This window comes from Podarcis muralis, chromosome 14 (genome assembly GCF_964188315.1).
Source record: "Podarcis muralis chromosome 14, rPodMur119.hap1.1, whole genome shotgun sequence".
Classification (NCBI taxonomy): Eukaryota; Metazoa; Chordata; class Lepidosauria; order Squamata; family Lacertidae; genus Podarcis; species Podarcis muralis.
This window is the reverse complement of record NC_135668.1, coordinates 45,489,045-45,714,786: the sequence shown is the minus strand read 5'-3', so window position 1 is coordinate 45,714,786 and position 225,742 is coordinate 45,489,045. Positions and strand designations below refer to the sequence as shown.

Genomic DNA, 225,742 nt, shown 5'->3' with positions numbered 1-225,742 from the left:
TAAATGGTAGGGATTTCTGTTGAAATATGCAGTGGGGTGTAAATGAACAAAAATAAATTAAATAAACAAGCCATGTTCCCTGACTTTCCCCCAAATTTTATAAGTATCATGACCCTTTGCAACCTTCTAAGGACAACAGCTCAAGCAGGGAGTATTACAGAATCATAGCATTGGAAGGGACCACAATGCAGCAATCTTTTGCCCAACATGGGGCTCAAACCCATGACCATCAGATTAAGAGTCTCATGCTCTACTGACTGAGCTATCCCAGCTTCTAGGCAGGGAGCATTATAAAAGGTAAGGGGCCCATGACCCAGTGAAAGCTAGCCAATCAGGACAAATGAGGTTGCCCCACTAACCTCAGTCTGCCCTGCCTGCCTTCCTACTTAACAACAGTTCAGTGGGTGGCAGTGCCTGTCAGTTTCCTTTCCCTTAATCTTGGCGAATAAAATGCAGAAGTAGAACCATGTATGCCTCCTTAAACTCCTTGGATGAAACGTCAGATACAAATCTCTTTACACCCTTCATATCACTCCATCCACTCAATTCTCACTTCAATAAAATACTCTGAACATTGGACTAATTATCTGAATCACCAATAATTGTCCACAGAAACATTAAGAGCTCCCCACACCCGAGCCCTACACAGGAATGAGCAGAATCTTTACTACAGGATTGTATTCCCCATCCTGCAGTTCTGTCAGATCACTGCAAGACCTGATATCCCACCTCTCATGGTCACCAGCGCCACATCTGCTGCTCAGCCTTGCTTAGCATCAAATAACTGCTGTCAGCCCAGCACTGCCACCTGCCTGTCTGTAAAGTTGAAACTGCAGCTCCCCCAGGGCATTCCTCCCACCCCCAGCTGGATGCTCCATATGGCAGCTAGCCTTGCGCTCATAGCTGCCTTGGGACTTGCACTGACTCAGGAGCAAACCTCTAGTTTCAACGATGTTCACAATTAGAACTGGAAACTCTGCTAAAGCAAAGCAAAATATGCAGGGCATAAATCATCCAGTACCTAAAATCCCTCAAGTGGGTTGGCTGCTCTCAAGCAGTATGATGGTGTAGTGGTTAGAGCTGTTGGACTAAGACTGGGTAGACTCAGGATCAAATCCCTGCACAGCCATGATGCTCACTGGGTGACCTTGGACCAATGGCCTAAACCACTGAACATCTTGGGCTTGCTGATCGGAAGGTCGGCAGTTCAAATCCGTGCAACGGAGTGAGTTCCCATTGTTCTGTCTCAGCTTCTGCCAATCTAGCAGTTCGAAAGCACACTAGTGCAAGTAGATAAATAGATACTGCTGCGGTGGGAAGGTAAATGACGTTTCCGTGTGCTCTGGTACTCGTCACGATGTCCCGTTGAGCCAAAGCAGTTTAGTCATGCTGGCCACATGACCCGGAAAGCTGTCTGTGAACAAACGTCGGCTCTCTTGGCCTGAAGCAAGATGAGCGCTGCAAGCCCATAGTCGCCTTTGACTGGACTTAACTGTCCAGGGGTCCTTTACCTTTACCTATCACACAGCCTAAACACTCACTTAAAAATGAAAATAACAAGGCAGCAGAAAGCATACAGTGGTACCTCGGGTTAAGAACTTAATTCGTTCCAGAGGCCCGTTCTTAACCTGAAACTGTTCTTAACCTGAAGTACCACTTTAGCTAATGGGGCCTCCCACTGCTGCCACGCCGCTGCTGTTCTCATCCTGAAGCAAAGTTCTTAACCCGAGGTAATATTTCTGGGTTAGCGGAGTCTGTAACCTGAAGCGTCTGTAACCTGAAGCGTCTGTAACCCGAGGTACCACTGTATTTTTTATGCAGCAACCCAATGTCTGAGCAGTAAGAGACACCAGCCCTTGCCCCACCAGGGTTCAGCCACAACTGTGGGAGGTGAAAACTAAACACGGCAAGATCAGCCATGCACTGGGAAACTGCGATTGACTACGCCACGTCGTTGGTTGTGCAGACAGTGAAACAGACACATTCATAAGCATCCCATTGATTATGTCTGTATGGTCGGGCTGCAGTTGTTGTGGCCTCTCCCATTTTCTCCACTGCATCATCATCATCACCTCACGCCATCTGAGCAAACGGAGCTCCTTTGACCGAGCTTGGAGAAGCTCCCCTTCATTTCGTACAACACCGCAGCGTTCCCCAGACAATTGCCGACGGATTTCCTGAGCTGCAGAAAATGCTCAGCCTTGCAGAGCGTTTTCTCAAGGATTCCGCCCTTCCGCAACCTTCCTTTGCAGAGAGTACAGGCATCATCCGGGCGAGGAAGCGCGGCGCGCTTTGCCCATGAGATGGCGCTTTGGATCCGTGGTTCAACTGCAGCTATTTCTTCCCAGCGAGCCTTTAAAAATAAATAGATCTCGCTCTCTCCCCCTTCTGCCTCCCTCCACCATCCCTGTGGGGGGATACTTATTGATGCTGGAGAGAGAGGACAGGTATAATTGGATGCTACGGTGAGCTAGCAAGCCACCCACACTTGCCCCCACCCACCCCACCCCACCCGCCAGCCTGCTTTTTAAAGCTCTGGTTTTCAAAGCATGTATCGATGCTGTTTTGCTGCGGTACGGGATTGAATTCTTTCCATGTTTTTCTGTTCCCACAAGGAAACAGCTTCAAAGACGACGGCGGAGGGGGAGAAGAACCTTCCCCCCCATCCCCAACCTCTGATGGTGGCAGCAGGCCTTTAAGGGAAGTTTAAAAATGCAGGAAGGCAACCATTGCCTCTTTCTTTGTGAAAGATTAAAGAAATTTAAACTAGCAGCTAGAGGTTTTTTTTGTATCTGCTTTTAAATTCAAGAGAGGAGTGCCTCTTCAAGGTCAATGTGCCTTCCTGTTTTGCAGCCTCCCTCCCCTTTGCAAGACTCTGCATTGATTTTCACGAATGCTTCCAGCAGGTAAAGGCGTTCGAATGGATTGCTGTCAACCATCCACGGATTTCAGGTCTCTTTTCCCTCCGCAAAGAAGGCCATTAAAGTGTTTATTCCTCTCTCCAGGATCATTGTGGCAAGGAAATAAAAGTCTGGGTTTTATTTTATTTTTTAATTTAACTAGCATATTAACACCAAGATTATCCGAGACATAATCAGGCAAACATTGTTATACAAGGATGATGATTCATAAATGATGGAGCATGCACCACTTAAAAAAGCACACGGGGCCCCAAAGCACACCCGTTTCTGCTCAGCAAGGCTGTGATTTCACCAGACACTTAAAGCACATTACTTCCTCCAAAGAACGCTAGGAAATGTCGTTTCTTCAGGGTGCTGGGAATTGTAGTTCTGTGAAGAGTAAACTACAGTTCCCCAGATTGTGTGGGTGCCTGCTTTATATATGTACATTGCATGTGCAGCCTGTCCCTTTACTCTGAAAGCGACTTTCTTTGTTTGTTTGCGTACTAAAGTGCATCTTGTACCTTCAGCACAGCCAGGGCTGGCCCTAGCATTAGGATGCTGCCCCACGACCAACCAGGCACAGCTGGTCCCCACCTGCCCGCCTGCCTTCTTATTTATTTGTTTCATAAAACCTGTGCGGTTGCAGGGAAAAAGTCAAAGAAGTTTGCAACAAGAATAAAACAGGAAAATTATTGGCAAAACCAGTTTAAAACAACTATTTCAAACCTTTGTTAAAAAAATAAAAACCAGCAATAATCTAAAACCGTAAAGATTCTACGTATCTGGGTAGGCTTGTCTAAACAAAAATGTTTTAAGCAGTTGTTGTACAGAGCATAGTGAAGGTGCTTGCCTGGTGTCAATAGGCAGGGAGTTCTAATGTGCAGGTGCTACTGTACTAAAAAATAAAATAATTTATTAAAAATGCAGAACACGTATTATCCGGCACTTGCCACAGTGTCAGTTCAGGAGATTGAAGTGATCGAATGGGTTTATACGGGGTAAGGCAAACTCGCAGGTAAACTGATTCAGAATTGTTAAGGGCTTTTTGTTGCTTAGTCGATTAGTCGAGTCTGACTCTTTGTGTCTCCATGGACCAGAGCACACCAGGCACTCCTGTCTTCCACTGCCTCCCGCAGTTTGGTCAAACTCATGTTGGTAACTTCGAGAACAGTGTCCAACCACCCCGTCCTCTGTCGTCCCCTTCTCCTTGTGCCCTCCATCTTTCCCAGCATCAGGGTCTTTTCCAGGGAGTCTTCTCTTCTCATGAGGTGGCCAAAGTATTGGAGCCTCAGCTTCAGGATCTGTCCTTCCAGTGAGCACTTAGGGTTGATTTCCTTCAGAATGGATAGGTTTGATCTTTTTGCAGTCTATGGGACTCTCAAGAGTCTCCTCCAGCACCACAATTCAAAAGCATCAATTCTCCAGCGATCAGCCTTCTTTGTGGTCCAGCTCTCACTTCCATACATCACTACTGGGAAAACCATAGCTTTTTTAAAAAAGATAATCTTTATTAGTTTTACATACTCCATACTTCAATTACATATTATATTTAACTTTACAGTGAGGCCCTATCCCACACCCCTGAAAGGGTCCTGATTTGAGCAGGACACCCTACACAGACCGTTATAGTGTTTGTGTGTTGTGTATTGTGTATTGAGTGGCAAATAAAACAGAAATGAAATCACAGCACACCTGACCATAGCAAAGCTACCACAACAGCTTTAAAGAATTATGGGGAACCTGTGGTCCTCTCGAAGGTGCTGGACTACAATTTCCATCATCCCTCACCACTGGCCATGGTTGGGATTGATGGAGTCCACTAACATCTGGAGGGCTCCTCATTTTAAGCGCACACCCCCCATTTATTTTAAAGCGGCCATAAAGTAAGTTATGCAAAATCAAGTCCATCTAATATGATATAGAAATACATAGCAATGTAGATATAAAAAAATATACAGAATCAACTAATTGCTTTATAAAGCATCAAAAATAATGCACAGAAGTGCCTGCAGATTTTGAAGGCGTTCAGCAGCATTTGCTATCTGGATAAACAAAGCAGAAAGGAAGCCAATGGAAATGGATACATGCTAACAATGGGGTTTTTAAAAATAAAAATAAAAAAGACCTGATAGGGACATCAATTCAGAAATTGGCACCACATAATCAGGGGGATTGTCTTTGGTACACAGGGACAGTTGGAGTGTTTGAGAGATTGAATTGAATTTACTTTCTGAATTAAAACACAGAGAGAGAGAGAGAGACCTGGATGTCTGGAGATTCCTCTTGAGCCCAGCATGAATTGCTGTTGTCCCCAAAGGACTGTGGAACCATGTGCTCAATTGCAGGCAGTGAAATCAAACCATGCATTAGCAAGTCCTTAATGGGTTTGCTCAGTGAAACCCAGCTCCCTTCATTAATCAGGAAAATCCTGAAAGCTAATGATTTAAATGCTGGGAATTAAGACTTACTGATTACTGGAGCTGGGAGGGGGGGTGGTTGTTTGCCTCCCTGTGGAGATGGGGAGGGGGGAATAATTTTTGTGCAGGTGTGCAACATGATAGCCTGAGACTGCTCAGTGCAGGGACCCCTGATCCTCAGGTCGCTGTTTTAACCACATGTTTTGTATGCTCTCTTCTCTGTGTGGCTTTAAAAAGGGGGGGGGGAGGGGGAAAAAACCCCCTGATATTTATTCACATACTAGCATTTCACAGGTCTTTGACACATTCCCACAGGTAGTTTCAGAGCTGCAATTAGGTAATTTGAGACCCTGAACATTTCTCCGATGAAAATAAGGATGTCCCATCCCATAATGATAATTTTACTATTTATACCCCACACATCTTACTGGGTTGCCCCAGCACTCTGGGCATCTTCCAACATATATAAAAACATAATAAAACATTAAACATTTAAAAAAGTTCCCTATACAGGATTGCCTTCAGACCACTCGGGGGTTGAATAACTCCATACCCTCCAACATTTCCCCAATGAAAATAGGGACATCCTAAGGAAAAGTAGGACATTCCAGGATCAAATCAGAAACCAGGATGGCTTCTCTAAATTAGGGATGTCCCTGGAAAATAGGGACGCTTGGAGGGTCTGGTCCTGTGCTTCTTTCAATGGTAATGGGTATCTTCTTTCAAACTTTTTTCAAAATGTGGGAAGCAGGTGCTGCTGTGATTGGTAGCCTTATTGCTTGCTCCAGTGAATGGGGCCTGCTTTCTTGCCACCAAATCCTGTTCTGACTACAGCACTGGGAAATTCCAGGCTGCGTTAATGCTCCGTGGCCTCAGATCCACACCACACATTTAAAGTCCATTCAGTTGTGTGAGAGGGAAGCTACAGTTCCCAGGATTCTTTTGGAGGAGTCATGTGCTTTAAATTGTTGTTGCTGTTGTTGTTGTTATGGAATAGGACATCCCTATTTTCATTGGAGAAATGTTGGTGGGTATGGATGCTGCCATCGTCTCTCTCAGAAGCCCTTCTCTGTGTGCCCCACCCAAGGGTGGCTACACAAAAAATAGGCCTTTCCTGTGATACTCTCCTCAGGGAAATGCGGCCGGCACCATCATTTTTAGTTTTCAAGCGCCAGGCTAAGAGTTTACATTTTCTCTGGCCTTAATTATGTGGGCCCCTATGATGGTACTCATTTCTTTAACAGTGCTGCAAAGACTTTCCCTATTTAATATGTTATTGCATGAGCAGTTTGTGTCTTTTTGCATTTATTGTTTTAACTTCTCTGGTTTAAATCGTTTCACCTGTGGTATTTTATCTTGTCAAGCAGCTTTGAGACTTTTCCTTTTGCATAAAGTGATTAATTAACACAATTAAATAATCACAATATACTATTTTTACTGCGCTGTGGGACAGGGTTTGGAACGTCCTCCTCAGGTGACGAAGTGTTTTGGATCAGATAGGCTGCCATCAGTATTAAGAAGATCTAGCTCTGTAGCCAGAATCTGGTGTCTTGCATCGTTTGATGCTGTGTTCGATTCATGGGAGAAAAGGTGGAGTGTTAATCACAAGACCTGCTCCCTGCCTCCAGTGTTAGACAAATCATGAAGGCTTACGAAGAAGCCTCCAGAGCCGTTTATTCCTTTGACTAAAGAGTTAACTTCACAAACGTTGCATGAGCTTTTACTGACCTGCTTCCTCACAGAGAGGTTTTTTCGTAGCCAAACAGCACTTTGAACAAGCTGCATTTGCAGGGAAGAATTAGCTGGTGGTTGATGCTGTCATTCCCACCCCACAACATCCTTGCACAGGCCGTTTCCCCCCTGTAGCACCATCAGGACAGGCTTTTGGGGAACTCGTTTCCAGGGCTCTACTCAGCAGAAGGAACACAAGGTCCCCCAAACGCAGCGAGGCCACGTTACCATCTAAAGAGCTCTTCCCTCAAGTAAAAGCGCTGAGTCCAGAGTCTAAGATTAAGTGTGCCTCTGCCTCTCTCTACTCCAGCCAGCCTTACACCTGATTTGGGAGCCTAGCAGGAGTGTTGGGAAGGAACAGTCACCTGTAGAAGTGGTGCAAGAGGGAGGCAGAATTAATAAAAGCCGCTTCCATCTGCCTTGTTGTCTCTTAAAGCACAGCTAATTTTTCAGTAGTTTCAAGATTTCTTCAGTAGGTTTCCCAAGGCCTGATGGTGTTCATTTGCTGCCTCCCCATATTCCCTCCGCCACCCCAACATTGGGCCTGCCTCAGCAAGGTAGAAACTTTTTCTGAGCCCAGGTGTAACTTCAACAAGCACAAACCTGCAGACTCCAGAATAAACAGGAAGGCGGCTGCGATGTGACAACTGTGTGACAAAAACATGCCACTGTTTCCCCCTTGTTTTTTGTTTTGATGGCTGTTCAGCAGTATTACGCTTGCCTTGATTGTACGGGTTCGAATGACAGGCAGGTATTTGCAGAAACACACCTCGGTGCATGGAAAGATTGCGGGTGAGGAGCTGGAGCAATTTTGAAAGTAGAGGTCGCATGGACCTCTGCACCGCTCACAAGAAATACCGTACTTTGAAGGTGCAAGCTTATACTTGCCTGCTCAGAAGTACATCCTGGTGGGACGTACTTCCCAGAGACGTGTATTAAGTTTGCAACCTCAGCCACAACAAATATGGAACCGGGCAGCTATTGCCAAGCAAAATAGGGAGTGGCTCTACCCTGGCTGGTACTCTTCTACCCTGTAAAAAAAATAAAATTGAGCACACTTGCTCTTCACTAAATACATGGTGGCAATCTATTCAGTTCATTGCAATCATTCTGTATTTTCCAGGAATGGTTGCTGCTGACATTTTTTTAGCTTGCTCACCTGCATTCAATAGCCAGCTGCTATACAGGTATGTAGCAGGTGAGGTGAGGGACTTGATTGGTGATCTCAGCATACCCAAGGACAGCTGAAACAGATTGTTTATATTTATTTAAAGAATGTACAAACCATGCTTCATCAAAACATTGTGGTAGTGTACAATGAGGAAATACCGTAAATAAAATCCAAAGCATAAAAACACTGTTGCACGTCACCCTAATCTCTGAGCAGTGCAAGATTCCAGGGGTTCCAGGCGCTTACCCCGGGTTCGTGTTTCCTTTTGGCAATGAAGCACAGAGAAGACTGTGGTGTCTTTATACTATATGGTTTATTTACACGCACAGACAACCTGAGTCTGTGATGGAGGGTTTCATAGCATCAACACCCCAAAGGTTCCTGTTTCTGCCATAGCTGCAGCTTTGGATTCAAACAGAAATCAAATATTGTTCTTTGACCCTCTCTCAAACTTTCTGCTTGACTTCTAGGTCACATCACTGCTACCTCTGCAATCTCTGGCTTTATCTCCACCTATTTGCTGTCTCCCACAGAGCCCCTTAATGGTTCATCACCCAGGCTATCACCTCACCAGGATACTAGCTTGGCTTGATTAGATTTTAGCACTTGTTGGACCCAGGGATTAGAAGGGTCTGGCGCTCGCAAACTCATAACAATACAACAAATCCATCTGTACAGCCAACAGGAACAATGTACAACAATGCTACTCTGAAAAAGTCTGGTTGATTAAAAATAATTAAATTAAAAATTGAATTGTTGGTGCTATCCTAAATTCCAGAGCGACCCTGTCCCAAAGTAGTTTAAGGTTTGCTGGGAACTGTAACTCTGCAAAGGGTAAACTACAGAGCCCAGAATCCTGAGTGCTCTGGAAGTGTTTTAAAAGTATTGCTTGTACTCAGCTTCTCATCCTAGCCCACCTCTCAGTGTTATGAAAATGTTGTTGTTTAGTCATTTAGTCGTGTCCGACTCTTTGTGACCCCATGGACCAGAGCACTCCAGGCACTCCTGTCTTCCACTGCCTCCTGCAGTTTGGTCAAACTCATGCTGGTAGCTTTGAGAACACTATCCAACCATCTCGTCCTCTGTCGTCCCCTTCTCCTTGTGCCCTCCATCTTTCCCAACATCAGGGTCTTTTCCAGGGAGTCTTCTCTTCTCATGAGGTGGCCAAAGTATTGGAGCCTCAGCTTCAGGATCTGCCCTCCCAATGAGCACTCAGGGCTGATTTCCTTCAGAATGGATAGGTTTGATCTTCTTGCAGTCCATGGGACTCTCAAGAGTCTCCTCCAGCACCATAATTCAAAAGCATCAATTCTTTGGCCATCAGCCTTCTTTATGGTGCAGCTTTCACTTCCATACATCACTACTGGGAAAACCATAGCTTTTACTATACGGACCTTTGTTGGCAAGGTGATGTCTCTATTTTATTTTATTAAAATAAAACAGCCCTATTTACGCCACCTGGGGCATATGCCATTATTGGAGGGTAGCTGGCATACTAATAAGTTGTACATGAAATGTGTGGAGGTGCCAAAGCACATCATTTTGTATGCTGAACATCCAAGGAAAAATATGATCTCCAGTTAAGGCAGGGGTGGGATCCTCAGCCCCTACCAATGTACCTCTTTCCAGACCTTGGGACTTTCCGCAAGCCACATCCTTCACTGGCCCTGCTCTTCACGCTCCTTGAGGATTTTTGCAAGGCTGAAAGATGTCCTTGAATTGTGCCAGGATGAAGAGATATGGTGTGCTTATCGATCGGAAGTTTGGAACTGCTGACTTTTGTAGGGCTGGCATCTAGTCTACTACACAAATTTTAGAGTCATGTATGTCGCTCCGCTCACTTTTGCTTCTTAACCCACCACCGGAATGTGGCCCTCAAATGGGAAAATGTTCACCACCCGGGCATTTAAAGGACACCCCCCCCAGTGGCAGGCTAGGGGGGAAAACCCACTCCCCCTTTACCTGAGATTCTAGACAGCCACGTCTAGCCAGGGGAGACAAGAGGGCTAGATGGATCAAAGGTCTGGTTCAGCAAAAGTGAGCTTTGTATGTTTATATCACAGGGCTTTGAAACACAAGTGACATCTTATTAATCACACCCCTAAACCCTCAATCCACTGGAGGCCCCAGGCACTAACTTTGTGCTAGTCCATGAAGGCATGCCATCATAAAATTGTGTTAAAAGTTTTTGCCTAAAATACTCTTTGCTGTTTGCTGCAATGCACTAAACACTCCTACCCCTGCGGAACAAGAACCTTGCTGCCTTCCTTATTAACTCCGAATGCACTCCTGTATTTTATAGGCAAACACACACATATACACACAGTATATAGAAACTATTATATGGGGGGCATGGTTCAGGAGGGCGGAGAAACGGCTCTTCCCGCTACTGTATACGTTCACACCACCCGAAGAAAATCCTTTAGATTTTACAAATGCAAGGCACAGCGGCGACGGCAGGGAGGGAAGCCTCTACTCTTCCATTGCTCGTGTGAAGGAAGAGCTGCCCAGGAGAACGCAAAAACAGCACGTGGAGAACCACAGGGGAGGCGGCAGCAAGGTCAGCTGGGTGGAGAAAACGCAATTGCCCAGCAGGGCTTGCTCCGGTGGAGCAGCGGCTGCACTGGTGTGTCGGCAAGCAGGGCTGAGGTTTGAATCTGCAGAACCGGAGCCGGGCAAGAAGAAAACGGGGCATTTGACAAGGGCTAATTAAGCATCATCCTGATCATCCAGCTCAGCTCCTCCCTCCTTGCAAGGAATCACTGGGGTAACAGAGAAGCTGCAAAGTTAAGCGGATATGACAGCAGCGGCGCTCTGTGTCCCCCCCCCCCCATATCCTGCTTGCTGCCTGGGGGAAGGCGGCCCCTTTGCCCTGACATCGCTTCCGCAGCCAATCCGCAACCCTGTGACGTGAGAGCGGCGGGCGACCCCTCCAATCCACAACCCCGCACCGCAGCATGTGCTCCTTTCCCCCCTTGCCCTCCCCCCTCCTTTTCGGTTTCCCAACTTCCTTTGTCAATCAACGGGGCCCGAGGGTGGGACGGGCCCAGGCGAACCCGCCTTTTCTTTCCCTCGCCTCCTCCCGCTGTAAGGGAAGGCGGCGGCGGCCAATGGGAAGCGGGAGATGGGAGGGACATAAGCCGACGGCTACCAATAGGGCCGCACCCGCCGGGCCTCCTTGCGGTTCATGGGCGAAGTGCTGTTCTCTCTCTCTCCCTCTCTCTCGTTTTTCTCTCTCTCCCTCTCTCCCCCCCCTCCGCACCCCCGCTCCTTACCCAGTTGGTTTGTCCCGCTACGGGCCTGGCGGGGCTTCGATTGAGTTCGCTCCGTCTTTTGAGGAGAGGACCATTACACATCGCAGAAAAGGGGTGGGGGGCGAGAAAAGGGAATGAGATGAGAGAGAGAGATTTAAAGAGACACGAACCCCGGCGAGCTCGCGAGGCTGACTGACTTGAGGGGGAACCGGAGGCGAAGAACACACCCCTCCGAGCCGGCCGCCCAGCAGCGGCACCCGCGCTGCCGCCGCCGCCAGGGCTCCCCCCCCCTCTCTCTCCCCCTCGTCCCCGCTCCTCCTTCTCCCGTGAGGCCTCCATGAGGTAGCGCGCGGCGGCGGCGGCGGCGGGCAGCGAAGATTCTCCTCAGCCCGCCTCTCTCTCTTTGCCCTCATCTTTGTGGCGCTCTGCCTCCTCAGTGGCGTCGTCGGCGTCGGCGCTTTGTTCGGAGCAGCCGGGGGCGGGGCGGGGTTGAGGCGAAAGCGGCGGCGAGGAGGCGGCGGCGGCGAAGGAGGAGAAGAAGAGGCGCAGGAGGAGAGTGAAGAGGGAGGAAGAAGAGGAGGAATCCGAGGAGGAGGAGGAGGAGGAAGAAGAGGAGCCGCTCCCCTCCCCCCTCCGCCTCACGCCGCCCGCTCCCCTCCCCCTCCGCGCACCGCCACCACTGCAGTCGGCGGGGGCGGCGGAGGCCGCGCAGCAGCCCTGAGGGGGGTGGCGGCCCGCAGTCGCCCCCCTCAGCGACGAAGGAGCCAGCCAGCGGCGGACTGAGGAGACCCCTCCTTCCCCTCCCTGTCGTCCCCACCACCCCGACAATATCCCTCCCTCCCTTCCCGGCTCCCCTTCCCGGTCTTCGCTCCCACCCAGCTCCGATTTGGGATTCCCCCGCCTCAACCTCCCCCCCCCCCCTTCGTCTGCTTCTGCTGCTTCTTCCTGCTCCTCCCGCAGCCTAGCAGAAGCCGTGCCGGCGGGGCGGGCGGATTGATGTGGGGGGGTCTGACATGAGTCCGCCGGCCGCCGGGTGCTGCCATGTGACCGGCTTCAAGGTGGAGAACTGGAAGCAGAACCTGAGGGTGATCTACCAGTGCTTCGTGTGGAGCGGGTCGGCCGAGACCAGGAAGCGAAAGGTAAGGGGGAATAAGCGGGTTTGGGGTAGGCGTGTGTGTGTGTGTGGAAAGAGCGACGGGCGCGCAAATGGCCATGCGAACCCCCAGCAGCAAAAGCGGGGCAGGCTCGGGACGGAGCGGTCCAGGCAGATTCTCCCTTTTAATTCTCGGTTGCTGCGATCCCCCGCTGGGGGGCAGGATTCCTCCTTCTAACCCCCCCTCCCCATTTCCAAAATATGCCTTTAGCTCTTCCCCCACGGGATCAGTCCCGCATCGCTTGTCAAAAATTTCTGCTCTGCCTGCCCTGCCCCCTAAACCCGCTTTTATTCGGCCGTGGGGAGAGCAGGAGAAGGAATGCTGATGGGGCTCCCTGTCCCCAGACGTCGAGGCTTTGAAATATGGGGGTGGCCGAAGCAGCCGCCGCCTCCTTTCCTGTTGTGGGTGTCGGAGGGCGTGAGGGTTTCCCGGAATCGGACAACTGCAGAGCACGCCTGGGAAGGGGAGGGATAGAGCAGGAGGGAGGGAGAAGCGAGAGCTGCCCAGACAGGGCAAAATAGCATGTCCGGCCTGCTTTTGTGCACTTGTGGGCTCCCCCCCCCCTTGTGTGTGTGTGCGGGTAGGGGAGGCATTGCTGAAGCATTTTCTTCAGACTGCCTCTCTCGATCGTGGGCTGTGTTTGACACGGAAATAGCTGCCTTTTTAAAAAGTTAAGTGGAGGAACACCGAAAAAGGGGGAAGTGGCTTTCTGTAATCCTTGCCCCCAGCGGGTGGCTCTATCGAGCTGAGTTACTTATGAAGGATGGTTTGGAGGGGGTAGGAAAGGTGTAGGCTGCAGAAGGGAAGAGGAAGGGGTGGGGGAGTGGGATGGGCGTGGAGAGGTCGCCCTGTGGTTTGACCAAGTTATTGGGGTAGAAGCTGTGACTGGACTTGGAGTTCCTAGGCAGGCAGAGGAAGCAAGTCCTGTTTCCAAGGACACAATAGGTGGAAATGATTCTGCACACCATTGATGCATGTGGATTTTTTTTTATAAAAAAAAATCAAAATCTTATGGGACAGCATCTGAGTGTGTTAGGGGGACCAAAGGTATATGTGAGGGGAAATGGAATTTATACACAGAGATGGGAAGTGCTTCGGTCACATTTAATTTCACTGCATAGTTAGTCTAGAGGGAATTCAAAGTAAATATACACTATGAAGAAAAACTATCTCTGTTGCTTTCCTGATAATTCAGTTCTGTAAACATTTCTCTCTTACCTATGTTCCCCCTTCCATCTTTCCCTCTCCACTAGTCTCCAACAGCCTTCTGAGTGGGTCTTACCAATAGTACCTCATGTAGAGGTTGATGAAATCAGGTTTTGCAAACTGAGAAACAACACAATTAGTAAACCAATGGTACAAAACATATACAACTGGAAAAATACGTTTTTATAAATTCTAGATGTCAAGTCAGTGCCAAACATCTATGTGTCAGGAATGAGCAAATTTCAGATTCTGATGTGCTTGGGTTAATTTTTGTTATGTCAACTGAATATAGTGATTTATGCCATTGGCTTACATGAGAATGACATATGTTAGATTTGTGTAGTGTTATATGGAGGACTATTTGAGGGGATATATGGGAAGGTTAGGTGGTTACTGTTTCTGATTTGGTGTCAGTGAGGCAGGCATTTCTCTTGGTTTGATGATGCAAGGAGTATCAGTGTACCTGCTTTTTCATGAAAAGAACAGCTACTACAAGTGTGTGTTTCATACCTAATGATTACTTAGCTGTTTGTAGATTTTGCATTTTGGGAGTTTGTTGTTTTTATGCACAATTAGGCCCTAAAACCTGCCTGCAAATTACCAAGACTTGGTCTACATATGCAGCAGAATGGGATGATAGAGTAGACTGGACCACTTCAGACTGCAGGTTTTTGTGGGGAGGGGGTAGTTTTGCATGCCCCCCCCCCAATCCTTTCCTGAAGATAGAAAGCTAGCATCACAGGGGGAAATATATTAGCCCACACCACTTTTTGCTAGTTCTTTTATATAGGAAAAATTCATAATTCATATAGGTAAAATTCATAGATATGAATATTTGCTTGCCTTTCAAAGGGCTACAGTTCTTCTACCAGTTTTTCTACCTCTCATTGTGCTGCAGATTCAGATAATTGCATTTAGGATTTGGCCAGGCAATGCTTTGTACCTTTTGGGATGGTTCAAAAGAATGAGTTTCTAAATCTTACTACCTTTCTTTACACTAATAATTTTTGAAGTACTTTGACACTGTTGAGGGAAGTAATACAATAATGGTTCTTACTATAATGTTGGAGGCAGAGAACAATGTTAATGGCGGTTTTAGAGATCTTGCACAATATTTAATTTGAGCTTTTTCTTTTTAAAACTGCCATAATTTAATAGTTTTCTTCATTTGTAAGCTTAGGCACTAAAGCCAAACTTTTGGAATTTCAGGGAAGGTTGCCTTTTGTTGATTACACCCATAATTTCATCATGTGGGGTGGAGGGATAAAATACGTATGCATTTGATGAAGAGGAAGCATTTTCTGCTCAAGTAGCCTGATAGCTAACCTGTTCTCTAGAAGGATGCTGCAGTGTTTGAGTCAGTAGATGTTTATTTTGGAGGCCATTCTTCGTAGGAGAGACTTCTACTGCTTTGTTCTACTTGGTATGCAAAAATGGAAAGGAAAAATAGTGTAAATGGGTGCTGAGATGGTTGAAGTCAGGCACTGAAGATTCAGTGATGGGAAAGGAAACATACAATTGCCAACATCTGTCTCCAGCAGTATTGATGGTATAAGATTCAGTAATTAAAAACAGTCCTTCTCAAAGGAACACAGCCTTGTAAAATTACATTTTACTCTATGGACTATCCAATAAATAACTGAAAGATTGTATCATTTGATTTTTTGATATCTGCTTCCCTGTTTTATTTCTTTCTAGGCTTTGCATCTTAAAAATCCAGATATCAATATAAACTGCAGGGGGCAGAAAGTGTCAATTTTTGCTTCCCTACTCGACTGCCAACATTGCTTATTGCCTTGGATTTTGAAAGGCTGTTTCTGTACTATGTTGCTACTTTTACTTTCCATTATTCTCCCCTGCTGCCACCAGTTAATGCAGCTTTGGTCTTAAATTCTTAACTCATGTTTTTATTACAGAGAAAGAAGGCTGTTTTCCGCATTAAGTTTTGTACTACTGCAAGTTACTATGTCATAAAAACTGCAACGTATAGAATTTTTAACAATCTTCTTTGCAAAACAAGAGTTGAGTGCAGGCAACACTCAACTTATGCAGGGGTTATGTTCCAAGGATATTGTATAAAGCCAAAATCGTCAAAACACATTAGGTGCTATAGTGGGTGGGATTTATATAGTATTTTGTGTGTGACATCCATCCCCTTTTTAATTTTTAAAAATTATTTTTGCCAAGCGTGTGAAACTGAATGTGCACAAGTTAAATGCATGTAAATTGAGAGTTGTTCGTAGCTTGAGAATCTGGAAACTGCTCAGATCTCAATCAAGACAGTTTTATTTCATATGTGTTTTGGGCCAGTAATATTTAATTAGAAATTAACAAGAATTGCTAAGTGGACATTTGGTGTATCTAACATAGTAAGATTGGTATGATTTTACAAGTTTTAGAAGTGAAAGGATTGCCTAACTAAAAGCACATAACAGCTACTGTAATTCAGTGGCCTGAATGTTAGATGAACTATGATTATCATTAGAAAATCTGCAAGGCTTGTTTAGAAGCTAGGCCTGTTTCTTTTAACAACCCTTTCCTCAGACCTGTTGTGGCACTGCATCACCTTGGCTCTATGCAGAATTTAGATTTTTATTGACATTAGTATTGCACAGTTTAACTGTATATTATAAATATAATTTTGGATTAGTTATGGATATATCCTTATGAGACAAGAGTAGTAGTTCTGTTGCAGAGGTTGTGGAGGGGACTTGCATAAGCCAGAATAAATCATGGCTGTATTTACTATAGGGAAATGTGCATAGCTAAACTGCACTACAAAATGACATGAATATCAGCAGCTTTGTATATGTAGGCTATGATTTTGACTTTACAACAGCAAAACAAAGTGTTATATTAAATTATGCCAAACCTGAAATGGTTTTAAATGAAACTAATTGGTATGTGTACTGTTGTGTACATGGTTTATTTTGTAATTACTTAAAAATGACAAAAACTGGTTGAGTGCAGACCACAATTCTGAATGATTCTAAAGCGTTCATTTAAAATGGAAATAAGCCTTCTACTTTCAACAGAATTTGATTCTGCAGAAGCTATTGTAACAATGGCTGTGTTCTTTTACCTACACCTGTCCAATAACACTCCTTTGCCACCATTGCTACTTCTTCATTCTGTACATGATACACATGCATATACTTGCTTCTTCTCTCACAATGCTCCACCTTCTTGCCTAGCTTCCAGCTATTTCCATGTTGCCTTTCTTTCTCTTTACTTGACAAGTGATTTTCACAGTAGCTGTATAGTCATGCTTAGCTGGTTGGTGGTGTGATGGTATTCTGTGCTTTTTAGGACTTCAGTTCCTTTTCCTCACTGGAGTGCAAGAGGTGGGCCCACTTCCTCTCATGTGCTTCCATCTTGAAATGTGTGAGGCAGCTGTATTATATATGCTTTCTTGTTAGATCACACACACACACACACACAGAGAGAGAGAGAGAGAGAGAGAGAGCGCAAGAGAGAGAGAGAAACATATACAGGCAACTCCACATTTGCACGTGTTTGGCACTTGTGCGACTACTGACATGTGTGCCATTTTTCACACCAGAAGGGGGTGGGATGGGCTTATATATGTCCCATGGATGTGCTTGGTGCCTCGGAACGCAAGCCCTGCATAAAAGGGGAGTTGCCTGTATATAATTCTTGTTTTATTATTGAATTTGGCTAGCCTTTACAGTTCACAATAAGGCTAAAAATCTGACTAGCTGAAGTCAAGAACAGGAAACGAACAGGTTCAGTTTTGTTGTAAGTGCAGTAGGAATGTAATTGGGGGTGGGGGTAAGGGAAATATTTGGCCAAGTGGTAGGTATCTGATGGTTTGCGAGTTTACTGGAAGGGAATGAATTGGCACCAAAGTTTAATAAGAAATGGCTAATATATTTTGAATCCTCAAATATCTCATTGGGAATTTATTTTCTACCAGTGCAGATTTTTGAGGCTTACGTTGCTGTTGGTACATCTCCATATCTTAAGGATTCTGAAGACTTGTTTCTGAATCGCTTTGTTATCAGAAGAGTGACGTAAATAGAACTGACTGGAAATGAGCAAGTTGAGTTAATTTGTCAAATCTGCCTATAACTTGCAGGACATGTCTGTTCTCATTCTGGAATGGGTGGTGAGTTTTGGTAATCTGCTTATGACAGATGTGACACTGTCCCTGATAGTGTAAAGAAATAATTCCTGGGGAGGCTTATTGTGTGCTTTGTACTCTCAGCACTGCAGGATGTTTTGGTTTCTTGTATTTCTGCAGCTGATGAAAAATAAGGTTAAAATGCCAGTTGATTGTTTACCTGTTATTTGATGGAGCATCTGAGCGCCTGACAACTGTCAAATACAGTGGTACCTCGGGTTACAGACTTAATTCGTTCCGGAGGTCCGTTCTTAACCTGAGGTACCACTTTAGCTAATGGAGCCTCCTGCTGCCACCATGCCGCCGGTGCACGATTTCTGTTCTCATCCTGGGGCAAAGTTTGTAACCTGAGTTACTACTTATGGGTTAGCGGAGTTTGTAACCCAAAGCGTTTGTAACCCGAGGTACCACTGTACCCGTATGGAGGTAGCAATCTACCTTTTTTTAATTGCAACATACTCTTGTCTGATAGTAAAGGCATAAATAAGTGCTCCTTTCTCCTTAGTGAAAGTCTTATTCAGGAACAGGTATCGTATTTTAAAAGCTCTTAACTTCTGCCTCAAATGTTCTGTCCCTCCGTGGTTAGCTTTCATTTTAAACAACATTTTTGATTGTTTAAGATTGACAACCTTTTTGGACCCATGGGCACACTTGGATTTTAAGAGTGCCCTGGATACTCCTCAGTCTGGTTGTTTCTCGCACCCCTTCCCAACAGAGAAAAAGAGAATGCATACACACTCTTTGCTTTTCCATGAGTATGGGTAAAAAACTAGTTCCAGTAGAATTTTCCTCTTTCCTCTTGAATTTGCAAGGTTTTAAACAGAATCTCCAAACACTACCATCAAATTAAAGCTTGCATGTTTGCACTGCATAGTCAAAAATAAAAACACAGAAGATCAGGATGGATTTTCATGAATTTTACATAGAATGACAATAGAAGCTCCAACAAATTACAGATCCCACCTGTGCCCACAGAGGTGACATGATTTGGTGATGGTATTAAAGAGAGCCCTTGTAAAAATTGTGAGGATTCATAAGGATCTGTGTCTCTAATCTATGTTTTTGCACCATGGTAGTGCTGGAAAGCATAATATCCATGATTTTCAATGGAGATAGACGTGATCTGTGATTGGATGCAGGGGGAGGGTGGGAACTTGTGGAAAATTATGCATTTTCAATAGGATCAGTTTTATTAGATTTGATGCATACTCTCACACACACCATCTTTCTCCGTTCTTTGGCACTTCTCTCTCTTGACTTCTACTGTACTCCACCTTTGGCCTTCTTGCTTCATTTTTTCCCTTCACTCCTACTTCCTCTTTCACTTTTTCTCATTTACTCAGGTACTGATCTGAGCCTTGAAATGAACTGAAGAAGTGAGAAAGAGAATCATTCTTCTGCACCTTCATCTCCATGTGCTTTTCAGGGATGGAAATGGGGAAGTAACCACCCTTTGTACCTCATTATGGAGGTAAAAGTAATGGAGAGAGAATTAGAGGCTTAATGGGCACTAGGGGAAGTCCTCAAGGGTCCATGGTGTACATATGTACTACTTTGGCAACTCCATGTTTAGGCTAACCCATGACTTTTGAATGAAAGCCAAGAAGAACTATTTGATTCTTGAATATTGTTGCCATTCAACTGTACAGTGGTACCTCAGGTTACAAATGCTTCGGGTTACAAACTCCGCTAATCCGGAAGTAGTACCTCTGGTTGACAAGTTTGCACCAGGATGAGAACAGAAATTGTGCGCCGGCGGCAGCGGGAGACCCCATTAACGAACGTGAGCCTCAGGTTAAGAATGGTTTCGGGTTAAGAATGGACCTCTGGAACGAATTAAGTTTGTAACCCGAGGTACCACTGTATTTGCATTATTCAATTCTATTTGCATCACTTTGTTTGTCCAGTTCTTGATAATAGTAGCTTAAAATTTAGTTGCATTGTTTCAGTAGCATTAACAAACTTAATAATGAACAGAATTGTATGAAAGAAACTGATGCTATGTTACTTTACCAGTCAAATATTTGAAGGAGTAAATTGACTTGTTTTCTATACCAGCTGTAGATGGGGCCTGTCCAAGCAACTTTTTTCGGGAAATATTAGAAATGTTATTGGATATCAATAGATAATTCTTGTGTTTCATTTGTGTTCTGTATGGAATTATACCTTGCAACTTGGAACAAACCTTTGTTTTTAAACATAGCAGTAGTTGGTTCCTGAGGAAAAATATCGCTTCATAAATCATGTAGGCCAGAGGTCAGCAAACTTTTTCAGCAGGGGCCGGTCCACTGTCGTATGCCCCACAAATAACCCAGAGATGCATTTTAAATACAAGCACACATTCTACTCATGTAAAAAACACACTGATTCCCAGACCGTCCGCAGGCTGGATTTAGAAGGTGATTGGCCGGATCTGGCCCCCAGGCCTTAGTTTGCCTACTCATGATGTAGGCTATACTATGCTTTGTTTCTGGATCCCTAGTCTTATAATCTTTTTAAATGTAAGGATAGAACCTATATACAGTGGTACCTTGGAAGTCTGTTCGACTCACTTCTGGGTTTGTGGTATTCGGGAGCCAAAATGTTTGATTAGCAAGGCGTTCGTCAACTAAGGTACAACTGTATTGGTAGTCTCACTGCACATTACCTAGCTTGAGGATTATGTATCACCCACTCTTATTCTTTACTGTCTACTTAAATTTAGGGTGAAATCTAATGCTATTCTCACTCAGAGTAGACCCCTTGAAATTAATGGATATGGCTAACTTAGGTCCATTAATTTCAATGAATCTGTTCTGAGTAGAGCTAAGCTACTACCCTTAATGTTAAACTTATAAACATCTAGTCATAATAAATTCAGATCATGATATATTCAGCTGTTACTCCTTCCAGTAGTGAGGTTTGTAGAAGTGCAACCCGCCGCTTTTTTAAATTTAGGAGCGCTCTCTAAATTAATTTAGGATTAATTTGTCTTTCTTTTAATCTCCTTTTGCTTGGAAGAGCAAGGCCACCCAAAATGAATTAGTAGAAGGAAAAATTATATAAGTAAATAGATATGAGTGATAGGTACATCATTTAATTCCTTGGTTTTATTTTATTAAATAGGGGAATATACTTGGATTGCATTTTCATACTCTTAAAAGGAAAAGAATTTTCTTGAATTTAGTCTGATAGGAATAGTTCTGGTTGAAGTTCTCCAGCAGTTACTTGAGGCTTTTCTTTATATTTGATACTGTTATTTGAACAATTAAAGAGAAATTAGAATTTTGATGGCTAAAGTGGAAGGTTGAGCTCCGTGTAGATGTGGCTTGAAATGTAATTTTTGTCTTGTTAGTATTTGTGTGTGACATGCTGTAGGGCTAAACAATATATATTTCATTTTGGAAAGAGAAAAAGAGTAGGAACAAACAGGAACTGCTTATTTTCTGTTCCACTAATGTTTCTGTTAGATCCTTTCATTTGTGACAGTGGGGTACAGTCCTGCTAGCTCCCACTTATTCCTCTTTTAAGCAACAAAGGAGAACACTCCAGAGGTATGAGAAATTGGCTGTCAATTGTTATGAGAGGCCTGGAGAGGAACACTTAAAATGCTAAAATGTGTTCCATAATTAACCACATTAAAGTCTAGAATCATTGTGATGCTATGGCTGTGAACATTTCCTGGAGACTGGTTTCCTTCCAGGGTGTCTCACTTTAAAATAAAATAAATAATAGAATGAATGTCACAAGAAACAAAAATAAGCTATGTTTGTACACTAACATAGGCAGTACAAATTACTTTAGAAGACACCCTTCTGCTTTGAGCCTTGATTGTCTGCTTCATTTCCTATTTAAAAGTATGCTTTAAAATGTCAGTATATAAATGATAGCTTCCTTGTTCAATGACTTGTATATGCAAATGTACCAATTATATGACTGCAAGACATTAAGTATTTTCATACTAAAATTTATTGATGAGATTTTGTCCAGGGTCATGCGTCATGACTATAATGCGTCATGACTATAATGAGAAAACTGATTGTCCAGCAGTCATGGTGGTTGTAGAGTGCAAGTGTGTCTGTACAACATACGCTACTAAGGTGCCATTGGAAGGATGGAGACCCTAGTGGAAGGGGTCAAGAGAGGAGAGAGGCAAAATCAATGGTTACTGAGAAGAATAAATGATAAGAAAGATCTAGTCAGCACCCAAATAACCATGTAACTAGTTTCATGTGGCCAAGTGGCTCTTTGACTTGTATAGCAGCTCCTATGCTTTACAGTGGTAACTTGGGTTACAGACGGTTCAGGTTACAAACTCCGCTAACCCAGAAATAGTACCTCGGGTTAAGAACTTTGCTTCAGGATGAGAACGGAAATCACGTGGTGGCAGCGCGGCAGCAGCGGGAGGCCCCATTAGCTAAAGTAGTGCTTCAGGTTAAAAACAGTTTCAGGTTAAGAACGGACCTTCAGAACAAATTAAGTTCTTAACCTGAGGTACCACTATATAGTAAATCTGAAACCGCTTCAAAAGCAGTTTGTGTTGTCACAGGAATGACCAGATCTGGTAGCTTATAGGCCAAATATATAATATGAAGTGACTTTATTTGACACCCCCACCCCCACCGGTAGCCTTTCACATTCTTAGCAATATGTGGTAAAAAAAAGAATTTAACTTTCAAAAGGGTTGTGTGTTTGGTTCCACACATTAATGTTGGCATCCCTCTTTAGCATGCATGAGGCTTTGTCACGGCTGATAGCCATGTGCTCCGTTATAGCTGTTGTCTATCACTGTCTTTACTGGCATGCATCAAGGGGTGGGGAAAAGAAGTCAGGTTGTATGGCAACATATATCTCTTGGTTACTGGGTTGCAATCTGGAAAGTAAGAGTGGTTCCTGTTAACACAGAAGTTGGCTGTACATGTAGCATAATGTTTCACGGTTCAAAGAAATGAGAAAATCCTGCTATGTGCGCATGAACCATTGGGCATGCCTGAAGTAGTTTTAACTTTATAACTAAGAGTTTTATCCCAGTTTCCTCCAAGGAGCTCAGGATGGTGTACACCTGATCACCACCTTTGGCAGGGGCTTACTGGTTAGTGTGAAGTATCTCAGAAGCTGGACAAAGTAAGACAATGGATCAGAAAATGGCTAGTTGCTGAACATGTTCAGCATTGATCCCCATCTCCACTATGAAGAAGCAAAAGGAAATACATTTATGGCAGTGCACTTCTTTTTTAAGTTTCATGCCTGAGAGCATAGTTGCAGTGATCACAAACTTAGGTGGAGCTGCATTCCTTGACATGGGGGTTCTGAATATAAACAACTGATTCATAGGATAAGCATAGCAATTAGTAAGTGTCGGGATAGTGATCTGTATTTCACTCCCGTTGGTCAGTGATATTACTGAGATACAATCACTTCAATGTATACATCTGCAGCAATTGTAAAGTGGTAAAAGGAGATGAGAGAATTGGAAGATGTATATGGAATAACACATCTGCATTGGTGCTGGGGCAGTCAGATCTACACCTACAAAAAATTAAAGCCGTATGATTCATTAATTCAAATAGCACATTCATGCCTCAGTCTAGGCATATTTTTATCTGTTTCCATGTACAAGTAAATGTCCTGTAATTCTGATGAATTGATTTGCTTCTGGCAATTTGAAAGGTGACGAGTTATGTGTAACTAATAATAATAATTTATAATAATAATTTATTATTTATATCCCGCCCATCTGGCTGGGCCTCCCCAGCCACTCTACCACTCGCAGGGCAGTTCCCCTTAGCTATGTCCTGTACAAATAATTAAATATTCGCTCCCATTAAAGAACAGACATTAGTCCATAATCAAGCTTTGCTTTGAGTTCACGTAGAATATTTTGTTGATAAATGTGAACTTGTGAACTTTATTAATCAACATTAATCAACATTCTATTTCAGTTTCTCTCATCTGTTCTCTGGTTGCCTTGCCTGTGGTTTAATGGTGTTTGAAATTAACATGCCTCTGTCTAGGAATCTTGAGAATCATCAGTGATGTCAGTTCAGTTTTCAGAAACATTTCCCAGAAGTTACAGTAATATGTGAAGATTTTGAGATGTGGCATATCAAAGGTATCAGTCTCCAGAGTAGTTGGTACTCTTTCAGGCCGGAATAAAGTAGCCAGATACTATGTAAGGTAAAGGGACCCCTGACTATTAGTTCCAGACATGGCCGACTCTGGGGTTGCAGCGCTCATCTCGCTTTATTAGCCGAGGGAGCCGGCGTACAGCTTCCGGGTCATATGGCCAGCATGACTAAGCCGCATCTGGAGAACCAGAGCAGTACACGGAAACGCCGTTTACCTTCCCGCCGGAGCGGTTCCTATTTATCTACTTGCACTTTGACGTGCTTTCAAACTGCTAGGTTGGCAGGAGCAGGGACCGAGCAATGGGAGCTCACCCCGTTGCGGAGATTCGAACCGCCGACCTTCTGATCGGCAAGTCCTAGGCTCTGTGGTTTAAGCCACAGTGCCACCCGCATCCCAGATACCATGTAGTTTCTAGTATAAAAAGTTGAGAATTAAAGACTATCCTTACGAGTTTGAGGAAACTCGAGGTCTCCCTAATTCAGTCCTTGGCATTGCAACATTTCTGTTTCATCCCCATTGTTTACCTAGTTGCTACTTAAAATATCTTCAGTGGATGAGATTGCTAGGCAACCTGTTACATTGCCCAGTTCTGAAAGCAGTTACTAATAATTTATATTAAATCTACTTTTCTGTACACACTCTGGGGCCACTGATAGTACCAGCAAACATTGATCTTCATGGCAGCCTTTTAAATAATTGAAGATCAGATTTCACATCTCCCCCTGCCATCTCAAACTGCTTCTTTTGTGTGCCAAACCTACTTGGTTTCATCTACTTATATCATTTGTCCAGCATTCTATAGACTCTTTAATCAACCTCTTTGCTCCTCTGAATCTTCCCAATCTCTTTATTGATGTGGTATCAAAAAAGATGCATGTATCTAGCCTGTATATCGGGAATATTGTGAATTCTTTTCATTTTCAGAGTACTACTTCCTTTGTTGCGAGCTACACTGTTTAGCCCAGTCACTGTAGCAGAACCTTGCATCTAGAATACCTGATTCATTGTTTGTGGACTGTAGTACCATTATGAAAATGACTAGCAAGCTAAATTGTTGGCTTGCCATGCAGTACTCAATATAAATTCCTTCTTGGGCCTTTTGTAGCGTTTACCTCAGATTTTTTGCTCTTTTTTGTGTGCAAAATATTAAGACTATAACAAAGAACATGCAAAGCTACATAGATTTATGCATACAGTATTGTATAGAAGAGGAGAATGTCAAAACATAGGAATATTCTTTTAGTAGAAATGTGCACTCGGGAAGCAGATGCAGTACAGTGGTACCTTGGGTTACAGGCGCTTCAGGTTACATACGCTTCAGGTTACAGACTCCGCTAACCCATAATAGTACCTCAGGTTAAGAACTTTGCTTCAGGATGAGAACAGAAATCGTGCTCTGGCGGCGTGGCAACAGTGGGAGGCCCCATTAGCTAAAGTGGTGCTTCAGGTTAAGAACAGTTTCAGATTAAGAACGGACATCTGGAACGAATTAAGTACTTAAGCCGAGGTACCACTGTATGTATATATAAATATATATACATATATATATATAGACGTGTGTGTGTGTGTGTGTGTGTATGTGTGTGTGTTTGGAGAGAAAGAGAGAGAGAGAAATAATGCCTCTTTTGTGTTTGTTATTTTTATGCTTCAGGGCAACTGGAAAGGGGCGGGGGGCGGGACCCAGTGAAGTCTGTTGCTCTCAGATATCTAGGGGAACCTGTAAACCGTCGCTTGATACCAATTTGTCTGTTCCAGTCTTACCCCGAAAGTGAAACTATATTAGACAGGCTTGAAAAAATATTTCAAATCCTAGGTGTCTGCATGTTCATTCCTGCCACGGTGCTCCTTCGTTACAAATATTTGCTGCTTGCATGCTTACAACTGTATTCACCATTATTTAGAATTTGAGTAGACCTATTGGAATTAATGGATATGACCAACTTAAGTACGTTAATTTCGGTGGGTCTACTCTGAGTAGAAATTAGTTTGTCTACAACCCTTAGTGTAGATCTGCTAATTGGAAAATTACTGCATTTGTTATACTTCATAATTCCTGCCAAGGGCTAAGATAATGGATGTCAAGGAAGAAAATGGCAGGAGGCAGGAGGGACTAAGGGTCGTTTGGAGGAGTGATATAGGCTACAGAAACTACACTTGGTGATTTGATGTTGAGCCTTCAGTGTTCATTGATCATGCATTTGAGAACTTTTCCCTCATATTGCTACAGAGAAACTCTTTTTGAACAAGGATAGTCCCTCTTAAGCATGGTTTAGGTTCTGTAGCTTCTACAATGCATTTGGACCTTGTTGTTGCTCTTCAGATTTAATAGGGAAAATAGTAAGTGTACTACTTTATTGTCTTGCTTAGTTCTCCTGGATGTAAATAATTACTATTCATGATACTAGTGCAGGGGTCAGCAACCCGCGGCTCCGGAGCCGCATGTGGCTCTTTTACACCTTTGCTGCGGCTCCAGGGCGGATACTAGCGAGGGGAGGAGGCGCATTGTGCGCCCCGACACTCCCCACTGTGGAAGGCGCTGTACTGGCTGTGACGTCGCATGGGGGCGGTGCGTGCGTTAGTCACGCACCGTCCCAACGTCACCTTCCCACCCGCTGTCAGATCGGAGGGCAGTGGCACGCATGCTTTAAATGTCGCAATGGTTTTGCTGCTCCCAGGTTTTTTTTCCTCGGAAACAGGTCTAAGTGGCTCTTTTTGTCTTAAAGGTTGCAGACCCCTCTACTAGTGGAACCTCTTTGGTCTTCTTTTTAAACTATGCTAGCATGTATTTACATCCTAGTTTTGAAGCACCCACTTCTGATATTTGCTTTGCCATAGCAGTTTTGCTCTTGTAGAAAGGAACAGCCTGAAGGCTGCTGGACATTCTGTAATCTGGCAATGACTCCAAGTAGACTGTCTGCCAGGCAAGGAAAGCCTGGTGCACAGCCGTGCTCTGGCAGTAACCAACACTTTAATCCCCTGCCTTGTTCAGGGCAGTGAGGTGTAGACCAGCCAGCAGAGTTGGTTCTGTGCCACATGGCAGAGTCCTTCTGTAACTGTTCATGCTGCTGGTCTTGTCGCTTTGTGCTTCCACAGCTATACAAGCGTGCCAAATTGAACTCTTCTGTCTAGTAGTCCTTTCTACAACATGATGTTATAAACATTATTGCCTAACAAAGAAAGGTGAATCTGTATGTGTATGTGTAAGCATGGATTAAAAAAAACCACAACTGGTGGCATGAATAGGACCTGCTTAAGACTTGGCAAAGATTAACTGTTTCAGCTATTCTCCCAAAAGCAAAGGGAATCTCTTTTCACTTAAAGGCAATCAATCCCTCTGTTGGTACTCTTTGAGGGGATGGTTTCTTTCCTGACTGTTTTAGAATTGGCCTCCTTAGATGGTCTAAATACTAGTTCTAGACTCCAGAATGCTTCAGTTTAGATACCTTAAGCATGCTGGTGCTTTTATTAACTACCCTTCTCCTTAAGGTCCCAGGGCAGGTTACAAGAATTTAAATACATCATGAAAACGATTTAAAAACTACAGTTACAAAAAAATACAGTCACAAAAATAAGATTATACTTTGGTTGAAACCTTGTCATTTAAGGTACAGATGGGTGGGGTATAAATAATAAATTAATATTATTATTATTAATGTATTTTGTATACCCTTTCTCAAAAGGTGGTCTGACCATTTAAACAACTATTCTATCATACCTCTTTTCTTCTATCATAGAAATCTCCTCTTTTGCCTTGGAACTGTTGGATTGCAGCTTCTGCATCCAAATATATTCTCCTGCACCCCAGACATGACCAGATTAGAAATCACATTCCCCTGCTCAAATACAATAGATTTAATTCTACAGAATATATGAGGGATACTTGTACTAGATTCATAGTGAATATAGCCCATTGTAACAATGTATTCCTGCCTCTTTCTGAGCTCCTTAAATGTTGACTTACAGCCACAGCAAAATGGTTTATCTGTGGTAACAAGCTATTGAGGCAAAGTAACAATAGTGTTTCCAGAATAAATATGGCACATATGTTAAATGAGTTAGTGCTCCTCTGTCTTGAATATATGAATAGTAGAAGGGGAGACCTGCATCACCACAATCACATACACATATTGGGGCACATGCAGTTCTTTCCCACCTTCCTTTTTTGAGGATGGATTGTTAAAATGAGCCACATGTTAATTTGTATGCAGGATGGGATGGTGCATGAGGGCATGCTGCTCTACTACATGCATAAAGTCATTGCTCAGACTCTGCTGTCATTCTTCCTTGCTGGCTATGGACTGCCTTCATCTTATTCCCCCAATGACTTGGCCTTGTTCTACCCTAGTTGAACAAGAACTGGCTCTGACAGCTGCTTAGTTGGGTCCCATCCCCCTGCCTCCCTTTAAAGACTAGTAGCTTCATTTTCTAGAAGCATGCCACCCTTCCCAGTGCATTCCTAAAAAGCATTTTTCAAGGAAAAATGTCAGACAGCAATGCAGATTTCTCACATTCTTTGTGGACTGAATAGCAGGTGCCTTTACAGAAGGACTGCAGGCAGCTATTTTCTGCAGAATGCTGTTTTGAAAAGGGGTGGAGGAGAATTAAACCTATTTGAAAAGTTTATTCTATTGTATAGAATAATTTATTATAGTATACTACTATTGGTACTCTTATGTATCCCAGGATTTATTTATTGACCAACTGTTTTTGTTTTTTGTTTAAAAAAAGACTTTATTATGAAGTTAAAATAACAATCCAGTAAGGAATATAGTAAAATAAACAAACCAACATTAACTGCAGAATTGCCCATAAAAAGCATGTGGTTGTCAAGGATTTCTGTTGAGATACAGTAGTTGCAAAAGTCGATTGGCTTGGATTCCAGTTAGGAGTCAACATTAAGGTTTTTATTTCAGCTGCCAAGATAAAGTTGTTTTTTAAAAGCAAACACCTTGAAAAGATTCTGCTTATTTAGTAAGTGGTGCCTTTCTTATGTCAGGTAGCCATGATGAAGGTGAGAGTTTAGGTTTTGGAACTTCAGGATGTAGCTTTTAATCAGCTTCCCCTTTTAACTCCTAGGTGAGTGAATATTATTTTAGGGATCTGTTAACAATTTATTCTGATGATAACTTGCATCCAAGAAGCAAGTGAAATAATATTGGAAGCCTATACTGACACGGCACACTTATGAACAGTGATTATCCTATTCCTGATTGTAAGAATATACTTAGCTCACTTTGAGGGGAAAGTTGCCTTTCCATGGTCCTCGTCTTCGTCCCCTCCACATGCCTCAGGCAGATTAGGGTGATTGCATTAATGTAGCCAAATCTGGCCTTCAGATGCTGATTCCTAGGGGGAAAGTGTACTGTGTGTACAGTAGTTGGAATACAGAATCTACTAACCCACAAAGCTTACTGGATAAGCTCAAGGCAGTTGTCATGTCTGAGTTTTAACTGCTACATAGGGTGGCTTTGAGAATAAAATGAAAGAACCCCTAGGTAATCTGCCCTGAGCTCCTTAGAGAAGAGGTGAGATATAATACTATCTGAATCAGTGGGCCCAAGCATATATGCAAAATATTAGAAACCGCAAAAGTGAGATGCCCAAGCCTCTTCATAAGTTAGCTTCAATTGAGAATTTCCAGCTGAGGCAGTCAGACCCTTTCACTTCTAGGAGAAAATAGTGCATGAATTAAAGTTTCTGGACATGGCATCTCTTTCTTTGATCACCTTCTCAAAATTCACAATTCCTTCAGGGGAAATATTGGGTGATATCACTACAGCCTGATTGCTTGCTACATGTTTCCGATGCAGAAGGTTGAGGGTCTGCCTCCAAGAAGACTTATCAGGTCAACATCTGCTTAGCTTCAGCACTTTCGCAAAATCAGATGACCTTGGACCATTCACTAGGTCCTGCTGGATTTAAATATATTCTGAAAAAGAAACCTGAAGAATCTTACTATCTCATTTGCATAGGGTCAAAACATGATGCACTCCATAATGAGACACACAGACACACGACTTTCTGATGTAAAAAAAAGTGTTCTTGCTTTCATCAGTCACTTTGACTGAAATTCAGCTTGTTTTGACACAGAGAATTGACAGCCGTGCTCCCTGAAACTGCTTCAAAAGAGTCCTTAAACTACTGTTCAAATAGTGGAAAACGTTAAGTGTGGCCTCTGCATTATCTTGCTTGCTCTTCTCCTCTCCTACCCTTTTGCATCTAATAAGCTGTATGTTCATTTCTGAAGATGACTTGGCTTTTGCTTCCATCAGTGCAATGTAATGTTGAACTGCATTTCTCTAGTGTGAGTAGCATTAATCCTACTGTTCACCAATGAAAAGCAGTGTTTTGTAAGTAGGCTGCATGATGTTTGAAATTAGATGCTGGCTTTTGTGGTCTTGGATGCTGAACAGATTTTAGAAGGTCTGTGCATTGTGTTAAATGTTCATGTGATGGTAGTGGTTGCTTTTTAAATGTACTATCTTTGAAATAGTTCAGTATATTAGGAATGTGGGCAAGTGTTTTTGTACATATGCATAGTATTTTTTAGAAAGTCAAAACTTAATTGCTGTAGAAACACATTTGCTGGGAATTTTTCTTAGCCATTAATCCCAGCAGGCAGTTTGGGAGTTTGTATATTTGTTTTCAGTTAACTAAGCAATGCTTTGGCATTTAATGCAAAGTGTCCATAAATGAAAACACTATAATTTACTAATTTCTGGGGGTGGCATTATGTAATTACTGTCTAGTAGATAGGAAAATGTGGAGATAATACCAGCAGGGTATGAAGTGATGCTAAACATAAAATATTTAACCTTTTGTTGTTTTGGCTAGTTTTTGCCAGTGTTTTAATTTTTCTCATGGAAACTCCATGAGAACCCCGCTTAGTGCAGACCTTCTAACAATAAATGCATTAAATGAAGCTGCTGATAGTGTTTTTAGTCTCCAAAACTCCTTCGCTTCATACATTTATAGATTTCACATCTTGCAGGCGTTCCTTAGAAAAGATTTTTAAAGGATTAAGTATTGCATTGTCCAGGGTACCAATGAGTGGCATGTATCTTATATGACTGTAGGTCCATCCTGGAAACACTCATTCTCTAATGTACTGATCAGCTGATGAATGGAGGATTCAATCCTGTTTTTTGGAGGAGTCTACTTTGCCAGGGCATTCCCCACAGGGAACATGCTGGCAAAGCAGCATGTAGCAGAATTGGACCCTGCTCATCAACTGATATCAACTGATTGACGGGTGGGTGTGATTTGGGGGAAATGGTATTGTAGGTCCAATTAGTCCCTTGGTGAGCCAAGATTGGCTAGAAATTCCAAACCCCTGTGCTAAGCTAAATTAGGGCTTAGCTCAGTGCAGCACAGCAGCAGAATAACTGAGGAGGAGCAAAGTGGCTAGAGTCTCTCCAGGAGTACACAAAATGTTTTGATTTAGCATGACGTGAGAACCGGACCACTGGTAAGAATTGTGCATAATTTGACAACTTTAAGGACTGGAAAATTGGGAAACAATTAACTCCTAGACCAGTCTAAACTATATGCTGCATAAATAAATCATGTGGAGGATCTGTATTGCAGTGGTCTTTCCTGCTTGCAGAATTGCATTGACTCTGATGTGGTCTTATACTTGAGTTTAACCTAAATTGCACAGGACATTTTTTTTAAGAATCTGACTCTGAGGGAGTTAACATTACCCCCCCTTTTTTCTGACTTTCCCTCATGTTGCATAAATAAATCATGTTGTAGAGGATCTATATTGCAGCTATCTTCGCTGCTAGCAGGAATGAAGTGACTTTGATGTGGACTAAATAAGTTCACATTTTCTGTGGACAGCTTACAGTGCTTAAAACAAAACAGAAGGGAACTGAGGTCTACAGTTGCCTACATAAGAACCATTGAGTTGCTAAAGCTTTGATCTACATTTCCATTAAGTTTCTTTTTCTGAAAAGATTGTGCTTAAGAGTATTTTCAGCTCCATTAACTGCAAAGCCCGTAATTTGGGACCCCCTCCAAATCATTGGCAAAATTTTGCAATCGTTTTTCAGCGCCGCCCCAACTGATACTCAGAGAGTCATAGGCAGGCAACCCGAACCTTCGGCCCTCCATATGTTTTGGACTACAGTTCCCATCATCCCTGACCACTGGTTCTGTTAGCTAGGGATCACGGACGTTGTAGGCCAAAACATCTGGAAGGGCCGCAGGCTGGGGATACCTGGTCATAGGTATCACTGAAAAACCTGGTTCACTCCAAACTGGTGCCAAAGTTTTTCAATCATTTTGCATTTTGAACCCCCCATTTTGCAGCACCCCACAAAAAGCCCAGTAATGCATCAAACTGGGGGTTCTAGTTAATGCCACTGTAGTTAACAACACTCAGATTCCCACACTGTCTGATTCACTCCAAACAGGTACCAAAGTTTTGCAATCATTTTTCAGCACCCCGAAAACTGTAACCCACTCTCTTTGTGGCCTTTCTGGTCTTTTCAAATCCAATGTTGCCCAATTGCCTGCAAGACTATTGGTTTTTTTAGGCACCCATGCACCCTCCCATCATCTCCTCTTAAAATAATGTCTTGAAATGTGTTATCATGTGTGATAAGATGTTGGATTCAACTTGAAAAGGCAAGAAAGGAACATTAGAAAATGCAACCGAAATGCTAGCTTTATAATCATTGAAACTAACGGGAGAAACCCCCTGAGTGAATGCAGCCGTAGGAAATTCAAATTCCTGGGGGGCACTGCAACACATGGTGCTTTCACTGGAAAACAATCCAAAGCTTTGGGACTGGTTTGGAGTGAATTGGACAATGTCAGGTTTTTGGGTGATACCCAAACCAGGGGCCATAGTTATCAATTCCTAAGTTTGCGGGACACTGGAAATTGTGGGGTTCACACTGCAAAACAATTGCAAAACTTTGGCACCAGTTTGGAGGGGATCCCAAATTTTGGGGTTTCTAGTTAATGAAACTAGTGTTTTTCATCAGAGTATCAGGGCAGGTTACCCCAAACATACATTCCTTTCTCTCTCTCCTCCCCCCCCCCCCCCCGCAAATCCCTGGTAAGAATAAAATTTTCATTCACTGTGTGTTCCTACCTTGCAAATAACATCTTAGCTTCATGGGCAGCATTGAATAAGACACCCTGCACAATGTCAGGTAGGCAGGGCTGCTTAGCTTGCCTGCTGCATTACTTCTCAAGTCACGTGTCCCTGAAGATTAGATCAATGCATTACCTAATAGAATGTTTAAAAACATTTTCACGATTTGCTGACAACAGGGGAATGAACGAGGTAAAGTAATAGATTTTTATACTCTATCTTAGAACACACTACTGCGGTATTGGCAATCATCTTGTTCTCATGTGAAATTGGCTACTGCAGTGGTGCATTGCAGAAAACGGGGAAATCAGCATTCTGAAATATAAGTAGGGCTGTGTGTGTGTGTGTGTGTGTGTGTGTGTGTATGATTGTATATATGTATTCCTGAAAAGAGAGAGAGTTGCAATTTCTCATCTTCTCCTAGCTTATAAAGAAAGAAGGTTCCTCGTACAGAGATGCAGCTGTTCAGCCATTATTTAGACATATGCTCACACATTGCCAAGGGTTCTTCATCGTAGAGGAGTTGGTTTATTATTTTTCTCATTGTTTTTATTAGTAAATAAAATGAAACCAAAAAGTCTTAAGAAACACTCATAATTTTACAGCTGGTTAAAAATAGCATAAGGTTGAACATTATTATTAAACTTATTACAAAACATTACAAAAAAATCTTTCCCCCCCATAATCAGACTGGTTTATATTCGGAATTGGTTTATTGAACCACTACACTAGAGAACTTTTTTTGTGGAAATTTGAGCCTTTGAAATTTACTCTTCTAAAGTAAATTTGCTATATTTGTGTGGATGAAAACCAATATAAGAAACTTTATTTATGAAAAATTATAATGCTTAATATAATGAAATATCATTTAAAAACCGTAAGCATACAACAATAATGGGCAGTAATTTCCTAAAAACTAAACTAAAACAAAAGTATATTATATCAAACAAAACTAAGCAGTGTACAAAACAGAATTAAAAATTAAATGTACAGTCCAATAAAGCTTTGGTAAACATAAGTTTCCATTTCTCCTTATTTTACCCCATTCTGTGCCTTTGTGCTAGAAGTTTGGTTACATTTAGTGCTGAGAACCTAGACATGAAATGTATTTTCTTCATATGTCTTCTGTATTTTGGTCCTTTTTTTTTTTTAGTATAGCTTATTGCTGTAGATCTAAAATTCAACATGAAATGGGAAAGAGAGCTTCTAATCATCGCTAACATAGAAAACCTTCAGATAAGCTCATAGGTCCATCAGTCTACTTTCACCATCTTCTCCATGCAGCAAAGACTTTCTCAGCTACGTTCCTGTCAAGGAAAGTGTTGAGTTCTTCTAGTAGGATACACTGGAATCTTATATCCAGCTGTTCACTGTAGGATAATACCCTTTGGTTTTATGTGAATATTTTTTATTATTTAAGAGCCCAGCATTTTCTAATCCTTTAATTCACATTAGTGGTACTTCCTGTATTCTGTACTCTAAAAAATCAATAAAAATTTCTACACCAAATTCTAGTATAAATTAGCAATCAAAGTGAAGTCATATTGCTGGAAAATTGAGATCTTTTCATGATATAAAGTTATGAAAAATAAACTTGGTTCCTTGCCCTCCCATTAGGTGGTATTCTCAGGAAGGCTGATGGGACGCGGGTGGCGCTGTGGGTAAAAGCCTCAGCGCCTAGGGCTTGCCGATCGAAAGGTCGGCGGTTCGAATCCCCGCGGCGGGGTGCGCTCCCGCTGCTCGGTCCCAGCGCCTGCCAACCTAGCAGTTCGAAAGCACCCCCGGGTGCAAGTAGATAAATAGGGACCGCTTACCAGCGGGAAGGTAAACGGCGTTCCGTGTGCTGCGCTGGCTCGCCAGATGCAGCTTGTCACGCTGGCCACGTGACCCGGAAGTGTCTGCGGACAGCGCTGGCTCCCGGCCTATAGAGTGAGATGAGCGCACAACCCTAGAGTCTGGCAAGACTGGCCCGTACGGGCAGGGGTACCTTTACCTTTACCTTTACTCAGGAAGGCTGGTGAATTCTTCATTCAGATTCTGTAAATTTTCCTATACATTCACAGAATTGCAGAATCTGGGTAGACCTGAGTATGGCAAAGTGTATTGCCCGGTATTGTCTTTCTGTTATTTCTCCCCATTATTTCCCTGATATTCTTGTGTTTATATTTATGTAAGAGTCCTACTTGTGGAGTAGCATCACATACTGTACAACCTAAATCCCAGCAGAAAAAAATAAGCATAATGACAGGGCTATCAGAAGCCCTCATGACTTTCTTATTAGGTGTTTTATCCTCTAGCCCAGGGGTCTGCAACCCGCGGCTCCGGAGCCGCATGTGGCTCTTTTACACCTTTGCCGCGGCTCCGGGGCGGATACTAGCGAGGGGAGGAGGCGCATTGTGCACCCCGACACTCCCCACTGTACTGGCTGTGACGTTGCATGGGGGCGGTGCGTGCGTTAGTCACACACCGTCCCGACGTCACCTTCCCGCCTGCCCACCCGCTACATTGTAAGGGGCATGTACGCTGGTCACTGTTTTGAAGGGGAGTGAAGAACACACAAACAAAAAAAGGTAACTTGTTAATTTAACGTTTATTTCTATGAGGAGGAGTAATTCTGAGGGGTCAAACAAAGAAATAATAAAAAAGTGACAAAAAAGTTATTTTTATAATGACAAGTTTTGCGGCTCCCAGTTTTTTTTTCCCTTCGGAAACGGGTCCAAGTGGCTCTTTTTGTCTTAAAGGTTGCAGACCCCTGCTCTAGCCATTTACATTCCGATCCTCCTTTCAATTAATACATTGTATTTGGAAAGTAGCTTTAAGTTTAGTAAGGTATGTTAAGTACTGGTGGAATTTTTAAAATTTATTTTGAATTATTTTTAATTGTGAATTTGCTTTGAGATGCTTCATAGGAAGTATTCATAAATGAAATAAATCATAATCATTCAAATTTTCAGGCTGCTATCCTAAGTATACTTATGAGTAAGTCCCATTCAGTCAGTGGGCTTATTTCCAAAAAGATATGCATAGGATTGCTTTGCATGTCATTTTGTTGTGGGTTAGATCACAGTTCAGTTGTGCCACTTCATAATATGGGCCAGAAGAACTCGGTTATTTGGTGAAAGTTTATTCCTTTGCCTGAGATCATCTTCTGAGGCCCTCCTCCATGTGCCCCCTCCTCAAGAGGTTTGGATGGTGGCAACACAAGAATGAACATTCTCTACAGTGAGTCCCTGTCTGTGGAATGCTTTCCCCAGGGAAGTTCGCCTGGCACCTTCATTATACACCTTTAGGTGCCAGGCAAAAACGTTCCTTTTTAACCAGACCTTTGGTTGATCTGATTTACAACCCATGCCTCTTTAAAATGTTTTTTTTTGGGGGGGGGAATATTGGGTTACTGTTTTTATTTTTATTAGGTATTTTGTGGTTTTATATCTTGATTTTATTCTGTGAACCACCCTGAGACCCCCCCCCCTCGGATATAGGGAGGTACAGTGGTGCCTCGCAAGACGAAATTAATTCGTTCCGCAAGTTTTTTCTTCTTGCGAGTTTTTCGTCTTGCGAAGCACGGTTTCCCATAGGAATGCATTGAAAATCAATCAATGCGTTCCTAAGGAGACCGTCGGGGACAGTGGGGAAGCGCCGCGCGCCTTCCCCTCTGTCCCTGGACCTGTTTTAAAGCAAGGGGCAGTGGGGAGAAGATCGCTTCTCCCCGTTGCCGCCCCTTGGTTCAAAAGGGGTCCGGGGAGAGAGAGGAAGGCGCGCGCCTTCCCCTCTGTCCCCTCTTTTGAAGCAAGGGGCGGCAACGGGGAGAAGATCGCTTCTCCCCGTTGCCGCCCCTTGGTTCAAAAAGGGTCCGGGGAGAGAGAGGAAGGCGCGCGCCTTCCCCTCTGTCCCCTCTTTTGAAGCAAGGGGCGGCAACAGGGAGAAGATCGCTTCTCCCCGTTGCCGCCCCTTGCTTCAAAAGGGGTCCGGGGAGAGAGGGGAAGGCGCGCGCCTTTCCCTCTGTCCCCTCTTTTGAAGCAAGGGGCAGCGGGGAGAAGATTGCTTCTCCCCGTTGCCTGCCCCACAATCTCCGGGGACAGAGGGGAAGGCGCGCGCCTTTCCCTCTGTCCCCCCTTTTGAAGCAAGGGGCGGCAACGGGGAGAAGATCGCTTCTCACCGTTGCTGCCCCTTGCTTCAAAAGGGGTCCGGGGAGAGAGGGGAAGGCGCGCGCCTTCCCCTCTGTCCCCTCTTTTGAAGCAAGGGGCAGCGGGGAGAAGATCGCTTCTCCCCGTTGCCGCCCCTTGCTTCAAAAGAGGTCCGGGGAGAAAGGGGACCAGCATTTAAAAAAACCTTGGGACAGCGGGGGACTTCTCCGCTGTCCGGGGCGATTTTAAAATGCCTTCGCTGCCGCCCGCCAGCATTTTAAAAAACCTCGGGACAAAGGAGAAGTCCCCCGCTGTCCTGGGGTTTTTTAAAATGCTGCTGGGCGGCAGCGCTGCCGCCCGCCAGCATTTTAAAATCGCCCCGGACAGCGGAGAAGTCCTCCGCTGTCCCGGGGTGTTTAAAAAACCTCTCCGCCCACCGCCAGGCTTCGGAGCAGCCTTCCGAAGCCTGGCGGCGGGAGGAGGTCCGAGGACAGTGGGCAAGACGCGCTGTCCCGGAGATTTCCCTATGGGCTTTCGTCTTGCGAAGGAAGCCCATAGGGAAATTCGTTTTGCGAAGCGTCTCCAAAACGGAAAACCCTTTCGTCTAGTGGGTTTTCCGTCTTGCGAGGCGTTCGTCTTGCGGGGTACCACTGTATATAAATTGAAACAACAACTTTCTTCTCTCCAATTTCCCACTCCTTGAAGGAGCTTTGGTTAACCATGGAAATTCACATGACACTTAAAGTGAGGTCTGATAAGCACTGGCTGCAATATTGTACCAGGGCATCTAGTTGGCATACAGTCATACCTCTCGGGTTAAATATGCTTCAGGTTGAGCATTTTCAAGTTACGCTCCGCTCAAAATGACATCATGAGCAGAAGCGGCGAATCGCGGCACGTGCAGACATGGATTGCATTCGCTTCAGGATGTGAATGGGGCTCCAGAACAGATCCTGTTTGCATCCAGAGGTACTGTACCACTGTATTTAAATTTCCCGGACAATGTTTTTGAGCATATGCTACCCTCTTAGATCATGGTGGGGGAACTTCAGGCCCAGTGGCCAGATACATCCCTCCTAACTTCTGTTCAGCTCCTGAAACACTTCCCCAGGCTACACCCTCTTCCAAGGCTACGCTACCTCCTTCTGCTCTGCACCTTCCTCCACTGTTTTGCCAGGCTGAGATGCTGCTGCTTCCTTGCCTGGATGGAGGGTGAAGAGATGTGGGTTGGTGTGTATAGAAACCTCTCACTTCCACAAGTCTGAAATGATCTCTGTTGTACAAAGGTAAGAATCACATTTGTTGCCCACTTATGTATCTCACCCACCCACTTTTGCATCTGAGCCTGCCCATCCCTGGCATGTGGCCCTTGGAAAGTTGCCCATGAAGGGAGTGTGGCCCTCTCTTTGGAAAAGGTCCCCCATCTCTACTCTAGATGGTTAAACCAGTAAACAACATTGCTATTTGTCAACAGCTGGAAAAAATAAGATCTCAGTCCCAAGTGCTGTGTTACAGGCTTGCATAATTTCTTTAAACTTTAGTTTTGTGAGTTGCAATGCTGAATGTCATAAATAGCAGCCGTCTATATTTTTAACACTCCCAGCTAATGATTCATAAGCCACCTTGATGTTGCCATGTTCTATCTTTTCCCAAACTTCCTTGAGCTTTTGAAAATCGTGATTTGAAAAAGAATTGCATCATTAGAACTGCACCTTGTTGTTAAGCCTGTTTACCCAGAAACCATTATCAGTAGGACTCCTAGCTTAAACGTGTTTAAGATTACAGAATACAGTTGACTTCAGTGTCTGTCTAGTTATAAATCATTGTAAGTCTTGCAGTATTTGGTATCAGAAGAGCTTTTTCTTTGATTAGAATAGGAACAGATTTGTTAGCGCTCTTTCGGGTGTTTGGTAACAAAACACACATGAAAGGGCTTCTGAGAACATGCTGCCTACTTGCCTCTTAGCTGCAGTCAGTGGTTGACTGAAGAACTACCTTCATGGGGATGCAATCTCTGCATCTGTGTTAGGTCTTCTTGAAAGGATGCTGGCCTCACACCAGTCAGGGACAAAGTCAACACATGTATTGGCATTTAGGCGGCGGGGCTAGCATTCATTTGAACAGGAGTTCTTGCTTCGCTGGGTGTTATTCCTTCCCTCTCTTTTCCCTGGAATAATTTTGGCAGTTAAATAGTTATCCAAGGCAGCTGACAGTTTGTCTAACCCAGCGTTCAAGCTGCTTTCTGACACATTGGTGCATATTGGCTCATAACTAACATTTGCCTAATTAAACTAGCTATGGCCTTTTAAAATGGGGGGGGGGGGAGAGTATTGTTTTTGTTTGTTACAATGGTATGTATTTTTGTGTTTTTATTTTGCAAACCACCCTGTGATCCTCGGATGAAGGGCAGTATAGAAATTTGAACAAAAACATTTGTTTAGTACTTGCCTGCAAGTTTGAGAATTTGCTTTTTTATATATGTGAGGTCAGAATGGCTATTGCCTCTCTACTAATACGTTGGCTTCTTACTTGCCATTGACTAGTCTGCTGTGATGTCATAGAATGTTCCCAAACATTCTAATGTGAGTGGGCATTCTAATTCTTGGGCATTCTCAATATGGAAATGGTCTATTGTTCATTGAGAAATGTCAGGTTAGTAACATTTCTTTAGAATAAGCCCAACTTCTTCCTGCCTATACCTACTTAGCCCACCCTCCTTGGGAGTTCCTTTTCCTGTCCTTACTTCTCACATGTTTTTTTTTTTACTTTTGAAGACTCCCAGGAACAAAATGATGTCACTTTCTGCTAGTCATTCTTGAGTGCCTGTAACAAAGTAGGTTCTTTTCTGTTACCTCATTGTGTTCGGTACAATCAAATTAGAAACAAAATTGTCAAGAGTTGTTGACATAGTGCCTTTCATCAGAGAGATTGCTCATATTTTAGCCATTTGTACCCAAGAATTACAGCTCTGTATTGATGCATTATGAAATTTGCAACTTTTATGTAAATAAGTGTTGGAATTGTATCTATGTTTAAAAATAATCCATAAAATAGATGGGTGGTTTTGGGTTTGTAAGAGGATCGGTTTTCCATTTAAAAAATATTGACGCTTTTTCATAATACAATAAAAAACAAATTAATCTAAATGAAAAAGAAAGGGGAGGGAAGAAAAGGCAAAGTGCTCTCTCAAAGGTAGATCTTAACCCTTGTCTCACACAGAAAGGGGTGAACTCTCCCAGCTCACCCAGTCACTTCCCTTTCTTCTCCCAGCCTCCCACCCTGGGAGCTGTTGTAAGTGGATCTGTTTTCACCTCTCAGCTTGGATGCGATGCTTAAGTCAAAGTTGGACTTAAAGTGTTTTATCCAGCTAAGTTCTTCTCTGGGTAGACTCATTGGAATTAACAGACATTACTAACTTAGGTCCATTAGTTTAAATGAGTCTGCATTGAACAGAACTTGGTTGGCTGCAATGGTTAAATGGTTTTGGTTTTTTAATGGAGTGCTTAAATGGTTAACCTCCCACCTGAATTTAATACCTAACCATTTCCTAAAGTCTGTGTGTCTAGACCAGCATGCAATTTTAAATTGGTACCTTCTGACTTCTGTACAAATCTTGGCAAATGGAATGGGGACAAAAGGGTTTTTGGTAGACATAGAATAATAAGTACAAACAAAACAAAACCCAGTTCCCAATATTTTAACGTATCCGGAAAGTAAAACTCGGGGGAAAGAGATGCAGATTGGAACTCTCACATTTCTCTGGGGCAAAGTAAACAGACTGTGACACAGCTGAGGAGACTAATCCTGAATTGAGTGCTGGGATCAAAAGAAACAGAAAGCATGTCTAACCTCCACTGCAGTGATTTTTCTGTATGTACCCCTTTCTTTTCTCAGTAGGAATGAATGGTCATCATCCATGAATGGACTAAAATAAAAAGGATACTTGGGGATGGAGTTGCAGTGGGGGTTAAAACAAATCAACATCCCTGACAGCAGGTGGCCAGGCCTTCGCTGGCAAACTGTGTGTGTAATAGATGTTTGTTGTGCACGTGAATACATCCTTCGTCCCCATCATACATATAAGAGACATTTTGCTAGTCTAAAATTTGTTGTGTTACAGCACAGTGGCGGGGACTCTCTCCTTATATTATCAAAAAAAGTCTTTCCTGTCTTTTCTCACATCTTTATAATAAGAGTTCAGTGCACCAGAGAGTATTTCTCCAGCAACTTTAGCTGCATAAATAAACAAATAAGCAAGTTATTCATCTGATGAGTTTTATCTGCTTAGCTATCCATTTTAGCAGTTTGCAAATCTTAATTGACTAAAGACATCTGATTGGCTAGCAGAAGGTTAACAGGATGTTGCACCACTTTCTAATAATCTCTAGCTGTTCTGATAGGTATTGTTTTGGATTGTATCTGTGCCATAATAAATGGGGATGGACCAACAGAGATATGGGTTTATAAAAGTGTTTCATTAGTGGAAAAACATGCATAATAGCTGTCTGCATATCCCTTTTGGATGGAGAATTCAGTTGTAGCTATCAGTCTGGCTCACTTTAATACTGGAAAGTAGAAATAAATGTCACACATATGTTAGTACTTACAAACCTAATCAGAGAGTGGATGAACTTACACAATAAAGTATTTGCTATTTGTAATGAATATCATCTTTGTATTTCAGGCAAAGTCGTGCATCTGTCATATGTGTGGTGCCCATCTGAACAGACTTCATTCTTGCCTGTACTGTGTTTTCTTTGGCTGTTTTACAAAGAAACACATCCACGAGCACGCAAAGGCAAAGCGACACAACTTAGGTAAGCAATCTCTTTAGACTCCTGCAATAGCATTGCTTGTTTACTAATGCATGATTTTTACAATGTGGAAAATACTACATTTAGATCAGAACCCAGACAACTTGACTCTTCCGGTTATAGAGGATATTTCATATAGAGGTTTTTCTGGCTGATATGACTGGCACCTCTGTCGAAGCCCTAGCCAACCTCTGGAACACCCGAATGGCTTGGGCTATTGACACAATCGCCCCTGAATACCCGCTCCCATTTCATGGAGCCCGTTTGGCCCCCTGGTATACTCCAGAGCTTAGGGCTGGGAGACAGATTGAATGCAAGTGGAAGAAAGATCCGAATGAATGCAACTGAACTCTGGTAAGTGCTCATTATCGAGCCTACCTAGTGGCAGTGAAGGCCGCAAAGAAGGCATACTTTGCTCCCTCCATTGCATCCTCATTATGTCGTCCGGCAGAGCTTTTCTGGGTTGTATGGAGCCTTTTACAGGCTGGCCCAAAGGAGGTGGTAGAACCAACGGTATCTCGCTGTGACTTGTTTGCAAAGCATTTTGAGGATAAAATCGCTTGCATCCCACCAAGAACTTGACTGTGCTGTTACAGCAGGTGAATCTCATGGGGTGCCCAGAGCACAGTCTAGTCCTGTTGTGTTGGATGAGTTTCAGTTGATAAGGCTCGAGGATGTGGACAAGGTGCTTGGATTGGTCAGGGTGACCACTTGTGCTGTAGATCCTTGCCACTCTTGGCTGATAAAAACCAGCATGGACGGAACAGCTGGCTGGACCAGAGAGGTGATCAGTGCCTCTTTTCAAGAGGGGGTGATCCCTGCCTGTTTAAAAGAGTCAGTGGTAAAACCACTTGTTATGAAACCTTCCCTGGATTTGGAAAACCTAACTAACTACCAGCCAGTTGCTAATCTCCCTTTCTTGAGCAAAGTTCTGGAGTGAGTGGTTGCAGACCAGATCCAGGCACTGCACTTTTGGAAGAAACAGATTTTCTGGATCCGTTTCAACTGGGGTTTAGGCCCAGTTTTGGCACAGAAACTTCTTTGGTTGCTCAGTATGATGACCCCTGCCTAGAGAGAGACAAGGGAAATGTGTCCCTGTTAATTCTCTCAGCGGCTTTCTATAGCCTCGACCACGGTATCCTGCTGGAGTGACTGTCTGAACTACGGGTGGGTGGCACCACTTTGCAGTGGTTCCAATCCTACTTGGATGGTCATTTCCAGAGGGTGTTGCTTAACAACAACAGCAACCACCCACTCATTTTTTCTGGTAATTTACATTCTGAAGTTACCCTATAATTATGGCCTTGGTTAATTGAGACTAGGTAGCTAAAAATAAATAAGTCAAACACACACACACACACACACACACACACACACATATAGAGAGAGATAAAATAACTAACTGCTTTCTAGTTAGTGGAAAGGAGAGTGGTATTTATGTTTTCCATTTTATTATGATGCAAAGCTCATTTGTAATCATGAAAGATGTTGGTGTACCTGAGTGTTACAGTTACAAAGCTGATCTCTTGATTTTAACAGAAAATGTCAGACACTTAATTCCATTGGATCTTGATATCTTTTAAATTTTATAATTTCCTGCCTAAAATCAAATGGTCTTTGGTGGTTTATCCTGGAAAACCTTCATTTTTAAAATGCTTAAATCCCTTTTATTTATAAAGAAGTAAACATGTTCTCAGTTCACCTAGCAGGACTTCCAGTTAGGCCTGCATTAATGTATGAGCTCTGTATTTGTGACTTGGATAGACAACCTCCTTGAAGGTGTTTTTGAGTGTTTTTAAAAATGAATTTTGATTGTCATGTATTTACTTCGTTAGTTAAAAACTTTCCATCTACTGCCTCACCTTCCCAGACTTGTCAGATGCTCAGCCTGGTAGGAGTCAGCAAACAGTATGTCATATTATCTTATCAATGTCTATGCAAATGCCCTATTATTTAAATAATTATTACATATAGTACTTCTTACTCTTACTATACATCTTGAAAAGGCTTAACTGAAACCACAAAGCTTGAATTACCTGTTCACTTAATTATCAATGCATAAAGTCAGACATTTTGCCCACATTTTGTGCATGGTTGCATGCATGCCGTATCCTTTCTAAAGTACATTAGTTTTCAAACTTTTGATACTGAAGGAACTCTTAGTGATCCAGGCACCAGCTGAGATATTCTCAAGGACAAATTACAGTATCCAAATTAGCTGGGAACAATTGCTTTGTTGCAGTCCTCTGTCTTGAGACCCCTAAGAGCTACTGCCAGTTAGAGAATACAGGAAAATATTGGGAAAGGACCATAGCTCAGCAGTAGAGGATTTGCTTTGCATGCAGAAGGTCCTTGGTTCAGTTCCTGGCATCTCCAGGGAGGATTGGGAGAGGCCCTGTCAGAAACCCTGAAGAGCTGCTACTAGCCAGTACTAGATGGACTTAAGGGTCTGATTTGGTATAAGGCAGCTTCTTATGTTCTACATACTGGTCTAGAAAGAGCATGATCGGATCCAGTATACGGGAGCTTCATATATATCAAATGCAGTCAACTTGTAGTGGCTTGGAAAATAGCATGGGAGTTGTCACAATGAAACCATAATAGGAGGGCCAGAATTCTTAAAAGTTATGTGTGTGTTTCTTTTCACCAGCTAAGGGGTTTTTTTCAGTTGCAGGAATTAGGAGCAGGCAGACCAGAGTGCACCTACCTGTTCTGGGAATGCTCGGGGAAGGGGTTCCCAGTGTTGCTTCATGATTATTATTTTTTACAGCGCTGTTATTACCTTAAATGGGATCTTGCAGGCCCATTGGCCAGTGGCTCCTTGAACTCCTTGACCTATACTCTGAGGGTAACATGTGGGTTTCAGTATGAGAAAAATGAGGCTGTTGCATGATCAGAGAAATCTTACTTGAATAAGTTTAAGTTCATTTTAAATTAGCATAAATTTACATATCATTAACAGAAGTTTTGAAGAAAGGAAGCATACTTTTTAAAAAGATATTGTATATCACAGCAGACATACATCTTGGCAAAGGCATTCCTTCTTGCGTGAGAGTGAGGGGTGAGTGCCTCTTAAGATGGTCCTTGCCACCTACAGGTTTTTTTTTTTTAAGAAATACTTTTTACAAATGTAATGATTATTATTTAGTTGCTTGACAAATTGGTGGTGCCAACATACAGCAGCAAAGTGTGGGGATGCTTAGATCTGCAACCAAGTGGAATAAGAGTGACATACCTGTAACTTTTTTGGGGGTGAGGATTATTGGAGGTAAAGGAAGCTATCCAATGGGAACTGGCCGTTAGCTTAAGAAAAATGGGAGAGAATGAGAGATAAAGTGTGTGGTCTAATTAATTGCTACAATTAATTGCCTGGGATATACTGTATATGGTAGTAATATGGTTTAAATTTTTTATGCTTAAATTTAGAGTGCATATAAGTCTTAAAACTTATTCTAAAAATTCCTTCTGGCCAAGGTTACGATTGGGGAAACACTTTTAATGTGTGCTAGCCCTGAAATGTCAGATGAAAATATTCTTAACAGCAGTGCCTGAAACAACACCGTTGGAATGCCATTTGATCACCCCCAAAAAAACATGTTACATGCATACACATCTCAAAATGAACTGAAATTATTTTTGAAGCACTTAGTGACTTTGCTGAGCTTACATCAGTCTCCATGGAGACGAGCAGAACCTGAAGCTCCAGATAACAAATTGTGAAGCTTTAGCAGAAGCAGCTACATATATGCTGCAAAATGATGTATTTGCATGTACTAGGGATGAAATCCACCCACAGCGTGTAACCCCTGAGCTTGAGGACAAGTTTCCCTTCCCATTCAGTATTATGCATCTCACTACTTTTCTCCAAAACGGAGATATAGTTAGAACTCTCTAACACCTTGATTTCTATGGCCTTTAAAAGCAACCTAAATTTGTCCTGTGTGTATAAGTCAGAACGGAGGTGTATATAGGAAGAACTGTGCCAAAGCATCTGTTACTGTTCCTCCTGGGCAGAAAGAACTTGGTGCTGTTTGCTGGTGCATATGCTTTGTAGGAGGTGAGTTGGTGGGTGGAGCTAGTCCACCCCCAAGCCCTTGATCAGTTCAAAATACGACTCTTGATGGAAAAAAGAATGCAAGTTGCTGACAAGGTAATTATAGGCTTCTGTATTCTACAGTGAGACCCCAGCCTGTGGCAGTCCTCTTCTTTGTGAGTCTCATTTTGTAGCCCTTGGCCTGCTGGACCACACTGCAATATTAATTCCTTGGATTTTCAAAGGCATTGCAGATAGAGGCAAAATCTTTGTTTTCTGAGAAGGAATGCATGTTTGATCAAAAAAAATTCCTTCCAGTAGCACCTTAAAGACCAACTAAGTTAGTTCTTGGTATGAGCTTTCGTGTGCATGCACACTTCTTCAGATATGTGCATGTTTGATAGGACTGAAAAGATGGTCTCCACTCCAGCCACCTGCTACTTCTTCAGTGATGGTGGACAACTGTAGTGCTCCTGGAGCCAGGTTTACTGTGTACCGGATTTGCTATTCAGAAAATATCATAAATTAGGATCAAAATGGGAGTATGGAATCCTCATGCTTTGCATGCAGAAGGTCTCTAATTCAGTCCCTGCTATCTCCAGAATAGCAAGTGCTGTGAGAGGCTTCTCTCCAAGACCCTGGAGAACTGCTGGGCTAGGTTGAGAAACAGAATAGAATACGGTAGCTTTTGACTCAAGAGTTAGAAACAATAGAACTGGCTCCTGTTAGTTTCAGCTCCATAGTAATTGTCCTATGAACTGCCCATAATGGCTAAATGGGATAAGAGACAACAAAAACTAATAACAGGGTATTTTACTTTGAATGTAGTCAAGGTGAATTAGTCATTAAAATAACCAACTGAGATGAAATTCTGCAGAAGGTTCATGTTTCCTTTCTCTTCCTTTTTCTCTACATAGACTGCAAAGTGCCGCAAGACCTATATAAGAGCTGCCGCCAAGATGCATGTTGTTTTTGTAAATACAGTGATTTGTGCATCTGTGCTTAATTTCTGAGCCATAGTTAGATCAATTCTATTGTATGGGAGGGTGAAAGTGGATATTCCAGTGTAGTTAACATACACATTTGTAAATAAGCAAATAATGAGTTTCTGGGTGCATCTGGAACCATAGATGGCTGAGAGAAGCAGAAATCGTAAATTAGTTCAACTTTTTTTTTGGGGGGGGGGGGAGGGTACTATGTTACATTTTCCAGAGGAACCGAAAGTCTGCAGCAATCAGTATTATGGACAAGGCAGTATTGTGATCTTTAAACACCTCCAGTTTCTTTCTGTGGAGATTGACACTGCAGACCTCTTCTTTTTCAAATACCTTTTAATCAGGTTTGCATTGCTCACTTGAAAAGAGTTGGTTCTGATGTAGGTGACCCTCCTCCCAAAGAAGTGCACTGACTTCAAGGAATTTGAAGGACTTTAGGCATTCATTTGTTAACCTGTGGACTCTTGATTACAAAGGAATGCCTTTCTACAGGTCCCTTGGTAGCTACCTGTTTGATCCCAGAAGACCAGTCACAGATACGTTTCTTATGTACCTCTTTGCCTCTGCATGCCTGGTAGGATTTACTCACTTGCCATCTTTCACAGGATGGCTTTAAATCTTTCTGTTCAGACTGATGAATTGTTGCTTCTGATTCATTCTTGGTAGAGCGACTGCTGGGGTGATTATAAATGGTTAGGTACATTTTTCTGGTGGAGAGACCATGGCAGACGGAAGGTTTTTTGTTGGTTCCTCACCAATGGAGATGGCAGCATGGTGTTTGATGATAGCCAGATACAAGTTTTGCTGTCAGCTTTCACTTCCACAAAGAAGTTGAAATGAAGGGATGTTTGCTCTTCGCACTTTAGAGAGACTGTTGGAGGGTTGTTTTCCTGTCCTGTGGGTTCAGTGCCTGGAAGCCACCATCTTACCCAAACCACCCTGCAGCCCTAATATGGGCACCGCGACTGCAAATGCATCACTTTCTTAATCATCTTTGGAACAGAATAACTTACAACCTAAAAGAGTTTCTGCGTCTGTTAGTGAGAATCGCCACCTGGCGAGTTAACTGCTTTCCATAATAAAAGAAGGAGAAGGAAAGAAAGCTACTGCTTATGGCATTGAGTAAAAGTGACAAAAAGCTGGATTTATGGTGTGAAATGAGAAAGTTTTAAATGGACAAGGGGAATCTCTGTGAAGCTTTAAGTGGATTATTTTTCATTTTCATTTTTTATTTGAAGAAAGTGTGTTTAAGAAATTGAAAGTTAGTTTGCCAGCTGACACTATATCCATGGAAATGGAATTAACCTTGTGGTGCTGCTGAAGTGATGGAAGCCATTAAGGGACAGAAGCCCTAATAACTTCAGTGAAGCAGGAAAATAGCCTCCCCATTCAGAATAAGAAAAAAATAAGAAAAAAAGGCAGAAGGGGGAAAAAGAGGTAGAAAATAGGAGATCTTCAGGGTCCTTGCTTACTGTGGATGTTTTTAAGCAGATGATGACAGAGCAAACAATGTCTCTCAATGAAACAATATAGGCTTGCGGGGGGGGGGGGGAATAGATAAAAAATTGACAAGACTAAAAGAACAGTCAATGAAGTGAGGAATGAAATTAAACCAGAGATGAATGAAATGGAAAATGGAATCAGATATGACATAGAGGCTTTAGATGACAAGGAACTGGCAGGACTGAGAGCTGAAACTATGGCAAAAACTAGAAGGGACAACTGATGAAACTGAATAACCCACTATGCATAACTATGAAGTTATGGATGGAGAAAGATCTGGATAATCTGACATTGATGGAATTGAGAGAGAGAAAGAGTTCCATCTACAATTTAGAGTAATCCCAGAGGATAAAGCTATTAAATCTCTGGGGGGGAAATTTCAGAAAAAGAATGGAAGGACCACAAATGGAACAGTCATTAATAGATAACATGGGGAAAGCATGGCAGACATAACAGGAAATGGGAACTGAAGATACAAAACTGGGTGTAAACCAATGGATACAAAAGAATTATGGAATATTTGATCATAGTGGAGAGACTCTTATGTGTGCCAAGAGGGAAACATTTACCATTTAATATGGAGGCATGGTTTCTGAAATTGTTGGAGGCAAAGTCAATACTTTTAATTAGAGAAAAACTATTGCTGACATTGACTTGGGAACCCCTTGTGGACTTTTTGTGCAAAAAGGAAAATGGACACAAATATGAACCAACCTGGACCCTGTGGTCATCTGAGGCCCTTCCTTGGGCACCTTCCTCACGAAAGGTCTGGAGGGTGGCAATGTGGGAATGGGCCTTACGTGCAGTGAAATGCTCTCCTCAAGGAGGCCTGCATGGCACCTTCATTACATATCTTTAGGCACCAGACAAAAATGTTACTCTTCAACCAGGCATGTGGCATATTCTGGGCCTTTTTAAATGTGTGTGTGAGAGAGGGGAGTTAATGGTTCATTTTGTTTTGTTATGCATTTTGTGTTTTCATTTTGTATTTTTATGTTGTGAAGGACAGTATACAGTTGGTTGGTTGGTTGGTTGGTTGGTAGATAGATAGATAGATGGATGGATGGATGGATGGATGGATGGATGGATGGATGGACTCTTCTGCCAGAATGCAAGACAGTTAAGGCAGTTTTCAACAGCAGAATCCTGAATCCCGAGGAAACTTCATTCCTATTTCGGATCCACCATCATCTGTGACTGTGTTTGACACCAAATGATTAGATGTCCTACCACAGTAGCACTTTTCTCTGTTGGAAAGCCAATGTGTTTCAGTGACTGGATGTGGCAAATCCAAGTTCAAATCCCTGTCCAACTATGAAACATCCTAGCAAGGGCACAGCCAGGATTTTTGCTGGAGGGATGGAGCCAAAGTTGTTGAGCTTTTTTAAGTAAAAACACCCCATATATAGAAAATTGTGGGGGCCATCCTATAATGAAGTACTTACAATAAGGGAGAAACAAAACTCAGAAAACATTATGAAAATGATATATAGGTGGTACATGACCCCAGTCAAGCTCGCAAAAATTTATCATTTACCTGATAATAAATGTTGGAAATGTAAAGAAACTGAAGGAACGTTCTTTCACCTATGGTGGACCTGTCCTAGGGTTAAGGCCTTCTGGGAAATGATATATAATGAGCTGAAAAAGGTATTTAAGTATACCTTCCCCAAGAAACCAGAGGCCTTGCTCTTAGGTATTGTCGGCCAAAGGGTGTTAAAGAAGGACTATACACTCTTTATGTATGCAACAACAGCAGCAAGGATACTGATTGCTAGATATTGGAAAACTCATGATTTGCCCACGTTGGAAGACTGGCGGATGCAACTGATAGACTACATGGAACTGGCAGAAATGACCGGCAGAGTCCGGAACCTGGGAGAAGAAGCAGTGGAAGAGGACTGGAAAAAATTTAAGGAGTATTTACAAAAACATTGCAAACTATATGAATGTTAAGAAGGTGAAAGAGTAACAATAAGTGTGGCATCTGTAAATTAGTTAAAGAGAATGTGAGAATATAGTGAAAATTCAGCTGAAGTTAATATCTGAATATTATTTTGTCTAAATCAAGATTTGAAGGTTTTGGGAGGTAATCCCGAAAAGGGAAACATAATAATTGGAAAATATAAATAAGTATCTGAAATAAGGGGATAAATTGCTGTCTAGAAATTTTTAAATTTGAAAAGCAGGAGCGAAAGATGTGAGGAAGTCCAAATAGTCATGAAAGTAAGATTTGGTTTATGATATTATATGTTTTATTATTTTGTTTGTATGTTCTTTTTTCTTTGTTTGTTTTTTCTCTTGTGTTGGTTTTTTCCTATGTATGTTGAAAATTTTGAATAAAAATCTTTAAAAAAAAAAAGAGAAACAAAACTCAGTTCCTAGGGGGAGGGATGAAGTTCAAATGCTTGCCCTCTTTGTAAGAGAGTAGAACAGAATATACAGAAGAACATAAAGTAGAAAAGAACCAGTATGTGCTTGTTTGGGGTTCACACCCATAATGTGCAGGGTCTTCTCAGCTGTGTCCTTGGCTTCTATATATCCTACCACAGGAGCTTATATTACATTGAATGTGCACACCTAAGCCTTGCAAAAATCTGTCTTGCAGGAGGCACTATAGTCATTTTGAAAATCTGGACCCCTACCCCTTATTTGGGGACACGGGTGGTGCTGTGGGTTAAACCACAGGGCCTAGGGCTTGCCAGTCAGAAGGTTGGCGGTTCGAATCCCGACGACGGGGTGAGCTCCCGTTGCTCGGTCCCTGCTCCTGCCCACCTAGCAGTCCGAAAGCACGCAGTGCAAGTATATAAATAGGTACCGCTCTGGCAGGAAGGTAAACGGCGTTTCCGTGCTCTGCTCTGGTTTGCCAGAAGTGGCTTACTCATGCTGACCACATGACCCGGAAGCTGTACGCCGGCTCCCTTGGCCAGTAAAGTGAGATGAGCGCCCCAACCCCAGAGTTGTCCACAACTGGACCTAAAGGTCAGGGGTCCCTTTACCTCTTACCCCTTATTTGAAAGGGAAAAAAGTTGGACATTACAGTGCACATTGTTATAGAAGTGGGGCAGCCAACCAAAATATTGGCTGTTATTTCTGAGAGAGGAGCTGAGGCATGAGGAAATTCATGTTGCTAGTCTCGGCCAGTAACTGGCTGGGATAATAGCTGCAGGTACAGCGATGTGTGAGAGCAGATGAGAGGGAATGTACAGGTGCGGTTTGTTAGTGATTGACTTGGCAATGTGTATCATGAGCCTCAAAGTTATACAGGAAAGGGTATTTTGAGATGCCATCTCACTGATTGCTTCCAGGGAATCTGTTAGCAAAGCTGTCTTGTCACATGTACTGCTAATGAAAAAGGTTTCTAAGGCTTGATGAAGGCTTTGGCCCCATAATCCCTAAACATCATCTTGCAAAATTGGTGTAAAATCATCTTGCAAAATTGGTGTCAATTCAGAGATATTGAGTACTAAATAGGTCTTAATGGAAGAAGTTAAAGTAATTGCAAGCTAAAAAACAGCCTTTGTTCCACCTTTCCATCTTGTTTTGTTCCAACTTGTTTTGAAAATTCTTCATGAGGCAAGATTATAATGAAATGAGAGCCATAAATATCCAATTTTTTCTTCAAATCTCCACATACTGCATACAGCATATTGGAGGACTTTGTAATAATTGACTTCTGTTTTTAAATTTAAACTAATTGCAGAGGTTTCCTTGATTTAATATAAAGTTGTAGTATATGATATATATAAAGGGCTATGATAATTCACTTGAAAATATCTGACTACTTTAAAATATAACATTCAGATATCACTTTATGAGGCTCCTAACATCCACCCACCCTATTGCTATGGCAACAGTTAATTTGTATGTAAGTGTTATATAAGCAAGTACCATATTCTATGTAACAGTTAAAATTGGCATTTTATTTTTTAAATCTACACTGATAATAAGCAAGAAGGGTAGGAATAGGAACCTTAGTTTGTAGGTTAGTTACTATAGTCATCTTTTAAGATTAAGATACATAATATCCCTAACTTACTTTGGTTAGACTTATAATGATTTCTAATGTTTAGAAGCAACAGCAGTGCACACTTGGAATGCCTGTAGTGGTACTTCTTTCAATGGTCTATTTTAAAGATAAAGTTTATGAAAGGTACCTGGCCACCGTTGAAACACAGTGTATTGGCTTTGTTGGAAGAACAGATTCTCTCAAAATGTGCTTTGGGAAATCTAATTTAAGATATTTTCAGATACTGCTCTGAACCTTCGCATACATTAAGTCCTTCAGAATTCAGGGCTGCTATACCTGAAGATTTGAAATTGGATATTTGTGATTCACATTCTATTTCAAAACAAGATGAGAAAAAAGGAGGTTATAATAGCTTGGACTTGAGGTTCATTAGCTCTTGTTACATGCAGGCATTGCATTCAAGTCAACCTGGTTTCTTCTGATGGAGGAGGCTTACTGTACCTCTGGCATGTGTGAATTAGATACAGTGGTACCTCGGTTTACGAACTTAATCCGTTCCGGAAGTCTGTTCTTAAACCAAAGCCATTCTTAAAGCAAGGCATGTTTTCCCTAATGAAGCCTCCGCCGGTGCCCTTCCACTGTTCAGCTTCTGTTTGTTGACCGAGGTAAAGTTCGCTAACTGGAACACCTACTTCCGGTTTTGCAGAGTTCGTATACAGCATAGTTCATTAACAGGGCTGTTGTAGACCGAGGTACCACTGCATCTGTTTTTAGGCATGTCAACTTAATTATCAGCTGAGAAATAGGGCATTTATCTGTAAAATGAGACAGAACGCACTGGCAGCCACCTGAACCCATGGGAGGTTTGAAATCCTGGTTCTCATCTTTTATGGGTCAGTGTGGCACCAATCTAAGCCAAATTAGGATGTGGAACTGATGCAAGAATTTTTTTTTATGTGTCTTACATCATTCTGAACTGAAATTTCTTAATGGATTTGTGTATATAATAGCTGTAAAAAATGTAAATAGCTTGCGTTGTCTTTATTGGGAAGAGACTGATTTGGCTCTGTTTTTGGAGTTCAGTGCATCTTTAGAGGGCAACTTTGGAACCTCCATTTTCAGGAAGAAGTAAGTATTAGCAGATAAAAACCAGCTGATTAATTAGACTGAATCTGTTTTGTGTAAGAATGCCCTGTAGGTTTTGAAGTTCATATAAGAAGTGTATGACTTCAAGAGCTGTTTGAAGATTGGGATAGCAAAATATTGTTGAGAATCTGATACGATTCACTGAGGAAGTTGCTCCCAGTACCATTCACCACAAGGAAGGAGCTTAAGGTCCAAATAGTTTTCTGTTGCAGAAGATCAGTAAAACAGTTCTGGACATAGTTTTTAGGCTTTTGCAGATACAGATACATACAAGTACAAAGAATCTCCCTTGCTCTAAATAAACTCAGCAATTCAAGACGTAACACCAAGCAAGGAACACCAACAGATTGATGAGTCACAGACTAAGTCTGCTGAACTGATATGCATTAATCACCCCTTCTCATGTCCGGTTACTCTAACTGGGGTCGCTAAGATGGTGTGGCAGGGGGTGCTGGAGGTGTAAATGACTACCAGACTTTGAGAAGCTGGTATCGCTGGATCAAGTTCATTAATTTTGTTGATTTAATTAGATCTTAAATTAGATTTTGAACAAATGTGCAGTTGTTACAGTTTTGAATTTAATTGTCTTCCTTAGTAGATCATACAAACCACTATTTTGAATAAAGCTGGAGCATTTGGAGCAGAATACAGTGGGCAACAACTCCTCTGGTTGCTACACCCCTCCCCAGACTAAGAGAGAAAGAGAGCACACATTTGCACAAATTATTTGCTTTTCCATAGTGTCTGGATGAAAATCGTATCCAGTAGAATTAAAACGGATCTTCTTGCATTTGCTTGATTTTACATGAGTTTCCCACCCCAAACCACTACCCCTAACAGTGATGGACTGTACAGTAAAAATCACAAAAAAGTACAGTAGTGCTTGTCAGCACCATAAAAACATTGATCCAAGGCATGGGTGCCCATGGATTCTCTTAAATTTTACATAGGATAACAGCAAAACCACCAGCAAATTGCAGAATATGTTTGTTGACACAAGTGGCATAAGATTTAATGGATAAGTGGCTTGGATCCATGTTTTTGCACCATGGCAACTCTGGAAAATAATGAATTTGTGTTTTTTACACTTCAGTCAATGGAGATAGATGTGATTTGTGATTTATTTACCAAATTGAGAACCCTTAAAATGTTGAGAGGAATGTGCTGATATTCATCTTAGAAAAAAAATGCTTTGGGATACTTTGTCCACTTCAATCTCTCAGGCAGAAGTAGTACAGTAATTCTGTCACTAGCCTAGCTTTGATGCAGCTTTCTATAACTGAACATATTTCATTTTTTTATAACATTAGTGGACCTCCTTTTTTATTTGCAAGCTGTTTGTTTTCTGTATCTTAGTCCTTATTAGAGATTTGCCTGTATTTATATTTGAAAAGAATGAATTTTTATCATGTTGTCCATGTTGAGTTCAAATCTGAGAGTCCATGGCAATGAATAATTTTAACTACCAGGAGAATCTGAGAAATATATTTTAAATGTTGATTCCTTAATTTGTCTGAGAATACTTGTTTGTAGAAAAGGTTGTTGGCGTTAAAAGGGTCATGTGACAGTAACACTTGGTATTTTTGTTTTTCCTTCCCCCCTTTGAGGTCAGGGGATATGTGTATAGATGCTATTATGGAAGCCAATGCCTACATTTTTAAATTTTAAATTTTTGTGTGTTTCTCTCTCCAACCCCCTTCCCAACCACCTTATGTTTCTGCAGCCATAGACCTTTTGTATGGGGGTATATACTGCTTTATGTGTCAAGATTACATATACGACAAAGATATGGAACAAATTGCCAAAGAAGAACAACGGAAGGCTTGGAAGCTACAAGGTTTGATTTTATTTAAGTATCTGCTGAAAGAATGCTCACTTTCATTCTTAGTTATACCTGGCCCTCCCACCCATCAAAAGGTAGAAATCAATAATAGGGAAATGGGGTACCAATGCAAATTGTGGAAGCAACAAATAATAGAGATTATATATCTTCAGAGGCTAGACTGCTTAACATGCACACCTCATAAAATTTCAGCCAACCTACATTTACTTTCAATGAAATAACCCCTTCTCTTGTGATTGTGCAAAGTTAAGGATAAGATACAATAAATCTACTTTTAAGCATAGCAGAAAAGAAATCTGTTCCCTTCCTACAAAGTGTCACCTCTTTCCCTGTGTGATTATCTCATAGAATGTGCCAGCTTTAGAAGCACACACTCTGTTTACACATATAGTATGTATATCTGTAACTATTTACACACAAGTATATGTACACACATTTGTTTTGTTATTCAGTTTGCTTTCCCTAATTTTTTCTTTTTTAGCCTTCACCCCAACAATGGTTTCTCACTACCAGTGTACAATGACAGGTAAGAAGTGTGACCTGGCGACGCATTTCACTAACAAGCGTCCCTTTGCTGATTATCTGCCATTTTAAGACAAGAATCATGGTTTACAATGCCGCTTTTTCATTTATAGATTGCTTTCTTGTTATAGAGAATGTGCATCAGGAGGTAAAGGGTGGTAAACTTTTGCATGAACTTTCTATGGTTGACCTACTCCAAAATAGGCCTTTCATTTTTTGAGAGGAAAGCAAAACTAAACATTGTTCTGGCCAAATTGAAGCATTTTTAAAAGAACCTCTGTGTCAGTCTTCAAAATAATGACTACTAATATTTTGAAGTAGTTCAGGCAGAGAAAGAGGGGGAAAGAGTGGTGGATTTGAGAACAAGAAAATCATAGCATACAATGTTTCATGCAAAATTCATTTTAAGGTAACTAACAGTGCTGAAGAATACCCAACAATAAATATTTGTGAAGGTATTTTTAAACCTTGTATTCTGTGTATGGTAATCAAATAACCTGTTAAATGTGTTAATATGCGCTTGTCTTTGGCCCAAGAAGTAATTAAATTGAAAGAGCAAAACAGCTGCACTGGGCAAAAATTATAAATTGGTGACTTGTAGTCTGGCATTGATAGCCCAATACTAAACATGCAGCCAGGTCTCATTAATGGTTGTATGGCATACTTATAGTTGTAAATATTACTTAGAGTTCAGCTGATATCCTTCATGAGTCCCCAGGGTTGTGTGTGTGTGTTTTAAAAAACATTGCAAAGGAAAGAGAAAATGTTGAGGTATATTGTTTGTTATCCTAGTGTGGAAACAGCAGGCCAGTGTACCAAATTTACATGAATCTAATGTGCCATCGAATCTAATGTGTACCTCAGTTTTCAAATCCTTGAAGCCAAAAAAGTATTTGTTAGTGCCATCAAATCTGATGCCCACCCTAAATTTTGTGACGTAATTTGGCCAAAAAAGTGCGCTTTTCATTCAAGTAAATACTGTATTTTTATATTACTGGCTGTTAGATGGTAATAGCATTTTAAGAATTATATTTGAAGCACATGAGAATGTAGAATGTTAGTGTAGTGGTAAAGAGTGTAATCTAACCATCTCAGCATAAGACTAGGGCTCCATTAAGCTGCTGTCTCTCATCTTCAACACCTACCTGCAGTATGAGGATAATACTCATCTAATTTAAGGTTGTAATGATAAATTATAGAGGAAGCTTTTTATAGCCCATTAAGACTATTTGCCTAACTAACCCATAAGATGACCCAGTGGGCATCATTGGTTTGGTGGGATTTGAACCTAGGTCTCTCCAATCCAAGTCTTGCCCTTTATCCACTATGCTGAACTGGCTTTCCTAATGCATTGGAACTGTTTGGAGTGCTCAGGGAGAGCTCTGTGAATGCGTTGTTACTATTAAGCAGTAAGAGCTGTTCAACAGTGCAGCAGGCTGCCTTGAGGATGATGGCTGTCCTTCAGTGGATAGGCATTTCCCATGGATGCTAGAGTCTCATCCTGCGTTGCAAACCCTGCACTGAGCAGGGGTTTGGATTCGATGTCCTTCAAGGTCCCTTCCAACTGATTTTACATTGCAAAATGACAGTTTTATATTCAAAGTGTGGTGTTTTTATCATTTAGACGAAAAACCTTAGCTACACACAGTTATCTCTATATTCCTTTTAATTTCTGTAACTTTGTAGAACCAATCCCCGAATGGTTAACACTACTAAAAGTCTCTGTCTGAAGCAGCCACTGGCAATTGGAGAGTACTGAGCTTACAGTATTCTTTGATCATTTTCAGTCTGGCAGTTTCTGTGATTCTAGTTTTAGGTTAGTCACTCCTGTTGTCATTATATTAATGCACCTAACTTTATGTCACAACAGACCATGTGCTGAAAAAGCAGCTGTATATCTGCTAAAATATTGGCATCAGCATTCTTACCTATTTGAGTGGTACCTTGCTTTGTTTTAAGTGTTTCCCGAGAGAAACAGGAGACCGCCTAAGGCGCCATTACAGTTGGCTTGCACTGTAAAACTGAACAAAACTCTTTTTCTAAAGAGAACCTAGAAACCCAAGCTGTTTTGCTCTAAATATTTGTCCATGTAAATAACTGTGTGGTTATTTTTCTGTTACTGAGCTGGCCAATTGTTTCTGTTAAGTAATTGGGCACTAATCCACACAAACGTGTATGCCTATTTCTGTTTGATCTGCCCTAATACATGCTTTCCTTACATACTGAATATTTGTTTATAATTTTTGTTCTGAAGCCTCTTTAACAGGCTGTACCAGGTCAACTCCTTCATGCTAACTGTAGCATAACTTAATATTAGATTTATAATGTTTTCAATTAGTTAAAGCAGCATTGAGTTGTGGGAGCAGATGAGCTTCTGTAATATATGTGCTGATGGACAATTTTAAATGCTGTAGTGAAGATGCCAGCAAAAAGCATCTGGCTAAGTAGTTGTGTTGTAGGTACGTATTTGTAATGGTACCTTGTTCATCAGGTACAAATACAGACTGTATAATGTACTGAAACACTGTAGCCGCTTAGCCCAGTATTTCATGGAAATTAGTTTTCCCTTTATTTTTGTGGGTCATATTTATTTTTCTTATTCTCTTCCAATTGTTAGGAGAAAAAGATGTTGATGGGATGTATGCTTTGTTGAATTTCACATGAGTAACATTCCATTTATTGGAAGATCACTTATGTGGAGTTCTTTTTGGCCATATTCTCTGCCATAAAAATGGCACCCAATGTGGTGCACAAGTTAAATTTAAAAAAAAAACAACCATGAAAAAATATTAGAATAAAAATATTTTTTAAAATATTTTTTAAAAATGGAATATAAAATAACTCTTACACTTCACAGCACACTATACATCAGGCGTCCTCAAACTTGGCCCTCCAGATGTTTTGAGACTACAATTCCCATCATCCCATACCACTCGTCCTGCTAGCTAGGGATCATGGGAGTTGTAGGCCAAAAACATCTGGAGGGCTGAGTTTGAGGAAGCCTGCTATACATGCTTACCACCTGTTTTACCCTGGTCTTGCAGAATGCATTTGCTTGATTGCTTTCTGTACTACCGCTATGAGCAATATGTATTCCACACAGAACAAGATGGACTTTAATTGGCTTTGAACCTCGTTTTTACAATAGTGCATTTCATAATAGTACCCAAATGCTTTTATGATTAACAGTAGCCAGTCTTGCATGTTTCTCCATTGGGTTGCTTCTTAGATCATTATTGGTCCCTTAGTATCTCAAACTAAAAATCTTGTGCACATGGTTCCTGCATCTAGTCCATTTTGCTAGCATCCTTTCTAAAGAACAATCTCTTCAAACTGCGGCTTTTCTTCCTCACAAGCATTATTGCTTTGTTAGAATGACAAATTTTCTGCTATAGCTCTTTGAGAGAAGGGTGGTATGTATGTATGTATGTATGTATGTATGTATGTATTTATTTATTTATTTATTTATTTATTGTTCTTGTTGAGAGATGATAACTTCCCTAAGACATTAAAATCAGTGCATCTAAATATTTTTTCAGGAGCATGTAGATTAACTGAAGCTTGGAACCCAAAGAGCTGCTTAGACACACCCAAGGGGTTCATGCTAGCCAGATTAAATCTTTTGACTTCTCTTTGAATACTGATCACCAGAATGGCCTTTGAAACATCTCTGTTTCAAAGCTGCTTTACCATCCATAGGGGACTATTCTTTGAGAAGGATGAGTCTAAAGCTGCCTTCAGGTCATATAACTTAATTTATGGTTCTTTGGGTCCTGACATATATTTCTGGAGATCCAGTCTGCAGTGACAGTTTCAAGGAAATACAAGGTGTTCCTTGATACATACATCCCAAAATGTGTTTTCTTTCTTTCTTTCTTTCTTTCTTTCTTTCTTTCTTTCTTTCTTTCTTTCTTTCTTTGGAAATACACTATTTGGTATCCCTTCTTACATATCTGATTCTATGTCATGTCTTTTAAACATAGGTGTGTAGCTTGTCTAAGAAGTTGGGTTGCTTTTTTGCTGTATTTGCCATATTTTATTGAACAGAGCTGGACACAGTGGGGCTGTTTTTGAGCCCATTTGTATTTAGCTTCAATGAGTAGTTGTGCTGGCAGAATGACCTCTGTGAACCCAAAGAGAATGGTGGGTGCTCGAAACAAATTCCCACATGAAGGGCAATCTGTTGTTGTGATTTTAATTGAAGGTTTTTTCACCCATTGTTGCGGGTGGAGAGTAGAGAGAGAACTGTTACTTGGAAACGGGTAGGAATTCTATACAAGTAGCTGCCTTTGTGTGCTTTTAGTACATGTTTATGGGAACATAGTGTGAAGGTCAATTGCTGCCTTTCTGAACTATAGAGAAAAGCAAGCCTACTGTTGGGGTAATATGTATGGGGAATCCAGCTTAATGGATGGTACAGTTTACGTTGCAATGTACCCTTGTAGCTCTTTTTCAAGCAACCCTCTGAAGTACATATCTATTTCTCTTCATTACCCAGGTATTGGAGAGAAGTATTCAACGTGGGAGCCAACCAAACGAGAGCTAGAGCTGCTTCGACACAACCCCAAGCGGAGAAAAATAACTACAAACTGCACCATAGGTAAGCAAGAGTCTTCTGTTCCCATGCCATTCTACGGTACTGTGGTCAGTATCCATGTTTCAGGATAACATTTTTCCTTTTCAAGGTTTAAACGCGTATCTGTTTTCTATTGTTTTCTGATCTGCCCCATTAGTTTGACTGCACTTTGACTTCAATCCAATCCCCATCACTTAAAATACTTAAGACAATGAATCTTCATTGGAAGTCTTCAAAGCAGAAGACTTGAGTTCTATTTACACTAATCCTAAGGAGCAAATGTGTGAAAATATAATGACTCAATAGGAGAAAATCTAAAAAGCTTCTGGAGTTTTGCTTATCCTGTTTCAACTCCTGCAGTTTCCATTACAAGTGAGTTGTGCGGGTACAAATCACATAGCCAAATCAGAGTGTTTGCTTAACTTTACGACTATAGACCATTAGCAAAGTGTAACATGTGGCTCTTTTTTTCTGCTTCAGCTTGTGACAGACTTCAAAAGGAATTCTTCAGATTTCTGCATTTCTTCACTGATTATATAATTTGGTTATTTCATATTTCTATCCTTTAATCATTTGTATGTTCACTTTAGACCTAAAGAAGGGCTAATTTGAAAGGCAGGTATGACTAGAAGTTTCCAGGAAAAGAGGATTTGCATAAAACAATTTTACTTCTGGACCCTTTTTAAATAATGGATGATCTGCCTGTCAGTCATTTTTGCCCTGTGTAGAATTGACTATAACTGTCTAAAGGTTTTGTGTGGTTGGGGAAGGGATTGAAATTACATGCCCCACCTAATAAGGCACACCTGACATTTTTTCAGGAGCCCAATTAATACAAAAATATCCCCAGTTTTCAGAGGGTAACAAAACTCATGGATTTGGGACTATTTGAGTTCAGAATGGAAACAGCTGGACGATCTAAGAGCAGGATAGGTGAGCAAAACCCAGCTTCTTCAGTGCATGTATCTAGGGTCAGCAAACTTTTTCTGCAGGGGGCCAGTTCACTGTCCCTCAGAACTTGTGGCGGGCCAGTGTGTGTCCGCACGTGCACATGCCTTCCTTCCCTCCGAGACAGAGCGGCTGAGATACCTCCACTCACCTTGTTCAGACTGCTAATGTGCCACTGCCGAGCAGCACAGAGGAGTCCTCCTCCTCCCTCCTCGCAGGCTCTCTTCGTCCGCTTCTTCCCGCCCCTTCACTTCTCCTCCCTTCTCGGAGCTAGCCGTCAACAAGGTGCCGTGCCCTGCTCCTCACCCCAATTGGAGCAGCAAGCCTTGGGAAGGGTCGCCATTCGCCACTGGCTTGCGTCAAACCGGCCAATGGAGGGGAGGCCTGAGGTTGCTAAGGCTTCGGATTGGCCAGCGTCGTGGAAGTCTGAGCAACCTCAGAGCATGTTGGAATTTGTAGTCCTGGGAAAGCGCCTCTCCGCACAACTAAACTGGAGCTAAACCTGACCGAGCGGGCGGCAAGCTCCGCGGGCTGGATTTACGACCCTGGCGGGCCTTAGTTTGCCGACCCATGATGTAGATTCTACATAACACTGTATAGAGCATGTTTGGAGAATCTTTGGCTCTCCAGATACTACTGAACTACAGTTTCCATCAGTCCCTACAAGCGTGGTCAGCGGTCTGGAATGTCTGGGGTTGTATGAGAATATTTAACTGTCCTTGCTATCAGTGTTGCAGGAGCTAATGAACAATAACTTTCCTGTGCCTCCTCTAAGCTACGAGTTGGCAGGGTGGTGGAGCAAAGGTCCAGTGGCCATAGGAACAGGCACCCCAAGCTTCGTTATGGCAATCTGGCTAGAACTCCACATGCACTGCAAAGTTACATGATGGTAAAGCACAGGGTTGACTGGAGCTTCTGCCAAAAATGCAAAAGTGATTTGTGTGTGTGTGTCACTCAGTATACACAATTTTGAAAAAATGCCCATTCATTTTTCATGAGTATTGTGGGTGATGCAGCTGTGTTCAATTATTGGTCCTTATTTTGTTTTCAATCACTTATCCTTTAATTTCTCTTTACAAGCTCTTTAAAAGTTAGCCCAGTCATTCTCAAACTGTGGGATAGACTCAGGTTTCTTGAGATTGGATGTGTTCCTATGGTAAAGTCCCAAGGATGGATAGGTCTTAAAGCAAGTAGTACCTTTATCACCAGCCAAGACCTGTCTAGATTGAGCACCTCTGGCAATGGACCTGCAGCACTAATCATGTTTGGATTTGTGGGGCTGAGTGCACACTTGCTTGCCCCATCATCCTAGTGTTTTTTTGGGAAGGAGGAGTTCCAAAAGAGCTGCTACTTACTATGTATTTCTCTGTGTGTGGCTTTAAGAGGGGAACACAGATACCCTGCTTTATTTTCCTTCTGATTCCAGTGTGGCATTACTACTCTGAGCTACAGATTGCAGCAGCAAGCTGTTCTGTGCACAACTTGCACAAAAGATAGCTATGCATTTACCTGTGAAAAGTCTGTCTAACAATCTACAGTCTTTGAGAGCTGTATAGACCCATCAAATCAGCTCACATTGCAAGCTGCCTTTCACCGAGGGAATTTAACCCTCTACCGTCAGGTGGAATTAAATGCATCTTGACAATATTTGAAAGAATTTTTGTGCCAGTCTTCATGCTCCACATAGTGCATAGCTGTGCCATGTAGTATTTCAGTGCCCCGTCCTTTGTTTTATGGCAATTCAGTGCTTTTAATTCATTTGCCTTTTGGGGGCAATTTGACTCCTATTGTGGAATGACTGACAAAGCTGAAACAACATGCACATAAGTTGCTAGGGTCAAAGTAGCAAAATGCTGTTTGAATTTATTTGTTTATTGTCATGTCTGCAGATGTTTAACATGTTCTTTCCTAGTCTCATGGGAAAGGAGCATGGGGCATGACAACAAGTTTTTGTTTGTTTTCATCATAGACAAATTACTCTGTCTTTTAACATTGCTACAAATGGCATTAGGCTCAACCGTACCTCACAGGTTTATAAAAGCCCTTTATAGACCTAATTTAAAAAATAAATAAATTCCGAATTAGACCCTTCCATGTGACTCAGCAAAAGTACCTCCTGTAAAATAATCATAGTAATTTGGTGTTTGTGGTTATTGTCATTTCAGTTGCGTCTGTAAACATTTGTAAGCAGCATGTACGCTGACCTCAGCCAAGTGCCTGACTTAATGACGACTGAGTTTGAGAACCATTGAGTGCCCAGTTTTCTATGTTCATGTCAAGAGGAGGGTTACATTCAGCACTTCTAGGGCACAGTGTCTCACTGGCATTTTTCAAAAGAATCAAAGTCCTCAGATAGGACTATCTGTTTCAACACTTTGCATTACATGTGAACCTGGGTTCATGGTTTATTTTGGGGAGACAAATCTCAAACCTGGGCTTGCGTGTTTCACTAAGCCAAATTATGGCTTAGTTTTAGGTAGCACAGCGGCAGCAGAACCAGAGGAGGAAGAAAGTGGAAACTCACATGCTGGCTTGTTCTCATTAAACCATGTTATGTGCGAACAAGACCAACTGTTGTAGTTGTCTTTTTTTATCTTCAACTACTTCTTCTATCTTTGCTCTTCTGTTTCTCACTTTAGTCATATTCTTCTCTCTCTCCTAACTTCCTTTAGCCTTTCTCCTCTTACTCTACCTTCCCCCCCCCCTTTACAATATATCACCTTTGTTTATTTTTCATCACTTCAATTTTTGCTGATACCTACACATCTGCTTCATTCTGGTGGTTCATTGATGAAGATACAGTCTAAGGTTTATTCATCTATTTCCCAAGAAATAAGGGGCAAAGATAAGCATTTTCAGATATCCATGTCACTTTCTTTGTTGTTAATCTCCTTTTCTTCAGACCTACCCAAAGGGTGAATAAAATTTAATGATTTTTAAAAATAGTTTTTTATATTTAAAATTGGATTTTCCCCCAAAGCTTTTTTCAAATACAAAACTTCTCAAATACTAATTAGGTTAATATTAAATCTTGATTTAAACTTGTTAGCCTTACAGTTAATTTCTAAACTGAATCAATGCCTCTTCCAGATAGTTTCTCAAATATGAATATTAACAAACCATAGGTATTTAATTTTGATCTGATGAAAATTAGCTACTCTACTTTGCCCCTATCTCATTTTTACCTATCAGTCAAGTATATATTTCATTCTTGTTTTGCTGTTTTGGTTTTTGAGGGTGGGGGTGGACCAAGGCAGAGTGGAAAAGAAAGGAACAACATTAGAAAGAAGAAAAGATGAAATTTCCCAGTGTACAGGTTCCTGTATTCTTATAAGATTGTGAGACACAGTGTCAATTAACATGATTTAGTGGTCAGATTTGCAGAATTGTACAAATATATGAAAAGACAGGAAGCATTGGTGGAAATGTGGTTTAAATCAAACATCCTGTCATTTTAAAGCAATCCTCCCTGCTAACCCGGTATCTCTTTTGGCTCCTTTCTGGTATTACAATTCCTGTTCTTATTTGTCTGTATAATTGTGGGCAGGGCTTGCCTCTCTTTGTATAGTCCTTAGTTGCTGGCTCTTTACAAATAATACTGCACACTTTCAACCTACCTATATGGAAACAAATTTCCCCTCAGGTTCATAATTACTTTTGCCATACTGTGTTAATGTTTTGAAATGTCTGTTTCTAGAAGCCTATTGCATAAATAATGAAAAAGTTTCACATGTATAACTTGGGGGTTGTGTGGCTACAATGTATTTCATTTCATTTCACTTTTAATTTGTATACCACTTTTCTATATTGCTATACACAAGGAGGTTTACAACAACAAAATATACAGCAAAGTTAACATAATAATCCGATCCAATAAAAAAACACCATAATAAAACATAGCTTTAAAATAAACAACTTATATAAATAAAGTAATATTCAACAATCCATTAGAATATAATAGTACACAATAAAATTGACTCTCAAAATATCAGCAAATAATAATTAAATAGAAATTTAGAAAGTACAATAAATCAACAGAAATACAAGCAAGTCACAATGCACAAAATACAATAGGTTCAAAGAAATAGTTAACATATAATAGAAAACAGAAGCTCCATCCATACTGAATAGCAGGGATGGTGTGTGAAGCCATGCCTGTACCCCAAGAATGGTCAAGTTGTTTGGAGATGGTTTAACTGATTGCTGAAAGTTTTATTTTGAGATTTGCAGTTTACCACACTGTATTTTGCTGCCCTTAAAAGTATTTAGGGAGAGATTCACCTAACCAGCCCTGCCAGTGGAAGCCCTGCACATGGACTTTCCCTTCTCTCCTACTCCTGTGCCTTCCCAAATTGCCTCCGGTGTGTGTGTCAGGAGAACAGTGCATGGAGGGAAAGGAGGATTGCTCCATCTGGCAACCTGCAATGTACGCCGAGATGGAAAACATTAAATTCTACCCTCAGTGCCTCTGAAAAGTCTTTTGACTCCATGAAAGCTTCTGTGCCATAGTAAGGAGGGGGGGAGCTCCTGAAATTCAAAGCATAAGGGGAAATGACTGATCTTTATTTCTGAAGGCATGTTTTTTAATAATGTCTTCTACTGAGCCTTCAAATTTTGTCTGTGTCAAGATTTAAAAGTATCTAAAACTATGTGCCCAGAGAGTTGGGGGTTTAGGGCTACATTTGACAGGAAAAAAATGATTTCTTCCACTAAAGTACTTTTCTTGAGGGAAGTGGGGATACATACCTGCTTCCAACCATTTCTCAGTGTATTATCTTACATACTGATTCATCAGCATTGCATACAGATACAAATTGCTGTTATTTGGACAGTCCCTCCACATGTGTTCGTTTGTATATATTGTTGGCTATTCAGACGACATGGCTTGCCTGCAGTAGGTATTAGTGAATCTGTTTTAATCCTTTTTGGTAAGAAATAATTGAGAAGAAATGCTTTCCTCCCCTTTACCTCATTATTTCTTTATCTGTCACATTCTAGGCTTGTATATTTCTTTGTATAGACTCTATTACTGTATAGGTTTCCCAAAGGCACATGAAATTGGTGTGTTGGGGCAGATGATAGGTTGAAGGGGAGAGTTCCATCCTCCTTTGGCTAAAGAGTCCTTCTTCACTCATCCTCCTTTCTCTCCTGTGCTGCTGTACATTCTGCTGTTTGCTCTTTCTCTTACTGTTGGGGGCAGGGAGAGTATTCAAGATGGCCCTTTTCCCTAGAGCCAGCTGTGTTCTGCAGAAGGGGTGTTGAAGTGGGACTGGGAAGGCAATGGCGGCAGAGGGTGTTCTCTCAGTCTTCCCCCCACCCAAACCCCTGGCAAGCTATAGACATTTTGTTTACGTCTGTCATGCTTGGTCCATCAGCTTCTTAAAAATATCTACATGCCCTATTGTTCAATTTGGAAGAAAGATTGCCGTTTCGAAATGTCCAGTAATACATTGATTAGCTTAAAATTTTGATTGATGACACTACCTGTGAATTATAATAGTCAAAGTGATTAAGAATACTGTGCAACACAGATATTTAAACATTTATGATTTTATTTTATGCACTCTTGTATCTGAAGAGAAGCCGGGGATTCTTATCTTCATACCTAATCTTAGGGTATCATCTCTCTTCGCTTCCCTTCCCCATTATTATTTATTTACTTTCCCTTCTGTTTTGGGATTTTTGTGCTAGATGTATATGCTACTTAGGCCAGGTTCTTATGAACAGGAAATTACATGATCAACTTTTTATTACTTGAAACTGTTAACAAAGCCCATTTTGTATAACAGGTTTTCCCTATTCTTTATCCGAGAGCTGAATTCCTCTGTCCTGCTTAGCTGTGCATAAGTGTTTCTTAAATCTGAATTTTTGAATATCCCAGTATTGCAAGTCTGATTCTCCCCCCCCCAATCACCTGAAAGTATTGTAATTGTTACAGACCGAAGAGCCAATGTAAGAAATGATCACAAGCCTTTTATTTTGGAAGAGGGAGGTTTGAAGTGTAATTGTTCATATATTGCAGGTAATCCAGTTATTGTCCACAAGAGCAACAGAACCCCAGAGGAAATTGCATTTCTCAATATTTTGTTGCAATGAAAATGCAAAGTATCTTACCAGAGATTGCTATCACTGCAAACCAAGAAAATTTAAATATTATTGGGAAATGCTTAAAAGAAATCAGGCAGTTATAAAGATTAAATGTCATAAGGAATGAGGTTGCATAAATGTACTCTGGGTGGCTTGTTGTTTAGTGCTTGTGACATTGATAGTACACCTCATCATCAAGTTTTATGCATGTACTGGTTGGTGTGGGTAGAATAGCTCAGGAGCACTCCTCTGGCAATCTACCAGCCCTATTTCACGCACACTCCTCCCTCTTCAGAGCATTCTGTTATTGTTACAGTTCATTTCTATACTGCCTATTGGTCAAAATGGCTCACAAAGGTTCACACGTTTGAAATAGAAAATTAAAAATACTGGATTTTCTTTAAAATTCTGTATGCCTGTTTCCTGCAGATTGGTGCTTATTTACATGAGTAAAGGTAAGAGCTTCTCAGTAACCTTTTACTGTTCTTTGAAAGTGTCAACAAGCATGTGGATAGGAGTGATCCAGGCCAAAGCCTGTACAGTCCTTGAACTTTCAAAAAGCTTTTGACAAAGTCCCTCACACAAAGGCTTCTGAATAAACTTAGCAGTTATGGATAAGAGGATGGGTCCTCTTATGGTTTCGTAACTGTTAAAGAACAGAAAGCAGAGAGTAGGAAGTAGGGAAAATGGACAAGCCTCACAATGTGTAGTAAGAAGTGAGGTTTCCCAGACATCTGTATTGGGGCCATTGCCTTTTAAATGATCTGGGGTTCAGGGAGTACAGTAAGATGGCCAGACTTGCTGATAACACAATTTTTCATGAGTTAACTGGAAAGATATATTGGTTGTTGTGAATGGCATGAAAATGAGAACTGATGTGTGGCAAGTGGTGCGGGTGGTAAATTTTATGCTTGGGAAAGTTAGAAAAAAGGTTCAGAAATAAAATTCTAATTTATGGCTTTATACAGATGTGACCATGGTTGGCATACAGTTCTGGCTGTCACATTGTAAGATGTTAAAATCTTAGAATTTGTAGAACTAGGGAATATTCAGAGAAGGCTGACACGCTGTTCACAAATCTGAAGTACCTGTCCTGTGATTTGGAGGTTGCTGTTGTTTGGTTTAGAAAGAAAGGCTAGTAAGAGGGGACATTATCAAGAATTATAGCATTATGCATGATGTGGAGAAAAGTGAGTAAGGAGAAGGGTTTTTTCTTTTAACATTAGAACTTGGGGTCCTCCAATGAAATTAAAGGGCAGGGGAGGAGTTTAAGTAGGTATTTCACTTAATGCGTAGCTGTGTGACACTTGGTTGATGTGTAGTTATCTATGCTGAGTTGGACAAGCGTATTGGCAAGGCGGCTACAGCAACAGCTTGCCTCTCCAAAAGGGTATGGGAGAATGGGATGCTAATGATCAATACCCAGATGAATGTCTACCAAGCTTCTGTGTTGAGCACATTGCTTTATGGTACTGAGACGTGGGCAGCTTACACCTGCCAGGAGTGATGCCTCTAAGCCTTCCACCTGCGCTGTGTCAGGAAGATTTGGGGCATCACATGGCAGGACACAGTCTCAAACAAAGATGTGCTCTTCCAAGTTCACATTCCTAGCATGTTTGCACTCCTGTCTCAGGGACGTCTACGCTGGCTTGGTCATTTACCCAAATGGAAGACATGCTCTGTGGGAGGCTGGCCTCAGGCACCAGGCCTGTTGGCAGACCAACTCTGTGTTACAAAGATGTCCGCAAATGTGACATGAAGTCTGGCAACATTAACTTCACCATGTGGGAATCCCCTTGCAGATGACGGCAGTGCCTGCAGATGATCAGTCAGGTTGTGTATCTGCAACAGTAACCAGAGGAGGAAGGACTGCTGGGAGGAGTGCAGAAAGAAGAGACACGTTGGTACACTTGCACCAGCAAAAACCGGATACTTTCATTTGCCCTAGCTGCAACAAAACATGCCTCTCTTGTATCAGTCTCTACAGCCACAGCAGGCCCTGTAACTCTCCAACAGTTTTACTTCACCCCCCGAAGGTGCACTCTTCCATTGTCTCCTGAGATGGATGAATGCCAACCGTAGTTACAGAATTTGATTTTAGATGATGTGGTGGCTACAACTAGCTTTGATGATTTTTAAAGCGGTTTGGTCACGACTGCTTGCTGTTGTCTGGTTCAGATACCTCTGTACCAGTTTCTAGGGAGCTGTCAGAGAGATCTGTTGTCCGCATGCCTTGCCTCTGGACTTACTAGAGGTCTCTAACTAATTCTTCTAGGGCAGAGGTTTTCAACCTTTTTGAGTCCATGGCTCACTTGACCAACTACATTCTTTCTGCGCCACCCCTGTGGGACTCAGGAGCCAGTTATGTCAGCCCTTGCCTGCAGAGCCAGCAGCCCCGCACCCTTTTTCGAACACCCTTCCTTGCTGAGTGTTCCCTCAGCCTCCTCTCCCCTCTCCTTGGGAGTCATCTGGGCAGCAGCCGCCACCACCCCTGGTCTCTGAGCTTCGCCACCCACCCTAAAGAGAGGTGCCTTCTCACACTGCCCCCCAGGGGCCTGGGAGGAAACTGCCCCCAGCCTTAGCGGCCTGACAGATACTGGAGAAAGGTGAATGTGAGGCCATCACCTTACTTTGGGAAGCAGCAATGGCAGCGGTGGACACTCAGCTCCCAGGCAGGCATTGCACACAGCGAGCACAAGAAAGGCGAGAACAGTGCCTGCCCACCTGCCTGCCTGCCTGGCCTCCCATTAGTCTTTCCATTCCCAGCAGCAAGGGCTGGTGGGCTGGCTGGCTGGGCTCCCTCGCCCACTTACCTGCTTACTCCGAGGCTGCCTCAGCTCCTGGCAACCAGCACCCCCTGGCCAGCCCCAGAGGCACCATTCGCCTGGGGAGCTTGTAGCCAGGGCTGCTGCAACAAACAGCTGTGCAAGCCTTTGGGAGGCAGAGATGCAAGAGGGCATAAGAGGAGAGAGGGAAGAAAAGAGGGACAGAGGCCAATGTTGCCCGTGGCATCCCGACCATCATTCAAGACACCCCAGGGTGCCCACAGCACAATGGTTGAAAACCCCTGTTGTAGGGAAAGGAAACTGGACTTGATAAACCTCTAAACAAGCAGGGACTGCCTTACAAGTATGGGGAGGAATCAAATATGTACATTCTTGTGAAGTACTAGCAAGGTATCTTTTCCCTGCATGTTAATGATTGGAAGCCATAGTATTCTGTGGCTTCTATAAACATTTGGTGACAGTATAGACAGGTTGTTTCCACACATGGTGTACTTTTATCTTTGCTTGCTTAGAGGAAATACAGGCACACACACACACACACACACACACACACACACACACACACACACGCACACCCCACTTACGCAGGGGTTATGTTCCGGGTCCCTGCACACATAAGCAAAAATCGCGCAAGTGAGGAGCACAGCATAAAGCAACAAAACATAGCTGGTTAGCTGATATAAAACAAGCTTTATAGACATGGCTCTGAATGAACCCTGGCTTCCAGTCTAAGGCTTAATTGTTCTGTTGTGGCATACCAGACAGCCTCTGCATACTCTGAATCGGAAGACAGAAAATGTTTTGACTGGATCACTCTAGAATGTTGTCTAAAGTTGATTGAAACAGAATTACTATTTTTCTTCCTGTTTTCTTTTAATGTTCAAACTAATTTGCAGCAGTAGTGATAGAAGCAGTGGAAGGAGGAAGGAAAATTCAGTTTCTTGTTGGACTCCTTGCACAACTTATATTTTTGTACCATCTCCCTCCCTCCCTCCCTCCCTCCCTCCCTCTCCTCCATAAGATCAGTGCTCCTCAACAGACTGAGGTATTAGCTAGGGATCAGCCTGCCTCTGATTAGCATATGAAGTGACTTTGTGGCTGAAGACTCTACTGCATTAACAATAGGTGGCATTAGGTTCCCAAAGCACATGGGTAATTAGCTAGAGCCACCTGGGATTCCCATTTGCATTGTTGCCAGAAAAAATAATTTTAAAAAGGCAGCGAGAAGAAACTTTTTGTTGTTGTTGTTGTTTTACTTAGCCAAAAAGAAAGAGAGAGAGAGAAAGGACGAAAAGGGAAGGAGTTCAAATCCTTTTCAGGAAGAATGATGAGATCTGGGGGAGGTGCCACAGACAATGGCAACACAACAGTGGCAGGTGGCTTTTGCAGCTGTGTGACACTCGGGCCGCATGACCTGAGAGTGAAGCATGAGTGGAATAAATATTGCAATAGTTCTTCAGCATAAAGGTGGCACAGGCAGGGAGTGTGTGCAGAACAGTGGCCTGGAAATTACTTCTGGTTCTCTTGGCAGCAACCAGAAACACTGCTTCATCTTTCAGTATTGTATAAACTATGCATGAGCTTCTGTACACAAGGGCCTAAGTAGAGATGTTGGGAAGATGTGGAAGTCTGCCTACTTTAAAAAGTAGAAAATGTGCTACTTTTTTTGCCTGTTTATTTTGCTTTCCAATATCTAGTTCAGAGGTGAACTAGAGTAAGGAACCATCAGCTTTGGTTACAAATTTTAACAGGGGTGGGCTAAGTGTTGGTAATTTTTTTTTGTACTGAAGTGGCAGTCTTAACAAGCATGGTTGAAAGTGGTCTTTGCTATCTCCAGTTTTGACTTAGAATACACATGTTGAGTCAAGAGAGGCATAAAATACTGCCTAAATATTTTTAATTTGCGTAGTATAGCTTAAATTTACTGGGAAATGGATAATTAGAGCTGTTCCCTAATTAACCTTTTTAATTAACTGATTTGCTTTCAGATTTGCTGAAATTTATATTTTATATCTACGCAAATTATGTAAGGATATTTAAGACCGATTTTTTCTGGACCAAACTGCAGGCTTATCCATATTTCTGAAAACAGTTTGAGTTCCTTGCATAAACTGTTTTACAGCAGTACTAGCAAAACCACCCTCTCACAGGGGACTTTTGGTTATAAAATAAATGTAAAATTCACATTTTAAGCCCTGTACCAGTAAATACTTCAAGTTTTTCCAGTAGAATCAACTGACAGAAAAATACACCTTTCTTTTATTCACCGAGAATGTTTTAAAATAGACCAGTTTTTTTTACAGCAGATACAAAGATCTAAACACTTCTCTTTTTGAAGTTGACAGCACCTTAACATTTTACTTTTAAAAAATGCAGAAAGGTAGTTTTGTGCTTTCAGTTACCACTATCTCTTCGGTCTTTCTAATACTTGGGCCTTTGCTTGTCATCTTTGACTAATACAGTAATAATGAGAGAATTTAAAACCTTGATGTGTATTTTTTTCCTCCAAAAAAGAAAAGAAAAAGGCATGTATATAAATGGCCAGAAAGCTTTTCTGAAAGCAGACTGCTCCAGGAGGCTCAATTGTACCAGCCATCTGTGAAAGAAGAATCACACAGCTGCTTCAGAGTTCTAAGAGGTTTGTTGCTTCTAGAAATCTGTGGTTGATGTTAAATTTTAGTCAAATCAAAGCTCCCAGATTTGCTGCCTAACGGGATGTGTCTAATCTGGTGATTTGGATGCAGTTCGCTTAGGTTTTCAATACCTAATGATGTTCATATGTCTGGCGTGATCATGCGCCTTAGTGACGCTACTTACAGATTTCTATTTAGGGGATTGGATGATAAATCACAAATTCAGAAATTAACTCTTCAAAAAGTTTGTGGCATAGATGCTAAGTTATATTGGATCTGTTGCTGTTCTGAATGTTCGCTTCCTCTCCCACCCCTGTTTTATGAAGAACTTCCGACATTCCCTATATTATGGCATTTAGAACTGTGTACGGTAAAAAGAGACAGAATGCTTGCTTGTTGGTTTAGTTTTACTGGTTCATTTTTTTGCTCTTGTCTACCTGTTTTCCTATATCTGATTTAGCCTCCAATGCATGCTTGTTATCAGGATTTTACTGTTTAAGAATGCAAAACACATAACATTTGTTCGTATTTCAGTCAAGAGAGTTATGCTTACGTAACCATTGGCTTTTGTGGAAGTTTTGAATTATTTATTTATTTGAGCACATACTGGATTGGTTTGATTTTGATCCTTTGTTTTTCCTTTATACAGAGTGTGAGCAGCAGTGGCTTTGTTTCTCACTTCCAGTTTCGGATTTGGGCATTTTTGGAAGCTGAGTTCTTGAGAGCATAGAAAGGGGGCATACATAAATAATGTGATATCCAGGTCCTGAGAATATCTGTAGTTCTTTTACAAGACTTATAAATTCTGTTGCTGCAGTTTTTTTGTTCATCACATTCATAATGTGCCCCCTCCCCTAAAGCTTGGAACACAAGTAACAATCATTTCTATTTAAAACCCCACAAAATATATCTAGTTAAATGAATAAAACATTCTGGTGTGCCTTCTCATGGATGAACATTCGGTCTGCAAAATCTAGTCCAAAAGCACATATTTCAAAATGCTTTTTGAAATACGTTTGCTAATCACAATGCGTACCTTAATTCTGTAGTTGCAATGTACTCAGAATGAAAACTGTTCTCCTTTTTGTTGCATCTTGTTTTCCTTACTCATGGAAAGTAAGCTGCTCCCTAGGAAAACAAACATCCACTTGCTTATACATTGTAATTTAGTTCTGGATCTTGCGACAGATTTTTATTTTGTGATGACTCATGTATGAACCATTTTTAGAAACGTGGGAAACAGCCTATGACGTCCCATTCTTTCACCATCTAACCCAGTACCGTCTGCATTGACTGGTAGCAACTCTATAGGGCGTAAGGCAGGGATCTTTCCCATCACTTGAAACTAGGCCCTATTAATTGAAGTTACTGGAGATTCCATGTGCAACCACCTGCACAGAAAGCATGTGCTCCGTCACTGAGCTATGGTCCCCTCCAACGGGGCGGACTTTGGTAATATGGTGCCCTGAGCAAAGACAAAATTAAGTGCCCCCAATATATTTATTATTTTCACAATACATTTTTGGCTTGGCGCCATGTGCTATTGTATAGTGGAGGGCCACAGGTCTCCTATCCCACCAAGAAGTAGGAATGCCACAGCCTCTCTGTAACCACCAAAAAGGCCCCATCTCTTGTGCTTGCATACATGTTCTCACAAGTACATGGGATAGAGCAAGACCTCCAAGACAGGTAAGAGTGTTCATATGGGACTAAGCAGTTTCTGATATAATTTGGTTCTAAGCCATTCAAGGTTTTAAAGGCCAGCACCAGCAAACCCACAAACCAATGTCAAACATTATTGAATGTTGACAGTTTGCTAACAGTGGAATGTGGGAGATTTTAATGTTTCAAACTGTTCAGAATAGCCTTGCAATGTTGAAAAAGAGAGTTAATGCCACCATCCACCTCTACTGCTGAGAGCAATTGCTGTCTGGCAGAAATACTGTGCAGTAAGTGGTCTGCTTGAAGGGTTCAGTTGATGATCCTTTTTAAAATGCTGCTCTAGGTTTACAATATACATCACGGCAACCCATGGGCCATGTGTGACCCACAGAAATCTCCAGTTCAACCTGTGGAAGTACCCATGCTGCACTCTTTGCCAGTTTCTCCTGTTGAATTTGCTTCCTCCCTGTTAAGGTTTACATTCCTCAAAGTCCGTTGGCATATACCAACCGCAACTTTCTCCCCACAGCTCCTGGCCCTTGGGGGCAAGAAGGTTTCCCCTCTCCGTATAATATGGTTGGATGTCTCAATTTATGCCAATCTTAATCCTTTAAAAATACACTAAATTCTCTTCAGGAGTGCATGCCTCATATTGTTGGAATCAAGTGGTTGATGAGATCTCTTTAGCTTCTTTCACTTTTGGATGTCTAATCTGAGTAGAAGAAATCCTACTCAGGAAGGACCAGCAAACTTGATTTACTCATACACATTTTGCAGAGCATGAAATTGAAGATTACAAGCATCAGATTCACTGAAGTAAAAAATGTCCTGCTGAAGGGAATTTTGCTTTGGCTGACTCCTGAAGACCGAGTGAGATTTAAACTTCATGAAATTTGTTTGTGAGAAAGTCTGATTAATTCAGCCACAACAGCATTTACCCTTTATAAGATATATACTTCATATAGAAAACAACTTAATCATATAACCCCTAGCAGCTAACTTGGGGATTTGACAGTGAGGAGGAGTGTCTTTGTATGTTACAATGGGGTATAATTTAATCTGCAATCTGTTCCAATTATTTTCTTCCTAGGGGCATATGCTTGAAGCTTTTAGCTGTACTTACTTTCTTTTAAAACAAATGAAATATTGATACATGACTGTTAACCTAACTAAAATATTCCTAAAGGGATGGATCTTACTAGATATTATGGGGGATTTTGGAAGCCTCACATGTGGTGGTGCTGGTGGTGGTGGTACTCATGCATTCTGGAAACTGCTGGGAAGCTTTCTGAAGATCTCCTCCTCCGCCAGAGCTAAGGCATCACTGAAAGAATCTTGGCAGCTACATATGGCCATTGGTTATAAAGCCAACTTTTTGACGCAGATATTTTCACTTAACTGGTGAAACAACTGTGTGATAAATCAGTGAGTCACAGAACTCTCTGTGTGTCTTCAATTATCTGAGCACCCAGGACAATGTTAACTGTACCACACCTGCCTTTTATTATGATTTTTAATGAGTCCCTTGTTCAATGTGGGTGGGAGGAAAGGTATATCTCAAGTAAAGGATTACTCTGTACCTCAGAATCTAGTTGAAGCATCTCATCTCCTGGACAGTTCACATTATTCGGTCGTCGTTGTGGTCCCCCCACTTCTCATATGTTTAGATGAGAATTAAAAGACTTAGGGTGTGCTTTCATGTACTCTGTAGCCTCACTCCTCTGAAACCGCTGCTTCTCCTCCCAGCACAGTACTTAGCTGAGTCAGTAACAGGTATTTCTACTCATCAGTTGTGTGCAGATATGCCCAAACTGTGGCTAGTGTGTATGAAGAAGTGATGATCTGCAGATTGTTGTAAGTTGCTTTTTAGGAAGTCCTACATGCACATCCTAAGGGATGCAGGTGGTGCTGTGGTCTAAACCACTGAGCCTAGGGCTTGCCAATTGGAAGGTGGGTGGTTCGAATCCCCGCGACAGGGTGAGCTCCCATTGCTCGGTCCCTTCTCCTGCCAACCTAGCACATCAAAGTGCTAGTAAATAAATAAGTACCGCTTTGGCAGGAAGATAAACAGCGTTTCCATGCACTGCTCTGGTTTCGCCAGAAGCGGCTTAGTCATGATGGCCACATGACCCGGAAAAACTGTCTGTGGCTCCCTCGGCCAGTAAAGCGAGATGAGCACTGCAATCCCAGAATCGTTAGCGACTGGACTTAACTGTCAGGGGTCCTTTACCTGTGCCTTTTTACATGCAGTCAGCCATTTGGGCCGCTGTGAACTGCCAAATGAAAGGTTTGTGGTGGTGTTTTTTGGGTGGGGGGAATGTATGCTCTGTGTGGCAAGTGGGGACATGCAGGTCACCAGCCTTAAATGGCAGCCTCCATACAGAGTGATTTGATGCAGCCCACACAGCACCTGCCAAGTTGCATGCATTAGCTTTTCCATGGCTGACTTTCCAGAACCTTTACGTGTATTGCAGGCAACCCTTCAGTGGTCACTTCTCCTCACTAGAGTAGGCCTGGATGATATATTGGCGAGGCGCGATACAACTTGTTCCTCCTTCAGCCTGTTTAAACTGCTTGGCTGAGGAGCACGCACTGCCCTTGCCTCAGCCAAGCAGTTTTACCAAGCCCCTGACCCTCCGTTAAAGGCTTTCTGCTGCTGTGCTTTCTGCTGCTGCTGCCAGGCCCAGGGCTTGCCAGCAGCCACACCTTGTGGACTTCACCTGGAAGGGTGGGCTGCGTCTTTCCTCCCTGGGTAAATGACCATCCTAGGAGAAAAGAGGCAGCACCCCCACACGGGCAAAGGCAGTCAAACACACGGAGCCTGGCGAGCTCTGTGCACTTAGCTATCACTGCCCGGTCCATCTTTGGGGAGTGGGGGGCAAGCGAGCCTCAGAATGGAGCCCCGTGGTCCCTATTACTTGCATGTGAGTGGCAAGGACATCGGGGCTTGCTCAGCTGGGGGCAGGAGCCTTTCAACCCCTCCCCCCCCCAGCTGAGCAGCAGGCTGGGGGCGGCTGCATTGGCCCCAGCCTGCAAGGCGCTGGGGTGAAAGCGCCTCAGCTCCCACGGTGAGAGCTGAGGCAGTTTCACCCTGTGCGCCTCTAGCTGAGGCCAGTGCAGCTTGCTTCAACATTGTGGTTTATCACCAAAGCACGATGTTTGGTTGGTGATACATTGCAGTGTTGAAAATCTAACATTGACCAGCCCTACAGTCGAGTGTTCATGTTGCAGTGTCAACTCCAGTATGATAACTTGCCCACGGTTCCTGCAGCTGGGCCCTTACATAGGCTTATGAGCTACAAGGTGTTACTAGCTAGGCCAGCCTTACCACATTTGGTCAAAAGGCTCAGAAGTGCTGGCTGATCAGTTACATAGATAATAGTTTATAGTAGCAGTTACCATTACGGTATACATGCAGTTGTATAGCTGTCTTTGACACTGGAATTTTTTGTTATGCAGGGTGCAGACCTCCAAGGCATGCAGTGTTTTGATTCGTGTCCCTCTTTGAGCAACACTGAAACCATTCCTAAGCTGAGCTATGGTGCACTTTGCAGCATTTACACATGGAGGCCAAGTTAAGTGACAGCTACGCTGACACCTTGAGGCCTTTCCATGCAGCTTGTGAGTTGCTCCAGCATGGAGTAAAGAAGCTGGGGGCCAGGATGTTAAAGAAGAGGATAAACTGTTTACATACTACTTGTAGGCTTGCTCTATGTAGGCACACACATAGAACAATCTGCACTGTGCCGGGAATTTTGATAACCTAGTGATTTTTGGCAGTACGGTACACAAGGGATTTCTACGGAAGCTTCTTTATCTGCTTCTTGTGCTTTAGATGTTTGAGGTTAGAGCGGGTGTGGGGGATCTTTGGCCCTCCATATGTTGCTGAACTACAACTTCCATCAGCCCCAGCAAGCATGGCCAATGGTCAGGGGTGATGGATGTTGCAGTCCAGCAACATAAGGAGGGCCAAAGGTTCCCCATGCCTGGGTTAGAGTGTATAGTGCAGCATAATCCAGGTTTTGTGGTTTAGGATTTAGTTTTAGGTTGCTTTCCAGGTTTGCATAGTTCAGCAAGTTCATCTTAGTCTTGTTCAGCCCTGAACAGATGGGGAAATTCTTGTTGTTTGCTACTGCAACAGGACTGCTTAATGTGTGGACACCTGCTCATAACCTGCACAGCTGATTAAGCTACCCATCTTGAGAAACCAAGGGTCAGGTCTGAGAGTGGATGGCTCCAGGTTCTACTTCAAATATGCTTTTCTCTAGATATGAATTCCGTAGATGAATTCCCTACCTCCTTTTCCAGTTTAGATCAATGCATTTTATAAAACAGAATAACATGGTTTTGTAAACCATAGGTCTTTTGGATGGTACATTAAGTTGCTGGCTAAAACAGTCACCCCTTGTAACCTCATTCATTATGAGAAGACAAGACAAACCATTCTGGCCCCATGGAAGGAAAAGCAACGTGTTTATACAAATAAGTAACAATAGGCGAAAAAACAGAAAGCAGCCATCACACCCAGGGAGCTTTAGAGAAAAAGAAGAGCTCTGTACTGCACCAGGAAGAATTTTGAACCATGTAATATTCTCTATACTAGCAGGGCAGGTTGGAGCATATAGGTAGCATTGTTGAAACAAGCAAAATGGTTCCATGGAAGTATCAGATGGAGCTGTCAGTAAAAGAAGCAAACTAGTACATAGTCTGAACACAGCAATAATTAGGAACTAGCTCATCAGTCCTTTTCAGATGGCAGCATAAAAGAACACACTCTTTCTGGAGTTGAGGAGGAGGCAAAGGAGTTGGGATTTTCCTGCAGCCCACCCCCATTCCCACTGTTGTTAAGGGTAGTGGGGACCCTTTCCTCTCCCCAACTTTGCACCACACTTTTCAGTGCTTATGGCCTCACTTGACTGTAGTGGCTGAGGTATAGAGTGATGCCATATCTGGGAGGGAGTGATTAAGTTGCTGTTTGTATGATATAGCCCTAAATGGAGGTGGGTGAAAGAGATAGTTATAAATTATGTTTAATGCTGCTAGGGATTTTTGTCGACCAGACATACGCTTTGCAACAAATAGTTGGCTGGGGATTAGCTGTATTATCTGTATGGTTGGCAGGAACGCTTGAAAATGAGGTTTGTATGTGGGAAATTGCTAAGGATGTATTTGGGAGAGGTTACTCAGGTGAAGGAAGCATGGGTGCAGTTCTTATTTGAGTTATTTTGTCACTAATAATGCTGTTTTGTGTAGTTTCACTTTATTTTTGTCTTTGATTTTTGTCTGTGACATTTCTAAGTTTTCCTGCTAATCATACTGCTTTAAATGTATATTTTGTATTTGATATTTATGTGTAATACTTTATTTCGATGATTTGTAATGTTCTATTTTATGTTTTAAACTGCACGCTTACTATGTGAGACAGCCACAACAGCATCACTTTACATCAGTTCCTCCATGAACGACACCGTAAAGTGGCCACCTTCTTGTCTAAGCAAATGGTTTAGCCAGGTTTCCTCTTCCTGCCCATTTTTCTGGGGATACCGTTTCTGAACATCCCTTTCTTGTATTCTCCACTCCACTAACAGAATTAAAAGTTGGACTTACTGTGAAGCGTTCTGGTTAGCAGAGAATGGAGCATACGATCCTGTCCTGTGAGTCAAACATGGCTTGGGGATGTGCTCGCCTTTGCAGGACTCCTCTGTTTACTTAGGAATTCATGGCCATTACTCCTGTTTGGTACCTCTAAGTTTTCTTCTTTTACTGATCTTATTTTCTCTTTTAAAAGTTGATACCAGTGCCGTTGCTGTTGGGAGGTTTCTCCTCAAAGCTATGGCCAGCTTGGGTCTAGAGGAGGGGTTCCTCTTCCCAGGGCCAAAGAGGGGGGAAAGTCCTTGGGTTGACTCTGACTTCTAGAAGAGAAGTTAACCCCTTCTCCCAGTTCCAGTACCGTATTTTTAGCTCTATAGGACAAACTTTTCCCCCTCCAAAAATTAAGGGGAAATGTGTGTGCATCCTATGGAGCGAATGCAAGCTCCTTGCCTTCAGCGAAAGCAACGTGAAGCCTCCGAAGCGCAGAGGGAGTGCTCCCTCTGCGCTCCTTGGCTTCGCGTTGCTTTCGCTGAAGCCTGGAGAGTGAGAGCAAGACTCTCCTGGCTTCAGCAAAAGGAACCTGAAGCCTTTGGAGCGCAGCACGAGTTCCCACTACGTTCCGGAGGTTTCGGGTTCCTTTTGCAGAAGCCGGGAGAGCAAGACTCTACTGGCTTCAGCAGAGAGGGAGAGCTGCGCAGTGCCCCTTCAGTCAAGCGAGAGGAGAAATGGAAGGGGCTCCGTTTCTCCTGCCGCTTCGCTGAAGGGGTGCTGAGCAGAGAGGGGGAGATTTTTTTTCTTGTTCTCCCCCTCTAAAACAAGGTGCGTCCTGTGGTCGGGTGCATCCTGTAGAGCAAAAAATACAGTATATTTTGGCATAGAGCTTGCTCATTTTGTGTCACAGTTGTGTTCATCTGTCTGCAACCACATACGTCTTATTAGCACATGTATGTAATCCTTATAGGTGAGGCCACCTGCCAACTCAAGACTGGTTTGGAAGTGCCTGATTTCTAGCAACGGGCACTTTTTCAGACCTTTGTATCTTTTGACATGCCTTTTTGGCTTTTGGGGTGGTTACTTCTGGCACTGTTGTGGAAGGGTTTGTCTCCATCGAGCTTTCTAGGTAACAAAATGTTCTAGCACTTCAGTTGTGATTCTGAACTAACCATTTGCCTTGAAGAGTGACTCCTGTGCTCAGATTTCCTTGAGCATCTTGTGGGTTCTTAGTGAAGCACTTTACAGTGATCAGTGTTTTCAGTGGCACTTGAAGTTCTTAATAATCACCTAAGTATTCCCTCCCTAAATAAGTGCCTTGTTGCTGCTTGTTGTCAGAGAAAGGACTGGATTACCCTAATTACCTCTGCATTGACCCTGCCATTATTCTTAACCTTGCTACTGCCAATTGCACACTATCAGGATAAAGGAACTAGCCACGAATCTCTCTTCGCTCTGGATTCACTCTCCAGTGTCTTTCAGTGTAATAATAGAAGCACAACATATTCCTCAACTATTATTGCACATTTAATTTTTTAACCTGATTTTTCTCCCAGGGGGGAGTCATTATTTGTTTGTGTTTCTACCAAAATGGTTCCCTCTGTCAAAGCTTGCAGACTCCCCACTCCATCTTTGCGGGGTTTTTTAAAACCAATATCAACCCTCTCAGTCCCAGTGTTAGAAAATCATCAGTATAGAAGCTAAGCACCAAATTGCACTTTAAACCTAGGTTATGGTTGCCACAATGGAATGTCTAGGCCCCCCTTTTTGCAATGAGGTTTATTATTATTATTATTATTATTATTATTATTATTATTATTATTATTATCATTTCTATACTTCTTTATATTTTAAAGAAAAACATTCAAAAGCAGCTTAGAACAAATTAAAACATCAAATAAAACAATCCCGAATAAAAAAAATTCAAGCCTCCTGGAAATTATTTCACATCCTTCTCTAAGTGACATTTTGCTTTCCACATACTTATTTACCTGCTTAATTTATAGAGCTGCCCCATAGCAGAAGTATTATAGGAAGCCAGTGTGGTGTAGTGGTGGTTAGAATGTCAGACTTGGGAGATCAGGGTTCAAGTCCCCACTCAGTCATGATGCCCCCTGAGTGACCTTGGGCCAGTCACAGCCTCCTAATCTACTTCACAGGGTCGTTGTAGTGATTAACTGAGGAAGAGGGTGAACCATGTACTTCTTGGAGAAAAAGGTGGACTATACATGCAATAAACAAGCTGTTCTGTATACCTGCTTAAGAAAGCTGGAGGGAGCACCCAGAGGGAGATGTCAGTTGCCAATCTGGCATCCAGAGATCGCCATATGGTCGCAATTGGAACTGTGACAGTCGCAAAACGCATTGGCACCGGGGGGGGTTTCTAACACTGGCTGTAGCTTAGTGGCATAGCACACAATTTGTATTCTGAAGATCCCAGTTTCAAACTGTATCATCTCTAACCAGTGTGCTCACAGGTTTCCTTGCAATATTACATGGATTTTGGAGGCAGCACTGCAAGGGATCCTGGGTCCTGTCTCTTGAATTGCATGCTGCATCCTCATCTCCTGGCTATCCGAGACAAAAAATGCAAATCCTGTGCCCTTGGTGTCCATCAGGAATGCTTCAGAAGCATGGAGGCATGGAATGGAGCCTTAAATACTTGGGGTATACTTTTTATTTCTCAGATTTACTGAGGAAGGTGAAGAAGCTTCTTCTTTTACACATTTTTTTGTTGCGAACAGCCTAAGCAACGTTATGAAACCGTGTTGTCTAGCTGACTGCTTTTGCAGGCTCACCCTGCTGTGCCTTTAGTCCAGTGCTGTTAAACTGCCTTGGGATTGATTTTAAATGAAGGCACACAGTTAGATGCAAGGTCATTGCAGAGCTCCTCTAGTATTGATTTACAATGCTGCTGAGGGCTGCAAACTTTGACTGTCTCCACTGTTTCTAGCAGAAGGTTTTGTATGGGCTGGAATATGGGAACTTAATGCCTGCTGTATCTCCAAGCCACTTTCTACAGATTTTAGGACCTTTAATATTTTATCAGCCAAAGTGTGACCATCTTTTTAGCCTTGTTGCGTTGTTGCGAAGAATGGTGGAGTTGTTCATTACTTCATTCAACTGTGTACTTTATTGGTAAAGGTTGATTAAGGCCAGTGGTGGTTGTAAAAGGTAAAGGGACCACTGACCATTAGGTCCAGTCGTGACTGACTCTGGGGTTGCGGCGCTCATCTCGCTTTATTGGGTGATGGAGCCGGCGTACAGCTTCCAGGTGATGTGGCCAGCATGACTAAGCTGCTTCTGGTGAACCAGAGCAATGCACGGAAACGCCATTTACTTTCCCGCTGAAGCGGTACCTGTTTATCTGCTAGCACTTGGATGTGCTTTTGAACTGCTAGGTTGGCAGGAGCAGGGACCGAGCAATGGGAGCTCACCCCGTCGCGGGGATTTCAACCGCCGATCTTCTGATCGGCAAGTCCTAGGCTCTGTGGTTTAACCCACAGCGCCACCTGCGTCCCTACTGGTGGTTGTAGTGATTAAGAAAAACCTGTGACCTCCACAGTTCACTTCCAGTTGTTTAATCATGGTTAAGTCATCATGAACATCAGGTCTGTACTGTAACCAAGGAAGAAGAAGGTGAAAATGTCTGACCACAAGAGAGAAATATGGAGGCAATGCATTGGTGGATTTCTTGTGTGATTGTGGGTATCAGTGAACAAGGAGCTGTCCAAAATGCTTTATACCTACCAGTCTGAATATATCTGTTCTTGCTCTCCTCTGATTCATGTTGCCATGTAATGTCTATATGTTTGGATGTCATGCCAATTCTGAGTGTTATTTAAACAGAATAATGCAGAGGAGGAAGAATAAAATTGATTGAACACAAAGGGAATTAGTAATGTAATGTTATGTTTTGTCAGGGCCTTATGCACCAAAGTCAGCTGCGAAATTATTTTTTACGATAGGCCTTATTGTCCATAATACAGTCCTAAATTCTACAAACCCATGAGAAGCTTATGTGCTAATTATTATTCTAACATTGACTGTAGTTTTTTGGGAACATTTTAAAATCTAAACTGTTTACCAGGGATGCACAAAGTTTGGCTGACCTTGGTATCCAGCCAAAATTCAGGTTGCCATGACCCCGAGGGCAAAGTTTTGTCTTTGGCATAATGATCTTTGACGGTGCTCTAAAGCACAGTGTGAGCTCACCAGCATGACAAGTGGATTTGTGGACCCACAAGTTCAACAAAAATCTTTAGAAACAAAAAATGGGTGTTGAGAAATAGCATCATTTGCATGAGGAATTTTTATAAAACAGCATACCCTTTTTTTGTTCAATTTATTTCAATTAAAACCCATGGACGCGTTCCCCTCCCCTTGCTATGTTGTACTCAGGACTGTGCCAGGGAGATGTCATGTTTCGTACTTACTGCCCTGCTTATCTCAACTTTGTGAAATTTATGAAACTGGGCATACTTGCACAAGTGGAGCAAAAACGTGCTGTTAATAAGGTAAACAGACCTATAATTACAGCCTTTAGTACATCACAAAATATACCTTGCATTCCCTGGAGGAAATAGCTTGAGCTTTTTAAGTCTCTGGACTGATGGCCCTGTGTGAAACTAAACAAATAATGAATTTGTAGAGGTAGCCATAATTCAAGGGCTAGAGTATCTCCATTGTATACAAAAGGTCCTAGGTCCAGTCCCCAGCTGGCAGAGCTTGGAAAGGCCACTGCCTGACACCCTGGAGAATCACCGTGAGTCAGAGTAGACGGTAATGACTTGGATAGACCAGTGGTCTGATTTGGTGTATGGCCGAAACTTTTGAATCCTTTACAGAAGCACAGAATTGCATCTTGCCAACAAGCGAAGGATGTATTCAAGTGACTAAAAATGATGCTCTTCCAGATTATTGCATGAATAACCCCATAAATCAAAACATTTACAGATAGATGGTAATTAATTTACAACTGCAGAGATGCACACAAGCACCAGCAAGCATTTTGTGGAGACCAGCCCTGATAATGTATAAAGAAATGGAAATGGTAAGCAGTCGTTACTCTGTTGTGGGAATCATATTGGATGGACTACAAGTGGTGATGATGATTGGACTTGAACCAGACTGCCATAAAACATGTCCCTGTGTGTTAAGTGATCTATTGCCAGCTAAAATAAGGTAGCAAAGGTGAATGAGCAGGCAGTTATGTGACTTTATGATAGTCAGCTATAGCCCAGATTTTGAAACCTGATTTTCCTGAACTAGCTTTGAAATCTGAGAACAGAAGTCCTTCAGTTTTAAGGTGCATTGAATACTCTTCCCAGGCTTATGTATTGTGAAAAAGTGTTTTCTAACATTGATGGCTTCCTCTTTTTGCATACTTGGGGGACAACCTAGGAACATAGAAATGTATTAGCTTGTGAACTAATTGGGTGGAATTCAGCGTCACACTATTTAAATTGTTCTGCCAATGCAAGTATTTCTGCTTGCCAGACAGAATTATCTCCCCTCTCTTCCCCCTGTACACTGTTGGGGGGGGGGGTCTGATTCCCACCAGCCAATTTGGGAGGAAGCCCCGGTTGTGCCAGCATAACTGGCTTTTCTGGCTCCCATTTAGCACAGCTATTCAGTTGAATCCAGCCCATAGAAATTGTTTAAGCCCTGAGCATAACCCACTCAGTGCCTTCCACTACCTGCACAGAATGTTTCCAGCCCTCTTAGCATCACTAGAGATACCTGTGACTGAGAACAATGGCAGCAAACAAAGACGGACTTCCTCATAACTTGTATCTGGAATTACAGTTTCCAGTTATGGCACTCTCATGGGTGGTGCACAGCAAGCATATTTACATGGTTTTGTCTACTCAGGCTGCAGGGGACATCAAACATCATCTTTAAAATCCTCTGACGGTTACTGTGATAGGTGCACAGTGTGGTTAGTTTAATGGCGTAAGTATATTGCACAGACCAGTGCTGCACCAACACACACTTGCATTTTGTTTAATCACCAAGTTTTGCTTTGGCTTCCTTTCTTTCTGCTTCAAGAGTTCTATGTAAGGAGAGTTTCTGCCATTCCCACTACTGACTGCCAGCATGAATTTTGACTATTTCTTCCCCAAGGTAAGGATGGTAGTCATTTTAAGAAGTCAGTTGTTCTGCTGTGTAATATTAAACTTAACTGAATATATGTTTTCTTCTCAGGTGAGGTCTCAAAGTGTGTGCTGTGCCTCCTCCACTTACTGATTCCCTATTGTAATCCAGGTTTGAACTCCTTCCCAAGTAAGTTCAAGATTTAGGGTAGTATCCAACATTAGTCATGCTCTGAACAGACTCATTGAAATGAATGGAAATTGTCAACTTACTTCCATTACTTTCAGTGGGTTTACTTAGAACAGCTTAGTTGGATACAACCTTTAATTCTAGATTCTTCTTTAAATATGAACTGATGAGATAAGATGGTGTCTAAAGCTTCTTCTGTTTTTGTGTGTGCTACAGGCTACATTGTGACCAGTCTATCGGACTGCCATGTGACCACAAGAACCTCCATCAGAACCCTAGGTTCCTCCCTGCCATCCCACAAACAAACAAACAAAAATGAACACCAGAAGAACTTCTGAAAGCAGGTCAACCGTTGCCACGGCGATCAGATTGTAACTGTGGACCTTCTATCACAGCATGTTTGAAGCAATGCATTTCAGTGGACAGCAGCAGAGCCTAGATCTAGGTGGCCTTCACTGAAACAGCAGCTAAGCCATGGATTCATCGTGTGGCATCTTGGGCACATCTGTATTGCTTAGGGTTAACTTATTATGCTGTAACTGAATAATAACGCAGGCGGCGAACATTTTGTGCAGGGGCTCCGTTCCTAGCCCCGTGAGCATCGGTGGGGCGCAAATAAGCCTGCCCCACCCTGTTAATGTCCCTGTTCCGCCCTCTTCTGGGTCCGAAAGGACCTGCACATCGGCAGTCGCTTGTCGGGGGGGGGGGGGCAAAAGTGTTTCCGCCTTTTGTGCCTTCCCTCACAAAGTTATTGTGAGAATTAAAAAAAATGAATATTATGAACTTACATTAGATGTGGGGCAAACTAAACGTGTAAATTTTAATGAAATAATACCAAGGAGATCAATCTGTACTAAAGCAGATGTAGCCACCAGCATGTATAATAAAACAATGTTCAATAAATATGTGCCAAAAACTATCTGTACAAGCTTTACTTAAGAGCACTTTACAACACTTCAAAATACGTGAGAAGTACATTTTATATTAAGCCTTTGCTCCAATATTCTTCTGTATAGTACCGTGTTTGTTTGTGTAATCATGGGAAATGACTTGTCAAGGGAGATTTAGAAATCTTGGTGGTGATAAATGAAAGTGGGCTTGTGGTTTCTTGAAACCCAACTTTAGTCTTGTCTTATTTTTAAGCGCTTATGGAGAAAACATGTAAATGTGTGCTGTTTCCCGAGTACCGAAAATATGATGATTTCATGGGCTTTCAGACACGCATAAAACATGCTTTTTCTCTCTCACCTCAAGGTTGGCCTTATTTGACTTTTAACCTACAGTCCTCTTGCACATCATGCCATCACTTCCTGTTTCTTGAAGCTGCTGTTTCTAATTTGCCCTTTTCTCCTTTGGAAGAACAAGATTAGGGCAGAAGATGCTATAAAAACAGGAAGTGGTTAAGCCATCTAATACAGTATGACAGAGAGGGAAAAGGACAGGCTCTGAAGCCTCACTGTCTTTGTAGGTGGGTCATAGGAGCCTGGATTGTTGTGCTGTTGCCACATACCACATACGCACAAAGGCCTAGCTACCTCTAGCAAAGGCTGGGAGAATGTGGATAGGGCTTACACTGACTTTCTCATTTTGCATCAATCATTTGGTTTGTATGTCCTTTTTACTACTCCTGCAAATGCGCCAGATTTGGATAAATAATTTTTAATTGGCTTGTTTATTTTCTGGTTGAAGAATTTGGATTTGTTACAGAAATAGAATTCTGCAGTATTGCCTTCCCCCAGCTCTTTTTATTAGATAAAACTTGTTGTACTAGGCAGTTCTCTGCTTCACACCCTTCATAAATTTACTTGTTTGTGCATGCGTGCAGAGATTTTTCTTCGCTATATACTATACCTCGGACCTTCCTTGTTTCAAAGGCACACAACACACATGAACTAAAATATACCTGCATTTGCAATGTTTGTACAATAAACCACAGTGAAGAATAAACCATTGTACAAGAGGAAGGAGGGGGGGAGAGACAGGTAATGGCTGGTCTTTGGGGATGAACTAGTGTCTCGTCAGTTAGGTTGGAGAGAATGGCAATATTCTGTTAATGGCAATGATTTGGGGAAGATTTGAGTATCCATCGACTGATGCTCTGTATACAATCCAGCACAGTGATTTGCTGTCTTCAGTCTGCAGTAACCTAGCAACAAGCTACACACCCTCCTTGTGAAGAAAGCTAAAGGGCTCTTCAAACACATTAATGTGTATTGCAAGAGCCTTTAGTATTTCAATCTCAGCAGTGCTATCACATTGTATCCTCATGGGCTGGTAGACATTTGTGAACCTGCAGCATCATAACCTCTACTCTAGAAGCAAAAACTAAGCTCACTAGAGCTGTTGCATTACGTAAGCAATGATTGTCAATTCAAGGTGGAGGCATTAGCCAGAGTTCTTGCAGTACTTTGATCAATAGTTCAAAATACATAGAATTGACACAGATATAATAATACATAAAGTTGTATGAGAGAGAAATTGTCGTTCGTTTTTCCTTCCTTCCTTCCTTCCTTCCTTCCTTCCTTCCTTCCTTCCAGAGCGTGTTGTAGATATAGATGAAATCCAAACACACCATTCCCTTCGTTATATGGGTACCAGCTTCCCTTTCTTGAAACTTTCTGGGTATCACAGGACAGAGGCAGTAGGAGGGTGAAGTTCTGGATTTGAATTTATCTCTCTTTGATACCCTGTCTCTTAACCCAACTGCAAGGTAGAGGAATACACTTCCACACTAGAGAAGGTGGCTAGTTCCATTTCTCAACCACAACTGTTCACAACTGAATTATTGCCACGGTCCTTTTCAGCATCACTATTATTTAGCAATTTTTATTCCAGTGTTTGGTTCTCAGAATCCTTTTAAAAAAGCAGAACAAGTGAATATATGTTCGATATGTTTATGCTAGGATTTGACATCCACTTGGTGATCTCCATTTCTATAAGCATGGTTGGATTTACAAGATATGACTGCAGTTCCAAGATACTATTGGGTGTAATCCACTGCCCACATCACCTACTCCACAATAAGCCAGTGGATACCTACGGACGCAGTTCAATAACATAATATAGCCTTATGCCTGCAGCCATTGAATGTTTTTGGTGATCCTCTCACGGCAGGAAACTGATACATATTCTTCTAGCAATTCAAGCAGTTTGTAGTTTTACTGTTTTTGTTTCTTTTGGGTGTTAATGGTGGGAGGGGGCACAACTGCTTCCTGGTGTGTTTGTGTAAGTGTAAGAAAGAAAGGGGACAGGGTTCTTGAGCCGGGAGGCAGAGCACTGACAAAATTTCAAAAAGCAAAAAACCCATCACTACAATATAAGATGCAATTTGTTCTGCATCAAGTTCATAGTGCTGGTGCCCAGTGGCGTAGTGTGGGGGGTGCAGGGGGGGCCGGCCGCACCGGGCGCAACATCTGGGGTTAGGGCAAATCCACAGGTTAGGGGGCGCAAATCCACAGGTTAGGGGGCGCAAATCCACGGGTTAGGGGGCGCAAATTACTTGCCTTGCCCCGGGTGCTGACAACCCACGCTACGCCACTGCTGGTGCCAGTGGGGGTTAAGGATGGGAGCATAGCAGTAAGCCTGCTGTAGAACCGTGTAGCCTTGTTGCCTCTTCGTAGACTGTCTCCAGCTATTAGTAGAGGGACCAAATCTTCACTTAGCATTATTGTTCACAATGGGTAGCACCCGCTCTTTTGCACAACAGTGAGGGGCAAAGCAAACGTGTACCTGCTTTTTATCAGCCCATTTTTAGCAGGAGAGGCTGTTTCTAGATTAATTAGCCCAGTGCAAGATATAGCTGCAATAATGTTTTTCAGGCTTTATAATATTTGAAAGTATTTTGATGTGCATAACTGTGTGTGTAGCCGTGATACATGAGGCATACACATTTTGTGAAATGTTTGTTTTATATAGATGTCTTGCTTGCTGTATCTCAAAGGCTTGATTATAAGAGCATTAAAAGTCACTTTCAAAGAGGAGGAAACGAGTTCTCCCTTGTGGAATGGACCATATCACTGGATACATCATCAGCCTTGATTCTTAAAAAATCATGATTTGCAGCTGTGTGTTGAAAGTGGCGATTTTAAAAATCAATTAACTTAAGCAGACTACAGTTTTGTAAACCAGAACAATTTACAAATTCTCCCTTTTTTGCTTGTTTTAATAGGTCTAAGAGGGCTAATCAATCTTGGGAACACATGTTTTATGAACTGTATTGTCCAAGCACTTACCCACACTCCACTACTGCGAGATTTCTTCCTCTCCGACAGACACAAATGTGAAATGCAAAGCCCCAGCTCATGTCTGGTCTGTGAAATGTCTACACTTTTTCAGGAGGTGAGTCATCCTTTCCGCTTATAACTTGTACATTCACACATTTGTAACATTACTTTTTAAATTTTGGGTTCAGATTAGGTTCTAAGACAAACTGCGGTTTGCTTTAGTTGAGAACCTAAACTGTGGTTTAAGCTTTGTAATGTATAACAGGCAAACTGAGGTCTAGAGCTTCATTTTTTGTCCCCTCCACACTTAGCTTTGTAAGTTCACTCCCCTCTCTATGGTGCGGGAACCTCTTGAGTTAGTGCAGTCAGTGGCCATCGCTATAGTTTGTCTACTCATTTAACAAACTGGTTAGCACAAATCGTAATTCTTTTTAAAATATATATTTTATTGAAAGATAAAAAGTACATAATTACAAGTGCACAGAGTAAGATAAGATGCAAAAAGGAAGAAAAAGAAATAGCACCCACATGGAAAACAAATACCACAAATCTTAATTCAAAAACGCATTTGAAAGCATGATTTGTAATTTGTTTTACTAGCTGATCACAAAGCAGAGTTTGTCAGTTCAGAAATCATGCTAAACCATCTTTTACCATTATTTATTTAAAGCATTTCTGCTTCTCTCTTCAGCTGAAAAGACTTCCAGAACAGCTTACACACAATTAACAAAAGCAAGATAGTCCTTGCCTGCAGGATGGCAATCTAAAAGACATGACATAAAAAGAAAAGGGGATGAGGAGGGAAAAGGAAAAAAGATATCTTAGGCAAGGCAATAGATCTTAAAGAGTAGTTGTTACAAATGATAAGATGGAATGAAAGCTTTTCAGGGAGCTGAAGAGCCAAATATATCTGGTCTCTCAGCAGAGCCTATGAAGTAAACCTTCTCATCTCTTGCTGTGCCTGCAGCCTGATAGAATGGCTGCTGCCAGGTGACAATGAAGGGAGTGAATGCCAAATGGAGCTGTTCTGTTCTGTTGTCTGTCTACTGTGGTAGAGTGTTAATATGATTAGAATTGCATAAAAACTGAATAGGGTTTACATCGCAATGAATACTTAGAACATCTAAGTATTGTTTCATTAGCTTCTTGCCGTAGGAAAGAAATATGAATATATTTATGAGTGTGCATGTATGTAGATGATGGGTGATTTAGTCTTCTAATACAAGAATGCTGTTCTGGAAATGTGGTGTTTCTTTCCATAGGACATCTTGGTGTACAGTTAGAAATGGACTTTTTGCACCTCAGATTGCAGCCCGTCCTTAACCATGTCTTTCATATTCAGACATACTGCTTAACCGTGGCTGCTCTTTGTGGCCTCAGTGTGCAGGTGCACACATGGGTTTCTGTGACCGCACAAGGCCTCCTTCAGAAACTTTTAAAGAAGGCTATCTGTAACATAGGGCAGCCTAAACAAATAATAATAATGTAGAATTTGTTCATCAAATTAAATGAAACAGGAATCATGTAGTGGCCTTTTCCTGCAGCCTCTTGTCACCAAATTAATTTATTTAGTGGCCTGTTCCCAAGGGAGCTTTAGTTAGTTCGAAATGTTCTTTTTTTGACAGTTCATCTCTGAAATAAAGATGTATGAGGAACTAGAATAAATACAAGCATTTGTTGGCAGTGTGGAAGACTTTTTGGCTTATTTTCCATCCATATTTGTGTGGTTATGCCAAGAAACTTTGGGGGTACCGGGCAAGATTGTAGGACATTCTTACCCATAATTAAAAGAATTAATTGGCACTGGTGTTAACCACAGTTAAGGTTGATCAGGCTCCCTGCTTCACCATGCTTCTTAGTCAGGTATATCCCTTAACCATGACCAAGGTGAGAAGGTGAAACCCACTCTCCTAAATGGAGGTCATTTCCACAGCCCTCCACTGCAGTTGACACTGCAGCCACGCTGACAAGCAACACACAAGAGAGATAAATGTCCTCTTTAGGCAGCTGCCATTCTGAAAATGGAGACTGGATAAAGATGATAGATTCAAACAGTGATTCCTAAAAGGAAGCTTTGAGAAATTAAGCCTAAGATTGGAGTATAGGACCTTCCAAGTTCTTAATCCTGCTGGGCACGCTGTACTCACTATGGTGAGACAGCGTTGGGCTCTTGCTACACACAAGCTTAACCAGGTTATTGTTTGATTACCTTGGGATAAAAATCTTGGTGTGCTGTATATGTGTGTGTTAGCAGTTCTTTGGCACCCATTCCCGGTCTCTTTTCACCTTTCATTTGGCTCTCTTTTCTAGTATTGAACTGCTTTTCCACATCAAAGGGTAGAATCTATTTTTGCCTCTTTGTCTGCTTACTGTTATTCATTCAAAATATTGTACATGAAGAACCGCATCCAAACTGAAGTCCTTTGGGGGGGGAAGGGGCTAAAGGAATGTAGAGGCACTATTGCTGCACCCACAAGCATGGCTTGTGCTCAGATACAGGTTAGGTACATTTTCATCCTCTGCATGGTAATAGCCAGTGGTTAGCGCAGGCTGCTTCTTAAGATTCCTTTTCATCCTAATGAAGCACTAAATAATATAAAATGGGTAGCTGCAGTGAAGTAATTATGGAAAGTGCTACTGGGTAGAGTGACCGGATAGTGCCAAGGCTAATTGTAAGAAGTGACAAATTTTATTGCTGCAGTTCCCTGAATTATGTTGTCACAGCAGCAGTGTCAGCAGATTTCAGTTACCACACCCAGGCTCTAGTCCCTTGGTGACATTCTCGTTGGCATCTCAGAGTTGCCTATTGATCCTCTTATAAAAAAAGTGCTTGAGCATTGTTGCATTGCTGCAGTGTAGTTTCATGCCAAAAATACGGGTAGCTGTGCAAGAAAACAAACTTTCCTTCTTAATTGAATTGCATATAAGGTTATATACAACAAGCTGTTACTTCCCCATCTATCCCTCTCTAAAGATGGCTGAGCAAGATGTCTACTGCCTGCTATTATTATTAGTAGTAGTATTAGTAATTTAATTTATATGCTACCCTTTATCCAAAGATCCCAGGGCGGTGCACAACAATAAGAACATAATTTACAGTCCCAGTAATGAACAGAACCACATTCACCACAAGAAAACTTGAATAATGTAGAAAGGTGTGCATGCTGTGTGTCAGTTGCAGATGTATTAATTTTATGGCTTGAAGGCTGTAAAATGGATGGGGAACCTTTTTGACTGCATGGGCCAGACCCTTATGAGGATTGGCCCTACAGGCTAAATTTGATAGGTGGGCAAGATTGCCCACATGTCAGTCACCTGACTTGATGCCAGGTGATTTGACACTTTGAAAGCCCGAAGGCAGCATGGCACATCTAAAGCAGAGTTGTTGTTGTTCTTGTTGTGGTTGTTTTAAAAAAAGACAACCACTTCATTTTACCAGGGGATTCAGTGCAAGCCCTTTCATCATCTTTGTAGATATTTGCATTGAAACACCTGTTAAAAGTGAAGGGGTTGTGCTCCATTTTAGCAGTGTTACTGTGCAAGACCCTTCCTGGTCAAAAAACTGACCTGTACAGCCAAACTGAGCAGGGTTTAACCACAACTCATCAGCTGATGATTGGGATGGGGGTGGTTTGATGCTTCTGCATTGGCTGTGCACAGCATTCTGCCATGGGGCATTGGTGCACACAGTCAACATAGATTTGAACGCCACACCCCCAAACCATCAGCGGATATCACCCACCCATTGGAGTAATGTCTGCAGTTTTTTTGGGGGGGGGGGGGAGAAATGCCTTTCCAGCTGCCTTTTCCCATGAAGATGGAACTCTCTTGCAGAGCACTTCATTGCTTATTTGATTGGGTACTTTCTTCAACCTTGCCCTTAGAGTTGCACTGTTGTTGGCATCCATCTGTCTCAAAAGCTAATGGAGTGTAGCTCCGGGGGTGAAGTCAAACTGCTGTGTTAGCAGCAGTGAAGTGACCTCCCCAGTGCACAAAGCCTGGGCGGTGTGTATGGAGGGCCAGGAGTTGCCAGAAGGAGGCATCCACAGCACCAGCCAACTGTCATAGGGACTCTACTCTGGGTTTGTGTAGGGTTTACTCCTTAGCCTTTTCTTCTCCCAAAGATACCCCGCAAGACAGCAGATGTTTAAGATCAGCAGAAGGTTTAAGACCTTCTTGACCATTAGACCCACTATTGGTCTTGTCTGCTCAATCTACCAGATCTTGTCTGTGTGGATTACACAGGCCTGTTCAACATTACCGCACAAACTCAAGTATTCCTGGCCCATAATAGAGTATTTCATTTATTTTTTGCTCTGCAACCACAGATTAGCACACCCTAAATCGTGTTGGCCTCTGAGGACAAGACCAGCTGATGAACTGGACTGAAAGTCCAAGTTCTAGGGCAGCCATGAATTCTGTACCAGATAAAAAAATGCAGAGTAAAGGCTAGCTCTGACTTGACATTGCATATCCATGTGAGAAACAAACCCAAGATTGTATTTGTTACAGGGATGAAATATTCCAAGATACTATATCAGAAATGGTTTAGGTAACCTAAAACATTTCTGATATGGTGGTAAATTGCTTGGGATGGTGGGTTAGATACGGACACAGAGGTTGAAATTTTGAACTCGCTTACCATTGAATACAATAGTTAATCAAAGATGGAAGTGAAAGCTTCTGAACTTACCTTTTCAGCTGCGAAAAGGCTTGGACAGAGGCTAGGCACATTCTCTTACCACTAAACAATGGTTTATTATTGCATTCAAACCATCCCAATGAAAAATATTTGACCATTTCTTATATTCTTTTTCCGAGCAGTTCTACTCTGGGCACCGATCTCCTCACATTCCATATAGGTTATTGCACCTGGTATGGACGCATGCACGGCATTTAGCAGGGTACGAGCAACAGGATGCACACGAGTTCCTCATTGCTGCGTTAGATGTGCTACATCGACACTGCAAAGGTAAGGCTTTTTCTTGGCAGTTTTTCCCATTATAGCCTCTTCTCAAGCAATTTCAGCACTAACCAGGTTTCCTTCTCCATCTAGTATATGAGAAGCATTTCCCTTTTTACACTTTAATTACAGGTGTAATAATACAATTTTCACTTGGATCCATCTGGCCACATCATGTGCGGCACATAGAGCTTTTAAAACCGGTCTACCTCACATAGTTGAACCCCTTCAGTTTTTACCTTTGCAGATATATTAGGGCAGGGGTAGGCAACCTAAGGCCAGTGGGCCAGCTGTGGCCCAATTGCCTTCTCAATCCAGCCCATGGATGGTCCGGAAATCAGCGTGTTTTTACTTGAGCAGAATGTGTCCTTTTATTTAAAATGCGTCTCTGGGTTATTTGTGGGGCCTGCCTGGTGTTTTTACATGAGTAGAATGTGTCCTTTTATTTAAAATGCATCTCTGGGTTATTTGTGGGGCATAGGAATTTGTTCATTATTATTTTTTCTAAAATATAGTCTGGCCCACCACATGGTCTGGGTGGACTGGCCCACGGCTGAAAAAGGTTGCTGACACCTGTATTGGGGCATATGGAGCAGCATTTTCCTTTAAGTGATAATTTTCTTTCAGTTGAATAATACACCTTTTTGCTGTTGCTGCTGCTTTACATATTGACAGGTGCAAGGAGGTGGTAATTTCATCCCCCCCCCCTTTCTTGCCAGATGCCATGGGAAGCCCAGTGAGTGGGTAATACCTTTCTGTGTTGCTGTGAACAAGCTTACAAAATAGTCTTTTGAGACCCCCTCCTCGCTGAACCTAATTGACTTGGGTAATTGAAAAGGGAGCAATCTTATCCTCCTGTGGGCAGAAATGGCTGTCTATTAAGCATATCCAGCAGGGATGTTGCCTGATGGACAGTGAAAATGTGAAGAGGCCATTTGTTGGCTTCTGTCTGAGGACCAGAAATCCTAAAGAGAAGGAAATGCTTTTCAGATGCAAGGATTAAGTCTTGTTTCTTTGCAGAATCAAAGTGATCCTCTTAGATAATTAATAGAAGCAATAATTAAATTTTAAAATTATATAAAATCATTACAAAACAAGAGAAATCAAAGCAGCAAGGTGATGCTGTGCAGCTTTTTTCTTTCTATCCCACTCCACAACTGAGTCAGCAATGCAACTTTGCATGACTTCTTTTTAAAAAGGAACAGAGAACCTATTGTGTGTTAATAAGAATTCAGCGGACTGTGTCTTATGGCTGAAAGTTAAATCCCTTTTGATTGACAGTTGTTCCATAGTAAAATAGTTCACTTGTAAATGCTGTGCAAATTTAGTAATTCACCACTAAAAATAATGTATTCCAAGCTGGTCTTGGCCCTTCTTATAAATCAGTGGGATTTCTAGCTTCCCCAGTTCCAGTGATACGGGGACAGGTAACAATGCTTTTTAAAAAGGTTAAAAGCAAAATATAGCCCAGCAGAGAGTTTAACTCTGCCCATCCCAAATCAGCCCAATGCAAAAATATCTTCTTACAAAACTTGATTTTGTCATCCTGCTATTATTTCTTATGTAGATGCATTTTTAATGTTGCCTAATGGAGTATTCACTGTGGCTGACTTTGGTGGCAGTGGGTTACTCTGATAGAATTAGAAGATGAGTCTATTTTTTAAAATCTGTCTACCTGCTTAGTGCTTTCAACTGGTTATTTCTGGTTTAATATATTGCAACCCACTTGCAGCCAGAGGAGATATGCTTTTTCAAACTATATAAGAGATTGGAAGTGGGTCATGGTTTTCTTCCCTCCAATAAAGCAGATTTCCCCCACCTACCTTGATGCCAGTTTGTAGATGCTGTGTCACAGGTAATAGTTATGGCTAGATGGGTTCCCTGATGATCTAGGATTGTTAACAAAGTTCATCTCTTGGTCAAGCATTGCACCTGACTAGGCTTACCTGCAGTTTAAGTCAGTTTAAACATATCCCTTACCCCTCCTGGCTTTAACAGTGATTAGATGATACTTTGCTCTTATCTGTGGTTGAGAGAATCCCACTTGACTAGAACATGAAATAAGAAACTTAGCCTCGGCTCTTACATTAGAACTTGCCTTTAGCTTATTGAACACGGTAGGGTAACCAGATTATTCTACAGAATTTATACTATGTTTAAAGCTGCTGATGCCTTCTTTTCTTGCTTAACCGTACTTTGGCAATTTCACTTAGGTAGTGCATATATGATTGCATGTGTGGTTTTCTTAAGTGGAAATAACCATTTTGCCAGGAAATGCTTGTTGTTTCTAGAAGTACATTTGTCGCTCACTGGTCCTCTTAAGTGGGGTTAAGTAGTCATTTTCACTAACCACCTCAGTAGTGCTACCTATTCTGAAATCAGTGCTTGAATTAGGCCAAGTCAAGCCATTCTTCTGGTTAATAATAATAGATTATCCTCCCACACTACTATGGGCTCTGTCAGAGTACATTTTGGATTAACTGACTCTCCACTCTGCATTGATTGAACTCAGTGCAACAGGAACAATAATATAGAGGTAACTTTCACACTTGGTGGGTTTTTCCCCTTTCTTTCCATATTCTGCAGGCACCCATTTCCTTTCACCTTGGCTTTCTATAATAGCAAAGAGGCCAAGAACTTTCTATACGTGCTATTGCTGGTATGTGGAGCCCTTTATGCACACCTGTCTATATACATTACGTAGGGATTTGTTTCAAAGTCTGTTCCATTTTATTTTATTTTGTTCAGGTGACGATAATGGGAAGAAAGCCAACAACCCCAACCACTGTAACTGCATCATAGACCAAATTTTCACAGGTGGACTACAGTCCGATGTCACTTGTCAAGTCTGCCAGTAAGTATGATGGAGTTAATTAATTTCATTTTAAAATACAGAATAACTCACTTGACGTTGAAATGATGAGCATGGAATACACAAGATGACATAGCCAACGCTCTTTTATGAAAGAATGTGTGCTTCACACTCCCCTGGTTTAAAGAAAGTAGATCTCTTCTACCCCACCCGCTACTGCCCTGGGGTCCAGACTGGATCTGCCAGAATTCTGTACCACTAAACCCCATGGACTACTTGTTCTAAGTGATCGTATTCCCACTGCCAGTATATCTCATGGGGTGGCTATTGCTGTAAATTCCGCAAAATTCTATGCCATTTAATAGGTTCTTAAAGGTCCATTTAAAGAAAGTTGACAATAACAGAAGCTATTTTGATTGAGGTGCTTTCTGTAGTCTGAGCACCCTCTAGAGGTGAAGTACTACCTCTCCCCACCCCCACCCCCCTCCCAAGTAAACAAAGCCATGAAGTAAGGGCTGTTCCACACATTCAATTTTGAGATAAGAGGCGCCATAAAAGGAGCTTTCCTCCTAATTTTCACATAGTTTAATTGTCTTGTTGAACACATTCTTGTATGTCAGTATCAAATGATACATACTTTTAAGAAGGAACAATTTTTCAGAATCCATTGACTTACAGGATTGTTAATATTTTTTATCATATGTGTGCTCATTCACATTCACTTTTGTCATGCGAATCATTCCAAGTCCTTTACTGCTTAAAAAATGGATGTGCCAACCATTCCTATGTATCATTTTTGCCCAAACTGTTGCTTAGTTTATCCATTTGATTGCAGTCTCTCCTCTTCCTCCCTAGTGGTGTTTCCACGACGATAGACCCATTCTGGGACATCAGTTTGGACTTGCCAGGTTCTTCTACCCCGTTTTGGCCTCTGAGCCCAGGCAGCGATGGCAGTGTGGTGAATGGGGAGAGCCACGTGTCAGGAACCACGACCCTCACAGACTGCTTGCGAAGGTACAAACTGTGGCAGACGGCCTTTAGCAAGGAGCAATCTTAACTCCCCCTCCTGCTGTCTGCAGACCAGCAGTTTTCGGGCAAATGGCCAAGGAGCAAAACAGCACCTCAGCTGCAGTTATTAACTGCTGAATCATCTTGCAGAGCAGTTCGGTTCACTTGCAGAAAAAGGAACCCGGACAAATCTAAGCATGTAGCATAAACTGACAAACTGGTAGGTAACCAAGACTCAAGTGGTCCCACCTGATGACCACTGGTTAGTTTCCCCATGGATAGGCTTCAGCACTGCTTATCACACATTGTTGTAAGTATAAACTGCGGAAAATACGGATTCATTTGGCACAAAATATGCTCTCTCGGAATAATCGGCAGAGAAACAGATGGCTAAAAGAGTCTTGGAGCTTGATCTCTCCTCTTCCAAGACATTTTTAATGTAGATTCTGTTGAATTATGGACTTCACTATATCTGAGAATCAGGGGCACACCTTGACATAGGAATATTGCTCCTGCTCCCCACAAGACTTCCAACCACTCCTTTACATTCTTGTTGTCGGGACAGAAACAGAGTCTCTCAAGGGACAGGGAGGGGTTTATGATACTGGGGAGGAGGAATAGGTGGGCAAAACAGCCAGTTTTCCCAGTACCCTTTGGGCAAAGAATCTAGTACTGTCTCCTTCCTTGTCTCTTCTGTACCTCTGTTTCTATAAATGGAACAGGATTTTTAATTCTGTCAGCTAGGGAAAGCAGGGTCTCTGTGGTGGGTGATGAAATAGCAAATGCAGGGTTCCCTTCCCACCTCTAATTACAAAGATTTAATGGAAGTGGGTTTTCCAATTCCCATGTAGGAATCAACCCTAAAGGGGGGGGGCAAAGTCAGCCAGATATAGGGTGTATATTTCTGCCATCTTGCCCTTAAAGCTGGGGTAGGGAACCTTTTGCAGTCCATGGGCATCTTTCAACCATGGCCCACCCTTGGGTGGGGGGCACCTGTCAGTGCTGAGAATGGCCAAAGTGGGTGCTTGCACATGGACATACCAACACCCCACCCCCCAGCTGATACATGCAGATCAGCTGTGAAGTAGGGCGTTAATTACCTTTTTTTAACCTTCACCTTATTTACCTCCCTCTCTCATGTGATGAGCAAGGAGGAGGAAATTTTCCATAGCAGCTCTGGACTGAGCAGAGAATTTATACCTCTCTACCCAACACTACAGAGGGATGAATCATGGGTTGTGCCTGCTTGATTCTGCATTTCATTATGACACAGCCACCACCAGAAAGTTGGGCCACTGGGGAAGGCCTGGTGAGGCTAGAGGTTTCCTGCCACTATTCCAGATGAACTTAAGCAACAACAGGCAACATGTGGCTAATAATGTAATAACATATATATCAACTTATAAAATAAATCAATATTCTGTGAACAAAATTAGAGAAGGTAGTCAATCAATATCACTAAGGCAAACAAGCCTTTCAATAGTCCCAATTCTGCAGTCATGCAATACTAGAAGCTCAAAGTGTAGATGATCACAGGAGAGAAAAGATAGGACTCTTTCATAGGAGCCCATATTCCATAGCCATCTTTGGAACAACCAGAAGCCTGTCAAAATAAATAAGTCCATATTGTTTGCAAGCGATGTTTCTGTCATTCCGATAGCCTTACAGTCTAGCAGTAATGATCAACTGCAGTTATTGGGAAAAGCTGGAAATGTACTGAAGACGGGAGCAGCAAAATCTGTCTACCAAGACAGTCTTTAGATTTTAGCTCAACAATGCCGTCCAGCGTTGCAGCTGACAGCTTCCAGAGCAGTTAAAAGAGGAAGAACCATCCTAGTTTATTCCTTGCTTTAGGATTGCCAAGTCTTTCATAAAGAACTATGAAATGTATGAAGAGGATAAAGCCAGCAGGACCCATAACTTCACCTACCTTTTTGGATGCTGCCCATTGATTGCTTTGTTATGGAAAAAGAAAACATTGCTTCACCTTGCCTAACATAAGCTGCTTCTCTGTACATGTAAATGTAACGAAGACCAGCATATGAGGAGAGTCCAACAAGAAGCAAGTTTTGTTCTGGTTTCAGAGTAGGCACACTATTCCAGCCGTCCTGATGATTGTACCATTGAACAATGGAGCTGAGAAATTAATCCAGGCCTAGACTATTGAATTTGTTAATCAGCTATATCTCCATCCCTTTTTGAGAAGCCACCTACTGCTCAAGGAGATTCAAAAGGTTCTTGCCAAAGAATTTGTCCAGCAACATACATGAATTTGTAGGCAATACTGCATGGAGTTTCTTGACCTCCAAATAAGGTGGTGGGTCAGAGGAGTCTTACATGTCTTAGCAAGTTCTGCATGGTTACAATCCAGGAAATTCTCCCCACTGTGTTCTGCAGCTTTCCATTTCAATAATGAGAGTGAGGAGGTGTTTCCATATATCTCCTTGGCTTAGTCCTGACATCATATTATTATTCATAGCTCGGGTTGAATGCTGCAGAAGTCCTTCTGTTTAGGCTTTCCGCATCAAGACATCACTAAGCAGTTCTCTGCTGTAGCTACAGGAAAGTCACTCCAAAGAGATGCTCCACTGCTGTATGATGGTGATTTTCTGCTTTATTCACTACTTGTGTTAGCAAACAAATATCCATACTTTCCCCTTCTCCATGTCCCTGCTCACTTGTCAGGATTCTCAAGTGCACATTCCAAAACAAGTCATCAGATTAGTCAGTTCTATGAAATACTTGGTCCTCAGTTCTCCTCCTTCATAGTAGCTAAGAATATAAGAACAGGCCTTCTGGATAAGATTTAGGCTCCATCTAGTCCAGTATCCAATGCCCAACAATGGCTGTTGGGATGCCTCTGGAAAGCAGGCTTGAAGGCAACAGCTTTCCCCATTGTATTCAGAGGTACACGGCATCTGAACATGTGAGATTCTATTTAGTTGTCATGACTTAAAACCATATCTATACCTTTTAAGAGATCATCTGCCCTTTTAAACAGGTATCTATGCCACTATCATTACCACGTCCTATGGCAGTGGACATCAGAACTTTGTTATATAGAGCAGCACTTCCTTAATTTTTTAAATAAATAATTCCACACATTCTATTATGCCCCTTTCGTAATAATTTTTCCCAAACTTAACCCGCCTCCCCAAAGGCTTTAGTCGTTACTTAGGAGGTTCTCAAACTCCTAGTCATGTTAGTTACTCCTCCGCCCTTTTCCAGTATCCTTTTGAGAATGGGTGACCAATGCTGTACACAGTATTCCAAATGCACCCACACCAAATTCTTCTATAACAGCATTATGATGCTGGCCACATCATCATTAGCCTTCAAATGAAGCCACTTCAGCATTGGCTAGAGGAGTGGTTTTCAACCAGTGTGCCGAGGCACCCTGGGGTGCCTTGAATGATGGTCAGGGGTGCTGTGGGCAACACTGGCCTCTGTCCCTCTTTCCTTCCCTCTCTCCTGTAATGCCCACTCACATCTCTGCCTCTCAAAGGCTTTTGCACAGCTGTTTGTTGTAGCAGCCCTGCTGCTGCCGCCACTGCTGCCTCCCAAGGTGAGGTCCTGGCCTCACGTACACCTTTGACCAGTCTCTGTTGGGCCGCTAAGGCTGGGGGCATTCTCTGCCTAGGCCCCTGTGGGGCAGCATGAGGAGGCACCTCTTTGTTGGGAGCGGGGCAGCTCAGAGACCAGGGATGGCAGCAGCAGCTGCCCAGAGTACTCCCAGGTAGAGAGGAGAGGAGGCTGAGGGAACACTCCACAAGGGAGGGTGTTTGAAAAAGGGTGAGAGGCTGCCAGCTCTGCACGCAAGGGGTGACATAACTGGGCTCCTGAGCCTCACAGGGGTGCCACAGAAAGAAGGCAGTTAGTCAAGAGAACCATGGACTCAAAAAGATTGAAAACCTCTGGGCTAGAGAATGCAAGGAATACCAAGTTCTAGCTGGGTAAATCTAAAAACTTTGACATTCTATACCTGCCTACCTTCAGCTGAGTATACCTGGTAACTTTTGGACAAAGCAAGTTCCGTAAGACTGGTTCATGCATAACATTAAACCACAGCTTAGCTCTATGTAGACATGCCTTAGTAAGTCGGAGGGAAGTGCCAGGCTTGCACTTGGAAACCTTGCTGCCACCTCCTCCTGCGCAGCCAGAAGGACAACTACTGAGATCACTTTCCATTTCAAAGATCTCATTGTTACCCATGAGCCAGGAATCATGGGTTAAAACAGACAGAGGTTAGATGCAAACTTCATACCATAAGTTATCATACTGACTTGTTTGTTATTAACCAGGAGGCTTGAATCACACGGAACACTAAGCCAACATCTTTGAAAACTCATCAGAAGTTGTCCTCTCAGTTGTGCAGGAAGAGGAGAAATGAGGGAGGAGCATGCAAGCCCAATGCTTTGCTCAGGCTTTTTGATACTCCTTCACATAGCACTAAATATTGTGTTACCTCAAAACTGCACTAGCACATTGCCGAAAAAGAGTAATTTTATTATATCCATCAAGTCGTTTTCTGCAGGTTCATGGGTTAACCTCATTCTCAAGTTCCACGGTGTATTGGGCAAACACATTTCATTATTTGGGACAGTTACTTCAGAACAGAAATACAAGTGATCAGTTTAGAGAAGGTCTTCAGGCTTTAAGTGCACCTTGTCACAGTTTCAGAATCAGAAGAGTTAAAAAAAAATCCCTCCATATAGAAAGGGGCTCTAGCCTGGTCATCTTGACATATAAAGGGAAGGAGGAACATTCAGTGTGAGAGGCCCCATCTCTAGTCTGAAACGATACATTGCAGATGCAGGCTTTTTATTAAATTTGTATACTGCCTTTCATCCCTAGATCTCAGGGTGGTTCACAACATAGAAATACAAGATAAAAAACACAAAATATATAATAAAAACAAAAACAAACGAATAATCCCCCCCCCACTGTTTCATTGAGAGACGGGACTGCATCTGAGTGGTGTCTTACAGTTTGGACATTATAAAGGCTTGTATGAGAAACCAAGTTACAGGGAACCAGGCAGAGGGCCTTCTCGGTAGTGGCACCCACCCTGTGGAACACCCTCCCAACAGATGCCAAAGAGAAAAACAACTACCAGACTTTTAGAAGACATCTGAAGGCAGCCCTGTTTAGGGAAGCTTTTAATGTTTGATAGACTATTGTATTTTAATATTCTCTTGGAAGCTGCTCAGAGTGGCTGGGGAAACCCATCCAGATGGGCGGGGTATAGATTATTATTATTATTATTATTATTATTATTATTATTATTATTACATTATTATTATTATTATTATTATTATTATTATTATTATTATTATTATTAGTGCATCTTTAAAGAATGAGTCAGGAAAAGTAACAACCAAAGTAGCCTGGTTATGAAGTCAGGAATTAAAATTTCAGCAGAAGTAAATTCCAGACAAGGTAGATAAAGTTTGGTAATACTAAGCATATTTTAAAATATACTTAGGTTAAAAGAAAGGTAATTGTTGCATCTCTTTAGGAAAGAGTTTGCGTACATATGAGATACAGATGGCTCCTTTCTGGATAAGGAAAAAGGCTTTGTGAATGTAATTTTATCATGTATGTCACAGGGCGTTTTAAACATCACAGAAACCAGATGAAGGAAATTAAGTAGTGGAGACTTTATAGATGTGAGAAGGCAAAGGCTGTTTTAAGAAGAAGGTCATTGAGTGGAAAGTCTAAAGGAAAAACCCCCAGATGTAATCAACACCCATGTAGGAATTGTCAAGATTGTGTTTTAGTAACTACAGACTCCTTGAGCAACTGTATTTGTAAACAGATTGGTTTGGTTCTCTGTTTATTGCAGTGTGAGTAAGTGGAAAAAATTGCAAGCATGTTGTCTTGGGTTTGTAGATTAGACCATGAAAAAGAAGCTTGAGATGAAATTTTGAAAGAATTTTCCATGCTTATATGCATTATCTCTTCTTCCAGAGCACCCCTTCTCAAACACTTGTCTCTTTTGCAGGGCTGGGACTTGGGATAGAATCCCATAGTTTTGCCAAGTAACAGAACGCAGGCTTGCCCATCATTATGGTGATAAACATCCAAATTGGAGGCTGAACCAAAATTGAATCCATGTGGTTTTAAATTTGTGGTTTCATGAGTGTTAGCAGTATGGGTAAATGTCTCCATAAAGAAACTTAAGTTTTTCATAAGGTTGTACAAAGGTCTTTGATATCAATAATTTCCCCCAATACTTTCTGAAACACTAATCTTAGTAGCAGGTCATATACCAAGAGCCAGTTATGTATTGGGGAACAGGATTTGAGGGCTTTTTGGAAAATTGCTGAAAAACCAAGAGCTGAAAGTGCTACCTTTTAGCAAAAAAGTGATATTTTACTGTATCTTTGGTTTCTATGGAAGCCGCCCAGAGTGGCTGGGGAAACCCAGCCAGATGGGAGGGGTACAAATAATAAATTATTATTATTATTATACCTATTCTTTTTATGGATGACCAAGTGCTAGCCTTTCTTTGATCACGGTGGCCCATTTGCTGTAAGCATCCATATTGACAGTCCTATGCATGCTTACTTGTGAGTAAGCCAGTTAATCTGATGGGACCTACTTCTGAATAAACATGCCAACGATGGTGCTGGAGATGTAAGTGGAAACTCAAGGTGCAATAGAAATGATTTACTGGTGCTGTTCGTTCACTCTTTTCTTAAAATATTTGTTTAGGTTTACGAGGCCAGAACATCTAGGAAGCAGTGCCAAAATCAAATGTAGTGGTTGCCATAGCTACCAGGAATCTACCAAACAACTCACTATGAAGAAATTACCCATTGTGGCCTGTTTTCATCTCAAAGTAAGTTACCAAATCATGATTTCAGGCTTGATAGATTTTGGGGGGGGGGGTGCCAAAGACATCTGAGTCTACATCTAAGGATCTCAAGATCTAAGACAATAGTTCTCAGTGGATGTGGCAGGAGAGGATGGCAAGTGTGGGAAGATTCAAGGACAATCAAACATTTAAGCATTTCGGTGTAGTATAGTAGTATATAGTATCCAATTTTTTTTATTTTATTTTTTGCAGAGTATGGATAGATATATTTTAAAAATGAGAGCAGGCACAACTGAGGAGAATCCTAGTTGTGTTTTCCAATGTATCTCTAATAAAACATTCCGTGTGGAGCAAGCAAATCTTTATACTAAAAGAGTGGCCTAGAAAAAAAAGTTTTGAGAACCACTGATCTGATATGAAAGTCTAGTCCATCCAAGACTCTGCATGCTCAAGTCTCAGAGCCCTCTCCAAGAAGAGGTGGAAAATTGGATGTGCAGCATTGCTCCCTTTGCAGCAGGATGCCTCTGCATTGGCTAGGCCATCCACAGACCTAAAAGAGATACTTGGAATCTGGCCTTCTGTTGTTGCTGGGTCAAAAGAGCTGCATCTTTTGACAGCTGTAATCAAATGTTTCCAGCAGCTGGCTGTAAAATCCCTGGATTGGAGTAACCACTTCTGGTCCAGTCTCAGATCCAAAGGACCCTGCCGGGCAGAGGTTTTTGCTACTGGAACTATGCTCTCTGCCTTTCATTGTGTGATTTATGGAAATGACAAGCATGCAGAATTGGGTGTTCACAAGGATGTTGGTCTATTAAGCATTTAATGTACACCTCGCAAGGTATATGCTTTTAAAACATTCTTAACAGACCTTTGATGGGCCTCAAGTAGCTCCCAGCACTTGCCAGCATTTCCCGATACTGTAATCAGAATGTCCTGATTTTGTCATAGGATTAAGAGGAATTGCTTGTGATAGTTAGCAGATTCCACAGTAGGGAACCTGCCTTTGTATTTTTATTTTTGGCACTTTCAGGTGTACTCATAGTTGTGCAGACACCTAGTTCCCGCTTAACCTAAAGTACAGAGAAGTATGGTTTCAAACTGAAACAGTATTCATAGATCTGTGCTGAACTGCAGAGGAGGCTCTCTTGCCACAAGCTATTGTGCCATCCTTTCCAAAATTAAGATTTAATATTTCATGCATCAGAACAGCATTCAGACACTGGTGGAAGTAATTTTGCTAAATTCCACCAGCTGTTTAATTGAAACTGTAAGTTATTTGTAGCTTAGCTAATGATAACAAAGTCATTATGAGGGGCATATGTTCTGACAGTGTTAATAATGCTGTGAAAAAAGATGAGGAGAAATGCAAAAGGATATCTAGTCCATGTGATTCTTCTTCTTTTTTAAACAGGCTGATCTGTTGCTAGGGAATTATGGTGCTGTAAGCTGCGAATAATTAACAAAGAGTGTAAATAGGACAGGAGTTCCGAGAAATGGAGAGAGGTGCCACCTTCTTAAAGAACAGTTCATTCATCTTTTTGCTCCCTGCTCTCATTCTTCTGTGGCATTCTGCTTAAATGATAATGAAAGTGTGGCGCTTATCACACTTCCCATTGTCTCAGAAATTAATCTCTCCTTGTCTCTTCCTTTCCACCTTCCTTTTCTGTTTATTTCTTGTCAGGATGTGGCACTTCAGTATGGAGTATTCTCTGTTTTTCTTTCCCTTTTTTGGCTGCGTTTTCCCCCTTACTGATACTGAAGTAAGCCTTTAATTATAAGCCAATACAGACACACTGGGTAGCACCTGGGCTATTGTCTATTAAAATTCAACCCCTGTCAAAAAACAAATGGTTTGATTGATTGATTGATTGATTGATTGATTTCTATATACTCTGCTTTCTCATTGCAGTATCCACAGGAACACTATTATTTTATTTTATTTAATATACCCCACCCATCTACACTCTGAGCAGCTTACAGCATATATAAAAACATAGTAAAACATCAAGAATTAAAAACTTCCCAATAGCAATTAAACTTTCAAAACCAGAGATGGGAGCAATTGATGAAAACCTAAAGAACCAGATCAGCTTATTAAAACTACTCAACCCAATAGGTTGAATGCCTTTGAGAATAAAATAACCTTGAGCAGACAGCAGAAGGTCAAGAGAGAGGGAGCCAACTGAACTTTTCAGGGAAGAGAATTCCATCATTTGGGCGCAGTCACACAGAAGACCCTCCTGTGTGTTCCAGCCAAACATGCCTTTGCTATTGTTGGGATGTGGAGAAGAGCCTCCCCTGCAGATCTTAGAGTGAGCAGAGTCATAAGGGAGTAGCTGATCCTTTAAGTTATCCTGTGTCCAGTTTAAGGCTTTAAAATCTAGGATTTTGAATTGTACCCAGAAACAAATTGGAAGCCAATGCAGCTGCAGGTCAGTTGAGCGTTGCTTGTTCCCAAGGGCTGATACTCAACAAAACTCCTGCTGCCTCACTCCGGACCAGCTGATGTTTCTGTAGAATTTTCAAAAGCAAAGATCATTGCAGTAATCCAACCTGCTCATTAATATTCATAACGGGAAAAGCATCTACACAAACGTGTGAATGGCAGACCAACCGTCTGTTCTATTCCCAAGACTCGTATTATGAAGCCGGTGCTGCTCTTGTCACTGGCGGAGGGGAAGGGGGAGCGCATCGCCCCCGGCACTATCGGGGAGGGGGGTACTATTGCGGCCGCCCCCTCGGACACGCGCCGTGCACCCCCCACCGTGCCGAGCACCACGCCCCCGGGACACACACCAGCCATGCCCCTGCCTGTTCTACGCCCCCGGTGCCAGAGCATGCAGCTTCGCCACTGGCTCTCATCTCCTTGACCTGTGTATCTGAGATGAAACAGATGCTTGATTACAGTGAAAGACTTCTTACCAGCTTGTTGAATGGGTGAAACTTGGATTGCTGGCCCTGGCACTTGATAAGCGATAAATTCAAATTATTGTCATTATTGACCTAATGATTGAGATCTTAAAGATGTATCATCTTTCCTTGCATGCTAAAGGTTGTGTATTGCAAGTCTGTACGCTTTGTTGCACAGACTTGAATTGTACATAGGCTGTTGTGTTTTGTTATCGTCCGTCACAATTCCTGCTGGAAAAAGAGACGCTACAGAAACATTGTGGAAATAGAATGCAGCTTGCTCATTTGATCTCACCTTTTCAGTAGTTTACTCCCACTGCCCCTTGGTTTGACTTGGGTAGAAAGAAATGATACTATCCAGTGAGATGTGCTTACATAAGTCATGCTTAATTTCTTTATTCTAGCGGTTTGAACACTCAGCCAAACTGAGACGAAAGATCACTACATATGTCTCCTTTCCGCTGGAGCTGGACATGACGCCTTTCATGGCCTCCAGGTATGTTCCAGGGCCTGTTCTTGTGAGAAAGCATTCTTGTGTGGGGAGACGGCTTAAAAAGAGTTTTGGAACCCCTTCTGTGGAACAGCACGCAGAAAGAAATGAGTAAATGTCGCTTTCCGGTTGGAAACTAGTTGCAGTGTGATTTGGTTACTGGGGTTTTTATGGTGGTGAAATTTAAACTTATTTCAAAACTTGATTAAGTGAAAGTACTCCTGAACTGAAAGGAGTCTGATTCGGCTCCCCCCGCTTTCCTTAAGGCATAGATGTCATTCAGGTCATTTAAATAAAATATCAGTACCTAAACTTCCACTTGTGGAATACCTGGTTTAGCTTTAATCCTAATTAACCAAGATATATTCTCTCTTCCTTGATGCTTCTGTTTGCTGGAATACTTTAGGGAGAGGCATGTTCACAAATAACTCCTGCCATACAAGCTCAGGCTAATACGTTGTTAGACACATCAAAATATACTTGCCCATAGGAAGTGAAAGTTAAACTTTTTTTAGTGGCAGCTGACACTTGTTGTCTACTACTGACAATTTCAAAGCCATTTCCTGCAGAAGTGGGTAGAAACCTTGCATTTTAAAACTAGTCAGTGTTTTGATACTTAAGTTCACATCAATCTTTGGGTTCCTATTCCTATTTTACTAAAATAACATTTCAGATGTTAGCTAACATCTATCGTAAGTTTGAAATTATTGGTTTCTCCACCCCTTACACAGGGAGCTTTATTAATTAGTTTCACTGGTGAAACAGAGTAATCCAATTGCCATAGTCGAAAACATAAAATATGCTAATGAACAAGAGCAAGTGTGGTTCAGCAGTGTAAAGAGAGCTAATGCAATTAAGGTTTTCTTTTCAGTGAAGAATTGGATTAATTTTCTCTTCCTTTCAGTTTTGGGATTTACACAGAAGTATCCTTAGTCTTAGATTGTCATGAAATCTGTCATGGGTGATCTCAACACAAAAGGCTTCCCAGGGCTCCTTTCTTTAGCAAAGCATCAAATATAGGACATCATTGTGATTGGATAATATGAGAGGCATGTTTGGAGTGGATAGAGCCATCCATTGGCCATCCTGCTGAACTGCTTTTACCTATCATAAAAGAAGAAATCTAAATGAGTGTAAATTGGGCAAAACTATATTTTCCACCCTTACAGCATCTGTTGTTTCCAGACAGTACAAACAACATCCAACTCTGTAATTCTATGATAATAACAGAGCACCCTGAGAACCTATTGAGGCCTATATTGGCCACAAGGGTGGCTAGTGTGTGGACCGCCAGATGCAGCTTGACTTCAGCTCCCATCATCCATGACCATTGGCCATGCTGGCTTGTCCTGATGGGAATTGTAATCCAACATCTACAGATCTTCCCAAATGCCTTGGGGAAAACCCACTGTGTGCTTTTTAGAATTTAACTTCAGGATGCTTCCATGTGACTCCAGTCCACATTCTGGATATGGAGCAGTCCTTCCCCCTCCCTCAAAGATGATAAGGGAACATGGCCAGTAAAAAAAGGCTGTACTTTGGCCTCAAGCATTTTAGCTCCCAGACACACATATCCTCATCAGACAGTTCGTTACGTCAGGTGCATTCCACTTACCTGTGCTTGCTTTTTTAAAAAATAAAATCATTACGTTGATTAGTTTTTACATAGGCAGTCTGAAATCTGGCATTGTCCCTTTGAAAATTACCATGGGGCATTGGCATGGATTTCTATCCCCTGTCTGTAAAACCTTTGATTTTTTCTTTCTTTCTTTTTTGAAGCAGTGTTACCCTTTTTAGTGTGTCCCATCTTCTCCATCAGCAAGTGGTTTATAAGTCAACATGCTGGCTGGGGCGGATGGGAACTATAATCTAGAGGTCACCAGGTAGGCAAAGGCTGTTCTAGGGTCTTAGCCTTCACTATCCATCTCAGTTTTGTAAGGCAAAAGCTTTGGTGAGCAGAGCAAGCGTTGGAAGCATATGGGCACATTATGATTTCTCCCCCTGCCCTGCCGATTAAGAGGCGGCTTTATTCTGATTGGCTGAGATCACTGTGGGCCCAGGAGTAGACTTGATTCCCACCCTGGTAGTGCTCCTTTGTTTCCTCTGTATAGGCAGCCCCCCTGTTTATGCACGTTCAATACACACAATATACGCACATTGCAGTGAACCTGGAAGTGGCCCAGAAACGTCATAAAGATGTCTGTGAAACGTCACTAAAAGGACAGTGCAGGGACGGGGTGGGGGTGTAGCTGAGTGTTTGCAGGCTTTTTCAATGGGTTTCAGTTATCTGTGATTTCACCAACGTGTGCAGTACCTCGGAACGGAACCCCCGCATAAACAGGGGGCGGCTGCCTGTATAGGGAAATGATTTCTCATTCATTCCGGGGTGGGGGGGGAGTAAAGTATTGCCCATATGTAGCACAATGCCTTCCATCCTCAACCCTAAGTTGTGCAACCCTCAATGGCAGAAATCATACAGAAAGGTGTAACACACACACACACACACACAGAGGGGGGGGGAGAGGGAGAGGTGGAGAGAGGTGTACAGGTCCTTGCAGTACACAAACCCTCCCACACAGCCCACCAGTCACAATAGGTGTTTTTTTTTATTAGAACTGCAAGCACCAAGTTCTGTTGATACATGGGTAGGTGATGCCAGTTCCAGATGGCTGTTTATATTAAGCCCCCTGCCGCCTCCTTTTGAGAAGCATCTTCATAAGTACGAACGAAGATTTTTTTAACCCTCTTATATGATGTACGCCTTATAAATACAAATCAATGTTTGGAATCTACTCTGTTGAGAGAAACCAAGGAACTATTTACAACCCTTTGTCTTTTTAAATGATTCTGAATATTTGTGTGTTTTTTTGTTTTTTGCTGTAGTAAAGAGAGCAGAATGAATGGGCAGTACCAGCAGCCGGCAGATAGTCTAAACAATGATAATAAGTAAGTAGTATTGAATTCTGTGGCTCTCCCTCTTGGATGAGATGGACTAGAAATCTGTTCTGTATCCTGCAGAGGTGTAGAAAGGTGTGGGTGTGTTGAGCATGTAGCATTATATACCAGCCCTGATAATAAAAATCCAAGAGCTAGGTCTTATGCTTCAGTTTGCTTCTGTTCCTTTTCCGTTTGCCTCCTCTGCCATTGCCACCTACCAAATCCTACAGTTGGCTCCAAATCCTTCTATCAGCTATGCAATTTTAGCATCTGTACTGTATCTGCCTCTACCACCATTGCCTACCCACTAGCCCAGGGGTCAGCAAACTTTTTCAGCAGGGGGCCAGTCCACTGTCCCTCAGACCTTGTGGGGGGCCGGACTATATTTTGGAAAAAAAAAAATGATGATGCAAGAGCATCACAAGCCCCGGTGGCTGCTTACCTGTGTCTTGCGAGCGGCAGGGGCTGGCGGCAGCAGAGGGACGATGAGCGGCGTGCAAAAGATCTCCAGAGAGGGGCTGCTTAAAATAGCGGCCACTTGAGCACTACTGCTGCTGGCGCCAACAAAGCCCAGCCCCCTTCCTCTAGGCAGGGCAGGGAGAAGCCAGGAGGAGGGAGGGAGGAGGCGGCGGCATCGCCGTGTGAGGAAGAGGGAAAGAACACGTGTGCTGGCGATCCACGTGACAATTCCCAGATCATCCACGGGCCGTATCCAGAAGGCAATTGGGCCTGATCTGGCCTTTGGACCTTAGTTTGCCCACCCATGCACTAGCCCAATGACTGACCTACTCCTTTAAAGCAAGGGTTTGCACTGTTAGCCACCAGAGCAATGCAACTACAGCTGCTATTCCCAGATTTAAAAGGTGAAAGGAAAGCAGTGTAAATGGGTAGAGACTGGTATCTGCAAGTGACAGGCTAAGCTGGGTGCATCGTTATACTTCTTTGTGTAAAATGAATCTTGGCCTCTGTGCTTCCCTAGCTGTGGATTGTAGCCAATGTTAATCCCACTCGGAACCAACTCATTTTAAGCCCATTATCAACAATGCAAAGAGGTGACTGCTTTTGATACAGGATGTGAGGTTGTGCTCTTTGGAGAACCTTATTACAAATAAGCATTATCTGTATTGCTTAGAATTGTTGCAGTAGATATAATTCACCTCACAGGTTGCCTCTCATAGCGTGGGGGGGGGCTGTGAAAAATAATTAACTTAAAATGTGTGCCGCCTCAGTTTATTAATGTTCGTTAGAAGCCATAGCAAGAAATAGCACCTCATTCTTTAAGGGCAATATTCCTCTTAACTGCTATATGTTGGGAGCAACCCAGGCATCAATGTTGGTGGGTCTAGTGCGGCCAGGTGAGCAAAATGCTGATTTTCTGCCAGGTAGGCAGTCTGGGATATGAAACCAGACAAGCACATAGGTTAGTCTGACAACAACTTGACCTTCTCTCTAGAGATAATTTGGTATATTATTGTGGAATTCTAGGCCCAAGTAAAATTCATTGCGTCATCAGAGAATCTCTGCAGCAGCTCCCATTTCTGGAAACTGCAATGGCAATGCAGAGGGTGAGATGCTTGAGTCCATTTACTTCAGCCCATAGTTGAAGACCCAGACCCCTTACACAATGGAGACCTTGTGCCACCATGTCCTGTTTTATGCGTTTCCCAGAGTCATTCAGTTGGCCACTGTAGGAGAGTTAGTGCTGTGCTGACCTAATTTTGCATGGATTAACAAGTCAGTGCTGAAGTCTTCTAATGTGTACTACTTACAAGGAGACTTTTGAGAGTTATATTCCACATCATATCTCTTATTAATAGTTGTTCTTATAGTTTTGGTTTCAAACGCTTGGCATTTCCCAAAGTTCTGGGTGCAGAGCACAGGAAGCACCCTTGTGGATATGCCCCGCTTTTGCAAGTATTTTATAAAGACTCAAGTAACATTGATTGAAATAGCTGCTGCATTTCCTCTTGTCCTAAGTGTTTTCTCCCAACTTGTTTTGCCACCAGGTATTCCTTGTTTGCAGTAGTTAATCACCAAGGAACCCTGGAGAGCGGGCACTATACCAGCTTCATCCGGCAACACAAGGACCAGTGGTTCAAATGTGACGACGCCATCATCACCAAGGCTAGCATTAAGGATGTACTAGACAGCGAAGGGTACGTCTCGAGCAAAACACAGAGGAGGGCAGCCTCCTGTTTAAGCCATAAAATGCCATTTTCGATCATTTCCTTTTCGGTACATTCATGAAGTGTAAAGTGCAGCAGACTCCAGATGAGGAGAAATGGAGAGGAACATGTGCAGTCAGATTTCAGGCTGACCTTTTGGATACACTCACAAGGGACAGGCAGCGGGGATTCTAGCGCCTTTCCCTTACATATGTTGTCTTGGGTTGAGCTTGTTTTGTCCAGCAGAATCCAAACTGCATACTCGGCAGAACTTAAAAGGTTGTGCTCAGGGAACCTAATAAAGGTCCCTATATATAAACTCTGCAATTTGTCAAGAATGCAGAAGCCACGCCCCCAGATGCCAAAAGTCATACACTGCCCCCTTTTGTTAATAAGACTCTGATGCACATTGATCACATGTGTTTGCAAGCTTGTCTTTGCAGCTGATGTCAATAGAAATTGTATTTTTGTGTGTGTTTGGCTTTTTAAAAAATTAAAGCTGAAAGCTGCACTTTGCAGACCTGTGACATACAAAGCCCTCTGTACAAGACACCAGTGGTTGCCACTCTCCCATGTCACATCCAGGGCCTATAACTGGTTTGGCATATGATTCTTGCCGCTATCCATAGCTAGGTGTTGTTAAGGCTGCAATATATTGTGATGTTCTTTATCACTGTAGAGCTGCATTCTATTTTGGGGGGTGGATTGGGTGGGGGTGGAGAAGCATGACAGTTTGAAATCTGGAGTTGCCTCCGCTTCTGGCATTCCACGCTCTTGACTATGATAAGATTGATCCCATCATCCTGTTCCTGTTTTCTTAATTACACCTGACATTTTCTCCCCACTGCTTGCTTAAAGGGTAGATGTGTGAGCTTGCAAGTTTTAAAAAAAGAACTCATTTGAAATCTTGGGAACGGTCTCCTCCGAAGGCAGGCATTTTTTACTTTCTCGGTATCTCTCAAAGTGAATCCTTGAGCTGGTTTTTAATTCAGAAATGTTGTACCACGGCTTTTAGAGGTTTGAGAAATGCTGGTTATTTATCCAGAGTGAAACTTAACTGTAGAGACCAGAAGCCTGATGGCCTGATGTTAACCACCTGGGTGCCCCCTACTGGCTTAGCATCATCATTTGTGTAGCTCTGACCTCGTCCTGTAGGCCTCCTTTCTGGGTACCAAACTAGACCAGTCTCTGCATTAAGCAGTCTAGTGCAGATCCAGAATAGAATGGGCACATACCATGATGAGTCATTTGCTTTAAATTATTTAGAGATTCACAGTATGACCACGAAGGAGAGCTAGTGTCGCTGCCTCCCTGGAATAATTCCTGCCTTGTGAGAAATAGTCCTGCTTTTAACATGGCTGAGAGAGAAAGAGCTGTATGGGAATGTCAGTCAGTCAGCTGCTGCAGACAGCATTAAAATGGTGCCTTGTCCTTCCTCTTTTTGTCATCTTCCTGCAGATATTTGCTGTTCTATCACAAACAGTTCCTGGAGTACGAGTAGCCTTCTTCAGCAGCTCAAGAGAGAAATGAAAGGAAGTGAAATGAATGGCAGCCTTCTGAAAAGACACACAAACCTACCTGAAATGAAAAGACACCCATTCGACATCTAGCACTGAGCTGCGACAGGACCTGCTTGCCGCTGGCTCGTGGCCTAGAGGAGTAAGAAACGAACAATGTCCATCGTGTACGCAGTCCTGCAGGGACAGAAGAGGGGGGGAATGTAAAAGAGGCTACAGTCAGTGACTTTGAAAGAAGAAATATAATAACGCAAAGATTGCTCTGGGTGGGGAAAATAGGAGCAGAGGAATCCAGGCGCTGGCACATCTCCCTCCGTTCCTCCAAAATGTGTGTGGGAAGGCCGGGGGCTGTACTCTCATCTCCATAAAGCATCTTCTCCATTGGTGCTTCAGCTCCAACTGACCAATCATACAACAGTTATAATTAAAAAAAAAAAAAGTCCAAGCCCATTTTTTTTATGCCTATGGGTCTGAAAGCAGTAAAATGGAGGAGAATTGGGACGACGCAATGATATGGACTTTGCAAGTACCTTTTTATTTGTGAATTTTAGTTATTAAATAAATACAGTATGAAATTACCGGGCTCTTTGTTTTTCGGCAAGCATTAAAAGGAAGTCCGGAAATGCGGAACCGAAGTCGCGATGCTATGCGAGGCTTCCCAGCATGCCTCCTCCTGCTGCTGCTACTGCACAGGTAACCTTCTGACACCTTGGGACTGCTCATCAAAAGTGTCAGCACTGATTCTTTTTCTGTCTGAGCCCCCCCCCCCCTTTTTTTGTTTTCTATAAATAGCTATTTTCTTAATTTCCACACCCTTTTGTTCACCCTCCCCACGAGAATGAAATTCATATTTGCAACCATCAGTAAAATGAATGAATTGGCGTGTTTATACTGTAAAAGTGGTCTTGATTGTTTATTTTTTTGTGGGGGGCGGGGAACCTGTGAATTAAGTTGGAATTCTCTGGACGGTGTTGTTGTTGGGTGTTTTTCCACCCTCTCAAAGAAATACTGCACTCGGGAGACACTTGGAATCGAGAAACCTGCCATCTGCTAACTCTGGTAACTGGGTGCCACTGTTGCAATTAATTTTCAACTATTGGACACCTCTGCCTCAACACCAGACACTAAGTAAACAAAGGATTTCCCCACTTGCTCTGCTTTTATTGGTCCCTTATCTCTCAGATATATTAATTTTCTCATACATCACTCCCATTCTGTATACAAAGCCTCCTGGCTTTGTCATTACCTCCCAAAAGCCCAGGAGCTTGCTTGCTTCTGCCTTGTCACAAATGTGTTTATGTTCTTCCCCCCCACCCTCTGCTTCCTTCTCCCCCCTACTTACTGTCTAGACACTGGCTGGGAGTCCACATGGGCTGTATATTTTATAACCCAGAGGTGGGGCTGCGTTTGATTTGCTGCTTATGGAGAAAGGGGCTTTCTTGCCTAGTAAAAAACAAAAAAGCCCTGCTTTTGGTGTGGGTGGGTGTGGTTTTTTAAAAAAAGAAAGATCTGTACACAATAGCGAGAGTGAATGGTTTTGTAACCTCTTTTCCATTTACAACCACTTTCGCATTTATGTGAGTAAAGAAACACTTTTAAAGGGCCTGCTGATAGTGCTGGGGTGCCAGCTAAATTTCTATAAAAATCTCCTAACTTTTTATTTTGAAGGCTGCTTCCTACTTTTAAAACAACAATTCTATCATTTATACAAAGCCTTTGGGGGGGGGACCCAACCATTCAGCTTTCAGAGATTGTTACCAAATTCAGCAGTCTTCTAGCACATGTAGAACAAGCGTTCTGTGTATTCAGACCAACTTCCCCACCCTGGTGCCCTCCAGCTGTTTTTTAGACTACAACTCCCATCAGCTCCTGCCAGCACAAATGCTGACTGAAGCTGATGGGTGTTGTGGTGCAAAAACCAGATGAAGGGTGTGGAAGCTTGGACGAGATGGATCCTGGATCCCATAACATTTGGTGGGGGAGAAAGGGTAGTAAATTCATTGATCCAGCTTTTGCATGTTCCCTCCAAAATGGGATCCTGCGGCACACGGAGAAGCAGAGCAGTCCTGTGCGATGAGAGCAGATCGTTGGCACGAGCTGGAAGTACACAAGGATTTCTCTAGGAAGAGGTGAGTACAACTCAGGTGTCTCAGACCAATGTAAGACACTTGCTTCCATTCTCATGAGCCTCTGGCCTGTGCTTGTCTCGTGGGGTTTTCTCGTGCTCTTGGAAGATGAATTAAAAAAGAGAACAAGGGGATTTCTGCTGCTGCTTTTCTTATTTCCGGTTCTGAAGATAAAGTAAGATTGGTACTTCCATTCAAAGTTAGATCATGTCCTTGTCCAAGTTTTTAAAGCTCTGTTTTGAGGAGCCCTGTGCTATTTAAGAAAGATTACTAGGAGCCCCTCATGTGAGGTTCTGGGGCTATTTTCAAGTGCATATCACCATTTGATGTGTACAGATTACGTAGAAATCCCAAAAGATGCCCTGACTTAGAGAGCTGGCTGATTATTGTAATGCCGCCCTCCTTATTCCTTTTCAATAATGCAGCAAGCTTGCAGTGGAAGAGGAGTTGGCCTACTGCTTCCTGCCCAACACTGGAGCTCAAGCTGCATTAAAGTGGAAAAAATAATAATAGAGGTATGGCACCCCCTTGTGGTTGAATCTCTCTCCACTTCCAAGCTCACTATATTTACTTTCAGATGTCAAAACAATTGATTTTTTAAATCATTGCTTAGGCAGAAATGGATGTGATCATTAACCCCTGCATACATCCTTGATGCTTGCAGTGTAATAACCAGGAATAACCAGCTGCAAATACCTTCCCGCCACAGCAGTACTTATTTATCTACTTGCACTGGCATGCTTTCGAACTGCTTGGGTTGGCAGGAGCTGGAACAGAGGAATGGGAGCTCACCCTGTTCAAACCGCCGACCTTCTGATTGGCAAGCCCAAGAGTCTCAGTGGTTTAGGCCACAGCGCCACCCACATCCCATAAGACGGCTTGCCAGCAGTACACGTGAGAAGGATCTAGGAGTCTTAGTTGACCACAAGCTTAACTGAGTCAACAGTGTGATGAAACAGCAAAGAAAGCGAATGCTATTCTAGACTGCATCAACAGGAGTATACCGTGTTTACGCAAATCTTATGTGCACCTCAATTTTCAAAACCTTGAAGCCAAAAAAGTATTTGCTTGCATCATCAAATCTAATGTGCATCCTAATTTTCGTGAAGTAGCTTGGCCAAAAAAAGGTGCACATTATTCGAGTAAATATGGTAGTTTCCTGATCAAGGGAAGTAACAATGCCACTCTATTTTGCCTTGGTTAGAGCACACCTGAAGTACTGAATCCAGTTCTGGGCACCACAATTTACTAAGGTTATGTGCAAGCTGGAATGAGTGCAGAGGAGGGCAAGCAAGATGATCAAGGGTCTGCTGGAAACCAAGCCCTATGAGGAATGGTTGAGGGAGCTGGATATGTTTACCCTGGAGGGAGGAGATACGGTAGCCATCTTCAAATAACTAATGGGCTGTCACATGGAAGATGGAGCAAGCTTGTTTTCTCCTCTGGAGGATAGGTCCTGATCCAATGGATAAAAGTTGCAAGGAAGAAGATTCTGACTAAACATCAGGAAGAACTTTCTGACAGTACGAGCTGTTTGACAGTGGAATGAACTCCCTTTGGAGGTTGTGGACTCTCCTTCCTTGGAGGCTTTTAAGCAGAGATTGGGTGGCCACCTGTCATGGATGCTTCAGCTGAGATTCCTGCATTGCAGGGGGTTGGACTAGATGACCCTCGGGATCCCTTCCAACTCAACAATTCCATGATTCTAGGATGCCACATTCCACTTCCCAGGGCTACAAGTTCTAGAATTCCCCGCAAAGAAGGATTGATTGTCAAACTACTCTGGAAACCATAGTTCTAGGAGGGGAATAGCGGTCTCTCCTAACAACTCTGCAGTCTTACCTCCTGGAATCCTTTGGGGAAAGCCATAGCTCTTTAAAGTGGTTTGATGCTGCTTCAAATGTATGGTGCGAATGTGAACCAATATCAGACATAACATGGAAGAAGGAGAACTATTTGTCATCTTCCAATGGGTCTCTTTAGCGAGATCACCCTAAAAACAACAACCCACCCTTAAAATATATTGTGCAATCCCTTTTTTTATAAGCATGCTTTAATTAATTTGAGGTTACCTTTTGGCCTTTTTATGTTCCAACTCTTCTGTTTATGTTGTGCTTTTCAAATGCAGGTGGTGGAGAAGAGATATTTAGCTCAGTCTCTTCCACCCCCCCACCCCCCCAGTTTATCATTATTTTGAAAGCACTTCTTGACAACAAGCCATGCCCATTTGAAATTCGGACAATACAGGCTGCATTGTCTCTTTTAGCATCGTGGGCTTCTCCTTCCAGCCCGCCGCACAGTGAGCGCTGGAAGAAAGAGTTGCCATCCTAACATCCGCTCACATGCATGGGCAGTGCTATTGCTCCGGTTGCCTGGTAACCAGGGAGAGGGCGAGCGGATGCTGAATTAAATAGCATCTCGGGTCGGTCGGTCTCAACGCTACTTTCTGCTTGCTGTCAGGGGCAGGCTGGGAATGGGCTTTATTTACAACTGATGGATCAACTTGTCTTTGTTCTGCTGGGGAGCATTTCAGCCCAAGAAGCCGTACGTAGTTGGCGATGTGCTGGTGGTGACTGGGGCGTGGCCCGCTTTCGGCCATAAAAACCACTCCTGTTTACTATAATGAACTTCCAAGTATTGGAAGCGATTTACATGTGTTGACAGTCTCAATATATGTGGAGGGATTTGTGTTTGATGGGGCTCCTACCCCAGTCAAGAAAGGAAGCCATAGAAGACTGGATTGATAAAGGGGGGGGGGGGAATAACCCTTTGCTTTCCAGCTGTGTGTTCATTCTAAATCTCCTCCCTGGGGTGCGGGGTTGGGACAGAGTGATACAGGGATCCACATCTTCCCTTGCCGTGGCTGGAACCAGCTCTCCACACACACCCTTCTCCTAGAACTTGCAGAGAAATGAAGAAGGCACAGGTGCAGCCTGGGACTCTGTGGGAAAGACCCTGGAGAGGAGGAGTCCTAGTTGATGCTGAGAAAGCAAGGGGCCTTTGGTCCTCTCGGCTGCCGTGTGGGAGCAAGACCTCCTGGGAAGAGTTGGTGAGATCGCTAGGCCTACGCTGTTTTCGGTTTCTTGAATAAAGAGTTGACTTCTCTGAGACCATGTTTTTCTTTGCTGACTTTGGCTCCTGGCAATTAAAATAATAATCTCCCATCAGCCCCAGCCAATATGGACAGGGAGGGTGGGAGCAGTTGTGCTAAAACACCTGAAAGATTACAAGTTTCCCATTTCTGTTTTGTTTGTTTTTTAAAATAATTTTTATTAACAGGCCAATCACATCACATTAATTCCAAATCACAATAATTCCAAATTACACAGCCAAATTTTTTAAATTTTTGTTGGGGGTACCCATGCTTCGAGCTCCGAAAGGGATCCGATCATCTCGCTTGCTGCTGCTGCTTTAATTACACAGTTCTGTCAAAATAATATTCACAGTTCTGTTCAATCTTCTCTTTGTTGTTTTCCTCATCTTCTTGTTGTTATCATATATTCCTTTCTTTGTGATCTCTGATAATCTCCACTAGCAGGTTGAAGACAAACGTTGTTATATTCTGTGTGGATTTTACACTCATCCAAGAGCCATAAAAGTAGACAGACGCCATTTCAACACCTCCGTACAAAACATTCCGACAGTCTGTCCTGATCTCCCCAGGCCCGCCTCAAGTTTCCCATTTCTGGGGGGGAACCGCTCCTTCCCCAGTGGCTGGGAATACCAGATGCTGGGAACCATAGAGTGGGGCTGCACTCATGACCTGCTTGCAGACTTTCAATTGAGGCATCAGGCTGGCCACTGTGAGAACAGACTGCCGGACTAGATAGGCCTTTGGCCTGATTCAGCAGGGATCTTCCCAATGTTCCTACGTCTCTGTACTTCATAAGCTGCTTTTTGGAGGGCAAGGAAAGGCGTTTGCTTGTTAAGCTATACTCATCTGCCTCTGACATCACGTTTTTGCTCTAACTCCGCAGCTGCTTTCCACCGCCTCTCGAAAAAGCTTTTGAGATTGTTGAGCCTTTGCAGTGATCGTAGCTCTCCGCACTCACAAAACATTTCAAATAGGCATGCCTAATTGGGCCCCAGTGCAAAGTGTTGTGCAACCATTTTCCTGGGAATCCGCCTATCCAGTAGGTTTCTTAGGCTTTTGCAAGAAATCTAGGGAGATGTAGACCAAGGGATGCCTGAGTACAGTAAAGCCTTCTATGGCAAAATGACTCTGAGCTGATGTATACTTTTCAGGATGGCGAAAAGCCTGCCATGTAGCTGTGATGGGATTTATTAGCAGTCCTATTGAAGCTGGCTCATTTCATGCCACTCTTTAGGGAAGGTTTTTTTTAAAAAAAGCCTTTCAGCTTCAGAGCTAAGCATGCAGGATTTGCAAGTGAGTGCCATTGAAATCATAGAATCGTGCAAGGAACCCCAAGGGTGTTATCGACTGGTTGGACGCCGAGGAACCAGCTGGGGAACCCCCAAGGGTAGAAGGCTCAGAGTCTGGGGATTGGTGGCGGGATGTTAATGAGTGGTCAGAGGGAGGAGACTGGGAAGAGATGGTGTCAGAAGCTGAAGAGCTAACAGGGTTTAGTGAGATGGGAGAGTCTGTGGCAGAGAGAAGTTCAGATGCAGAAATGGAAGCAGAAGCAGGAAAGGAGGGAGACCAAGAGGCAGAGATGAGTCTGGCTGGCGAGGAAGCCAGGTTGCCTCCAACTCCTGCTGCGACAAGCTCCCCTCTTCCCTGGTCTCCCAGAACCAAGGGAGGCATGAAGTGGGAAGAGCAAAGGCAGGCATGCCTGCAGAGTCTCAGATTGCTTGGGGAAATGATTAAATGAGGAGGGGAACCATGTGCACTACTCCTTTGAGGAAAAAATGGTGTGTAAAATAAACACTGTAGGCATATCTGATTTTTATATACCTGTGAATGATTGCTGTGGCGCGTATTGCAGAAAGTAAGGCATGTTTATTTGAAATCGGGGTCAGTAGAAACGTGATCTTTCATCCAAGCGCTCTCAATACTTTTCCTGTGAACAGACAAAGAATTAGGCTTTCTTCACTAGCTGCTGGTTTTTGTTCTGCTTTGAAAGAAAGTCAATGAAGGGCTTTCCCCCTGGGATGTCATGCCCACTGCTGATTTAGAACATGTGCAGAGAGGAGAGCAGGAAAGACTTCCTAACTGTTAATGTAAATAGCAGGTATGTCAAGAGAGAAGATTAGGCTAAAAAACTCTTTACTCCTGAAGCCCTGGCTTTCTATATGCGGGGAGGTCTTTCCAAGGGGGGTAGAATTCAGACATGCAAATCGATGCCACCTGCAGTCCTGAAGTGGCTGAGTCCAGGAATTGTTTTACCTGCTGGATTCTGCAGATTGTGTAAGGAGGCATTCCCAGGGGAATTGTGTGGAGGAAGAACCTGGAAAATTCACGCAGCTTTGCTCTGGTCCTGTAGTATCTCATTGCCCCGTATCTCAATTCACCTGCATCTTTTCTTGCGAGGGAGAGCAGATAATTTGGAAGTGACCATCTTCAGGGGTAGGAATGGTTCCCATACTCCCTGTGCCAGCAGTCCCTGCCACGGCGGGACCCCCTTCCATCCCGGCTTGGTAAGTCCTGTGGGCCCTGGTTTCTTGAACGGCAGGGCTTGCTTCAGGGAAGCAGAAGCCGCAGGTTTCAATGGGCTCTGGTGTCTGGCTGCCGCTGGATCCGCTCCCCACGCTCCCTGCTTCCATTAGATGCTCTGAAAAATAAGCCCATGTGCATTAAAGTGGGAGTCTTCCCAGAAGCTGCCAGTGTAGTGTAGCAGGCAGTATCAGGTAAGAAGCATGGAGACACGAGTTCAAATCTCAACTCAGCCATGAAAATCACTGCATGAGGTTTGGGCCTTTATTTATCCAGGCCAAGTGTTCCTACTTTCCGGGGACAGTCCCAGATTTACAGAAGCCATCCCGGTTTTTGGTTTTATCCCGGAATGTTCCACTTTTCCTTAGGACATCCCTATTTTGCATCAGAGAAATATTGGAGGTTATGGGTCCCTATTTTCATTGGAGAAATTTTGGAGGGTATGTGGTTCTGCCAAGGAGATAACTAACTATACAACCTTTAGAAGGCATTTGAAGGCAGCACTGTACAGGGAAGGTTTTTTTTAATGTTTAATGTTTTATTATGTTTTTATATATGTTGGGAGATGTCCAGAGTGGCTGGAGCAACCCTGTCAGATGGGTGGGGTATTATTATTATTATTATTATTATTATTATTATTATTATTATTATTACAGTAGTACCCCAGGTTAAGTACTTAATTCATTCCGGAGGTCCGTTCTTAACCTGAAACTGTTCTTAACCTGAAGCACCACTTTAGCTAATGGGGCCTCCTGCTGCCACCATGCCGCCGGAGCATGATTTCTGTTCTTATCCTGAAGCAAAGTTCTTAACCTGAAGCACTATTTTTGGGTTAGCGGAGTCTGTAACCTGAAGCGTATGTAACCTGAGGTACCACTGTATTATTAAATAGGACATCCCTATTTTCATTGGAGGGCGTGTTTACCCATTATATTTATAATCCATCCAGAAGGCAATCCAGCTGGGCATTTGCTGAGGCCTCCACACCAAAAGAAGAAACAACAGAGTGGAATGGATGACACAGTGCACAAAGCGTATCTGAGGAGGCTGGAAAAGGCGTGAGAGAATTATTGGGTTGCTGTGAGGTTTGGGGGGCAGAATAGAATCTTTCACACTGTCCTGAGCTTAAGAGGCAGAACAGTGTGCGCTAAACAATACCTTTCACTGCTTGGGGTACATCTATTGGTTTTATGCCAGTTTTAACTGCTAGGCATGCCCTCCCAAGTCTCCCTATTTTCCAGGGACTTACAAAAGCCATCCCTGCTTCTGATTTGATCCTGAAATTGCCCCTATTTCCCCCACCAATCGCTTTCCAGCCTGGGAGAGCCCTTGCCCCTTCACAGAACTTCTCCACAGGGAAGCAAGAATTAATGTCAAAGCCTAACCCTGTAGAGCACATACTAGTGCCATATTTTTTTTTAGCTGCACAGCTGGAACCTATAATAAAATGTTGAAGCGTGAAGGTTCTTTTTTGAGGGGGGTGTTCCTTCCCTTTCTTGCGCTGCTGCAAACCAGGGGGTTTCACCACTCCCCAAACTCCCTCTTGTGCACGAGCAATGCTGTTTTGACTACATAAACAATGGCACCCCCAGCCTGAGCATTAGGTGGAATGGTATTTTCCTCTGTTTTTTTCCTTTCTCTCCCCATCACTGTAATTTTAAAAAGTAAGAAAATAAAAGTGGAGGGGAGATAAAGGGGTGGTTGTTGCGGCGACCTGTGGCATAGCCTACTTGTGGAATCTTTCCTTCCAGTTGAAGACCAGTGTGGTACAGCACCTGAGAGTGTCAGACTGGGATCTGGGAGATCAGGGTTCAAGTCCCCACTCAGCCACGAAGCTCAGAGGCTGACCTTGGGCCAGTCATGATCTCTCGAGACTAACCTACCCCTCAATCTTGCGGGAATATGATTGGCAAGGGACAGGGGGAGAGAGAACCATGAACGCTCCCTCGAGCTCCCTCAAGGAGCTGTGAATGCAGTAAATAGCAATGCCATAGATAAAAGACAAATGCATTGGGGGGAAAAGGCCTCTATGAGGCTGAAAATGTAAATGAGAAGAGCCAATGGCATGGTGTTAGGGTTGGCAAGCCTCCAGGCTTCACCCAAAGTCTCAAGGTTTGCCTGGCTTCTTCCAGGTGGCATGTGGAGGGCTGGCACCAGAGTGTGTTTAATAATTAGTATTAAGAAGACTGTGTATGTGTATGCATATTGCAAGCTTCTGCCGAGCGGGAACCGACTGTGAATCATAGCACAGAAAGTCTGGGTGTGTGTTGACTGCCTTCTTCCATTTCCCCCTCCCAATTAACCTCCATCTCCAAGGTTCACGGATGTGACACCACCGGAGGCTGCTTCTAGATCTCAGGTTTGTGCTCTGAAATCTCAGGGTCTGGGCCTGGCAACCCTACACATGGCAAGCCACCGTTGAGTGAGGAATCCAGCAGCCTACGAAGCCTGAATTTTGCTTTGGGAAAGGTTCCAAGTCCTGGTGGCAAAGACATACTTGGAAATTGTAGACCAGGGAGGTCTGAGGAGATGGGGTGTGGGCTAGGGAAGGTTTTTGGTGGTGAGTGTGTGCTTTGGAGATGGGAGTGTGGGGCTTCCATTATCTTCATAGTTTCCTGCAAAGTCCCCCTGGCTTAGCAGAAGCAGGAAACAAGCGAGCATGTTTTTAAGTGGGTTAAATAATTTATACAGTTTTTCTTGGCACAGGAGAGAGAGTGTGTGTGTGTTTTTAGGGCTGTCCTCTATTGAAAGAGATTTGTTTGATTTCTCATAGGCACTTGATCACTTAAACTAGTGAAATACAGAAATCCACATATGGCTAAACAATTATAAAAGGGGTGGGTGGGGTATAACCAAATTATTATTTATTGGGTGGGGGGAGGGTGTTAATGTTTGTCAGAACAGATGAAAGTGTTCTCTGTCCTGTGCATCTCACATTTTTTTTGCAAATATTTAATCTTTCAAAAAAATTAATTAATGCCAGCTTTTCTATTAAACTAATAGATTAATTTACTGTGGGTTACATCCTTAGACCAGGACAGTTTACTGCGGCATAAACACAACCTTTGATAAAGCAGAATGCTGAGGTCTGAAAGTAGACTGTGCTCCTTTAGACTTCAGTGGGGAATCATAGTTCTTAACATTCTTCAGACAAACCTCACTGCAGTTAAGAGTTCTAACTCAGCCAACTTTACACTCTGCTTTTCCTCTTGCGGGGAAAGCTTAAAAAAAATAAAATAGGAGGAGCATATGCCAATGTGATCGCCACACCTACTTATCTAAAGCGTACAGTCCTCCCCACCACCTGATTTATTTTATTTTATTTTATTTATCTTGACAAAGTAATAACCATAAATAAATAAGAATAAAAATGTGCACCCCACCACTGAGACCATTCCATTGTAACTATCCAACCTCCCAAAACTTCAACACCTCTTGGGACAGTTTGACCCCTTTCCATTTTAACAGTACAAATTCTACAAACGCCCTCCATATCTCCTCAAAATCTTTCCTCCTGCATATGCCACCGTCTTACCTTAATGGCACATGTTAATTTATCGTTAATAGCTATATCCCACATCTCTATACTATTCTTCCATTTTATATTCTGCTTGCCCCTTCCACTTCCTAGCTATAATAACTCGTGCAGCTGTCAATAAATTTGTGAGCGAGTCCTTCATCGCCTCCCACCACCTGATTCTGATGCATCTGTAGATCTGACCCGATTCTATGCTGGACAATGTGGATTCTGCATTTGGGGTGGGTTGAGAAATCTGAACTCAAATGTTAGAAAGCATTTACCTTTGGGGCTGTCATTTCCTTTCCGGCAAGCGATGGTACCGGCTTGGCAGATCGCCGCATCCACCCATTTCCTAAAGTGGACCCAAGTCAACAGCAAGGAGAAGAGCAGAGTACACAGACAGATGCCCAAGACCATGTAGATGACCATCCGCTGGTCACACGCACTGTCCATCTTGCACTGGACACCCTGGAGAGCAGCCACTGCTGGTGCAGCATCCTCTGAAAGTCAGTGGAGGGGCAACAAGGTCAACAGCTGCTCATCTAGCAGGAATCCTCCATGGAGCTTTGGTGAACACCCTGTGCACAATGCCTAACGCAGGGATCGGGAACCTTTATCAGCCCAATGGCCACATTCTGTGCTGGGAAACCTCCCGAGAGCCACGGGCCAGTGGTGGACAGGGCCAGAGGCAAAAGCTAAATCTTACTTTGTACACACACATTACACTATTCCCCACCCCCACCCCCAATCTGCCTGGTGTGTTGGCACATCCGCCGTACACGCTATACCTTTAAAGAATTCTGCGCACTGTAGTTTCCCCCTCACAGAGTTACAATTCCCAGTAACCCTTAACAAACTACAGTGCCCAGAATTCTTTGAGGGGAAGGATGTGCCTCAAATGTGCTTTAAAGGCATAGCGTACACTAGATCTTCGCAGCAGCATAGAATTCTGTCCTTTATCCCCCAACGTTTTGGTTTATACAGGCATGCTCCAACACAGAAGCTCTGTAACCTAATTCTGGAGTGTTGCGTCTGGGCGGGGCGGGAAGGAGTTGAGCTGTATTTACACTCTGAGGGGGAACACTCTATGCCTGGAGGTATCATCTGGGGCTGAGAATCCAGTGAGGAAAACCCTGCTGTCCAGCTCTAATGTGGCCCATTCATCCCAGACGCTTACTTTTGCAGAAAGGGTTGCATTCCCTGGGGTGCTGCCCACAGAGACTAACACAACTGAAGCACTGCCTCAGGAGCCGGTCATAGTAGAAGCCCTCATGTTTGCTGCAGTCCATGGAACCTGAGGAGAAGGAGACAAAACAGGGTTTGCATCCATTGTATTAAATAAATAACGAGCAAGATGCTCCAGTCACGAGTCAGCATTTTCTCCGGTCCAATCTTGGGCCCGCCTGCAGTTCATTGGCTACCAGCTCATGTTGCCATGGGAACAGCAGCATCCTTGAGGCTGGCGAAAGCTGGAAGAGGGATTGCTCTCCTCTCGCCACTGAACTGCTGGAGCATCTGGCTTGCCAGCCGGTTCACCTTATTCCGTGAAGCTTTTTGCACCTATTGCCAGCTGTTAAATCAGCCTGCATCCACCAAGCACGGCTGACGCGCCCTTCAGATGTTGCAAAGCGCTTGTTGTCAGAAATAAGTGGTGATAAATAGGGATCGTGATTATTTTTATGGGCTTCATAAATTAGCTCATTATAATATTTTGTTGTGACGGGGATGGGGGAGTCTGTGGCACTCCCAATGTGGTTAGACTCCAGCTGCTGTCAACCCCAACCTTCGTGGTCAGGGATGATAATAGTTGTAGTTCAAAATACACGGAGAGTCGCAGATTCAACATCCCTCTTCGTAAATGAGCTCCGTAACCCATGCCAATTCCAATTAGGGTTGCAGCTATATTCAATTAGCCATTAGACCGATCGATTAAAACCTTTTCAAACAAAGAAAATATGCTTCTTGCTCTGGAAATTATTATTGAATTGCATTTATAGCCCACCTTTCCTTCAAGGGGGGGTGCGTGGTTCTTCGCCGCCTCCTTGAATCTTACAACAACCCTGTGAAGCTGGTTAGGCTGGTTAGTGACTGACCCAAGGTAGATGTCATGGACTGGCTGGGCACTGAGGAGTAGTGGGAGCTACCATCTGGGGAACCCCCAAGAGACAAAGGCTCAGATCCCCGAGATTGGTGGTGGGACGACAATGAGTGGTCACAAGGAAGAAGAAGAAGAGTTTGGATTTGATATCCCGCTTTATCACTACCCGAAGGAGTCTCAAAGCGGCTAACATTCTCCTTTCCCTTCGTCCCCCACAACAAACACTCTGTGAGGTGAGTGGGGCTGAGAGACTTCAGAGAAATGTGACTAGCCCAAGGTCTGCAGCTGCATGTGGAGGAGCGGGGAAGCGAACCTGGTTCCCCAGATTACGAATCTACCGCTCTCAACCACTACACCACACTGGAGAAGAGGGAGGAGACTGGGAGGATGAGGTATGGGAAACTGAAGAGGTAAGAGGGCTTAGTGAGCTGTGGGAGCCTGTGGCAGAGCAAAGTCCAGAAGCAGAAGCTGACTCAGGAGAGTAGGCTGAGAGTCAGAGATGAATCAGGCTGGTGAAAAGTTATGGGTGTCTCCCGCTCCTGCTGCAACAAGCTCCCTTTGGGAAGTACCGGTATGTTGACCAAGGCTGAGCACCAGTGGGAACATCTGGTGGACTCTGGAAGAGGACTCTGATGAAAACACTCCCTCTCCAACCCTAGAGCTTCTTTCCTACTTGGTGGAGCTCCCTATTTGAAGGGCTGTCCCGTCCAAGGCTGGCCAAAAGATAAATACTAGAGTTGTCAAATCAGGAGCATCCCAAACCCTGAGGTTTCACATCCCAAACCTCCGAGCTAGGGTGGCCCCTGGTGATGTCACAGGATGGGCTCTGGAGATGGAAGTTAATGGGGGGCACTTCCCCACCTCCAAGTATGCTACAATTTGTAGCTGGCTCCTGCTGGGCTTTGTAAGCTTGCAAGCTGCATGTAAGTCTTCTTAATAATATGTATTATTATTATTAAAGGGACTTTTGTCCACCTGGAGGTTCACCTCCACCTGACATCTACAGGGGGCCAGGCACACCTGGAGACTTCAGGTCAGACTGGAGGTCTGGCAACACCAATAAATACCCCTTAGAAAGGAGGGCAAGCTTCCCATCAAAGGTTAGTAGCACCTGAACAGCAGGTTGTGCAAAACACACAGCTCACCTGGCCGCCCTTTTCTCCAGGACAGATAAATGCAATCTTAAATCATAGTCACTAATTTTGCATTTAAGCTTTCAAATTAACATATTCAATTTTTGTGCAAATTTTATGCAAATGAACATCCTATTTTTTCTCTCTATTTTTTTTTTTTAAAAAAATTGTACCACCATTTTTCCAGGAAAGCGAGCCAGGAGCCGGGAGAGATTATCTTTCTCTAGGACCATCAAAAGCTATTTCTGAGCTGCCATTGCAAGGGGAATGCAGCAACTGACGTCAGCTGATCTGATTCCAGGATCTGGGAGCAGCATGGTTGAAAAGAGGCACGCAAATATTGCAACTTAAAAAATAAAACAAAACAGCACATGTTCCCAGGACACTCACTGCAGGCATCGGCACATCCTTGAAATGGGCGCGGGTGACATGTGACATTGCAGGCTACGCACTCTTGCAAGAGCTCGTCCAAGAACTCATCCTTTGCACACGGCATGGCAACCCAGGAAGACTGTGGAAATAGGGAGGGGTAGAGTGAAAATCCCACTGAAGGGGCAATGGCGCCAGGCTCACTCTCTGCAAAAGGGGAACTGGGGGACCACAAAGAAGGGTACCAGGGGTGGGTTTCTCTTAGCCCACAATCTCACCATACAGTGGTACCTCGGGTTAAGTACTTAATTCGTTCCGGAGGTCAGTTCTTAACCTGAAACTGTTCTTAACCTGAGACACCACTTTAGCTAATGGGGCCTCCTGCTGCTGCCGCGCCGCTGGAGCACGATTGCTGTTCTCATCCTGAAGCAAAGTTCTTAACCCGAGGTAATATTTCTGGATTAGCAGAGTCTGTAATCTGAAGCATATGTAACCCGAGGTACCACTGTACATTTAAAGCAGTATCATATCACTTTAAACAGTCATAGCTTCCCCCCAAATAATTCTGGGGTTGTGGCTTGTTAAGGGTGCCAAAAGTCGTTAGGAAACTCTTCTCTCCCTCCTCAGAGCTACAATTGCCAAAGTGGATGAACAATCAACTCCTCTTCACAGGGAACTCTGAGAACTGTAGCTCTAGGGAGGGGAACAGGGGCCTTGTAAAATGTCTCAGAACCCTTAATGAACTACTGATCCCAGAATTCCTTGGGGGAAGCCATGGCTGTTTAAAGTGGCGTGGTACTGCTATAAAGGCATGTCATGAATGTGGCCTTAGTTCTCGCTTCTTCTTTTTTTTCAATCTCAAGTTTCAATCTCCAGCATCCTTTTCTCACAGTGGCCAACATAGGAGCTAACTCCTAGGGGCTGAGGTCCCTTTGCTTCCCTGCCCATAACCATAGCTGTCAACTTTTCCCTTTTCTTGCGAGGAATCCTATTCGGAATAAGGGAATTTCCCTTTAAAAAGGGGGAAAGTTGACAGCTATGCCATGAACTATCTGAGGGGGCCTTGGACCCTCAAAGTTGATGGGCACTGGCATTCAAATGCTGTGTGTGTTGTGGTTGATCATGTGGTGCGGGGCTTAACTGGGCCCCCCAACATTTTGTTCAAGTTGGCACCCCTGCTGGCCAGCCACATGCCCATGGTTAGCCTAAAAGCAGGCCCTGAACATCTCTCCCCCTCCCCAGCTGTTTCCAGTCACTGGCATTCATAAGCATCCTCCCAAGCAGCTCTTGATACCATTCATGGGTTTGCCTAAGCCTGTTTCAAATCCATCCAGCTTGGTGACCCATCACTGCTTCTTTTGGGACCAAATTCCATAGTTTAACTCTGTGGTTTGTGAAGAAGGAATCATTGTAGAGTTGGAGGGGAGCCCAAGGGTCCAGGGTTGTAAAGACTGTGGAGAGAATAATTGGGTGCACTTTCCCCACCTTGGCTCAAATCTGTGCTTCCAGGTGCCATAAGAAACCTGCAGAGATAGTGCAGGATAGTGCGCACCCCGGAAATGATCTCTTTCAGCTTCTGCCTTCTGGAAGAAGGTACAGGGTTACGAAGACTAGGACTAGCCGCCTGAGAAACAGTTTCTATTCAAATGTGATTTTGGTTTTAAACGAAGTGTAAGGTAGTCTCTATGGGAGTATATTGTATTTAATTATGGGGTATCAGAGTTTTTAGGGGGCTAACCCTAAACAGCCTCGGCCCAGTATACCTGAAGGAGCGTCTCCACCCCCATCGTTCTACCTGGACACTGAGGTCCAGCACCGAGAGCCTTCTGGCGGTTCCCTCACTGCGAGAAGCCAAGTTACAGGGAACCAGGCAGAGGGCCTTCTCGGTAGTGGTGCCCTACCTGTGAAATGCCCTCCCACCAGATGTCAAAGAGAACAACTACTACTAGACTTTTAGAAGACATCTGAAGGCAGCCCTGTTTAGGGAAGTTTTTAATGTTTGATGTATTACAGTATTTTAATATTTTTTTGGAAGCCGCCCAGAGTGGCTGGGGAAGCCCAGCCAGATGGGCAGGGTATAAATAAGAAATTATTATTATTATTATTATTATTACTAACCAGGCTGGGATAGCTGGGGTAGCAGGCTTGTTGGTTTCTGGATGTCTGATGTAGATTTTCAATTTTGTTGTTCTGTATGGGACAATGACAATAACGATTATCGTATCGTAAGGGTCATCTAGCCCAACGCCCTGGAATGCAGGAATTTCTGTTGCCTGTCCTGCGTCTTCCAACATTCTGCTTCTTTGGGTCCCCAAAGTTCTAGCATTTCGAGGGAAAATAACTACTTCTCTGTGCTATGTATAATTTTATGCGCTTCTATCATGCCCAAAATACTATAATCTGTCCTCACAGGGGAGTCGCTTCATCCCCCTTGATAATTTGGGTTGTCCTTCTTTGAACCTTTGGGGGAACAAGGCTCCAAACCGGAGGTGGAGCCCAGAGCCTATGACAGGCAGAACCAATGAATTCCCCATCATCATCCTTGCTTATTTCTAGAAGGGGCAACGTTGAAAGTTAGCTGACTTAGTTTATATTGAAGAATGGAAACCCTTTTTGGAATACCTGAGAAAGAACTGTAGCCAAATGAATTTTGAAAGGATTTGAATTATGAGCAGCGGATTAAGAATGGCAATAAGTGTAACAGAGGAAATATGTTATTAGATATGGTTTGACATAAAATGCAGCAGATTATGGGTGGAAACAAAAACACCACAGTAAGGTTAGGGTGGGAAGTCACCCTGCTTATTTTGAAATCGAAATGTATACTGAATTTGAAGTTAATGTGTTTTAAGTTTTCAAAATGGAATAAAATGTATTAGAAATGAGGGGAGAGACTTAGCTGATACTACAATCCTCTGGAGTGGTTGCAAGTAAGAGGGTTGACTGAGGCTGGTGGGGCAGTGCCCCCCCCCCATCTAGCCTAATGGTCAAACCACCCCTGAATGCTGGACAATACACTGAGGCCAGTGAAAAAGGATTGTGGCAAAGGAAAGTGATACCTTTTTTTAACCTAATTTCCCAAGGAGAGTCTTTGGACCCCATTCTAGTTGTTTGCCCTACATGTGCCTTTGGAAAACCAAAAATTTATACAAGACGCAGCAATGGTTATATTTTCTCTCTTTCGAACAGTTGAGACTGCATCAGATGGCCTCTCCAAGCTCATTCTCCTGTGGTGCTTTCATTGAAAAACTGGCACTGTTAACTGTCTCTGCACTGTGACAATTTCAGCTTCAATACGCCCTCCTGTGGTGGGATCCGGTTGTTGCCATGGCAGGGCAACGCTTTCTTCTGTGGCAAATGCCAGAATGTGATTAAGGATGTGTAGCTCTGGCTATTTCCATTCTGTGCGGCCCCCCCCCCCACAATATACATTTAAAGCAGCAGCATATCACCTTAAAGCAGGGTTGCCGTATTTCAAGAAGAGGCTAATATCTATCTGATGTGATGCAGGCTCTGACAACCTCGAAAGTTATTGAGCTTTATTTAGGAACACCCCAAAATTATTGCGCTTTTTTTTTTTTAGACTAACCCCAAAGTTGTTGAGCTCTTTTAAACAAAAATGCCAAAAAACCTGCAATTTTTCGATTGACTTGCCTAAGATCCAGGACAATGTGTCACCTTCCCCACCCGGACGTCAGTTCCACCTTTGAAAGCCCGGACGTATGGCAGTCCTGTTTGAAGAGTCAGGAGATATCTGATATTCCTTTTCATGGAAACGACCCTACAGGTAGAAAACAAACACAGAAGCAGGGTGGGATCCAGCCTCCTTCAGGAAGGGCAATGTGTAAGGAGCAGTGACTTTTCAGAAGTTTGAACCGTCTGTGCACCAATCTCTCGTGAGAAAGAGGCCTGGTGTGCCTGTCAGTGATTTTTCAGCACCAAAGACTTTTTAACACCATTGATGTCATTTTCCTCCCAGGAATTACAGAACTACGACAATTCTACCAATTTTAGGTTTTAGCATATGTTTTGTTATGCTATATCTACCTATCTACCTATCTATCTGGTTGGCCGCCAAGGTTTGATTTGTTAAATAAATTGGAGTTCTTGTTATTAAAAACTCCGTTTGAGTTTGTAATCTCTATTTGAGTTTGTAATCCTTGTCAGAATACATACTTTTGAATGGATTAGTTTTTATTACAATTGACTATTAATTTGTGAGTAGGAACCACTCCCACTATTGAAACTTACATTGGACTGAGTTCTTGGTGTGCTTTTTTCAAGGTTTGATTTGTGCCTGCCTATATGTGTTGGCTTTTATGAGTGAATTTTATGATTTGCTATAGCTGGGTTGGTTTCTAAAGTAGATGGCATGCTATTTAAATTTGTCTATTTCACTTGGTAAGCTGCCTAGATATTATTAATATTGTTGTTGTTGTTGTTGTTGTTGTTATGGCAACTCATGAAGGAATAAACATGGAGAGGCTTTCAAAAACAGCATTTCCCAACACCAATGGCTGTTGGTGTCCATTGGAACTGATAGGGCAGGTGGCAGCCGGAGCCAATGACAGGCAGGGCCAAGTAATTCTAGATTCATCCCCCCTCTGCCTCTCAGCTGAGTTCTGCAAGGGCAATGCTGAGGTTGAGGGGGAGGAACAAACTGATAGACAGCACAAACACACCCTAAGAAGGCACCCTCCAACATTCCTCCAATGAAAATAGGGACTTCCTATTCCAATAGGGATGCGCGTGGCACTGTGGGTAAAACCTCAGCGCCTAGGACTTGCCGATCGCATGGTCGGCGGTTCGAATCCCCGCAGCGGGGTACACTCCCGCTGCTTGGTCCCATCACCTGCCAACCTAGCAGTTCGAAAGCACCCCCGGGTGCAAGTAGATAAATAGGGACCGCTTACCAGCGGGAAGGTAAACGGCATTCCGTTTGCTGCGCTGGCTTGCCAGATGCAGCTTGTCACGCTGGCCACGTGACCCGGAAGTGTCTGCTGACAGCGCTGGCCCCTGGCCTCTTGAGTGAGATGGGCGCACAACCCCAGAGTCTGTCAAGACTGGCCCGTACGGGTAGGGGTACCTTTACCTTTACTATTCCATTATTATTATTATTATTATTATCATTATTATTATTATTATTATTATCACCATCACCACCATTATTATTATTATTATTATTATTATTATTATTATTATTATTATTTTACTATTTATAGCCCGCCCATCTGACTGGGCTGCCCCAGACACTCTGGGCTGCTTCCAACATATATAAAAACATAATAAAACATGAAACATTGGAAAAACTTCCCTATACAGGGCTGCCTTCAGATGACTTGGGGGTCAGATAATTCCACACCCTCCAGGATTTCTCTAATGAAAATAGGGACATCCTAAGGAAAAGTGGGATGCCATGGGATCAAATCAGAAATTGGGACAGCTTCTGTAAATCTAGGACTGTTCCTGGAAAATAGGGAGCCTTGGAGGGTCTGGGGGAGGTGGGTACTGGCTGAGGCCAGACTGAGGTTGCCCTATTTATCCTAATGGACCAGCCTCCACAGCAGCCTAAAGTGAGCCAATCTACCTCAGGATTCAATCTCCTCACCCTCCCTTGCAGGTGTGGCCCTCCAGAGATTGCTGGACTACAATTCCCACCAGCCCCTGCAAGCATGGCCGATGGCCAGGGATGATGGGAGTTGTAGTTCAAGCAACATCTTGAAAGGCCAATGGTTCCCCACTAACGGTTCTCTTGCCTGTTTTTCACCAGGCTTTATAGATGCTGGCTCTTATTTCTTTTAAGTTTTGCGCTGACAGAGCCCATACAGTTAAGCAGGTGACGGATGGGGTGGGGCACAAGTTGAATTTTCCACCTCAGGTACTGACAGCTGGGCTGTCTCTGGGTTTTGGTACTGACTTTCACAATGGCGTGGCTGTTTTCAAGCCGCGTTCTGGTGAACTCTGTGGTTCCTCAACGAAAACCGTAGTAACAGTGCTCTGGCTTCCCTGAAAGCCAGGCAGCCTGCCTTGGTCCATCTCCACATGCAATGCAGCCCCACAGAGCGGTATTGCCTGCGTTCGTGGCCACACTCCAACTAGACCAACAGGCCTAGTCAGGGAATGGAGAGTGAACCCTTAAAATATGCTCCTCCTACCCACCACCACGATCATAGCTGTCAACTTTTCCCTTTTCTTGCGAGGAATCCTATTCAGAATAAAGGAATTTCCCTTTTAAAAAAGGGAAATGTTGACAGCTATGACCACGATCCTTTGTACTGCACAAGGGGTTTCTGAGATTCCCCAGCAAACAAGCCAGAAAGTTCCCATAAGATGGCAGTTTTGAAAGCTACTGGTTTAGTGACCTGGGCCATATCCCCACAGTACATTTAAAGCACTCTCATGCCATTTCAACAGTCAAAGCTTTCCCCCAAAGAATCCTGGGAACCATAGCTGCCAACTTACAGATTTGAGAATAAGGGACCAGCAGCCTTGAAAATAAAGGATCAGCAGCCAAAATAAGGGATTTTGCTTAGCTTATGCACATCGGGGCTGCAGTCGTCCTGGCGCGAGGAGTTCCATCGGCCCTTCCCCACCCGAGAGAGAGGGAGGGAGGAAGAGAGACTCTCGCCCGCGAGCCCAGCATGAGGCGGTTGCGGCGCCCTTCTGCGTCCCTCCCCATCCCCTCCTCTTCCTCCTCCCTCAGGCCGCCTCCTCAGCCGCCTCCGGCTTCCCCTGGCAGCACGGCGGAAGTCTCGCAAAAGAGGGGCTGCCTGCCCGCCCGCCGCCACCCGTCTCCTCATGACACGCCCCTGAGGGGGGAAAGGGAGAGACGGAGACGAAGCAGCACATGCGCGCTCTCTTGCGCGGCGGAGGACCCCGAGCTGCTGCTTCCCTTCCGAGCTGGGCGAGCATGAAACCTGGGAAATTTAAGGGACATCATCAATCCGGGACAGTAGTGGGACACAGCGCTGGGATAAGGGAGTTTCCTGCCAAATAAGGGACGGTTGACAGCTATGCTGGGAACTGTTGCTAAGGCTGCCAAGAGTTGTTAGGAGACCCCTCTTCCCATCACAGATTCCCAGACTTCCCTGGGAAGCAGGATGGACTGCTAAACCACTCTGATAACTTGTAGCTCTGTGAAGGGGACTCCTAACAACTCTCTCTCCACCCTAAATAAACTACAGTTCATAATTCTTTCGGTGTGGGAAGCCATGGCTTTTAAAGTGATATATGAATACTTCAGAAGTTAATAACGTGCATGTGACCTTAGCGTGCGTCCACACGGCAGCTGTTGCAGACTTGGTATGGCTCATGCATGCAGGGTTTTTGAAATGTCCGCACCCTGTTGGTGTCACTCCATACTTCTTCCTCCATGTAAACTGGGTTTGCTGTTTCCATGTTGTTTGGTTTATTACTTATTATTACAGGGCATTGCAAGGATGGTTTGCATCCATGAACAGCACCGAGTCCATAATGCAGAAGTGCCCTAAGGCCCTCTTGGAGAGCAGTGGGGAACCTCTGGCCTTCCAGAAGTTACTGAACTACAAATCCTATCAGTCCTAGCAAGCATGGGCAATGGCGAGGGATGATGGGAGCTGTAGTTCAGAACATCTGGAGAGCCAAACACACAGGTCCTCCATTAAGTGGATTTATTGTTAACTGTTAGCGACATCGCACATTGGAAGAGACGGCCTATACATTTTAGGCTCCATCTGCACTATGCATTTAAAGCAGTATCATACCACATCATGGCTTCCCCTGAAGAATTCTACGAACTGTATCTTGTTAAGAGTGCTAACAGTTCTCAGAATCCCCTTGGAAGAGGACCTGGTGTTTAAATCTCTCTGGGAATTGTAGCTCTGTGAGGGAAATTGGGGTCTGCTAACATCTCACAGCGTAAGGGACGCGGGTGGCACTGTGGGTTAAACCACAGAGCCTAGGACTTGCCGATCATAAGGTTGGCGGTTTGAATCCCTGCGACGGGGTGAGCTCCCATTGCTCGGTCCCTGCTCCTGCCAACCTAGCAGTTCGAAAGCACATCAAAGTGCAAGTAGATAAATAGGTACCACTCCGGCGGGAAGGTAAATGGCGTTTCCGTATGCTGCTCTGGTTCACCAGAAGCGACTTAGTCATGCTGGCCACATGACCCGGAAGCTGTACGCCGGCTCCCTTGGCCAGTAAAGTGAGATGAGCGCCACAACCCCAGAGTCAGCCACGACTGGACCTAATGGTCAGGGGTCCCTTTACCTTTAACATCTCAACAGCACCATTAACAAACCACAGTTCCCTAGATTATTTGGGTGAAGCCATGACTGTTGAAAGCAGTATGATACTACTTTAAATGTATAGCGTAGATGTGGCCTTTAAAACTTAATAAACCTAAACATTGTCTGTGCAACACTGATACTTTATTCAGAAGGCATATTGAATAAGAATAATCTTATTATTTATACCCTGCCCATCTGGCTGGGTTCCCCCAGCCACTCTGGGCAGCTTCCAGAACATGTAAAAACACAATAAAACTTCAAACATTTAGAACTTCCAATAGTAATAATAATTTTACATAGCCTCCATTTGAAGCAGGGATGGGATGTTGCTGGACTCCAACTCCCATCATCACACTGGCTATGACCATGGTGGCTGAGGCTGATGAGAGCTGGAGTCCAACGCTCTCAGGAGGACCCCTGTCTCAATGCCATTTCACAACCAGGCCTTGTCATACGTGCGGAAAGAACACGGCTCTGCTTGTCTCTTAGCTAAGACTGCATAACTATTGCATGTGTCGGGGTCGGGCGGAATCCCAGGTTTGTAAGGTTTGTAAAGTGGGGGGGGGGGAGGGAGAAAATTGTCACAAGAGAGCAACTCTTTGAGGTTTGCACGAGGCTCCTGTCATCTTGAATACAACATGGTTGACTGCCTGGAGATCGCTTTGTGCTGTTTTTTCTTTTTCTTTTTGGGGACAGAAAGCTCTCAACAAGTCACTCTCAGAATTATGTCTGACTGAAACCAAAAGCTGTGTAGCTTTAGGTTCTTTCTGACTTGCCAGGGTTGTTTGTATTCTGTATGTTAAGGCGTGCTAACTATCCTGACTCTCTGTGGCTGCTGAGAAAAGTGAGGTTATTAAGGGCTTGGAATTTCCACAGCTCATGTGAATTTTAGAGTCGGGAGACCCAAAAGGATTTCCCCTGCCACTTTTCATTTCCTTACGTCACAGCTTGCAATAGCTATGCCTGCAGCGTGCTCTGGGTTTTCTCAACCAATATGGATTGGGTCCAGAGTAGGGATAGATGGACCCATCCGTTCCAGTTTTATCATTTTTTTCCAGTTTTAAATTGAGTTTTCCCCATTTCTACACCATTTCATGATTCCCACCCCACCCCCCAAAAAAACTTATGAAAATTCACCAGCGTTTTAGTGTGAATTTCTTATAATATACACATCTGTATGCAATTATGCAGATTTTTGGGAAATACTTTTCCCTAAAAGAATGCATTTTTCTTTGCTGTTTTCAGTAATATATGCATTTTTAAATGCACGATTTACCTTATCAAATGCATTTTTGTACAAATTATTTGGCTAGAGAACTACGCTGCAAAACTTGGAGAAGAGCAGGTTTCGAAAGGTGGTTGTGCTTCTGTTTGCATATTGTTTCGGTAGGTGTGAATTAAGTAGCTTTGCCTATAAATGTGAACTGAATAAAAACTCTCCGCCTGTCCAGGAGGAGAGGATAAGCAAATGGACCACAACGATTAGTCAGGAAGAGGCTGGCCCATTCCTAGAGGGGGCAGATCCACTGAGGGCCTTTTGCCCAAGTCCTCCAAGCTTGTAGCACTTGTTCTGCCATCACCAAAGGCCCAGGAAAGCTGCCTTATACTCTCTCAGAGCACTGATACCTCTAGCTCAATGTTTCCCAAACTTGGGTCTCCTGCTGTTTTTGGACTACAGTTCCCATCATCCCTAGCTAGCAGGACCAGTGGTCAGGGATGATTAGAATTGTAGTTAAAAAAAACAGCTGGAAACCTAAGTTTAGGAAACACTGCTCTAGCTTAACAATGTCTATAATGACTGGCAAAAGTTCTCCAGAGTTTCTTGCAGGGAGTTTCTCCCAGCCTTACCAGGAGATGCCTCTTACGTGGAGATACCACTGGCATACCCGCCAAGTGCCTTGGAAAAAATGGGACATCTGTTTTTTTGCCTGGGATAATGGGCGCCATTTTGGGTGCTGTGCCCTCACACACTCTTCTTGTGCTTCGCTCTTGCCCCTCAAAAGTGCTTTGGGGGGGGCGAGAGCAAGGCGTGGGTCACGTGACACACTCAGGAGTGCATCCTGGAAGACGCGTGTCTCTGTTTTGGGTCCCCAAAATTGGGACGATATGCATTGGGGACCTTCAGCTGCTCTACCGCTGAGCTATGCCTGTTCCCCTGCTGATCCGGAACTAAATTTGTGATACAGGTTTCAGCACTGGTTGCAGATATTGTAAGACCCCCTTGGACAAAGCACCCTTTGCGGGACCCCCTCCTTCTTCCTTATTACTCCAACAACCTGATTTCTAGCAAGGCAGATGCCCGCTACATAAGTCGCCTTCGCTCTTCTTTCTCACCACTGCTTTTTCCTGGGCCGGAGTGAGAGGCTGGTGAACGAGCCAGCAGGTTTCGGCATATACCGGGGGAGCAGGTCCAGGGGTCTTTTGGCAGTGGGCCCCTTAGCTGTGGTAGGGCCCCCTCAGCAAATGCCCAACCTCGCAAAACTTTGACGCCAGCCCTGATATAGAAAAAGCCGTGTTTGGTGAAATTCTCATTCCTATGTAGCTCTCAGGGGTCCCAGAGTTGTGTCCAGGCCTGGGCCTAGCAACTAGGGCAAGCTGGTCCATTAGGACGAATGAGAACCCACAAATCTCAGCCAGCCCCACTCATCTGCCTTCCTCTTCCTATTCATCATCCAGTCTTGGCCATGCCTCCCTCCCAGACCCTCGCGACCACGTAGGAAAAGAAAGGGACTTGCGTTTACTTACACTTCCCCACCTTCCTGGTCTGCTCAGAGGTTCTCCCAGCTGTAGGTCATCTCCCCTTTGAGCCCTGAGCCCAGTCACTCTGGTCCTTGACAGAGAGATTTATTATTAGTGCTTGATTTGATTAGCCTCTCTGCTGTTTGTTTCCTGGGGGGTTTCCCTTGCATTCTTTTGATGCAAATGAGCCCCACAATGAATCTCTTGAAATGGTAGGAGGCCCTTTTTCTTAGCTGTCCCAAGGGGATAGAGAAACTCCTTGTCACACCTTTTTTCTGAAGAGAGAGGGTACAGCTTAGTTTGTAAATACCCAGGGATGTAAGTTGCCAGTTTGAATCCTGCCAGGGGTCGTGGACCTATAAGAAGGGGCATATTCTTCCAAATATGGCTCTCCCAGCCCCCAATTGCTATACACGTACTATTCCCAATTTAGTGTTTTTTTAATCTGAGAGATTGATCACTGTTTTCCAATACTGTTGGTTCAGGTTTTTTTCACTGTCACATTGGGCCTAAAGCTGGGGAGATGGACTAAGGGTGGGAGAGAAATTAATTTTGTCTGCATTTTAATGAGAAACTGCATCATTCATACTTTACGAATTTGCACTAGGCAACCTGAAACACAGTTCACACTCCTCCGAATTTTGCAAAGCCATTCTCGAACTCAACAAAGTTTACAAAAAAGCATAGAACAGGGGGAATGTACATAAAAGGAATATATGGGGGGGGGGACATAGGCAAATTCATTACATTGGGGGGATTGCTTGCAGAAGTCTGTATTTTAGTCAAAACTGATGGTTTTTTTTAATTCTCATGCAAATTCATCAACATTTGAGCAAAGATTTCTCCTAATAAAATACATTTCCCCTAATAGACACATTTTTGCAAAACACTTTTTCCCTAATATTTATATCTTCCCTAATGCAATGCATTTTTGCATCGTTACTAATATATGCATTATTATGCACAATTTATTTCAGTCCATGCATTTCCGTACACGCTACTTGACCAGAGAACTGCGCTGCAAAATTCAGAGGAGTGCAAATGTCAAAGGATGGCTGCACTTTGGTTCTCTTTTGTTGCTTTGGAAAGCGCAAATAAGTTTGCCTTTAAATGGGAACTGTACCAAAATTCTCTCTTGTCTCTCATTCCCCACCAACTTTCTTGAGAGGCATGCTTCCTCCTCGCACAGAAGTGGCAGCTTATAGCCATCATGACTAGTAGCCATTTTTAGCCTCATCCTCTTTTGTTGGCTGCCATCTCCGCAAGTCGTGGAAGCGGATTCTACAGTTTTATAACTATGGTTCAAACAGGGATACAAAGAGCCTTCAGCAATATGTATCAGTGGAAGGGGCGACACTTGCGAGTTATCTTTCCCAGTGCCTTTTTTCCTTAAAAAAATGTTTAGGGCTACTTCCATTTTCCTACTCATATTGAAATACTGCCCCTCAATGAGGCCAAACTTAGATTCACAAAATGTTTAGGGGTATGTGTACCCCTGCGTACCCCCATAGAAAAAAGCACTGGTCTTTCCTATGAGCACTGGGGTTCTGCAGCAAGCACGCCCCTGTTTTTCACTTCTGGGGGGGTGCATCTTCCTTGCACATTCTGGTTTTCTGCTTCAGCTGCTTCTGAGATTTAGGTCACCTCAATGACACGCATCGGGCGGCCGAGCGTCCAGAAGACATGAAACCAAACACCCATCTTCCTGTTCCGCCTTGTACTGCTGCTTGTTGTGACGTGAATAAGGCCTTCTCCCACCCGCCCTGCCCTGAAAGGTGTTTCACGGGAAATATCCCTTTGCATCTTTGATTTCGTGTGAGAAGCATCAGCAAGCGAGGAGGAGAACTTTGGTGCAAAGCAGCAGCACCCTTGCTGTACGATTCAGCTGGGCAGCTGTTGACTACGCAGTGTTTTTTTGGCGAGGGTGGGAAGGGAGAAGCATCCTCTTAGGCTGCGAAACTGTCATCTGCGGGGGTGCCCCAGATTTCTTTTCTCCATTTTAGCTTTGCACGTAGCCACTCGAAGCCTAGTTTACCTACATAGCACAATGGTGGGGCAGAGGGCCAAAATGCAGAATGAACTGTACCACTTCAGACAGTTGTTAGGGAACGACTTTTTTGAAAGTTCTGCTTTGTCAAAAACTCCTTGCAAACAGAAAACCAGCACAGCAGGGAAAGAACTGGGGCTGGAGCCTTACTCCTTGATGTGCTAGCTTTCTGCTCGTGGGGATTTATTAACTTTGTTTTACACAGGAGCATGTACAACTGAAGTCCACCACAGTCATTCTACCACGTCATTCCTATCTCATTCTTTCACCTGTGTAGACCAGGTCTTACCCCTAAGCAGGGAGTAAGAGGAGAGTGTTTCCTGCACTGGAAAATCCTTTTTCTTTCCAGTCTTAGTACATCCACCACCCACAGTTCAACCTGCAACTTCCCATTTTCTAATCCCATGCAAAGATAAGGTATAAGGCTTCCTGCCTTTTCAGATATTCATTAATTTGTTTAACTGGGGGGGGGGGGCAGGTTACACAACTTCACATAGTTCATGTTCAATCTATAACATTTTTAGCCGAATCGGAATATTTGGTTTTTGTTTGTTTATGAAGTGTTTTTGAGTCACTTTGGATTATGTGGGTGCTATGGTGTGTTACCCAGTTAAAGAAATCTTAGCCAACTAATTGTGGGATGTTTACTTCATTTTAATTAAATTTATTTGCATATGAATAAAAATAAGAGTCATGAGGAAAGTTGTGCCTCATCCTAGAGAGGTTGGCAACACGAGAAACAGGGCCTTTCTGTGGTGGCTCCTTGACTGTGGAATGCTCTCCTCAGAGAGGTTCACCTGGCACCATCACTACATGTCTTTAGGCGCCAGGCAAAAACATTCCTCTTTACCCAGGGCTTTAGCCATTTAAAAAATCTATGGCCTGCTAAAGCTGGGGGGACCAGCTATTATTAGTATGCTATCTGTTATTATGCTTTTTATTATAGATGTTCATAAAATGTGCTCTTAATGTTGTGGATCACTCTGGGATCTTTTGATGAAGTGCAGTATATAAATACCATTCCCAGTGTGTGGGGGTGAGAGCTGTGGTCATTCAAGGAGCACTCTCTGCATGCCCAGAGGCAACCTCTTTATTACTTCTTCGCCTATAAATCCCCCACCACCACCAACTCTCTTTCGCTTTCCTCACAGGCGTGGTTCCAGATTTCTTCTCAGGTTCCGAGCTCCAGCCGTGGAACCGGGTTCTGGTGCCTAACCTCCAGCCGGTGTGACACCTCAGCTTGCAAATAAGCCCTGTTCACTCAGCACTTTTGGCAGTCACCAAGGAGGAAGAAAACCACCATGCAATACTGCATCATGGGAATCGGTTCGCAGGCTCCAAAGCGCTTCTGTCAGCCATGAAGGCCCGAGGCCTCCGCAGGAGAGAGAAGACCTAGCAGTTTTCTGACTCAACCGAGGAAGGCAACCAACCGTGTCAGGGAAGCCAGTGCTCTATAAATTGTCAACTGAAACCCCCAGAGCATTGAGGCAGCCCCCCCAGTGGGGATGGAAACTCCTGCGGCTGAAATTCACCCAGTCAAGCAGGCAGCAAAGAAAAAAGCCAGTCAGAAATATGATGTGATTCCGGCTTCCAAAGTCACTTACAAGAAGTGGGCCTCGTTCCTGCTTACAGGGCAGAGCGGGGAAACCTAGAGAAAAAGCCGTGTTGCAAAGAACTGCTTGTTTGTTATCATATGTGCCAACTGCGTGGGGCAGCCCGTTTCCTCTCTGGGAAACAAGGGGGACAAACTAGCTGCGATGTTCGTCATATTGTTTGTGTCGCTATTTCCCCACTCGCTTTTTTAAATGTTATTTTACAAAAAGATGCTGCGCTGTAGAGGACCCCAAGCAGGACCATGTTGGTGAGGAGGGGAGGGTTAAGTCACCCCTCCGTGACGTGTCCCAGTCTGGCTTGACCCTCTCCCTACACACCAGCGATGCAATATGCCAAACTCAGTCTCATACAGTGGATGCTCGGGTTGTGAATGTGATCCATGCGGGATTCGCAACCCGCAGCGTTCACAACCCGCAGTGGAGCGTCTGCGCATGCACAGGTTGCGATTTGGTGCTTTGGGGCATGTGCAAAGTGCGATTTAGCGCTTCTGCGCATGAGCGACCGCCAAAACCCAGAAGTAACCCATTCCAATATTTCCAGGTTTCGGCGGTCCGTAACCCGAAAAAACGCAACCTGAAACGTCTGTAACCCGAGGTATGACTGTATTGCCCTTACTGACTTCTCTGGAAGGGGGAATTTCAGACCTGAGGGCCAAATGTGAACCTCCTGGCCTTTCTATTTGGTCCTATGGATTTTCCCCAGCTGTGCCTGTTTACCAGGCCTGCTTCCCACTTCCACTGAGTGGTTTTTGTTGTGGTTGTAGTTCTGACGGGAGTGTGTCCTTGCACTCTGATCATGCCTCTTGCTTGCATAGACGCAGGACAAAGAGGGGTGTGTGTAGTATCTACAAAAACTGGCCCAGAGGTGAGGTTTGCAGTCAACGCTCCATCCATTTTGGCCCAACACTACACACAAGAATACATGTTCGAGGAGTGAATTGTGTTTGGCTGCAATCTTCATTGGAACCGGTGGGATTGACTTCTGAGTAGACATGTTTTGGTATTGCACGGTTAGTCTCAAACACACGTAGAGGATAGTTCCATTGTGGCACTTTAAAAACTAGCAGGTGTCAGGGCCAGAGTCAGACACACGAAAGAAGCAGAGCTCCCTTGTCAGTGAAGTTAACTCTTTATTCAAAGAAATGGCATACAAGACCTTACTTGGAATATCAATACAACCCAGGTGGTTAGGAAAGCCCAGCAGAGACTCCATCTCCTCAGAGTATTGCGGAAGAACGATGTCAATCAACATCTGATGATCTCCTTCTACCGATCCACAATAGAAAGTGTCCATTCATACTGCATCACGGTGTGGTACGCTGGTTTGACATCAACTGATAGGAAGTGCCTACAGAGGGTGGTCAATACAGCACAAGATATTATGGGATGTCCTGTGAATCCGCTGGATGAAATAGCGGAAGAACGTTGCCTCAGGAGCGTGAGGAAAATTCTCAGGGATGATTCACACCCTGGCCGGCACTTTCTGGATCTCCTGCCCTTGGGCAGAGGATATAGAAGCATGATTAGTCGCACCAACAGGGTAAAGAACAGCTTCTATCCATGGGCTGTTAGTCTGCTGAATGAAAAGATAACAACAGGGCAACTGACTTTCGGGTTTGGTGGGTGTGCGTCAGTAAACGAGGGGAATTAAGACTAAGAGAGCTGAGTGGGGGGTGCTTGTGTAATCTCACTGTATACAAGTTGTACAAGTGACAATAAAGTATTTCAATTTCAATACAACTCAGCAACCCTCCTTAGCAGCTCCTGCCCCTATGGACTGAGGTTCTCTGCCTCCCACCCTCCCTAACGCTCCTCTCCCAGATGTTTCCTAAACAGTCTCACGTTGCATCTGCGAACCTCTGGTCTGCTCTCATTACTCTTCAATTTATTGGAGATCAGGGGTGGAGCTTGTCGCAGCAGGAGAAGGAGACTCCCTGGATTCCCCAGCTGCCGCTTGACCCCCCCCCCTCTGCTTCAGCCTCGGAGTCTGAACTGCTCTCTGTCACAGCCTCTTCCTGCTCACTAAGCCCTGTTGCCCCTTCAGCATCCAGCTCCTCCTCCCAGTCTTCTCCCCCTGACCTCTCCTTAGTGTTCCACCACCAATCCCTGGGCTCTGAGCCTTCCTCCTCTAGGGTTTCCCTTGGGGGTTCCCTAGCTGGTGCCTCCTACCACTCCTCTTCATCCAGCCAGTCCCTGACAGCAGGTGTATTGAGACATTTATGCTGACATATGCCTACTCTAATAACTGTGATCTCTCTGCTTTCAATGCTACTGATTAGCTGCAGGGCCAAACTACAAATGGTTGACTGACCAACAGCAGAATCCTATACATTTTCTGCTCAGGATTCCCACTGGATATAATGGATCCTACACAGAGTAGACCCGTTGAAGGCCATGAACATGCCTAAGTTAGGTGCATCAATGCATCTGAGAAATAAATTATTTGGATACTATCCATTTACAGTGCATGGTTCCACCCCACAGGAATCTTGGGAACTATAGGGTGCTGGAGAACTATGTTTCCCAGGATTCTTTGAAGGGAAAACACGTGCTTTAAGGGCAGGTCATTATTAGACATTTAAAGCACATTCAATGTGCATAACTCTTCCCAAAGAATCCTGGGAACCCTAGCTTGCATAGGCTGCTGGGAACTGTGGTTCTGCACAGGGAAAACCTACAATTCCCAGTACTCTTCGGTGGGGAAGTCATGTGATTTAAATGTACAGTACAGGTACAGCAGGTGTGAGGGACCCGTCAGTCCCTCTGAGCAGGGCAGCATGGCCTGTTCCGCCGCACTGGGTGCCGAGCCTAGGGAGCACCTCAAGTTGTTGCAAGTATGACATAGTGAACTGAGCAGAATGGAAGGCAAGAGGTGTGGAGGGTGTGTGTGCCAAATTTGAAAGACCAGGTGTTGCTGAACTACAATTCCCACCTGCTCCAGCAAGCCAGGAGTGGTGGGAGTTGTAGTTCAGCAACATCTGGCAGGCCAAAGCTTCCCCACACCTGGTGTGTGTGTGTGTGTGTGTGTGTGTGTGTGTGTGTACACACACACACACACACACACACACACACACACATATATATATCAGGCATGTCCAACAGGTAGATCATGATCTACTGGTAGATTACTGGACATCTGTGGTAGATCACTGGCTTCCCCCCAAGAAGCTCAACAACTTTGTCTCCCCTAAAAAAAAGCTCAACATTATTGCCTTGCACCCCCATAAAACGGGGCTTTCCTCCTCCCTAAAGAAACTTTGACATGAACTCCTAAAAAACGGGGCTTTCCTTCCTAATAAAAGCTCAACCCCCCCCCCAAAAAAAACCAGGGCTTTCCTTCCTAAAAAAAGAGCTCAACAACTTTGACCTGAACCCCAAAAAAGGGGGTAGATCATTGCCAGTTTTTAACTCTGTGAGTAGATCGCAGTCTCTTGGGAGTTGGCCACCCCGATATATAGGATCGCACGGGGGCGTCGGATTGCACTGTAGCGCCACCCTCACCTGGAGATAACAGAACTCTCCTGTGCGTGCGCTGCGCCTTTAATATTTACGGTTCTCCTCCCCACCTCCCTGCTCGAAGTACAGTACCGTCAACACCAAGCCGGGCTCCTCCGCAGTGGCTTTTCTTAGGATGGATGAATTGAAGATGTAAGCCTGCCCGCCTAGCTGGGGGTGTCTCCTGGTCAACCGTGAGGGAGAGGAAAAGGAGCCACCTCCTGCCGTTTGGGGGGGGGGGGGAGAGCCAGGATTTGCCCCACCCCCAGGAAATCCCTCCTGCCGAGGACCCCCTCCCAGGGTAATAATAATATTGCAGGAGACCTCCTTATGGTTACTAGGGCTTTACGCGCTAGATCTTCCCAACTAAGTCCATACTCCGGAGGAGACCCACTGAAGTCAATGGACGGAAGCTAGGCGTCAGGGGCCAGGGCTTTCAATGGGTCTACTCTTGAGTAGAAGCTTAGTCGGAGGCACAACCCACGGATCTCCTTTTCTCGCCCATTGCATCGCTCAGGAAGCGAGCGGTGGGGGAGCAAGGAGTACCGAATCTCCCCCAAAGGTGTACATCTCCAGGCCTTCTAAAACTGAGAGGTTTGGTTGAGTGAAAACGAAATAACGTTTGCAAAAGGAAATAAAACGTGTACGGAGGGACTACCCTGCTTGGGACCTCTATAATAATTGTGTGGATGGTTTATTATCCCAGCAAACCCCATTCTGTCTTCCGAACACCCTGTGATTATTCATTATTTCTTACTATTGCTGCATAGAAATAAGTATAATTAGTGTCACCACTCGCTGTCATTCCCAAAATTAAAATTTAATTTTGGGGCATAAATGCACAGTTTACCTGGGCGTAGATGTCATTGAACTGGGTGAGTCCTACACCTGAGTAACTGTGCTTAGCACTGCACTGTTAGAAGGTTTTTATTTTACTTTTTGAAGTGACGTTTTGGCAAAGCTATGAGTTAGCGTACAGCCAGGGTACTGATATTAAAAGTATCTTGCACACATCTGCCTGTCTAGATATGATAATATCTGGGGGTTTGTGCAAGGAAACCACAGGTATTTTCCTTTTTTTGAATGAGGGAAATCCTGTGGACCTCTTTCACTTGCCGTGGCAAAGAACTTTGCTTTTTATAGCAGAATGGTGAAATGGTTTTGTCCACAACATGCTTCATCCAAACACAGCAGGAGGGTGAGCAGCCTGGAAGGCAGAGATGATATTTTTCCTTCAGGTAAATAATTGGCTTATAACAGGGATGCAGCGAAAGTTAGCAGTGCAGGTGGCTGTCCCCCAACAATATCTTCAGAGATTTTAAATAGGATATAGCTCAGCTGGTGGACCATGAGACTCTTAATGTCAGGGCCATGGGTTTGAGTCCCGGGCAGAAGATTCCTGCATTGCAGAGGGTTGGACTAGATGACCATCTCGGTCCCTTCCAACTCTACAATTCTATTCTTCTCCATGTCTTATGTCACGAGTGCCAAAAAGAAACATGCAGCAAAGTTTGAAAAAAGTGTGCTTGTAAAGCAATAATAAATGCAGATGGAAGGCTGTGCCCTTTGTATCTGAAGTATGCAGATTTATTCAGAAATCACAGCCAAACTTCAAAGATGAATTCCCCAAATACTGGAACCCAAACAATCCCTGTGTGCCAATGAGCAGCTTTGCATTTTTATTGTTTGCACTCCAAGCCAAGACCTGGTTACTCCAAAGGAAGTCCCACGGATTTCAGTGAAATTTACTTCCATGTAAGCACACCTGGCCATCAGTGGCGTAGCGTGGGTTGTCAGCACCCGGGGCAAGGCAAGTAATTTGCGCCCCCTAACCTGTGGATTTGCGCCCCCTAACCCGTGGATTTGCGCCCCCTAACCTGTGGATTTGCCCTAACCCCAGATGTTGCGCCCGGTGCGGCCGGCCCCCCCTGCACCCCCCACGCTACGCCACTGCTGGCCATTGCTGTATTATCCCCACAAGAGGCGTGAGGTAGAATTCTGTTTAACTGCACCAACTGTCTCCTTTTAAACTGAAACATTCTGGTGCAAAAGCAGTTCTCTGTTGCAGCAGCCTATGGGGAGAAGAGACTTATTTGCATATGTAATACGATTGGCTACCTTTTACACCAGATTCTTCATTGGAAGATGCTGGTGACCACTTTGGTCTATGGTCCCAGGAGTCTAAGAAGCGGTTGTTATTACCTTGGGGTGACTAAGAGAGATTTCTTTATTTATTCATAACAAAATTTACATATCGCTTGATTGTATGAAAACCTCTGAGTGGTTTTAAAAAAAAAACCAGCCACGTTGGGGGTTAGTAATGACTACCGTTCACCAACCCACCCTCTTCCCATTAAGTAAAACGAAAGCAAAATACAGCCCCACAGCTGATATATTTTGTTTATTTCATACAATGATTTCCACCCAAGACCTCAAGGGGGTATATATGCTTGCTTACTTTCTCATTTTATCCTTGCGACAACCTGTGAGGTTGGAGAGTCTGGGAGATCATTGTTGCTCCTTCACTCCCTCACCAGGGTGGCAATGGGTGGCGTGACTGAGAAGCCGCTACATAACGAATGAACTAGGCTATGGGTTCCTTCTATGCCCTTTCAAGCATCCTTTTTACTGCTCATTCATGATTATTTGGGTTCCTAATGCTTTTGGGATGGTCACGTATGACCCCACCCATACAGCGATAACATACTAGCATTGCGGAAGTGTCACAGAGCGAACGTAAACAGAATCATTCCACCACCAGTGCTTCATTTTACTATGTGAAGAACATGTTGCAGAAAACACCAAAAATAGATTTTATCTAGATCTTGACAGATTGAATGCAATCTAAAAAAGAGACCTGTCCCATGTAGGAACTCATTTCAAACACCTAACTGGACGGCACAGCGTTTACACAATTAGCAATTGAGATAATGACTTTTTGAAGTAAATTGCAGGCAAGGGAGGCCTGATCTGCACTGGGACCCTGCTGCTTTGGGGGGCGGGAGGGGGCGCAGAGGGGCTTTAAACCTTTGTTTCTTGCAAATGTTCAAACCTTTAAACCTTTGTCTCTAGTTGGAAATGAAGCAGTATGGCCACCCCAAACTTTTTGCAAGTGTGGATTGCATCAAAAACAGAAGTGTGTATGACCCCCGTTAATAGCACTGTGAACACAAACAATCATGAATGTGTGATAAAAAGGCATGGGGCGAGGCCATAGATACAGGGGAGCAATATCCTGATCTCACCATGGCTAACCAGATCCCCGTAGGAATACCAAAACAGAAGTCCGCTTTTGTTGTCTTGCTGTTAATCCCCATGCTACGGGAATATAATTTAAAAATACGCGGACATCTCCAAATACCAAGGGTTTTGCTAATGCAAAGTTGATGCTGACAACTTTGGACCAAATATAATTTATCACTGGAGAAGCCCGCCTCATATGCCTCAGTGAGGCATTCTCAGAAATGCTGAGAAGTGTATCACTTTTCATAACATCACAGCGTGTTTCTTTTTAATTTTCATTACCGAAGTTGAGGACTATAGGGCAAACAGCAGGATATCAGTGGGGTATTGATAACAGAACGCCAAAAAGTTAAACATTCATTTGTGAATAAGTGCTACATAGAGAAGCCATATATATATATATATATATATATATATATATATATATATATGCTTTCGTAGATTTTCACGGGTACAGGAATGCAGGTTTTGGTGTCCTCGGGTGTCTTCCCGTGTAAAAGTTGGGGTGTCTAGGCGACGTTTCGACGAGGTCTCACTCGTCATCTTCAGGCTGGTGCTTTCGGCTTCTTGTTACTGGAACAGAGCAGGATCTCAGTGTTTGAGTTCCTATAAATACTGTTGAGGAGGTGTGGCCTCTAATGTTCTGGGCAGAGAGGAAGTTCCCAGGCTAGTGTGCCTTTTCTTCTTTTGTTTCTTAATTACTTGAGGGATATCTTGAGTGATTTCTTGAGTTGTATCCTGAGTACCACTTAGGTGGGTCATTAGGTGTGGATTAGTTGCTAAAGCCTTTGTGTCTTGACCTCTTGAACTTTGTGAAGAGTTTTTCTGAGAAGATGGTTGTACTGCATTTTGTTGTGCTCTGGCTTGGCTTCGTGTATAGGGGCGAGCTGTGGTTTTGTGGTCTGTGCCAGCCAGATCTGTGTAGGGATTGCAGGGGGGTGCAGCATCCGGAGGTGCCACCATGGTTTGGCTACTGGATGGTATCTGTAATTCATCTGTGGAGAGGGTCTGGGTTTGGGTCTGGTGTGGTTGATTGGTGATGGCGTTCTGTGTGCCTCTGGCTCTGGTGTCAGTTTTTGTGGGGAGGGCTAATTTCCAGATGTCTGGCAAGCGGGATGTGTCGTCACGCTTGTTCATGTTGTGAGGGTGTTTCTCTATCTCGATGGCTTCCATGATTATTCTCTTGTGGTGATGTTCCATGTTAAAGAGCAATTTGGAATCTGCAAAATTAATTTCGTGTCCTGTTTCTTTCATGTGTTGGAAAAGAGAGGAAGTTTTTTCTTCTTTTTTGACGGCATTCTTGTGTTCTGCGATACGTGCATTTATTCGTCTGTTAGTTTGTCCAATGTACGTGGCTGGGCAGACTTTGCAGGGTATTTCATAGACCCCTTGGTTTTCCAACTGGATTTTATCCTTGGGGTTTCTGAGGATATTGGCTATTTTTTATATATATTTTTTTATATATTTTTATATATATATATATATATATATATATATATATATATATATATATATATATATATTATATATATATATATTTTATATATATATAATGTTTTTTAAATAAGAACCGGACTGAGAAACATGGAAAGCTTAAAATCAAAGAATTATAGAGTTGCAAGGGACCACGAAAATCGTCTAGTCCAGCGGTTCTCAACCTGTGGGTCCCCAGATGTTATTGGACTACAACTCCCATCATCCCTGAGCTCTGGACTTGCTAGCTGGGGTGATGGGACTTGTAGTTCAACAACATCTGGGGACCCACAGGTTGAGAAAGACTGATCTAGTCCAACCCTCTGCGGTGCAGGAATCTTAAACCCATGGCACTGTGATTAAGAGTCTTATGCTCTACCAATGGCGCTGTTATTCCTGTAGCAACAGCAGCAACAAAATTGGTCTTTGTGCTCTTTCAACAGGTTATGAGAAGGAGATACTGTTGCTCCTACCTTGGTGGAGTTTTGTAATACCAGATCCGGTGGATCTGAGCGCCCCCTTAGTGCGCAATGGAGAAATCTCAGCAGAAAGACCGAAAAAACCGCAAATCCTCAAAACAAGATGCCCAGCCTGCTGAACAGAAACTTGACACCGGTAACCGAGGGCTGAAGAAAGTGAGCAACAAGACCGTGATAACAGGAGGTGCTGGCTATTTTGGCTTTAGCCTTGGCCGCGCCCTTGCCAAAGCAGGAACCAGTGTGATTCTCTATGACATTAACCAACCCCTCTGGGAAATTCCAAAAGGAGTAGTACTCGTACAGGTATTTATCATTTATTATTATGATCCTAACACCCCACTTTTCTTTTCCATAAGCAACATATCATGTAGAGAGAGATTATTATCTGCTGTCAGGTGTAAGGCAGGTAAAGTGTGGTTGTGGGGGAAGGGTTTGCAAGCACCAGTGATCAGTGGCACCTGCTGCAATGGGAGTTGGTTGGGGTAGGTGACTATGATCTCTGCAAGATCGGGGGGGGGGGGTGTCCAATCCTGCCTGTTTTGAACTTTCCAAGGACCAGGAAAACCCTCATTTAAAGGAGGGAAGTTGTGGTTCGAGGACCCGTACCCCGTGCAGTGGAATGAAACACAAGGACACGTGATATAAGGTTAATGGGCAAGAAAAGGCCACAACTTTATTGATTACAGCAAGTGAAAAGGTATTGGCTTAGGCATTGGATTACGTCAGCTGACTCCACCCCCTCAGAGAGGGGTGAGTCTGAAACAAGGGGGGTTTATTCACCAGTAGGTGGAGCCTGTTGATGCTAATCCAACTATAGGCTCTCCCCTGATGTCACTGAGGGTCGTGCCATGGCCTCCTGCCAAGCAGGCATCGGACAGGACAACGAAAAGTGAGGGCTGGAGGCTGGCACCGCAGCAATTTAGGCTGCTGTACACTCCCCCCCTTGAAGGCACCTGGTTGGGTGCCTGGCCGAGGGCGTGGGCGCCAGCCAGGTGAGTGGGAGGCAGGGGGCAAACGCCCCCTGCTTGAGGCGGAGTCCGGCTCCCGGCCACAACCACTCCCCTCTCTTGCAGGGAGGAGAGTCTTTCCAGGACAACACAATGGGATGGGAAGGACAGCCTGTGGCTATGCCTATATTAATGAGACAGGCAAGTGCAAATCCAGAGTTCTCCAGTATGGACAAACGCTCTCTCTTTCTGCATAGACACCCATTGGATTAGCTTTGCAATCCTTCCATCAGAGGGATGAATGGTGTGTGAGGCCTCCTCCAACCCTTATGATGGCATGATTTGCATAGTATGTCTCGTGACCCTTTGCAATGACAGAGAAGATCTGCGTGATCAAAGAACTGGGTCTCTTCCCTGTTGCTGGTGGCCTTAGAGTGTGTACCTTGGCTTCTCAGCATCCTTTGTTGTCTCTTGCCTGGGGGAAAAACATTGCTGACCCCCACTCAGGAGTATGTGATCTCTGTGTTCTAGGCAGACGTGAGGCACTATGACCCGCTATATGCAGCCTGCGAAGGGGCAGACTGTGTCATTCACGCAGCCGCGTACGGAATGACAGGATTAGAACAAGTGAGTCGGCTTCTCTTCGTCTTGAGTTTCTGCAAGGAATCAACCCCTTTCACGTGGCTTTTCCAGATTGTGTTGAACAGATTTTCAGAAAATTTCCCGCTATCCTAAATCAAACGGAGATCGGTTGGTAGTTTTTTCCAGGGCCCGTCCCTTTCAGAAAGAAAAATAAAACACAGTAGACTCTCAGGCAAAGAAGCCCTGAGTGGATACAGACAGTCTGGGATAGCTCAGTCCGTAGAGCATCTCAGGGTCGTGGGTCCAATCCCCACATTTGACAAAAGAATCCTGCACTGCAGGGGGTTGGACTAGATGATCCTCTGTCAAGGAGCTGTCAGGCGAGCACAGGTCATCCACAAGTCAGGAAAGAACTTGAGACACAGAATGCAATTAGCTTTTAATTCACAGAAAGGAAGCAACACAGCAGCGTCCCTCTGGCTTGTCTCACCTAGCTCCTTCCCCTCTCACTCCAGATACCTCCCAAGCAGATGTGAAATGCGGCAAGGGGGCGGGCTCCTCTCTGGGCCTGTCTGGCCCATTGCTGAGCAGCGTGCAGGACCCTCATCAAGTGGGGAGTCTGGGGAGGAGAGCCAGTTGCTTGGCAGCAGAGGCAGCCTCGGACTCTTCTCTCTCTGAGTCTGCACTCCCGCTGAGACTCTCAGCACCTAGCGCTGTCTTGGAAGACCTTCCTTCTCCTGACACACGCCCCCACCCCACCCCGCCGATCACTCAACCCTCCTGCATCTAGCATCTCCCAGCTTGACACTCCTGCACACTGGCCCCCTGTGTCCCACCACCACTGTCCTGGGTTTAAGTTGTCATCTTCTGTGTCCTCCCTGGAGGGGTCTCTTGGATAGGCGGCGCCCAACGCTCTTCCTCGTCCGGCCAGACCCTGACACCCTCATGGTCCCTTCCAATTCTATGATGCTTTGAAAAAAGATGCCTGAGTGATGCTGAATTAGATCACAGACATTAAGCAAAGGCAACAGTAAGAATATGCACATTTTTTAAGAAGAGAAATGTTTTATTTTCAGTAAACAGTGTACTGAGAGGGGTGCATAAGTAAATTATCATTTGCTATTCCACATCCACTTTTGGCCCCACCTAGAAACATGTGACCTCTGGAGGACTATAAAAGGTTCCCTAGTCTTCCCACCCAAGACTAACTAGCAGTTCTCCAGGGTCTTGGGCAAAGACTCCTTCCCATCACTTGTGGTCTGAACCTTCTAACTGAAGATGCCAAGGAACGTACCTGGGACCTTCAGCAGGTACACAGCCTCTGAGCAATAGCCCTTCTTGACCGCTTTTTTCAGATTCTTTTTTTGGGGGGGGGGGGCGAAATTCAACTTTTACAAGCTGGCCTTCTTGCCACCTAGGGAGCAAGCCAAGCCAATTCTCCAGAGACCAAAACAAGCTAAAGCAATTCATTTTGCTTTGATTGCAGCAGCTGGTGCGACATTAAACCTCTTCCTGCTTTTCCTAGATGCACAAGAGACATATTCGGTCTGTCAATGTTGGAGGAACCAGTGTCGTCATTGAAGGTGCGTACAGCCTCAGTGCTTTGTTTTGGATGAGCCCAGGCTGAGGATCATCGATGGTTGGCTTGTTTACATACCACATCTCCCACAAATAAATCTGTGCTCAAAAGCAGTTCGCACAAAAGCCAGTCTAAATACGATAAAGAATAATAATGGTAATTTATTATTTATATGCTGTCCACCTGACTGGGTTGCCCCAGCCACTCTAGGCAGCTTCCAACACATTAAAACATAGTAAGACATAAGACATTCAAAACTTCCCTAAACAGGGCTGCCTTCAGATGTCTTCTAAAAGTCAGACAGTTGTTTATTTCCTTGACATCTGATGGGAGGGTGTTCCATAGGGTGGGCGCCACTACCCAGAAGGCCCTCTGCTTGGTTCCCTGTTACCTCACTTCTCACTATGAGGGAACTGCCAGAAGGCCCTTGGAGCTGGACCTCAGTGTCCAGGTTGAACAATGGGGGTGGAGACACTCCTTCAGGTATACAGGGCCAAAACAGTCTAAGGTTTTAAAGGTCAGTACTGACACCTTGAATTGTGCTCGGAAAAGTACTGGGAACTAATGTAGATCCTTCAGGACTTCAGGACTGTGTCCCGGCGGCTGCTCCCAGTATCACTCTGGCAGCTGCATTTTGTCTTAGTTGTGGTTTCTGAGTCACCTTCAAAGGTAGCCCCACGTAGAGCGCATTGCAGTAGTCCAAGTGGGAGCTAACTAGAGCATGTACTGCTGTGGCAAGACAGTCTGCGGGCAGGTAGGGTCTCAGCCTGCGTACCAGATGGAGCTGGTAGACAGCTGCCCTGGACAAAGAACACAATAAGACAAATAACATCACTGCAACATAATGCAAAAAAACCCAAGAATCAACAATTAAGAATTAATTTATCAAGGATAAACATTTAAGAAGTAAATATACAGCTTACTAATAGTTCAGGCTAAAGTATTCATTAAGCAATTCCCTTCTGCAGGCTCCTAGGGCTGGAGGGTGGAGCAAAACCAATCACCCCCTGATAGCAACCCCAGAGTCTCCCCACCACCACGGTTCTTTCTCTAGAAAGAGCTCCCTTTTGAAGGCTCCTAGGGACGCAGGTGGCGCTGTGGGTTAAACCACAGAGCCTAGGACCTGCCGATCAGAAGGTCGGTGGTTCGAATCCCCACAACGGGGTGAGCTCCCGTTGCTCGGTCCCTGCTCCTGCCAACCTAGCAATTCGAAAGCAAGTCAAAGTGCAAGTAGATAAATAGGTACCGCTCCGGCGGGAAGGTAAACGGTGTTTTCGTGCGCTGCTCTGGTTCGTCAGACGTGGCTTAGTCATGCTGGCCACATGACATGGAAGCTGTACACCGGCTCCCTCGGCCAGTAAAGTGAGATGAGCGCCGCAACCCCAGAGTCGGCCATGACTGGACCTAATGGTCAGGGGTCCTTTTACCTTTACCTAGGGCTGGAGGATGCTGTAATGTGAGCTGGGGCAGAATCATTTGTTGGCTGCTGTTGCAGCCATCCTGAGATACCAGTCCTTTCCCTCAGGAAAGCAGATTTCCATTTGCCTCCTTCCCTCAACGAAGTGCTTTGTGTTTCCTATGTCTCTGCAGTCTGCAAGCGGCGAAGCGTCCCCAGGCTGGTCTACACAAGCAGCATCAACGTGGTGTTTGGCGGGCAAACCCTTATTGACGCCGACGAGCAGAGTGTGCCTTATTTTCCTTTAGCAGAGGTATTGGGGCTGCTCCCCTTTTTAGCATTTGGCTGCAACCGACGGTTGGGGGGGGGGCAAGAGAGAGGAGGGCCGAGTTGTTTTTTTAAATGGCCTCCCCACAACACAAGAGAAATTACGTGTTGTTGTTTTTTCAGCCTGTGGCTTTGGATCCAAAGTGTAGGGGTGGATCCGAAGAACTGGGGGAGGCTGGTCTATTAGCCTTCGGTCTGCCCTCACCCCCACCTCCCTGCCTTCCTGCTTAGAAGCTCATAGATAAACTATGGTGCTTTAGGGGCTGTGATGGCCACTAATTTGGGTGGCTTTAAAAGAGGATTAGACTGTGATGGCCTGAGACTCGGGCTCGGAGCCAGAGGAGACTCAGTCTGCACCAGATCCTTTGCCTCAGGCATCATCTGAACCAAGTCTGGGGCCTGATCCTGAAGAGTCCCAGTCTGCACAGGTTCCCCTGCAACAAACACCAGCTGGGCCGAGTCAGGGGCCTGAGCCTGCCCTGGCTCCAGATGTGGGGATTACCCCGTTGCCTTCAGCTAGGCCATCACTTACATCTGCTCCACTACCGGTTGGGTCAGGGGAGGCTGAGGCGGCCTCTGGGTCTAGTAACCCACCGACGTCTCCCGAGCTGCAGAGACTGAGGTCTGAGAGAACGAGAGACCTGAGTACTCACAGGAGAAGCACTTGCCTTTGGGTGAAACAGGGAGGTGAGTCGCTGGGGGATCAGGACCGGCTGCTACCCGACAAAGATAAAAGGCTGTCGGACCCTGCCCCAGGTTGCAGGAGCAACATTGCTGTATGCTAGATGCTGCCGGAGATCCTGTACCTGTCCTTGCCTGGTTTTCTGCCTCGTGTCCTGGCATGGCCTTCGGAGTCTGGACCAGACCTGGACTGCGTTTCATGGGTTACCCCCAGGCCCAGCACATAGACAAATTCCCAGAGGACCAGGCTATCAAGGACTACTAGCCATAATGGCTCTGCTCTGCCTCCACGATCAGAGGCAGCAATGCTTCTGAATACCATTTGCTGGAAACCACAGGAGGGGAGAGGGCTCTTGTGCTTGGGTCCTGCTTGTAGGTTTCCCACAAGCATCTGGTTGGCCACTGTGAGAACAGGATGCTGGACTCGATGGGCCATTGGCCTGATCCAGAAGGTCTTAGAACCAGTCATGTTGTGCCCCTGCCTGTCTGTTATTGGGTTTGGCTACTGCTAGTCTCCTTGCCTTCTGTCTTACCAGTCCTAGTGGGCACTTGCCTCTTTTCCCTCCTCCTCCTCCTCCTCCTCCTCCTCCTCCTCCTCCTCCTCCTCCTCTCTTCCCCACCAGCCAGTGGTGTATGATGGGTTGCCAGTGCCCAGAGACACGTGGAGGGGTTGGTTGGTTGGATGGGAGGGAGGGAAATGGCTGCTTGCGCATCCAGCTGCTTAAAAGCGTCCGCAATCACCCAAGAGATTGCAGCCACAGAGATAAGGAAAAATAGTTCTTCCATTGTCTGGAGAGGTTGCTTCCCAGTTTGCATTTAGAAGCTGTTTTCTTTTTTTAAAAAAAATAATTTTTATTAAGTTTCCATTTACCAAATCAAACATATCATACCAATTAATCCAAATTATAACAATACAAATGATAAAATCCAAATATTTTCCAAATTATAATTTTTTGTGGGGGGTACCCATGCTTCAAGATCGGCAGGAGTCCAGTCATCTATATTTCTACTGCTTTGATGTTTCCAATGATGTTTTCAGCCCCATCTTCTCATCTCCTTGTCGTTACTCATTTTCCTTTTCGGTCACCTCCGAGTTGTCTCCGCAAGTGGATTGAAAGAAACAGTCTTGTTTATATTTCTGTGTGGACTTTGTAATGCTCTCTCGTAGATCACTCACATAAATCCAATAGTCAGGAGTTCCGTTTGAGCAGGCGTCACCATCTTGTTCCATTCCGATGAAATACAGTCTAAGTGTCCGCTCATTAACTTTCCCAGACCCACTGCATCGCAAATTAGTCTCTCCAGGAGGATTATCGCCCTTTCGAATTTACGATCCCACCCTGATAACAGATCAAGGGCTCATCCTCCCTAAGACCATATATCATGCAACGAAGGTCTGCTTGTCCGTGTCGGATCACATTTTAACTGCGTCACAGAGAGAGCCTCTCTTCTTCCAAATCTTTCATAGAATAAAACCTTCAATTCCTATTATTTTTCCCCACACAGTTTATTTTTAGTCCCACTTGCAATTAGTCGTAGTGACGGTTCTTCCAAGGGGGAGGGTTGTTAGGTAAATCATATTGAAAAAGTAGAAAGTTCCCCCCCCCCCTTTCCATTACGTTCCACATACCAAGATGTCTGCGATTCTTTGATGTTGTCCTCTATTCCTTCCGTCCCAATAATCTTAGTGGTAGAATTATTAGCAGATAAGACACTCCTGACCTCTCTTGAAGCATGTGCGTTTACTTCTCCAATTTTTTCCTTCTTTTTAAGCAATGCAACCAGTGTCGCTCTTGGAAGCAGCTTCTGGGAGTTCCAGAGCCCGCTCGAGGTGCGCCCAGTGCCTCTCACCCCCTCCTTCATCCGAACTCGGGGGTGATTTATGGCAACCGCGGGCGAGGACAGCATCTCCCCCCCCCCCCCGGGAAGATGAGGGAGACTGATTTACTTCCCATAATCAGCCTCTAATTACCTCGTGCGAGCCGGAGAGATGGTATTGTCGGCCATCTTCCAAGGCGCCCCTAGCAGCCCCCTCTAGAAGCTGTTTTCAACGGGGCCCAGTGATAGAAGCGTGCAGCTGGACTGAGGCAGCGCTGGGTGTTGAAAGTATCCAGGGAAGCAATTTTGCACCCAGGGCAACCACCCCTGTGCTACCTGCTACAACACTGCTCTTGCTCCTGCTACTTCATCTCTAGACTTAGGTTACCACTAGAGACCCTTGGGCACAGTGGGATTAAGAACAGCCCTATTTTTCTCTCTGTATGATCCCTGTAGGGTTACACCCCATGCTTTGGGGGAACGGAATCGCATCTTCTCGCAGGTCTGTTAGGAGTAAGACACATGGAATTCTTTTCACGTGACATCACTTTCCCTACTGGTGTCCCATACTCCTGTAGGGCAGACTGACCCCCTCCCCACATTAATTTCACTCTTTTTAATAAATAAATGTTATTACAGTCTTGGTTAAATCCTAAGGGAGAAAGTGTCCCCCAGATTCAGGGCAGCCAGAAATAAACCCCTTCCATCCATCCTCTAAGTTGGCACATAGAGGTGTTCTGTGTGGTCTTCCTGCAATTGTGGAAGACCCTCTGCTGGGGATTTACCCATAACCCCATGGTAAGACTTGGAGCTGTGATTAAAATCTCATTATACGGGCTGTTCTTTGGCACCAGGGATGTAGATGGCGACTGACTGAGTGGGGAAAAAATGTATTACTTGTTCAAGCAGATCTGTTGGCTTACGTGCTTTGGTATTTGCTAAATAATCCAAACGAATTAATTTGATTTCTTTTTAGCAAATGAACGAGTATTCCAGAACCAAATCAATTGCAGAACAGATGGTTCTAGGAGCAGACGGAGTGTCTTTACCAGGTACCTTTCTGTGATCTTAGCCTGTGGCAACCTTGGGGGGGGGAATGATTTTATTGTATCTTTCGTGACCCCCAGAGTCAAGCAGCGATTAAGGTTCATACTCAAGAGGCTCCATCTATGAAGTTATTCCAGGTTCACAGCTCTGGCCCTGCTCTTGGAGACTGAGAGACCGCAGAGCCTGGGGTTGGCAGGCAGGAGTCCGTAGAGGACACTCCCATACCACCAAGGCCTGTAGGCTCAGAGCCAGGACCTCCGTGGACACCTGCCCTTGAACCAGTGCCTCCCATTGCACCTCACTGGTCCAGCAGCACAGGGAGATATGCTCATCTTCAGGATAGAAGGTTGCCCCTTTAAGACTCCAAAGCTAGAGGAGCCTAGAAGCAGGTAGGAGGAGGAGTCGGGAGATGCTGAAACCTCTGGCCTCTCTTGTCCCATGTGGTCCAGCATCAGCAGTTTCTTCAATTGACGTGTTCAGAATCAGCCAACGGCTTCTTGTCCTGTTTCCTAGGAGGTGGCAAGCTGCACACCTGTGCTCTTCGACCGCCTGGCATCTATGGGCCAGAAGAACAAAGGCATTTCCCCCGGATAGCCGTACGTATTGTGACTTGCTCAGAACACTCTTCTGTGAATGTGGGGGGAAACACTACCATATGAACCTACCCAGACCCTGAGGTCATCTTCTGAGGCCCTCCTCCATGTGCCCCTTCCTTGAGAGGTCCGGAGGGTGGCAACACGAGAACAGGCCTTCTCTGCAGTGGCTCCCCATCTGTGGAATGCTCTCCCCAGGGAAGTTCGCCTGGCGCCTTCATTGTACACCTTTAGGCGCCAGGCAAAAACGTTCCTTTTTAACCAGGCTTTTGGTTGATCGGATTTACATCCTATGCCCTTTTAAAATGTGGGGGGTTTTGGGTGGAGGGGCTATTGGGTTGTTGCTTTTATTTGTATTAGGTATTTTGTGGTTTTATATCTTGATTTTATTCTGTGAAACACTCTGAGGCCCCCAGGTATATAAATTCAATAAATAATAATAATACCACCATGGGATGAGACCAGTTACAGTTAGGTACCAGAGAAAACAAGCCACGCAAGGAAAGGTTGAAACAGCTGGATATGTTTGGCCTGGAGGCAAGAAGTCCGGGCGGGGCAATGATAGCGCTCCTCAAACACAATAAGGGTTGGCACATTGAGAAGAGCAAAGGCATGCCCTGGGTTTACTCTGCTTGGGATAACTGAATAGGGCTTGCTTTAAAAATCTGTTCTTCAGCTCAGGAGAGCCAGTGACAATTCTGCATCACATCTCGTTTGCCCCTCGTTGTAACTGGCAACGTTATGCTTCAATCATACCTTCCAACAGTTGAATATCGAAAGAGGGATGTTTGTCTTCACATTTGGGGGACCAGAGACCCGGATGAACTGGGTTCATGTCAAGAATCTCGTGCAAGCTCACATCCTCGCCATGGACGCTCTCACTCCTGAGAAGAACTATATAGCTGTGAGTATATCGTTACACGTGCTCCAGTTTTTCAGGCGCTGAACATTCTGGGGATGTGCAGAGCGTTTCCTTGGCGTGAGGCACCTGGAGGGCTGTGGCATTTTCGGGATAATTGATTTACTAAGCAGCTTTCCGGCAGAAGTTGCTAAGTAACGCTAAGAAACCCACAAAAACACCAGTGTGGTTTTGAAATCAGTGGTTAACATCAGTGCAGCGTCAAAAAGTTCAAGTCCACCATGTTGATTCAAAATGGCTTCCAGGTGTATCCAAACATAGATGATGATGATGATGATGATGATGATGATGATGATGATGATGATGATTTATTATTATTTATACCCCGCCCATTTATCTGGATTTTCCCAGCCACTCTGGGTGGCTTCCAACAAAATATTAAAATACAATAGTCCGTCAAACATTAAAAGCTTCTCTAGATGAAAACCTGTTCCTTGCTCTCATGCAAAATTTGGCTATAGGATCTTGGGAGGTGTCCAACTCCCTAGAAAACAGATCTTCCAATATATATATTAAGTTTACTATATGGCTCACTGCTAAAACTAATTTCCCCCATGAACTTTCCCTGACCCTGAGGTCATAATCTGAGATTCTTCTCTGTAGCCCACCTCCAAGGAAGGTCTGAAGCGTGGGGATAAGAGAGCAGGACCTTTCTATAGCATCCCGCCATTTATGGAATGCTCTCCCAAGGGAGGCCCACCTGAATCCACCCTTGTCCTCATTTTGGCGCCAGGCAAAGCACAGGCATTTGGATAGCACCAGTGAAATGACGTTGCACTGTGAAATCTGTTTTTGATATGTTTCGCCTGTGTTTATTGTTGTATTTACACTCTTGCTATATATCAAACCATCAGGGTTTTTGTTATTGTTTTGTTTTGGTGGGCAATAAATTTAATGCACCTAAACCTTCGGAGTTTCCAGGAAATCATACAGTTCTCAGCTGAGCACAAAGGTGTCCAGGTAGGTTATTTTCCTTCCTAAGGCTGCAGGCAAACCGTACATGTAAAGTTCATTGCCAATGTGTACCTTGCATGATCGTTGGCCATTGGGGCCGAGGAGAGTTTAATGTCCAACAATGTTTGTATGGCCACAAGTTCCCCCTGTCTATTCTGATCTCTTTCCCCTGTGTTCTTTGTAGGCTGGCCAGGCATATTTCATCAACGATGGCGAGAAGGTCAACCTTATTGAGTGGTTATCCCCACTGGTGAGTGCAAGAGCTGTTTGTTATAGACAGAATAGTGCTCTAAAACTTCTTAAGCTTATTGGCTGTGGTGGTTGTGACGGATGGGAGTTCGAGTCCAGTATCCTCTGGCGGGCTTCAATTTCTCCGTTTCTTTTTTAATCTGCCTCGAGTCTCATATGGCCTGATGAGATGCAATAATTAATAAAGGCAGCTGTATAGTGTTGGGGGGGGAATCAGATGAATATGGGGGGGGGGACCCCCTTACAAACCATAGATGACTATGTATAATGCAAACCTTTGCTGAGTATTTTACCAGTGAAAATTTCCAGACACAGAAGTTTTTTTGTGTAAGAAATTCAATAACAGGAGTTTTAATTTGTTTTGGTCTTAAATTGACTGCGATTTTAACCTTCTCTGTATTTTAAATTATGGTTGTAATCTGTGAGTGTTTTATCTTTCTCGTAAACTGCTTTGAGGTTTTCCTGCAATCAAATGGTACAGAAAAGTTATGGAATGGATAGATCGATAAATGAACAGCTGCATTCAAAACTGTCTGGTTTCAGTATTTAAATGTTTCTTTCAGTTTAAAGGATTGGGTTGCAGCAAGCCATGGATACGTGTTCCTGTTATTATTGCTTATTTTTCAGGTAAAATATTTCCAGTTGTTTGTTCAACAGTTGTTTGGGGTTTGCTTGTTTTTACAGTCGTTCAGACAAAACCTTGGGTTTGCACTCGGTGTGAATCAGGAATTTTATCTTGCAGCAAACCATGGCTTGAAAACTGGCTTGTTGAATCGGCCATTGTGGTAAACCATAATGCTTAAACTGAGATGTTTGGAAGCAGAAGCTAAACTCTGCAGAAATCCTTCTCCCAGTCACAAAAGATCTGAGTTTCTGAAGCTCGACAGCCATTGTTTAGCGTTATGTGCAGATCAGCCCATTGCACTATATCGGCGCCCATCTCAACTGAGACCTGAGGGGGCAGAGGTTCATGTTTTTCAACCCTGATGTTGTTCCATAAAAAACAGCATTCTCCGTGCACACACACCCCTGGCCACAACTGCATTGCCTTGTGGTAAGGATGGGGAAAAGTTTCTGTGGGGAAGTTGACTCCTATGCAGGTGTTGAGGAGGGGAGGAATTTTGATCGGGACAACAGCAAGTGAAGAGAAGGATCAACCTTTCACAGCACGGCCTCAGCCCAGATTGCGGCTGCCCATGGTGACAACTGTCTGAACCCAAATGTTACATTACATACAGTGGTGCCCCACAAGACGAATGCCTCGCAAGACGGAAAACCCGCTAGACGAAAGGGTTTTCCGTTTCTGAGTTGCTTCGCAAGACGATTTTCCCTATGGGCTTGCTTCGCAAGACGAAATGTCTTGCTAGTCTTGCGGGGGTTTTTTTGCTCCCCCCCCCCTTTTTCTAAGCCGCTAAGCCGCTAATAGCCTTTTAGCAGCTCAGCCGCTAATCCTTTAATAGCCGCTAAGCCGCTAAGCCGCTAATAGCGCTAATCCGCTTAGCCGCTAATAGGGTTGCTTCGCAAGACAAAAAAACTGCTAGACGAAGAGAATCGCGGAACGGATTCTTTTCGTCTTGCGAGGCACCACTGTATTTAATTTAATATATAATTTAACCCAACCTTTTTGGAGCTGCGGGCACAGGGAATCTTATTAAGGAGACAAATAACAACCCCAATGACAGAGAACAGTTTAACGGCAGCTCTTTTTAGCAATATAAACAAATAAGTTGCTAAAGTTAGACTTGAGAAATGCAGTCAGGGCTCAGCGGCAGAGTGTGTGATTTTCGTGCGGAAGGTCCCTGGGTTCAATCCCTGGTATCTGCAGGCAGGTATTGGAAATATGTCTGTCTGAATGGAGCATTGCTGCCTGTCTGTACTGAGCTAGACAGACCCAAGCATTTGACTCACAGCTTTGTGCATGCGCTGCTATTTCAAGCGACCATTGTATTTATCAAGTGCTTTTTTTTCTTTGTACAGCTGTGGCAATGGAACACTTCCACAACCTGTTAATGCCCATTGTTGAAATCACACCTTTGGTCACCAGAAATGAGGTAACGCATGCCTACGTTATTACGTGCTTGGTTTGTTTCATAGAATCAGGAGTGTAGAGTTGGAAGGGACCATCAGGGTCATCTAGTCCAACCCCCTGCAATGCAGGAATCTTTTGCCCAACGTGGGGCTCAAACTTACAATACTGAGATTAAGAGTCTCATGCTCTACTGACTGAGCCATTTGTTGTAGTAACTTATACTCTACCCTTCAAGCAAATTACCAGGGCGGATTACAAAATAGAAAAGCACAAGAAAACAAACTTTAAAAGATACCAAGAGCCCTTGTAGTGCAGAGGGAGCTTTGCAATCTGGCTGGCTGGCTTTTGTCCCGCACAAAGAGCCCATTTTACAGGTGGAGAAATCTCCCAGGTCACATCCCAACATCCTAACCATTACGCCACACTTCTGTCCCCTTCTAATTTTTCTTTCGTCTTTACTCTGTTGTTACTCTTGGCTTGCATGACATACGGCTGGTGTTCTTAATGGTATTATGAATTGGCATGCTGCCATATATATTTTTGTTGTTGTTAATGTTAATGCGGGTGGCGCTGTGGATTAAAGCCTCAGCGTCTAGGACTTGCCGATCGAAAGGTCGGCGGTTCGAATCCCCACGGCGGGGTGCGCTCCCGTCGTTCGGTCCCAGCGCCTGCCAACCTAGCAGTTCGAAAGCACTCCCGGGTGCAAGTAGATAAATAGGGACCGCTTACCAGCGGGAAGGTAAACGGCGTTCCGTGAGCTGCGCTGGCTCGCCAGATGCAGCTTGTCACGCTGGCCACGTGACCCGGAAGTGTCTGCGGACAGCGCTGGCTCCCGGCCTATAGAGTGAGATGAGCGCACAACCCTAGAGTCTGGCAAGACTGGCCCATATGGGCAGGGGTACCTTTACCTTTACCTTAATGTTAGCAGAAATTCTAAAATAAACTATTGTGCTTTTCAAAAAGAGGGTCCAGTAGAGTCGTGGGTAAGAAAGCTATCACTGGCTACATATCACAATAGTTATGTCCTGCCTCCATTGGATGCCTCTTAATATCACCTGCCGGGAGTCGCAAGTGGGGAGAGGGCTGTTGTTTTCAGCTCCTGCTTCTGGGCTTTCTTTTTTTTTATAATAATTTTTATTAAGTTTTCCATTTAACAATCCAATCACATCACATTAATTATTCCAAATTATACCAATACAAATCATAAAGTCCAAATATTTTGCCAAATTATAAATTTTTGTTGGGGGTTCCCATGCTTTTGAGTTCAGTAGGGTCCAATCATCTCATATTTGTGCTGCTTTTAGTGTTCACCAGTCCCATCTTCCAATCTTCTTGATGTTATCCTTTTTCTTCTTAATAGCCTCTGAGTTGTTTCCACAGGCAAGTTAAAGTAAACAATATTATACTTCTGTGTTAACTTTGTAAGGCTCTCCCTTTTTTTTAAAGCTGGTAAGTCTTTTGTTTGCAGTAAATCTTAACACGCTGATCCAAAAGTCCTCCTCAGGTGGCAGACGCCATTTTTTTCAGTTCTGATGAAATACAATCTAGGCATTTGCTCATTAATTTTCCCAGACAAGTTGCACCATAAATTAGCCTTTCCAGGGGAGATGTGCCTGGAAACTTAGAATACAAACATGATAAGAGAGTAAAGGCTCGCCTCCCCCTATGGCTATTAATCTCGCAACATAGTCTGTCTCATAATGGCGGGTCCCGATTAAAAACTGCGTCACAAGAGAACCTTTTATTTTCTTCCCAGATATTTCAACAAGCAAAGGCTTTAGTTGATATTTTTATTTCCACACAGTTTATTTTCCAATCTCACTTGCTCTAGGTCATTTTGACGGTTCTTCTAGGGGGGGAGTTGTTAGGTAATATCGTAATAAGAAGAAAAAGTCCCCCCCCCCCTTCCGTTCTGTTTCAACATACCGGCATAGATGTTATTCTCTGACATTATCTTCTTTCCAGTCCACTCCATCGCTCTTAACTTCTCAGTGGCAGATTTAATTTGCAGCTAAAATACCCTTTTATTCGCTCGAAGCATGTGCGATAATTCTTATTTCCAATTTTTTATCTTAAGAAACGCAACTTGGGTCGCACTCGGAGACAGCGTCCGGGAGATCCGAGCTCGCTCGAGGGCTTTCCGTCCAGTGCCCTCACCCCCTCCTTCTTTCAAACTCAGGGGTGATTTATGGACAACTGCGGACGAGGCTGCATCTCCCCCTACACCGGGGAGAAAAACGGGAGGCTGATTTACTCCCATATCAGCCCCTTAATTACCTCGAGTGAGCTGGAGAGATGGTATTGTCGGCCATCTTCCAAGGCGCCCCTAGCGAAGCCCCTGCTTCTGGGCTTTCCATAGGCATCTGGTTGCCCACAGTGAGAACAGGATGCCAAGACTAGGTCGGCCTTTGACCTGATACAGCTGGTGCCTTCTTAAGTTCTTACGAAAAGCATCATTTTAAATGTGCGATGGAAACAATGATGGGATGGAGGGAATTGTGGTGCAGCGACATCTGGAGGGCACTGAATCTGGGAAGCCCACCCCAGACCGGGCACCCTCCATTGTCATTTGCCCTCATGTTGTTTCAAAACAGTTTTTAAAAGAAACCCAACTCCTTTGCTTTCGCTTCGCAGGTGTACAACATTGCTTACACGAACACGTTCAAAATAGATAAAGCCCGGCAACAGCTCGGCTACGCCCCAAAAAAGTACTTGTTTGCAGACTGCGTGGATCATTTTTTGAAAACCAGGCCCCGCAAGAAGAATTATTTCATGCTGAAAAGCTTCGTGGTGATAGCCCTGTTCATCGCCCTGATCATCCTGGCAGTTTACCGTCAAGAAGTTTGGGAATTTGTTCACAAGAACTGGGGAAAGTATCGGCATCTTGTCGTGCGATAAACCAGCCGTTCTCAGGCACAGGATCGGCCGGGGGAACATTGCCCTTGGATCGCATGGTCTGTTTTTCTTAGCTCTAAAGTAGTAGGCAGGCAGGAAGGTACATTAAGAGGAATAAGAAACATACAAGGAAATCGTCCTGCGGTGGCTAATGAACAGAAAGCCAAAATGGCCACCGAAAATCACACTCAGGAGACTCACACAAGGGGAGAGAGTGTTGTTTTTATATCAGCGGTGTCTACGTTCAGTTGGTTCCTCGTCTTTCGTCAAACTGAAGAAGAGAGGGGGGCTTTCAAAGGCTGCGTACAAATAATCCTCCACAGACACATCAGGACCGGCCTCTTGCCTCTCCAGGTCATGATGAGAAACAACGAAGGTGAGAAAGTGATCCAGGAGAACAGTGCCAACAGCGAACCATTTTGCACGGCACCGGATGTCTCTCGCCAACTTTGCAGCACGAGCTGAAAATAAAACCACACCTGAAAACCTGCCTGTGTTTCTCCAAGAGCCGAAGCCGACAAAACTGGCCTGTGGAAAAGCAGGTCCACTGGTCTCGCCATGTTTACATATAATACGTGGTTGGAGAAGGCGGTGGTCTGTCCTTTACATGTGAATAAGCACTCTTGAGGGCAGGGGAAGGTTTCTCTGTGTTGTTTGAAAAGGGATGGAGGGGGGACCTGTGGCCTTCAAAATGTCGTTGGACTACAACTTCCACTGGCCCTGTGATGTAGTGAATTGAGCAGAATGGAAGGCAAGAGATAGGGGGTGGGACAGGCCGAATTTTGGCCTTGCCCAAGGTGAAATTTGAAAGAGCAAAGACAATCCCCGGAGGTTGTCGTTCCAACACCACCTGGAAGGCATTACAGTGCCCTCTGGTGTAAAGAGGGGAGCGCATCGGCCTCACCCATCTATTCTTGTTTCTTTTTTTTATGTGTTGGCTCCTCCGGTTGCTCGTTTTAACGGATTAATTTATAAGCCCCGCCTTTCAAGAATCAACGTCCTTTCCAGCATTAAATGCTACATTTAATAACACTGGTCTAATCATCAAAAAGGGACGCGGGTGGCGCTGTGGGTAAAAGCCTCAGCGCCTAGGGCTTGCCGATCGAAAGGTTGGCGGTTCGAATCCCCGCGGCGGGGTGCGCTCCCGTCGTTCGGTCCCAGCGCCTGCCAACCTAGCAGTTCGAAAGCACCCCCAGGTGCAAGTAGATAAATAGGGACCGCTTACTGGCGGGAAGGTAAACGGCGTTCCGTGTGCGGCTCTGGCTCGCCAGAGCAGCGATGTCACGCTGGCCACGTGACCCGGAAGTGTCTCCGGACAGCGCTGGCCCCCGGCCTATAGAGTGAGATGGGCGCACAACCCCAGAGTCTGTCAAGACTGGCCCGTACGGGCAGGGGTACCTTTACCTTTTTTAATCATCAAAAATGCAGCATGAACTGAGACCAGGCCACACCATCTCATCCCTTAGCCGTAGTCTGTTTCCGTTAAGTCCAGGTAAAATATTAGGGTTTCAAAATATATTGGGATGGGGCCTGCCTAATGCTGCTGTGTGTTAGCATTGCCCAATTGTGGGGCCGCTGCCAAAAAGGCTCTGGCCGATGTGTATGTCAGCTGAACTCCCTTTGCTGGTGGGCATCAGAACAAGGCTTTGGATACAGGTCTGGAGTTATGGGCAGGCGTCTATGGATATAGGTGAGCCTTTAATTTCAAGGTCACTGCCAGTATTTAAAAATGGGCCTGGAAGTGCACCAGTAACCAGTGCAACTGGTACAATATTAGTGCAATATGCCTTGCCTGCCTGGTCCAGGGTATTAACTTGGTACTGCAGTATCTTCAAGTTAATGTTTTGGGGGGCGTATTTTTTGTTTTAAAACACCGTATTTACTTGAATGTCATGCACACCTTTTTTTGGCCAAATTACGTTGCGAAAATTAGGGCGCACGTTAGATTTGATGGCACCAGCCAGCAAATACTTTTCTTGTTTCAAGGTTTTTGAAAATTTGATGGCGCATTCAATTTGCATAAATACAGTAGATGTGATTGGGTAGGATATGGCAAATCCATAAACTGGATTGTGTTCCATTGAAATACATAGACTAACAATCTTATGGTATATAATTGTACTTTGAAGGGACCCTAAGGGTCATCCAGCCCACCCACCCCTGCAATACAGGAATCCTGCCTCCTGCTGTCCCTAGGTGAGCTCTAATTCAGTAGGGTTTACTTCCAAGTAGGGATGGAGGAAGAAATTCGGTTCGGTTTACATTCAGAGATGGATTTATCAAAATCACCCTTTCCGAAGCAATACAAAATGCATGCATTGTATTCAGGGAAACTGATTGCAAAAATGTGTGGCTTAGTCAAACCCACATAGGAACAAAAAGCGGTATTTTTAGGAGAAATTTGCACTAAAATACTTAAGTGTTTTGGTGTGGTTTCTTTTAATTAAATAAAAAGTTGCTGTAGATATAAGGGGAACCGAAGATTAGGGAAATGAGCAACGGAGAGAATCGAAAGTGACAACCGAAATGGGCATGTCGTTCCATTCCTACATGGTTTTGCAGTTCGTATATGTTTAGTTTACCGGTTTTTCGCTCTTCTCCCCATTGAAAACGCGTGGTTTTTGTCTAGGCAATGAATGGGCTGAGATGCATGTCAGGCCTGTTTTAGAACAGCGAGAGCTGCGAGACAGAACAGTATTTTCAGTCCCCGGGGGGAAACGACGAAATAAAAAGCGAAGTATTAAGGGAATTTCACCCGGCAGCCTTGCGAGTGTGGGTCTCCCAGCCGCATTCCTGAAGGGCATTGCAGAGATCGCAATTGCATTGCAAACGGCAGCTCATCCCGAAACCCGCCCTAGCTAGAGAGAGAAACCGGGACTTTGAAGATCAGCAAAATCTTTCAAGATCACCTTTCCAATCAACGGGGAGCAAATTACCGAGATTTCGGGTGGAAGAGAGAGAGAAGGGGGAAAATAAAAAAGATGTATCTTGGCAGCGGTGGGATTCGAACCCACGCCATCGAAATGACTGGAGCCTAAATCCAGCGCCTTAGACCACTCGGCCACGCTACCATCCGATTGCAGAGAGGCTCTGAACGGCATTTAAAGGACGTCGGGAAATTCTTGCAGCGCTATTTCCGGCTTGCTTGCTCCCCCCCCCCCCTTTCCACGTTCATTGCAAAAGGGAAGGAGCTTCGCAGCAAATATTCCCCTGCAACTCTCTGTTGCTCGCCGCCGCCCTTCCTGGCAGATAAGATGGTTTCCCCGCTGCTCCGAGAAGAAAAGCAAAAAAAAGGAACCACCGTGCAGACTCATTGCACTGCCACGTCCTGCCAGGTTGTGGATTTATTTAAATAAGTGAGCAAGGAAATAAAATGCGAGCTCTCCGACACGGTTTGCTCCCTGCTCCGAAAGTATATATATATATTTAAAATAAAGGGTCTGGAGATTAGGATTGCTCTGCGTTAACTGCGCCCTAGAAGGCAACCCCAGACGCCCAAAAATACAGTAAAATAATGGCGTCCCTCGCACCGAACTGCAAACGTGGACCTGATTATTGCAAGGGTTGCGGTTGTTGCACATTGTGGGCACGGGGTGGCGCTGGTGCTCCAGCATTTTCCTCCCGGGTCGCAGAGTTAAGAGAAAAACGTCCGCTAGAGACTATCATTTGCTTCATCCTATTTTCTTGCCCTAGTTAGTTAACTTGCCATATGTCCCAGAAGCTTTCATGCTAATTTCTAAAGGAAGTTGGCCGTGTGTAGATAAAGTGGGAACCAAGGAAAGGACAGTGCTGCTCTTATTTTCCCCCACCCTCTTCTCCAAATATGCATGCAAGCGTATTGCAGTTTGCATTTGCTCCCATACAAATGAGTGGGTCTTTATTCGTTTTTTCCCCCAAATAAAATTTTTCCTGGGGTGGATGAGGGTGAACAATTGAGGCTATATGTCATGGGTAGGCAAACTAAGGCCTGGGGGCCAGATCCGGCCCAATCGCCTTCTAAATCCAGCCCGCGGGATTTAGCGTATTTTTACATGAGTAGAATGTGTCCTTTTATTTAAAATGCATCCCTGGGTTATTTGTGGGGAATAGGAATTCATTCATTCATTCCCCCCCCCCAAAAAAAATATAGCCCCCCCCCCCAAGGTCTGAGGGACAGTGGACCAGCTGCCTGCTGAAAAAGTTTGCTGACCCCTGTCCAGATAATAACAGTTGTACTAGCATGTATGAATAAATTGTTGGTTTGCTACAGTCACAGACCAACAGGATTAAATGCACAATTAAAACCATCTATCTCCTTAAAACAGTTTAAAACAGATATATGAAAATATGCTCGCTTGCTCTTTCTTAAATGAAGCCGGCAAGACAAAATTATCCTCTTCTGCACTGAAGTCAGAAGCTTATTTATTTATTTATGGCAAACCGTACGCAAAACAACACCGATCTACAGAATAAGATATGCCTGGGAGATTTCTTAATGGGGGAGAATCAGCACATTATACACTGAAAGCACTTAGAAACATACAAACTGTAAAGTTGGAAGGGTCCTGAGGGTCATCTAGTCCAACCCCCTGCAATGCTGGAATCGCAGCTAAACAATTCCTGATAGATGATGGCCATTCAACTTCTGTTTAAAATCCTCCAATGAAACCCTTGCACCCAACAATAAAATACTTCTGGGAACTGTAGGCTTTCTGGGTGCTGGAAATTGTAGCTCTGGGGAGAAGTAAACTACAGTTCCCTAGGATTCTTTGGGCGGGAATGTGTTTCAAAGGTACATTTCTATACCTAAGTATTAGGGACATGGTCAACAGACTCTATTGCTCCACATTTGAAGCAAATTTGCTCCCTCAAATAATTCCGGGCGCTGTCGTTTGTTAAGGGTTGGTGAGGGGGGAAACTACAGTTCCCATAATTCTTTGAAATAACTTGCTCAAAATGTGCTTTAAAGGTGTGGTGTATACACAATGACAGATAGGAAACGGACATTAGCTAATCAGAAGAGAGTGAGGGTGATAAAGGAAGAATATGACAGTTTAACTGGCAGATAGGGCCTGGTTAGCAAAAGAGCAAGAGGTGCTTAGGGGTCTGTCTGGCAGGATAAAGCTGTTTATAATTTCCTGAGGAAAATGACCTAGAGGCAAATTAACAGCAAATAGCCATTCTATTATTATTATTATTATTATTATTATTATTATTATTATTATTAATTATTATTATTAATAATAATAATCATCTATTTTTCCCTGACGGACTCAAAGCGGCTAGGAAGCAATAGATTTAACAGCAGCCGTTCAGTTGTGGGGAATTATAAGTGAAACTCTTGTTTAAACTCAAAACAGTGTTTCTGACAGAAAATGACCACGCATTCATGAAACTATTTTTGGCCGCTATCTCATGAAGAACATCAAAGCGGTTTACAACAAAAGCACACGAAAACTGCACAGTTAAAAAAAAACGTCTGAAAGTGTGTGTGGTGGGGGGAACCCACATGAAGTCAAACATTGTGGAAAAGATGTACGTATCCTTAATTTCCTGACTAGGCCTGATGGAATCATGCCTTTAAAAGTGAGGCTGTCTAGTTTTATCCCTCACCGGGTGTTAATAAAATACAATTGTCATAAAATAAATCATTTTTAAGGCAGTTCTTGTTGCCATCTGTGCCTCAGCTTCAATTTGCACCTGGTTCAGGGAATAAGTGGTCACTGGGAACTTCAACATCAAAGAATCTTCACTGTGGATTTATATCCTGCTCTACCACATAAACTTATTTAATACTGTACATTTATGCTCCACCTTTCTTTCAGGGACCTCAAGGGGGCCTACATACTCCCCCCTCCCTGTTTGACCCTCACAACAGCCCTGTGAGGCATGGGCATAGCCAAAGGGGGGAGCAGGGGGCAGTTGCACCCCTAAATCAATACAATGCAATGCAAATCTTAGATCCCACCCCCAAAAAACCCTGGCTACGCCCCTGCTGTGAGGTAGGCTAGGCTGAGCTACAGTGACTGTCCCACAGCCCAGCAGGGATTTGAACCAGGCCCAAGTCCAGCGCTCTAACCATTATGCCACACTGTGGAATCCCGTTTCTTGGTCGCTACAGACAGGGTGTGGCGACCAGGGCTGCAACCAATGCCAGATTTATGTATAAACAAGCTATAGCTTAGGGCTCCACTCTGTTAGAATTCCTGCTCCATGACTGCAGTCATGGGATTGTTGTCTTTCACATGACGGTACAGTGGTACCTCGGGTTAAGTACAGTGGTACCTCGGGTTAAGTACTTAATTCGTTCCGGAGGTCCGTACTTAACCTGAAACTGTTCTTAACCTGAAGCACCACTTTAGCTAATGGGGCCTCCAGCTGCTGCCACACCGCCGGAGCACGATTTCTGTTCTCATCCTGAAGCAAAGTGGTTAACCTGAAGCACTATTTCTGGGTTAGTGGAGTCTGTAACCTGAAGCGTATGTAACCCAAGGTACCACTGTATATGTTTTGACCCCACAGAGTGGGAAGTGACGGAGACAGGATGTTTGTGTTACTGTGCCCTTTGTTCTTTTGCTCTTTTGCTGTCTGATGTTAGAGAGAGAGAGAGGGAGCCATGTTGTGGTGCTCCGTGTGTGTTTATATGTAAATAAGTAGATTAGCCAAAATGCTGAGTTGCTGAGGTCTGTCACGCAAGGTGCGCAAACTCTGCGGATCCCTAAGTGTGCCGGTGTCGGTTGGCATTGGTCACTGTGATGTTCGGGCTGAAGAAAGCTTATGAAGCTCCCGAACGATCGACCAGGAAGGAGAGAACATGCCAGTCAGGCATGTGTCTCTGCCAGAGTCCTACTTGAGTGTAGGCTGAACTCCTGACACTCTCTTGGGAGCCCCCAAAAAATTTAAAGGGGGGAAAATCTGGATGTACATTTCCAAAATATAAGATAAAAAAAACAAATAAAATAAAACCTACATACAGCAACAGTGTTTTGTGCTGTGTAGGCTCCTATGATGTAATTAGGTCCATAAATTACTATATAGCATATATTCAACGCAAAAAAAAAATTGTTGTTGACAAAGGACAGCTGGACATATAAAGGGCCCCATTACCTTCAATAGCTTAGGGCCTCATCCAATCTAAATCCGACCCTGGCTGCAACCACCCGAGACTGTGCTGCCCTGCTACCCAGCTCCCAGCTCCGACAAGGCACCTCGTCTCGCGCTTTAAACGCGCGCTCGATGCGCTTTCAACCCGGTTTGCATGCGGACGCCCAGAAGCCCCGCCTGGCTCTGCTTCTCGGCTTGGAGAGCCGCCTCTTCCCTCCTTCCTCCCTCCTGCTCCAGCTCCTCCTCCTGCTCCAGCCCGGGGTGAGAACGAGGCGTGCCGTCGGATCCCTAGCTGCGTAGGGCGAGTTCAGCAGGGAGGCTGCAGGCGCCGCGCTCCGGAACGTGCTCGGTGCGCCCCAGTCCCGTCCCCGGGGGAAGCCGCAAAGCAGCAGCAGCAGCCGGCGCGCGCGGCTCTTGCACGTCGCCTCTGCTCCTGGCACGCTTGCAAAAGCCTGGCCCGCCTCTCTGGAGGCGACTAGCTGGGCCGTCCTTCTGCAGAAGAGAGAGCGAGAGGGGTTGGCGAGGTGGAAAGCAAGCAGGAACCTTTGCTGTTTTGCAAAGGTGTGGATCTGCGTGGAAGGTAGGCCCGGGGCTTGCAATTGTTCCTGTCGTTTGTTTGGGGTGGGCAAAGCAAGGAAAAGCATTGGCATGGGCCTCGTGTGTATTTGTGTGGGTTTAGGTCAGCTTGGGTGCATAGGGGACGGTTGTGTTTGCAAGGCCGCCTTAGCTGCTTTTGCAGACGGCCCAAAGCTCTGGCTAGCGGCAATTGTGGCAGCCCGGGGAGGTTTCTCTTCCTGCCCCTCCTTAGGAGCGGGTAGATGCAAGCAGAGCCCGGGCTGACCCTCCTGCCATCCTCCCCTCCCGCCTTCTTTCGCTGACACGTCTGAATTCGAGAGCTTTCCTGGGAGCGTCCGCGCTGCTGACCTCAGTGCTGGCGACTGGGGTGTAGGTAGGGTTGCATCAACACACAACTGTGCTCTGTGTGACTGTGGGGGTTGCTAGCGGCCGTGTGGACAGAAACAACCGTCTATTGTGTTCCTGGCTGCACAGTGGGCATTTTGTTTTATTTGCCTCTCGTGATTCGTTCTGTCAATCATCGGGATCAGGAAGGGTTTGGGTGAGTTTGCGCATGTGTGTGTTGGGTTTTTAATTTTCTAAAAACCAAGATCATGATCAGCTGAGTGTTTTTATGCACCGATCTCCAAATGCATTGTCATTTAATGAGAACAGATTGGGTTGGGGCGGGGCGGGGGGAGGACAGCTCCTCCAGAGTATCTGTTGGTTGAATATGTCTCCTGATTTGCTTGCAGGGAGGTTAGACGAAGTTGGCCGTTTGTTGAGCGTTTGTCCTCATCTGTTTGCGGGGAGGTCTGATGACAATGCATCAAGCCTTATCCCACGCTTTCCAGTGAACCTAAGAAGCTGCCTTCTACTGAGTCAGAAAATTGATCCATCTAGTTCAGTATTATCTCCACGGACAGGCATGGGATACCCCTAGCTCTCCTTATTGGAGAAACTGATCTTTTGGGGAAGCTGATTTCTCTTGTACGAGATCTCCATTTTTAATTGCACAATTCAAATTTGCTGCAAAGTGATTGAATTGCACCCGAAAATAGCAAGAGTTTGGAAACACCTTTGGTTGCATGTGTCCTTCTGTAGCGTTGTTGGGTTCTCTTTCCCTTTAGATCTGACTGAACACCATATTTGGGTGGCGGAAGGAATTCTGTCTCCGATTAGACCGCAGTCCTATGCACAGCAACTCGGAAGTAAAAAAGGTAAAGGTACCCCTGCCCGTACGGGCCAGTCTTGACAGACTCTAGGGTTGTGCGCCCATCTCACTCAAGAGGCCGAGGGCCAGCGCTGTCCGGAGACACTTCCGGGTCACGTGGCCAGTGTGACATCGCTGCTCTGGCGAGCCGGCACCAGCGCAGCACACGGAACGCCCTTTACCTTCCCGCTGGTAAGCGGTCCCTATTTATCTACTTGCACCCGGGGGTGCTTTCGAACTGCTAGGTTGGCAGGCGCTGGGACCGAGTAACGGGAGCGCACCCCGCCACGGGGATTCGAACCGCCGACCTTTCGATCGGCAAGCCCTAGGCGCTGAGGCTTTTACCCACAGCGCCACCCGTGTCCCCGGAAGTAAGACCCATCAAATTAGGAATTAGTTATATGATTGCCACTTTACAGCACAATCCTAGGCATGGCTACTTAAAAACAAGTCCCGGTGTGTTCAGTAGGGCTTAGTCCTAGGTAAGTGTGAGCAGGATTGCAGCCTTAGTTACTTTGTTTTGAAATTAATATACTGTATACTGCTTTATTCAGCTATGGTTGACTGGTGATCCTCGACTATTTGTTCTGTTTAAAGGAAGGGATTTTATCTTTTGGAAGAGAATGTGCTTTGCATATGGAAGGTCCCAGGATTTTACCCTCAGCCTTTCTAGGTAGGAATGGGAGTGAGCCTGGACAGTTGTTGGCAATTGGTTTAGACAGCACCGAGTTAGATGCAACCGTCTTCAGATTTGGTACCCTGGACTGATCTGTGAGGAAGGCTGATACTTTTCTTCAGGGATGGGCCCAATTCTCACCTATCACCAAACCATGGCTAAGCGTGAACTGGTGAGTGTGTGAATGCACAAAGCAAAAACTGTTGCTGCTTTCAACGTCTGCCTCCTGCCGCTGCTACACTACCTGTAGATAAGCCATGGTTTGGTATAGCATTGTATCCAAACCTGGGCTTGTGGGTTGTCTCGCTCCCAACAAACCACAAACTCTGACCAAGATTTGTTCTTGGGGGAGACAAACCATGAGCCTGGGTTTGGATGTAATCATAAGCCAAACTATGGCTGAGCTCCACGTAATGCAGCAACAGCATCAACGGGGGAGTGAAGCAGGCAGGATTTCTCCCAACTACGTGGGCGTCATCCCTCGTTCATGCCTGGCCATGTGTTGCGTTTCTGCTTCATGTGAACAGGGCTATGGACTCTCCATTTCCCCTTCGCTCTGTAACATCTGTGTTAAAACCACTGTGATGTTGACAGTCCCTAGCTGTAGCTGCAGCAGATTAGGAAAAGGCTGAGCAGGCAGAAAGTCATTTTGTTCAAGATTCAGCTATCCCAGTGTAAATGCTCCCAAAGGACAGGACGTTCGGTGCCTAAATGATGGGGCAGCGTTCTGCTAGGGTGCTTTGCAATAAGGAAGCAGCCATTATCTTTTAAGGAACGATTCCCTTCATGCTGCTATTTTCCAAAAGTGCTGTGTTGTGAAGCCTTGTCTTCTAGTACAGACACTAACCAGCTTGGAATCTTGTTTCTGTGGAAGCACATTTGAAAGTACAGTGGTACCTCGGGTTACTTACGCTTCAGGTTACAGACTCCGCTAACCCAGATATAGTGCTTCAGGTTAAGAACTTTGCTTCAGGATAAGAACAGAAATCGGGCTCCGACAGCGTGGCGGCAGCAGGAGGCCCCATTAGCTAAAGTGGTGCTTCCAGGTTAAGAACAGTTTCAGGTTAAGAACGGACCTCTGGAACGAATTAAGTACTTAACCCAAGGTACCACTGTAATGGAGAACAAGAAGGCTTCATAACTGCTTGAGGAAGGAGAATGGGCGAAGGGTTTGGAGTTGTGCTGGAAATAAGGGGAATGAATGCTGGTTTTCCCCACAATGCCAGCACCATAAATTAACACAGAACATGGCTGGGAAACCCAAATGAGGCCTTCCAGGCCTCCCCCCCCCCCCTTGAAATTCTCCCCAGGACAAACTCCACATTTTTACCCCCATGTAACGTGTGTCAGTGGATTCTGGTGATGCCCCTTGCTTGTCTGGAGAGAGAATAGGGGAACTAGCCTGCTGTTCGGATGGCCAAATCAGGAACACCCCAGACCCTGAGATTTCAGAGTACAAACTTGAGACCTAGGGGTGGCCCTGGCCCCTGGTGATGTCAGAGGAGTAGGGTCTGAAGACAGAGGTTAATTGGGAGAAAGGAGTGGAGGAAGTGCTTGCCCTGCAATTTGCAGCTGGCTCTTGGTGGGTTGAAGCTTGCAAGTCGCATGCACAATCTGATAGATAGGTAATTAAAGACACTCTGGTGGACCTGGAGATTTAAGCTTTCCACCTGGAGGGGGGCCAGGCAAACCTGGAGACATCAGGTCTGACCTGCAGGTCTGGCAACCCTGCTTACTGTACCAGGTTATTTGTCTGAGGGGCATCACTGTAGGACACCAGAGTGTGTCATTAGTATGGTGTTTGTGTAGTGGAAGAGCATTTTAGAAACTGCGGCATCATAGTCCTGTACATGTTTACTTGAAAATAAGTCTGGCTGAGCTTTCTCCCTGGTGAGTGTGTCCCACTGAGCACACTGGGACTTCTCCTGTGAGTAAACATGCTTAAGCTCGCAGTGCCAAAGAGCATTTACAGTAGGACATTGCTGGGTTTTAATGCACCCAGCGTTACGTAATGGAATTAAACATTCTGTAGTTGAACAAAGGCAGGGATGATTCTGATACCCAGGAATAGCCATTTGTGTTTTTCCAAAAGTAGGCTTCTGCTCACCGGCATAAATGACAACGAAATTGCAGCCTGCTTCCTTTTCTAAGCAGAGAATGTTCCTGGACTGTTTGATTGCAGGTTGTTGATGTAATGTCATGGCAATCAAAGGCACTCAGTCAGCAGATCTGCTTATTGACGAGCTTGGATATGTTCACATAGTTATGGGGATCTGAACATGGAACAGATGGAGGAAGAGGGTATACTTTTTCCTCCCCCCCCCCCAAAAAAATGGCTGCACAGTACCAACCTCCTGCACGGTTAAATGTTATGCAATCGTTGCCGTGCCAACGCACCAAAGTGTTGCAAAAATAAATTAGTAAATAAACATTTAACTCCATATGTAGATATCTGATCATGTCCCACATTACTTGATCAGATTATAGCTTCATGGGGACCGAATTAACATACCTATCTGGGTTTTAATTCAAAGAAAACCATACTGTGGGCTTACTAGTTATGACCTGCATCACATACAAAGATGAATACGAATTTGAATTTTCTGCATGGTTTGTGCAGAGTCTGCATTCAGATGCTGCATAATTCCTTCACTTTCTGGGTGTTACAACCCAAGAAGAGATTGTTGTGTTTCCTAAAGTTCGTTGCACACTGGGTACAAGCCCTAAAGAAGAAGTAAAAATAAATTTCCAAGATACAAAATGGGTGGGGAATTGTTTCCGACAGTGTTGGAATGCTGTGTAAAATAACTGCTGCTGTTTTCAACATAAGGTAGCAGGCTCTGGAAACCTCGTGGGACAAAGACAGCGTTCTGACTTACACTGTGAGTGCAGGCAGGAAGAAATGGAAATGACGGCCATAATCATCATTATAATAATTGATTCTGTGGTTTGGGAGAGAAAGCAGTTGTTGTCTCTGCAAATTTACTACTGAATAAATTTTGAAAGTAGCATTAAAAGTATACTGTAACGCTGTTTCCCTCCCTGCTAGTAATTCAATCAGTCAGTCAATCTTGATTATTACAAGTAATTATTATTTTGTTGCTATTGTAATGCTGAATTTAGAGCCCTGTTGCACTGTTCAGGGTGCAGATTTCTACACACCTAACCTGGGCACAAGCCCCTGAGTGCACAGGCAGAAGATAGCAGTCTTGCATGCTTTTCTGTACTCTGTTAGATAGGGGTGTTTTACTGCGTTGCATTCCTGCATTGCTGGGGGTTGGAATAGATGGCTTTTGGGGGTCCCTTGCATTTCTTTAGCACAATTATAGCTTTGCAGCTCTGATCCTGGCAAGTAACAAAATGCACTTTCTAAATTCCATACTGACTCGGTAACCCATTGAGGCGGCAATCCTAGGCACCTTGGAGTAAGTCCTAGTGGACTCAATACAACTTTTTTTCCTGAGCAGACATGCCTAGGGTTGTCTCGAGCCGCTGGGTCTTGTGCCATACCCAATTCTCAAGATCGCAGGCAACATTTGGAGATGACACAGTGTTTCCAGAGAGTGCTGAGAAACAGTTTTGGACAAGACAGTTCTGGGAACCAATGCTTCTGGTCGGGTGGGGTTTTTTAATATGTAGGCAAAAGGTGTTATTTTAATGCAGTGATGGTGAAGCCATGGCTATCCAGACATTATTGAACTCCAGATCCCTTCAGTTCTAGCCAGCATGACCAACAGTCATGGATGATGAGCCATGTTGTGTATGTTACATGTTGTATGATAGTCTACCATACATCTGGAAGACCATAGGCTCCCTATGCTGATTCTAAAGAAATGTGGGGTTTGAGTTAGAGGAGAAGCTGCATAAATCCCACTTGCTTTCAGCCTGATCCCTAGATGTGTCTGGGTTTGTTTATATATATATATAAAATCATAGAGTTGGAAAGGTACCCCATGCAATACAGGAATCGCAGCTAAGGTTGTTTTGATTGATTATGTTTATTGTAATTGGTTTTAGGATTTATGCTGTCTTTGTAAGTTGCCTTGAGTCGCTTCCATGAGTAAAGCGATGGGAAAAAAGATAGTCTCACCTTTGCTTATTTGGAAGTAGGAACGGGGTAGAATTCAGTTCACACTTACACGTATTTACAGGCAAAATTGTAACTCTGAAGGGTAAACTATGGAGCCCAGAATGACACCTGCAGAATGGCAAAAGCAGGAAGTGTACAATTTCCAAATATCATATCAGGAAACCTAGTTGTTGGTCATGGCCCTCAAGACCTAATTCGGGCTTATCAGCTGACAGTCTAGGGGACCTGTCCCAGAACACCTTCCTCAGTTCTGAGATGCAATTTGGCAAAAAAGTGGTATATAAATGTAGTCAGTAAATAAATAGGCTGTGTGTACACAACAGGCAGAAACTGATAATGGGAGCAGAAGTCAGCATTCTAAGAATTTCACCTTTTACTATTCAAGTTTCTAGTCCTTATGCTTTTTGAAATTCAGGAAAGGGACAAAAATGTTGCAAAAAGGAGACTATTCAGTTAAGTTTCATCTCTCATCTGTATCTCTTGGAGAATTCACAGAATTTGGGGGAAGCAGAATTTGGATTATCTTATTTTGCGGGACGAGGGAAGCACAGAATTATATACATAGCACCATAATGAAATACCAGGTTGACCATCAACAATACGAACCTAAGGGAGCTGCCAAAACAACTCCAGCTTGAGCACAGGGCAAGTTGCCATCCTTTTAGATGAACCTTTTAAATAAAAGGTCTCTGTCCTCTTACTGGCACAAGGTAGTGAGACTGGCCTCGTTGCACAGGCTCATTGAGGTCTCGAGCAGCAGAATGACTGGGGGTGGCAGGAAAAGAGTCTGCTCATTTGGCACCTGTACATGGCTGCCTCCTTAAAACAGAGAAAGCACAGGATGTTCTCCTGGAAGCAAACAGCTCTCTGCTCCGGCATGCCAGGAAGATAAGGCCAGGAATTGGATCTGTTTCAGAAGCATGTTCAGTACTGCTGATGGTGCAGCATTAGTGCTCAAGCTTAGAGCAGAAGAGAAGTGCATTTGAATACAGTGGTACCTCGGGTTACAGACACTTCAGGTTACAGACTCTGCTAACCCAGAAATAGTACCTCGGGTTAAGAACTTTGCTTCAGGATGAGAACAGAAATCGTGCTCTGGCGGAGCGGCAGCAGCAGGCCCCATTAGCTAAAGTGGTGCTTCAGGTTAAGAACGGACCTCCAGAACAAATTAAGTTCTTAACCACTGTATTCTCTGCATGAGATTTCCAGTTTTTAATAATAAAAATAAAAATAAAAATATTGGTCTCCATGGTTGTTGTTGTTGGTGTGTGTGTGTGTGTGTGTGTGTGTTTGTGTGTTTGTTTGTGTGTTTTCTCCAAATCTTGGGGAATATACATGGAGGTCTTTGTTGTTGTTTGGTCGTTTAGTCGTGTCCGACTCTTCATGACCCCATGGACCAGAGCACGCCAGGCACTCCTGTCTTCCACTGCCTCCCACAGCTTGGTCAAACTCATGCTGGTAGCTTCAAGAACACTGTCCAACCATCTTGTCCTCTGTTGTCCCCTTCTCCTTGTGCCCTCAGTCTTTCCCAACATCAGGGTCTTTTCCAGGGAGCCTTCTCTTCTCATGAGGCGGCCAAAGTATTGGACCCTCAGCTTCAGGATCTGTCCTTCCAGTGAGCACTCAGGTCTGATTTCCTTCAGAATGGATGTGTTTGATCTTCTTGCAGTCCATGGGACTCTCAAGAGTCTCCTCCAGCACCATAATTCAAAAGCATCAGTTCTTCGGTGATCAGCCTTCTTTATGGTCCAGCTCTCACTTCCATACATCACTACTGGGAAAACCATAGCTTTAACTATATGGACCTTTGACTGCAAAAAAAAAACACCCCCAAAAACCAACACTCTGAAGAATTCTCGCCCTGGTTTTATGTAGTTCTGTGGCTTGGTTTAAGGCCAGAAATCAAACCAAACAAACTTGTTCCTGTGGAAACAAGGAATGTCCAGAAAGTTACTTATTACTTTATTGTTTAGTGACAGTTACTTATTAGGGAATTCTGGCCCAGGCTTAAGGAGGTGCCATTTATACAATTAGCAATTGCCTGGGCGACTTTTTAACAGTTAGCAGGGGAGGCTGATTTGAATCAGGTGGCAGGAAAGGATTAAAACCCCTTTGCGCCCCCCGCCCCTGGCAGGAACCTCCTGGTTAGTATTGGGCCCCGTGCCTGCTACTTATTTTTTAAAATGAAAAAGTAGTTGTGGTGTGAGAGCCAATATGGAATAGCGGTTAGCGTGTTGGACTAGGACCTGGGAGACCAGGGTTCGAGTCCTCCCTCCGTCATGAAGCTCACTGGGTTACCTTGGGCCAGTCACAGTCTCTCAGCCTAACCTACTTCACAGGGTTGTTTGTAAGGATATGCCACCTTGAGCTCTTTGCCAGAAAGGTGGGGCAGAAATGAATAAATACATATAAATCCATCCATGCAATTGCTAATTGTCTTCTCTATGTGTTCAATGCTGGGGTCCTTCATTGGGGCAGGATCAGTCCAGCCATGGAGACAAACGAGGCAGCTGTCTAGGTGGCTCCACGCTTTTAAGAAGTTGGCGGGGGGGGGGGGAATAAATTGGTGCCATCGGTTGTTTCCTTTAGCTTGCTATTTTCTGCTCAGATTGAACAGCCTCACTGAAAGTTGTGCTGCTTTTCCGCAGAGAATCACATACGCACTTACCTTTCACTGGGAAAATACCATCTCTAATTTTAGCTTGTGTCTTACTTTAGAAGAGGTCAGAAGAGCATTGCACTGTGTCTGACGGTGAGATTTGTGGCAGGCCAGCTCTTAGCAGTAGTGGTGGCTAACGGGGCATTTTTCTCCTTTACCTACAGGGTTATAGTTTTTACAACTGCTGGTACTTCTGTGTGGCCTTCTGCCTCACTCCATTCCTGCCACGTGAGGAGGCTTGCGTTCAACTTCTGCTGCCGGAAGTTGATCCACCATAGGTAAGCGCCTTTCCTTCTTATTGACTTTAACTGTAGGGTGAATTCACTGCGTGGATCTTCAGGAAACTAGTCTCTGTGCCTGGGTTTCCGCATCTGAGATAAAACGGAAAGGTCTCTTGAAGGCAGTACCTTGCTTTTGCACCAAGCAACCTGGGAATCATTGATGATTTGTTATTTAGTGTGGCAGCACCTGCACTTTGGAACTCCCTGAGATCAAGCAGGGTCCTTCACTGTGTTCTTTTTGGCGCCTCCTAAAAAAATTCTTGCTTTGACAAGACGACCCAGATGTTTAGAAAGCTGAGGTAATTCTAATCTGTTTTAGTATTTTAACTTTTGTATGCCTTAAAGTATGGTTATCTGTGCAAGAGCATTAAGGTATAAGAACATAAAAATAAGATAATAATTAAGCAGAAGCAGTAAATAATTAAAGAACCAGAAGGGGAAGTTGAGGGAAGTCACGAGGAGGGGGGGCGCTTCTTTTTTCTTTTGTATGATAAATGTTACATTGTGTTGTCTGATTGAATATAAAACTGCAAAAATTCAATAAATTTTCATTAAAAAATAAAATAAAGTAAATTATGGTTGTGGATTTTTCTCCATGTTATCACGTTACCTTTTTGTAAACCAGTTTTAGGTTGTTGTTTTTTTACATCTGAGCACTGTGTAAATGTTACAAAGCAAGTTAGTAAATAGATAGATTAAAAAAATGAATAATTCCGCCTTTCATTTCTAGAAGAAATACCAATTGCCAATCAGAGACACAGTATGGAATCAGTTTGAGGCTGTGTCTTTGTTGTTTGTTCAGATATGTTTCATGTGTTGAGCACTGATGGCCTTCAACAAAATGTGCTTCTGTAGCCAGCCAGCCAGCTATAACCCCCTCCACAATACTCCATTGATTCCATTCCCTTTTCCACTTAGTGTTCCATTCACCACTCAAGACAGTTTTCTGTACCCACTGAGCATGCCCAGCCCTCATCGGACTGTTTGGGGAAGTCACCCTCCTGTTAGATCCCTCCCCCCCCCCCCCGGGCTAATAATTTATTGTACTTCTGAAAATCTTGGGGTTCCCACCTAGGGGTTCTTTTATGTCTGTAGGTGGTGGCATTTTGGCTGTGCAAATTTTGGCATGTGCAGCCTGGACATGGGAAATAGAGGGAGTGATTTACCCTCAGTCTAGCTTCGATGAGTTTGAAATGTCTTGGATAAACACCCACCAAAGTGCTGGCACTAATTGGACCAGTGGCGCAGCTGGAAAGAGTTGCAGCGAGGTCCCTTCCCGAGAGAGTTGGATTGGGAAATTTCTGGATGCATTGCACAATTTAGCCTTTTGCAAGTAAGCGTTTAAGCTCCACCCACCCACCCCAAATCTTCCCCAACCTTTTAAAAAACGAGTCCTGCTCAGAAACAATGATGATGAGATGTATTATTTACCAGGCGCCATACAGAAGGTAGAATTACATCACCCTGCCCTCAGGCTTGCAATCTCATAAAAGGAGAGTGAAATAAAGGCCTGGAACCGGAGGGGAAGGAAAGCAGATCAAAAGTTAGCTGGGAAAAAGGCTAACGGAAGTCTCGTGTTTTTAAACGATGGAGGCACACCTCTACGGTATATGTGGAATCCTTCTAAGACACAACTATAGCCATAGAGAAGGGCTGTAGCTCCTGCCTGATGCCCTGGAAAGCCACTGCCAGGTGGTGTGTAGAGCATGGGTAGGGAAACTAAGGCCCAGGGGCCGGATCCGGCCCAGTCACCTTCTAAATCCGGCCTGCGGACGGTCCGGGAATCAGCATGTTTTTACATGAGTAGAATGTGTGCTCTTATTTAAAATGCATCTCTGGGTTATTTGTGGGGCCTGCCTGGTGTTTTTACAGGTAAGCAGCCACCGGGGCTCGTCCGGTGCTGTGGAGAAGGGAGGGGAGAGTCGGTTGAGAGGGTGGCTTATAGTCCGGCCCCCCACAAGGTCTGAAGGACAGTGGATCAGCCCCCTGCTGAAAAAGTTTGCTGACCCCTGCTTTAGGGGAAGCTGTGACAGTTTAAAGTTGCATAACACTGCTTTAAATTAATAATGTGGATGTGGCCAGGAGGTAGGAGACAGATTCCATGCATATGGCCTGCATCCATCTCTGGTTGGTGGGTGAGGCTAGGCATGTCTTCTCCATTGCTGAGATGTAGCTGTTGGATGGTTCCATGCTTCCTGCCGACCTCTGCTCCAGCCCTCTCTGCCTCTCAGGAAGGTGAACTGCTACCCCACCTGGGAATACAGGCCTCAACAAGAAGACACTTCATATTTATCCAGGATCTGGGATATTTCTCCAGGTTAGGACGGAGCGCCACAAGCCTAAGCTTGCAGGTAACTTCACCTGTTCTCCCCCACATCATGAATGAAGAAACGGCAGCAAAGAGAAACGAGAGATCTCCGTTGGCTCAGGAACTGCACTCTGCGATAAAAGCAACATTCAAACCGTCTCATCGTTTTATTAACCACCACGGGAACCGCCCAAATCTTTAAAGCAACGCCACAAACAGAATGCAGCTGTTTTCACACACTAGGCTGATTTCACTAACTCCTATCCTCAGCGTAATTTTAAAAAGGCATATATTGGCGTGCGAACCTCTCCCAGCCCAAAGGCTGCCTCGCCTCGTTAATTTCAATGGGTCTACTCGGAGAGGAACTTAGCTGGATGCAACTCAGTAGGGTGTGAAACACGGCATCATTTTTCTTCCAATTAATGCTAACCTGGCATACCTAGAACAGGGCAGCCTAACTTTCCATACCACGTGGGTCACAAGAATACTTTGACATGGAACCCACAGGCTGCACACTGCCTTGGGGGTGAGCAAGGCCAAAATTGGACGTTCCCCCCCTCCCCGAGTCCTCATGCTGCCTTCCCAGGGCTGGTTAAGTGAGGGAGCGGTCTTTGGGAAGGAGACAGGAGGCTGTGACAGGATTCTAGAGCCCTCCCGTCTCCTTCCCAAAGCCCACCACCTTGTTTACCTGGCTTTGGGAAGGCAGGACGAGGGCTGCAGGCAATCAAATGTTGCCGAAGGCCACCCAAAAAAGATATTGAGGTCCATATGTGGCCCTCAGGCTATGTGTTGGACTGCCCTGGTCTAGAGCATCAGCTAGTACAGAGAGTGCGCAGAGCTACAGATAGACTCATAGGAAGCTGCCTCCTACAAAGTCAGGCCATTGGTCTATCCAGCTCAGTATTCTCTAGAATCTACCAGGAGTCATCAACTTTTTCAGCAGGGGGCCGGTCCACTGTCTCTCAGACCTTGTGGGGGGCCGGACTATAAGCCACCCCCTCAACCGACTCCCCTCCCTTCTCCATAGCACCGGACGAGCCCCGGTGGCTGCTTACCTGTGCCTTGTGAGCGACAGGGGCTGGCGTGGCAGGGGCGGGACGATGAGCGGCGCACGAAAGGGCTCCAGAGAGGGGCTGCTTAAAATGGCAGCTGCTCTAGCGCTGCTGTTGATGTCACCAACAAAGCCCAGCCCCCTTCCTCCTCTAGGCAGGGCAGGGAGAAGCCAGGAGGAGGGAGGGAGGAGGCGGCGGCGCCAAGGGAGGGAGAAGGGAAAAACGCAGGCACTGGCGATTCATGCGGCGATTCCCAGACCATCTGTGGGCCAGATTCAGAAGGCAATTGGGCCTGATCTGGCCCGTGGACCTTAGTTTGCCGACCCGTGCCCTAAAGAATCCTTGGAGCAGGGTGCTGAGAGTTGTCCCCTTTCAGAGCTGCAGTTCCCAGGGTTCCCTGCAAAGAGGGATTGATTCTTAAATCACTCTGGGAATTGGTGCCTTGGGAGGGGAATAGGATATGGTTACCAGACGTCCCCGTTTCCCAGAGACAGTCTCCAGATTTACAAATCAGTCCTCATACAAAATCCATTGAAGTTGCAAAGTGTCCCCGGATGCATTGAAAAAAAATCTGGTAACCTTAGAATAGAAGTCTCCTAAGAACTCCTAAGAACTCACCAGTGCAGCTTCGTCACGCTGGCCACGTGACCCGGAAGTGTCTTCGGACGGCGCCGGCTTCCGGCCTCTTAAGTGAGATGAGCACACAACCCTAGAGTCGGTCACGACTGGCCCGCACGGGCAGGGGTACCTTTACCTAAGAACTCTCAGCATCGTGTTTGGCCTTCAGGGCCATTTTCACCAAACTGCAGCCGCTCGCCCCCACACTTGGTGCCATACCTGGTCAGGTATGGGGCAGTTACTGCTGTGGCTTCAAAGGAGCAATAGGGAGCTTGAAGTGAGCTCCTGATGGTTCATTTCCTGGAGGAAGGCATGTTCCCACAGCGCCTTACACTGGGATGGGAATTGGTGTCCGTTGAAACCACTGCTAAAATGGAGATACGTAGAACATTGTGTATTTTAATTGGTTGTTAGTTTATAATTGATTTTAATTAAATGTCTTAAACAGCTGTTTCTAACTTATTTATTTATTTATGTTCTTACATTGCATCATCAGACATTGTCATATTACATCACAAAACTTATTATACCGTAATTTTCAACCTGTATGTATACTTTATATACATAAAGAAAAAAGCTAAAAAGCTATTCCAAACTTACTCTGAAATCATATATATACCAACACTTTGGACTTCCTGTCTATCCCGTTGTATATTCCTTTTTTTTTTTTTTTTACAAATGAACGTACTCTTATTATTGTATATTTCTTTACAGTTTATCTAATACATTCCTATATCAATATGTACCCTTGGTCTTGTTTCTCAACTCAGTCTCTCTCCAACGTCAATCAAATGCTTGGATAGATAGTGAACCATTACTGTATTTTTCAACATATATCTTATATCTATCCCACTGTTTCTAACTTTTTACTGATGATTTTGTTTTATTCTTTTTTTGCAAACCGCTTTCAGGTTTATTCAGGGTTTGTTTTGTTTTTACAACCAAGCGGCATGTAACTTTTATTAAATGAACAAATGTAAAGCCTAAAGATTCCTACATACTGACCCATTCCCCCCCCCCCGTTAATTCAGATGTTGATCTCCCGCCTTTCCCTTCCTTAGGTTCCTTCATTTGTAATACTGGCTACTTCAGCCCCCACCCGAGCAAAGCCACTCTCCCACCAATATGGCGGAAGAAGACCTTATCTTTCACATGGAATGCTTCGATAACACCAAGCCAGCGAAAGCAGTCTCTGGGAATTACCACGACACCGATAGCGAGGATGAAGATAATTACTATATCTGCCCGATAACAGATGACCCTGTTGCAAACAAGGCAGCTGGTGACAAAGTCAGCAACTATTACACCAACTTGATGAAAAATGAGCTGTATTCATCCAGCGCTTCTCCTAGGAGTTCTTTTGACATCAAGGTTAGTTTGCACCAGTCTCTCTCTTTCCTGGCATTTCCTGGGCTGGCATGAGGTCAAAACTTTCTTCCCCTGCTGTGTTTCTTGTAACTAACTACTGTGATGTACAACTTGCGTGCATTTTACCCAGACCTGTAGCTGCTCTCAAGACAATGGCCCACCCCTTTAGACCAATTTGCAGTTTGCTCATTTCCTGTGCGTAGACCGAAGTGTGAAGCCGTAAACATTCGGCACAGAGCTGGCTTGTGTGTTTGTAAATACGCAGAAGACACAGGTTGTGGAGCTGCAAATGATCATGGCCACAAATGTTGGCAAAGTCTGTTAAATAACCCAGACGGAGTCCAAAGAGAAAATAAATCCTGGTAATACTTTGCTGAGGAAACTGAACGGAAGGCAATGTATAATTTGAAGAGAAAGGAACAGACATGTCTTTCTCTATCTCCAGGCCTTGTACATAGCAGGGAGGTGTCCAAGCAAGCATACAAAGGAAAACTCCCTCAAAACTACACAGCCTATCAAGGCTGTGTGCCACCTCAGCAAAACATCATTCCGCCTGAACTGCAGCCCTTGTTGAGCTGGCTTTGGTCCTAAGGCCTCCGTTATTATTATAATAATTATTGGCAACTCTCCATTTTCAATTATAATTACTTTCTGTGATAGCAATGTATTACGTACTCTTCAGCCATTGCTCTCTGTGTGGGATGCGAGACTACAAAAAGCTACAAGAGTCACAATAAATAAAAGCATAACTAGTTGCAGCAAGCTGTTTCATAAAAGCAGCATAAACGAAAGGTAAAGCCAAAAGGTATTGGCAGGTAAAATGGGTTTTCACCTGGTGCACCTGGCAAATCTCTCTGGGAAGGTGTTTTTCCAGCTAGGGTGCCATAGCTGAAAAGGCCCTGCCTCCCACCACCACCTCTCTTCCTTCTGATGTCAGAGGGACATGGACAAGTTTACTGTGTTTACCCCTGAAAAACACCACTCTGTGTGCAGCAAACATAATTGCCGTGTGACTCATTTGAAAACTCTGGCCCTTGCCGTTAGCTTCCATATATGGGATGTTGTCACTGATGTTTCTTAAGAAGTATCACTCTGGGCCAGAAGTTACATGTCTGTCAGTGAGAGGCTCTTAGGAAGCAGAGGAGAGGAACACCAGTTGAAAGAGAAGTGAGCAGGACTGTATTCTAGATGATCATAGAATTGTAGAGTTGGAATGGATCCCATTTGGTCACAATCCCCTGCAGTGCAGGAAAGCGTAGAAAAACTGGCTTTCAAAAACTTTCACCAAGCACAATGGATGTGTTGATTGTCTTGAAAAGTGACTTTCATTTAAATGCTATTTTGCTCTGTTCTACATGTCTTCCGCTTAATTGTTTCTCATGTATGTCCCTTAGAATGGCACTCAGCAGCATTCTAAGCATGGCTCTGCCGTTGACCATAGCCGGGTAGGTCAAAAATGAATGCGGCAACATTTTAAAATAAATTTCTTGTTTGAGGTGGGCTCAAGTGGTTTAAAACCCAGATCCCACCATTTCCAGAAAAATCATATGCAGTTTTATGCACACTTCTCTTAATAAACACAGTTTTGTATGCAGTTTCCCCTCACATAAGCATTTTCACTAATACGCACATTTTGTGCACAGGATTGGGCTGAGTGTCTTGGAGAATGAAACAGCCATTTGCCTGGAGTTGTAATATTCATCTGCATCCTTTACATACTAACATGTCTTTTGCTTCATGCGGTGAGCTGGGATTTTTGGTTCATTTTCAAGCGGCTTTTGCTTCTCAGTTTGATTATATGTAGCTTGTTTTGTGTGTCCCCCCCCCCCTTACTTTTTCCTCAAGAGCATGTTTGAGTTTGACTGTATCACTGGGACATTAAAAACTAAGATGAGGAATACATGAGCAGATCCAAAGAAAGAATACGTCTGGCTGAGATTAGCGGTCAAGGGGCTCCCACCAGCTGAGACAGGGACGTACTCCCAAAATATTTTGTTGTAAAAGAAAATAACTCTGCTTTAAAAGAAAAACACAAGTTCCATCTTGGCTCTCGTGTTGATTATCATTTGTTGAGCAAATTAAGTTAACTTGGATAGGCAGAAAATATTAAAAATACATTTAAGGAACCACACAAAGAGGGGGAAGGAAGTCAAGTTTTGAAATGTTGAAAGGACTGTAAAATTATTGAAATGTATAAAATTGAAAATCATAGATAAAATATGTTTTTTAAAAAGAAAAATTTAAAAGCAAAATGTATCCAGCGGAGGGCCATTGGCCTGAACTAGTAAATCCTTACACATATTTACCTCCCCCCTCCTTGATGTCATATATCTATCTATCTATCTATCTATCTATCTATCTATCTATCTATCTATCTATGATTTGATGTCAGAGTAGTGCAGGCAGGTGTGGTTTTTCCAGAACAGGTCCAAATGTAGAGGCAGGCCCACGAGACTTGTGTCCACAGACAAATATCCTTTATCCTGCACCGTTTTCGGGCTCTCTCTGTGTGCTTCCCTTTGCAAGACTGAGGTCCAAAAGTATGATGGGAGATCAGTGATTGTGCTTTATCTCTGACGGCCTTTTGTGAATAACTCGACACTTTCCAACTTCTGCAGCAAGCCTGGAAGCACGCCATTGAGAAAGCCAAGCACATGCCTGACCCATGGGCGGAATTTCATCTGGAGGACATTGAAACGGAAAACGCAACACGTTACAGGTTTGTAGGCACTTCTGCTTCTATTACTGATGTTGCATGTGTGCCCCTCTGGGCTTGGGTGGGGGATAGGGGAACATCCACCAATGGTGGCACAGATTTCATAAAAGATCTTGCCTATTTTGGGTGAGATCTTGCCCCAAATCACATGAGATCCATTTTTATTTTTTTATTCTTTGCTCTACAAAATCTTGTGCGATTTCGGGCAAGATCTCGCCCCAAATGGGCACAATGTTGCCCAAAATTGGTGCCGATTTGCAGCATCACTTCTCTGCTGTTGGCAGAGGTCGCAGGCCAGGCGGGAGACCTGCAGGCGGGCAGCCTGAGGCAGTGACTTCACCCTGCCCAACGGCTGAGCCGGCACTGGCAGGGCAGGGCTATGTGTCAAAGGGGTTTGTTTTTTTTTCCAAAATAGTCCGTCTTGAAGCATCTTGAAGCAGAGGCAAATATTAATATCTCTCTCTCCCTGAGTATGGACTTTTTAGTGGCACCCTAGGAGGAAAAATATGTGATCAGGAAGATGTTAAGAGGCTTGCTGCTGATTGATGTGCAAATAGGTTAAACAAAATTGGCAATAACCACATTACTTCTTTTAATTAGTTGTTGTATTTATGGCTCTTGCCTGTATGCCCTGATAGGTTCTCGCTTGCGGGTGTTCTGTTCTATTTCACATTTTATTATTAACTTCCATTGCAGCTTTTTAAAATAAATACCAACCAACAGTTTAGGTAACCTTTATCTGAACCGGAGTTAAGCTGGTTATCCAGAGTCCGTGTGGCTTGTCCATTACTGCCCCTTGCCTCACCCCTTGTAAACATGTCTCGCACGTATCCTGATTTTTGATTCTCCAAATCTTATCTTTTTCTTCTTTGTCCCAAGCTACAATTGTGAGCTCATTGGCGTTGTCTTAGGAATTAAATCTTCATAAGGAAGAAAGCTTCCAACATGCTTTTATCCAAAGCTATAAATAGTTGGGCCTCTTAGAAACGCTCTGTGCCGTTCTTAAAATAGTGTTTGCTTTCTCTCGGGTGTGCGTGCTCCTTTACTACGCACAGCCAGAATGTAAACCTTTTTAAAAGGACCAGTGCTGGCGTGCTCAGAGCAGAACTGACCTCTGACTTGTGTGCGTTCCTGCTGGGCAGACAAGCTCATCGGAACATGCTGTACATAATGCACATCTGAAGTGTGCATTCGCTGGGTGTGAAATGAGTGCAACTAAGCATGTTATGGCAGGATTACATGAGGAAAGGTGGAACAAAATGTCAGAAATAGATCGTTGCTCAACACAGTTCAATTATTATAGCTCACTTTTCCTATTAAAAAGATCTTGAATCGCAGTCTCTGCAGAAAAAGACAGATAATATTTGAAATACATTGGCTGATAAATTGTCTCCTGTGCGACTTTTAAGGAAAGTGTTGGACACACCCTTCTTCCCAGGTCAAGTCAGTCCTTTGCTTAATCTGAAACCCTCTTTCCATTATAAACAAAAACCTCAGGAAAACCAGTCATGGAGCTATATGGAAATCTGTAATTCCTCCATAAAATATTATAACAACATGAAAACACTTTTGTTTCCACAAGGTTTTCCAGCTGGATGAAAAAGTATCCACCTTAGGTGTTTATTCTGAATTGTTTTTCAAACTTCCATTGTTTCATACTGTATTTTAAACTACTTTATGTTGCAGCCCTCAATGCCACCTCCCCTGCTGCCACCAAATGCTGTCCCAAGATTTCCCCCAAACCTTGGATCAGATTTGGGAATGGGGGCAAGGGCTGTGGAAGGAAGGGGGAATAATAGAAAATTGCCTCCTAGTGCCCCTTCATGGAGGCCTCCACAGGATCAAGGAGCTTCTATGAATGGTTGCAATGGGGGGGGGTGGCTAAAATGTTTTGATTTGAAAGACAGTTAAATTGATCTTTTAATCGACGGTACCTGATGGGTGCTTATTTTTATATGTTTTATTACAAATATTGTGCATGTGTGTTTTAAATTCTATTTTCCCTCTCTGGTATTTTTTTTTTGGGGGGGGTTATTGGGTTGTTCTTGTTTTTATTTTGATTGTATATTTTGTGTTTTTATATTGTGATTTTATCCTGTGAACCTCCATGAGACCTGTGGGCATAGGGCGGTATATAAATGTTAATAATAATAAATTTGTGGTATGAGACTCACATGAAAGGCAATTCACAAGATAATGACACAGACCAGTTCCTCCAGTTTCACATGTGCTTCATGTGTGTTGCATAGCATGTAGTGATAAGCAACATGTGAATCCACATGTACAGAATTGCACATAAGCCAGATTGTGGCTGCCTCCACACCATACATTTAAAAGCTAATTTAAAGTGCGCACGCGCACACACATCCTTGAGACTATAGTTTTTACCCTTCACAGAGCTACAATTCTCAGCTCCCTTAACAAACCAGAGTTTCCAGGATTCTTAAGGGGGTGGGAATGTGCTGTGAATGTGCTCACAGAGGCCTAGTCTCAGCATGTCTGATGCTGTTTGCTGTGCTGATCCTTTAAAGGAAAAAATAATCCACATTCTTGTACTTACAAGGGAAAGTAGAAACTATTTCAAGTATTGTGCAGTGCGCGCCCCAAACCCTTATGCACAGTCACATGTGGCTCTGCAGAAATTTTAAGGACAGAAAGAGACAGCATTTCTCCCTAGCTGGTGCCAAAGATATGCAGATGATGGCTATCTGTCTCTGGCAACTTGCTGTTTCAGCTGAACGTGAAGCTACCAGTTCGACCAGTTTGTGGTAAAAGAAAACCCACAGTGAAACAATCACACAACTAAAGCAAGGATGTTGTTCTCCCCTTCACAGTCGGAGGGAGGTGGGGGGGAGGGAACTCCCAAAACCTTTGTTTCTTGTTCAGCCAAACAGTGATTAAGGGTGTTGAAAGTTGGCAATGGTTTGTATAGCCAAATACTGTTTTCTCTCCCAGCTCCCGTACGTTGAATTTTATTGCACTGAGAGGAAACCCAAATTGCATTCTTCCCTTCAGAGTTGTTGTTATATATATTTATTAGCTTATTTACTCGTGAAAATGAGTCAAATTGATTTACAAACACAACAGGAATACTAAAACCAATTATAATAAACAGAATCAACAAAAATCTAACAAACACGTCTATTTGTTTTATCCTGTTCCAACCAAAGAGGCCACAAATACTTACAAATGCTGCAAACAAGGGGTGGAAACCTGGGTAAAACTCTCTCCCCCCCCCAGCTCCTAAAACTAGCTAAAGAGGGTTCCGGGGGGGGGGTGGCATTCCACAAGCAGGGAGCCACCACCGAAAAGCCCCTTGTGTTGCCATAAATCTCCTTTGAAGGGGGAACATGGAGAAGGGCCTCAAATGATGATCACAAATATTTTTCTGTCACTTTTAAAAAACTGATGTTTTTCATTTTTAATGTTGTGCATGTGTGTGTTTAAATTGCTTAATGTTGTTTCTGTGAGGCTCCTTGAAAGGGCTTGTTTTTTGTCTTGAAATAGAGCGTAAGTGTATCGTAATAAACAAACTGTGAACGATTCGTTATTACAGTGGTACCCCGCAAGACGAATGCCTCGCAAGACGGAAAACCCGCAAGACGAAAGGGTTTTCTGTTTTGGAGGCGCTTCGCAAGACGAATTTCCCTATGGGCTTGCATCGCAAGACGAAAGCCCATAGGAAATGCTGGCGGTCGGGAGCAAAGACTTTCGCCCACAGCCGGCTTCAGAAGAGGACCTCTTCTGAAGGCCGGCGGGGGGCAAAAGTCTTTGCTCCCCCCCGCCTGCCTTCCCCCCGCCTGCCGGGGGCGATCTTAAAATGCTGGCGGGCGGGAGCGAAGCGTTCGCTGCCGACCCCCAGCATTTTAAAATCTCCAAGGGACAGGAGAGAAGTCTCTGTCCCGGGGAGGTTTTAAAATGCTGGGGGTCGGGAGCGAAGCGCTGCCGACCCGCAGCATTTTAAAATCTCCCCGTGTCCCGGGAAGGTTTTAAAATGCTGGGGGTCGGGAGCGAAGCGCTGCCGACCCGCAGCATTTTAAAATCTCCCCGTGTCCCGGGGAGGTTTTAAAATGCTGGGGGTCGGGAGCGAAGCGCTGCCGACCCCCTGCATTTTAAAATCTCCCCGTGTCCCGGGAAGGTTTTAAAATGCTGGGGGTCGGCAGCCCGACCCCCAGCATTTTAAAATCTTCCCGGGACACGGGGAGATTTTAAAATGCTGGGGGTCGGCAGCGCTTCGCTCCCGACCCCCAGCATTTTAAAACGCTGTTCCGAAGGGGGGGGTGGGGACACCTGCCCCAGCCGCCCCACTTCGGAAAGCTGTTCCGAAGCGGGGAGGGAGGGCGGGGACACCTGCCCCAGCCGCCCCACTTCGGAAAGCTGTTCCGAAGCGGGGCGGGGGGGCGGGGACACCTGCCCCAGCCGCCCCACTTCGGAAAGCTGTTCCGAAGCGGGGCGGGGGGGCGGGGACATCTGCCCCAGCCGCCCCACTTCGGAAAGCTGTTCCGAAGCGGGGAGGGGGGGCGGGGACACCTGCCCCAGCCGCCCCACTTCGGAAAGCTGTTCCGAAGCGGGGCGGGGGGGGCGGGGACACCTGCCCCAGCCGCCCCACTTCGGAAAGCTGTTCCGAAGCGGGGAGGGGGGGCGGGGACATCTGCCCCAGCCGCCCCACTTCGGAAAGCTGTTCCGAAGTGGGGAGGGGGGGGCGGGGACATCTGCCCCAGCCGCCCCACTTTGGAAAGCTGTTCCGAAGCGGGGAGGGGGGGCGGGGACACATGCCCCAGCCGCCCCACTTCGGAAAGCTGTTCCGAAGCGGGGAGGGGGGGCGGGGACATCTGCCCCAGCCGCCCCACTTCGGAAAGCTGTTCCGAAGCGGGGAGGGGGGGCGGGGACATCTGCCCCAGCCGCCCCACTTTGGAAAGCTGTTCCGAAGTGGGGAGGGGGGGCGGGGACACCTTCTGAAGGCGGGCGGGGGGCGAAAGTCTTTGTCCCCCCTGCCTGCCTTCCCAGGGGCTTTTAAATCGCCTCGGAGAGCGGAGAAGTCCTCCGCTGTCCCGGGGTTTTTTAAAATGCTGGGGGTGGGAAGAAAAGCCCTTGTTCCCGCCCCCCCAGGCTTCAGAAGAGGTCCGGGGACAGACTGTCCCCGGACCTGGTCTGAAGGCGGTTTCCCTAGGAACGCATTAATTGATTTTCAATGCATTCCTATGGGAAACCGTGCATCGCAAGACGAAAAAACCGCAAGACGAAGAGACTTGCGGAACGAATTAATTTCGTCTTGCGAGGCACCACTGTACTTCTACTTTGACCCCTACCTCCAGAAAGTTATCTTCCAAAGTGTATATGTATATATTAATACGTAAACACGCATAACTCCCTTGGGTGGGGTACACAGATAATATCCCAATAGGCCAAATGACTTGGTAGGAAGTGAAATAGCAGTTTTGCTAGGCAGCCTGCCAAGGAAAAATTGCTGCCCCTGTCCTTAAAACAGTGGCATGTGGCTGTACCTAAGGGCATGTCTGAATTATTTCCCCCTTGTATACTTCGTCCCATTTTCATTTGTCCCTCTTTGTTTCTGTACTGCTCTCTGCTTATTCACACTAGCAGGCCAGCCGCCAGCAGACAGCACTCTCAGGGAATTGCTAGGACTCCAAGCACTAGGCTAACCCACGACTGACTCATGTCTTTAGCATTTTTCTCTCTCCCAGACCTTCCAGTCAGCTTTGTTTGGGAGACGTGAGACAAGAGCAGGGACATTTCTCTTCCACTATCTGTGGGTTTCCCAAGAAGTGTCTGGTTGGACACTGTAGAAAGTAGGATATTGGATTCTGTCAGCCATCAAGCTGACCCATGAGGGCTCTTCTTGTGTTCTTAATTTTTGTTGACTACTGTAATTCGCTCTACGTGGGGCTGCCCCTGAAACTGTCCCACAAACTCCAGCAGGTGCAGAATGCTGCAGCGAGGTTCCTCATGGGGTCCCTGCTATGGGAGCATATTCACCCTGTGCTTTACCAGTTGCACTGGCTCCCGGTGGAGTATAGGGTCATGTTCAAGGTGCTGGTCTTGACCTTTAAAGCCCTTTGTGGCTTAGGGCCCTCGTATCTATGGGACCGCCTCTCCTGGTATGCCCCACAGAGGACCTTAAGGTCCATGAATAACCATAGTTTAGAGGTCCTGGGTCCTAAGGAAGTCAGACTATCCTCCACCAGGGCCAGGGCCTTTTCAGTGATGGCTCCAACCTGGTGGAATGCTCTGACCCCTGAGACTAGGGCCCTTCAGGATTTAACCTCCTTCCGTCAGGCCTTTAAGACAGAGCTATTCCGCCTGACCTTTAATTTGAATTCAGCCTGATCTTTTATTTCCCTTCCCTCCCCCTCCTCTTTTATGAAGATTACCCACTCTGAGACCCCACAGCTAATTCTCCACTGACCTCCTCGCTGGCCCAAGTAGGACCAATTCAGCCAGCTAGCCCTGGGGATTATCTAATTGATTTTTGATTTTTGATTTTTATTGTTATTCATGTTTTTATACCCTATTTTATGCTGCTTTTATAATTAAGTGTTTTAAAGTGTTTTAAATTTGTTGTTAGCGACCCTAGCTCGGTTTTTGAACCGGGAAGGGCGGGGTATAAATAAAAATTTATTATTATTATTATTATTATTATTAATTTCCCACAATGCCCCTGATGTAGCATCACACTGGGGCACTGTGGGAAATTCAGAAGTGAAAAGCAGACCCTCTCCATTTAAAGCCTGGCAGTGTGGGTAAAACAAATAATAGTTTCTTTTTCTTCCTTGGTGATTTTTAACTATCAGACCCATGTTGTTTCTTACTTGGCAGATACAATGCTGTTACTGGAGAGTGGGTCGAGGATGAGGTTCTGATCAAAATGGCTTCACAGGTGAGAACTTTGCGAATTCTTGGCTTCCGGTCCCACCTGCCTTAATGGAGGCAGCCCCACGACGGCGGGGGATTGTCGGCAAGTTTATTTATGGCATTTTAAAAGTCCCGCTCTTCTTCCAGGATGCATATTAGCCCCCCCTGCTTTATCATCAAATCAGCCCTGCAAGGTTAGATTAGGTGAAGAGTTAGTGATTGGCCCAAGGTTACCTGGTGAGCATTACGGCTGAGTGAAGACACGTGCCTGAGTCTCCCCTACTCCTTTTCTAGCCATTTAACCTCCACAGTGTTGTGTAATGGTTAGAGTGTTGGACTAGGATCAGGGAGACCCAGGTTCGAATTCCCTCTTGGCCATATGGAGCTTGGGCCAGTCACTATCTCTTAGCCTAACCAGTCACTATCTCTTAGCCTAACTTACCTCACAGGGTTGTGAGGATAACATGGGAAGGAAGAGAAATGTGTATACCGCTTTGAGCTCCTTGGAGGAAAAGTGTGGAATAAATCCAATAAATAAATAAATGGGAGTTTGTACTGAGCCTGTTGTTGCTTCAGACTGCTGCATTCTGAAAATACTTTTCCACAGAAAACACTGGGTACTGATACACCCATTTATATTCAACAGGGAGTTTGCCCCTTTTGGGCTGGGGAGGGCAGTAGTCTCCTGTCTCTCACCTGCCGAGTCTATTTCCAAGTCTCAGTACTTGGCCTGCAAATTCCCTCTGGACCTTTATTGCTTGGAGTGAATCTGCACATTACCTGTTTTGACTGGGATGCTTAACCCTTCCCACACCAGCTAATTTTCTCAAGCAAATAAATGCCTTCCCATGATTTTTCCTCTCAGATCACCTTCCCATCTCAGAGCCCAGTTAAGGGTGAAAGTGAATTAATCGCATCTGGGAATTAGCATCTTGAAGGGGATACTTGCTGGGAAGAATTGGATAGGGGACACTCACTGCTTCCTTCCCACCAATTCTAGCTGGCAGCTCAACCTCCAAAGCAATTATAAAGCTTCTGCTTGTGAGCTATGATAAAAAATAAGTGTACCCCTTCTAGGGCTTAACTCACACTTAAGATAAAAGGCGCTATCTACATATTACAGAATGCTATGAAAAGAGGCCATTAACTCCCACTTTAGCTTTTTCTTGCCCTCCCAGTAAATTTAAAATACAGAAAAGTAACCTAGTTCAGGGGGGGTTTTCCGCTTGATGAGCCTGTTTTCACATCGTTTGATTTTTATATTGCTCTTTCATTATGGGCTGGGCTGTTCTTTACTGTTGCAAATGGCTGCTCTGAGTAATATGAGTGCATTAGAAGGGCAGGAGTCAGGATATAAATATTTGAATACACATGTAAGGAAAACATGGACTTGGAGAGTGTATTTCCAGTACGGATGCTTTAGCGGTTGTGACAGTTCTCTGCATTCTCAAAAGGATGCCTGCAGCTCATAGGATTTTCTTTCAGTTACTGTGAGTACAGGCAGAATTTTTCAAATACAAATAACCTTTGGATGAGTAACGATTGATCATATTTATATTGATTTTCAGCCTTTTGGCCGTGGAGCAATGCGGGAATGCTTCAGAACGTAAGTGTATCTCTGCTTATAAATATTCTTGGGCTGTATTTTGCAGGATGGGAGATTGAGCCTAAAAGCCATGAAAAGAAAACAATCAGAGCCAGAGAGAGCAATGTGAGGCCACATTTGGCCCTAGATCTGAGATTTTGCATTCTTGCCCTACAGACTATGGGGTGAGAACCCGACAAATATAAGAATGTCACCTTATTGCAGAAATTATCCTGGCTCCCATGCTATCATGTTCTCAAAGAGCATTAAGTTCAATTTCCCCCCCCTATTCCTTGTTCTCTCTTGGTCTTTGGTCTTTCAGGAAAAAGTTATCTAATTTTTTACACACTCATAACTGGAAAGGTGCCTTTAACTATGTTGCCAAGAGATACATAGAAACCGTCAACAGGGATGTCTACTTTGAGGACGTGCGACTCCAAATGGAGGCCAAGCTGTGGGGAGAAGAGTATAATCGTCACAAGCCCCCCAAGCAGGTACCTTGTTCTAAGTCGGTGAGCAAAACACCACCCCCACCACTCAAGGGAGGCAAACAGTTCATTGAGTTTCTGAATTAATGCCGGTTAATTACGACGAATAAATCCATGACCATTTCACTGGCAGCTTAAAGTAAGTTGAATTCTGTGGCGATCACACACAGGGCCCCCGGACGTTTGACGGTCTGTTGACCCTGTGCCGCCACTGCGATTGCTTTTTCCGCTGCCACCACCCCGTATCTCACGGGGACACACGGAGTCCAGTCAGTTGTTAACATAAACAAATAATCAAGTTTATTTTTAGATGCAGGAACAAGCTTATGGTTTCAGTTAGTTTTTCTTGACAGTTTCTTCATCTTAGTTCCTAACAACTCCAAACTAATTATTCCATCTACCTATCTGACTCCACCTAACAATTCCTCTCACTCTCTCACAATACAACTCTACCAACCCACTTCCTATTCCTCCCTCTTCCTTCTTCAACACCCAAACCTCAACTCTCAACTCAACTAACCCAACTGACTCAACTGACTTTCAAAGCCTCCCACTCTAACTTTTATTCCCCCCTTGCATTCTCACTGGCCAATCACATCACACCTATTTTAACCCTTTCCTTATGACCCATCCGAGGAGGCAAACGCCACAAATTCCAAAAAAAGCATTCAGTGGAACTTGCTGTGATTTGTCTTACACAATGGAGTGTGTAACACGGGCAACGTTCCTGATGGACTGGGCGCAAAGAGTAATTTATAACTGGCTGCAATTTCCTCTGTTCTTTAAATAGAAACTTGAATTGTTTTTAAGTGAAGGCACTTAGCTGTGTGTCACGCCCTTCTGCCCAAATGCCATAAATCACACCAGCAATTCTACTCTGATTTCAGGAAACGGATCCTCAGCATTTACCTGCATACGTTTATTCTGGGAACTATAAGTCCCGTCAGGGGAAAAGGCAGGGTATAAATAAATACCGGTATATAATAATAATAATAATAATAATAGCAAGTTTGCCCCTCACAGAACTACAGTGCCCAACACCCACAACAAACTTCAGTTCCTACAATTCTTTGGGGGGGGGGGGAGTGTGCTTTGAATATGCTTTGGAAATATGGTGTGTATGCTGCAGCCCGTGTTCCTTTATAGCCTCCTTTTTTGGTCAGAGTTTACCATTTGACGGGAATTGTGTGGGGAGGGGCACCCTCACTGTTTCTTCTAAACTTCCTTGCTTCCTTCCTCAGGTGGACATAGTCCAGACCTGTATCATTGAAATGAAGAACAGACCTGGCAAGCCCCTGTTCCACCTGGAACATTACATCGAGGGCAAATACATCAAGTACAACTCAAACTCAGGATTTGTGCGAGACGACAACATCCGCCTCACCCCGCAGGTGAGACTTTCTTGGTAACTGGATTAGTTTTAGTGAGCTAGCTGTGGGCCTTTTCGGCCTGAGCTGGCTGTCATCAGAGGCAGTCCAGAAGCAGACGCCTGGCCCCAAGTGTCCAGGCAGGGGGTCAAGATTCGAGGCAGTGATTGGAAAAGTTGAGCAGCAGCTTAGGCCCTGTCCTCAAAAAAGAAGACCAATGTCACTCTGAGATAAGGGCTTTACAGGGACCAAAGGACAGGGATTGGCCCCACTGAGGTCACCTCACTGAGTGACCCGGCAAGCTGCTCCTGCAGTGTAGATGGCGCTCACACTTTTATGGCTATCCCTGCTTTGACTTCCTGTCTCTGAACTACAGACTATCTACATGAACACTCCCTGATGCTTGATAGGCCTGTTAGATGGGGCTCTGTGACATTGCTGCCCTTGTAATGTTTCTTTGCTGAGTTATTCTAGCTTGCCAATCTAATGCCCCTTAAGCTTTTATGGTTCGAGCTTTCAAGGTTCCGTTACTTTTTAGTTAGGAAAAGCGAAAGTAGAGAGAGAACATCTACACTGTAGGAGCAGCTTGCCGGGTCACTCAGTGAGGTGACCTCTGAATTCCTGCAGAGCCCCTCTATTCAGCATAGATTAGGTGTTCCCAAACAGAGGTCCACAGAAAAGCTTCATTCAGGTGGTTCACGGCGTGTCCGTGAATTTGTGGCTGAAGACAGGAAACAGCGCATCCATCCCTTGAAATATTCCTATTGGCTTCCAATTGCATTTTTATTGCTCCTTCTGTTTCCTGTATTGTATCTTACTGTATTTCAATTTGCATTCTGCAGAACCCAAATTGAAACACAGTAAAATGCAATGCGTGAGAAATAAACGAAGCGACGAAAATGCAATTACAAATCGCATGGCATCTAGCACAGAGCATTGCAATTGCTGCAGACAGGCAGAAAATCAGTAAGTGGTCCGTCAAGAACCTCCGCAATTCTCAAGTGGTTGGGGGGGGGTGTGCGTGTGTGGAAGTGGGAACTTTGAGAACGGCTGGGGTAGACAGTGCTGAACTAAATGGACCAGTTGGTCTGACTAGGTATAAGGCAGCTTCCTATGTTGCTAAGCTTACAATTTCCTGCAGGCTTTTAGCCATTTCACGTTTGAACGCTCGGGACACCAGCTGATTGTCGTTGACATCCAAGGAGTCGGAGATCTTTACACAGACCCTCAGATCCACACAGAGAGTGACACAGACTTTGGCGATGGCAACCTAGGTAAAACCTGGCCTGTCGTTTTTGTAGCCTTGGTAGTTCGTTAGTGAAGCGATTCATAGAATCATGGAATCGTAGATTTGGAAGGGACCCTGAGGGTCATCTAGTCCAACCCCGAAGTGCTGACGGGCTTTGGGGCCAATGCCGAGGCAAACTGCCCCTTACGTTGCAGCCATTGGTCAAGGAGCCCTAATAATGTGGCTCCTTGTGGCTTATTTCCCTTGAAATAAAATTCCATAACCCTGTTTAAACGTCCCATTATTCATGTGCAACATTTTGAAGTCCCAAGGTGCTTTGACAACAGTGAGAGATGCCTCAATGTTCTGCACAATTTCAGGGGGAGGATTTAGAACTTGGCGTGCTGAAATTCTTCTTTTGATACCCTCAGGTGTGCGAGGGATGGCCTTGTTCTTTCATTCTCATTCCTGCAACAAGATTTGCAAAAGCATGGGACTGACACCTTTTGACCTCTCCACCAAAGAGAAAGATGCCTTATTTCGAAGTAATAAATTGCTTGTAAGTGCTCCCTCTTCTATCACTAAACTGTGACCCATTTTTGCTATCATATCCAGGTCTGCTTCTACATCTAGACAGCTAAGCAGCATCTAATCACTGCTGTTCCATTTGAGCTGGAAATGGAGCGTATAAATTAAAATGATGGCTCTGGTTATTCAAGAAGCAGTTTTGTTGCCCCCCCCCCCCGCCTCTGCCATGGTCCTGGCTCTGCTGTTCGCATTGGAAGGAAAGCTCTCATTTCCACAAGTGGGGTCTTTCTTCCCAAAGCATATAGCACCCAAATGAGATTGGGTAGCCCTTTCTCCTTAAGGGGTAAAATTCCTCTTATTCCAGGCATAGAACTTGCTATTTGCTATTTTCTAATCCATTCTCACAATTTCTAATTGCATACATAAGGACACATCCACATCGTACGTGGCTTTCCCAAAATAATCCCCAACACTGTGGTTTGTTAAAGGTGCTGGGAATCCTAGCTCCGTGGGGAAGGAAATACAGTTCCCAGGATTCTTTGGGGGGGGGAGCCATGTGTTTTAAGTATATTGTGTGGATGTGACGCATCGAGTCTAGTTTGGGCCCTGGGTCTGTTTCAGATGTTTTCCTTCATTGTCTCCAGTCTACATCTTTGAAATAGTTGGTGAAGGCTGGGCGGCTCTTTATGACTGCATAACAGCAGCATTTCCCATGCTGACTGGGGCTGATGGGAGTTGTAGTCCACAATACCCAGAGGGCACCAAGTTGGAAAAGGCTGCATCGGGCCGCCATGCCTAGAACGTGTCACTGGGTGGTGGCTTGTCTCTTCAGATGTTGTGAAGAGAAAACGGGAACCTGATATCTGAGGCACTTCATGTGGAGTTTTGTTTTGTTTTGCCAAGGAAAATGCTCAGACCGTTCTGCGAGGCACAGAAGAAAAATGTGGCAGCAGCCGTGTCAGAACCGTCTCTGGCAGCCGGCCTCCTCTGCTTTTCCGTTTGTCCGAAAACTCTGGGGATGAGAGCATGAGCGATGTGGCCTTCGACTCATTGCCCTCTTCACCTTCTTCAGTGACACCCCACAGCCACAAAACCGAACATCTGCGTAAGTGGCGTATAGGGCTGTCGGACGATTCTGGCTCACTCTGCATTTAGGGATGGGGCTGCCCATTTTGGCCACCCCCAGACCATGCAAGGATCAGAACAAATGCATGTGGATTTCCCCCCTATATTCAACGAACCGATACATGCATGCGTTGCAAAAACGCAACTGTGCCTCCTTTATTTTTAAAACATTTTACAGCTGCTTGGAGCAGTTGGTAGCTTCAGTTTATTCACATGGTAAAACAATCTTATATAATGCTCCCAGGAAGCCAGTATATGTCTTAAATAAAGAGAAGGTTCTATATTTCATAGAATCATAGAACTGTAGAGTTCAAAGGGACCATAAGGGCCATCTAGTCCAAACCTGCAATGCAGGAATCTCTCTCTCTCTTTTAGACACCCTGCTGCTGATTTTCTCTCCCTTTTTAATTTGTATTTTATTATGTATTTCCAATTGTTCTGATTGTATTTATGTAACTTTTTTGTTTTTACCTTGTGCAGATAGCATTGATATTTGTGTTCGGTGTTGTAAACTGCAGGCTCTTCCACACTTCAGTTTGCCCTGCTGCTTCCCTGCAGAAACCCACAATTTAGTGCTGAATAAATGGCAAGCAGGTTTTCCACAGAAAATAGTTGGTTTTCTGAGGGTGAGCAGCGGGGCAAAGGCAGAACCGCCCAGCTCTGTGCTTTCTAAGCATGGGACAAGCAGAAGTGTGAATGGGCCCTGCTCTATGGTCTTTTGACAAATGGCAGTATATATATATATATTTAATTTTATTTCTAAAGTGCAGGGGAAGTGTATGTAGGAAAAGATGGCTGCCCTCAGTGTGCCTTTGGGGGCTGACATCTCCCCCCCCCCCCCGTACCAGATCCCTGGTAGCCTTATTCCAACACTGAATGAAAAAACAACACCACCACCAATGACTGCTCCTTTTGGTGGAGAGTTTAATTTGAGCCTAAACAGGCTTTGTGCAGATCCCCTTTTCCATCGGTGATGCACAGCGCAGGTTGGCAATCAGTTGTACCTTGGTCCTGTTTTAGGTCTAGTTGTTCTGGCCCTGAGGCGTTTTGTGACTATTGCCATTGAGTTAATGCATAACATTTTGCCCCCTAGACTGGCCGGTATTCAATGAAGTGGATAACTTGGTTCATGATGGCCTTGACAATCAACGGGTAAGTGCCAAAGTAGATGTGATTGTGGCAGTTGTGTGTGTGTGTGTGTGTGTGTGTGTGTGTGTGTGTTTGTGTTTAAGTGTGGAACGTCACATAGACACCTTGTGGGCCTCTATGAGACCAGGATGCTGGTCTAGATAGGCTTTTGACCTGATCTAGCCGGGCTGCTCTGATGTTCTTAAGAGCTGCCCCAGCCACACAGAAAGAGTGAGATAGGAATCTGATTTTAAAAGCAAAGAGGCGTGTACCTGAGGAGTGCAGTATCCTCATCTCACCTTTCATTTTGTCCCCCCAGCCCCTCTCCCCAAGTGCTTTTCTTCCAACCAGAGCTACTCTTTCTGTGGCAAGGATCGCTATCCTTTTTTGGGCCCGTGGCCACACATGCAAACTGGATAAACTGTTGTGTGCATCATTTGCATGCTTCCAACACGCACTCATGCCCTGCAGCCATGCACACACATGCAGACTCATCTCCCATCACGATTTATGCTTGAAAAAGTGTTTTTGCTACTCTCCCCCCAGTCCTAATTTACTGCCAGAGGGTGGGTAGAAATGTCTTCCTGAAGCATGCAGCTGGTGAGGCAAGATAATAATCTTTATAATCCATATATAATTCAGCATATAATCCATATATAATTCCTGCATGCCCTAGGGACAACCTCAGAGAACACATGTGAACTCACAAGCCCCACAGTGGTGACCCCTTTTCAATGTGATGTCATCAATTCTCATGTATTTAAACATGGATGTTGGTTTGCCATGTCCAGTTTGAGCCCAACATTCCATGTAGAGGGACTGTATAAAGCTTTATCTGATTCAATTTAAATATGAGCGCAAAGACATTGTACTCCATACAGTGTTTAGGCTTTTAAAAGTATTTATTTATTTATTTATTTATTTATTTATTTATTTATTTTAGTTTTGTGTGGCTGATTTCAGTTTCAAAACGTAATAAAAACAGAAAACAAATATAACGTAAGACCCTCACTCTTGTTCCATGCAATTGTAAAATGCCACAAAACTCTCCTATTCAGAAAGGAGAAGGATGTTGAAGAATTTCAGAAAAAGTAAGAAAAGGAGCGGAGATTGCTCATGTTCGCATATTTAGCTCGTGTCCAGAAAGGAAATCAATACGGCGAATATGATCGGTATTTGCTGCTGCCGTTGCTTTCAGCCAGCAAATGATATTAATTTATTATGCCTCCCTTGCATTGGGTTTCCTTTGCACTGAAATGAGCGGGGTGGTATAACATAATTACATAAATTATGAAAGTTATTTTGCCACAACAAACAGTGAGGCTGACCTGTAGGGGTACGGAAACTGTTGCATGTAACGAATACAGTATGGAATGGAAAATAAAGCCATCTTGCATCCCTGCTCTAGAGCAGATGTCGTATCTCTGGTGGGCATTCATTTCAGTATAGACTTAGCAATCTATAGTATAGACAAGCAGGGATCTTTATTACCTGCTGCTGCTTCTACACACACACACACGCTCCCAGTCATCTTGATTTTCCATCATTGTGCCACTAGTTCCGTGAGCTAGTTAGGAATAATCTTTTCATGTCTAGATTGTTGTGTTGAGAAAACAAGGTGCAAAGCTGCTATATGACTGTCCTGGAAGGAAATAGCTGTATTTATAAAGCAGGAGTATTTGTACTGCCTTTGCACACTGAGAGTTCAGAGAAAGTACTGGCATTGTATCCTGTTTTTTCTCCGTAGGACTCTGAAAATGGAGGTGACAGTGGATACCCCAGCGAAAAGAGGAGTGAACAAGAAGACATGGATCACCGAGAAAAAGTAATGCCTTCTCCCTCCAGAGTGAATAAGCCTTCCCCTTGCCCCCCTCATCCTGTTTTGTATTATATAACCCATATAAAAATTTGCTGCTTGTTTTTCATTCTGTGAATTTGAATTGTGAGCAGAAGCTCACAGCAGGCAACTGGGAGGGTATCAAGCTGTAATTTAAGGGCACTGTGACTTGTAGGTCTGGAAAAGGTAAACTGAAGTTCCCAGGCTTCTTTGTGGGAAGTCAAGTGTGTTTAAATGCATAGTGTGAATGCAGCCTACATGAAAGAAACGCCATGTTGTGACAGGTGCCTGTCTCCTGTATCCACCTCTCTTTTTCCTGACCTTAACATCAGAGGAAAGAGGACAGGAGGAGTGTGGCAAAAATGAGGGGGCAGACTTCTCTGCTCACCTATGGGCAACTGCTAGTCACCCCCAGGTGAGGTAGGAAGGGACACACTTCATGTCTCTTCCAGCTATTGTTGCAAGAACCAGTGCTTTCCCCCCTAGAAAAATAGGTTGATACCATGAAGTTGTTACAGTAAGTGCCCCACTTTTTAACAACAAAAAAGAGGTGCCAGTACTTTGTACCCTTGAGTAACCCCTGAAAAAAGCACTGATAAGAACTAACATCATTTTTACTCATTTTCTGCTCCACTATTTGAAATATTTAACTTTACTCATATTGAAATGAATGCATCACTCCAAAATCTTGGGAAAGGGGATTGTTTCCTAACACTGCAAAGGTTCTTAGCAAAATGTGAGTCATATTCTGCACCTTTCTTTTCTTTTAACAATAATGTAGGGGCATTCCAATTGCAACCGGAGACATGAACCTGACGAAGACAGTTTGGGCAGCTCTGCACGGGTAAGTAAAACATAAAATGTCTTCAGCTGATTGCTGTGGTTTGGTCCTTAAATATCATATGCATATTAATGCACTTAGCTTTTCTCGGAGTAATATTTCACCCTGACTTTTTAATTCTTTTTCCTCCCTAATTAGAGAAATGCTGTTGTAAATAAATCCTCTGTGACCACTAAAACCAGTCTTCAGAGCAAACTGGTGATTCTGCATGAATATTTCAGTTACATGCTGTTATTTGCTTTAACTTTCCCCCCGCTGTTTGGTTTTGTTTTCATTCTGTTCTGCTGTTGCTGCTCTGTCCACACTGTTTGAATGTTTCTCTACCAAAGGCTCCAGATCTTGGAGTACGCAAAAGTCTCTCATTACTGCTGCTCTTTTTATTCCATATTTACTTCTATTATTATTGTTAATTCAAATGAAACTTCTTTTGATGCGTTCATTCATTCATCCTTACTCATGATTTTCAACAGCAATTTTTTAAAAAACCTACCAGCTCATTCTAAAATAAAAGAAAGATAAGCGAGTTGAAGCTTAGGGTTGTGATATTTCAAAAAGTACATTTCCTGACACCCGCAAAGTTGTTTAGCTTTTTGGGGGAAACCTCCCCCCAAAATAGTGATTCTAAGCTTCTGGAACTGTTTCTGCTGCTTTTTTCCATCACGTTGCCATACATCTGGGGTTCCCCATACATTCTGCTGATTTGGCGAAATTCTCCCATGACATCATTTATACACCCCTAATGAGGACGTGTCAGGAATTTTCCTGACGTATGGCAAGCCTAGCTGAAGAGTTCTCGTTAGCGGCAAATCTCTCTGAAACAAAGGTACAGTGGTGCCTCGCAAGACGAAATTAATCCGTTTCGCGAGTCTCTTTGTCTTGCGGTTTTTTCGTCTTGCGAAGCACGGCTATTAGCGGCTATTAGCGGCTTAGCGGCTTTAAGAAAAAGGAAACAAATTCGCAAGAACTCGCAAGACGTTTCGTCTTGCGAAGCAAGCCCATAGGGAAATTTGTCTTGCGGAACGACTCAAAAAACGGAAAACCCTTTCGTCTAGCGAGTTTTTCGTCTTGCGAGGCATTCGTCTTGCGGGGCACCACTGTACTGTTTCTAGCTGTAAGAAGCAGCTAGAGGATGCTGGCAAAAGAGAAGTCTTAATTAAAATACAGATTTGTTCGTTTTTAACTGCCAAAGGAATTGTGAACAACTTAAAATGGCTGAAAATAGGCATTTGCAATTCATTGGCGGAAGTTTCCAGGCATCTGTACTGATGGGGACAGATGGACACATTGAAATTACCACGTTATTGCCAAGCCGCAGTCTGAGACTTACAGAGAACAGCATGCTGTTATCTAGCCTGCCTGTGCCTGCTATCTGCAGCATTTCAAGAGAGATTGTTTCAATGGTTACTATCCTGTTTCTGTGCTTTTGACTGCAATTTCCACCAGCCCTAGGCAGCATAGCCTTCGATGGTGGCAGTTGTGTTCCAAAACAGCCGGGGGGGGGGGACATTTGGGGAAGGCTGATCAGAGGGCTTAAGCATGTGCGTGGTGTGTCCCCCGCCCTCAAATTTCTACATAATGCATTTCCTGCATTGCAGGGTGTTGGGACTAGATGACATTTGGGATCTCTTCCTGGAAATGCTTCCCTGCCTTTCAGGCTGCTGTGGTTTTAAGGCTATTATTTATTCCAATTATTATCATTTATTTCTCACTATTCCTGACCCAGGACGTGGGTGGCGCTGTGGGTTAAACCACAGAGCCTAGGACTTGCCGATCAGAAAGTCGGCGGTTCGAATCCCCGCGACGGGGTGAGCTCCTGTTACTCGGTCCCTGCTCCTGCCAACCTAGCAGTTCGAAAGCACGTCAAAGTGCAAGTAGATAAACAGGTACTGCTGCAGCGGGAAGGTAAACGGCGTTTCCCTGCGCCGCTCTGGTTCGCCAGAAGCGGCTTAGTCATGCTGGCCACATGACCCAGAAGCTATACGCTGGCTCCCTCGGCCAATAAAGCGAGATGAGCGCCGCAACCCCAGAGTCGGTCACGACTGGACCTAATGGTCAGGGGTCCCTTTACCTTTTTTATTCCTGAGCCACCTGTGTTTTGGTCAGTTTTCACTAAGGACCAAGCCTTTCATGAGGCAAACCCTGCATTCTAGAACTCCCTGCCAGTGAAGTTTGGCAGGAACCATCCCTCCCATCCTTTAGACATATTTTGAAAACTTTTTTTGTGCGCAGACAGGCATTTACAACATTTTTTCTTTTAACCAATCAGTATATTTTTAATGCTGTGAACTGCCCTGAGATCTGTGGATGAAGGGCAGTAGGTAAATCTAAACGACAACAATAAAAATAGAGATGATTATTTATTGATTTTTTTAAAAAAAAAAGAAAGAAAGATTTTTAATGGCTCTTTTGTTGATACTATCTTTGTACATAACCTTGCAATGCTTTTATGCAAGTGTGGGTTATGAATTCAGAAAGAAAAAAGGACCACAAAGATGTCTGGGGTACCGGTGGCGAAAGCTTCTCACGACACTTTCCAGGCCTCTGATTGTGTAGTGCAGCATTAAACCAGGAGTTTGTGGGTGTGACCTGCCTGTTCTCCAAAGTTGCTAGAAATTCTGGTTGCGGGCAGAGAGTTAGGTGTTGATGTTGTTTTCACCCCTTTGCTGCCATGCACATTTCTGTTTTGAAAAGCCCAACTATAAAGGTTTGCCGATCCAAACTCATGGCACAAGAGGGATCTATCTGTTGGCGCTGTTTGTTTAGATAGGGCGGCACGCGCTCTCTCTTTTTCCTTTTCTTTTTCTTCCTTCTTTTTCTTTTTACCTTTCAAACTCAAGTCACGATGCATTCGCCCTGTTTTAGGTCAGTGTGGAGAAATGGAATCTCTACAACGCTTCCAGAGTTCACATTCACAGACCCTCCTGTGTGGCGGTGGAAGTGCAGAGACTCAATGCCTTGGAGCTTGAGAAGAAAATTGGGAAGTCCATCCTTGGGAAGGTTTGATCACCACACAGTCTCTTGCATCCGGCAGGCACCAAGTATCACCTGAGCCCGATGGCTCACTCTGCAGAAAGAACGAGGGTTTTCACATAAATTGCTTGTCTCCTTAAGTAAAGAGGACCAGCCTGGTTCTAGGGCCAGAAAAAGCAATAAACTTGTAATCTGTGCATCAACTAATACTTAATTTTCCATTGACAATGCATTTAAACTTACTGGGTGAATATGGAGTTGTTAGCGTTGCCAGGGATAGGAAAGGGCATCAGAGAAAGGAGTTAAGCACCTCCCTCTTAGAGCCACAGTCTTCCAAGCTGCTCAGTGAGACTAAAAATTACCATATTTTTGCTCTATAAGACTCACTTTTTCCCTTCTAAAAAGTAAGGGGAAATGTGTGTGCGTCTTATGGAGCGAATGCAGGCTGCGCAGCTATCCCAGAAGCCAGAACAGCAAGACGGATTGCTGCTTTCACTGCACAGTGATCCCTCTTGCTGTTCTGGCTTCTGAGATTCAGAATATTTTTTTTCTTGTTTTCCTCCTCCAAAAACTAGGTGCGTCTTGTGGTCTGGTGCATCTTATAGAGCGAAAAATACGGTAGTAAAGCAAAACAAAAAAAGTTTAGTTTGGCCTTAATACTCAGGGGTGAGCTGCTGATATTTCCTCAGGGGCAGCAAATGGCTAGGAGATTAATTTTTCCCCTGGGGAGTGCTTCATAGTATCTTTGAGGAGGTTCAGGATCGGCACCCGGCACCCATGGGCAGCTGTTCACCCATATTGCTGCCTTTTGAGGATTCTATTCAGGGGGAGCAAGAGGATCTGTGCAGGGCACCAACGATGAAGCCTTGTCTGTCCGTACAGCCTCAGTTGCAGTGCAGAAGTGACTTTGAAAGCATTCAAAATGTGCTGTTCCTTCCTCTGGTTGGCATGTGTGTTCCTCTGAGACAAGCTAAATACATGGTGGCGTTAGGTGAGATAGAGCATGCATTTGGAGCCCGCTCCACACATCACTCTTTTCTCCAGCTTGAATAGGAGGGAGGGGGGGAAATATTATCCCAGGCAGTACTAAGGTAGTCCTGTGAATCCACTTCCAGGAATTTACCTTTCTGGCTTTTAAGGTTAAGAAATGGCTTCAGGGTTTCACGGAACAATGCCCAGTGAGTGTTCTAGGTGCTTCTGGTGTAATGGCATTGCGGTGTGGATGTGCTCAGCCCCCTAGATGGGAGACCACTATCAGTTCCATGTAAGAGCAGACATAACATACGTAATCATAAAACGATTCCCTGAAAACGTTTTGCGGAACTGAGCAGGCCATCGGGTTATTCTTCACTGGGTCATCTTCCTTTCTGATTCCTTCCGTTCTCTTGATGTCTCTCTGTCTCACAGGTGCACTTGGCCATGGTTCGTTATCACGAAGCGGGCCGTTTCTGTGAGAAAGACCAGGAGTGGGATGAGGAATCGGCCATTTTTCACCTGGAGCATGCAGCTGACTGTGGAGAGCTGGAAGCCATTGTTGGCTTAGGGCTCATGTACTCCCAGCTGCCCCATCACATTCTCTCTGAGGTCACGCTAGAGGTAAGCGAGGCAGTGCTTAAAGTTGCCAAAACCTGGAGAGGAAACAGGGCTCCTCTGGATTCGTGTTTCATCATGAACGCAGAAACAAGTCAGGGATGTTGGATATTGTAGCAGTGGCTTTTCTGCATCAGCAGGGGATTGAACCAGATGAGCTTTGGGGACGCTTCCGACTCTTGTGAATCACATTTGTCTGTGCACCTTAAAATGTGAAGTGTTAACGAGACCAACACACGTACTGTGGTACATTTGGGTAATTTTAGAGGATCTCAAGAGGGGAGGGGCTCTTTAGATGCTAATGCATAGTAGTGCATTTATTTCAAAATATTGTTGAGGGGACCCTTGTGCTCGTTCTGTTGACGTTGCTTCAGAGCCTGACCCTGGCAGAGCCACTGCCCATGTATCTTACAAATACTGTTGCTGAGCCCTGATTTGCTGCCCGGGAGGCGGTTTGCTCTGCATTGTGTGTGGAAGGCTCCCTGTCCCCTCAAATGGGAACGATGCCAACATCCTTCCTCTCGTTAGCTGTCACATTCAGCATTCCACAAAGGCAGCGTCTCTTCCTGGCAACCTGATACCCAGCTGCAGTACAGTAAGACAGACCCCCCATCTCTTATTTACCTGTGGTATGCACAGAGGACTTTTGGTGAGGTGGGGTTGAGCTGGGAAGAGGGCTTGTGGGGAGGAGCTAGAAGTAAGAAACTGGTTGAGCTTTTCCCTGAGCCTTCTGCACATTCCTACCACTCCAGGGTGGGGAAAACTTTATGGGCTCCTGACCTTACAGGTTCTGCAGTTGCCCACTCTGTCCCTTCACCACCCATCCGTTCCATATCTTTAATTAAGATGATAATACACAATGTTCCAAGGGATGCGGGTGGCACTTTGGGTTAAACCACAGAGCCTAGGACTTGCCGATCAAAAGGTCGGCGGTTCGAATCCCCATGACGGGGTGAGCTCATGTTGCTCGGTCCTTGCTCCAGCCAACCTAGCAGTTCAAAAGCATGTCAACGTGCAAGTAGATAAATAGGTACCACTCCGGCGGGAAGGTAAACGGCATTTCTGTGTGCTGCTCTGGTTCGCCAGAAGCAGCTTAGTCATGCTGGCCACATGACTCGGAAGCTGTACGCCGGCTCCCTCGGCCAATAAAGCAAGATGAGTGCCGCAACCCTAGAGTCGGCCACGACTGGACCTAATGGTCAGGGGTCCCTTTATCTTTACCTTTACCTTACACAATGTTCCAGTAGATTAAGATCCTATACAAAAATCTCTTGACAATAGTTCAGCTTTTTCTACAAGCAGATACGGCAACTGTGATAATTGATGGTTATCCTCTTTTTGCTTTTGCAGGACATCAAGGAAAATAGAAGCAAAGGGTTTGATTATTTACGCAGAGCATCAGAAGCAGGAGACCGTCCTTCCATGATTCTTGTTGCTAGAGCATTTGATACAGGCATGAGCCTTCCTCCTGACAGGTACTATTTTGTTAAGGGTATCTGACAAGTGGCAGGTGTGTGTGTGTGTGTGTGTGTTGATTCTTAAATCACTTTAGGAATTGTAGCTTTATAAAGGGAATAGTGGTCTCCTAACAACTCTCAGCACCCTTAACAAGCTACAACTCCCATCATTCTTTGGGGGAAGCCATGACAGTTTAAAGTGGTACCATAGTGCTTTAAATGTATGCTGCCATTTCTTTTCTCACTCTCTCATTCTGCCACGTTTTTCTCCTTTTGGCCACCACTTATTTTCCCTCTCTCTTATTGCCACATTCCTCCCTTTCTCTCTGTGCCATCTCCGTTTTAACCCACATGAAATAGGCCGAAGCATGCATGAAATTAGGGCACTTTCCTGTGGCCAGATTGCCCACCCCTGTTGCAGAGTTTGACGGATCGAATAACAAGACTCAGCAGGATGCAAGATCAAGTCTTTAAGCAGCTCCAGATGTATATTCCCCCCCCCCCCAATTATCCTTGGAGTTTTCCGTGATTGATTTGTTGTTTAATTACTCAGGTGCCGGGACTGGAAGGAAGCCATACATTGGTACAATTCGGCATTGAACATGACAGATTACGACGAAGGAGGGGAATACGATGGGACCCAGGATGAGCCCCGGTATCTACTCCTGGCAAGGGAAGCCGAGATGTTGATGATTGGAGGGTTTCATCTAGACAAGGACCCACAGAGATCAGGTACAGTTCTGGCTTTTTTCCCCTTTTTCTTTTTTTAACTTTCTGTGTTTCATCTGTGCGTGTCTTAATCTTTATAAGATGCCTTGAATCCAATTGTTCGAGACTTACACTTCTCTGAATTCTGCAGTGCAGTTCTCCAGTGAAGGAATGTGTACAAAAATGCATATACTGGGGGAGCGTTTGCATAGAAATTCACATCTCAGTGAAAATAATATACAAAAATGCTTTCGTATTTGTTTTGTAAAAATGTGTGTGTTAGGCAAAATTGCATGCATGTGAACGTTAGCAGAAATTTGCATTCATTTGCATTCATTCAAATTTCAAGAGGATTTTTGTTAAAATCATGAACTGATGTGGAAACGGAGAGAAGTAAACTTCGGATTGAAAAAAATGAAAAACAGAGTCAACCCATAACTGACAGATCCATGCATTCCTATTTGGAGCTGCCTTTCATGTGATCCTTCATCCTGTTTTCTTTAAAAATAATAATTTTATAATAGTGCAGAAGGAACATTAAAACAAACTGATGTAAACACACAAAACATTCCAAAGATCACATTGAGGAAAGGAATACACAGGTGAACCACAAATCCTCATTACACACTTTGAAAAGTGTACATTTATAAATGCCAAATGTGTAGCATCAATTGCAACAGTGAAGTTAACAACAACCTTCTTTAAACCTTGGAGAAATTATGGGACGTGATATCTAAATAAAGAAAATCTAGAGTATTGAGATAACATACCTCTCCAAAAAGAAAAGTGAATAGGAGGTTCTTCTGGTGAGGAATTAATGAAAGAAATGGAAACTACTCATCATAAAATTTATCTCAGCTACAGTTGTCTCTGACTACTCAGCAATGTTGTGTTAATTTGCCTACAAGTGCAACCTTCCAAAGCCTATCATACCAGTTTTGCATAGTTAACAAACGATGGCTTCTCCGTAAGAGTGGGATCTCCACCTAGGCTCCTCCCAGGAAACACATTATTGATGACTTAAATTGACAGATCCGTCCATCTCTTAACTGGAGACGTCCTTCATGTGATTCTCCATCCATTTTTCTTAGGTGAGCTGTTTACTGAAGCTGCGGAAGCTGCTATGCAAGCCATGAAGGGGAGATTGGCCAACCAGTACTACCAGAAAGCAGAAGAGGCCTGGGCCATGATGGAGGAATGAAACTTGAACAAAGGCTGTTTCCATGTGTGTGTGCACGCGCGCGCGCATATCAGTATAGATGCTTTTTTAAAAGACTTCTTTTGTGCAAGGTGCACGGGGGGTGGGAGGAAATTTCAAAAAAGGTTTTTTTATGTGGTGTTAACTGATAATTGTGTTTTTCATATGACGATTTTTCTAATTCTGTTGGAACAGAAATACAATGCAGGAGCGGTGAAATGTACTGTTACTGACATTCAGAGATGCAATATCAGTTGCTGTTGATAATTTTGTACAAATGGTCCAACCAGGGAAGCCTGTCTCTTCATTTGGAAGAAATAAAGCAGACATCCACTTTTATGGTAGGCACAATAGAAAGTTGCTTCATGTTTTACTTCTGTCTCTGCCTCCCTCTATTAGGAAATGCAGATATTTTTGCATTTGGGTCTCTTTTGTTAGAAATGCATGCTTGTTAGTGGTTCAAGATTTGATCCTCCAGTCTAGGACATAATAGATGTGAGGGACTGGGGAAGGTGGCCCTTCTATCCCCACAGTTCTTGACTCTATGGTGACGGGCAGGAAGGCAGTCTGGGACCTCCTTCCTTTGAACTTGGAAGAAGCTGTAAATTAGGAATACAACCAAGAGTGATACTTTCTTCATCATATAACCACTGTTGCCTATTATTCATGGAGCCAGGATGGTGGTAGACTCCTGGCTCTGTTGCCACATGGAGCAAACCTTTCCCAATTTCCTGCAGTCTGCTGATTTTGTTTTTCCCCCTGCTCAAGCTTTTAAAATTCTTTGAAAAGAAAAACCCTGAGAGGTGATTCTCTCCAATCTCATCCTATTCTGTGCTTTAGGAGCCAATTCAAATATTCAAGAGGTCCGTGAGGAACAGTCCTCTTACAGAAATGTTCCACCTCAGTGTTTACATTTGAAAGTGCTGTGTAAGTCTCCCTGCAAACTGAGCTAGAAGCTTTCAGCCTGATTCATAATACTTTCATGACTTTGAAGAGTAAGGAGATTTTGATGTGATGTTTTGATCAATCAGGCAAATTATATTCCACATTTTGTTTTGAGGAGATGCAGCCTTGTGAGAGAGAACCCATACCATATGCCTTTCTGTATGTTTGAATAAGTTCTTAATGAACAATGGAAAGACACTGAAGAACTGGAAGGAGAAACAAAATTCTGCTCATGACATGTTGTTGCCAGGTTGTTGTTTTTGTTCATTGTAATAACTCATCTATTGTGAGAAAGGGACCTGGTAAAAATGGAATCCTGGGGTTTCATGTCTTACTGCAATTTAACACGATGGCTTTCTTGACTCTCAGCCTTTACATTAATACTGGGATACTGTTAAAGTCAAGCTGTCAAAAAAAAAAAAAACTTTGATGGCAGGTGTTGCTTAATAATCCTTGGAGGTATACAGTGCAGAAAAGAACTAATGCCTCTTTATATTCCTCAATTGGCTTTCCAGCACAGATGACAAGGACACCAAAATAGATATAAATCAAGGGTGGGAAACCTTTTCAGACCAACGGCTTCCATTTCCTCATGGGCAACCTTTGGGTGTCTGCATGGAAGTGCTGGGCAGAGCCAGAGGTGAAAGTGGGAGTAGCAACAGGTGTGGCACTTACCTGTTGTACAGGAGACTACGTTTCAGCCACACAAAATCCAGCTCTACACACACACACACACCCCAAACACATTTCTCCATCCAGGCAAGTAAGGCACATATTATCACAGTTGAAGGACACATTCTAACAAGGCAAAAGCACTAAATGATGTGGAGAAGAATATGAGGTGGGTGTATCCTGGGGGGTGACATACAGCATGGAGAGAATTCGGAGGACCAGGCAAAGCAATCCAGATGGTCACATTTGGCCCCTAGCCCCAGGATTCCCCACTCCTGATATAAATGAATGCAATGGTAGAAAATAAGGGGCTATTTTTGCATATCCTGATGGAAATGAAAGTGTACGGACATGGTTCCTCATTAGAGCCCTTTCAGAGGAATTGCTTTTCTACAATTAGCTGGAAGTGAAAAGGAGATCCAGTACAGTGGTATCTCGGGTTAAGTACTTAATTAATGCTGGAGGACCGTTCTTAACCTGAAACTGTTCTTAACCTGAAGCACCACTTTAGCTAATGGGGCCTCCTGCTTCTGTCACGCCGCCGGAGCACGATTTCTGTTCTCATCCTGAAGCAAAGTTCTTAACCTGAGGTACTATTTCTGGGTTAGCGGAGTCTGTAACCTGAAGTGTATGTAACCTGAAGCGTATGTAACCCGAGGTACCACTGTATAGCAATTAATAAGCACTATTATTGTATAGCAATGTCCTCCATAGTCAAGAGCCACCTAATGTTTACTCACAAGTGAGTCCCTTTTCAGCAAAAGGCCTTCTGCAGTGTTAATTAAAAGCTCCTCGCAGGTTTAGCCCATCTTACTGCTTCATGTTCAGTGAACAGGAATTAGTAATGAATTTCCCCTTTAATCAGCTTCTCTGGGAGTGAGCTTCAATTAATAGTTTTCTCCTATTTTTTGTGTGATTTTATAGCATAATAGCACTTTAATATCAATGAGATCACTTTGCTATGTTAGCTACCACTGCCACCCTCCACAGAACACATCTGGCTAAATGAGGAGCAATTGGGGTACAGTTCGTTACTAATCCACCAGTTGTGCTGAACAGGATGTAATAAAACAGGCAGAGCCTGCACAACTTCCAGTTAAATACACATTTGTCCTTAAAATGCATTGCTTGTGCACACTTGGACAGGGTTTTATTAGTAATATATATCTCGAAAACAGTAAATACAGTGAACTCCCCATGAAAAAGTAAGTGAAGAAGGGATGGCTATTTCAGAGAAAAGTTTGGAAGCAACCAAAAATGATCCTAATGTCTCCAAGATTGCAATTTTATGTGGGCTTTCTTGGAAGTAAACCCCACTGAACTTGGAGGGACTTACTTCCCAGTAAGCATAGACGCAGGTGGCGCTGCGGTCTAAACCACAGAGCCTAGGGCTTGCCGATCAGAAGGTTGGTGGTTTGAATCCCCGTGACGGGGCGAGCTCCTGTTGTTCAGTCCCAGCTCCTGCCCACCTAGCAGTTCGAAAACACATCACAGTGCAAGTAGATAAATAGGTACCACTCTGGTGGGAAGGTAAACGGTGTTTCTGTGTGCTGCTCTGGTTCGCCAGAAGTGGCTTAGTCATGCTGGCCACATGACCCAGAAGCTGTCTGTGGATGAATGCCAGCTCCCTCGGCCTATAGACCACACTCTGCAATATAGTCCTTGCTTATTTGTCTATGCAAATAATGGTTTTGTGCTTTCTTCCATGGTAGCATCACTTTTTCTGCCTGCTTCATTATCATTAGTGACATCTCCATTCCCAGTGAAGTTCCCAGAAGCCTCTAGCCTAATTCTGAAACGCAGCAGATTTGATGGTGAATCTATCTAGACTACATGCTTTAATGTTCATGTATTTATTTATTTTTTTAAGAAACCCTACATATAGAAAACTAGATATCAGGGAGAAGGCTAGAACTAGGACCTAGCATCTAGATTTCTATATGCAATTTTTTATTTTGTATAGAGGAGCACTCAGTCATGTGATCCCGCACCTGCAATCCAAAGTTGCAGACTCCTGACTGCATCTACTGCATGTAACTATTGGGCCTCTGACTCCCCATTCCTTAAGAAAACACTTTTGATGTGACAGGCAGACTTTCAATTAAGTAGCAGACTGTTAATCATTAGTTAATTAACTTTGTCGCCTTTGTACTAAGCCACTCAAGAGATTAAAACAATTTCTAATAACATCTGCTACTTCACTGCAGAAATATAAGACCTATTAGTAAGTCCCCTACAATGTTCATTCATCTCAGATTTTCATTACGCACCTTAATTTGCCATGTCCACTCTCTTTGGAGATTTCACTTGTTTCCTGAATCACTAACCTAAAAATCCTGAAATCACCTTCCAGCTGCCACCAGCGCTTCACTTTTGAGATATTCTCCTTCTGGGTTTGATCTTCTTTGGGGCATATTCCACAGCAAGAATTGCTGGAGGGTACTTGATGGTTACGGACAAGTACTCAGAACTTGTTAAAGATTTTGCTGAGCTTGTTGCTAAAGATAAGAGGCTTGAGTTCCTGTATCATGTTTACATTGCCTGACGGAAAGGAAGAAGCACAAAAATGTTGTGATAGGTACATTTTCAATAAATTTATGAGGAAGAATCTTATCCAAAGCTTGTGTCTTTATTTCGGGACTCTTGTGTCAGGAATGTCGACTTCATTATTGATCCCATGTGTAATTGAATATACACAATAAAAACCATATAAGGATTTGCTGTATCACTTAACCGGAGGAGCATTCTACAAGACTGGGCCAAAGAAATGAAAGGTTGGTATTGCCAAATGAGCCTCATCAACTCAAAAGAAAAATCAGTGATGCTCCTGCAGATAATCTTGATGGCTGTGCTGGGATATTTGGGTTCAGATGGTGCCCAACATACTTAGTCATTCAGGGTTTTGTGAACCTTGAACCTTGCTCGGGTAAATGGATAGCCAGTGTAGATGTTTCAACAAAGGTGTTGGCCATGTGCTTCCATCAGCTGTCTGGCTTCCATATTCTGCAACAGCTAGACCTTCTGGGCCAGGTCCAAGGGCAGGCCGTGTAGAATGCATGGCAGTGTGATGCTCATGCCCTCTGTGGGGTTCCCACAGGAATCTGGTTGAGAAGAGAATGCTGGACTCAACAGTCCATTGAATTGCACTAGCAGGGTGCTATTTCACTCATTCAAGTTTGTTGTTGTTGTTTAGTCGTTTAGTCGTGTCCGACTCTTCGTGACCCCATGGACCAGAGCACACCAGGCACTCCTGTCTTCCACTGCCTCCCGCAGTTTGCTCAAACTCATGTTTGTAGCTTCGAGAACACTGTCCAACCATCTTGTCCTCTGTCATCCCCTTCTCCTTGTGCCCTCCATCTTTCCCAACATCAGGGTCTTTTCCAGGGAGTCTTCTCTTCTCATGAGGAGGCCAAAGTATTGGAGCCTCAGCTTCAGGATCTGTCCTTCCAGTGAGCACTCAGGGCTGATTTCCTTCAGAATGGAGAGGTTGGATCTTCTTGCAGTCCATGGGACTCTCAAGAGTCTCCTCCAGCACCAGAATTCAAAAGCATCAATTCTTCGGCGATCAGCCTTCTTTATGGTCCAGCTCTCACTTCCATACATCACTACTGGGAAAACCATGGCTTTAACTATACGGACCTTTGTTGGTAAGGTGATGTCTCTACTTTTTAAGATGTTGTCTAGATTTGCCATCGCCTTTCTCCCAAGGAGCAGGCGTCTTTTAATTTCGTGACTGCTGTCACCATCTGCAGTGATCATGGAGCCCAAGAAAATAAAATCTCTCACTGCCTCATTCAAG

General features: G+C 44.1%; 4 protein-coding genes, 1 long non-coding RNA gene, 1 other non-coding gene and 1 pseudogene across 16 annotated transcripts; 5 read left to right on the top strand and 2 right to left on the bottom strand.

The window, feature by feature from the left end:
* Positions 1-11,478: 11,478 nt before the first annotated feature.
* Positions 11,479-117,130, top strand: USP22 (ubiquitin specific peptidase 22). 4 transcript variants are annotated; one of them, XM_028706949.2, is made up of 14 exons: positions 11,481-12,615; positions 42,006-42,138; positions 55,506-55,619; positions 56,107-56,151; positions 60,646-60,747; positions 90,876-91,045; positions 95,755-95,902; positions 98,642-98,747; positions 99,561-99,719; positions 106,431-106,557; positions 109,848-109,939; positions 112,817-112,879; positions 114,877-115,026; positions 116,494-117,130. In XM_028706949.2, the coding sequence occupies exons 1-14, from the start codon at positions 12,490-12,492 to the stop codon at positions 116,534-116,536; spliced, it is 1,578 nt and encodes a 525-aa protein (XP_028562782.1). In that variant the 5' UTR covers positions 11,481-12,489; the 3' UTR covers positions 116,537-117,130. The 4 variants fall into 4 exon arrangements, with proteins under 4 accessions (XP_028562783.1, XP_028562784.1, XP_028562782.1 ...); XM_028706950.2 differs by lacking the exon at positions 56,107-56,151 and having other exon boundaries at positions 11,479-12,615; XM_028706951.2 differs by lacking the exon at positions 112,817-112,879 and having other exon boundaries at positions 11,479-12,615.
* On the top strand, positions 42,484-43,479 carry LOC144325488 (uncharacterized; annotated as a pseudogene).
* Positions 82,936-87,021, top strand: LOC114584824 (uncharacterized). The gene is made up of 3 exons (XR_003703708.2): positions 82,936-86,548; positions 86,630-86,707; positions 86,924-87,021. It is a non-coding gene; the product is annotated as an uncharacterized LOC114584824 (long non-coding RNA).
* A 6,624-nt stretch (positions 117,131-123,754) lies between the features above and the next one.
* TNFRSF13B (TNF receptor superfamily member 13B) lies at positions 123,755-131,662 on the bottom strand. The gene is made up of 4 exons (XM_028707163.2): positions 131,434-131,662; positions 128,990-129,106; positions 128,094-128,312; positions 123,755-124,410 (listed from the first exon to the last, which is right to left on the bottom strand). Exons 1-4 carry the CDS (start codon positions 131,537-131,539, stop codon positions 124,142-124,144), a joined length of 711 nt encoding a protein of 236 aa, XP_028562996.2. The 5' UTR covers positions 131,540-131,662; the 3' UTR covers positions 123,755-124,141.
* A 17,790-nt stretch (positions 131,663-149,452) lies between these two features.
* On the top strand, positions 149,453-171,241 carry SDR42E2 (short chain dehydrogenase/reductase family 42E, member 2). 3 transcript variants are annotated; one of them, XM_077918608.1, is made up of 12 exons: positions 149,453-149,726; positions 154,733-155,071; positions 156,247-156,342; positions 157,823-157,880; positions 159,467-159,585; positions 163,075-163,150; positions 163,659-163,741; positions 164,505-164,642; positions 165,796-165,861; positions 166,424-166,487; positions 167,838-167,911; positions 170,524-171,241. In XM_077918608.1, the coding sequence occupies exons 2-12, from the start codon at positions 154,820-154,822 to the stop codon at positions 170,785-170,787; spliced, it is 1,290 nt and encodes a 429-aa protein (XP_077774734.1). In that variant the 5' UTR covers positions 149,453-149,726; positions 154,733-154,819; the 3' UTR covers positions 170,788-171,241. The 3 variants fall into 3 exon arrangements, with proteins under 3 accessions (XP_077774734.1, XP_077774733.1, XP_077774735.1); XM_077918607.1 differs by having other exon boundaries at positions 149,454-149,874; XM_077918609.1 differs by lacking the exon at positions 149,453-149,726 and adding an exon at positions 151,710-151,781.
* A 2,532-nt stretch (positions 171,242-173,773) lies between these two features.
* On the bottom strand, positions 173,774-173,855 carry TRNAL-UAG (transfer RNA leucine (anticodon UAG)). The gene has a single exon. It is a non-coding gene; the product is annotated as a tRNA-Leu (tRNA).
* Positions 173,856-178,108: 4,253 nt separating this feature from the next.
* Positions 178,109-224,556, top strand: EEF2K (eukaryotic elongation factor 2 kinase). 6 transcript variants are annotated; one of them, XM_077918606.1, is made up of 21 exons: positions 178,110-178,447; positions 179,553-179,642; positions 187,225-187,338; positions 192,381-192,690; positions 194,082-194,132; positions 195,306-195,406; positions 202,241-202,301; positions 203,845-203,882; positions 204,184-204,355; positions 205,591-205,740; positions 206,858-206,990; positions 207,376-207,503; positions 208,376-208,577; positions 209,691-209,749; positions 211,473-211,550; positions 212,344-212,406; positions 215,266-215,400; positions 216,781-216,969; positions 218,314-218,438; positions 218,974-219,152; positions 220,220-224,556. In XM_077918606.1, exons 4-21 carry the CDS (start codon positions 192,445-192,447, stop codon positions 220,327-220,329), a joined length of 2,220 nt encoding a protein of 739 aa, XP_077774732.1. In that variant the 5' UTR covers positions 178,110-178,447; positions 179,553-179,642; positions 187,225-187,338; positions 192,381-192,444; the 3' UTR covers positions 220,330-224,556. The 6 variants fall into 6 exon arrangements, with proteins under 6 accessions (XP_028561397.2, XP_077774732.1, XP_028561392.2 ...); XM_028705559.2 differs by lacking the exon at positions 179,553-179,642; XM_028705561.2 differs by lacking the exons at positions 178,110-178,447; positions 179,553-179,642 and adding an exon at positions 178,798-178,816.
* The last annotated feature ends 1,186 nt before the right edge of the window (positions 224,557-225,742 follow it).

What these genes read in the sequence shown, in the direction of transcription:
- TNFRSF13B (XM_028707163.2), bottom strand. Translation starts at nt 131,539, where the DNA reads ATGCCGTGTGCAAAGGATGAGTTCTTGGACGAGCTCTTGCAAGAGTGC. An exon ending in AGGATGTGCCGATGCCTGCA is followed by an intron (nt 129,107 to 131,433) that starts GTGAGTGTCCTG and finishes CCTTCTCCTCAG; the next exon opens with GTTCCATGGACTGCAGCAAA. An exon ending in ATGCAACCCTTTCTGCAAAA is followed by an intron (nt 128,313 to 128,989) that starts GTAAGCGTCTGG and finishes ACTGACTTTCAG; the next exon opens with AGGATGCTGCACCAGCAGTG.
- EEF2K (XM_028705559.2), top strand. Translation starts at nt 192,445, where the DNA reads ATGGCGGAAGAAGACCTTATCTTTCACATGGAATGCTTCGATAACACC. An exon ending in GGAAGTCCATCCTTGGGAAG is followed by an intron (nt 215,401 to 216,780) that starts GTTTGATCACCA and finishes TCTGTCTCACAG; the next exon opens with GTGCACTTGGCCATGGTTCG. An exon ending in CAAGGACCCACAGAGATCAG is followed by an intron (nt 219,153 to 220,219) that starts GTACAGTTCTGG and finishes CATTTTTCTTAG; the next exon opens with GTGAGCTGTTTACTGAAGCT.
- SDR42E2 (XM_077918608.1), top strand. Translation starts at nt 154,820, where the DNA reads ATGGAGAAATCTCAGCAGAAAGACCGAAAAAACCGCAAATCCTCAAAA. An exon ending in AGACGGAGTGTCTTTACCAG is followed by an intron (nt 163,151 to 163,658) that starts GTACCTTTCTGT and finishes CCTGTTTCCTAG; the next exon opens with GAGGTGGCAAGCTGCACACC. An exon ending in CTTTGGTCACCAGAAATGAG is followed by an intron (nt 167,912 to 170,523) that starts GTAACGCATGCC and finishes TTCGCTTCGCAG; the next exon opens with GTGTACAACATTGCTTACAC.
- USP22 (XM_028706949.2), top strand. Translation starts at nt 12,490, where the DNA reads ATGAGTCCGCCGGCCGCCGGGTGCTGCCATGTGACCGGCTTCAAGGTG. An exon ending in GCTACATCGACACTGCAAAG is followed by an intron (nt 95,903 to 98,641) that starts GTAAGGCTTTTT and finishes TATTTTGTTCAG; the next exon opens with GTGACGATAATGGGAAGAAA. An exon ending in GTCACTTGTCAAGTCTGCCA is followed by an intron (nt 98,748 to 99,560) that starts GTAAGTATGATG and finishes CTTCCTCCCTAG; the next exon opens with TGGTGTTTCCACGACGATAG.